Source organism: Strix uralensis, chromosome 21, assembly GCF_047716275.1.
Source record: "Strix uralensis isolate ZFMK-TIS-50842 chromosome 21, bStrUra1, whole genome shotgun sequence".
Classification (NCBI taxonomy): domain Eukaryota; kingdom Metazoa; phylum Chordata; class Aves; order Strigiformes; family Strigidae; genus Strix; species Strix uralensis.
In genome coordinates this window covers 9,124,263-9,368,811 of record NC_133992.1, presented here as the reverse complement: position 1 = coordinate 9,368,811, position 244,549 = coordinate 9,124,263, and the positions used below count along the sequence as shown (strand labels likewise).

The 244,549-nt window shown below is 52.7% G+C and overlaps 1 protein-coding gene across 2 annotated transcripts; it reads right to left on the bottom strand.

Moving 5' to 3' along the window:
• Positions 1 to 63,981: 63,981 nt before the first annotated feature.
• RXRA (retinoid X receptor alpha) lies at positions 63,982 to 181,084 on the bottom strand. Of its 2 annotated transcripts, none has more exons than XM_074891149.1 (10): positions 180,068 to 181,084; positions 105,409 to 105,674; positions 100,508 to 100,655; positions 99,396 to 99,575; positions 86,932 to 87,101; positions 81,144 to 81,273; positions 76,262 to 76,394; positions 75,047 to 75,138; positions 73,246 to 73,351; positions 63,982 to 69,302 (listed from the first exon to the last, which is right to left on the bottom strand). In XM_074891149.1, the coding sequence occupies exons 1-10, from the start codon at positions 180,093 to 180,095 to the stop codon at positions 69,155 to 69,157; spliced, it is 1,401 nt and encodes a 466-aa protein (XP_074747250.1). In that variant the 5' UTR covers positions 180,096 to 181,084; the 3' UTR covers positions 63,982 to 69,154. The 2 variants fall into 2 exon arrangements, with proteins under 2 accessions (XP_074747250.1, XP_074747251.1); XM_074891150.1 differs by lacking the exon at positions 180,068 to 181,084 and adding an exon at positions 134,918 to 134,993.
• Between the last annotated feature and the right edge of the window lie 63,465 nt (positions 181,085 to 244,549).

Here is a 244,549-nt window from a genome sequence, read left to right as displayed (position 1 = left end):
AAATCACATGCTACAATCAATAAGTCAGCGTGTCTACAAGGCTCTGGGATTCCCCAGGGAGAGACAGGGCATTTAAATAATAATTAGATCACTGTGAGACCAGATACTTCTCTCTCTTGATCAACAAAGAACGCACCATCTTTCTACACACAGCTGAAAAGGAAAAGATGATGATGACGATGATGATAATATAATAATAGTAGTAATAATAATAATAATTGCAATGGGTAATATTACAAATTGCTATGCAAATCTGCCAGCCATCAGGAAAGCATTTTACCAGCCTCTTTCCATATTATGGGGTTTAATTAATGTGATATATGGACAAACATGTATTTTATTTCCAGAATGGCAGTTGTAATTTCCTGAGGCTTGGAAACCCAGATGGTTTTGAGTTTAGAATATATAAGGATTTGTTTTTAAAGAGTATTTCAGTAAAGGTTCGAAGGGGGGTCTTTTTATTTAGTTCAAAGTTTAATTTGTGTGCTTTCAGATGAAGTTCAGAGCTTCTGATCAGACGCTTGCTGGGAGCAGGGATAGTGAAGGGCTGAAATATGCAGACAGCCACAGGACAATAGCTGTGGGAAGCCTCGTCTGCCTTTGAAATGAGCTCTCATCCAAGGAACCGGGATGGTCCCAGGCTGGGAGAAGCCTAGGATGCTGACAGGCGATGGGAGCAGGGATCATGGCCCTCGAAAGCGAGGCCCAGATTCAAAAATAAACCTCTCCTTGTGGTGCAGGCTGCCCATCCACCATCATGGTGTGGCACTGGGAGGGTTCCCATACTGGTTTTGAATGATACCCTTGAGATGACACAGTTAGAGAGCTCCTGGGGTTAGTCATCCACAGGCATAATAAGGATCCATTTCATCTTTTTCCCTGGGTTTTTCTGCCTTGTAAGGGCTGGAATAGTGACTCACGTCTTAAGTACATTAAACCTGTCTTAATGGGCCCATGGATGGAGAAATCATTAAGGAGTTGACAACATCTCTAGCTCAAAAATCAGCACACACTGAGTCATTAAATGTTCCTGCAATCTGGATGCAAACCACTTTGCTGTATCTCTAACCCTTTTTCCCACCCACTTTTTTGCGAGCTTATGTTTCTCATTAACTTTTTCAAGTCCCACCACCTCCACAGAGCTGTCATGAAGCATTATTCCAGATGTGCAATGCCATCCTCTTCTTGATGCTGGTTACACATCCATAGGATGAAGCACTTCTCGAAAAGAAAGAGCCATTAAACCCAACAGAACAGAGGATTTTAAAGGCCCAGAGGTTCTTATTTTTCTTATCCTGACATCTTTTTAATGCTACTGGTTATGGGAGCAATTGCAGATTGGGTACTCTACCAGGACCAAAAAGCTCCTCTGATTTTCTCCTTCAAGCCCTTTTAGGAATTAATTTAAACTTAATTACGTCTCAGTTAGTGTCTCCCTTCCTCTTCCTTTGTTAGTTCACCAGATCAGAAAGTGGTTATTTGGAAACCTGCTTTCTGCAGTGTGGAGCAAGCTGTCCTACCCCCACCAGCTCCATGCCTTGCAGAATCAGGTTCTTCTGCGGGAAAAATAGATTTTGGCGGAAGTAATTTTGTACCCAAACACTCCAGAGCCTGTTTTCTCTAGATCTCTGCAAAATACACCCAAATGTCACTTTTTGTTCTTAGTGGAGTCTGAAGAGTTTCAGCTCCTCTTTCCCAGCAAAATTAACCCTGGCTATCAACTGTGTCTGCGTTGGAGAGGCCAATAATTGTAGACTTCTTTAATACAGTTGCATCTGATGGTGAGTTCCTCCTGCCTCGAGCCTTTGTGACCAAACACATGGCTGAGTGATGCAAATGCTAAAAACACTCAAGCTGATTGTCGGTGGAAGGAAGCTGCAGACTCAACTTTTGGTCTGCTCAACAAGTTTAAATAATAGGGCTATTAGGTAACTTGATTTCCAAATCAAGCTGAGTGCCAGCCTTAATTGCAGTGGAGTATTTGTGGACCCGATGCCTCCACTTATCAGGGTGGGTTTTGTGCTGTCACAGCTACCCGGAGCGTGGCTGATTGGGGTCCTGATGCTTTTCTACAAGCAGAGTAAATTGCTCCTAGGTTGAGTGTGTTCACACCATTAGAAAACACGTCCTTCTGGCAGCAGCTCCCAGCCCGGCAGCAAACTTGCTGTAACTTTAGGATGCTGCCAACATGGCTTGAATTGGAAGAAGCTGATCTTCCAATGGAAAGACTCAGTTGCCACTTTGAGTGTCCTGGGGAAGTCATTCCTGCATGACAGTGTTTACCTTCAGAGGGTTTGGTGAATGCTGGGTAAAGAAACTCTGCAGGCTGTTGGCAGTCCTAGACTCAGGACTGGGAATTTTAAGCTACACAAGTGGCCTGAAAGCTAGAAAGGTCTCCTCCATAGGCATAGCAACCCCAAGCCTTCAAAAGTCATGACATGTCTCAAAATATCCCATTTAATAGCAATCTTGTTCCACTTCTCTCCCCATCCCATACTTCAACCATTATGGGTCTCATTTGCTCTGGGATCATTAAGGATGAGAGTTTCCTATTTTTACAGAAAAGGAAGCAGCTATTCTTCCATAGCCATTGGGGCCACCAGAAAAACACCAAATATCCCAAGACTGTTGCTAAAATTGAGGGTTGACCATGAGGACTGTCCTACCACCCTTAGAAACAACATATCAGATTTTGGAAGCTATGTAAATCCCTCCATACCTAGATCCTCTAAATTAGGACCTAAAAATACAGAAAGCTGTCTAGACGTATTTTAATCAAGAGCTCATTCTTCTTCCGCCTGCTATTTAGCATGTAAGCACCATGGCTGAAATCATCTTCCAAACACAGAGACTTCACAAAATTGCAGGGAGGAGGTACCACCGTATCATTATCCTCCTCAGAAGAGCCTGGTTAAAAATACACCACATATCCATGCAGGCTCTGGTGCTGAGAGGGGCAGCAGCTTTTAGATGCAGTCACCAGTTTAAAGGGATCTTAATTAGGGATAAGCAGTCAGCTGGGATATTTTGTTTTTCAATCTCTGTTTCGTATTCCCTGAATGAACTGTGCATCAGTGAGAGATTCCTGGTTGAGATTTGGGCTTCCATCTTTTGGTCAGGGAAAGCAATGTAGCGCCTTGGAAATCATCTCATTAACGATCACTGGATGTGGTGGGACCTCCAAACTGAAGGAGATGATGTCCTCACCCACAGCATTTTGGAGTGGATATAAGCAGCAGCCATAAAGCATCTGCCACAGGGAAAGAGTCGTGCTTATAGATGTGCTTTTGGTGGCTGCTGTGCGAGTGCCCGTGCCCTGAAATTGTTTCCTGCTCCCTCAAAGTGTCAAAGTGAAACAGGATGGTAAACAGCTCTATTTCTGCTTCTATTTCAAGCCAATGTCATCTTGCTTCTGCTTATGTTCAGTTCTGGAGCCTCAGACCATGAGCTAATTTGGCTTCTCAGAGCAGAGGCAGAAGCCAAATAGAAAGGGAAAAAAAAATAGAGCAAACAAGCTCCCCGTTTTCCAAGGCAAAGGGCTGTGATGGCACCAGCCTGCTCTTTCCATCCAGTCCCTTAGCAACGTAATCCTGCATTTTCTGTGATCACTCCCTGCTCTGAATTTTGCATGAGGCTGATGAGGGACTGGAGCAATCACTTGTGGTTCACCACAGTCAAGACTGTTTTCATGTGGCCTCAGTCTCCTCTGAAGGATACAGTGCCGAGGAATGAGAATATTACGGCCTTCGTGAGCCATGGCATCTCCCTTCCTCCAGCAGAACATTGCATTTCGGTGAGGTAGGAGTGCCTGGTAAGATGTTCCCCTGGCACCTCTTCCAGAACGTGTTTAAAGGAGTCATAAAAGCCCCTCTCCAGCCCTTCTTCCAGCAGCTTTTCTGCTGAGCATCATCCACCTCATGTCCACGAGCTTCTGCCAAGTGCTCCGGCCCCTGGAGAAGCACATAGTAAGGGAGAAGCTCCTGGAAAAATGACTGCTGAAATAGTAAAGCCCAGTAAGAAAAGGGGGTTTTATGCATGTGTTTTGTGTGGTTTTTAGTTGACAAATGCTGAATGAACGTAAATCATTTCAATGGGCATAGTAAAAAATATTTTCACCTTTTAGCATTGTTCCCAGTTCCAGTTCGTCATTCCGAATGGGGATGGGGGATTCTCCCAGAACAGGAAAACTGAGTCTTTCTGTTCCTTTTACCAAAACCTGCTCAGCACCTTAACATAAAGCAAATTTTCTGGTAGAAAAATAAAACTTGCAAAAGCCATTCTGAAGGATGGCTCGCAGACATGTATATATATATTGATAAGGGAATTATCTGCCTGCACTGCAGGCCATTAGAACATGATAACTCCCCGAATTCTGAGCACACCTGATGTTTAATTCTCTCCAAGTTGTGCTCTGCGACAACTGTGTTAAAAACCAGGGCTGAGAAAAAATAATCAGTGATGATACCGGCACCAGCCATGCTGAGAGAAGCTCCCAGTGAATCCCCGGACCTGCGCTGAGCCCCACCAGCTTCAGTTCTCTCTTTGCTGGCTCTAGCAGGTGGCCAAAATGTAAAATCAATGCAGGACGGGGAAAGAAAAAAAAAAAAGAGACAGTCCAAAACACTGTCCCCTTCTGAAAACAAAGGCCATCAGGGGTATTTTTGTACACTGTTTACCTGGGCCAGTTTCCCACGGGGAGCACGCAGCAGAAATGTAACTTATTCCTATCACCAAAACAGCTGGTCGAGGGCACCTTCTCTCCTGCCTGCACCAGACAGCTCAGACCCTCCCATCTCCCCACGTGAATTCAGACTCAGCCTCTTGCCCAGAAGGGTTTCATTAACAAACAGCCAAGATCTTTGCAGATTCTCGTTAGTTCTGCAAATTCAAGGGCTGTCGGTTCCCAACACTGGGAAAACATCAGGCTCTTGCGGGCTTAACATGGCTCTTTGTTGTAAAATCATTGGAGAGCTAATGGCCATTCATGAACTCGGGAGTGTTGCAACATGATCCCTTTTTTTTTCTGGATGATTTAAGAAAAAGAGAAGAAAAAAAGAAAGAAGAAAGTCTTTTAGCAGAGACATTTCAACAATTCCTTTAATGGGTATATAAACAGGAACAAAATCAAACAGCAATTAGCTGTAATTATACTTTAGCCTAAAAAATCCCACACATGTGAAATGATTACCATAGCAATTACTGAGGGCTTCTGTGCACATTTGGCTGGCATAATCACACTGAGTGTGCCCTTCAGGAGAGAGCAAATTCCTTCCCCTCCTGGTTGCTGGGTTTTCCTCCTCCCTGCGGACCTGCCATCTTCAGCGATGGCTTTTGCAGTGACTGGAGCTAAGCAACTGGAGTGGTGATGGTAACAAGACTGAAATAATGCTGCTGGAGTGAGAAAATAGGAAAAAAATGAGAAAAAAAAAGTAATTTGCGGCGCTTGTGTGCGCTCATGGGAGGGATGATAACCAAGGGCTCGATGTACCTGGCTGTGGGTGCTGAAGGAATGAGCTGAGATTCTTGCACCACCTTTGTGTTTGAATGCTGGGCTGCGGTGGCCCAGGGCTGGGACATCCAAAGGACATCGCATTTTGCCTGGGAATGTCACACCAGGCTGCAGCACGAGGACAACGCGAGGCCTCCAAGCTGCTGTGCCAAAATTCAGGGTTCTCCACCAGGCGGGGGGGGCCAGGGCTGACTAGTCCTTCTTGCAAAGTCAACGGCACCAGCGACAGCGGTGACAGTGTGTGACAAGGCCACTTGTCCCTGTGGAAATGTATTCTCCAGTCAGGTCAGAGCCTGTGCTAGGGCTCACTCCTCCTCCAAAGGCAGCAGAACAGCCGGCAGGCTGATTTCTATTCCGACCAGCACCACTGTTTAATCCTGACTTATGGAGGAAACATATGGAATGTATTGAAAAAATATTGCTGCACTCTCTGCAGCTCCTCTCTCCCTCTCCTCAGAGCAGGGACCAGAAATATTAAACATCTGTGATTCTTTAGCCCAGGCTGACTTACCAGGGCGAGCTCTCACCCCGTGGACCACTGCTTAGTCCACCCTGCAGGCACCACGGAGGGACGTGGCATGCATTTTGCTGAGATCAGCCCACTTCGCAGGAAACGTGAGCTACTTTCTCAAGAGGGGGTTTGCAGGTGGAGGCAGAACTGCAGTCACGTCCAAACCCTCTCAAGGCATTCACTGTCACGTCTGGCCGAGCAAAGGCCACAGCTTCTGCCAGCCCAGGCGATTCATCACGGGTGGATTAGTGTCACGGTCTCCTGTGATACCCAGTTTTTGAAAACCTGTCTTTATTAAGTACACTTTTCTTTAAAAATAAACAAAAACAACAGCTCCTTCCCAGCCTACACATTTTTTGTGACCGGCTGCTGCTGTGCAGTGACAACATCCACCCGTGTTACAGCAGACTGTTCTGACAAGTCCACTGCCCGATGACATTAAAGGGGATTTCAGTACTGCTGAAGGTTTTGTTCTACTCAGCATGGGACCCAACCTTACCTGGAGTTATCGGCATTTCGAGTCTGCCCTCAGAGGTGCGGGGAATTGGTTGGGTGTCCCGTGCAGAGCTCAGCCTGCAGGCAGTTCACACCTCCCGCAGCTGCTGGCATCTGCAAGCCTGGAGGAGACATGCTCCTACTTGCCCCTGAGATCAGCAGGGCTGCTCAGAAGAGATCAGGAGCCAAGACCCAGATCCGCCCTTTCATCCATCCTTGCGTTTTCAGAGGAAAAGGAGAGCAGAGACAGGCGAGAGCGTGTCAGGGTCATACGAGGGCACCGTGGTTTCCAAACACAGCGAGAGCTGGAGCAGCTTCGCTGCCCTGCGACAGCCCCACCAGAAAAGCCACTGGGTTTCATCGCTGCCTTGGCCCTCAGCAGCATTTGGGGCTGTCCCAGCTGGAAGGAATATTGTTGGCCCAGAGACCCTGAATTTCACTGTCCTTCAAGACATTCGTGTATCAGGGCTTAGCAGCCAAGACTTAGCTCCCCATGAAACACCCAGGTTCACACAGCCAGAGGACAGGACCCTTTGCCAGAGGCTTCGGTGAGCTGCAGCGGTTGCGGAAGACTGAAATGGAGATAAAGTCCACACTTCTCAGCAGCTGTGATGAGAAAGAAGTCTATCTGCCCCTACCAACAGCTCTGCAGCCTCTGGGACAGCAAATCTCCTGCATTAGCCTCTCCTAGCAAGGCACCAAGGTGCAGAGCTCAGCAGTATCCCCTTTTAAACCCAGCAGATTTATGACTTCAGCATAAAGTCTCCCATTTCTTGAACTCACCCAACAGATCTTATGTCAACTTAACATTCTTTCTAAAGTGCCTGCAGTGTTTATTCAGTCCAGCCACTGGTTTATTCTAGTTAAATATCTGTTTCAGTGTGAGGCAAGTTCATTGCAGGTTCCTATTTCCCCACTGCGGAGCTTTAGGATAAAAAACCCACTTGACAGCTGAGTAAATGACACTGATAAAGAGCTCTAGTTGGCCTGTGAAACAGCTGAGAGATATGGAGCAGAAAACTCTGAGCTAAAGATGTTCATTCATATGTTATATATTTGTTGGTACTGCTCTAGTGTGGACTTTGTGCCTCAGCTTTCCTATGGCTTGAACCAAATGTCAGTCTGGGTATGCTGAAAAAAAACCCCCATTTCTTAATTGTAGCTGGGGTTGCTGAGGGGAAAAGTGGCTCGTTTACTTCTGAGGGCTCAGCATGAGCTGCAAGACCCCTGGGATATTTCAAATGGAAAACATATCTGTGCTGCCTCCCAAAAGGAGGAAGAATAAACTGCCAAGGCTGAAAACCCGGGCTCTTTCATGGGACCCAGAAGGTTCCTTAGTATGTGATTGATTCTCCTGCACAGACATTTCTAGATATTTTTCTGGCTTTTAAGTTTAGGAAGAAAAAAGACACCAAACTCAGTGTTCTGGAAGGATTTTAAATTAGCACAGCCCTTCAGCTGTGTGCCTTGTGGTGCTGCCTGACATTCCTCCTGAGAGGTAAAACCCTGTGGTCCCTGTGCAGCAAAAGGATGGCAAAATAACCACGGACCCTCCTAAGGACTTTGGGAAAGGTTTGGTTTCCTTCTTGTGAGCTTCTCTGAGACCATTTATAACAGAGCTTTGTGGGTGTGGATGTGTGTTCACTTGGGGTCTGAGCCAATTGAACTCAGTGGGAGTCCTTTGAAAGTCTTCTCCTATGCCCTGATCAGGCCCTGGACGCAGCTTGTACTGAGAATATTCATGGGGAAGGATTTACTTGAAGGAATGTTTTGTGGAAGGAGCAGATTTTCAGAGCGTGTTGATAGAAAGTGATTACCAACCTCATAAATAAGAGCATTTGCACTGGCAGGGGTGAATTAAGTGAAGAGTGCATTAGGAGCGCGGGTCATCCAAAGCCAAAACCGGAGAAAGAGAGTCTTTTAACTCCAAGAAATTGCTCACATGCTATCAATCCTCCCAGATACTTTAACTTACAATCACATCGCCTGGGCAAGCTGCTTGCAACATGAAGTGATGTGGCAGGAGGGAGCAGAAGCTGTGTAGCCTGTGAGGTGCTGGGATTTTTTGCATGTCTGGGTAAATATTAAAGCTCTGCAGGTGCTGGAAGAGTGGGAGCAGTCAGGGAAGTCCCCACTTCAGTGTGCTGCTTCCCAGGAGGTGGGGAAGGACCGTGACAGCCAGAGAACCCCAGGGATGGGGCCCTTCTCCTGTGCTGGGCTGCTTCAGCTGCTCACGCTGTTTGATTGCTCTCCTGGCCTCCCCTTCGCATCAGCTGTGCCAAACATTGAGTGGAACCATCTGATAAAAGCTGGAAGTGTATCAAAGATGTGATTTGAACACAGTAATTTAGTCCTCATCTGCAGTCCAGAATCACCATCTGCTCAACATGTCCTGCCCTGGTTCTTCACCGCTCAGTGAGGACCCTGTACAGCATCTCCCCAGCTTCGTTTTTCACTCCGGTTATAAAATAAACCCAGAAACCTGATTCTCCTCTCATTCTGGTGTTTCTGGACTTTTATTGATGTTAGAAGAGGAGAAGTGAACCCACAAGTTGTTGCACAGCTCATGGAAATATCAGAAAATGGTCAGGGGCCCAGAGGGATTGGTTTATGGGGAAGAATTAGAGCCTGGATGTATAGCTTGGCTCAGAGAGGTGAGTTAGAGAAGTGGACAATGATAGCAGCCTGGAAGGATTTCAAGGGTGTGAGCACAGAGGACTGAGATGAAATATGTGGGATGGTACACGGAGATATAACTAGGAGCAAAGGAATGACATAGAAGAGGGGGGACTGTGCATTATGAGGTGAGCGAGATCAACCTGTGGCCCAGTTTCATATTGTCGCCACGAAAAATTGGAACATATGGATTTTAAATTTAACTAATTGCTTCATTTATTTTGTCGAAGTGCCATTAAACATGACCATTTTTTTGCTAGCTGGTTTGGGGACTTTCAGAACAATCATAGGCAGATGTCGTGTAGCATCGTGCATTGTGCAGTTTTGGGAGCTTAAGGGTCCTCCCTCAGTAAAAGTAAATACAGATAGTAAACTGGGGGATATGCAAAATTTTTTCCACAATAAATTGGTAAGAAGACAGGATCCATACTCTAAAAGATTTTAGTCTTCAACATGTGTGACTGTGGGATCTCATCTATTTTTCATCTTTGACTGCACAAATCTCTATTGGCGTATAAAAAGAACTATCTGAGAACGGCTATATTTTATCTTAGCCGAGAGTTATTCATTAAAAAACCCTCTGCATATTCTTACGTCATGCACTGGGAAGCTATTGCTAATTAGGGACAGATGAATCAATACAGATAAAATTAAATCCTGTTTCAACTTTTGCCCCAGTTTCCAAGCGACTCCTTTCCTGCAGTTCGCAGAAGCCGGCCTGGAGTGCTTTGCCTTGTTCTTCTCATGGCTTAGGTTGTGTTTTGGTGGCTCTGGTTTGCAGGCTCAGGCCTTGGCTTCTTCAGAAATACAGGCACTGGGATGCTTTCTGTCCTGCTTAAATGAAAACAAAAAGAAGAGCTGTACATACTTCTCAGCAAGGAAACCTCAGACTGAATAAGTCTCAAGGGAACATGAATATAAACCAAAGCTTTACTTTGCTGCAAAAAAATGCAATTTACATTAATCAAAAACCTCTTAAGAGATTTCCAACCCAGTTTTTACAGACTTGAGGAGCTTTGCAGACAGAGGATTCCCACTGGCTGGGTCTCTGCTGGGTCGCAGTCTCTGCTGGCATCTCTCTTCTGCCTCAGCCGAGCAGTCAGAGCATCGAAGGGCGAGAGGCAGCGCTGCGCTAATCGAACAGGATCTCCTGCTGATACCCACCAAAGCACCTCGCTCCGTGGTTTCTTCATCAAATCTAATCACCTGCAGTCAAAGGAGCATGTGCCTATAGTACAACGTTCAAGGGAAAACTTGGCGTGTCAACATAAGTACATTTACTGCTGATTTATAATCAGGCATGTAAGCGGAAAATCAGGTTTGCAGTGTTCGGATAGACACCAGCATTTTTTCCCTTAGCCAAGCTGAACCCCCAGGCTTTCTGAAATTCATTTATCACTGTGCTCCCAATCTCCTTGGGAACAGCTCTGCAGCAAGCAGAGGATAATTCTATATTCCACAAACTTTCCTCGCCCGCTGCTAAATTCAGGGAAAGCTTCTGCAGTCACTTCACTGACCAGGACTTGCTTCTCCACAAATCCATCAGTAAAACAGCAACAGCCAGAAATCTTTCCTTTTGGACAGAGGGTTGAGCAGTCCTCATGAACAACGAGTGTAGGTGACAGTCCCGTGACAAATCAACGCTTGAGTCAGGCTTCAAGTTCTGCAAGCCAGTTTCCAACACATTCATTTTCTAACAGGGAAAATTTGATATTTTTCCCAGAAAAACATATGCAAATCTCATTTCTCTGTTTCTTGCTAAAACATTTATTTTTGCTGCGTCATCCTCCTCAGAGTGTTAGCAGCTTGGATGTTTTCTGGGACAAAGAGGTAAAGAGAAAGATTCAGAAGAAGGACATATATATGTACATGTCCTGATGTACACATTAGCCAACTCTTGACTAGTGTGTTGTTCTCAACCAGGATGACTCACAAAGTCACATGGCCGACATATTTCCTGCCCAGGCATCATCCCTGCCTCTGGTTAGGGGGATAGACCCTTGGGATGGGACTCTCGTGTTTTGAGGGGGCTTTCCAGCTGAGGAAGACATTAAATCCTCAGTTTCCACCCCTCTCCCCTCTGAGCTAAGCAGAAAGGCCCTCAGAAAGCGACCCCGCTCACTCTGCACCACGGGGTCCTGCCTCTTGGCAGGGTTTTGCCCCCCATGGCACAACCACATCCCAAAGCATAGTCCCAGCCACCTTTTGGGTCCAGGCATCAGAGAGCATTTCCCCAGAGTTGGGGGGCTGCCCAGCTGCTCCAGACCACAACAGCCCTTGGGGGATCTCTCTCACTAGCTTTCATGAGCCCCTCGACCTGTTCCTGCTATAGATCCCAAGCAGCCCACGTCACGACACCCCGTTTTCCATCGGGGTGCATCCCCACAGGCAAGGACCCAGGCAGGGCGGCGGGGGAGCACTGCTAACACAGTCGTTCAGTGCGGATGAACCTCCAGGCTTTCCCACAGACTGACACATCATTGCCTGTGGCTGTTTGAGACAAGATTGACAGCCTTCAAACTTATTTTGGAAGCCTCCTCGCAAATATGTAAAGAACAAACCACAGGAGGCTTCTGCGTTCATCCTTGTAGCATTTGCAACTCAGATGCCACAAGCCAAAGGGAAAGCGATTCTGCTGTAGATGTGCAGGGAAGGGGTCAGAGATGTTTTAGGCAGCTTTCTACTTCTCATCTTGTTTGCAACATATGCTGTTTAAGTTCTGACTTGAGCGTTGGAGCTCCCCTTCCCCTCCAAATGGGCTCTGTTTTTTTGTAGGGAAAGCAAGAAGTCTTTAGCTACCATGAGCTCACGCCAAGTCTCCAAACAAATCTGTTTGAAGGTTCCTGGTCTGGTAGTGATTAGTCCAAGACAGGGTGGGGAGAGAGAGAAAAAGAAGGGGAAAAAATCAAGATAAGAAAACCTTTCTTGCAGGAATATTGTATCGCGATTATTCAGGGTTTTATTTTATGGATTCACTGGACTCTCACCGTGTGTTCATCTCCAATTTGTCTGCAGTAAACAACATGCCTTTCAACAAGGCAAAAAGAAATTGAAGCTTATTTCAGGCTGTCGCCAACGTTTTCATTCTTGTGCGTGACCTTGAAGAACAGCAGAAAACACTCATTCCCCAGGCATGGTGTTGTCGCCAATAGGGAACGGGCTGGACGACACCATCTCCATCGACCCAGGGCAACCAGGGATTAAACACGTTCCTGGGGGAATGTCCAGCAAGTGGGTTGGAAGGGCTCTGGCTATGAATTAAATCGATTAGAGTGTTTTCAAAACAGCCTCTACAAAATATCTTGGCTTCTTTATTGGTGAGTCAAGTGGAAGAGCACAAGGTGCACATGGGAATGTGGCCACTACAGCGGCATTTAATTCATCCTGCGGATGGTTTTTTGCATGAAGAGCCTCCCATGAAAAAAGAGTGCAGCGAGCCGGGATTCGCAGGCTCAATTCCTGCCGTGGCAGTTAACAGCTTTTTATGTGGCTGTAGGGAAGAAAGGCTGTAGGGAAGAAATCCAACCTTCGGGTTTCTAGTTCAGTCGTCTCCAGGAGAGGCACGGCCATAGCTCATTACCTGCACCTTCCCCTCTGGACAGCTCCAGAGACCTGGGAATCGACTCCCAACCACTGTTAAAGCCATCGGAGAGGACGGTTCAGCGCCGGGGCAGCGTGCTGCGGCTCCAGGGCTGCTGCAGCCTCTTGTCTCAGATGCTACCCATGCGGAGCTCAAAATTTCCATCCATCCCTCCAAGCTCTGCTCCCTCTTGAAGGGTCTGACGCTCCATCTCTGCTCTGAGCCCTATTTCAAACCACTGTTTTAAAGAGCAGTTGAGGAGAGCTCCAGCTAGTCTTTCTCTCTGGGTAGTTTTGCTGGTTTGGAAGGACGTTTCTGGCGTGTACCTTGTCCCCGAATCACGGCATCCTGCAGTGATGCTGAGGACAGGCAGCAGACCCTTCCCCTGCCATGCACAGAGGACACAGGGCTGGCCCTTCTGCACTCACACCCAGACTGGCACATCTGAGCGCTCAGTAGAGCCTGGAAGGTGAATTTTGTCTGGCTCCATGCAGAGAGAGACAGTCTCCTTCTGAGGGAGGCTTTGGGGCCATCCCCACCACCTTCGAGCCCTCCAGGGAGAATCTGCACGGAAAAGGAGCATTTCTTTCCCTCCACCACTGCTTAGAGTGGTGGGGAGCCCATAGGGTGGGGAGCACACAGGGTTAAAAGCAGCCCTGGCTCCAGTGAAAGTGATTGTGAAATCCCCTTTGACTCCAGTGAAGCAATTTTCCCACCACCATCACCAGTTCTTCCCTCCCAGGATGCAAGACATGAAGGGCAGTTACAATCAGAGCTGGGCAAATCATACAGATGTTTTATTATGAATATCTGCCAGTCTTTCTGTAGCAAATTCAGTCCTGACACGTGGACGTGTCTTGCAGTTTTGTTTTTGTGAATACTCCAGGGAGCTAATTTAAAAAGCAGGTGTGTTCACCAAAAAAAAATATGATGTTCTGGCTCTGTTGCTGGTCCTGTTAGCTGGGAAGTGGAAGGTAGGAGCAGGAAAACTTTGAGAAAGGTATAGACCCATCAAGTCAGGGGAAAGCTATTGTTCATTGCAGCAGAGCCAGGATTTCACCTCTGGAGTTGCTTCTAGCTCTCCCCCAACATGCTCTAGAGAGTCAGTTGTCCTCTTTTTGGTGAAGGCTGCAGGGTCCCCCTGCAAACGTGGGCTCTGTGATTTAGGTACAGCACACTGGAAGCTGGCCTGCAGGTGCAAAGAAAAATGTTAATAAATCTATTGTGTCGCTCCAGCAGAGAAATAGAAACAAAACCTAAACCAGTCACAGCCTGGGAGGTTGCTCGCGAAAAACTTTGCAGACCAGAGATGTTTGCAGAAGCATTCTGAGTAATGTGAATGATTAAGAAATTACAGTTGTCTTTCTTGAGACAACTCAGAAATAAATGCACAAACTAATGGGAGGTTGAGGAGAACTTTTTAATCATTTTTACAGTCATCTGTGCACTGGCAACAGCTTCTGCTGTGTGGTGTCTTTGCTGTTTTTCATACCAGAAAACTGGAAACACTGGGAAAAAAACTGTGTTAGCGCTGATGTTAAGATGCCACTGAAAGGGAATGAGGGTGTGCGAGGAAGGCTCTGGGCAGCTAACACATTTATTCAGGATGAATAAGCCCCTTGTGGTAAACAGAGCTCCCTAATCTCCCTCTCTCATGGTGTAACTACTCTGATGGTATCAGATCTTTGCTATAACTGGCAATTTTTCCTACCAATTACCCGCCGGTTACAGTCCATCTCCCTCTGAAATAACAGGCAGGTCATTAATGTCAAATTCCAATAGGATGATAAGGGAATTTATTGCTGAGATGATCACTGAAGCCGGGGTGATGAATGGGCTCAGAAGGATTTTAGGGTATTATTTCCCAGCATTCACCAGCCAGTTATCTCCTTCGCTCGGCACTTTGTGTCTGTAGCTTGTAGGCTGGCTCCTCTATGGCTTTGCAGTTTGCTTTTAGGGGGTTATTTCTGTATGAGGATGTCCATGTTTCTCGAGGCTCTATTTTTGTTACAGCTCTTCTTGTTCGGGAAATAAGACAATAACAATTAGATCCATCATAGGGATGATGCTTTTGATTGGGTTTGTTGTCCTTGGCACCCTGTCAGCAGACAGGTCTGTGATGAAAAAGGTGCACGTTTAAGGTACTTTAATCATTGCCGAAGTGCCATGTAGGGTGTTAAAATGAGCTGCTTTTGAAGCTGGTGAGGAGATGCAGTTTGTGGATCGGCTCCCCACCGCTGTTCAGCTCCAAGATTTAGGTTGTTTTGCTTCCTTTCCTAGAAATGAGCTTTGCAGCTTTATCTGAAGCTGTTTAATAGCAGAGATGGATCAAAGAGAAAGATCCCCAGCTGCAACCCAATAAATTTGGGGCACAGGCTGATGGTAAAGAAAGTTGTCATCTGAAGGGCTGGTCCAGTCTATGTTCAGTTCAGGCTTTTTAATGATCCCAGCCGTCAGGAGCAGAAAAATGTGCAGCCACTTTCCTTCACCCAGCACAATTTAGACCAGTGGCCAGTAGCAAGAAGCAAAGCAGAACCACGGAAATCCCTAAATTGCTATTTCTGATGAAGGAGAAAAAGAATCCGATCTCTTTTAGCAGCCCTACTAAGCCCGAAAACCTACCAGAAAGCCCCCAGCAGATCTTTACACACAGTTTTTCTCTCCAAGCCAAATTCTTCAGTGTCCTTTTCTCATTAAGTATCTTCTGTTGGATCACTGCAGGAGCAATGTGATGTACAAAGCAGTCACTACCATCTCACAGCAGCTCTAGCACAGACAGCCACTAACAGGGGTGTGTGCATGCCATGGAGCAGTGGAAGAAAGATATAGCTGAGGATGCAGTTTTACAGTTTGTTTTTGAAAAAAAAAAAAAAATTATCTTTTTCAAATTTGGAACTGGACCCTGACAGTGTCCTAACAAGGAAGGGCAGGGGGTACTTCCCAGGGATTATAACCAACTGGAAGATTTAACCCTGGCTGTTTTTCTCATTCCTAGAGATACAATCAGGACTAACATGCCTTTTTGTTATTATAACCTGTGTGGATTTTTCTTTTTTGGGCAAAGAAAGATAATTTCCCAATGGAAAGTGCTGCCCCTTTCCCTATCTCTGACTTTGGTCAAGCATGGTGCTGTTCTTGACTGGTGCTCTGCATGCCAGCACAGCCAGGGCTTGCAGCTATGCCGAAGCACAAGCTGGGGTTTACAGAATTTCTCAAAAGTTATCCAATCTTATGGTGGGAAGGAGCAGCAATTAGATATGGCTTATATTTTTAGCTATATTTTTGCTGCTTTTTGCTTTTGCCTCTGCAGGTGGGTAGGTAAGAGATAGGGCAAGCCACATTCAATGAGAAGTCCCCCAAATCTGTCTGAAGTCAAACCAATTCAGAAAAAAAAAAAAGTCCATCTGGAAAAATCTTCATTTCTCTAGAAGTAAAAACCTTCTTGTTCCAAAGTGTAAGGCAAATACAGGCCTTTATGATTGAGGAAGAAACTGCACCTCTGGAAATCTCCCTGTGTGTTACAAGGAGCAAATGTAAAGCAACGAAATGGCATCTCAGCATCGTTCCCATCAGAAACCCACCCCAGGTCCTGGGATTGCTGGACACAGCAACCACCATCAAGCTCCAGTGGTTTCTACCGTCCACCTGGCTACTGGCTGATTTTGGATGAGTCAGTTCATCTCTTTGTGCTCATGTTTTTCCCCTATGAAGTAGAGATCTTGATCTCCTATAGCTCTGCTCTACACAAAAGGCAGTGGGATGAGCACTGCTCTGCCAGGTTCGGCTGGCCTTTGCTGAAAGGTGAGATACTGATGTTTAGAGATCATTAGTCTGATCCAGGTGGGCATCATCTATAATATCTCACAGAGAGAAAAGTCCAAGGTGTTTAGAAGCAAGAGCCCTTGCTAAATTTATATAGAGGTGCAGTTTATACTATATTTAAAACTGACCAGAGGGCAAATGTTTGATCTGTGTTCAGGCTTTCCCCACTTTATTCTGAAGATAGTCACATTTGGGGATCTGAAGTCTGGATCTAATATATGGCACAGTATTAATAGATGTTGGAAAGGGTTGCTACAAGCTATTACTGAGGCAAAGTAAAAGAAATCAGATGTTTATATACAATTATTCTATTGTGTAGATCAGTGGCTGGGAGAGAGCAGAGACAGTAAAAAGGAAAAGTGCCTTTTTGCATTTGGGGATGGCGTCGAGATGGATGGATAAGGAGAGGAAAGCACGAGGGGCTCAGGTTTCCCTGACATCCCTCTTGCAGAGCAGCGCAGGGGAGACACAAGTCCCAGATCTCTGTCTCCTTCTCAGGGAAGGCAAAGGGGGTTTCCCTGCCCGCGGTGCCTCCGCCGAGCACTGAGCCATGGGTGGATGTGCAGCATCGGAGCGTGAAGCCAAGGCTTTACCCTGCCCATGGTGACAGCAGTGCCTTGCCCATGGCACAGGCAGCAGACCCTGCTCGGCTCAGGCCAGCACCCAGAGGGGCTGCTCTGCTCTGCGCCGGCTGCAGCAGCAATAAAACAATTTTCAGCGAGGTTGCTCTACTTCTCCTTTAATCCCCTGGCTCTATAGCCCACCCTGCAGACAGCGGGATTTCCAGCAAATCAAAGATGGTGGTTGACCTCCACCTTGACCCTGGGGTTGGCAATACCTCTCTGGCCAAATTTCCCTCTGAAACAAGCATCGTGCTTTTGTTTGCTCCTTCTGAACCCTCTAGCAGAGGTTCCCCAGGCATCTGCGGTGTCGAGCCAGCTTGCACCAGTGGGGCTGGTCCCTGCCCTGGGCTGGGACAGTGCCTCATGGCACCAGAGCGCGGTGACAGCCGCCCGTGTCCCTCGGGATGACAGGACTGGCATGTCACCCGGCAGACAGGGAGACACGGCGGCCGCAGCCGCCTGTCCCAGCCAGAGCTCACTCCTTGCTACTCACATGGGCTGCAAAAAAAAAAATCCACCAGCATCCCCAGGAAAGTTCCCAGCGCCCCGGCCATCCACGCGGCCCGTGGGAGGATAAAAGCAGAAAGAGGGAGAGGGGGGAGAGAGATAAACAATTTCCTACACAGTTGTGGCTCAAGCCCATCTTACAAGAAACACATGGTCCCTGACACAATATTTAGCTCTACTGTAACATGGTCCATTTGGAGGCTGGTGGCTGTGTGGAGAGCTGTAGTAAAACATTCTTTGCTGGTAACACACACACAGACAGAAAAACCCACCCTTAGTAATAATAATTGTGGTTAACTCCATAAAGGCTGGAGAGCAGGGTGGCAGCGAGCTGCTTCTGGAGCAGGGATCTGCTTCGGCATCTCGGCAGGCTGAGCAAACCCCCAGCTCTGCTGGTTTGACGGGTCCTGATGGGTGTAGACCCCTTGGCTTTGCCCCACCAGACCCAGAGGAGAGGAGCCAAGGTCTTTGGGGGCTGGATTTTTTTCCTTCGGTGTGCTGTTTCTCTGCTCAGAAAACAGTCCTGGGGAGGATTGCTATGTTAAGCCAAAGAAAAAGCCTTTTTTTTTTTTTTTTTATTCAACTTTTCTGCTCATTAGCTCAGGAACTTACAGTTGGAGTTGTCACTAGGCTCCTCCTGCCAACATATTGCAGGGCTTCGCGAGAGTTACATCATTTGGCCTCGGAGGACCAGCTAAGTGGAAACACATTTGCAATCACTCATGTTGCTCGGACTCCTTTTTGCTCGCTCCCCAGTTTCACGGGCGCAGAGCGTGAGGTCAGGTGGCTCTCGGCGCCCGCGGAGCCCGGGGTCCTGTGCTGGGACACGTCCCACAGGCACTGGGGTCCCCCAAACCATCCTAAATCCTCCTGCAACGTGTCCAGATCACCTCTGCCCTGGTCCTGGGCGAAAGCGCAAAAGCCCGGGTGTTTAGCTCATCCTGGCTAACCCCAGCAGGGAGTAATCCCTTCTGCCTCCTTACGTTTTCCCTCAAATTTCTCCTGGACCGTGTCCTTCCCCTCCCAGCTCGCTCCAAGCCAGTGTGACCCCGTGGTCGGCACTCTCCTCTCTCTGCCTTTCCCACTCCTTTACTTTCTGCTCTGGGCTGCATGGTCTGGTTTGCCCAGACAAAATTTCTCTTTTTTTCTGCCATTTCTCCAGGAATTGTTCCTTCCCAATTAGCATCAGTGAGGAAATGGCTGTGTCTAGTGTGGTCCATCACTCTGGTCCTCATTGTCAAGAGCAGGAGGAGAAAAAAAGGGGGTAGATGGTCATAAAGAGCTGTTTGTTTCTTTGAATATCCAACACTAAAGTGTTTTGTAAAATAACTGAAGGAAAGGGAAGTTCAGAAGGATTTTTTGCATCTCGCCCTCCCCTTTCACAGCTAGAAGATTCAAACAGAGGGTTTTCATTTACAATTAACACTGCCACAGCTTTCATCTTGGGGTCTGGGGGCAGAAAGCGATGTGCTGCTGGGTACTCAGGCTGCCTGCTGTTGGGAGTAGGTGAGTTAACACCATGACATTCACTAGGAAGTGTCTTTCTAGAAAAGGTGACTAAAATTAGCGATGGTCCAGTCCCACGCGGTAGGAAACACATGTCCCTTGGCTGTGCTATAATGGGGCCTGGAATCTGGGGAGAAAAGCTTGTGGTGGTGAAAGCCTGTCTGCTGAAGTCAAAGCAAACCATGAGTTGTTACAGCAGAGAGCATCACATTTCTGCACTTGCAAGTTCAGGTCCTGGAATAGCCCCATAACTGAGCCCAGAAGTGATGTTCATCTGTATTTATTTGTTACCCAGCTGCGCTTCCTCTGCCCGGGCAGAGGTTGATGGTTTCCATCTCAGAGAAGGCCACTTGCCTGCACGTGGTGGCTCTGCTTCTGTGACTGTCTCCACAGCCCAGGAAAACAGGCACCAGGCTGCAGCCTGTCAGCACCACCGGCCGCCTCCTCCCCAAACCAGCCACCCTGATCTCCAGCATTTCCCTCCCAAACACCACGCAGGACCAGGAAAAGGGAAATGCTTTTTGCAAGAGGTGTTGCAGCCACCGAGAACCTTCATCTCAAGGCTGCAGTTTCACACTCCAGCTTTTGGGTTGTATGGAAGGTAAGTAGCCCATCGGGGCTGTCCCAGGCTGAAGCGAGCCACTGTGTGCAGGGGGTGATTCCCCCCATCCTCAACGTGTGACTCTTTCCATCCCTGTCCTGCCTGAGAAATGGGGAAAGATGGCAAAAGCGATCCTGGCTGGCGTGAGCGACGGGGGAACTGCAGGGAGCGAAGTAACGCTGATGGCTTTCTCTGGAGCAACCTGGGCGTCTGCATTTGCAGGGTTTACATCACGGGAGAGCTCCTCTGCTAAAGCCGTTTCTCCACGCAGCACAGCGTTTGCATTTCTGACCTGTCATAAGGATTTTCCGCTCTCTTAATGCTGGGACATCCCAGGGGCCCAGCACTGGTGCAGAGCAGGTTTCTGCAGGAGCCCCAGGGCTGTCTGCCACTCCTGGACAGCTGAAATGGGTGTGTTAACCCCATTTCAGGTTTATATCAGGTCATTAAAAACCGAACTTAAACAGTCTGTTAATGCTTGTTCATTTAAAAGAAAAATCAAACTTTACTAAAGAATTGAAAACACTACCAACACCAGCCCAGTCCTGATACAGCCAAGGGCAAATAAGATCGTGCAGAAGAAAAATTATTAAGAAGTAGCCTGAAACATTTCTGACCACGACGGGACTGTGCAGTGTTAGTATCACCTACAATGGCTTCATTTGCTCCTCTATTAGTCTATTAACAAAATTACAAGGGTGGCTGGCACCCAGCCATGCCTACAATAACTCTCTATCTTGTGTGTTCCTGGCACTTTTCTAACCACCCTCAAACCCAAGGAGAAAGGAAATGAGAAAGCAGAAAACAAGGGCCCCCAACGACAGGTTAGAGTGGATTTTTATTTATTTGCAGAAAGGTGCTGGTGACGCTGTCACAGGGCACCCGGCTGGCAGCAACTCCTGCCCTGCCCGTGCCCCAACCTGCCTGGGGAAGGGGACTTGCAGAAAGCCAGAGCTGATTTGAAGCTTCCCCACCAGTTTGTGTGTCAGTGCAATCCCAGCTGCTCCTCTCCTGGGTGCCTCAAGGAGCTGCTAATAAATAAATCATTATTTACAATAATAAAGCCAAAAAAATGTCCTTTTGGAGGCCACCCCAGTGGAGCTCCCTGCTGCCCAGGTCATTAGCTTGCCGGAGGAAGCTCTTTGAAAGGAGATGTGTTTGAGCAGCCCCCACCAACACAAGCAACCCCTCTCCCCGCATCTGCCTCTCACCACGACATCGACACTTATCCCCAGGCTGGGGAGTCACTGATGATTTTTAAGTAAATCTGTGGTCGTGGTTTATTTTTTCTGCACATTGACATTTAGTCATGAGAAAGCAATTTCTTCAGAGAATGCCCTGAGCTTCTCTTGCTCCTGTGTGGGTTTGTCTCGGAGGATGTGGCGCAGGGATGGCTGCAGTGACTCACGGTTATGGGAGCCCCACGGGAGACAGAGGAGCCCGGCGAGAGGAGCCCGGTGCAGCGGGGCTGGCACGTGGCAGCAGGTCTGACACATAGTCCTCATCACGGAGACAGAAGCCACTCAGCCCTTATCCTCCTCCCGGCGTCCTCTCTGCCTTTGAACACGGTGTGAGGAGAAGAGCTTTTGATTAAAAATGTCAGGGGCTTATTTGCTCAGCCTGATATGATCAGATCCTAAAATCAGCATGTTAATTACTCCCATGCATCTGATCAAACAGCCAAAGCTCCTCACCTAGCCAGAGGTAACCTTCTGCAGCAAAGCGGTGTCAGCTGCCAGAGGTAAATGATGGCCTCTTCCCCTGCACAGTAAATGCTCTGTAAGTATTTCTCCATCCTGAATGAGATCCACTGGTGGCACTACAAGGCCGGTGAGGTTGGTGTGACCGCTGGCATTTGAGCCTGGGTTTGCTTTGGTCTCTCTATGTGGTTTCTTTCACGTTTCTGTGTTTCTGGCTCCAGTTATCTTCCAAGAGCAACAACAACTGGGGTGGTGGCACTGGCATTTGCACTGTGAGTGTGTGAGGATGGGGCAGAGCCGTGACCTGGAAAGCTGGGGCTCATCACAAACGGGGCAGAGCTTTGGGTTCCCTTGTGAGCTCTCTTATGGGTTGACCTCAAATAAGTCACTTCCATGGCTGAGCTGACAATGCTCTGGAGGGTTTGCTCACAGAGGAGGGTGGGAACAAGGGAGGAAAAAGCTGAGAATCAGCAAGCTGAAGCTTGCTTTGGTTCTGCTCCGGATGCTCTGGCGTCCCTGCCCTTCCCAACAGGGCTCTCTGGAGACTTGAAATATCCATATTTTGTCTAACACCATGAGAAAAATTACATTTAGATACCTTTTTATGCAAAAATCTCCATCTCTGAGGAAGCTGGAAGCCCTCTGGATGATGGGCAGGGTACAGAGTGCACCCGTGCTCTCTCTCCATGGAAGATTTCATGACTGAACATCCCTGCTGCTTCTGCATGCTGGGGCTGGGGCTGAGCACCCTGTCTGGGAGTGACAGCAGCCTCGGCTGACGCTGCAGGAGGGCACTGCCGACTATGTCCTCTCCTGCTGGGAATTCATCCCATTACCATGAGCCTCTCAGCACCCTCCAGCTGACTCAGCCCCGCTGTCCAAGCACCGATTTCCTCCAAGGCATGAGGGGCAGCTCTGTCCCCTGAGCTCAGCCTTGCAAGCCATGAGGAGGGCTTGGGGCGCAGAAACATGACATTCCCAGACACATTTCTTTAGTGTCTGGCTGTGGCAGCTTATCCGCATTGAGTCAGCTGTGTGGGTGAGCTCTGCTCCCCCCTCTTTGTGCCCCAGCACCTCCCCAGGGCTGTTCCCCCAGCGAGGAGGGGTAAGATCAGCCAGCTGTAGCTCAGGCTGTGCCTTATCAGCCAGGGATTTAGAGAGGAACTCCCAAAAGCCAGTGATCCTTCCACAAGAGAGAAAGTCCCCATCCTACCAGCTCCTGTTTGAGGGCCTGACAAACCTGCGAAGGGCTGTGCTCCAGTGGTGGGGGCTCTGGGGAGGCACATGCGTGTGTGTTCCCAGCTCATCACCAGCACAGGGAGCACCGGCTGGGAACTGCAGCTGGTTATCCCTACCCACACGGCAGCTTTGCTTCCTCGGCCTCAACAAACTTGTGTCTGGTTCGGGTTTGAGTCAGCGCAAAAGGATGCGGAGAGGGAACAGGGATCCTCCAAGGGGGCAGCAGTAGGAAGGGCAAGTTCCCCTCAACAACCCAGGGACATCCTGCAACTTGCTGAGCCCAGCCCCTTCCCCTTGAGAGCCTGGAGAGAAAGGAAACATCTTCCTCATCGCCGTTATTATTAATGGCAACACCCTTATCGCCCCCAAGGCCCCGAGGAGCGGGGCCCGAGGTACCACCGGGAGCGCCCCCCCCAGCATCCCCGCCGGGTTGCCCGCTGCCCGGGCGCTGCTCCGCGACTCCGGGAGCTCGGGAAAACGCAACCGTTAGCACCATCTAGTGATACCGGCTGCTGTCCTCTCGGTGAAGGGCTGTCCGGGCAGGCCCTGAGCCAACCGGCCCCAAAAAACCCCACGGTAGCCGGGTTAGGGGGGCTGGGGGGCTGGGTTGGGTGCTGCGCATCGCGTTCCTGCCCCAGGGAGGGAGGAAGGGCTTCCACCATCCTTTGTGCAGCGCAGGGGCGGTCAGCTCTGCAGGATGCTGCTCCGGCTTTCGGGGTGTCTAAACCCCTGTCCTGAAAGGGCAGGGGGTGCAGGTGCCAGGAGGATCCCACCTGGGCTCATGAGACACCATGGCACTTGCTAGGAAGGGCCTAGGAAGGGTAGCAGGTACTTTTCTTAAAGATCCATTTCCCAGAATCATGTGAATTTATAAGCGTCTCAGCTTTCATTTAATAGTACTTATTTGAAACGCTAGGAAAATATGAGCTAAGAGAGCGGCAGGGCTTCGGAAACTTGAAAAGCCAAGTGAAAGATGTATCGCGGATACTGGATTTTAGAGATGGTTACTGAAAGGACAATTCCACTTAGTGAATATTTTCAAGGTATCGAGTGAAAACGTGACCTGTTCCATACTAAAAGCAAAATGTTTAAAAGTCAGATGGTTTGCCCAGGAAAATCAACCTTGCCCAGGACAGGCACCGCTGAGACTGGGGCATCTCCAGGCTGGTTTTGTAGAACTGCATTTTGAGAGATAAAGTGCCACCGACAGCCTGCTTTGCTCTCGCACAAGAGAAGGGTTGTTGGTTTGGTTTGGTTTAAAATCACAGCTTTCAGGATAAACCTCCTGGTTTCTGGTACCAGGCTGGAATCAGAAATGATGCATTTTGCTAACAAAACCAGCTCGACAGCCTCTAAACTCCTCGTGCAAAATATTCATCGTATTCTAGCTCTTTGCCCAATTCCAACTGAAAACATCCCAAGCACCTTGTCCCAGAACAGCTGATACCTTGAGCATGACAGGGGACAGGCAGGCAATTTGTGGTGCACGGCAATAGCACGGATCACTGCAGTTATAATAACAGCAAGCATTTGGGAAGGGATTTTCAATCTCACTCTTCAGGGTTCAGGTTGATCTGTTGTTATTAAAGACCGGGATGAGACTTAATACGGGCAGGCACAGCCACTGCTGTGAGTCCTCCACCTGCCTCCACAGCAGCGGTATCTGGCTGCTCTAAGAGATGCAGATGGGCTTCAGGTCTCATTTAACCTGGGATTTCCCTTGTCCTCCCTGAGCAAGGTTTGACCGTGTCGCTTAGACTTGCCTGCTGAACATCAGCGCTTTTAGGTCGCACCTGATGCTCTCTGCATCTCAGTTCTGCTGGTGTCTTTGCGAGAAGCGAGGGCTTTGCCCCTGCGAACAAGTGGGAGCTGCCAAGCCCCAGTGATTTCCACTCCCCGGGGTGCTTTGGGGTCCCCAGCAGTGCACTGCCTGGTGGGGAACAGCTCTGCTCTCAGCTGAGCCTGCCAAGGCGAAAGGCAACGCGGCAAGAAGGGTCCCCCAGAGCAGGGGGCTGCTGCCTGAACTGCACGTCCTGCCAGCTCAGCTCTGTCTCTCCCTTTTTTTTAAGGAATACACAGCATGTTCCCAGGCTGGGCTGACAACCAGTTTCCCCTGTGTCCAGGGGCCCGCTGGCCCTTTCCTAGGTGAGCTAAGCAAGCACAAATGTCCTCCCTAAACAACAACAGAGAAGAGACAGCTGGATTCGAATGCGCGGTTCTTGTGCAGGCTCCCTTTCAAATGAGTCATAAAAGTTCCTTGGCAGCTGCCTCTGTATATCTAATTGGGATCAGGTTAGGGGCAATGTGGATAGCTGAGGATGGAAAATATGTGTCGAATTTACTCCTCTGTCCCACTGCTGATCCGAAGGCTTGGGAACGCTCCTGCCAGAGCCTTCTGCTACACGACGGCTCCTTTCTCTCTGATCTGAGCTGTTTGGGGGCTTATTCTCCTTCCCATTCCCTGCTGGAGTCTGTCCTTCCATCCTCTCCTATATGTCCGTCTGTCTTCCCCGCCTTGAACCCGAGGCAGAAGCATTGCCTTGCCACGTTGGCAGGGCAAAGAGGCAGCCACAGTGCTGGGGGAAGGGGGGGACAGCCGGCAGCAGCCTCGGATGCTCCGGGCACTCAGCATGACTCACATTGTCCAGGCCACAAAAGAGGCGTGAGGACTGAGGCTTTTCCATCTCTTTTTGTCTGAGAGCAGCAGCAACTGGCAAACAGTCCCGGCCCCTCTCGGCAGGCAGGCGGGGAGAAGCAGCACCCTCCTGCCCTGCTCGCTGCTTAGCAGAGAGACCTAAGAGCACTCTCCCTTGTGCAAAGCATGGTAATTCCCCCCGACCTTTTCTGGAGTGAAAATCCATCAGAGTGGCTGCATGATCAGGCTGACATTAGCTGATGTGTCCCGCTGCTCGCCCGCTCAGTGATTACTGCAATAGAAACTAGATGTGTGCATCTCCAGCGCAGCCCGACTTGAGTCAGTGAAAAATGCCCTCAGTCTTTTCTAGGCGCTGGTTTAGCTTGGAGAAAGTGTCAGAGTCTGGAGGAAGCACCGTGTTTCATAGTGCATGAGGTGCAGCTTGGACACTGCACCTCGCTCTGTGCACCAGTGCAGCTGGATGAGAGCATCCCCCTGCCCTCGGTCCGGCAGTCTCGGTGCTCACCCACACACCTCTTCCCACAGACCCACAGCAAAGGGAGGAAGGACCAGCATAAAGCTCTTGGAAAGAGATTCCCAGGAAATGAAGACACTAAGTAGTCCCTGAAATCCTGACGGAAATGGAGCTCTTGGCAGAGACCAGAGCCATGCTTTTTAGTAGATCTGTATTTGGTTGAGAGAAGGAAAAGCCCCTCAAAGGAGCCTCTGCTTTCGAGGCAGAAAACAGCACCCTGGTTTGAACAGAGCTTGGAAAGGAGGGAAATCCTACCAGAAACATCCTAAGAGGCTGCAAATTCCCTTCTCCACCCCCTACCCTTCTCCTTGTCACGGCATCTCAGCCGTCAGTCCCACCACCAGCCGTCAAACCCGGCTGTCCATCTGCTCGCCTCCCCCTCCCACAGCCCTCCTTTCAAACATGAGCCATGATAAAAGAAAACCCTGGAAGGCCCCTCTGCAGCACCCGCTGCCGCTGGGCACATCCCTCCCGGCATCACCATCAGTCAGCCAGACACTCTCCAGGCCTGTGGCCAAAAAAGCCGATCACTCTTCTTTTCTCAGCCATTTCTCTGCCTTAAGTGGACATTTAAAAAGGAAAAAGTGAGAAATGAGCAGAGAGTACTGGGACTGCACATACAGTCTCGCAGGGCCAGATGTGTGTTGCCTCCCTGCCAAACTTCTCTGCTCGCTTCTTCCCCCAACATCCCCTTCTTGGTGGACGCTTCCAGGGGCTCCTCAAAGTGCGACCTTGTCACACTTCCTATTTTTTCCCTACGAGGGTGTTGAAGACCCCAGGAAAAGCATGGCGTCTGCTTAAATAGTCTCACACTGGTAAACCTGAGCCGTCACACGGCATCTTAAAAGATCTCACCTGGTCAAGCCAAGGAGGAACAGTGCTGGGGCTGCTCTTTGCCAAACAGGGACTCACTTGGCAGTTTCCCTGCTGTTTTATGGGACAGTTTTGGGAGCTGATACTTGGCTCATAGCAGCAATATCACAGCCCAAGCTCGTCACAGCTGCTTGTGTCCGTAAAGGACCCATTTCTATACTGGCCATTTCTATACTGGCCAGCGAGCAGCCAAGACCCCAGAAGGATGTCTAGGAGGGAAGGATTTGCTTGGGCAGAGGGTAAGGGGCAGGCAAGGCTCATCCCAGGAGGGAGGACCCACGTAGATGCTCACTCCAGGGGATGTTTGCAGAGCAAAGAGCTGGATGCTGGATGCTCCTGGCTCCCTGCCCAGCAGCGTGCCCCTGCCCGCAGTGGGGACACGCCGATGCAATGTCTGCAGTTTGGCTAAGATGGCTTAGCTTTTCCACTGTTATTTTTGTAAGCATCCTCCTGATGGTGTGTGGTGTGATCACAAAAGGAACTTTGCCCTCTTGCAGCTCACACTTTTTCTAGTAAAATAAGTTTGGGTCTTTGCCAAAAAGCTGAAAGTGGAAAAACTCCTCTTTTAAAGGTAAAAATCTCCACAATTTTTGGTGTTTGGAAGCTTTATAGAGGAAAACTCCAAATTGAAAATACCTCTGCAAAAATTCTGAAGTAGTATTTTGACAGAAAACTTGGTGTTGCTGAAATTTCTCATGGATAAAAAAGAAAAATAAAAATTGAAGAACCATCTCAGCAGTGATGCTGATCCTGGAGTGTGTGGCACTCTCAGCCACCAGACACTTGCAGGGCTTGATCAGATGCTCAACATTTATTTGGAAAGAGAGACTATCCAGCTTACAAGAAGAAGGACTGAAAGAAATGCAAGGAGGAGCTATGGTCCTCCTGTTTTAAGACACTAGCCTCTAACGGATGGGAACTTCTCACAAGCAACAGGAGATAACTGCTGGGGTAGGATATTGGGTAATGAGGACCATTGGTTTGATCTCTGATCTACTCAGCAATCGTACAGTCCTGAATTCCTAAAATTTTGCAGTGGAAGTAGTTTTAGGTTAACATTCACATGGGGAGTGGTTGGCTTCATATTCTGATAAACTGTGGGATAAGGAGTGTGGAGCACCGTCTCATCCCACCGGGTTAGCGGAGCTGACACCGGGCTCTCCGCTGCTCTTTGGGAGTTATTTAGAAATCATGGAAGTCAATAAATCTTTGAAGTTATTTTGGGCTGGAACCCAATGATGTTTAATCGGAAGCAGATGCTGATGGAGGTCTTTCCTGGAAGGCTGGTGTGGGGGCAGGCACATGGGCTCTAAAATATAGAGACTTTTTATTATTGTTATTGTATGTTAATGTTTATGCTTTTAAAAATGTTTCAGATGTACTTGGATGTGTCATTGGGTGCCTTGCATCAACAACAGGCACCAGCTATACATTTCAGAGCAGTTCAGAACAAAATGAGAACTGGGCTTTGATGAAAACCCCTAAACCAACTAATTTTCTTAGGCTAAATGTTCCTGCAAAGTCTGCTGGATTGGATGGACTTTGTGGATGGATGGATGGATGGATGGATGGATGGATGGATGGATGGATGACCAGCAGTGGGCTCCTCCATCCCATGTGCCTTCAGGCTGTTTTGCCTTGGGAGAAGAACACCATGCTTTTTGGACTGCCTCCAAATCTGCAAAACCGACTTAAATATTTCTAAAACCGCTGCTTTCTGGTGGAAAGCAGCCTGCCAAAGCCAGGAGCTGGGATGCTGCCTTACAGATGAGGTCTGCTGCCTGCACCCCAGCCCCTCAGCAAGGCATCCCCCGCCGCAGCCTCGCCGCAGCCCTGCCCAAGGCTCAGATGATGCCCCGGGTTTCCCCGCAGGCATGAGCCAAAAGAACCTACCTTGTACCTCCAGCCCTTAAAATCACGTTGAAATGAAGGGATGGGGGGACACAACCCCTAAATCCTTCCTACCTCATAACAACCAAAAGGTGAAGGAACTCTGCTACCACTCTGCAGCCAAACACTTTGCTGTAAGGAGCCACAAGAGGGCATTAGCTTTATATTTTTCCCTACCCAGAAAAATCCAAGACAATTTCTGGATAATGTTCCATTTTCCTATGCCCAAGTAGAACTGTGGGAATATTAGCTTGTGAATCCTAAAGCCGTAAGAAGACAGGTTGGATAACAATGGTGAGCCTGACTTTCTTTTCATTCTTGCAATTTGGGTTTTTAGTCGCCTCCATGGAATAAGAGGAAGGCGGAGAGTGTTCCCACTATGTGGGAAAAGAACATTTTGAAAATTTTAAGAAAAGAACAACAAACAAACCCAAGCCACAACATTGCTAGTGCCTGAAGAAATTGAATAAGAATTAAAAGCAACATTTTTGAAAATGTTGCAAAGCACCGTACTGATTATACCTCATGTGTTAACAATTTTTTTAGGTAGTGAAAGCAGGTTCAGCGTGCCTGCTGGCATCCAACGCTTCCTTCTGAGTTTGATTTCGAAGGAGATATATCCTACCCCGAAAGCATCTGTGCTCATGTGTGTCTGGTGTCACTCCAAGGTGTCCCACTGTCCTTAGCTGAGTTCTTTGCCTCAAGTCTAATTATGCTTGCTGGATGAGGGCCGTATCCTGTAAGTACCCTGCAAGCATGCAGAGATATTTTTCAACTGTAAAGTGCCATTAGGCCTAGCCCCCTTAATGAAAAGATCATGCAAACCAGATGAATGTCATCAGGCTGCAGCAGAAAACAAATTGGCAGCAGAGTGCTTCTTCATCTTCAAAGTTTTTCAGCAATATCAGTACTGAAATAGAAATAGGTAAAGAAATTAATATGGACCAACGCATGTAAAAATGAGCCTTCTAGACGGGTGTGTTTAGAAGAGGAAGGTGCTATTAAAAATGTTACAGCTGCTATGTCCATCAGGAAGCGAAAGATAACATTTGGTCTGCAAGGACTGGTGCAGCAGAACCTGAAAAAAAAAAAAAAGGAAAACCTTGAGGGAATTTTATGCAGATTTATTTCCTTTTTGCTTTGTGCTCTCCTGGGCTGCCTGACACATTTGGAAGAGAGTCCAGAGAGACGCATGGGCCAGAGAGAAGCTTTCCAGGACACAAGGCCAGGTAAATGCAGACAGCATCAGCCCTGACTTTGCTTTCCCGGCGCGGGGCAGCCCGCAGCGGCTCAGGCAGCACCGTGCCCTTAGCAAAAGGCAGTGTCAGGGCTGGAGTAGGAGCGCCATGGGAAACCCTCGGTGGGGATGACAGCAGTGCCACAGCACAGCAGGGTCCTGGCACTGACTCCCTGCGCCCGCCTGGGGCCGTGCAGCCGTGCGCATCCCTGCCAGGCTGCAGCAGAGATGTCTCTCCCACCCAAAATGAGACACATCCCAGTGACATCGGGGCATGTGTCTGCTGCAAAAACCATGTCCTAGGGAAGTGTGGTACCCTGAGAAGGGTGAAGGCAGACCTAGACTGGTATTTGGCTTGTGCTGTTCTTCTTGTGCCGTATGAATTGTTGGTAGACACAGCCCTGACCCTGGTGTCCCCATGTGAGCTGCTCTCCCCATGGAGTGAGGAAGTTCTGGAGTGGAGCCTTGCAGCCCGGTGGCATTTCTGGTCTCCCCAGGTAAGAGGCAACACAACAGTGTCATTCAAAAAGCCTTCCCCAAACAGATTTCTTGAGTTCAAAGTTCTTGAGTTTTAGCTGAAACCATGGCTTGGGGAAAAATGGATCCACCCGTTGTAGGAAGCATCATCCTGGAGGTAAGAACAGGCAGATAACACAACACACGGGAATGAGCGGTGGAGGGACACAATAGTGGACAAGGAATGCAAGAAAAGGAGTAACGGGGGGAGCGGCACTTCTTCAGCCAGTTCCCATGCGTACAGGGCTGCTCACTGCTTGTCTGGCCCTCCAGAAGGGTTTGCTCCAGACATCTTCCCGCCACTCAGACCCAGAATAGACTTTCTAATTCCCTGTGCTCTCTCTTCCCTCTGCCTGCCTTTCCAGGGGGCTCTTGGCCTCCTACAATTCCCTGCCTTCCTTCTTTTTCTCTTACCACATGCCAAATTTGATTAAAACGTCGCTGGTGTCTGCCAGCTCATGAGACGAGAGAAGAGAGGAGAGGAAGGAAAACAAAAAACAACCGGTCCTTTCTCTCCTGTCTTTCCAGACTTTTCACGGGCTGCATGAGGTCTTGTCTAGGATGCTGCCATGTGTGTTTCTGAGGCGGTCAGGGCCCGTGCCAGGGAGCACAGACACCCGTCCTTCCCAACAGCAGCACTTGGCTCAGGCACGGTGCTCATGAGCAGGGTGGGGGTTTCCTTCCCTTTGCTTCTCCTCTCCAGCCTCGGCAGCAAACACACAGCATCCTGGGATGGTGCAGGGGTCCTGCATCCATCTGCATCACGGTGTGCCTCCCAGTGACACCCCTGAGGGGAAACAAGCCATCGAGTAAAAAATGGAGGAGGCTGCATGAGCCCGTTGTGCTCCGTGGGATGCTGTGGCCCTGCGACACCAGACCTCTGCCAGCGTTCAGCAGCAGAGATCCCCACCTTCTGAGCCAGGGAAAAAATAAAAAGACACAATGAGAGGGCTCTCATTCTCTCCACTGACCCCATAAAATGAGGGGAAGAAAATATTGGCAAATCTGTCCTTAAACTAATTAAAGATTGACGAATGAGGCAGCATGGACACAGGCCCATGACAGCCATGAGTGATTTTCCCCACATTTCCACTCTGCAATTTAATATTCATGAAAGGCCAAAAATAGCCCATATCACCTCTTATTTGAAGGCCAGCTAGGAAACAAAAACAACAGAAGAGGTTTAGAGGATCAAGCCAGCCACACTTGTGCCATGTATTTCTGGAGGTGCAGTGAGCCCCAGCTCAGTGGGGGTGACTGCATCCATCCATCCATCCATCTATCCATCCATCCATCCATCTATCCATCCATCCATCCATCCATCCATCCATCCATCCATCCATCCATCCATCCATCCATCCATCCACAGGAGACCCTGGGACCAACGTCTGTGCCACCAGCTGAACTTTGAGATCTCTCTACAGGGATTTCCGTAGGGGGGGTGTACAAGGAAAAGGGTCTTTGCTCAGGGCATTCCCCTGCCTCACCTTCCCCTGCTGTCAGGAATGGCCAAGTTGAACTGTGAGCAGCTGAGGATAATCAGAGTGATCCTACAACTGCTCAGTCTTCATCAAAACTGAGCAAATCTCTTAATCCTCAGACCCAGAGAGGCAGAAAGGTGGAATATGCAGCCCTTCGGCCACGAGGAATTCAGCCGCCAGCGCCGCACCTATATGCACATGCCTGAGTGTGTCTGCAGGTGTCTGGGAGATGAACTGTTCTGAATCCTCTCCACGAAGAGCCCTGAAGTTGTGGGGGAGGGCTGGAAACTCTGTCTCTCTTCCTTGGGGGATTTGATGTACTTCCAAACCATTTGGAGGCTGCCAGGTTCTCCAGCTCAAGGGGAAACAACAACACGCATTAATCAAATGAATTTCAGGTTCCCGCTGCCAGCACGTGGCTGCGGCACATTCACTTCCTGAGCTGACATCTGCCATCATGCAAAGGCGTGTGGATGCCAGCCCTCGTGTAGCAGCAAAAATACCTACCACAACTAACCCACTCCAGGCGAAGCCGGGATGGAGCCAATCACACATACCAAGGGTGAAAAATAAACCTCATCTCTGTGGGAAACAAATCCCAGCGGGGAGAGCACATCTCCAGTCTGCCCAGCCACCTCTCCTGGCCCAGGGTCCTTTCCCACCATTACCCTCCATCCCTTGGTGACCGAGCCAATACTGAGCTAAAACATATTAAACATCCCGACAGCCTTGCAGCTGTATCATCCAGGGCAGTGGCATCCCTGGTGTCTTCTGTATTCTTCAGAGCTACCTTCTCCTCTTTAATATGATCTATTTTGAAGGCCAGATAATAAGGCCATTAATTCTTTGGCTCATGCTGTGAACTATTTAATGGAACATGACAAGAAAACAGTGTTTCCTTCCTGGGAGTAATTATTGTTTGACTTTAAGTCTTTACCTACAGCAATAGCTGTAAGGAGAATAGTCCCATTAAAGGCAGGTGGGGACTCTAAATCCTTAGAAATGAGGACTGTTTTTTAACCTGAAAGACATCATAAATGACCATAGCCGGGACAGTTAATTTATACCTAAGTTCAGAACATTTAATGGTGCTTCTTTTCATCACTGAGGCACTTGGAGACACTAATAGCTGGTGTTTTCCCACACTGCACCTCTTCCCACGCCTGGAGCCAGCCCGGCCGCGGGGCTGAACGAGCAGGAGGCAACAAACTATTCCTCCATACAGGGACCTTCCAGAGGGCTGCCCTGTTTCTCTTTCCAAGAATAAGTCTTTTCCAGCAGCAAAGACAACATGTTTCAGGATGATATATTTTTCCCGGGTCAGAGTAACTGCCCCTCGCCTCGGCCGTGGCGGCGGGACACATCCTGCGCTGAAGCTGTGCCTATATTTCGAGGAGATTAGTTAAAGCCACGCACATGTGAACGCACCATCCAGACAAGATGCACTGAGCAGTCACGGCCTGATTCAGAGCCTGTTGCAATCCCTGGAGAAGATCACGCTGCCGTTCGGCTCCCGACACGGCCTGGCTGTGGCCAGCAGCTCTGAGTGACACCAGCTGGGCTCTGGGGGGCATCGCATGGCTGGCGGGGGGGGTCTGGGGGGTCCACGTGGCAGTCTGTGACGGCTGCCGGCAGTGCAAGGCCAGCAAGCAACACCCCATGAAAAGGATTTGGAAAAAAAAAAAAGCTTTAATAGAGAGAGGTGGATGAGGGGAGAATGGGAAAGGAAAAAAAAAAGGATGGAGGAGGTGTGTGAGCAGCAGGCAGACACAGAGCCCTGACCTCAAGGCTGCTTTAGACAAATACTTTGCCTCTACTTTCCCTCCTCATGATCACAGACTCTGCCTGCTGGAAAATCCTCATCAAACATAATTAGTTTACACGGGTTTGCTGTATAGGGTTATGAGTGCTTCTCCCTCCGGTTTATTATTGTAGGGTTGCTCCTCATTGCTAGGCTACGCAGTGTTGCTGTTGGCACTGGGGGATGTTGGCTGCGTCGGAGCCCACATGTGCAGTGGTAGGTGACTCATGAGATCTGGACTGAGCATTTCAGGCTGCTTTTAAAATTTCTCAAGAAGAACATTCCCTTCTGCTGAGGCATGGCCCCGGCCACTGTGGCTCCCCGACAGCCCGCACCGGCACCCCAGGCAGGAGCGAGACAGAGGCAGCCCCGCTCAGGACCTGAGCACCCACATGACTCGCAAATCTGGGGGTGAAGAGCCCCGGAGGGACTGCCCTGTTCCCCTACATCCCATGCCAGGGGTGCTGGGGGACACAGTGGCAGCAGGGGCAGGACCCTGCAGCACTGGGGCAGCCCTGCTCCTCACCCAACCCCCCCGGCTGCAAGCTCTCATCACAGCCCCCTTTCCGAGGAATGCTCAAAAAACAGTTGCAGCACCAGCAGATTTCCCTTTTCAGAGCAAGCCCCTGGGAGATCTCACTAAATATTCCTCTTGGGACAGACCACACTTCCCCATAAATCAACTGCTCTTTGCGTGCACAGCCTGAACGCGTGCTTTTGCCATTTTTGTTGATTATTTGGATGTTGCTTCCTCCAGCTCTTGGCACCCAAAATGGCATGGTCTGAGTGCCTGCTTTGAACTAACAAGTGTCAAGCGTGATGGAGGCTCCATGGGTGAAAAAGCTGCCCCTGGGGAGTCACGTCCCCAGATGTCCCGGGGGGCCCGGAGGGAGATGGCTTTCCCTGGAGCCAGGGCCAACCCCAGGGCTGGGGTGCAGCTCTGGGAAGTGTGTAGGAGTTCAGGAGTTCAGCCACGACTGATGTGAAACGTCTCCAATCTGCAAAATTGGCCTGGAGAAAGCCGTGTCCCAGCCATTGGCTTCTCTTTAAAGCCAAAATCCCACGAGCGGATAACAAACTCGGAGCCGACCAGCCCCTCTCCAGACAGGGTTTATACTGCTCAGCTCACAGCTGAGAACCAGCATCCCACAGTTCCCAACTCCTTTGTTTTAACAATGTTTTGCTCCAGAAATCAAAGAGCTACAGGGAACCACAGCTCACCAGCAGCTTTGCATATTCACTGGCAAACACTGACCTAAAGCCCAGACCTCTGCAGCTCACTTCCCCGCTTTGCTCCCCAATTTTCTGCGAGTCCCCAGCCTGCAGCTCCCAGCAGCCCTCGGAGACACCGAGTGGCTACAAACTACATTACAGTCAGACAAAAGTCTGGTAAATGCGAGTGTTGGACTAGAGGATGGCCTTATCTCTTGTCCCTGTCCTTAAAAAGTCCTGGCATGTCTCTAATCAGCCCCTCATGTGCCTGCTGGATCCCTGGAGAGTAATAAATCTGGGATTCCAGCTTGCAGAGATTTAATAAAAGGAGAAAGGAAAAACCGTTCCTCAAAAGTCATCCCCTTCTGGGACAGAAACCCCATTTTGTCCTGGTTTGTGCAGCGCTTTGCAGAGGGTGCTCTGATCTGCACCCGGGCGCTGCAGAGCAAACAAGGCTCACGAGGGTGGCTGGATGTCTTTTGGGGTGCATCGCCCTCTGCTCCAGGGATGCAGGGTCCTGCCCTGATCCCACATGCGTGGCTCTTTCCAGTTTATGCTGAGCAGCTCAGAAGTGACTGGGGCTGCAATGGTGAGCAGAGGCAGCCCCTGAATGGGCACAGGGGTTACAGAGCAAGACTGAAATAATCTGTCTAGTTTTCAGCCTAGCTTTCTGCAAATACAGTGTTCAGGCCATTGCCCTGCCTCCATAGCTGGCAACCCTCCTTGCCAACTGCTGCCAAATTTGGCAGAGGCCCAGAGGCCCGAGGGGAAGAGTTCTGAAGACGTTTCATGAAAACGTGCAGCTGGATAAAGCCAGAAGGATCCTGCACCCGCCCTGTCTCAGAGAGCCAGCCGGCAGGGCCAGCGCAACCCTGTCAGTGATCCCACGCCACCCAGTTCTGGGCCTGGGCTGGCAGCCAGGTGCTCAGACATGGCCTCAACCTGCCATCTAGTGTTTTCCTCCTGGCTCTGGCTGCCAGAGCCTGCAGCAGGCAGGGAAACACAGCCCAGGGTTTGATTCAGCTGTGGCAACACCTCCAACGGGACCCCCGAGAGCAGCGGGGCGGGAGGGTGCTGCCTGGCTCCCATCACCAAAAGCAGAGGCAACCCCCTGGGCTAGACCCTGCAAAACCACCGGTGTTAGTGCCTGCAGGCAGCAACCATCCTCCCGGTTGCTACTGAGGATGCCCTGTGCCTTTGCCTGGGGATGCTATCTGTGTCCAACCTCCTCCCAGTTGCTCCCCAGCCAGGACTGGGTGCTCACTACGTGCCTCGCACAGTTGCAGCTGCTGGAGCTCAGCCCGGGATCATCTCACACCCATGTCTGGACGGAGCAGACAGCCTGCCAGCTCCAGCAGCACCCACATTTGCTCAGCATCCTGCAGCACTTTAGGACTGGGTTTGCAAAAGTAGGGGCAAGCCTGGAGGTAAGCCAGGCTTTGCCCTGGCATTTGCAAAACACCGGCAAGTCACTGTCCCACCGGCCAGCCCCGCTTCTGGGGAGGGCCGAGTCCCCAGCTGACCTCACGGCAGCATCTGGAGCTGCTCGAGGCCGCCCAGCGCTGCAGCTCTGACAGCAGGATCCACATCGACACGCTCCTCGCTGGGCTTCTGCTCTGGTTTGCCAGCAGCAGAGCAAGCAGGCAGCGGGGTCAGCTGGGAGATTAATGGTGTTTCAAGGCTGCAAGGAGTTTTTGCTGTTCTTTATTTCCTCCCTCTTTCCAAAACTACTTTTTTCCCACAGCACGGCTCATCTTTAGCAGCAGCGAGAGCTTGACCCTCACTGCTGGTTACCCCCCACGGCGCCTCACAGCTCTCCATGGCCATCTGCTATCGATGTCCCCAAAAGCCAGCAGTGAGACGAGAACCCCGATGTGATGTGTATGTGATGGGGACATCTCAGAGAGAAATCCCCCACCACAGACAAGGCCATCACCCATCCCAGGTGGCTTTGATTCCACCAAGCACGTATGGAGACGTCACGCTAATGCAAAGTGCTGGTGGAATAAGCCGGGAAATGGCAAAAATCAGCTGATCTGTGAAGCTTGGTGGGTCTGGGCATCAGAGGTTGGAAACCCAGAGTTGCTGCTGCTCCCGTTCAAGGGTTGACCCAGTGTTTCTACCACACACACAGCAGGAAAGGTCCTAGAAAAGCCTCTGGCACAGCCAGAGTGTGTTTTCCCCTGCTGCCAGGGAATAAATCCTGGCTCCCAAGACACTCTGATGGCTTATGAACTTGTCATTGTGTGTATCGGATACTTGCCCTTTTCCTTATGCTTTGTTCCCAGGAATCTCAGACACAAGCTGCTTACGGTTACAAAATTGTCCGGATAGGATTTTCACATAGCGCCGCTGGGCAAGTGCCATACTTCAAGGAAACAGAGCATCCAGCTCAGCCTCTGGCTTAAAACTGTTTATAAAAATCAGCAATTTTGAAAATGGAAAGATTAAATTAGTCCAAACAAAAAGACCCACTCTAACCACTGCAGACTGTGCTAGAATGATGTCATGTAAACAGGGAAGGGGTGGCCACAGTTACTGTCAGGAGTCAGATGGAGCTGCCAAAGAAAATGATCAGGTTATTTCACCCTTTGAGCATTTCAGGGTTTGATCCCAATGCAGATGCAGGTGGACGTGATGGGGTGCACCCCTCATGCCCTCGCACCAGGGCTCTTGCCAGCACTGCCTCTGAGGCCGGGAGAAAGGTGACCTGGAGACACTGGGGTGAGCGGTGCAGCAGCATCCCCAGCCCATGGGATGGGGTGGGCAGTGCAGGGACAGTGGCAGCTCCAGCCCTTCTGCAGATGTGCTGCCTGGTCTTGGGGACAAGCTGTGGCCACATTCACCCCCGTCCCCAGAGGCAGAGTAACACACTGGGCTTAAACAGCCTGGGTTAAGGGAGTTAAAAAACAAAGCCACTTTGGGAAAACAGCCTTTCCCCCTCTCTGTCTCAGCTTCCATTTGTTAACTTCACTTTCAAAATGTAGAGTTTGACATCAGGTGGTAAATTATCCCCGGACCGTTTAGAATAACAGATTACTCGTGCTCATAAGCCACAGTGGTTTATTTGTTTTGTAAACCAGGGCTTCTCCTGCTGCTCCAGCACACACTCCCGAGCTGAAATCCAAGCCCTTTGCACCGAACAGAAGCACTATTCATTCCCCTGCCCCATCAGCTCAACCCCCTTCATGAATCCCCCTCCAGTCCCGCCGCAGCCACTGCTCCCACAGACACCAAGGTTGGTGCTGGGCAGCCCCCAGGCACGTGGAGAGGACAGTTTTGGAGACTCACAGATGAGGCTGGCACAGCTCTTTGGGGCTATGATGCTTTGCCCCTGGCCTCCATCCTAAAATAAAGTTTTGTCCGTAGGATGCTTGTGGGCTCCCTGCTGCTGCGTCCGTGGGCTCGGGTGCTGGCTGGGGACACAAATGACACGGCAGCCGCTTATATGTCTCCAAATGCTCTACAACAAGCACCAGGACACATCTCTCTGGCCGATTACCATGATACAGAGATGAGATCTTAGGTGAAAAAGGCATGGGCAAGAACATGGGCTGTTGGCGTGTCCCAGGGCCAAAGGGCTTTGAGACAGTAAGGACAAGATCTTGGGGGGACGAGGAGGCTGAACATCTACAGCACATAGGTAGAGGGAACGCAGACTGGCCAGCCACACTCATGCTCCAGTGCTTTTAAAATGGAGAAGGGGTGTTTCATGCCAAGTCCACAAGGCCAAGGGCTTTGAATGCCCCATTTTAAGCATGACAACTAGTGCTGCCTTGCTCCTGTGCAGGAAAGGCAGCTGGACAAAGTGCCCTTGTCACCGTGCTCTCCCTTGAGAAACAGATGGCAGGTCATAAAGGAGGAATAGCAGCTTGGCAGGGGATAGAAATCAAAACCAAATGGAAAGCAGCCTCCTGAGAGGTGTTCTCCTCCCCAAATGTCGATAGGAAAAGGCACAGGCAGGCTCTGAGGTGGGCTGTGGGACACGACACAGCTCGAGGCAGGAAGAACACCCCTGTCCTAGAGGCAATGCCCAGGGCAGCAGCCTGGTGAGCTCAGTTCAGCGAGTGCTACCGTTGTCTCCCCTCTTCTCCTTTGCCTGTGTTCAGGATCTGGCATAACAGGCCTGAAGAGCATCAATATTTTATAAAAATCATGAACTTATTTGCCTATTATCTCCAGTTCACTCTTCAACTTTCCATTGCCCCCATAAATATTTCCTCCAGGGGCCAGCAGGTTTGCTGGAATACTTTGCCTGGCTCTTCCCACCCATTGCATCAACGCCTCCGGGCTGCACAGCATCACAACGTGGCGTGGCCTTTCTGTGCGATTAACTGCGAGCCCGGCTGGGCTCAAGATGCAAGGCTGAGCCACACGCTATCCCAAATGTGTTCCAGATGATAGCACAGCGGCATGCGGCAGGGCCCAGCTTTGCAAGGCTGCTAGAGCAACACCTCATAACAACTCTTCACTGGCCAGAAAAGTTTGAATTTGGGAGACATTTCTATTTGGAGACCAGATACTTTCTGATCGTGGGGCTTGCTGGAGACCTCCCTACCAATTTTTTGGTTAATCCTGCTCCTTGGGAAGGGGCAATGCCACTTTCCAAAGGATTAGACAGTCTTGATTATATCACATGGATTACAGGAATGACAAGAAGCCCTGATCATGGACAAGGCTGCAAATTCAGGAGGTGTCAAGCTGAACAGAAAATACCAGCAAAGGCGGTGCCTGTGCCCACGGGGCTCTCCAGGGTTTCCTGATGCTCTGCCAGTGCAGGGCAGGGATTTCTTTTCCCCACCTGCCAGTCGGTACAAATGAACTCAGAGCTGACAACATGCCAGGACCGGGGCTGCAGCTAAGCAGAATTCAGCTTGGCAATGTCAGCTGAGGCAGCAGCTGAACCAGCTCTGAGAGTCTGAATTCAGCACGGTCTGGGAGACCCCCAAAGACTCCCCCCAAAGGAGACCTTCTCCTTGGACTCCTGTGTCCTGGTAGGGCTGCACATGCCGCCTGTTCACCCATAACCACCTTATTTCTGTGTTGAATAATGCTCACATTTCCCCACTTCTTTGCATGCACATATTTGAGGGCCATAACTGTGTTTTATGCCCTCCCCTGAGGTGCCATTCACACCATGCAGTCCTGCTAGCACCTACTCACCCATGTACCTGCTTTCTCCCCAGTGTTACTGGGGAGGGGGGTGTAAAAGGAGGCGCAGCCCCTGACAGAGTTGCTGTCCTGCCTCCTCCCCCCACACCTCCATCCCCCTCGGCTGCTCAGCTGGAAGGAGTAATCCATACTTCAGCAGGGAAAGCGGGTTTCAAAGCCACGAGGCAGGCATCCTAGCAGCAAGGTGTTTGGCAATAAATGAGCTGCTCTTGTTGGAACAGCAATGAACGAAGAAATGGGTGAAAGAGCGTTAATATTAATGCCACATAAAAGTCAGCCCTAGTAACCCTGATTTGTCAAGGATATACTGAGGAACTTCTGCTACCTGGTCAGATAATCACTTTCTTTATTAATAAAAATAATAGATCAGTGTTCACCTTCCTTCTCGCTTTCCAGTGCACTCAGTGCTGCAGCTCTTGGTCGTTGACCCTCCCAGCACCCAGCACTCCTCCCCTAAATGCCATCTGTCACTTCCCGCTCAGCCTGTCACAAAGGGGCTTTACAGATTCCCGTAACGGCTTCCAGGGAACGGGGTCACCAGGAAGTAGCAAGAGATGAGGCACAACCCATGAGGAGCCTTTTCTCCTGGAGAGGGGGGACACTTTGCATTGAAGTTCTGCAAACACGTTTCAATCTCTCGACAAGGAGGGTCAGCAGGGCTGGGGTGCAGAAGATGGGGCTGTATCTTTGACCCATTGCAGATTTCCTGAAGACTTAAACAAATCCCCATGCCTTTGGTCCCCTGCAGCAAATGATGCTCTTTAGGGAGCATGTGAACTACCCTTCCTGTGGAGCAGAGATTTCCTGGCCCACCATGTGCAAAGAGCCTTTTGACTTGCCCTAATTATGCCCATGAATTAGCCCTGCCTTGGCTGTATTTTCTGCTTCTAGCAAGTGCTCCCTCAGCCCTAGCAATGTATGGCTAAAACCCAAACTGCACCTGCAAGGCTGAGGCAAAGCCTCCTGCAGACACCACCTTGCCGAAGGCACCCTCTTTCCTGCAGACCCAAACCATCCCAGAAATGGCATTTCCTCACGGCTTTGCAGCTCCGGTTACAGCCCAGGTTCCGCAGTCATGACGTACCATCATGGTCTCCAGGGCCACAAGCCACAGCTGAATTTCCAATCTGAGCAGGAGAGAGTGGGGAAGAAAGGAGGAGTTTGTTCCCCATGCAGCTGAGTGAAACCTGTGCCATTGAGCAAAACCTCACAAAAATGCAATGATTGTGCTGAATGCAAAGCCATGTGAAAAGCTCATTCCATTTCTACAGCTCATCAGCCAAGCAGCCGAGACATTTCTAATGTTTGTGCCTCCTCAGAGGTTTTGGGTCTATGTAGCATTATCATGCAGTCAAAACCAAAACTCTCAGCTAGGCTCTCTGCAAAAAAAAGAAGGAACTGGCTTAAATGAAATGGCCCATCTCACTCTGTCAAATTCAACTGCAAGAAACCATGGGAGTTCAGCAAAAAATCTGCTATCTTCACTAAGCAAATACAAATAACCCGCAGAGCAGATGGGAGCAGCTGTCTAGGAAAATCTGTACTAATCGTTGCTTTGCCGGAGAATCCACGGCCTCGGCTGTGCAGTCTGAACAGCTACTACAGCACAGGCGCTGTGCGAGCTCCGAGAAACAATGGTGATCAGCTCTGGCTTGCTTTTTGGAAAGGAAGAGAGGCAGGAAGGCTGGGGGTAAGGCTGAGTAAAGCTCTGAGCCCTACAACTAGTAATGCCAAAGTACAAGGGGGCAGAACGAGCCTTTGGAGACTCAGGCATGGAGAACAGCCTGCACACCAGCCTGACAGTGCCATCACCACCGTACCCAGATGCCACTTGTTGGTAAGATTTGACCTGATTTATTCCAATGAGACTTGGAGCCACCTATTTGCTGGCAGATATCAGACAACTTCAAACATTTCTGCATGCAGAATTCTCCTGCATTACCCCAGATGGAGGACGGAGACAGCCTCTTTTCATTCAGCTTAGAGGAGTGTTCAGTACCAGGCTTGGTGGTTTGGATCATCTTTAAACAGGATTAAAGGGTAATTACCAAGTTCCTCTCTGCTTCAGAGAGAGTATTGACCGCATTGGGCTGTAAGTGTGGATGTGACTGAGCTCAGGCTACTCCTGAAGACTTCAGATGCAGAGGCCAGCGACCCCCCGCATTGGCAGGGAGGCTCTGCACAAAGCTGCCCTTTCAAACCCGTCTTCAATTTTCTACACCCAGAAATCTCTGCCCAATTTGCTATATTATCCTCCATTGCATTTACTGTCGCTGTGGAGGCAGGAGCTTCAGCACAGCCGTGGAGGGAAACCCATGCGGAAGAGGCAATGAAATTGCCCTGGCTTCTTTCATTCTCCAGGCTGAGCCAAGAGCTGAAAGCCGGCAAACCTGGGGAGCTTCAACCTCTCCACCAGCATTTTCATGCTTAAGTGGAGTCACTGACTCTGTTGGGGTTCGCTGGAGCTCGGGAGAGGGAGATATTACGGCCTAATGCAAACGGCAAAAAGAAGACTGAACATCATTAAGGCCCTAACGACAAATGTTGGACTTGGGTTTAATCTGCCAAAAAAAATCTCCTTCATAACATCCCCACAGAGGTATAAAATGCTGAGCAAACCTGGAAAAAAGAAGCTAGTGCTTTTCATTTCCTAGACTGATTTATGCTCTACAAACAGTATCACATGCTGTCGCTGACAATTTCATGCTGAGTTACTTATGCTGCCTTCCCGACATAACGATACCTACAGATGGGAAGGAGACTTGGTATGCCTTGAAAAGAAGCGAGGGAATATTTCTATTTGACAGCTTGTTTTCTTTGGTCAATGCATGGAAGGATTTTAGTTCATTATTTCATGTCTAGGCTCAGTTCCCAGCCACCAAAGGGACAGCTGAAGTTGTGGGGTTAGATAGAAACTGAAATGCTTTTCCTGATTTCGCCTCAGCAAGTGAGCAAGATGTGCCTGGGGACACGGAAATGAATTAATTGCTGTAATCTGAGTCCTGAAGTCTGTGAATGAACATTTTAATTGGGTTAAAAAAAGGGGGAATTTGGTGCTTTAAAGCACTTTTTGGGCCAAATGCCTTAAGTTACCAGGCACCCGCAGGTGCTCTGCTGGGGCTGCAGCCCCAAGGGAGCATCTGGGGAGGGGATGCTGATGGGAGTGGATGGCAGAGGAGGAGGAGAAGGAGAAGGAAGAGGCAGTAGAAGCACAGAGGGAGTAGTGGGGATGTGACTGATGGGGACCAGCAGCTCCGGCTCCCAGCCCAGCCAGGGCTCCTCCATGTACTCGGGGAGTTAAGCTGGGCATGTTGTGCAGTGCCCTCGCCTTCACCCTACCTGCCTAATATCCATTCATGATTTAGGATTAGTCTTGGCTTCAAACAGTGAGGCTAGAGCTGTAACATGAGCTGAAATAGCACAGGGTAATAGACTGTGTAAAGGGTAGCAGTAAAGGAATAATATTTTCTTCATATGGCAATTAAGAAAGCAAAGGAGGGTGTTGAGAGAGGGTTTTGAGGGGGGTTGGGTATCTCCTGTTCAACAACCAGCTGATGGAAACTAGCATGACTCAGGTCCCTAAATATCTTTTCATGGCTGTCTCTGTGTCTTCGTGACAAAAAGGACGTTTGGACAGGAGAATCCCTTGCAAAGAGGGGCTGGAGGAGGCTGGCTGTGAGGCCCCATAAGCTGTAAACACTTGAATTCTCATTTGCACTCCTGCCTTCCCCTAAGGATTCACAAAAAAACAGCAAATCCTTTCAGGATGCTGAGAGCATCGTGTGCAGCGTGTTTGCGAGACATTATCAAAAGGCCTGACGTGCATCTCCACAAATATGTCAGGAAATGCTATTTACTGCCACCACCAAAAAACCTTACAAAGGGTTCAAGACATCATCCCATGGACGGTGTTAACAGCTTGAAAAGGTCAGGTTAGTAAAAACACATACACACAGGACAGCCGAGGTGTAAATTGGCTGTGCAGATTGCATGTATAAACGGGGGGTTCACCGAGCATGGCCACCTTGAAAGGACAAAGCAGAGACAAGAGTCACATTGTGCTGCAAGGAGAGGTCACGTCCTGGGACCCGTGGACCTGATTTCTTCTCCTTCTGCTGAGGGCTCTGCAGAATGAGTCTTGGCAGGTTTAAACTTGACCCATCCCAGCTGCTGCACTCATCCTGCCCCTCTGTAGATGTTATTGCTCCTGGAGCAGGAGGGACCCAGAGCCTGCACAGGGCTGGGTTCACCATCCCAAGGGTGTCCCTCGTATCCCTCCCTCTGAGAGGCTTTTGTGTGTGCCTTTGCTTAAATCCAACTACAACTGTTAACACGTCCATATTTGCAGTCCTGAAGTATTTGCTTTCCAGGAACATTTCTGTTTCGTTGTTTCCAGTGTGCATGGAAATCAACTTTTGGCTTTGATAACCCATAAAAACAGCAAAAGTCCCGTTGCCTCCGAACAAGCCTCACCAAAGCTGCTGGAGCGAGTGGAAGATTTGCATTGGCTTGAGTGAGCTTTTAATGCAGGGCTGGCTGTGGTCTGCAATCATGGCACATGTCAGGCCTTAGGGGAAGCAGCTCCAGCCAGGCTGGCTGGACTTGGGCTGCTTTGCTTCACTGTGAGCTGTGTGTGCCACGGCAGAGCGGCTGGAGCAGCCCGAGAGTGGTGCCAGGGAGGAGTCGGGCTCTGTAGAAGTTCATGCTCCATTTTTGCATTGGAGAAGAATGCAGGCACTCTGCAAAAGCCTTGCGGAACTCATCAGCTGAATGATAAAATATGGACCAAATTGCTCAGCCCCAGAGTGAGGACAGAGAAAAAGAAAAACCAGGGTTTTGGCATCCCTGGAAAAGTCGCTTCTTCTTCCCGTGCCTCCTCTACTTGTTGCCTCTCTTGAAATAATAGCAAGAACTTTGGGGTCAGAGATTCTGGAAACTCGGTGTCCATCACAAAGGGACTTTGACCTTATCTTAGTGTAAAAACTAAGCAAATAATATTCATTGCTGCAATCACCATTCTAATTAAGGTTTAGCTAGGTGTGAGACAAAGATGTAGTGTGGAGGTTTCTGCAGGAACCTGGCTGAGGCTTAATTCCAGCAGGTTGCCCTCGGCCTTTCCAGCTGCACCTTGATGGGAGGAGAACTCAAAGCAAGAATTCAGCCCCATTTTACCAAGTTAAAAAAAGAAAAATGTCACAGGAAGCAGCTGAACCTGAAGCTGTTACTGTGGAAAAGCCCAAAGCAGGCTTTGGGGCTGCCCCACGCCTCTTTCAGCTCCTCGAGGCCACCCGAGCTGTATGTCTGGGGGCTGCAATGCCCAGGAGTCAAAGGGAACATCTGAAATGAGGTGAGATTTCCAACTCACCTGCTCGGGTGAGGTTTATCCCTTCAGCTCTTCCCAAGGCAGCTGCACAACCGCAGCAGAGTGACCCGCTGGTCCCCCCCTCCCTCCAGAGAGCTCTGTCCCACTGTACCTGTACAGACCCATTGCCAGGGGACACCAGCCATGCCTGGACTGATGTCTGCATGTCCACGGGCCCATGTTTAAGGCAGGAGGATTGCCTGGGTCCTGGGCAGGGAGCATTCAGCCTCTCCGGGCTTTGTTCAGGTTCAGATGAGAGGAAACGCTGCATATTTTAAATGCCTGCAGATTAAAGGCTGCTATTTGATTCCTGCAGAAAGCTGTGCTGCTGGCATCTTCCACAGTAGTGGAGTGCAGGGGGATGTCAGGACTGGGTGGGCACTGCTGGTTCCCCTTGTAACCCCTTCCCCACGCTCAGCCGGCTGCAGGTGGGCCCCGAGCTGGGACCCAAGTCCAAGGTTTGCAGCTGGCTCCAGTCTCCATAAGGGGCTGAAGCAAAGTCCCAGTTCTCCAAACACAGCTTGTGCTGGGAACGTGGGGATGCATTTTGGTGTCCAGCCATTTGCCAGGCAAGCGTGATATCCAAGGGTGGAAAACAGACTTTTACTCCAGTGATCCAGCCCTCCAGCTACTCCAGCTGCCCGGAGATTGCCCACAGGCTCCTTTCCTGCCAGCCACCAGCATGCACACACAGGCTACCTCTGGTGCTGCTATGGGCACACTTGCTCCCTCCCCTTATGCAGAGGTTGAGGACGGGATGAGTTTTCCTCTTCCCTTCACCTCCAGGCAGTGGTCCCCCACGTTGTGACTGTGAAATAAAATCTCCTTTTCTGTAAGAAAACCAGGAAGGCTTCCCAGCAGCACCCAGAGGGACGTCCCCTCCTACACCCCTCCCACCATCTTGTACACTTGTGCTGTTTGTTCACACAGATCCGGGGAAGCTTTAATCTGCAAATAGATCTTTCCCTGGTAAACAGGGAGCTGTAAAAAGTCTCCCACAGGACAAACCTCGGAGGATGACGCTTTGGGAAGCTGGGGAAGGAGCATCTTTAAACTCTGGGGAAATCAGGCTAAAGCTGGTCCTTGCACAGAGCAGCGCAGTTGGGTTCACTTTGCTTTGATCTTCCCCATCTTTGACTACTCCAAGTTTTAGTAGGAAATGACTCTTAGAGAGAAGCCTAAGAGCTCGGTGTGCATCAGCTCAGGAAGCTCTTAATCAAGCCGGGACCTTTCCCAGGCATGGAGCCACCCCCACGAGCCAGGAGGAAGCTCTTGCAGCCCGGCGTGGGCGCTGGTTCCAGGCAGCCAAGGCCTGAGCCTGAATCACAGTGACATCAACCCCCTCATAGGCACAGACAGCAGAAAGCAGAGGTTGAGTCCCACCTTGGGGACCTCCCCATCACCTCCTCCTTTCCCGGAACCAAGAGGCACCCTGCACCCAGGTGTGAGAGGTGGGCAGAGGGCAGAGCGGGGCAGGAGCAAGGGCTTGGTCTCATGGGAGGCTGGAAGAAATGGGGAGCACCAGGTACTACTTGACCTGCTGCAGTCAAACAGGGCCAGGGGACAGGCTCAAACGCTCCCATACAGTTCCTGGCACAAGTCATGTTCCCCAAGACAATGCCAGGGACCGGGCTGCGTGGAGGTTGCTCCCTGCTCCGGGGCAGGGGAGAGCTCTGTTCGCTGGGCTCAAGTCATGCCGTGCCACTTGCCCACACAGTCAGAGAGCAAAACTCAGCCCAGCATACAGCATGGTCATTGTCACGGAGTCCTCAGGGTCTCTTCTCCCTGAGGAGGCAAGAGGAGCCCAGCCTCGCTGCTGCCAGTGCCTGGGATGTGCCCTGCAGCCTCAGGCACATCTCGAGCACCGAGAAGCTCAGAAAATCTGGCCCCTTTCCCAGGATCGCTGACAGTTTCCCTGACTGACCTTGGGCAAGTCATTTAATTTTTCCACTCTCATTCACTGTCCAAAAAAACTAAGATAATAACACTTCCTTCTTCCTGTCCACTTATACCATAAGCTCTTTATGGGATCGCTCTGGCGGCATGCGATGGAGATGTGCTGTGCTGGTAAGGGCAGGGTGATGTCTGCTATGAGCCCTCCTGGCCTCAACAAAAACCCACTCGTGGCCCCACACTGTCCCTGGGGATGCTCAGGACCTGCAGGAAGGAGCAGATCTGCAGTACGCGGTCCCTCAGGGGGCTGCCATCCTCCCATGTGCTCAGGGCTACATCAAGGCAGGAAAGACCTGGCCTCTGGGTTGGATGGCCTGGAATTTTGGGGATGGAGCTGGGGAAGGGGGCTGCCTCTCCGTGGCTGGGCTGTGGCTCCCAGGACTCCCTCTGATCCCTGGGTTTTATGAACTCCCTGGATTTATCACCAATTCCCTCCATACAGTCAAAGCTCTGCCAGGATATCTCTGTTGTTTTAAACTGCAAAGCAAAAAAAAGGTTACAAGCTGATGGAGAGATGCCAGGAAAACCCCAGGAGGACTAATCCGTGGCAAAACTTTCCCGTATGTGGGCTGATGGGCTGTTTCTGAGTCCAGCCCAAGGGGAGGCACAGAGTGGGGAGCACTGGACAGGCAAGGAGCCCCAGGCACCGCAGGGTGGGGGTCTCCAGGCAGGGCAGGCAGGCACCAGGCAGGTTTCAGACAAGGAAAATCTGCAGGGAGGTTTTACTCAAATTGGATGAATTTTTCCATCCCCTCAGCGACAAGAAGGAGAAGGGAAGGCAGCGCGGGCAGGGGTCTTTCATCACCACGCACCAGGCGATTCTTCAGCAAGGGAGATCTGTGGTAAAGAGGGGCTGTAGAGCATCCCCCATCACTCCTGCCCTGCTCAGGACTCCTCCAAAAACCCCGGCCATGCACCCCAGCAGCTTGGGCCAGGCCTGACTGGGACATGGGGATGCTGGGGACCATCTCTGTTTCCAGGCAGGGCAGGGCAGGGCTTCATCTGCATTTGATTTTAGGGGTTTTTTACTTCTCCTGACAAACTGGTGAAACCCAAGTTTCTTTCATTGGATATTTTCCTTGAAACTGTCCTGGGTTTGTACTGAAATAATCAGGGTCTGTGTCTTCAGTGACGGTGAGCTGAGAAATTCCAGCTGAGCACCGTTTTCTGAGTTTCAGCAGCCAAAAGATTAGGAAATAATCTCTTTTTTTTCAGCCAAAACTCCTGGAGAATCTCCTCTGCCCTTATTTCTGATGAGCAAACACACACACCCACCCCCCCTTCTTTAAAAGCAGCACCCGTTTCCTCCTTGGTGTTAAATGCAAAGATGTCTGCCCAGCCGTGCCCCTTTCCCACCACCAACCCCTTCCCACGGGGAGAAGGGACCCCAGCACCATCCCAGAGACTGGCAGACACCTTGAACTGGGGTGACCACCCCCGGTCCTGCCTTGCAAGTGATGCCCGGTGCTGGCTCTCTCCAAAGCTACTGCTCCAGAAGACCCAGAAACATTCAAGCTTTCATTAATGAAAGCAAGTCGCTAAAATGTCTTCACATCAGCTGCTTAATGAGATACGCTGGGATCCGGAGCTGTTCATTAAAAAAAAAAAAAAAGGAAAATGTCAGAAACCCAAATTGCTTCTTTATTCACAGCCAAGGAGAGACTCACACATTTCTCTAAACCTCCGCTCAGGCGCTGGCTCCCCCAGCATCAGCAATGGTGGCTTTGGGCAACTTCTTTTGGCACAGGATTTCCCCTCTCCGTTTGCACACCTGATTTCTTCCTGTGGGAAATGGGGGCAGGGAAATTTTTTCATTATTCCCAAGCCTATTTTATGACAGTTTAACCCCTGTCAGCTGAAAGCCCAGCTCCCCTGCAGCCTCCTGCTTTTTCAGATGGAAAGTCCATTAAATCTGACAGCAACATCTTTATCCTTTCAAGTGGCTCTGCCCCTGTGCCAGGCTTTGGGCTCCAACCTCTGCACAGAGACATCACATCCAAAACCCCCGAAACTAGCCCGGGAGCCAGCATCAAATAGGCAAGGTTAGCTGGAAGTTGCCTGAAAACAGGAGTCCTCATGGTTGCTAAACTGGGATCAACAGCTCCTGCTTACCCCATTCACCCGCTGGGCTTCCAAAAAGCAAATAGTCCCTTGTCAGTGCAAGCAAGAAGAGCCCAGCCTGGGACGTGTCTCGGTCGGGAGCAACCCATCCCCAGCTCTGTCCGTGGGGACCTCGGGGCTCATGGCAGAAGCAGACTTGCTGGACAGAGGAGATTCATTTGGCTAGATACAGGAGGCATTTCCCCTCTCCCAAGGGATCAGCAAGGCACAACCAAGGCTAGGAAAGCAATAAAGAAAAAGCCCATCTGGACGGCGCCCTTCTTCTGATTCATAATGTTAAATAAAATGCCAGAAACTGATCTCTCTCTCTTTTTCTTTTTAAGCAGCCAGTAGGCCCTTCATATTTTCCCACTTACATCATCCAACATGGTTTGAATCTACAGTGACTGGTAAAGCCTCAAAGGCATAATTGCAGTTGTCTTAGGAAAGTGAAATCATATGGTGTTCCCAAGATCCCCTCCCCCTTGCTTTTTTCCTTTTCTTTTCTTTTCTTTTTTTTTTTTTTCCCCCTTTTAATGTTTCTCACTCAGCTTCCAGATGTTTCCTGAGGAAAAAAGAAAAAGAGCAAGAAGCAAAGCAAGGCGGAGAGGAGGGTGCTGTAGTGGAAAAGGCCACGTGGCAGCGAGAGCTCCCCAGCCAAAGGAGAGGAGCGGTGAAAGCCGCAGCCTTTGTTCAGAGCAGCCCGGCAGCATCCCCGGCTGCTGGGGCACAGTGACCTCGCTGCCTGTGGGCCTGACGCTGGACCACACTCTCCCCATCCCATCCCATCCCATCCCATCCCATCCCATCCCATCCCATCCCATCCCATCCCATTCCATCCCATCCCAATCCCACTGGGAGCTGGCCCAGCCTCTCCATCACCCCACGGTCCACGCTGGGAACCCTGAAATGGTCCTGAGCTGAGCAACGGGTGCTGAACATATGCCCTGAGCACAGTCAGCCTCTGCATTAGGGGAAATCCCAGAGCCATGTAGGACTTCTTGCAACTTCAGACTGGGCTCCTCACCTGCCTGTTGCCCCGTATCAAAGTGGTGGCTCCCATCAGAGCCTTTGCCTGCCCCTTCCTGAACTCTGAGCACTTTCAGGACTCTGATAAACCACCATTTCTACAGGTTGCCAATGCCTTTATGGAGCTACTTCCACCTGATCATAAACTGTCACCTTAGGAGGTGAGTTTGCACCTAGGGAGCCTCACATGAGGCACTTGCATCAGTTTTTAAAGACCCCCAAGTGCTGCAGGCATCCAAGCCCCACTGACCCTCACGTATGATGCAGGGTAAAAATTTATGACTGTGCTGGAGCACCAAAAGGCCTGTTAGAGACAGAGCCCTGCTCACTGACACAGGAGGAGCTCCTCTGTCCCTGCAAACAGCCCCACTACAAGCAGAAATGCTCACGCCACGATTTAGGCAAGCACAGCCTAGGCATGGTTTCAATCAGGGCTGTAATTTACTGAGCTGGCTTGGAGGAGGGTAACACAAACTCCAAAGGAGGTGGCTGAAACCCTGCCTTCTCTCCACCAAGCTCCCTTTCCTTGGGGAAAGGAAGAAGGAGTCACACCCTACTGAAAATGTCTCTTTCTTCCTACACAACCCCTGCCATGCTGGGACCAGAAAAGCTGTGGTCCCAGAGGATCGGGGGTAAATCCCATCAGTGGGGCAGGCTCTGCTGATCCCACCTCATGCCTCTCCCTGCCCCGTGATGGGAGGAGAAGCCACAGTGCCCACAGGAGGAGGTAGCGAGGGGTGAGCTCAGAGGGGAGGGCTGGGACCACTGTCTGCAGTAGCCAGACCAGCCTTGCCTCCCTCCCCAGCCAGTAGAGAAATCCCACCTGCAGTGCTTTCCTGCAGTTTCGTAGCGGCTGTAAGAAGGCGGGGGCGGCCCCATCCTGCAGGAATGACGTTCCCTTTGAGCTGACAGAGCAAAGGATGCAGCAGTGCTCTCAGCACCATTCCCCTGCAGCACACAGGGTGCTGCAGCCCCAGGAGACCACCACAATGACTCCACTTGACCAGTGAGCCTGGCACGGTTGTTAGGGAACGAGGCAAGTACAGTTGAAATGAATCAAGCACTTCCTAAGGACTACAGAGCCCACCGAACTAGTAGCATGAGGGGGTGGGAAAGGATGCAGCCAGCCAAGAATTGTTGAGAGTCTGGGTCAAACGCATCTCTGAATCAACTTAAAGACCTCAAAATTAAGTCATATCCAGGATCTTCAGAGCATCAAACTCCTAATAGTGAGGGGGTGGTTTCCAGCCTCCTGTCGGGAGTGCAAATACAGCTCATCCAAACCCATTCCAGATGTTCTGCCCTGTCTGGAGAGGAGGGAGAAACCATAGCTGCAACCCCCTGGGTCTATTGCTGAGTTGTTTTAGAAACAACAGTAAGTGCAATGCATCCCGTCTCCCTGCTGGGAACAGGTAGTAGGCCGAAGGGTTGTTTAGTTGTGAATGGTTGTCGTTTTGTGCCGCCCCAGCGTAGGCATAAGAAGGGTTAAATGTAATCTGCATGGGAACACATCTCATTTGAACAGAGCCAAGGCCTTGAGGGCTTGTGCTCCATCCCCAGGCAGCATTTGAAGGGCCTTCTCTACCCTTGGCACAGTTTACCATTCCCAGAGGAATGGAAATCTAGCTCCACCCAGGGCAAGAATGAGACCTGGCTGGAGCAGCCGGAGTAAGAAAAGGAAATTTGGCCTCTAAAAGATTGTCCTGAGTTTCTAGATAGTCTGTACTTCTGCTTCTCAGCCAAGGCCAGCCAGATGTTACTACCGCAGGCCGCTGCCCAGCTCCACACCATGGCCTGCCCGGCGGCATTGATCTGAGCCATTGTCCCAGAGAATTCGGCATGACTGACCCCAAAATGGGCACCGCAGCCCGCACCCCAGGCGGCACCCACCCGCACAGCGAATGGGGGAAGAAAAAAGGGCAGAGAGAGATGGAAAGGAAGCGAGAACGTGTCTGGCGTTCAGGTCTGGGAGCGGCACAGCCGCAGAGGCGGCGTTAGTGAAGCCGTGCGGCCTGGCACGACCCTCCCTCTCTCACAGCGGCACACGGGTTCGGCAGCAGCTTCTCCCCAGTTCCCCCGCCGCTGATCCGCCGCAGTAGAGACCGGGGAGAGCAAGAGAAGGGGAAAAGCGGAGAGTTTGTGTGAGACCCAAGCGATGGCGGGGTGGAGGGATGAAGGAGGGAGGGGGCGGGCCCTGCTGCCAGCGCGTTGCCAGGGCGACGCGGCGGCGCAGCCAATGGGAGGGCGCGGCGGCGGCGGATGCGCAGTCCTAGGGCGCCACCTGGTGGGCACCGTGGAGCGCGGCACCGGCACCGACGGACCCCGCCCGCGGGACCGACCCGGGCAGACGCGGCCAGGCCTCGGCTAGACCCGGCCAGACTCTGGGCAGACCCGGCCAGGCCTCGGCTAGACCCGGCCAGACCCTGGGCAGACCCCAGCCAGGCCTCGGCTAGACCCGGGCAGACTCTGGGCAGACCCGGCCAGGCCTCGGCTAGACCCAGCCAGACCCGGCCAGGCCTCGGCTAGACCCGGCCAGACCCGGCCAGGCCTCGGCTAGACCCGGCCAGACCAGACCCTGGGCAGACTCGGCCAGGCCCCAGCTAGACCCAGCCAGACCCCTGCCAGGCCTCGGCTAGACCCAGCCAGACCTGGCCAGACCCCTGGCAGACCCCGCCTAGACCTGGCCAGACCGCTGGCAGACCCTGGCCAGACTCGGGCCGCAGAGCCGAAACCCTGGGGGCTTCCCCACAGGCGCACGCTGAGGCCCCCCCATGTCACCCTGGTCCCCGGCGGTTTGCAAGATGAAGTTTCATCACAGCCGGTTTACACTGTGCAGTGTGGCAGCAGAGCGCAGGAGTTAAGGGTCTTTTTGACCTTGATAAACCCAGTAGGAACTTAAGATCCCAAGCTGAAAAGCTTTGCTTCCTCACATAAACTTGGTGTTGTGTTAGCAAGCCAGAGGCTTCCTCCGGTCCTCCCCAAAACTGCTTTGCAACGGGTGCAAGCTCTGACTTGTTCACACTAGGAAACAAAGCCGGTCAATGACAGCTCCCCGAGACTTCCCGAGAAACCTGTCTGTAGCACTGCCTGCTTATTCTGGTTCCTAACGCTGGTTTCCACACTCTTATCCTCTTCAGATCATGCAAATCATGTAAACGCAACAGGTCCAGGGAAGTTCCCTTCCCTTATGATACTGAGCTGATGTGCTGGATTTTACTTTCAGGCTGAATTTTTCCCATGAGAAAAAGAAAAAAAAAAAAAGCAGTTTATTCAGTACTGTCAGGTGTGGAAGCAGCCCCCGCCCCACTCCCGGCTTTACAGGTGCTAGAACCAAAGCTCTGGGGGAGAGGAGCTAAACTCTGCAGCACCAGGCACCAATGTGTTTGGCCTCTCAGCTGAGTAGAGAGCATTAGTGTAGTTCAGAGCTGCTGTAGGCAAAAAATCACAGCTTAAATTGTGAAATCTTACAGGTGGGAGGTAATTAGATGTATATCTATGGGGAGGTGAATGGTAAAACTGAACTTTTGAGCACTCAACCAGAAGCCTCCTAGCACAATCTGCAACCGGTGCAGGCTGGCTGTAAATTTTGGTAGAAGAAAGTGGCATATCTTGAATGTTCCACTAAAGAGAGAAGAAACAGAGCCACTGATTAAGAGGCTGATCACACATTGTGCTCCCGCACATAGACTATTTAGATCAGGAAAAATAGGGACTTAGATTTTTGGAAAGAAGGCAAGGCCAGAAAGAAGGATTCCCAAACTGAAAATGTGGTTTTGGAGAGAAGTAGGGGGCCTGGAAAGAAAGGAATTTCCTCATGGCTGGAGGAAACATCCTGGTTTTGGTAAAATCCTGGAGATCAGGGAGGTGCGTGGAGGCAAAGGCAAGGATGTTGGTGGGGGGCGAGTGGGGTGAACACAGCACTGGGGGGAGCAAGTGAGTCAATGTGAGGGAGCTGAGGCAGGGAAAAGCTCAGATCTTGCTCATAGCTAAACCCCAGCATCCAGATCCACTGCGGACTGTCTTGCCCATGGCAAGGGCACAGGGCTTTGCCATACCCCTGGTGTTCTCCTCCGTACTCAGCATCACCGCTCCACAGCCCTTGTGCTGTTTTCTGCTCAGATGGGGAGGCGATGGGCTCCTCACTTTGCTCTAGTTCCTCCTCAGACCCTTTGTCCCTGCTCACTGCCCGGCTCCTCTGCCAAGTCCTCAACCTTCAGGGCACTGTCCAAGTGCCCTGCCTGTCCCCAGGGTCCCTTGGCCTCGCAGGCCAAGCGCTGTCAAGGAGAGCTGCTCCGGTGGGACACATGTGGGAGGTCCTACCACCAAGGTCCCTTGAGGGGGATCTGCCCCTGAGCCCCACAGACCTTTGTGCAGTGACCAAGGATCTGTATTTATGAGCCAGCTCTCTGAACCAGGGAGATCTCCAGGCTGAGGCTGCAGAATTAATCTTCAGCCTTTTGTTTAGCTCCTTAGGACCCAGATTTTGACTTTTAAAACACTTTTATCAAACTCTATAAATAAATCACATTCTGTGCACTTGAGTTAACATTAGCCTAAAAAACCACCCTCCTTATAGCTCATGTCAGGCAAATAAGACAGGCTTGATAACTGGAGAGAGTGATTTATAAAGGCACCATATGGGAGCTTGTCTAAGAATTATAATTGATTAGTGAGCGGCAGAAATATTGCCGTGGTACAGAGCATGAATACCTCAAAGGTTTAGCTCCTTCAGGGGGCCTGACACTACAGTGACTCTGGCCTTCGTTCCATCCCAAAAATCACTCTCCAGCCGCACCCCAGTGGCAGCCAATTCCCTGAGGGGCTTCTCACCTCTCTCACCCAGGAGCAGAGGTGCTGAACCTGGAAGCATGCTGATAACTCGAGGACACGATTTGTCCAAGGATAGCAGAGGTGGGCATGTAAGTGCAGCCGTCCATCTGCCAAGCCCTTTTTATTTTCTTAGTGCTCCAGGAAGAACTTCTGGCCTGGGATCTGTCTAGACATTGCAGGCAGGTAGCAGGCAGCGGTTATTCTCGTGGCAATAGCTCCGGGTGCTGACAGATAGTCCCAAGCAAGCAGGGAGGGGAGGAAAATACCGTGGTGTCCCACTTAATCGGGGATTTGGGGCTCAGGGAGAGCGAACAAGACCCCACAGCACATTGAGCATTTAGTACGTGTCAGATTTGTTCTCCGCTGCGTTGCAGCTCACGCAGCTTGCCCAGGGCCATCCTGAGTCTCAGCATGAAGCTGGGGGTCTCTCGGTGCTGTCTATGCATAAAAAGTGCTCCTCATAGACCTGCGGCCTGAACCATCTCAGTAGGCAAGGAGAGAGAAATAAAAGACTCTAGAGTGCGTGACAAAAATTCGTATTTCTAGCAGTAGGTAGCATCCAGTGCACATTAGACAAGAGTTGTTGAGTTAATTAGAAATGTATATTTGATACCCAGTCTGAACAGGGCCCTGCACGCTGCTAAGGTTTAATAATTGATTTGTAATTTATTTGCCCATTAATTCTTCCTCTTTCAGAGCGAAGCCAAGAGCTCGTGCACACTCGTCCATCATGCTGGCCAGCAGCGCCGCAGCCCCTTCTCCCACAGAGCTGTCGGGGGTGACAGACTGGAGCCTCGTGCAGGCTGTAATTAGTTACTTACTTCAGAAGCTTTTTATAGGAGACTGCGTGCCTCTTGAGAAAGATTAACAAAGGGTTTATTTCCTGCGGGCTCGGGCCGCATGTCAGCAAAACCCAGGCTCCAGAAATTATTGATTCGCTTTCCATAAGGTTTGCATTTTCAAGGTAAGTGATTTGGCTGTTACAGGCATCGCGTCCCAGGGCTCCATTCATCACGGCACAGAAACGGGGCTGACCGAACGACTGAGAGCAGGTTCAGGTTTAAACAGAGGCTGCAACACTTTCTCTCACTGTCACCATGTATTACAACAGGGAAAAGGGTTTCCAGGGTGCCCATTCGTAGCTAATCAGAGAGAAAATGTAATTGTGATCCCCAGGTGACTGTGAGACTCCTGCTCCCTTCTGCTGTCACAGGATCAGGGGGTTTGCAGGCTCATTCCTATATGCTCATTCCTTTCATTTGCCATGTTTTCTGAACTTTCAGGATGGTATCTGAGTCCTAGTTTTCAAGCCTTCTACTGCAAAGTGGATTAGAAGCCCCCATGGCTTTCCAGATGAGTGGGAGATCCTGGGGTCCTGGAAACCAGCAACAGCCCGCCTGGACCAGTGGACACTGGGATGTCCAGGAGCAGCAGAACAAACACGCAAAATCCCAGCGGGATGGAAAAGGGCCCAAACAACAACAGCTGGCAAGCAGGAAAGTATTTTGAATAGTCAAGATGGACATTTCACAGAGGTGAAGATCACATTTTTGATAAAGGAACATGCAGCTCACTCTTGCTAGGAGAGCCCTCTGTTTCTGCCCAGTGCTGCAGGGCAGAAGAGACTGTTTCCCCTCTTACCTCAGCAGTCCTCATCCTTTTTTGAAAAACTCTGGCTGTGAGAAAGCGCTCTAATGACAGAGGCAATAGGGACAGGAAAAGTGGGTAGAAATGGGGCAGGAATGGGGCAGGAATGGCTCCTCCCCACATGGGCACAGCAGAGGCATGGCAAAGCCCCCCAGGAAGGTTAGGAGGCCCAGAGACAATTTTGGCAGGAGCGAGGCCATAGAACAAGCCAATCTCCATGTGTGAAATCTCACATAGAGCTGCTGCTATAAATAAGGATGATGGATTGATTGCCATAAATCATAACCCTGCTGACATCCCAGACCTCTCGCAAGCAGCAGGGATGCTCGTGTGGCTGGTTGTTCTCCCTTGGCAGAGGCAGGAGAGAGATTAGTCATTCGTTGTGTTTCCTGAAACCACCTCCTCCCTCCCCCACAAGACGATGGCTTGAAGAGAAGGAAGGATTTGAAGCTCCTTGTGAAAAAAGCTACAACGGGTCTTAATCATTGAGTTCCCCGGATTCGTAGGATCAAGCCCTTGTACTCCTGGGAAAGTGTTGCTGTCAGCAAGGTTACTGCTTATTTTGAGCAGAAGAAAATGAGAATCCAAATCATCTTCCTTTGAGGTTAAAAACATAATTTCTACTGTGTTTTCTGGGAAGACACATGTAAGGCAGCCCTGTCCTCTGGACCAGATCAAAGGGGACGTGGCTGCTCCCACCAGAGCTGGGTTTGCCCTCAGCCACAGGCTGACCTGGTCCAGCAGAGCCGTGGAGCAGGATTAGCCGTGTGCTCTGCTCACGCTCAGTGGTGGCATCTGCCTGGGGGATGATGCTCCTCAGCAGCACAGAAACCCCACCCAGGGCTCTCCATAGAGGCACAGCCTGGCTTAGTGGTTACAATCGGGGCTGCACAAAAGCACCTAGTTCCTTTGTTTGATCTGTCTGTAACTTCCTTGACTTGAGCAGTGTTGTTCCTGATTTACATCCCCGTGAAGGTACAACAGTCTCACCCTGGACATGGTCCTTCAGCAAAGCACCAACGGTCGAAACCCAACAGCTCCAGCAACACCCCCAGCCAGCAGCAGCCCAGGGACTGTTCCCCTCCTGTGAGCCCTTTAAAACCTTTTCTACAAATGTACTTTTCTTCAAGTTCAAAATGTTCTGGGCATAAATCCTTCGCCTCCTTTCCATGCTGCTGGAAGTTTGCTACCGGCTGTATATTTTTAGATTTCAAAAATGTCACCCTCAACTGCTCTGAGCACACGTAAGTACTGTAAGAAACAAACCATATAGACTTCCTGTCAATAACACCAGCCTCAGATGGACTCCCTGCAGCCCTGGCAGAGTAAATTATAGCCTTTCCCCCCCAAATGATGGCTGGCTGATTATTATTGGCTTTCATCTTTATTGCCTCTTAAGGTAAAATGGTTGGAGTGACAACAGCAAATAGCTAGCCACAAATTGTCTCTCCTACCGGCCTTCCTCCCGCTTGTCAGCAGGCTGATATGCTCAGAGAGCCCCCAGCTCCCAGCAAGGATGCTGAAATGGGCTGCGTGCACCCCACCAAGCCATCCAGGGGCCTTTTCTAAATCCCACCCAGCCCTTCTCCTGCCACAGTCCCTGCAGGGACTGATCGACACGGGAGGGACACATGCCAGAGGAAGCACTGGACAGTTGAAGAACCTTTTTCACCCTCTCACACCACTATGGATTTTTATTGTGTGGGAGCATTCCGTATTAGACAGCAGTGACTCCACAGCTACCTGGATGGTGCAAATGGCTCTGCAGGTGGGGAACGTTCCATGTGGCTCATCCCTTGCTCGCTACCACAGATCAGCCCCTGAGATCCACCCCACTCCCTCTGCCGTCACCAGCACAGGCTGGTTTGTGCTTGGGGACATGGTGCTGTGCAAGGTCAGAGCTAAAAACCAGCTCAACTGAGCTGTTCGGGCTTTGTAAAGCAGAGCCTGAAACTCGTGGGGAGCACTTTTGTTGTGCTTGAAGGAAAATCCTGACAACGAGCCTCTTCCAAGGGCAAGGCAGAGAGCTTGGGGCAGAAGAGGTGGGAATTTTCAGCAGAGAAAGATGATGGAAACAGTGGTCCCCCAAAAAGAAACAAGAAGATTTATCAGCACATGAAGACCAGATCCTTCCAGGGAGGGGTTAATATGGGGTCTTTGGGGACCCACCTCCACCCTCCAGATAGCAGGAAATTGTGCACAGCATGTTCTTTGCCATAAGGAGAGAAACATTTTTGGAGCAGGAACAGACAGGCCAGAGCAAGCTTTTCTCATCCAACCGGAGTCTGACGGGAGGATCCGGTTTCAGAGGATTAGGTAATGTCTTCGGATCGCCCAGGAACCCACGTCCTGATGTGTCTGCGCAGGCACTGAGCTGGGGGGAGGCAGATGTTGATGGACATGGATACAGCTGCCCTCCCAACCTGTCCCGGGACAGGGATGGGGCAGGGATAGAGGAGGGATGGAGGAGGGATGGAGCAAGGATGAGGTAGGGATGGAACAAGGGATGGAGCAAGGATGAGGCAGGGATGGCGGAGGGATGGGGCAAAGATGGAGGAGGGATGGATCAGAGGATGGAGGAGAGATGGAGCAGGGATGGAGGAGGGATGGAGTAAGGGATGGGGCAGGGATGGAGCAAGGGATGGGGCAAAGATGGGGAAAGCATGGGGAAAGGATGACAGGCCCCGGCTAGTGACTGACGGGGGGCAAGAGAGCCGGGGGGACAGTGCTATCTCTCTCCGCTCCTTCTGTGGCACATGGTGGCCACAGTCCCTCAGATTGCCAGTCCAGGGGTGAGGAAGGGGTTTTCCCTCATGCTGGCCTCTCGTCTCCCTCCCCGGCTCGCTCCAGCTCTTCAGTGGCCTCCCACAAGGCAGCCCCTACCACGGCAAAGGACGTGGCTGCACTTATTACAAAGCGGGGTGCTTTTATGTTATAAATTAAAAGGTCCAGACAAAATGAACACCAAGAGCTGTGTCCTTAGGAATCACAATGACTCAAACACAAGCTTTTTATAAGAAAATAAATTAAATGACTTGGCTGTTTTACTCATCGGGCTGATCTACCTTTAACAGTATCTTAGCAAACACTTGTGTCTTCATTTAATTTTCTTCAGCTTAATACCCACCATAAAAGAAATACAGCAGAAAGCTCGTCTGATAACTTCAGCGAATTTCCATTTGACCCTCCCCCTGGGTTTTGGGTTGAGTGTTGAGTGAATGAGCTTTAAAAGCATCTTTTCATTTAGTCTTCCACAGCAGAAAATCACCGAGCCAAGAATCATACCTCACTTTGTCAGTAGAAAAACAAGATGTGGGCTTAGTGGAATTGAGTTGCGTTGGAGCACGGTATGGAAAATCTTGCATATAAAGCCAAACAAGGTTTCACTGCCAGTGTTGTAAGGGAGAGAGATGCAAAATTTTTGTGGCTAGTGTTTCTTGCCTGTGTCTTGGGATCTCAGGCTCTTTGGAAATGAAAGATACTCATTTTAGGCAATGCTTTACTTTAAGCATTTTGTTAACCCTTTGTCATACTGAAAGGAAAAAGCAGGCGCTTGTATTCTTTGGAGGAAAAGTGAGTTAAAATACTTAAGATACAGTGGTTTGGGCGGTGGGCTGTTGATCTGTGCAACTTGCCACAGCAAGAAATTTCAGAGGCCGGACAGAAATTTCAGAGTCAGGGCAAGGATGGGGGAAGGACATGGAGGTGACCGACAGCAAAACACCTTTCAGGGACAGAAAGCTGCTCAGCAGACGGGCTCAGAAAGGCCCGAGGTCCTCACGTGGCATCAGGGAGCACGAGGGGGAGGTAGAGCTTTGCTTCACCAACCTCGCAGCCTTCCAGGATGTTGTCAAAAGTGAGCAATAAACCAAAACACCTTTTTTTTTTTTTTCCACGGGTTGATCTGTTCCAGCCCCTGGGCTGCTCTGGGCAGAGGGAGAGGGACCAGGCAGGGGGGAGGGACTGGGAAGGAGGAGAGGGACTGACTGGGAAGGGGGAAGGACTGGGAAGGGGGAGAGGGACCCGGGCAGGGGGAAAGGGACCCCGGCAGCCGCTCAGCTCCTCCGGGGCGGGCAGGGCTCGCTCCGGTCGGGAGGTGGCAGCAGCACTTTGCTCTTTGCTCGGACGGGCCACACCGGACCCCCGGGGCTGCCCGCTCCCACCCCAACCCCCCCACCCCAGGGGGGATTAGCCCCGCTCCTGGGAGCTGCTGGCCCGCTGCCTTCTCTAAATTCAGCCTCCTGCTCTGCAACGTGCAGTCTCGTAGCCACGCTGGCTCCCGGCGGATGAACCACCCCGGGGGCTCCAGCTCAAAATCCCCCCAGGAAAACGCCTGGACACGGCCTCGGGGTGCCGGGGATGGCGATGGGGCAGCGGAAGGGGATCAGCTGGGTCCTCAGGTGTGTCCCCACCGCTTGGACCCCCCAGGTTTTGTCTGTACCTGGGACTGAACCCCTACCACATCCTCCAAGCCGGCTGCGCACCCATGTCCCAGTGCTCCTGTCCGCTCCCACTGTCACCCACACATGGGGGAGGCAGTGGAGGCACCCTGGGGCACCCCTGGGGGGGGGGGGTGTCCCTACGGCTTGGTGATGCCATGGGGAGACCCGTGGAAACGTGGCGATGCAGAAGGCCAAGGTGCCCTTTGTGGCCCTGGCGCGGGGGGAAGGCTGCCCTGCGGGGGCACGCCGGGACCCCGACCCTGGCCCCGGGGCCAGCTGGGGTGAAAAGGCTACTTGAGAGAGGTCAGGAGGAGAAAACTAACCTGCTTTTCTTTGGCAATTATGAAGTGACAAATTACCGGTGAAAGAGCTCATCTGTCTGTATTTATTTGTAGAGCCCCTCCTCGCTGCAAAACTAAGGCACTGCGAAGAGCGGGATCACAGCCCTTCGCTTAAGGATTTCAAAACAGTCTGCTGACACATCGCTCCATCTCTGTCAGCGCTGGGGATGCACAGAAATTCAGCGGCCAGCCTGGTGCCACCAAGCAAGATGCATTTCCAAGAGCGAGCACCCCGAGCGGGCTCTGCACTCCCCCAACACATCCCCTCAAGCACCCGGAGGACCAGGGATGGTGTTTTGAAGGGGAAACTGAAGTCTCCTCCCAAATCCCACGCCTCCAAGAGCTCAGGGTTTAAGGAATCTGGTATTAGGAGGTTCCTGATAAACCAGAGAGCTCTGGACCCCTCTGAGTGTGCCATCCCTGAGCTCCATGTCTCCACACTGCTCACAGGGCAAGGATGAATCCTGCACACACCCAGCCCCAAGACACAACAAAAGCCCCGAGCCATTGTGTATGTGAGATGTTTAATTGCATTACAACCATCTTCTGTTATCAAGGAATCAGAAGGGGAGTCAAAACAGGCACTTTGATCCCCACAGAAGCTGGAGAAACAGCAATGAGTTGGCCAAGGTGCAAACCTCCTCCTCCCTCCCCGGCAGCAGAGGAGGGGGAGCACAGCCCTTCCCCAGAGCTGTGTTTGGGGGCCTGGGAAAACCCACCACCTTCCCAGGGGGGCAAGAGCAAACACAGCAGCACTCATCCACAAGAAAAAAAAAAAAATAAAAATCAGTGGCCAGCTTGGCTCTGCTTTTCTTTCTGTTATTAGCATCTTTAAATAGAGAAGCAAACCTGATTTTCCAAGAGAAGTGTGGTTTTCGAGGCAGCGGCCAGCCCGTGGCACGGGGATGAGCATCCCGGCGAGTGCTGCCCCATGGACCCCAGCTCTCTCCACCCCGGGAAATGGGGGAAGAAAAAAAAAAAAAACCCTTAGGAAGGGAGGTAAATATTTACTCTCTAAACACAAACTGCTGCCTGGAGGTTAACAAGACACATAACCACCCTCTGCAGCAGGAGCCATCAGATGTGTGAGTATGGCCGGCTGGGTGCCCCCCCGGTCCCTGGGGTGTCCCAAAGCGGGGCTGGGGGGTGGGAGCGGGCAGGACCCTGCACTGGGGAGCAGCAGGTTGGGGATAATCCCCCGTGCCCCTTCCCCTGCCCTCCGCCAGCCACCTCCCAGGGCTTCCCAAATGAAAAAATATTGCGGCCAAGTTAGAAACACACAGATCGTCACTAACCAGATTGAAACTCTTATTTTCCTTCTCTATTTGACCGGCTCTGCAGCCGTCGGGGGAGGATTTATCTCAGCTGTAAACCCAAGAGCAAGTTCAATCTTGTTTGTACCTGGCAACAAATCCAGGTTAAGCTAAGGCCAGCGCTAACGGCTCCTGTTCCCGCACTCGCTGCACCGGGGCTCCCAGCACCCCCTTTGCAGCAACACTCCTGCTCCACGGGCACTGATGTGACTCCGGGAGGGACTGGGGTGGAAAACAGCCTGTCGTCCCCATGCGTCCACCGGAGCTCATCGATACACCCGTGTCTGGGGGTGCCACCCAGCCTCTGCGGCCCCGTGCTCTCAGGACGTGCCCCTGGGTCACAGGCTCCCCCCCGAAGCTGAGACACCCCCCACCAGGGCAGAGCTGGGAGATTTACTGGGTGCAGCGACGGCACGGGGACCGTCCCAGTGCCACCCACACGGGCACCCAGCTGGCACGTCCCTCCAGGGGCACAGTGGCCACTTGCCCTGTCTGCTGCAAAGGAGGGGGACATGCTGGGGGGAGGTTGGGGGTGACCCTAGCAGGGTGCAGCTGGAGATGTCAAAGGGATCTGAAATTCATTCAAGGGAAATTCCCAAGGAGAAGGAAAAAAAATCTCCTTTGTTGAGTCTTGGGGTTCCCCCTCGGGTTCTGCCATTGCTCCTTCCTTACAACCAGGCTGGATTTACTCTGACTTGGCCTCACAGTGAGCAGGGGAGGACGGTCCCCTGGGAACAGGGACCCTCCTGACCCCCCCAGTGGGGACAGCCCCCCCAAGGGGGGGGCGCCTGAAGGAGTAACTCAGAACACAGCAATGAAGAAAGAAAGAGGACTTGGACTGAGTTATATTTTAAAATGCTCATATATTTTCTTTTTTTTTTCTCCTTTTTTCTTTTTCTTTTTTTCTTTTTCTTTTTTTTTTTTCACAATTCTAATACAATTGTTCATCAAAATACTGGCGTTTCCAGCAGCAATTCTTTTTTTTTTTCTTTTTTTCCTTTTTTTAAGTGAATAATAATATACGGTAGTGATTTCACAGTAAAACAGACCTGCGGGAACGCCGGATATACGTGACAAAAGACACCCCCAGACCAGCCCACCCCCTCCCCGCCCCCCCCCCCCCCCCGCCCCGAAAAAGATTTTGGAAGTGGGGGAAAAAATAAAAAGTTCATTCAAAAAAATTATTTCAAAAGAGATTTCATATAAAGCCTTTAAAACACGGTCAAAAGTTTCTCCCTCTTCTCCAGATCCCTGTCCCTGTGGCTGAACACTTACAGAGAGAAAGAGAGAGAGAGAGAAAGAGAAAAAATAGAGAGAGTTTATAACAATCTCTGTAGAAGAAACAAAACAATCCAGAAAGAAAATATCCAAGAATACGTAAGGGATAAAATTACATTTGTACAAAAATAGATTTTAACTTTATTGATGCTTTAGATATTTTTCCTTATCTTTTCTCTTTTTTTTTGTCATTCTAAATTTTAACGTATTTTATTTTTTATCTATGCATCCCATAGCCAAGGCATCCATCACTAAGTATTGGGAATTGCTAAAGCTATTTTTACTCAAAACCACCTGCTGCTCAAAACAAAACAAAAAAAAAAACCAAACAAAAAAACAAAACCAAAAAGGCATCTTAAAATAGATGCAGTTCCATTGTCTCGAGGAATAAAGATCCAGATTTGGCATCTGCCAATTCGGAAAGGGCTTCAGATACAATGTACTCGCTTACATGAAGCAAAAAAAAAAAAAAGCAGGAAAAAAATTAGGAAAAAGAATTGACTTAAAACAAAAAAAACCCACAAAAAGTCTGTAATTGCTACGGTTATAATATATGTATATGTGAGTGAGGATATTTATACAGTGTATATATCTACAGTACATACATGTATACACACGCACATATGGATCAACTTAAACCAGCTCATGCACGCTCGTCACTGATGGGGACAGCATCAGCTCTTGAGCCACGGGCCCACCATTCTCAACCCTTGTACGCCCAGGAGCTGAGCCCAGCCAGCGATGCTACGGCTCTGCCCCCCACGGGGGGCACTGAGGACGGGGTGGGGGCCACCAGCTCCAAAGTGCCGCGACGCTGCCGGTGAGCTCGGCGGGGTCAGAGTGGGCTTCCTACCCCCACGAGTGCTGGGAGATGAAGGTCCTTTGCCCATAACTCCCCTCCTGGGGTCCCACCCGGCAGCAGTGCTCAGCCCTTCGGCATGGATGGATGCTCGGGAAGCTTCAGCATCCTCACGGGGGGGCCCCCGCGGGGGTGCGGGATTGGGCTCGGTTTGGGTTAGGGCTTGGTTGAAACGCGCACACGCGAGAAGGCAGCGAGGAACATCCGGGGTGGCAGGTGGGTGGCTGAAAAGCTGATGTTTGTGCTATCTTTAGAAAATTAAAGATTGTCCCACCAACAAAAAGGGATTTAAAAAAAAATAATAATTAAAAAATAGATCACCCTAATCAAACCAGATTTTTGCTAGAGTACTAAGATCTGGTTAAATGAAAGTCCTACCTCTCTAGTGAATAATGTGCCTTTTTTTTTTCTTTTATCCATGTATCACCTCTTCAAACAAGCATGTAGTATATTTATAATTACTATGATGAGGACAAAAAAAAAAAAAAAAAAAGCCAAAAGTGAAGAAGAATACAAATGAAAGACTCAAACTCATGCAAAAGCACGTTGCTTTAAGGCTGCTGTGGCAGATGTTACCAGACACACGAAAGCTTTTCCTTCTGATGGGGAGGGCTGGGCTGGTGATGTTGGAAGGGGAGGCAGTGGGGTGGGCTGGGGTCTGGGCTCTGGGGTTGATCACACCCGTTCAGGACCCTCTGGCAAACCAAAATGCCCGGTGTGGCTGCCGGGGAAACCAGAAGAGCTTCACTGAAAGCAACACGGTCATGCTGAGTTACAGCAGTGGGGGAGCTCCCTCGACACCTGCCGAAAACAGAAAGCCCAGCACAATGCTCAGCTTTACCCCAAAACCCTCCTCAGCCAGGGGCATGAATTGAAGCTGTGTGCTGCTCTAGCAGGGAAACTGAGGCACGGAGACGTGGGTCCTGACCGAGAGCCCCTGGCCTATGGAGCCTTCCCCTTTGCACCACGCTACTTGCTGAGGACACCCTCTTGCTCGAGGCATTTTATTTTTATGGGGTTAAATACTAACTGGGATGGGATGGGATGGGATGGGATGGGATGGGATGGGATGGGATGGGATGGGATGGGATGGGACAAGATGGGATGGCATGAGACAAGATGGGATGGGATGGGATGGGACAAGATGGGATGGCATGAGACAGGATGGGATGGGATGGGATGGGATGGGATGGGACAGGACAGGACAGGAGCTCCTGCTCTGCAGCTCGGCAGTGCCCAAGGCCAGACCGCAGCCTTGCAAACCACCACAGCTCAGCACCCGGCACCAAACAGCCCCTTCCAAGCCATCAATCAGGAAAAAAGTGGTTCCACCCAACGGAGAAGGACAGCGGGTTTATTCTAGTGCAACGTCCACCTACTCCTTCACAAAACACCCTCATCCTCTCCGGCAAGTGAGCTCCAGGCTTCTTTCTGCCAGCAAGAGCCGGGCTGGGGGCTGCCGGCGGCCAGGTTTGGCTCTAGGCTGAGCTCCGTGCCGGCTGGCTGGGAGCTACCCCCTCCCCGCAAGCCCCCCACGGGGCTGCGCCAGCCTTACGCTGGCAAGGAACAGCCTGCTCGTGTTTACTGGCACCCTTTACATATTTCATTTCTCTTGCCTAGTTTTCTTGGCAAATTCTTGCAGGGTGAAGCTGTTTAATAATATTTTCGGCGGCGTGCAGGCTGCTGGAGAAACACAGCCAAAACACTTTCCCTGCCTCTCTGGATTTGCCACTTCAGGCCAGCCTAAGGGAAAGTTATGACCTGAAATCTTGAGTATTTATTTAGCAATGAGATGGCCTGGTTAACTGCAGGGGATGGAGCCGGGGCCTCGAGCTGCCAGGCGGGATGATGACAGGCCGGTGACAACTGTGTCCCCTCAAAAACAGAGGTGGGAGCTGGTGGGCACTGCTCCATCCCCTCCAGGCACAAAGGAGATGTTTGAGGAGCCAGCTACAACCCACGCGGAGCAAGAAGAGAAACATGTTTGGGACCTAATGCTTTGCCATTTTAAAGCACAGAAGACACGAAAGCGGTGGGGAAGCCCTTGGCCCCAGGCCAACCGCAGGCACCTCGTTCTTGGCTCCAAGCGTCCGTCCCACGGTGTGTTTGGGACAGTCCGTCCTGCCAAGGAGGGAAAAAAAACTCTCCCTAACATCCCTCACCGCTTGCTCTGCTTTTTTTTTTTTTTCTCTAACTCATTTTTTCAGTGGGATTCTGGAGACATCTAATGAGGGTGAAATGGGGAGGTGAAGGGGAAACGCTCCCTGGCTGACCTCCTCTCCCCAGGCGCTCCCGGGGAATCCCATCCCGCGGGGTGTGGGCACGTTCCCTAATCCCGAAAAACCTGCCCATCTCCCTGCTGTCACACCAAGACTGAAGGAAAGGACTGTGCAAAAGCCAAAGTGCTTTTGGCATCCTGGATGGGGACGGTGCCCACCCAGCCAGGACCTCTCGGCCCCCACATCCCTGCCCGACCGGGGAGACTGAGGGGAGGGGGAGCCTTGTTCTTGCTCCACCACTAATTAACAGCCACAATTACCAGCCTGGCCAAGCACTCCCACTAATTGTTGCCTTACAGTGTTTTGCACAGCAGCTGCTGAATCAACAGGAGCAGCCGCCTGGGCGAGCCGAAACCCCCGTGCGAGGCGAGGGCGAGGGCGCTGCTGGCCCCGGGGAAACGCCTGCCAGTACCCAGGGCTGCCACGTCCCCGCAACGCGGCCACGGAGTGGGCGTTTTGGTGAGCCCACTCCATCAGCTGGAAATGCTCCTCCAACCTCCCTAAAGCAGGTCAGGACCAAAAAAACCAAGGAGCTATTGCTCTCACGCCAGCTCCTGCTGCTCTGACCCAACAGCCCTTGAAATAAAGCGTGGGTCTGGGAGGACAGGCTGGACCGAGCCTGGTGAGGGGGGCCGTGCCAGGATGCCGGGAGCGGTGCTGAGGGCAGGGGTCCCAGCAAGACCCTACGAGCTGGGGAAGGGTGATGTTGAGTCCCTGGCAGCCTTAAAGCAAGTGCTCCAGCCGGCTCATGTCCGCATGGGCAGCTCCACACCGAGCGCAGAGGCATCTCTGGGAAGAGCAGCGATGCCTGGCTGCCCTCTGGGATGGCAAAAGGGGATTTTTCAGGTGCTGCCGTTGGCGAGACCCTCGGCACAGAGGGTGAGAGGGTGCCCGGGCTCCCTGTGCCACCAGTCGCCTCATTATTTGGGGGGGATTCAGCTCAATCCCAAATCCTCTGCTTTTAATTGAAAGGAGAAGGCTCTGTGCAGCCACGGGTGACTCATTTGCAGGGCACGGGCCGGGCCGCCTCTCCAGCCCGCCTCTCCCTCCGCGAAGTAACTACCGAGACTACTAATAATAGTTACAAACCAAAAATAGAATTCTTTTTTTTTTTTTTTTTTTCTTCTCTTTTTCAAAAACTCCATCCTCTGAAAATAGCCAGCTGCAATCCGGCAAGTTCAACCACTCCCCTTGGCTTGTCCAAACCCCACTGCCCCAAAGGCTGGGACCGTCCCCATCCCTGCACACACGTGGGGTGATGCCAAGCCCAGCCGGCGGCTCACCCCAAAACTCATGGCACGGCGGGGGCCGGGGCAGGGGTGCGAGCCGGGGCGGCGGGTGGCAAGCTCTCTCCGCTCCCACTTCTCTACATCTAGCGCAGGGGACCAGCGAGCAGGTCTTGAGATGCAGCAGTGACAGCAAACGGACAAGGGAGAAGGCGACGAGGAGGCGAGGACGGCAGGGGGTCGCCCCGGATCAGACGGTGCCTCCAGCGCTGGGGAGAGGAGGGAGGGACGGGCTGGGGCGGCAGCGGAGGAAAGCAGAGGAAGGGGCCCTGCGAGACCCCGGCCGGGCGAGGGACTGACCCAGCAGCAGTTCTCTAAGTCATTTGATGGGGCGCTTCCAGCATTTCCATCAAGAAGGTATCGATTGGTGTGTCGCCTATTAGCTTGAAGAAGAAGAGGTGCTCCAGGCATTTCAGGCCGATGGACCGGAGGGCTGGGAGACGGAGCAAGAGCTTTGCGAACCTGGGGGCAGGAGACAGGACACGGTCAGACATCCCACCGGCAGCCCTGTTTCTGCCCTGACCCCCAAAGCTTCTCTGGCCGCTCCTGCTCAGAAGGGCTGGGAGTCAGACACAAGCTCTTTTGCTACCAAAGTCATGGGGGTACCCCCAGAGCTGTGCCGAGAAATCATTAATGATGTCCCCAGCCTTGAAGATCAGGCAGCCACGGTGCATATTCACAACAAACGTGCTGACAGCTGAGCTGGAAGAGTAAAATAAGAAATGAAAGGCCATCCCTGGACTGGGGTGTACCACCAGCTTCATGCGTCTGTGTCACACATGTGCATTACTGTTCAGTGAGTAGCCCGAGATGCTCGTGGGGTCCCTACACCACAGCCACGGGGAGGAAGTGCCACAGATCATAGAATCAGAGAATGGTTTGGCTTGGGAGGGACCTTAAAGATCATCCAGTTCAAACCCCCCTGCTACAGGCAGGGACACCTTCCACTAGCCCAGGTTGCCCAAAGCCCCGTCCAACCTGGCCTTGAACCCTTCCAGGGAGGGGGCAGCCACAGCTTCTCTGGGCAACCTGTGCCAGTGTCTCACCACCCTCACAGGGAAGAAACCTTGGTGCAGGCAGTGGTGCAGGCAGCTCCAGCAGCTCAATATATGGTCAGGGAAAAGGGCAAGCAGCCGGGGAGGGGATGGAGGAGAGGCTGAGTGGGGTTAGCTGGCTCTTGGCTCAGCAATGCCCCTTTCCTGCAGGCACCAGGCACCTCCCAGGCAGCTCCACCAGCCATCCCTGGGGCTGCTGGCGTGGCAGAAACCCCGCTGACAGCTGGGATGGAGGCACCTCGGGGATGAAACCAATGGAGGAGGACAAGGGCTTTGATGCAAAAGCTGGAAGGAGCACTGCAAATCAGCCGGGACACAGGGTGCTCCCCTTCTCCCTGCCCAACGTGGGGCTCCGACGAGCCCCAGCCTAACAAAAGCCCTTTCTCCCCAGCCTGCCCTGCCAGTGGAGACGCTTGTCAGGTCGCACCCTCGATGCCGGCAAGAGCTGACAGGCAGGAGGGCTGCACAGCCGGGCAGGGGAGAGCCAGGGGGGCTGGGGAGAGCCGACAGCACTGCAGGAGCCGGCCGGGGCGAAGGAGACAAGCCCAAGGGCCACCCGGCCGTGCTGGGGAAAGGCTGCTGTGTGCTGGGCTCCAAGGCTGGCAAGAGGCTGAAGAAACCAGCTCCAAGGGTACTCTGGAGCACCCCACAGTGCCACCCGGGGTGCCCCCACCCTGCCTGCCTGTGCCCCAGGGGTGCAGGCAGCAAGCCCAGGCGCCGCGGGATGTTGCCTCCCCGCTCTCAAAACGAGGAAAAGGCCCTTTAATGGTCGGGAGCGCATTTATTTGTTTTTACTGCCGCACAATCAGGGCTTGAACATAAGCAAAGGCCGGAACCAGCCCAGGGAGAAGGGGACTCTCTAGAAAACACACACGTAGAGAGAGACATGCACAAACATACAGATATTATACATGGATGCACACTTCTCTCTCCCTATTTTTTTTTTTTTTTTGCTGAGCTGGCGAGAACAGTGGGAGCAGAGCCAGGAAAAACAAATCAGTCCTACCATCCCATTCAGGAAGTTTCACTTTAAACCAAACCAGATGATGGCTTCAGCCCTTGGATACGTTTAACTGTGAGATAACCAGCCCACAGCACAACGTGCCAGGGCTGCGGCTGGAAGAGGAGAAAATAGCCCCAAAATAGCCCCGATTCCCCGCGGCTGCTCGGTGTCACGTACACACGGTGTCCCCCACCCCGCCCCGCAGAGGAGCAGGGGCTGGCGTGGGGGGAGCACAGCTGGGTTTCCTAGGAATGCCTCCCTCTGTCTCGCCGCTGCAGAGAAGTTCCCTTTTGGTGTTTACATGGTGCTCACAAGCCCTCGATGGCCGGGGACTGGGCTGAAGTCACACGCCAAAGGGCATCTGAAGTGGGGGGGAAGCCAAGCGCTCGCCGCGGCGTGGAGCAGGGGAGGGCTGCTCCCACCACGGGATCGACCAGGCGTTTGCTCAACCACAGGAAGAACTTGTTTCCAGGCCCAGATGGTGATCACATTGTGCCATGAGACCAGGAGGATGGAGAGAGCTTCTGAGAGCTTCGTTTAGCTCTTGTGCAACTCTGGACTCCCAGCCCACGAGTTAACCCTCCCGAGCCACCTGGGCTTATTCCACCATTGCCCTGCACCATAGAAGAGATGGAGTAAGGTCAGCAATGCCCAGTCATGGTTCTCAGGACAGCCCTAAGCATACAAAAATCTTTAAGTTCACCAAAGAAGGGTGTGAGGATCACACAAGGAAGTCCCCAGCACAAGGTCATTCAAAGCCAGTGAGAGATCAAACTCCAGAGCTCCTGGTGCAGGCTACCGAATCTAAAATGCTCCCTTACACATCGCTGCTCGTTGAGGTAGAGCCCTGGGGAACTGATTTTGCCTGGTGGCTCAGCGACTTTGCTCAGTCACGCACAGCAGCTTTGTGGTGGTTTGGTCGATGAGGAGCGGGGCTGTCCCCACGCCAGCCCCCTGCCCAGCCCCAGCCCAGCCTGCAGCAGCGAGCAGCGGCGTGCGAGGGCAGCACGACTCAGCTGCCGACACTGGATGCCTGTGCGAAGCAGAGTTCATCCCACCGGGGGAATAATCCAGGATTGGCCATGATTCCCAAGGCAGCTCTCCTTGTGCCAGGTACGGTTGGCTGCCGGTTGTGAGCCCCAAGGCGAGCAGAGCTCTTCTGAAACACCAGAACAGCCAAAGTCCAGGGTCTGGGTCTGGATTTGCTTAGGAACTGCAGTTTAATAACGCTTTTTGGAAGAGGAGTCGGCTTGAGAGTTGGCCTGAGGTCCACAGAAACCACCCGGGAGAGGAGAGGTAATCACCCCTGCTCTGTGCACTGTGCTCATCCCCCGCTTCCCCTCCTCGCTGCAGAGGCAAACACACCCAACGGTACCTTCTTCCCACCTCTCCTGCCACAAGCCAACCATGAACATCCAAGAAGCCCCTTAACAATGCATCTTTTACCACCTGCCAGCACACTGGTACCCAAAGGGGGGAAAAATAAGTCCAATATTACTTCTGAGGGCATGATCTACCCACTGCATTCACTGCTGTAAAAGCATTCTTTTTTTTTATTTAACCATCCAGACACGCAAGACCGGGAATGCAGGTGAGATGCAAATCCCAGTGGCTTGGGCTGTTTTTCCCAATATTCACGCCTCAGCAGTGATACGCAACAGCAGCAGTTTCCAGCGCTTTGCTTGGTTTCTCAAATGGCTGTCAGTAACTTAACTGGCAGTTGCCAGCTTCAGGCTGTAACTGGGAAAATGCGCCCACTCAGCTCCGGAGCGGTCCAGGAAAGCATTCCTAATTCCCCCTCCCATTCCCAGCTGGATTGGGGGAGGCGGGGAGGGGAGAAAAGAGCATCAATTGAGGCTTTCACTTCCCAGCAATGATGCTCATCTGCCACTGAAAATTAACTCCGTGTGAGTCTTATTTTCACTGTGGTTTGCTCTCCGTGGTTGCCAAAAGGGAAATGATACCCCTTCCCCCGTGTGCTCAACCCACTGCTGCGGCCGCAGGAGCCGGGGCTCCTCAGGTCTCGGCACCGCCGTTACTGCCCGACCTTGTCCTGGCTGCGTCGCGTTTACTGGCACAAGGGAAAAAAAACCTCTCCGCTTCACAGGGGGATTTTCTAAGGACGATCACAGCTGAAGCAGGTAGACATGAGTAGTTTTCTCGGCAGAGTTCACTCCCAGACGACGTGGGAACAGAGAGCCCTAAACGGAAGGGACCCAGCACCTGCACACAGGTGCAGCGAGCCCGAGGACGACACTCGAACCCTGCCCCGGGCTGCAGCACCCACTGCACGGGGCTTTGCAGGGCCGTGAGGGTGCAGGAGAACAGGGCACAGCCAGCAACTCACCTCCCGGGCTGGTCGGGGTATTTGTGTTTGCAGTATGCCTCTAGCGACGCGTACACCTTCTCCCGTAACGCCTCCACTTCAGCCGGGTTGGAGAGACCTTTCGAGTCTGAAAGGCAACAAAAGGACCATCAGCCAAAAACCTCCAGGCTTTCCAGGCAGGCAAGGACTCCCCTGTGCAACCCCCAAGCCCCCTCCATCCCTCCCAGCACCACCAGCCCAGGACACAGCGTGGACGTGGGGCCTGAACCCCAGGAATTTGGAGCAGTACCTAACACCTCCCGGGGAGTGTTCAAGCCCTGAAACCTTTGCTCTGTGACTCCAGATCTGTTTTACCCCACCTCACACCCCAACCCCAAGTGTTTTGGCACATTCCAGTGGTCACAGATGCTCATTTAAAGGGTTTAAGTCCCCCTCCTGTCCTGGGCTTGTGGGATTTCTCCCTCCAGCACGAAGCATTGCGACAGGGCTAAAGGAAAAGCCCCTGCTCTGGCAGGTCCCCTGCAACACGGCAAGGATCTGTTTTTAGTAGGGTGAAAGGGACAGTCAAGCAATCGATATCCCCAAGCACATGTGCCATGGGAACCTCTCCAGATTCCCCTTCTTTTACCATATACGGCTAATCCCAAATTACAGACAATAAATTACTGGCGATTACAAGGCGGGGGAAAAGGAAAAAAAAAAAAAGTCAAGCAGAAAAACAAACTCAAGAAACAGCAATAAACCCTGCTGAAATGCGCTGGCCCGGCTTCGGTGGGAAAGGCCAGAGAAAGAGCCATGCTTGGGCACAAACCATGCTCCTGCAAGGGCAGGGAGGGGTGGCCGCAGATGTGGAGGTCTGTCCTCAGCTGCCATCTGCTTCTGCTCTGGACTGGCCTGCTCTAAAATCTGAGGAACCCCCCAACAGAGCTGTACAGGTATCTGCAGGCTGGCAGTCTATCTCCGGCTCTGCTCCCTGACACGCCGGAGACAATCCCCGGCACTGCACCTTCTTCTTTCCTTGGGCAGCTGGGGCCAAGGGGGGAAAACGAGCAGCATGAAGCCTCCTGGAGTCTGTAAAACTAAGCAAGCTGCCGACAAAAAGTACAGTTCTTGTGTATGCTGTGAGCAGGTTTCATGCCTTTCACCCTCTGCAGGCTCTGCAGAGGGCTTTTCCAGAAATGCAGTTAATAAAAGCCCTTGGATGTTGAGATCAGAAAAAGAGAGGACAACAAGGTCCATGCTCTAACTTTGCTCTAACCCATACTTTTGTACTGAAGGATATCTAGATTCCTTCTTGCTCCTATTCAGGGACAACTGCCTCAAGCACCAGAACTTTCTTTTTACAGAGTCAGCTGAAACACTGAAAATAGGACTGTGTACATTGATCAAACCAAAGCCCCTCAAGCTCAGCGAGAACTCAGCCCATCAGTAGGAGTCAGCTCCAAAAGCAGCATTGGCCATCTCCTCAGACAATCGCAGCCAAGTCCTGGCCAAGGCTGGGCCCTGTACGGGCAATATTTTGGACCATGCAACTGTTCTGCCCTCTACGAATGGGAAAACACTCCTTGGAAAGGGAGGCGTAGAGAGCAACCCTGGGCATGAATCCAGAGCCGTCCCTGACCTGCAAAGGACATGCTTGTAAGGTGGCAGATGCGGGTGCAGCACTTAGTTTGACTTCCATTCCTGCCTCTCTTCCTTCTTGCCCTGTCCTCAGGAGTTGGGTGCCCTCGGTTATTTGCAATGGAGCTTTATAGGTAAGAAGAGGAACCAAAGGGACAAGCATCAGCCAAGAGAGGACAGGAGAGAAGGTAACGGCATGTACCAGGGTTGAAGAGGACAATGGCTCGCAGGCAGCCTAGCTCTGTCTTGTCCATCTGCATGTCTCGCATCTTTGACACGAGCTCTGTCAGTACTCTGCAAAGGACAGAGAAATCACAGGCGTCAGCGTTAAAAAGAAATGAAAAAACACCCAGGTGTCAGACCCAGAGCGAGGTCCTCTGGTGCATGGTTAATGAAGTCATGGGATAGTGCTCGCTTCACCAGCTGAGGATATGCCCTCATTTTCCTCCTGTATCAAAAATAGCTCATTAGGAACATCAATAGTTCCTGTGAGATGCAACAGGGACCATAAAAACTGGCTTCATACATTCAGGCTTTGGCACCTGAGAAAGCTGCCTAAAAATAAAAAATAATAATAATAAAAAAAAACCCCAACAGGTATCTAAAAGCAATTTCCTCTGCCGGTAATTTTTATTACTCCCTTTGCTCTTACTGCAGGTGCCGGTCTTGAAATATTTTCCACTGATTGCCCAGTTTTTCCTGTTAGATCCTGCAGTGAAGTCATGATCTTGCACTTATGACCTCACAGGAAACTAATGATGTCACCCAGGTCCGAAGAACAATTTCCTTGCAAAGCAAAGAAGCAAAGGTGATTTGGTTTCAAGTGAGTCGTCTCAAGATGAGTCTCGGGCAGAGAAATCAGCCACCATTTAAGTGGTGTCTGGAGCCACACTGTGGGACAAACACCCTGGAAGTCTGGCTTTAAAACACTTTCCCAAAGCATGAGATTAAAGAGCCCTCGGGATACGCATGTGGAACCTGCTGGGTATTTTTGGTGCTTTTTCATTGTGAAAATAAAATCATGTCTTGGTCCAATTAAAGATGAAAAGAAATACAGGAGTGGCCTGCTTGTAACATTAGAAGGCATCTGGACCCCATGAAAGAGGCTTTGATTTGCACGGGGCAGCCCTCTCCCTGACTATTTCAGGCTGTTGGTTTCTGCAGGTTTAAGAGGAGGGATTTAATGTCATCGCCTGCAGCAAGGACCATGACATTTTCATGCAGGCCGTGGGATGGACACGCCTCAGCCTGGGCTCCTCCGACCACCAGCCCACGTGCCAACGCATCTCCACCCCACCCCTCGGGCAGGCTGCAATGCGGGGAACGGAGGCAGAAGGGTGCAGAGACAGAGCTCGGGGATGTCTAGGCAAGGTGGCCGGAGATGTGGTCCCCACCACCCATCGCTCCCCCTGCCCACCTGTCGAAGATGGCCCCGACGCCAGCACTGTGCGCGCTGTTCCGGTGCACGTGGAGCCCGGTGGCTAAGAGGATCCCGTCTTTGACAGCGATGGAGCGGTGGGAGAAGGAGGCGATTAGGAGCTCGTTCCACCCTGGGGAGGAGAAAACAACCAAGGCTGCAGGTTAGAGCCACAGGGTCCTCAGCAGCTTTGGCAATCAGCAACATCACCCCCTCAACGCCAAAAAGAGAGAAGGAAACCGCTCAAGAACCGTCTTTGGTAGAGTAACGAGGCTGGATATGGGAAGGGAGAGGGGATCCAACCCTTTCTTGGATGTCAGGGAAGGAAAAAACCGTTAAGGAACAAATGCACTAAAAATATAACACTAATAAGGGAAGCAGTTTCCTCTATAAACCTTCCAGGCACCAGAGCAAACAGCTCACTGCCCTGCTCCTCTCACTGTGAACCTAGGAGTGGGTGTGGAACCCTGCTACCCCCTCTGACCTTATACCGGTGCCTCTGAGCAGTTAAAGACCTATTAATGCTTTGTATCAGCTAATTGGGCTCATTTTCAGGCCATAATGGGGCACAAAAGTTCATTCACCCTTATTCAGCTGTCTAAATGGGGACCATGAAAACTCCTGCTTGCAGGTTTGTTGCTTCTGCCATATAAATACTGGGAGGGATTGCCTCTCCTCTCGCTGTACTGGGATGTCCCACGTCCATGACTGCTCCACTAACAGCTTTCCATAGCTGCGTGGAAATTTTATCTTACTAGTTACTGGACATGCTACTTCAGGAGGTAGCAAACACATCCTCTGAGTCCGGACACCACGGGAACAGTTTGAGCTAGTCACAGATGGGGAAGGGAAGGGAGATGCGACCTCCCTCCCCGCTTTCCAGCTCCCCCTCCTAATTTAACACTTCTTCAAATTCTTAAATCCGTTAGCAGCTGAGTTCAAAAATGTCTGAAACAAACCCATAACAAGAAAAAATGCTGTAAAGTTTGAAGGGTGGAAATTCTGGTGACTTTCAACCAGGAGAAACATCTTCACTAAAACAAGATGAGTCTTCTGCAACACCCATCCCGTGGCTGATGTACCTGGCCTGAAAATGTTCTGGTGTCCAGAACACAGGGGTGCTTGGCAGGGTCCATAAACATCAGGATATTTTAATTTTTTATCTTTTTTCCCAGGTTGGAAAAGCAAAACAACATCCTTCACCTCCTCTCCTGCCACAGAAACAAGTCTTTTCTCACTGACTGGAATAAATACAAGGTCCATGTGTGCTGTATTTACCTACTGTTGCAGAGATGGGTTGTGCCACAAGAAATGTTGACAAGGAATAAAGTTCACTCTTTCCTAAGTGGCCACAGGATGTTTCCACCCCAATCACGGGAACATTTATTTGGCTATTTACTGGGCGAGGCCTGGCACTTGCAGAGGGATTGCAACACTGTGAAACCCAAGGAGGACGGGGGAGAAGACGTGGGACTGCACCAGGAGCCTGCTGGAACCACGCTCCATGGCTGAAGCGGCCCTCCCAGAACCAGACCCACAGAAAGGTGCCATGGGTGCCTCCCACCAGCCATCACACGCAGACCCACAGCAACTCCACAGGCAGCCCCTCCACGGAGCTCCAACCAGCACAAACCAAAGCTGGTTCACAACATCCCTCCATGGCACCAGCTTTCACAACTCTGCCCTGACTCTCAGCCATCACCCAACACCCCTCTGCCGCGGCTCCGCACAGCCCCAGCGATGCCGAATCCAGCTTCCAGCTTGCCAAGAATATGTGAAAATGGTGAGGCTGCAGGGTGCTGCCAACATCTGTGCTGGGCTTATTCCAGCTAAGGAGCGCTGGATTAATCAGCATCCTTCAGCTGAACTATTCCCATTTAGAGCTGGGATGTTTTGGCTGAAACGGGTAACTTATTCTACCAGTGCTTTCACCAGAGCATCCCCAAAGAGCTGACAAGATACACAGGCAAGCAGGAAAAATCAGGTATCACCACAGGCAGCAAATCTGAGTCAGAGATCAAACAAGTCTACCCAAAGAGTTTTGCATCTCAGCCCAAGCTCTGGAGAAGCAGAGCAGATTTCTTCGACGCTCACGACTCCCTTCTCATCAGACAAGGTGGCTGCAGCCTCTGGGGATGGCTCCTCTGGGGTAGGGAAGGCACCTGGCAGCGCAGTGACCATCGTGTTAATCCATCTCGCTACCAAGTTTCCCCACCAGCCCTATAAAATGAGCTGCAGCTGCAGCTGTAGTGCTCAGCATCCTTTGCCAGGCTGGCCTTGATGCAGAGAAAACATCAGGTTATTCCTGTCTCAGCACAGCAAGCTTGGAAACAAGAAAATCCAGGGAAAACAGGCTTAAAAAGTTGGGTTTTCTTCTCCAAAAAGCTCAGAGAGGGAAAATTTTTAAATGATTCAGGATGAGAGGAAAGCTACTGCCAGCCCATCCAGCACTGCTCCTCTAAAGATGCGTGCTCCACTTAATTTTGCCTCCGAGGATGCATGACTGAACCTGATTGACGCTCTTAGCTAAATTTTAATACTTAAATATTTCATGGACAGCTGTTCTCAGCAGGCCGCTCTCCCCACTCAATAATAGATAGAGCCACCGGTTAAAGGACTTGGGAGGGGTTATCTGAGGCCCTGACAGAGACGCTTGGAGCAGGGAGCCCATCGGAGCCGCTCCAGGCGCTCAGCCCGCCTCATGGCCATGGGGTTAGAGCCACCATGAAATCTGGGATGCGATGGGGTCTGCAGCCCCCTCTCCTGCCCCGTGGAGTGGCCTCTCCAGGATGCCAGCTCAGAGCTTGTCATAACAAGCACCAGCACAAAGGAGAGAACATCAGGCCAGAATATCTCCGGTTCAGCTTTCGTTAGCCTTCTGTTAAAGGGAAAGGAAAAGCTTGAACTGGTGTTGTGGGGTTTGCTTCCATTTCACAAAAGAAAAAGGCAGCTTTTTTGCCTGAATCCAGTTCTTCCCTGCGATATTTGCAGAAAGCCCTCAAAGATTTCTACAGAGATGCTTCCCCTGCTCATCCACTCTCACAAGAGGCTCTAGAGACCCTCTTCAAAAATACACTTTCTGTATTTTCCAGGGAGGGCCCTGAGCCAGCTCTGGTAATCCTCACACCCACAGAAAAGTCAGAGGAGCACCTTCACCAAAGGGCTAGCAGGAGCCATCCAGGGAGGGCATGGGACTTGGCCGAGCCTGCAGCAAGAATAAAACCCCCAAATTCTCCATTCCCAGACTACTGCTGTAATCACTAGATGAAATGTGACTATAAAAATCTCCTTTCAGTAATACAAGAAGAGCGGAAAACCTACACCAGTAAATGGTGTGACCAGAAACCATCAAGGTCAAGGATTTCAGAGAGGTTGCAAGAGGGACTGGGTATTTGGATGTAGGGCCAAGGTACGCAGTTACACTGCTTGATAGCCAATAAAAAACTCCAGAAAGTATTAAGATTCATGCATCTGGGCTACAGTCAACCTTATTAAACAGAATGACAGCTAGTGTTTGTGTGCTGGGAAGGGGGAAACACTGATCCCATCATCTTCCTACTCTGGAGCCCTTATACCTCCTCCTGAAGCCACCTAGACAGACCTCAGATCGGAAGAGTTCTGGCAGTTCCTATGTTTTGTGTTGACGTGAATACCTTGCACTTGGTTCTTAAAGCACTTTCCTGCCCAATTTCATGGGCATTTATTTTGGGGCACACACTTTCTACAGTAAGAAGCCAGGAACGCTGACATCAAGGTGGATCAGCAGTGTCTTGTCTACAGAGGACATTAACCTGAGGCCGACAGAGTGCAGATAGAGGAGCACATGTTTTTCCCCTCTTGAATTCCCTACAAAAGTACATTTTGGGCAAACAAGAGGAACTTTTAAAACTACGAGGGCTTCAGAGTCCTTGGCTTGCTCAGGTTGGGCTGATGGGCTGGTTTGCTCTGCCCCAGACTCCTCCATCATTCCCTTTTGAATTCCCTTGCCTACTTCGAGTAGCCAAGGTCAGTGTCTCTCATGGCCAAGCAGAGAGCTGGGTGCCACCACCAGCCATCAAGGCCTCCTCATTTCCTCTCCCAGTCTCACCCTTCACATGGAGTTTGTAATTTGCTGGAAGGAGCTTCATGTGTCCCACTGACAACTTGCCTTCCTCTTTGCTTAAGGGAGCAAAACTCTCCGTTCCTTCAAGCCAAAGCCTTTAAAAAGGCTTCTCTGATGTCTGGAGCTATGCAAAGAGCTTCATGCCTAAAATGCACCCTTGTCGAGCTCTGCCCTTGATATCTTGCTCTCCCCGCTCTTTGTGTATAACCTGTCAGTAGTAGGGGCTTAATTTACTTGATGGAAGAAGTCCCTTTTCACAGTTAACTGCTTTTCACCTCCCAAAGCCTCCGTTCTTGCAGACCCCCTGCCGCACAAGGAAATTTAAAGCAAGCCCAGAGAATTTTATTTTCATCTTGGTGGGTGGGAGAAGGAGGTTGATATATTTTTCTCCCCTTTCTGGTTTTAATTATGATCAAACATCTTAGTTTGATGAAATTTCATGGAGTCCCAAGCCCACTTGATCTTTCAAGTCTCGGCTTGGGAGGAAGGCAGCGCATAGCTCCCTTGGTTTAAACCACCCAGTGCACATCTCCGAGCGCCTCGCTCATCAGAGATCTTCATGTGGGCCATTTTTCAGCTGATTGGCAGCTAGTGCAACGTTTTGGATCACATTCAGCAACGCATCCCTTGGGGCTTTTAAAATCCTATTTAGCAACTGAATTATCGGAGGCTATTTCTCAGAATCAGTTAACAGCTTTCAAGTTGCCGGGGACCTAAATCTATGTGTAATACCTGTCACGGGTGAGATGTAGCACTCCTACGGGGATGGTTCCCACTCACCTGCTCTGAGCAAGATGACCTGGTCGTCCAGGGGCAGCTCGGAGAAGTGGGGGATCCTCTTGGCCCACTCCACCAGGGTGAAGAGCTGTTTGTCTGCTGCCTGGCATATGTTCGTCACCGGGTCATTGGGCTGCCAAGAAAAGGAGATCGAAAGGCTTGGAGAAGGCAGAGCAAGGAGAAGACGAGAGGCTGGAGGAGCAGCTGAAGGGGCTTGCTGCCTCCCTGCTGCAGGGAAGGACCCCAAAGTTGGGAGTACCCCAGAAGTGTTATCAGTCACAGGGAACGGAGATTGATTTGGTTTTTCCACCATGTGATTTTAAATAGTTTTTAGCAAGCTCCAAATCAGGAACCATGAGACCCAATACCCATCACAAGGACTGATGAACCAAACGAGCTCCAGCCTAGGGAAGGGCAGGCTCCTGCACCCATGCAGCACACCTGCTCCCTGTGCCAGCATCTCCCAGCTCGATAAACCAGCACCAGAGGGGGCATTACAGAAAAAAGAGAAAAACCCTTTCCTTTGAAATATTATCCAGTAACAAAAACCATCTGCTCTCAAGGAGGACAGTCAGCCTAAACACACCAAATCCCTGTTTAAAGGAACTGCTAACAGCTCAAGTGGGCTTGTGATTAGGAACTGGAAGAGCCTGTCTAACCCTGGCAAAGACAGACCTTACTAGTACAAGTGTGTATATAGGGTTTACCTCTCTGGACAGGGATGTATGAGCCCCTCCACACATCCCACTGTAATCCCTGCTGATATCTAGCAGCTTTGATTGTACGATTATTTTTCTTCCATGTCCTTAAAAGAGCAGTTTCCAAATCGGAGGAGGAGTGTTTACTTCACCCCTGGATTGCAGGGGGAAGGGGTGTGAATTCAGAGGCAGAGCAGACACAAACGCCAGCATAACCTCTCCCTCCTGCAAGGCTCGCTTTCAGCAGAACAAGGCCATTCCTCATCACGAGCTGGCTGCGCTACGACAAACCCCTCTCCCAGGCTGAGCAGACAAGGACCACGCTGCTAAGTCTCTCCTGCCCCCCCAGAGCCGTGCCCCGGACCCCTGGCCAGTCCCCTCCACTGTCCCCTGGCAGCAAACACAATCTCTGTGCCTCAGTGGCCAATGTCTCCCATTCTCCAGGCTTAAAATAACCAGCATCTGGCAAGCTCAGGGGCACCTGCCTTCGAAGCATTTTCACCTGTTGTGTGCAGAGATGGATGGGAATGGGCTGGCGTTCAGCAGCGCAGCTGAGGAGCAGGGAGCATCGTTACGGGGATTTTCCCTCTTGCTCTGCCCATCTCCAGCAGCTCCCTGAGGCATGCAAGGGCAGGGGAGTCTTGCTCCGAGGGAGCTCGGGCTTGTCCCTGGGGACAGAGACGTGAGCAGGGACTGGGCTTTTCCTTGGGAGAGGAAGAGAAGACAGGATTTCCTCTGGACAACAGGAAAACCCTAAACTGGGTGTGAGGAGGAGCTTTGCAGGGTTAAATGTTTCACTGGAAAAACAGCGAACGTCGGCACTCGGGTGTTTGCAGAAAGGGTGAGAAGGGACACCTGGGGCCCAGGATATAGGAACATCACCAACTTCATGTCATCCGAGTTTGGTCATCAAACTGGAGCAGGTAGGTGGAGAACCCAAGCGTCCCACCTCCCTTGGGATGGGGATGGAGCCCTGCAGTCCCCGGAGGGGTCGTGACTTAGGGGAGATCCCATCCTGCAACAGAAACCGACCCACGAAGCAACAGGTGCCTGTACAGCCCCATGGAAGGGGTATTTTAGGGAAGTTAGATGTTTCTGCCAAAGCTTTTATCAGGGGTTGCTTCTGGGCAGGTTGTCACCGTCTCTAGGACTCGCCCGGATGCAGGAAGCCCAGGCTGTATCACCACTGCACAAGCTGTACCCAGCCTTTGGTGCTTCATACAAAGCCTCAACGAGGGGCCCGGCCTTTGATTACACCTCAAATGGCAGTTCCTGGAACCACCACGGTGCTTCCTGGCAGAACTTAATCGCCATAGCTTGAGAGGCAGCTAAAAGTATCATCCCTGAAGCTGAAAGGGTCCTGCCTGTCTCCAGGAGAGGATCTGCAAAGTGGTGCTAGAAACCCTCCCTGAGCACGGTAAGCAAATCCCCTCCTGCAGTAAATAGCAAGGGCACGGTGCCGGAGTGTGACAGAATGAAAGGACATGCAGGCACCTGATCCTTCTGGAAAACCGGAGCTTGGAGACATCTTCCAGAAAATGGTGACTTGAAACCAGCTGCTCAAAGGCCAATTAAGAGCTAATGGGGATAACGCCTCTCAGTTACAGGCTTTGCCTTTCAGTGGCCAGGAGCCCATCCGAGGTGGTGCTTACACTGCAGGAGCCCAGCTTCACCACTGCCGGGGACACGGGGCAGAGGCAAACCCATCCCTGCACCCCCTTGTCCTGCCCAGGGACAGGCACCTGCTGAGGGCGTGCGGCCAGTCCCCAGCTTCCGAGGGACAGGGATCACATGGGGTCCAGGGGCTTTCTGGGGGACACAGTGAAGAGGAATCCTGCAGCCGTTCTCATTCACAGCTTGTGGGAACCTCCCAAAGGGTTTATCCCCTTCTCCATGATCAGAAGCCAGACAACCATCTCAATTAGCAGCTATTTGCAGCGGCTGAAGAGCTGTTATCAGGAGCTCACCAGTGCAATTACTTCCAGTGAGTGTTTTAGTGATGGTCATCGAAAAGTTAGTCTTGGCACTCTCCTACCACCCAAGGCAGGAGAGCAGATTTGCAGGGGCAAGTCCCTCTGTCTTAGCTGCTTTGGGCCTGGCTCAGCATCCTTCCCTGTCCTGTCTGTGCCACCTGCAAGGTTCACACCCCACTGTACGCCCCCTTCCCCATCATGGGCTTCAAACCATGAACGTACCCATCCTCTCTGGTGTCAACCAAGGTGTCAGGACAGAGCCATGGGTCCCTGGACACATACTCAGAGCAGCACTTCACCACCAACAATGTGTTTAGGTACCAGGGCTGCTGGAAGAGCTCACAGGCTGCAGACCCCTCGCCCTCCCCTTTTACCAGCTTCGAGGACTGTGCTGAAGCCCCACAGTTGGGTCCCACACCGTCCTAGGTGGAAGAAATCAGTGCTAGTGCCAGCCTGGCGAAGCAGAGGGACCTCCCTCAACCAGAGTTGGGATCTCTGCCCTCAGAGCAGCCAGGGCACCACGGCACAAGGAGACAGTCACATCTGAGAAAGGAGGGTGTGAACTCCTACAGCACTCTGCCACCCCATCCCAGCCCGGTAGAAAGTGCCGTGCAAGTGCTGGAGCTCTCCCTCTCACCGGCAACGTTCACTGTGGATGGGCCAAGGTGCAGGGGCACAACTAAAAGGACCCAACATACCAGGCTAATAGGAACTCAAGAAAAATTTATTTTTTACCCCATGTCTATTAGGGACTGACTTTGTCAGCTTTTCCATCGCTCGGGCTCTCTGGGGAGGGCTGGGAGGAGGGCAGCCCCTTCGTCTTCTCTTGCCTCATCCGGTGGCCTCGTCACCGCCAGCTGCTGATCTCATACATCTGCTAAACCTGCTACAAATGTCACCTCATCCAGAAGCCGCTTGACAATAATAGGGCATTTCAACAAGCCTCCTGCTTCTATTTAGATGCAACACACATCCTTGTTCGCAGTAATGCGTGTTGAATTATGCAGGAACCAGCTTTCAATTTGCTACAAGAGGCTGAGGAGACGCAGTGCCAGACGAAGCCATTTATTTCAGCTCACTCTCTGGGGTTTGTTTTCAAGTCAGCACAAGGCTGGCTACAACTCCCCTGAAGTATTTTTAATCCTGATAGCCGTCAGAGCCTCTCCGAGCCCCTCACTAACCATGGCTGAGCTACCTCCTCCAAAAAAGCCCCTTTTGCAGCCTCATGGCGATGGGACCCTCCGGCCGGGGGGGCATCGCTGCCTGAAGGTGCGACTGGGGTCCCAAATGCAGGGGAGCACCATGGCCCTGTACCTGCTTCTGCAGAGTTCCACTGAGGAGGAATCGGTTCTGTCTGTAGGCAGAAGCCTTACTCCTCACCTAGCAAGTCAGCCCTAAAGCCTTAAGCCTCACCTAGCAAGCCAGCCCTAAAGCATCCTTGTAGGTAAAGGCCAAAAAGAGCATCTCATAGAGGCAGCCAAGACTTAAGACTCCTACAAGGAGCAGCCTGACTGGGAGATCTCCTGTCAAGCCCTGCCCGATCAGGTACTCCTGGCTCAATCCCCCAAGCCTCATATAAAGAAAGAGATAAAGTATGATTGTAGCAGAAAATAAATACTGCAGAGACTTTCCACTTGCTAGAAATAGCTGCATTTCATCATCTCAGCCTCAGAGACACCCAGCACAGGGCAATAGGAAATGCAGAGGGATATTTCAGCGTATGATCCTGCTCTCCTGGCTGAGCCAGCCTGAATGCTCCAGCTGCACCTCTGTGCCCTCCCCAAGGACTGCCAGGCAGCCAGGAGATGCTCCCCACTCCCCAGCAGCAAGGCTGGCAATAGCTACCAGGGTCCTGGGGTTAATTTAGACCCTCCACAGCCCTGATGACACCAGCGGTGGCCCTTCCTGCTAACAGAGCATGTGGGCTGGGGTGTGCCTGCCAGAAGGCATCGCCGTAAGGTAAATGGGAAATTAAACACGTCCAGCTGACTCCGGCCCCAAACGCATGTGCACAATAGAGCACGGCAATTTATTTTTTTTCCTCTCTCCCTCCATCTCTTTGCTTTGAGACTTCCCAGTCCCTCAGGGCTCCGCCGGTGTACCCAGGGGTGAGGGTAATTAGCCCCACTCCTGACCCTACTGCTATGCTAGTTGCCTCAACTGCAGTCCTATCTTTTAGAGGCATTCCTCTATTCCCACTACTTTCAGGGGAACAGGGGCTGTTGAGGAATGGGGACTGCATCCTAAATGCTGCCTCGGCTGGGCAGCAGGTACTTGCTCTGCCACAGGGCTCTTTATGAGGGATTTGCATAGAGTCTCTCCTAGAAACAGAATTTCAAAGCGTAGGTTGGCTCTCACATTTGGAGGCAGCTGCTCTGCAGGGAGGCTTTCTCTAAGCAAGGCTATAGCCTGCTGATAAGGGAATCTCTTAGGAAAGGGACCAAGACAGTTTCCCTCACCACAGCTTCTCACTCCTTTCCTATTTCCCTCTCAGCTATCTCTTATTTACACAAGGTCCTGTTAGAGCCCAGATGCTTCAAGCAGGCCCTAAATGCAAGCTTCTAAATGGGAAAGGAAATTGAAAGCAAACTTCTCAGCAAACTTCTCCAGATTTTCTCTTCTTAGAGCCAAGCAGCTGTATAATTCTGCATCTGAAAAGTCACACCCTAATTTTACAGCTCTTATCTCTTTGCACTTCAGCCACACCAGTCTGTTTATTGGCTTGATTGGACTCTGAGCTCTTCAGAACATGGAGTGTCTTCCTGCCTTTTAGCACTACGGGCTGTTAACTAAAATAAAATCTTCTCTGTGAGCCCTTCTCATTATGCCTTACAGTATCTGTTCCTTCCCTACGGCTGTGAGACAGGAAGGTACCAGTGCGGGGGGTTGTGCAGGGGCAGAGGGGTTTGCTTTCCTCCTGCTTTCGTCTAAGCTTGCACATGGTGTCTACAGAAGAGCTGAGATGTTGCATTTCTGAGCTCTATTTCTTTTCCCATAGGATAACCCCTCTCTGACCTAGGCTCGCTGCTGTACACTAGGTCAATCCTGATGCCACACAAGCCACCCCTTCCCTCCCGAGTGCCCGGGATGGCGTTGGGGCCAAGGGAAGAGGTGCCTTACCGAGCTCGGCGTCAAGCCCATATTTGCTTCAATGTACGTCTCTGTCTTTGGCTCCACCGCGAGTTCAGCTTCCAAGATCTTTTCCACGGGCATGTCCTCATTGGCGCTACTTGTTGACTCCACCTCATTCTCGTTGCGGTCCTTCCCCCGCTGCCTCTCCTCCTGGACAGCTGGAAGTGACAGAGAAGGGACAGTGTCAGTCTTGAGCTCCTGGCCATGGTGTTACGGGCTGAGCTGGGACCCTGAAGCTCCACGGAGCTAATGAGCCATGAAAACCTAAAGCGTCCTCAGACCTATAGGATCACACAGACATCTGATGTCTTGTTCTCCCACCTGACCTTGCCACCAGTGTGGTCGGTGGGTCTGGGGCTTGGATAGTCCAAGGGGTTGTGAGGTCTGGGGAAGCTGCCTAGCAGCCCTGGCCTGGGAGAGCTGCTCCTACGAGCACGGTGAGGGAGTCTCCAGCTCAGACCTGGACTCTGCTGGGAAATTCCCCTTTCTGCAGAGTGAGAGGTCCTGGAAATAAAAAAGTTAAAGACACATGATGAAAAGCAAAAGAAGCTACATGGCGAGTCACTGGGGGAGAGGAAAATGGATGGGTGAAGCGATAGCACGAGGGAACCCTAAAGAAAAGAGAAATGGGTCAGCTTAAAACGTAAGTCCGGAGTACAACCATCTTCTGAGCCAGTCAGTGCTGAATCTCCGTGGGGGTCATGTCATGCGCCTAGTTCCCCGGTCCAGCAGCGATGGTAACGGCTGTCGCCAGGCTCCCGTGGGACAGGCGCTGGGAGCAGGGACCTGCCGGCAGCAGCTCTATGCAAACCACCATCCTGCCTTTGTCTCGGGGCAATTTCTAAACAGACAGGAGAGACCTGTCCCAAATCCTGTGTGGTAGGAGTAATCTAGCCAAAAGCATGTGACATGCTGATGAGTTAATGTCTGAGCAGTACATAGATGAAAAACACTTACTAGATGATAATAATATTATTATTAAGGATCTCCCTTTGAAACAAGCACACAGGCTTTCCCTAAACCTAGAAAGTACCTTTATGCAGACAGTTACACCAGTAACTACCTCCTTCTCAATCATCATGTTACATACCCTAAATCACACGCTTTTCCATGCACCGTTGTTTCCCACAGTACGTTTTGGCCCAGTCTAGTTGAGAACAGCCCAAGCAACAGGAGTTTCCATCACTGGTCATGAGAGACAACTCCCTGAACTTACCCAGCTCTTTGTTGAGGACTGAATGAGGCATTCAGTAATGTAAAACGCCTGCTATTTATTGACAATTATCCCAACGCTTTACCCCTCTGCCGAATTTGAAGCTGGTTATGTGATGTTAAGAGAAAGCAGCAGGGGCACAGGTATTGTTCTAGGGAAATCAGAGCTGTCTGTAACACAATAAGGCTTTTCAGGCGATCAGTGGGACCAGCTCTATGCAAAGTGCAAAAATAAAACCTAGAATATAAAACTTATTTCTTAAAAAAACAGGAAATTAAGGCACATGCGAGAAGAGTCCTACATGGACATTGATCCCATTAACCCAGCTCCACCCCAGCACGCGAAGGCCTGGGGCTGATTTCCACTCCCCTCCCGCAGCAGCCACCGGTGCAGCGTTGCTGTTTGCTGCACGTCAACACTGTTCAGACTCCTTCCATGTGAAAGCTGTTATGCAAAAAGCAAGAGGTTATTTTTTGCAATCTGCTCTTAAGTTTATGGGCTGCAGAGGCTCCCGAGGCCCACGCAACGTTTTCTGCTTGGTCTGCCAGAGCAGGTAAGCTGCTGCTGTCAGAGCTCAGATTTGTGTCGTGGCTTTTGTCCATCTGGCTCTTGTCTGGCACAGATTCTTCTCTTCACTTTTTCAGGCCAACATAAAATCCTGCTTAAATTTCTTCCCCCACCCCTACTCCTGCTTTCTCAATCATCAGAAGGCTAGAAATTTTTGCTTAATGCCAACTCTCCTTCAACAGCACAGATGCACCAAAACTCCTCTGGGCACATTAGAAGAGATAAAACACCTACTAAATAACAGAAAAACCTAAGAGAAAGGCAAACCCTCAACAAATGGGATTTTATAAAATGACTTTAAATGCCAAAGACCTGATGCACAGTCACAGCAGGTCTCAAGGATAAAGGCGCAAAGCGTGTTTCCTTGCTCTGAGATCAACCACCCCCACTGCCGGGGCCACTCCGCCGGGAAGGGGTGTTAGTCCAAAAAACACATCCTCTTGCTCAGCTGCCAGTGACTTAGCTGGACACTGGGATTTGTGGGAAAGCATTGCAGAGGTCTGGGGAGACAGTGGCTACTTAAATCTGCAAATCTCAACCTCATCAAAACCAACAGTCACATTCTTGGGGGTGAAGAATCAGAGAAACACTTGAAGGGTTATAGGAGAATGAATTTTACAGGTAATCACAACAGCGTTTGCCAGTGATTAGGCTGAATCTAGCTGATATAAACAATAGATGGAAGAGACAGATGGAAAGAGATTATAGATGTAAGTACTTCTATTGATCTGTGCTTTGAGCTGCTACACCAGAAAGTTGGTGCTGCTGCTCGCTGCGGAGCTGGTCAGCAGAAGCTGACTCATCCCAGCCTGCCCAGCCCCACGCCAAACCCTTGACTCTCGCCCCTGCCCAGCTGGCTGCCGGCAGCAATGACACCCCAGCCAGAGCAGATGGCGTATTCTCACCGAGTATGTCAGGTCCAAAGATAAACCTTGCCAGGGAGAGCATCACCGGCTTTGCTACCCCCACGTTTCCAAGACCAGACGGGCCTCTCCAAAGCCAGGACAAGCCTGGCATCATGTTGCGATCCCCCCTGCAGCTTGGATGACCTCCATCCATCCCCTGCCCCTGGCTCTCTGGGCTGCAGTGGCCGTTTCAGAGATGCTGTTATCCTCCCTTCTCCCTGTGAAGCTGCTTCATGCACAGGTCTTCACCAAGGCATGCAACTGCAGGAGGAGGTGACTGTACCACACGAAGTTCAGTTGCTGCTTGCTCGCAGGACCCACGTCACCAGGTATTTATGAACCCAACACGTGGAAATGACGCAGGACACCTGCCCAGCCCTGGTTGTTGGATGTAGCTTTTGGGGATGCCCATGAGGCAGCGACTCCTCTAGATATTGCCTCAGTTGTAGATGCTATTTTCTATCCCTACGGGCAGCTCGAGTAATGAAGTGGGAACAGCTTCATTCTTCACGTGAGCAACAGGTTGGCTCCTGCAGCAGCTCTGTGCCTGGCACTGGGGTAAGCTGCCAGTGCACACATGAACTCCCCTCTGATAGTCACCTTACTGTCACCTCGTTCCTCCCGGTGTGGCACCCCCAAAATCCCTCTTCAGGATCCAGAGGTTGAATTCATCTCAAATCTAGCATCTCCACTTTCCCAGTTTCAGATTCACCCCGAAGCACCATGCAGCTCCAGGGGTGGCAAGCCCAACACAACGTCCTGAGAGGCGCAGGGATTTGCAGGTGGCATTCAAGACTCTTGTACTCTGTGGGTTCCAAGACTTGGACTTTCCTGCAGATGCAGCCACCCCCGCAGTCTGTGCTTCAGAAGCTCAGCAGAACGGAGAGGACATCCAAGATGCAAGGAGCAGAAAATTATCTAAGAGCTGCCAGTCATACAGCTTCTTAGCAGAGTCCTCCATGTCTCTGATCTCCACTGGCATAAGCCCAGGGACAGATGTCTGCAATTCACTGCCATCAGTATTTTCCCAGACCTGCTGAGACCTGACAAGCTGGTGCTCCTTCTTAGGAGTGATGCTGAGGGACACATCGCCATTTCACAAAAGAATGGGGACTGTGTTTCTTGAGATGTAGGAAAAAATAGCAGGTGTGGTAGGGGGAAAGCAAAAAGAAGCAAGTATTCAAGCAAATCAGCGTTTTTTTTTTAAAAAAAAAAAAAGTCATGCAATATGGGATGTTTGTGAGAAGGAAAATCTTCAGTAGTAACGAGACCCCCTCACCATAAAGACCTAGGACCTCATCTCTGGAGTCCACTCCCCACTCCCACTGGGGATTAGTCAAATAAACCACAGTGGAATGACAAAAATGCATTTTTCAAATGGATTTGGTTTGGGAGCCGGGTTTCCTTGTGGCTTTGGTTTTTTATCTTTTTTTTAAAAATACAAATGTGGTAGCTGCATGGCAGCTTGTCTGGTAATACTGAAACGGGAATACCTTGTTCTTCTCGGCTTCTCAGAAGTCTTGTGCGCCGGGATGGATGGTGCTCCATCCCTGTAACACAGTAAAATTTAGAAACAAAGATCATTATATCATTTGGTTCTTGTTCCTTCTGCTGGATTTTTCTCTTCTTTTCATGTATGTTGTAAACTCACAGGCTAAAGACAAAAAAACAGCGGGGTTCTGCAACTGGCTCCTCCAACCCGAATTCTCCTTTGTGGCACAATCAATGTATATTTAAGAAAAAATAAATATTCTCAACTCTAGAGAGGCCACAAGATGCTTCTTCCTCCTGTCTCCCACGTGATGCTTCGCAGAATTAGCAAGGACAGGACACAGCGTGGCATTTCAGGGGAGCTGGCTCTGCTGCTAGCTCCCTTCTCTTGCTCATCACCGATGCCCCGCTCTGCACTGCGCCCTTCTGCTCAGCTGGGTGGGTCAGGAGACATCCAGCTTCTCTTCAAGAGGACCTTGGGAAGAGAATTAAACTACAGAGCGCCTGTGATAACAAGGCACTTGGCAGCATGACCTACAAGGGCCTTTCCAAACCTCAGTTGGGGCTGTCTTGCTCTTACTGCAATAAGATGGTGACAACGAGGTGAAGGGCTGGAGAAAACCTCCCCAGCTGCTGCTCACCAAGATGAGGGAAGGGCTGGCCAAGGCTCGGCAAGACTAGCATGACCCTCGTGTGTCCCATCACACTCAATTACTGCCTCAGCAGACGGGCTTGTCCGGACAAACTACGGGGCTTGTCTCGGATGGCGGTGGGGAAGCCATCGAGAGGAGCCCGTGTCCTTGTCCTTCCACCTCACCACTCCAGCTGCACGTGTTAGATGAGATCCACTCCTAGAACTGTGCTGTTCCCAACGATGCTGATTTTTCTTGCTTGCTGCAACACAGAAAACACTCTCCTGCGAGGCAAAGCAGTCCCAAGCTGTCGTCACACCAGCCCTGTCTGCCGTGTGTTCAGAGATGAGCTTTCCCGCGCTCTCCTCTGTGTTGATGGCTGTGCCAATGCTTTTATTTTCTTCAAGGAGACTCGTATGGTTGAGAGGTTTTCTCATCTGATTTTCTTAACATAAGGGAAGCATTTAAACCCTGCAATCCACTTGAGGAGAAAAAAAGATGTTGTAGTCAAAGAGCTCTGAGAGGCAGCCCCACCTCCCCCAGCTATGTCTCAGCTGAGCCAAGGACAGAAGCCTGTGTTTTCCATGGCACCTGATGAAGAGGCTGTCGTGTTATTCTGCTTGATTTGGCCTGTACTTGCCTAAGGCCGGTTGCTGTCATTTTTCATCTCGAGCTTCTCCAGCCCATCTGCACTTCCCCGGGCTATGCTACAGCCAGACATGGAGCCCCATGTGTCAAGACCACTTCTTGGTGACCTCTCTAAGAACCGAAACGTCTCGTCCCGTGAACTGCAGATGAGCCTCAGCCAGCTGGGTCCAAGGACTGATGTGGAAAAATGCCAGACCCATCCTCTGCCAGTGTGCACACCAGCACTGGACGCCTTTGCCTTCGCTCGTGGTGCAGCATCTGATGGCTAAATAAGGAGGTTTGAGTCCATCCCACAGTGAGAAACCAACCCAGCTCAGGTACCCAAACCAACTGGTGTGGGTGACTGCGGTTGAGTGATGAACTTCCCAGCTGCTGGAGAAGAACAAGCCGCTCGCTGAGGCTCTGGGGAGGATTTGGGGGACGCTGCTGGGAGACCACTGCAGCATCCCCAACTCCTGCCACTTCACCGCAAGCCTTATGATGAACGTCGCTAAGTCCCTGCTCTTGGAGCCATGTGAACACTCCAGAACCCCAATCCGCCAGCTATTCCCTTTTTAATCCTTGGGCTCGTGGAGAGAAACCTGATGCTGTGATCTGCAGACTAATTACATTTTTAAAAGATATGACAAGTGCATGCTCTGTTTTTAAAGCCTGGTCATAGGTGCAACGCGGGCACTCACAGCCAGGTCCCCCACACCACGGCACGGCCACGGCTGCCACGAGGGGAGAAAGAGGCACAAAGGGGACATGATTTTCCACCCAATGCAGAGGCGTTTCTGAGAGCCCCCGTGGGTAGGAGCATCGCAGGCTGTTTGTTTGCTGAGAGAGATGTGGAGGCTACAGCGGCTCCTAATTACCACTCACCCAGCGTTAATACAGATGAGCACTTGTTTCTGAGACAAAAATCCATCCTTCAGGAACAATAGTGTGGATGACTGGCTGGGGTTTGTTTCTTTTCATGGGGGAGGAGGGGGAAGGATAATTCACTCCCACCAAAAATGGACTGAATGGGGTTTTCTCTGGGGCACAGATCCAGCATCTGCAGTCCCTGGGCACGGGGAGCCCAGCACCGCGGGGGGCAGGAGCCGATGCTCAGCCCATTTCTCAGCCGTGGGTGAACAGAAGATGCAATTATGGGCCTTGGCTCTCCCGTTTGCCTTAGCACGCTCTGATCCTCTCCCACCTTCATCCCTTTTGCTCCTTGCCGTTCCCTGGCAGATGCAGGGACCCACAAAGCAAACAGGGATGATGATGCTTTCCAGACTGCTCCAACCTGGACGCATTTTGGGGACATGCCCTGGTCCAGGGCACACCACCCTCCTCTGGGAGAGCCTGGAGGCTCTGCTGGCCCCTGAGACCCAAACCTGCTCAGTCTTCTCTAAGCCTACAAGTGGGTGGCTGCTTTATTTATGAAGTGCTGGGTGGAGGGTTATTGGGGATTTCCGTTTCACTAGCGATGGAATTTATTAGGCTCTGCTACCTTTTTATGAAGCTACGTCGTAGCCGTGTATCATCAGCATCTTGAAGCGCTTATGCCTGAGGTACCTGTTTATATCGAAAATGCCATGATAGCTGAGGAAACTAATTCAGTGTTTCTTCTGCTTTGCTTTTATGTTCCTCTTTTTTCAAACATGCAGCTTTCCACTACTGTAAGCAGCCTCAAAAGCTGAGATACAAGAAATAAATGGTGCTGTTTTCTCTGACATTTTTAATTCTACATTTTTTTAATATAGGCAAAATACCACCGTGATGATTAAAGAAATGTAACTTCAGAGTGTTAAAAAGTGGATTAAAACCTTTGCGTGCAGTCAGTCCACATGGGGAACAGATCTGGAAAACAACAGAAAAAATCTCTAGCTCACTTCACTCTCAAAAGCCGGACACTGCAAAGTACAAGCAACAGCAACATTGCTAAAACAATGAGAGAAAATCATAAACCAAACTCTTTTTCTCAACCTAAGAGTATCCTTAAAAACAAAAAACAAACCCAACATCATTTAACCAGCTGGTTTAAAGAGCAGCACTTTAAAAGGATATAAGAAACAAGCTCATTAAGCTGAAAGACATTTTCCATTCCAAAATTATTACTAAAAATAACTGTGCTCTTGAACTCTGCCCCTTCACTAGGATATGGCTACTTGCCTGCTTTTACATTGACTTGGACAGCGTGTTGGAGACCTGAATTCCTGCTCCTTCTCCCCAGACTCCCCTTGCTCCTGTTGGTCCCGAGAGATGCTCCAGGAGCCGGGATGGCTCCAGCTCTGGGGGTGCAGGGGGGACATGCAGCCACGTCAGGGGGGTCAGGCACAGCTCGGTGACTGCTGCGTTAGTGCAGGAGCTGAGCTCCAAGTCACTCCGGGTTAAAACAGGGGGAAACTTTGGGCCCTCTGGGCTAAGTGATGTATCTGAGCAGCTCCCCGGAGACATGCAGAGGTCTCCGAGCTGCAGACTAGAGTCGATCCCTGCGATGCTCTAAGTCAAACCCCTCCCAAGTTAAATCCCTCAGCTCAACAGCAGCGCAAGCAAGAGGAGGAAAACCAACACACAAACACAAGGGAAGAGGAAGAATTATCTCAGGCTGTGAAGTTTAATGAAGTCTTAAAGTCAGAGATCAGGCATGCAACCGGACAGAAGGTGTCCTGGATCCTCAGAGCAGGACTCTGGATCATGTCACGGCAGCTGACAGAGGCAAGCTGCAGCCGTGCCGTACCCAGGCCACCGCCGTGCCGGTATCTGCGCCTGGATTTAGGAACGAACTTGGGGGTCAGTTATGCAGCCTGAGCCGTAGCCGCTGGGGGAGGACAGCCTTCTGGTCTCCAGATGGGCTACAAACTTCGCAGCAGAGATACATCAACATCCATTTTACCGAGTCAGCATCAAACGCCGCCGTTAGCGCTCCGCAGCGCACTCGGGCTGCAGGCTTCAGCTTGGCAAGCGGTAGCCCTGTTAACAAACTGGGTAGCCCAGCAGGTCCTACGGAGACAGTCTGGCTCACCCGAGGAGCCGCTCAACGTCCGGAGGCAGCGCTGGGGGAAGGAGAAGCAGGAGACGGAGCGGGGCCGGGCTGCGCCGGTTCCCAACGTCTGCTCCCTGTGAGCCGTCCAAGAGCGGCCGGCGGGAGCATGAGAAAGGGCTCCTCGCTGGTATTTCCTGCTCGCTGTGCGATCCGGCGGCGTTGCCAGCAATGGTGGGGCCGGGACCTCGTCGTACGAGATAGCGGCGTGCTGCAACGCCAGGCCATGGAGTTTGTAGTCTCCGATGATCCCCTTCACCTCTGGAGTTAACCCCAGCTAACGGCACCGCATGCAAGACGCCTTTATCCCAAGACCCTCAGTGTTTACTCCCACCTCTTCAGAAGACCTCTGCTTCCCTAACTCAAAGGCAGTTTCCACTTTTTCCCTTTAAAATGTAAGGCTGCTGATACACAGACACCTTAGACTCTAATGAGCAACAGATCAAGCAGAGAGTTATGCTTCTGGATGCAAACAGCCACCCCCACAATAATAATCCCTGCATTAGTCAAGATCCCTGATGGTAATCTTAATTTTGTTGACTATCCGGTATTTAGTGGGAGACAGAGTACAAGAACCAAAGCCTCACACAGCTGGCAGTAATTCATAGGGGAAAAATGTTCCCAGTTGCTTATTTATTATAGCTGCAATACCTCAGAGTCCATGAGGCTCATTCACCGTGAACACAGCGTCAGGATCTATCTTAAATGTTTTTAACAGGGAGCATCAAGAAGAGATGCACGCACCAGAAGGAATCTTCCGCTTCTGCAGGCTTTCACCCCTTTAAGCCAAGCCTCGCAGCCCTGAAGCAATCCCCCAGCCTTCCAGCAGTAGCCCACGGCCACCCCTTGCCTCTTCCCACCCTGCTTCGTCTGCCCTGGTCAGGCTCCTTCCCAGAGCACGTGGTCAAGGTCCATCCCGCCGGGTCTGCTCTTGGCACATTCACCTGGAGACCCCCCAGGTGTCGGGATCAAACCCTTCCAGAGCTCCATCACCTGCCCAGAGGTCACCTTGATTTTGCTCCTTTAAGCCAACTTCTAAGAGACCCTTTCCTTTTACCCGTCTGGCACAGGTTTTTGGGTACAAACATGGCCCTCACCCCTCTTCTTCCCAGCATCACTGCAGGTCACAGCACTTCTCACCACCTCGCAGGATGCCTTTAACACTTATTCTCTCACCTGAGCTATAGTACTTCATTTAGAGGGTTTTACTGTACTTTCATGACATACAAATACCTTTGGGCTACAGGAGAGATACTTCCCCAGCAGGAATCTGCTACGCCTTTATGTAGCTGTAAATTAGGTCTCCAGAGCAAGATATTTTTTAGGGAAATGAGGCCCATTACCCTGGCTCTGTTACTTAAAATATGCAACAGTTTACACCAGAGGATAAAAAGCCAGCTATGTTGCAAGTGAGTATTTAGGCAAAAGGAATGAGCAATGCAGGATTTAGCCCAAAACTGTTCCCTAAATCAGAGATGATGGGGAGGCAGCGGGACTGGTGTAAGGACTCCTGGCTGGCAAAGTGCATGGGCAGCAGCAGTGAGCTGGGATGGATGCAATGGGAAGGAGACCTTTTTTGACAAACCAGGTGGATATCACAGGTGAAACTCAAGAGCTGCTCAGAACCAAAGCTCAGCGAGGTCTAACTTCTCACTTTCAGATCTAGAACAACACTAGGACATCTCCAAACCTGCCAGGAGACACTGTGAATTTTTAGATTTATAACAAGAGAGTTTTATCTGGGGACAGGGGGGAGTTATTCCAGCCTTCCCTGTGTGGGGATTATACCCCAAACATCCACTGACTGCCAAAGCACCGGCTTTCTGCCCTTCTTTGAAGTTGTCCTCATGCAGCGCCGGCATGAGACGATCAGCCAGTACCGCCTGAACGCAATTCTAGAGTTACGAAGATCCCATCTGTCACACTTTTAAATAATTGGCTGATCGTTATGAATTCATTTGGTATTCATTGTGATAATGTTAATCAAGATGAATTAATAGAGTCCTCATACTGTATGCACTCCCTGGGGAATTCCACCACCATTTAGAAATTAATTAATGGACCTATAATTTTAGTGATGCTGCCCATGCAATCACCGCTAACGGTAGGCATGAAGCAGGTACCCGAGCACAGGATGTCAGCGCAGGCTACAGTTAAAGCGTTACTGCTGGTGTTCCCTTCCCTACAGACACTGGCTGAGATGTTCTAGGGGTCTGAAAGGAAAGTGGGGCTCCAGCTGCTGGCGCGAGGCTCTGGAGGCAAAGCCAGGGTAACGGGATGCTCCACACCTATCTACACCTGCATCCCTCCCCTGAGAAGCAAGTGCTGCTGCTGAACACGCAGGAGACTTCTTGGCTTTTTTTTAGTCACCCGAGTCTCCCGTGGCTGGAGATCAGACCTTCCTCCTCCTGCCACACGTCTCCCGCGGGATCCAGGACATTCCTCAGCTCTGCCCATCACGCCAGGGCAATACCAGCCCCCCGTGCCCAAAGCACCGCGCCTGCCCTGTACCACTCATCTTTAGAGGCATTTTCTGAACGTCTCCATCTCTCCATTTAAGACTCGAGGTCTAGTGGGCCAGAAAGCTTTGTTTCCGAGCACTGAAGGGTTAAGCTGTGCAGGGCCAAGGAGGTCCCCTGGGTGCCTTCGCCTCCCAGCCCACTGCCATCCCCCCCACACCTGGAGCAGAGGCAGCTTTGACATTTGAAGGCTCCGCGTGTCGTGGGTCCTTAGGTAACCCCGTAAATCGAGCGTGGCAGGGTCTGCTCAACGCTGGGTGCAGCTCCAGCACTGCCCTGCTTCATCAGTGCTCCAGACAAGACTAAGTGCTCTTCAAAGAGACCCAGGTTGGAGCGCTGCTCGCCGCCACCGGAGCGACTCGGCGGAGGGACAGGTTTATTGGCCGGTCAGGGAGGCGAGTGTGGAGCAGAAGATGTAAGGGGAGAAGGCAGCAGAGAACTGAGCAGCACCACGGGGTCATTTTCACGTCACGTCTGGTAAAAGCCTCTTTTGCCAGCAGTTTAAAACAGACACAGTCAGCATTTAAAAGAGGCACTGTCGGGGAGTTTTACATCCTAAATTTAAATTCCAGTAAGGGGAGAGATATCTTTTATGAGACTGAATTTCTTTCTTCTTTCCAATGAGAAAAAAATCAACTATTGCGACTGCTAGGGAATGCTACTGAGTTAGAGCAGCCAGTGCTCGGTGCTGGTGCCTGAGCAGCAGACTCTGACAAGAAGGACAATAATTCACCAGGTTTCCCTGCCCCTCCTGAGCAAGGTGTGCACTACAAACAGCACGCAGCTGGGACATGCGTGGGAGCCTCTCACCTCCCTGGCAGCACAGCGATTAGTAACCAGCAAATTAAACATGATCTTTATCTTGCCAGTGTCCCCTAATCAGCTCCAGTTTTCCAGGATGTGACAATCCTGTGTTGCATGGAGAAAGAAGGGCCAGGCCGGGTGGCAGCATTTGTCACCCGAAATGCACTCAGCCCCCTCAGCTTTTGCACCTCTGCTTGATGGGGCTCTGCGGGGAAAGGGAAGAGCTCTGTGTATTTGCCATCGCTGCTCCCAATACGAGGCAGCTGGTGCAAAATGGGGAGTGCAAGTTCCAGGACAGCAAAGGACCTCGTGAGCACTGTCTGCTTTCACTGCCCGCCCCCCCCCCCCCCCACCCCGGTGCTGTGCCTCTGGGCGCTGGCTCATTTACTAACATGCAACCATCCATCACCCGGGTACCACTCTGGGACTTAGCGCTGTTTTGGAGCCCATTAGAGGCCGCGGCTGTGGCACAGAAGCAAAACATAAACGAGACACACATATTTTTGGCACTCAGGTGCAGGCAGCCCTTGGCGAGGCTCGTGCTGGCTCTGGTGCCCATGGTGCTGCCACGCTGCTGACCGGCAGGAACCTGCTGGAGCCTCCCAACGAAAGAAAGGGACCTGCAGCACCCATGGGTGCTCCGGCCAGGCTCTGCCTTACCTTCTCGCTTCATCCCCATCGCAAGACACTTCTGATAGCGGCAGTACTGGCAGCGGTTGCGCTGGCGCTTGTCGATCAAGCAGTCCTTGTTGTCGCGGCACGTGTAGGTGAGGTCTTTCCGCACCGTGCGCTTGAAGAAGCCTTTGCAGCCCTCGCAGCTGTAAACCCCGTAATGTTTACCTGCGGGGGGATGCGACTCGGGTTAAAGCGACTCACTGAGTGTCTCAGGTGCCCCCAGCAACCCCCTTTGCTCTCCCTCACCGCAAAGACCATCAGCTCTTCCCAGGGCCTCTCCCAGCCCTGGCGGGGGGAAGCAGCGGTTTCTCAGAGCTGTGAGCAGGAGCTAAAGAGCAGCGGCTTCATCTTGACTTGACTTCCCTAAAATCAGGATGCCCTCCATGGGCTACAACCTGCCTTATACCCAGGAAAAGCCCTCGCCATACATCAGGGGCAAGGCAGCACAGCAGTGAAAAGGGGGGGGCCCCCCTGAACCCCCCACGACCCGTCAGACTCCCCACACCAGACTCAGATCCCAGCCTGTTCTGCCCCACATGTCCACCCTCTTCTTCCAGCCCTGGAGCCCGACAGGCGCAGGAGGTGTCCCCAAGGACAAACTAGGGGACCACAGCACTTCTGGAGCTGAAAGCTTTTAAAACCAGTATGAGAGTGAAGGGAATTAGCACATCTTTATCTCCCAGGAGTGGCGAGACTCCACATGAAGCACATCTTTTTATCTGGCACTAGGTGACAATACCACTGAGGATCAAAGGATGGAGAGAGAGGGACACTCACTCTAGCCTTGTCTTCAGAGGGGCTGTGCTGCTCAGGGCTGAGGATGTAACACCACTGCTGAGCAAAGACCTCGGGTCTCCTGGCTCGGCTCAGAGCCTGCCCCAGACCAGGCAGGCTAGGGGAGGCTGCTCAATAAGGGACTTTTCATCCCCTTCTCTGAGGGCATGGGCAGCTCCTCTCCCGATGGCGAGTCCCCCCCTGCACTCACTGTGCTGCAGGGAGCCACGCAAACCCTCACCACACTCTTCAGGGCATCCACACCGAGCACAGCCCCAGCACACTGCTGGGAGCCCCCGCACCGGGGCAGGCACCAGCCTTACCTGAAGATCTGTCCCCGCAGATGGCACATATGTGCTTGGTGAAGGAGGCCATCGTTCCTGAGGGATGTGCTGGCACTTTGAGGACTCCATTGAGCCCCAGGGGTGGCTTAATGTCTTCTGAGCTGACTGAGTTCATGGGCGAGTTGAGCTGTTGAGACAAAAGGACAGTGCTCAGCGGGGAGCCAAGGCAGCACAGATGCACTCAGACATGGGGCAGGAGGGCCAAGTCGGGGCTGAGCTTCCACTTAAAACACCCACCCACAAAGCTGAACCAGGAGGAGGATTTGGACACATGAGTCCAGAGACCACAGGCACAGTCGCTCATCTGCTGCCCTGGTGTGAAAGCTGGTGTGGCTCTGAGCTGGCAGCAGGATGCCACTGGGTCTCACTGTCGGCACCAGAGCAGGAGCAGGGATGTGGCCAGTCCCTGTGCACTGCCAGGAGCCACGCAGGGCTGACACCCCATGAAGGATGCTCCTGCATGATTTAAGGGGAAAGCAAGTTCCTCCTGCACTGCCAGACCCCTGCCCATGGCACAGTCCCCACGGCAGCTTCACGCCACCTCGGGATGCAGGGAAGGGAAGATGATTTTCAGCGATGGCTTGCAGGAGAGCTGCTGGCTGGGAGTGAGCGCTTGCATGGATGATGAAGGCCAGGACACTCGCGCTTTAGTTCTGCAATTTATAGACATCCTTTTAGCATTATCTTTCCAAAGGAAAGCTTCACAGCAAATAAATAGATCCCAGATGCAATGGGGACTGGCTTTCCAGAGCTGGCTTGGGTGGGACACTTCTCTGCAACTTCCAGCCTTCCAGCAGCATGTCCACACACCCCTCCTTCCCTCCTCGGTGAGCTCGGTCCCCAACAGACAGTGAAGAAAGAAGAGAATTGGGTGGAAGCTGAGTGCTGGCATGGCCCTGCCGGCTCTGGTACTGAGTGAAGGATTCCTGAGTTGATTCCCACATTTCCCTGTGCAGCAAGGCAGGGCTGTTATTCCCCCGTGTACAGAGAGAAACTGAGGCATGGACAAGTAGGACCAACCCATCTTAATAAGAGAGACAAGCTCACAGCAATCCCGGCCCAGTGCAGGGCAGGTTCAGGGAGGTCTGGGGGTGGACACGGGAGCCAGGCTCAGTCAGCTCGGGATGCGGCACCAGCCAGGACCGCTGTGGCTGTCCTCCTGGGGACCAGCCTGCCAGGGACTGTCACAGAGCCTCCGTCCCTGCCAACTTCTAAATCCAGGTTGGATACGCAGGATTTGTGCTTTGTTTTATTGTGTTTCTCTACCCTAATAGAGATACTCAGCAATTGCACTTGTCACAAATTAATTCAGGGAAGTCCCAGGGCTTGTGATCTGTCAATTAGAGCAGCGCAGCCGTTCCTCCGGCTTTAAAGCCTCCAGACTGGTGGGGAATATTTGGCAGGCTGATGACTAACAACCACAGAACAGAGCAAGGTAAACCCACCCTGGAGAAATGTGATGGATCTGCCTCCCTCTCCCACCCTGCCTGTGCCAGCTGATGAATCAAAGGCAGCCGGGAGCTGATGTCACCAAGATACAGGCTCCTGGGCTTTAGCTGCTGGTTGGTTACACTGCGATGGGGCTGAGAGGGGAGGGACGAGCGGGTTCCCAGGGAGAAGCATCTCTCTTTGGGATCTGTGGGTCCCCAGGCACACCAGCTCCAGCATTCCCCCAGTGCACTTCTTGAGAAACGGAGCCATTTTCCAGGTGCAGCTGGTGGCTACGGCTCGTGTCGCGCTGCGTCACCGGCCGCTGCCACATGGCAGCAAGGGCAGAGGCCATCGGCCGCCTGCTGAAGATAAGCCCTCTGCCACCACTTCTCCCAGCCCCAGCAGCCCCCCAGGAGCAGCTGGGGGGGGGGGATGATGGGCAGAGCAAGACGGGCCAAGCCCCTGCACCAGCTCAGGAGGGTGGGGGGTCCCATGCATCAGCAGGACGCCCCAGTCAGAGCTGAGTCAGCCAGGGGCTGGGGTGGGGGAAGTCACTGGTTCCTCTCACAGCGCCGGCCCAAAACCTCAGCCCAGGCACCACGTGCTCGCTGGGGTTCCCACACCAGCCCGGCGCCTGCCCCGTGCCTTCCCCTCGCTGCTGGCGGCCGCCGAGTGAAACCGGCAGCACGTGCAGGCAGGGAGGAGGCAGAAGGGGAGGCAGCGGCCGGCGGCCTTGGCACAGCACTTCTGCTCTGGGGCAGGACAACTCTGGCTCAGCAAGTGAGAAGGGACGAGGGAGGAACCAGCGCTCTGCTTCCCCAGTGACGCCGGGACTCCTCGGCTCCTCTCCCTTCCTTGTTCAGTTCATTGCACCAGGGACGGAATCCTGTCCCTTCTGGCAAGCAGAGCTTTATTCCTCCTCCCATCCAAAAAAAACAAACCCCTTCTCCGGTCCCCCAGGCACCCTTACAAAGAGCATTGTGCAAAGGCAGAGAGCGGCTCTGGAAAAGCCTAATCCCGTGTCTGATCTCTCCCCGCTCGCCCCCGGGCGCCCCGAGCTGCTGCCAGCGATGCCTGGGGCGGCTGCGCCTGAGAATCCCGTGGAAAGTCCCTCCCTTTCAGCTCTTACTGAAAATCCTGCACTTTTTTTTTCCTGTCTTCCCAGAATTTTTAGGTAAGAGGGTTTAAATATGTGCTAAATCCCAGTAAGCAGCAGAGCTGCTGGGTCTAACCTCCCAGTCTGGCTAGGACCTTGCTCACCACTGCAAATCTCACCCCTGGCCCAGCTCGGTGCCAGCATCCCCTCCTGGAGGGGGTCTGGCGGCTCCCTGGGGGCTGGGATCCTGTGGCAGGACACCTTGCCTCATGTCTGGATTTTGGGGCTTCATTTGGGAACCATGCAAGGTCCTAGAAAGTGCTGGAAGGAGGGTGCTGGGAGCGCTTTGAGCATCCTCCAGCGCCGGCACCAAGGGCTGCTGGTTCCTCACCTCCACTGGACCAAACCAGAGAGGGAAAGCACTCTGGATTTTGGGAGCTCGCTGGCTCCTTCCCACCCCGGTGCCGGCAGGAGCTGGGGTGGAGGGGCCCCACCCTGTGGGACCCACCGCACCTCGCACGCCCCGTGCCCTTCTGCTCTGCTGGCTTTTCCAGAGGCGACGAGGCATGGCCTGATGGCAAGTGGCATCTGCCATCTGATTCAAACCACCTTCCATCAGTGCCATCCCCGCCCGGCGACGGGGGCCGCACGCCTCATTACCCCCAGCGCTTTGCCGACCGGTGCAGTGACGCGGGGGGCCACGCTCCCCTCCGAGCATCCTCCCACACCCTCCTCCTCCTCCTGTGCTCCTCCACAGGCCCAGGTAGGTGCTTCCACCCACTGCAGGGACGGGGACAGGGACCTAATGCGCCCAGACAGGGAACAGATGGCGGGAGCCATTAGGCTGAAGACCTCCTGACTGTCACCTCTAAGAAAACCACTTAAGACAAGTCCCTGAGCAAAGGACGGGCGCCTGCACCACGCTGAGAGGGCTGGAGCCGCCGCACTGCTACCTCGCTCCCCGGCACCATCTGACCACGTTCTCAATTCCCCTTTCTGTCCTGTGGCTGCATTTCATTTCAGTTCCCTCAGCTCGCCAGTCCCTAAAGCCAACCGCGCCTTAGAATTGACGCTGGGGGTGCATCACCCCTTCCCTGTTTCCTCCCCAGCTTGCGGCTCACCCCCGCATTGCTTCACATCCCCCCTTCCCACTGCTTCCCCACCATTTTGGTGCTCTCGCTGCTAATTTTGCTCTGGCCGCCCATTCCCAGGCGCCGTTTCAGTTCCTCTTCCCTTGGCCACGGGACGGGAGGTGGCACGTCCACCCCACACATCTCCCGCGCTGGGGAGCGGGACCCAGCCACAGGTCCCCGCACATCTATGGGGGTCACGGGCTGGATCCTGCCTGGAGAAGCCCCTCAAAAGGCAAATAAAGCTGTCACCCCTCCAGCCAACATGGGGATGCTGGGGAAACTGCCTGGGGGTCCCCAGGGTTGGGACTCAGCACAGCACAGCCCTCCCCAGCCCCGGGTAGAAAGACCTGTTATCTCTGGAAATAAATCAGGCCAATATTTAAAAATAAAGGTGCCGGCAGGTGCTTGACTCCCAGAGAAGGCCTGGAATAAATAAACCCGCAGCGAGTGGCAGGTGGCGGCCAATTCCTTAATCTGCCCTTTTACTAAACATATACCGTGCGAGCAGCCAGCAACAGGTGGCAGGGGCTGGCCTGCGCGCCCCGATCTTGCTATTTTTAAAAAGAGCTTATCTCTCCGTAGTTGGAGGTTTTTTACATAATCTTCAGCCAGCGAATGCCAGTCCTTCCCCTGCAAGGAGAAAGGGGCAGCGGGCAGGGGACCCCTCGACGCGTGCCATGGGGACCACGGGCTGGCCCTGGAGGGGACGTGCAGCTTCCCAGGGAGGGGATGGGACTGCTCAGGCGAGGAACACGGGGTGCAGACAGTCCAAGGGTGGCTCAGGCTCCTGCCAGAGCTACACCAGCCCCCGGGTGACCCAGGGGTAGTCACTGCTCCCCTTTCATCCCCAGCCTGGGGATGAACAGGGGAGGATGGGAGGGGACAAGTGATGGGAGGTGATGGATGGCCGTAGCCTGGCTGTGCTGGTCCCTCATAACCCACCGAGGGCAGCCCCAAAGGCGGCTGCAGCCCCCCAACTCTGGCCAGAGGAGCACAATGCCTCTGGCTTAGTTTCCCCCTTGGGCTTCTGCTTTTTTACTCCCTTCAGCACCTGCTTGCAATGGGGTTTATCTCCCTGTGTGTGCCCAGCCAGCCCAGCTTCCTGAGAGCCAGGGCTTGCAGTGGGGAGCCCAGAGCCGGTTCTGGATCAGCAAACCCAGGGAGGTGGCTTCTCCCCGGCTAAACAGGCAGCAGCAATGTCCCTGCCACCTTCCCCTTACCTGCGGGCTGCTGGTGCCAAATCCCAGGCTGGGGGTGGAGGGGACGGACATTGAGTGCGGGCCCATGGGGGAGCTGATGACGGAGAACGGAGGTCCCATGCCGTTGATGGGCGAGCTCAGGGTGCTGATGGGCGAGTGGAGCTGGCCTGGGGAGCCCAGCGAAGAGCCGATGCCCGGCCCAATGGACGGGTGGAGGGATGGGGTGGCCATGGGCCCCCGACTCGTGGGAGAGTTCAGGGACGTCGAATTGACTTGGTTGGAGAAATCTGTTAAGAGAGGAAAGAGAGAAACGGGGCTGAGTCTCCCGTCTAGGACAGGCACATCGCCACAGCAAGCCCTACGCAGCAGCCCCCCGCTCCTCACCCCGCCGAGGGGCTGTTTTTCAACCTGCCCCCGAAATTCCCAATGCACCCTCCATCTTTCAAACCCCCCTTCTGCTGGAGTGCCTACGCGGGCGTTAAGGCAGCTGCTGAGAACATTCCCACCTCACCAGCCCATCGTCACTGCCCTCCTCCATCTCGCCCACCGCTGCATCCCAGCTCTAAACTCTGCCGCAGAGGCAGCATCGCTGCTCCAGCTGATGCACGGGTAGCAACCCCATCACGGGAGTGGACAGATGCCCTTCCTTGCTACAGAATAATTCAAATTTATCACAGCATCGCAGGGCCAGGCCATGCGTGGGGAGCACTGAGGAGCAGCGCCTGCGGGGCTGCCCGCTGCGGCAGCAGGGAGGGCAGTTTGGCGGCGAAAACGTGTTTTTGTGCATTGCACGGGGTGGGGGGGGGTTCTGTGTCTGCCCAGGGCACGAGCGTGCGATGGGGAAGTCTGAGTATGTCGGCAAGGAGGAACAGGCCAGCCTGCTGGGCGGGTAGCGGGGGGCAGCTTTCTGCAGGCAGCAGCGGACGGGCTGTGTCTGCCTGCGCCCCAGCAGCTCCGTTGTCCCGGGGGAGCGGGAGAAAGGCGGGGGGCGGGAAGGGGGGGGGTGTTAAAAATAGACACCGATTCTCCCGAGAGGAGACATGTAGCCATTCCTGGCACATTTCCTCCTCATCCTGTCACGCTGCTTGCAAAACAATCCCGAGCGAGGAAGGGGCTGGCTCGTGGCCCCCAGCGGGCTGCAAGGAGGAGCTGCTGGAAGGCAGCGTGGGCAGACAGGCAGCGTGGGCAGGGGCCCCACGGCATCGCCATCGCTCACCCCAACACTTGCTGGGACCCCCCAGTTCACATCAGCAAACATGGCCCCAGAGCGGGGTAGGCTGCTTGGCCAATAGCTGTTCACAGGCAGGTCTGGGAGCCACTGCTTTCAGCTACAGGCCCCAAAGTTAACTAAATTCTGGGAAATAGTGCCTTCAGCCACCTGCATGGGGTCAGCTGTCTCCCCAGGATTTCGGAGTAATTAGTATAGGAACGTCACCCAGTGAGAAACACGCTTGATGAACCCACAGCAAGCCCAGCCCCAGCAATCTTCCCCGCAGATCACTGATCCCAGAGGGGAAACCTCAGCAGGAAGAAGCGAAGGCCCAGCCAAGCAGTGATGCTCCTCTTGCAGTCGTGCAGCCAGCACCCCACTGCTGCACCCAGAGTCCCACCATTCCACCCAAAGTCCCATCACTGCACCCAGAGTCCCACCATTCCACCCAGAGTCCCATCACTGCACCCCAAATCTCACCATGGCACCCAGCATCCTGCTGCTGCACCCTAAGTCCCACCATTGCACCCAGAGTCCCACCACGGCACCCAGAGTCCCATCGCTGCACCCCAAGTCCCACCACTGCACCCCACACGGTCACACCTCCTGCCCTGGCACCTTCCTTCCAGCCTTGATTCAGCCCCATCCCTGCCTCGCAAGGGTGCTGGTGGGGCACAGAGACCCCCGAGGGTTTCCCCCACGCAGAGCCATTGCCACGGGCAGCCATGCTGTCCTGACACCCCAAGCTCCCCGTGGCACGTGTCCCCCCCACGCAGCCCAGCCGCCCCCAGCACCCCCCTGATGCACCTTCCCCGCTGCAGGCATAGCAGGATTACACACACCACAGGACAGGCTTACTCCCTGCACAGATAATTCCTTAAATTCCCACACAAGACACTAAAGTGGGATCCCTGGGGCGGGGGGTAGAGGAGGGGAGGGGGCTTGGATACAAAAATGGGGATTTGGATGCAAAAATGGGGATGAGGCTCTTGGGCTGGGATGTTGCCAACTCCCTCTGCACGGCTGAGGGGGACAGGCAGAGGGGACACGTGCCCAGACCCTGTGCTCCAGCCGGGAGCCACCGTTGGTGCCGACACCACCAGCCCTGGCAGGCGTCTCTGGGGCTGTGCATCCCCATCCCCAGGGGCCTGACCTCACATCGGCTCTCACAGGATGTTGACAGAAAACAACCGGTGGCCACCACGTCACCCGTGGCCCAGTGACGTGCGGGCGGCGCAACAGGAACCCCGGTAAATTCCTCGAGGCTTCAGGGTCTGCTCCTAGGGTTTAGTCTAGTCTGCTCCTGGGGTTTAGTCTGCTCCTGGGGTTTAGCACAGCAGGACCGTGCTGCCTGGCTCTCTGCTTTTTGGTCTTTACACGGGAGGAAAGGCAGGAGCTCGTCCTGCAGCAGTTGTGTGTCTGGGCACGGGGTCCCAGGCAGGACCCTCAGAAACACCCGTCAGCAAGGTGATGCACGGAGACCTTCCAAGGATGTGCTGGATCCCCGGGCCAGGGGAAACAGGCACTTGACCTGCTGGCCAAGGGAAGGCAGCGAAGCACAGTCCTTCCTTTTAAAAGATCCTGAATATTTAAGGCAGGAGAGGTCACAGGCAGGTTACTGGCGACCAGCCCGTGCCTACTCAAGCACATCAGAAAGCAAAGCACGTGCGGAACCGACACCTCTCCCAAAATACCCATCCCCTGGGTACCACAGGAGCTCCCCCTCCCCAGGCACCCCGTGCCCCTGAGCCAGCTCCCCTCACCCATCCTGTTTACACACTTTGCTTTCCTTGCAGAGGCAATCCTCGGCACCCAGTGAGGAACTGGGTGTGTGTGGTAGGGCTGGGCTGGAGAAAATAATTCAGGCAACAACAACAAAAAGGAAAGAAGGCGAGAGGAGGAGTAACCTTGCACTGAACAGGCCTGTCGGGGAGAAGTGTGTGCAGGCATGGACACATTTGGGTGTGTTTTCACCCAAAACCCTTGGCCAAATGCTCTGAAATCTGAACCAAACCTGAACTCCTTCAGAGCATCATGACTCAAAAGCTGGGCTCAAAGCAACCCCTTGGACACCGGGATGTTTCCACTCCTCATCCAAACACTTCCTCCTCCACAGCCCAAAACCCCACTGTAGGAGCCGCAGCAATGGGAAACATTCACCTCCAACCAACCAGCAAATATGGAAAAGGGTTGGGTTTTTTTCCTTAGCAAAATCAAAAGTCCGCCTGAAGCAACTCAGCGCAGATGCTGCCAGCCCCCACTTGAGGGGTAACGCTCCAGAGGGAAGATGGGTTTGGGGAAAATAATGACTCGAGGTGGAGAGATGCGGATCCGGATCTGGATGTGAGAATTCTCCCCTCCTCACTCATCACAAGCATCCTATAGGACCTTGAATGCTAAAGGATCGCTGGAAAAAAATTAATTTAAAAAGGAAAAAAGCCTAAATTGACAAATATCTTCAATAGAAACAAATATACCCCCCAACTGATGGATACTGCTTGGACTGCAGCAAACGGGGGAGGTATTTTCCCAAACACATTTTCAGTTCAAGCAGTGTGAGACTATTCGTTTTTTCTTGCGTAGTTTTGCCATTTAAAGCTGGTGTGTGTGACTATCTTTTGACCAAAATAAACTCTGTGCCTGTTTCTAAATTAAAAAAAAAAAAAAAAAGTTCTCAAAGCATTTCCCCTCTTGCCGCACCCATAAATTGCAGCTATTTTCTCTGTGTGTCCTTTGTTTAAACACAACGACCTCTATATATCTTATAAGATGCCCCATGGCAGTTGGGAGATCGGAAACGAGAGCTCTTTAGCAGCTGAAGAATTTGCAATGAAGCTCCTTTTCTTTCTCTAAACTACGAACCCGCGAGCCACAAAATTTGGCTGGGAATTTTTCCCAAAGAATAAGACATTTAGGGCAGGGCCACATGATCCATCTCAAGCGATGGAGCGCGGTGGCTGTACAGAGCCATGTGCGTGCTTTCAGCTCTCCTCCTCCGCGGCAGAGGAACACTGCTCAGCTGAAACCATCGCAGAGACTAGAGCCAGCGGGTTTTGATCTGGCCTCAAGATAAGGAGCCTGGGTCTTGTTTTTCTGGCAGGGCGCCCTTTCCCCTTAGCAGGTACCTGGCTTTGCAACATCTCCTTTGGATGCCATCATCTCTGCTTCACAGGCGGGGAAACCGAGGCACGGGACAGCAATGCCCCGACGAGGCAGCAGCCCCGCTAGCAGACAGACGGCACAAGTAGGGCACAGGCTTACGTGACCCTCACCAAGGTCATGCAGGAAATTGGAGCCAAAGCTGGGAATAGATCCTGGCTATTGCAAGACTCCAGCTAGCATCTCGACTGCTGAATCAACCTGCTCTGTAATTTTTTTTTTCCTCTCCTGGCTTCGTGATACACAGCACTTCTTTACTATTAATTTCCAATAAGGGAAGAAAACATCTTTATAAAGCATTTGTCACCACTCTCATCCAGCTGCTTTAGACACTCAGACCAGCGCAGACAAGCACCAAACGCAGCTTCACTGCTATTTTCCATCCCCTTGGCATTCTTGGGTCCAACAGTAGAAACCTCCAGTTTGGACCAGCAAACATCCATGCCTGGCTGCAGCCCGGACAGGCAGGTGAGACCCCCTGGGAGCTGCGGCTGCTGAAAGCATCCGACCATGCCACCAGTCCTCGCAATACTTTCCTGTTGCATTTTATCAACCAGTGCATGGGACTCTTCAAGTGTTGCTGCTTGGCCGGGGTACGCCTGCAGCAGCCCGACAGCTAATAACAGCTTTTGCTGATAGGGCAATACCAAGGAGGGCTGTGATTTTAACGTTTCTAAACCACAAAATGTCCCAGAGCAGAAACAATTACAACAGCGCAGAGGTGTTTTTTTCCCAGCATAGCTCATTTGTACCAGAATAAACTGTACCAGCATAAGCTTTCACCAGTATAATCTTCATTTATGCTTAAGAGGCTTTACCAGTAAAACTACAGTGACCTAGCTCTGCTGGAAAACCTTTTCTCGCATATCCAGGGAGTTTACTCAGCAGCTCGGTGGCTCGGCAGTCTGCTTCTGAGAGAGGGGAAGTTAAAAAAAAAACATATCTCAAGGCACAAACAGACTCCTGGACCCACGCTTTTCTGCCGCCGAGGAGGGCTGCAGGCCCAGGACACAAGCCCACAGCCCGTCCGAGTGGGCTCAGAGGGGTCTGCAGGCCCCCGTGGCTCCAGGGAGCCGTCACACGGCAAGCACCCCACGCGCCGGGCCCTGACGCCAGCCGAGATTTGGAAAGCCACCCGCACCCCCCCGCTTCCGCTTTTTTTTTTTTTCCTCAGCACCTCTTCCTCCTTAATCAGAAAGCAGATCAATTCTTGGTATTAAACAGCAGGAAACTCTAAATTTGGGTTGCCACTCCCTTCCTTAAATCAGCCCTCCGCGTTAAGGCTTTGCAGCACTGTGGGGCCTCGTCTGGAGGGGATCGGGACCAGCAGCTGAGATCAGGCTTTGGGAAATGCCCTCCTCCTCTGCTCTCAAGTGTCACTTTGGTGTTGACCAGGTTCAAAACTGACACCCAAATGCACGTGAATCTGCACGTAAATGCAGTGCACCGAGCGCCGAGAGCACTGTTCCTTCTTTCAGTGTCTCTGCGGGTGGTGAGTTTCCCTAAATAAACTTGGTACTGAGAATCACTGTCCATTTACTCTCATTCCTCAAAAGTAGTACAGAAATCTCCTCGTGTGCTTTCCATCCAAGGAACCTCAACCGATGGAGAGGCTTCCACCTCCCCACCTTTCGCCTCCCCCAGCACAGCAAACCAAGGCACTGGTGGTGAACAGCCTGCAGCCACCTATGAAGCGGGATGCTGAGAGCAACGGGCAGGCAGCAAATCTGGGCAGGACACAGGGGTCTGACCGTAGTTTTCATGTCAAAATGGCCATGGGAATACAGTGACCACAAGAGGTCAGGTCCTCACTTTTGTCCCTGATCAAAAACTTGAGTGAACAGAGAGTATGTTTACAGCAGATGAATTTAAATAGCCCCTGGCCTACAATCTGGAGTAAGTTTGCTCTCAATTTACACCAGCACAGCTGAGAACTGAAGCGAGGACGCAGCAAGAACTGCCTCTTCCCCTTCCAATGCTGGCTGCTGCCATGGACCTGACAGTGCCCGACTTGGGCAACCTCAGGGAGATGACCTGCATGGTGCAGCATGGCTGTTATGCCAGAAAATCACCCATAGGTGAAGAAACAAGCCGTCATCTTGTGGCCCAAGCACATTAAACTGCATTTGTAACTCTTTGCCCAGCAAGGAGAGGCAACCGGTCTCCTTAAGCCACCTGGGCACCAGGCACATGGCAGAGGCATCCCTGGGAACGGACACCCCGAGATGTCAGAAGATGCAGCTGTACGTTATTCATACATCCCTTCGGAGTATTGCTGCCACAGCTACAGGCAAAAGGGTGTAGGAGCCCTGTCCTGAGTAGCTGTGATTTCACCAAAAAGTAACTTTTGCTTTTTCTTTTTACATTGCTGGACTTGGAATACAAAGACAAACCCAAGAACATCCCTCTCAGACCCTCCCAAAGCACTTAAAAATCACCACGTGCAGTTTCTCCTCGGGAACCTGCTCCGAGGTTTGGGAGTTTCTGCAGCCACACTCGGCGCTTTCCCCGAGAAGTGCCGGGTGACGCCGCGGTGGTTCAAGCCGCTCAGGGACAGTGAGAAACTCAGTTTCAGCTGCTCTCTGCTCCTGGTGGGTTCCTCCTCCCGCCGGGTTTCACTCTGACCAAACTAAAACCTCAAAGCCACACGGCTTCTCACCCCCAGCTCCCTCCTCCTGCCCGAGACTGTTCAGCACAGCCGCTGCCAAACCCAGCGAGGAGCAGAGGCACGTTTTGGGGCTTCGAGCCCAGTGTCAGGGTCCCCTTCCAGGGGGTTTCCTTGGCTGGAGGAAATTCAGCAGCACCCCTCTGCACACTGCCAGCCCGGACCCTTGCAGGCGATCAACAGGCATTAGCTGCTGCCTCCTGCCAGCACTTCACCTCACGGGGTTGATGGGCCATGGCAGGAGATCAGAGGGCCCATGAGCAGCTTTTCCACTGCACCCTGCACACCAACCTCTCCTTCCCCCAGCCCAACTCCCCACCACCACAGCTCAGGGAAACCTCTGCTCTTCTCCCAGACAAGGAGAAGAAATGCAAAAGCATCCCACCCCCGGGCCATGGGACAGGGTGGATGGGGGCTCTCCAAAGTGGTGCCCACCCCAAACCTCGTGACAGCGCTCCGCAGAGCACCCCTACCCCATGGGGCAGACCCGGACACTTCTGTCCCTGCAGCCCCAACACCCATTCTCCCTCTCCTATTTTATTTTCTCCTCTGGATGCAACTTTGCAGGTAACATTAGACCTCCCCAGCGCTAAGAAGGACTCTGTGGTCTCAGCCATGGACTCGGGCTGGCAGGTGCTGCGTGGCATTTGGGGGTCTCTCCCCACAGGTGACCACGGGCTCAGCAATGTTCCCATTTTTTGGCAGCCTGGCTTAAAGCACCATGGGGTCCCCTTTGGGAGACACTCACCCCTAACCCACCCCATCGCCTGCTAGAGCCTGGATGCCCAGAGGTCTGGTGATGTCCCACCGCAGGACCCACACCAAAAAATAAGATGCTTCTGCCTGATGCTGCAGAGCTAGCATGGATAGGGGGGAACAGCCCCACTGCGGACGTGTGTGTGCAGGAGAGGCACAGACCCCTCACCGGGGCTGATCAAACATGTTCAGCTCCAGCAATGGGGCTCAATTTGTCTTTTTTTGCCTTAAAAATCGTATCCCACCCTCCCAGGAGCCCTGTAAAAACGCAGCCCGTTCCTGGAGCCGCTGGCAGAGCCGGAAGCCTGCAGGGGCTATTCCCATCTCCGAGGGGGAAGGACTCAAAGAGGAATTTTCCAGAAGCTGCTCTCCCCGTTGAGCCACCGTGTCACCGGAGGAAATGCTTGCGAACGCCTCTTCCTCCGGCACACCAGCACTCCCAGCTTCCTGCCCCAGGCAGACCCCCATCACTAACCACACCCCATACCCATGGAGGACCCCCCCAACCACAGAGGACCCCCCCCACCCCATGTTTTTTCGGTTTGCATCTCCACGGGGCAGGCTCCGAGCCCCCCTCGGCAGGAGCCGGGGTGGCGGGTGGAGAAGGCAGAAGCAGGAAGCGTGAGCAAGCGGGAGAGCGTGACATATGGAAAGTGTGAGGAGCCCCTTGGAGAGAAGGGAAAGGCAAAAGCAAAGGCAAGCCCAGGGGGAGGGGAGCGGGCAGCCCAGCTCAGCTCTCCCCCAGCCTGGCAGGAGTGGGTGGAGGGGGAGGGTGCACCCAGGCAAACAAGGATTCTGCTGATAAAGCAAATGTGACTCAATCACACGCTTGTGCAAAGATGTCACAACAGTCCTGAGAAATTACAGGCTCCTATTTCATCCCTCAAGGGCCAGCGCTGTCCTTGCTCTTACAATGCGCTCTGTTCTGCTGTCAGTGGCTCAGCGAGTGCCCCTAATTTACTGGCTGGGAACCCGCTGCAGGAACAGGCAATAATAGGTGCAGTGTAGTGCCGCTGCCAGGGCTCCTGGGCTGGCAGTGGGGCCGGGGAGACGTCTGCTGAAGGACTCAACGCCGCGGCTCTTTTGAGCTCGTGCCATTGCCGTCAGAAGCAGCCCGAAGCGGGGGCTCGCTGTCCCCCCCCCGAGCCTCACGCTTTCAGGGCGCAGGCGCTGCCTGGCACGTGCCTGTAGGATGCCCCCAGCTCTCTTATGAGCCCCCCAGGTGAACCCTGCTTGGGGTTGCACCTCTCCATCCTCTGGGGTGTCCCCATGCACCCCCAAAAGGATGGTTTGGGGGAGCCAGACCTCACTGCCAAAGCACAAGGGCTGAGCCCCCATCACTGTAATTGTCCCCTGCCACTAACCTTCCCCAAACGCACACCAGGAGCAAACCAGGCCACGGCGAGAGGGGACTCGTCCCTGCTGGCACCCTTCCAGCCTCCAAAGAGCATCGGTGAAGCCAAAGCAGCAGCAAAAGATGCCAACAGAGGGGAAGATGCTCCCTCTGCTCTGCAGAGATGGAGGGCTGCACCCGGGGTTCCCTTTAGTCCTCCCCAATGGGCACCAACAGCGCAGGGACATGGTGCTGGTGGCACCCGGGTGCTTCCCTGTGTCTGTCCATCCCATCCCGGGAACCGGGGAGCTCTGCTGGGAGCTCCTCATCCTCCCTGCCACCACTGACCTTCGCAGCCTCCCTGACTCCATCCCAATCTCCAAAAAGAGCACGGTGAGAGCAAAAGCGCAGTGGTCCCGCAGGTTGCTGAAGCTCATTATGGCCTTTTAATTACATTCAATTGCAGTTTTATGGGCTTACGGGCAAATTGGAAGTGATCTAATTGCCCTTGAGGGGGTGCTACGCTCTGAGCTATGAAAAACCAAGCAGGATCCGGCAAGACACAAGGAGAGCTCAAAAGCATTAGGCTCGCTCTAGCAGAAAGAGGAGAAGTTTCGTCTCACGTCGAAGCTCCCCCAGGACCTCGCGGTAATGAGCCGCACACGGGGGGCATGTGCCAGGCCCACCAGTGAACTTGGACCACGCGCTGCCCCTCAGCACCTGGGTCCTGTCCCACGCTGGGCTCCAGGCAGGAGGATGGACGTGGAGAGGAGATGGGTCTCAGACTTGGAGCTAAGCAGGCTCCTCTCCTGGGGAAGCCTAAAATACTCCTCTCCAAAGCAGGCAGGGAAAGAAGCAGCCGAAAGAGCTGGCCCGTGGGGCTCACACACAGCCCAGGGGATTCAGAAATAAATGTTCCCTCTGCTTCCCGCAGACTTAACCCTTCAGACGCGCCGCTGCCCTGCCCTGCCTGCAGCTGGGGACGAGACCCAGCAGCTCTCCGTATTCTCCCTCCAGGAGATCTGGGATGAGACAAATCCTAAAGACCAGGAGCAGCCCGGCGGCTCTCCCTGCCTCCAGCTTTGAGATCTGTGGGCTAAAATACGTGCTTCCTCCCTCACCGATGGGTCCTAGAGACACAGAGCCCCGGGACACCAGCAGAAGTGCTCCATCCACCCTGGTTTTGCTAATTACGGGGATTGACCGGCGGCACTGGCAGGAGTGACAGCACCTCTACACTTCCCAGTTGCTCTTCTGCTCCCATCAGCGTTGAGAGCAACCACCACCCCACGTCGCTTTAAAAGGTCCTACACTACATGTGCAGGATCCATCCAATGGGACAAGCTCCATCCTTGGGGTCTGAGACAGCAGCAGGAGGTGAGAGGGGGAGGATACGGCCATGTATTGCAAGATCCTCTTCTGCGTCTGGCTTCCAACGGCCTACAAACCACCGGCCAGACGGATTATATTACGGTGCTGTGCGCGCGCATTAATCCAGATTTGAGATAATTACAGTCATTCACTTGGCATAATGGGCTTTAATTGATCCAACGTGGCTGGCGTTGGTGCTTGCCGCCAGCGTGCAGCTGGCATCCCAACAGCCCGAAGCTGCGCTGCCACCAGCCGCACCATGACCAGCAAAAGGCAACACCGCTAACTGGTTTTCCAGAAAACCAGTTATGGGAGTTTTCCTTATGGGATGCTGGACCACAGCGGGTGACTGCAAGGCCACATGGGTCTTCCCATCTCCCAGGTGAGACCCAGCAGGCCTGGCATGAGGTGTCATCTGGTCAGGAGACATCTCATGAGCATCCAAGTGGGATGAGCCATCCCCCCCAAGGGCTTCGCTGCTGGCAGCTGTGCAAGGGCAGCCCATGGGAACACCATTTTCCAAGTCTCCTTGGGGAAATGCCCACTTCCCAGCCCGTGCTTGGTGGTAGGTTGGTCAACAGATCCCTGGAGGTCCCTTCCCACCAGCATTTTTGTGCTTTAATGCTCGCAGAGCACACAGAGCTGGAAACGCAGATGGGCAAAGGATCCTGGCGCCCCAAAACAGCCATCCCTTTCCAGCTCAGCTCCTCCACATCTCCACCAATGACTGGAGCACGCACTGGAGTGAGCCAGTTGCCTCAGGGACAAACCACCCACTTTGTGCACCGCAGCTGGAGGTCCAGGAGGAGTCTGAGAACTGGGTGCCTACCCAGGAAGGTGCCTGACATGACAGGGAAAGGAGCTGCCAGAGCCAGGTCACCTTCAATAAAAGCAAGTTCCCTCTGGAAACTAGACAGCATCCACCATTTTTCAAGAGAAAGAAGCTGCCTCCAGTCTTACATGACTCCCCTGGGTTCAGTAACACATGCTGGGCAGAAGGGAAGGTTTAAGCCCCCTCGACAGGAGCCGTGTGGCCGGGAGGATGGGCTGGCAGGGTCGGTGGGTTGCTCCCCCTTCCCGGGGCAGAGAAGAGGCTTGGGAAAGCCTTTCCCCCTTCCCCGGGCAGGCTGCAGCAAAGGATGGTCCGGCTGCAAGCTGCCTTTGGGTTTGAGTTCCTGGTTCAAGTCCAAAGCTAATTAGGCTGTGCCAAGTCCAATCAGATAGCCTCGCTAATTGAGCTCGGCACAGATGGGTCAATGTCCAGCGGGTCTCCGCATTCCAGGCGTTTTGTCAGCCCACAGATAACTGCCAGGGCCTGGGAAGGGGAAAGACCCTTACAAAAATGTTCACTTCACATGCAGCCAGAGCCTTTCCCTGCCAAAGCCGCATACGGCGCCAGGTTAACCCCTCGGATGCCACCAGCGTCATCCTCATGCCTGAGGAACCCCAATGGATGAAGATGCCCCAACAGCAATGCTGGGACAGAGGTGGAGGATGAAATAGGGCAACTGCCCACCAAGCTCTGGTGTGCACCTCTCACAGTGTCACCCCAAGAACAGGCGCTTGGTGAGCCACGCCACAAGCCATACAGCAAAACAGCTAAATTCCCAGTAGCCCACGCAGCTACTGAAAATCAGTGAGACTAACGCGGTGTGCTGTGTGCTCCACGTCCCCGCACAGCTACCAACACCTCCTCCAAAGCTGGCTTAGACGTGCCTGCACCAGACTGCAGCCTCCAGTCTACCAAAGCAGGGTTTGTCCAAGCTACCACCACGGCTCCGTGAGCCGGCCCAGGGTCAGCAGCGGCTCCAGACACGCCTGGGCATTGCGACCTGGCTGTAGTCAGATGAGGAGCACAGGGGAAAACTACAGGGCAGCCAAGGGCTGGTCTCAGGGAGAGCAGTGAGGAAGACGTAGCGAGTGCCAGGGTGAGAAAGGAGCTGGACGGGAGCACTTTGGCCCCACGAGCAGGTCGGAGCCGTGAAAAAGCCCCGCGTAGACCCATGGCCAGAGGCACAGTTGAACCCAGCAGCTGAGGCTGCTCCCAAGGCTGCAGGGACATTTACTCCCAGCTGCTGAGTATCCGTCATGCCTTGCCAGGGCAGACTACAAGTGACTGCACCCGAAGGCAGACAGCTGGGCAGAAGAGTGAAGAGGAGAGAGGCCCTGAGGAAGGCTCCAGTGAGCCCTTCCTCAGGCAGATATCAGCCCCACTGCCAGAGCTCTGCCAGCTCCCGCCTTCTACGGCAGATTACAGCAAGGAAAATGACAACGTCCAGCTTCCTAAAACCCATGTACTTCCTTTTCTCCTCTAACTCTGCCTTTGCTTTCAGGCCTGAGCATCATCCACCTGGGCAGAAAAGCAGCCTCGATCCCTGCGACAGCAGCGGGAACGCCGAGTGCAATCCCCCCGTCCGCCCCCTCCACCTCCGGCTGCCGGGAAAGGCTGTTCCTCTTCATCTGACAAATAGATGAGACGTTTCATTAATAAACCTCAGCTTCTCCTAACACTTCTGATTACGATCTCTCTGTTTGGATCCGTGCTCATATTACATGTTCGTCTCAATTATATATTCCCTTCTCTTTAAATCCCCACTTATCTCCTTTACCACGTAAATCACAGAGTGGGCTCTGTCTTTTTTTTTTTTCCTGCCTGCCTGGCTAACTTTCCCTGCTCCAACAGCAGTTAGAAAATAAACAGCAATTTAAACTGCAGCATATCCGTGTAACCTCCGAGCTCATCTCCTGGCAAACCCATCCAAGGGGGCCAACATGGGTCCTGCCAAGCCCCGCTGTGTTTGCAAAACACTTTTATTTACTTCTTGCCCAGCCTGGGCCAAATCCTTACTCAGGCTTCACTGGGGACATCTGCCCCGTGAGGTCTTTGGTCCAGACCGAGCAGAGCATCAGCACTGGGTTGTGAAACACCATCCAGAGCAGCAGTGTAGGGAGAGCCCAGGCTGGCTCCCCTCCTCACTGCCCCACATCCCTCTGGCAATTAAGGCAATGGCTTGCATGGAAACCTAATTATATTAGGGAAGTATTTAGTAATTTTTAACTGTTCTGCTGGTGGCTCAGCTCCCTTCCCCTCCTGCATACCAGCAGTACTGGGCAGAAGTTGCAGCGCTGGATTCCCCTCCTCTTCCATCGCTGCTTTTAAGAGCGAGAGCAAGGACGAGGACGAAGATGGTGTGATGGGCAGGCAGCGGGCTGGGACTCGGGGGGTGGCCCAGGTGGCCCTGGGTGAGCTGGGGAGCTTGCTGCAGCAGTTTACCTGCAAGGTTTGCACAGGATGGCTGTGCCTCACGAGTGTGAATGCCCTGGCATGTGGTGGCCTTTCGATGTCACCGTGAGAAAGATGCTCCATGGTCCTTCGCTACAGTGCTTGGCAACCAGGCAGGTGGTCACCCCTGGTGTGATGTCTGTCTTGACTGCAAGTCCCACACCCCAGTCATTATAAGGTTTCGGCTTGTGCTGGACTCCCTCCATGTCTCCATCCTTCCCCAGTAACTGCTCTGCAAAAAGCTCAGGTGGGTGAGAGCCCAGCAGAGGCACCACGACGCAGAGACCAGGAGCTCCCACCCTGAGCCCAAGGCACCTCGGAAAAAATAACACACCCAGGAGCATCTGGGTCCTGTTTGCACAAGGACTGCAGGCACCAGAGCAGGGGCCAACCACGGAGAGCACTGCACCATGGGGAGCTTTACACCGTGGAGCGCTTTGATGGAGAGGGCTGCAGGAGCCTCTCGCGTCTGCCCCCCTCCGCGGGCACACCCAGCCCCAGCTATCCCAGGGGTTAGCGGGCACACGAGGCTCCCCCAGCCCAGCCCTGACTCCCCGATTCCCACGCCTGGGGCTGGCCCGGCTGCCGGCTGCGCCTTTAAGAGGCGAGGAGGGGAGCGCGATGGCCGGCATTTTCCGAAGGACCATTAATTTGCCAGCGTCACATGCTTCGCAGCTGCAGCCTGGCAGTGATTTATACGCCTCTGAAGTTCATCAGAGGGAAAAGTACTTTCCAGGCGCGGCGTATCCCCCTTCCCCTCTCTCTTCCTCACCGGTTCGAGCTGCCCACGTCCAGAGCCCAGCCAAAAACCCGAGGCCCCATCCATCACCCCTGCGTGTCACCCCCTGCCCTCACCACCCAGCCCAGGCACTCCCCTTCTCCCCGGCATCTCTGAGCAAAAGAAAACTTCCTCTGGCTTCCTTGCCTCCATGACCCACTGATGAGAAAGCCATTAATTAATAAGGGGCAGCACTGATCCTGCTCCTCAGCCGGCCGGGGGACCGGCGAGCCCCTTCCTCCCCATCCCTGGGCCCTGTAGCCAAAATAAACGGCAGGCAGAAGGCGGGCGTCCCCTCCTCCTGCCGCCACCCCCCTGCACGCCGTCCTCCGGGGAGGTTCAAAAGTTCAAGATTTTCACATTTCCCTAACGTTATTTCAGGAAATTGCTGGAGAAAGGAAAGACGGCACTGCCGAAAAAGCAATCCGTGTGTGGATATAATAATACACATAATCCAGAGGCAGGACTCAAGTGTGTGCCAGGCTGGTTCAGCAGGAGCTCCATCCCCACCCCGTATGGCACCCGCCTTTTAGTTTTTGGCTCCGGAGCTTTCTTGCACACCGCTGACTTTTGCAGAGTTATTCCTAAAGCAACACCAAGAGCAAAGCCCGGGCCCACCCACCACCGCTCCAAAGCCCCAGCAGACACCGGGAGATGCTGCCACAGGGACCACAGGTCAGCCCTGGGCACCGCAACGCTCAGAGCACCAGCACTCACCAAATCCTCACGGCTGGTTTGGTGGCGATGCTGCCAACGGGGTTCAAAGCGTCACCGAGAGCATCACCTGGGACAAAGTCTGGGCACAGATGTGCCAGCCTGGCAATGCCGTGCCCAGGTCCCAGGGCCCAGGTCCCCAAGGACTTACAGCTTGGCCCCAGATGTGCGCAGAGCTCCCTGCAAACACTGGCACCAGCTCTGAAGTGATTTTAGGTTCCTTTCTTCCTTCCTCTCAAAAGCCTTCAAATTTTGCATTTGCACAAACCTCAGAAGTTGCTCAAAAGCGACTGAGTCGCACCTGGGTTTTCATCAAAACCACTTAAACTACAGCCTTTGCTGAAGGTTCATGGGAACGGTTCATAAAACTACTGAAACTCTTGGCAAACCTGAATTTGGGGTTATAATGAAATATGAAACTCAACTACTTTCATGTGGTTTGGGGTTTTTGTTGCAAAACATTTGGTATAGCAGCTTTGGGCGAGAGCACAACAATCTACTACATGACAGTGTGTCTATAGGAGTGAGGAATTCAGATACACCCCAGCGGCACTCGGCTGGCAAATGATTAACTCTTATTTGAAGCCATCTCATTAGTGTGGGGACTGGATCTGTGCCACCGCATGCTCAGGGACATGGGGCAGAGCTCTGGGTGCTGGCAAGGACCCAAGGCAGGAAGATCACCTTGCACCGGCGCGGCTCCAGGCAGTGGTGGAGTCACGGTCACGGCAAGAGCCCGGCTCTGCCGGAATCTACCGCACAGACGTGCCGTAGCACGCCGAGACGTGCCCCAGGCACAGCTACCTGTGGGAGCAGGGGGATCGCCCCCATCACACTCCTGAGGTCCATCTCACTCAAACAGGGCACTGCACGCCTTTCTGCTGCGAAGGGCAACCTCAGCCAACGGCAAAGAGGGGCTGGGAAACCTTCACACTCAAGTATTTCTTCATTCCTTCCAAGAACACAGGGTGGAGGGTTGGGGTTGGTTTGCTGTGGGGTTTTTTAAGTTTGCTGAGCTCTTGGGGAGTTTGGAGTTGGAGCTTCTGTGCTGGGTCCATTCTGGATTGTGCTCCGGATTCACCATCCTGCAGCACTGTAAAGCGCTGGCCTGGAGCGTGGTGAGACCCTACCTACACTGTAAAGTCAACTGAAGGGGGAGGAGAAAGAACGAGCTTGCCCACACTGGCCCATCTATTTCCAGTTCAAAAGTGGTGATGAAGACAACCCCTTGAAAATAAGCAACATAAACATTCCAGATTATCGATTTCCTCAAAGGAACATGATTCTCCCTGACAAGCTCTTCCCAGGTATCCATCACCCTCAGCCTCCATTAACCCCTGGCACTTGCTCTCCAAAAGCTCCCTCTCCTCCGGGTCTAGAGGGTTACTTGCCATGACAGAAAGTGGCTGATGCATCTAAAGAGGTTTCTGAAGATAAGGATGGCACCTGAAGCCTGCATAGGTGCAAAGATGGCACACTGGCCAAGACTAATGGTGGTGCAAAAACTGGCTGCATCTCTCGTCCCACTGAGATGCAGCGTGAATGGGTCCTCCTGCTCTCCCACGACCCGCTGGCATCACCCAGACCACCACAGGTGAAGAAGAACCGCGATGGGTCGGTATCTGCATTTTCACACCCCCCCTTCAGGCTCTGCACGGTGTCTATGGCTGGGAGGGAGCCGGGACAGTGCAGGGCCAGGGCCAGGCTGGTGACGGTGCTGAAAATCCCTGAGACATCCCAGGTAGGTTTATGGTTGCACAGAAACCGGGTGACATTGGGGCCAAGAAACAGCACTGGGATGTGGGGTCAATTTCTGAACACAGCCCAGGCTAGGGAGGGAACAAACTCATTCATCTCTAAACAATAAATAATAATAACAATGTCATTTTTGCAGTGCAGTTCTTTCAATATGGGCTGATTAATGTATTTGTAACGAGCGATGGTAAAGATTTTCAAGCCATCTAATTAGAAGGCCGTTTCCTTTCCAGACATGCCCAAGTCCCTTTGGAAAAGGAAACGTGGCCTCCAACGCTACCTCGGTGCTGTGGAAACGCTACCGTGTGTCCTGAAGATTAATCAGACACTTGACATCCCCAGGGCACCATTTGCAATCCCTGATCTCCCATATCCCAGAGCTGCATCCTCGGCGCCTCACACTGAACAAGCATCCAGCGACAGCCGGCATCGTGCAAGCTCTGCTCCAAAAGGCACCGAAAATCCCAGGGAGGTGCTGGTTTGCGGAGCCATCCCGGCTTCCCGTGGCAGAGATGGTGCCAGGGGAGAGTCAAACACGATGGGCAGGTGAAAGGGACCCTGCCCCCTTGCACACGGCCGTGCAAGGGATGCGCATGTGGGGCAGCTCATCCTATACATCACCGCTCCCACCACCCGTGTTGATGTACTTTTCCGTTCGTGTCTGGCATTCCCAGAAAACACTAACTTCATTATTGATTTGTGCTCATTTGTCATTTTTATAACCTGGCCAGCACTTCTACTGAAGGCCGTGACTAATCCCACTTCCCCAGGCTGGAAGGGGCGAGAGCCTTTAACTCTTTCAGGACGGGCTCTGCCGACTGGCTCCCCGCTCGCAGGGCACCGACAATCCCTGGGTGTTCAGCGGTGGAGCAGGCAGGATGGCGCTGAGGAGCAGGCAGGATGGAGCTGAGGAGCAGGCAGGATGGAGCTGAGGAGCAGGCAGCAGCTCAGTGCAGGTCAATCAGGGCTGCGTGGAGTTTTGCAGTACCCTCCCATTCCTTTCTCAACCCAAAATGGCTGGAGCAGAAAGGCAGATGGTCTGGTAGCTGAGACGGGGCTGAGTAACGCTTGCTGCTGGCAGTAGAGAGCTCAGGGGAAAAATGGACTTTCCACCCATTACTCTTATGCCAAAACAAACCGTCTCCCGCCCTGTTTTGGAGGTGATCCACAGGGTTGGCAAACGAAGCCAGCCATGCACCCATCCACCACCCCGGGGGGTCACACAGACCCTCCCGGCCAGCACACTCTGCCCTTCCTCAGGGCCAGCAAAGCCCCAGAAAAACCAGTGCCAAGGAGAGGAAACACCCAACGGCTGCATCTCCAAGCAAGCCCCTGGGCCCTGACTCCACAGCAGGCAGCAAAGACCGCTCAAGCCATGCCTGCAATCGCTGCCCGTGCAGCCCCAGCCATGCTCCCAGAGAGGTTACCCTCAGCAGGGCAGGAGTAGCACCTCCTGCTCACATACCATGGGTTCCCCTCCAAGCTTTGAGCTGCTCATGCATCCTCAAGTGCCTTCTCATCAAAAGAAAAACCAGCAGCAGGACTTAGGCCTGGCCTTGGCAAACTCCGCTCCTTGGGGTCCAGCAAAGAGAGGGAGAAATAACTCCTAAGTGACCCTTACAAATATCTACATACAAACTAAACTTCAAATATTTCAGGCAGGTTGGAATAAAGCCTGTCCATAGTAATAGAGAGGATGTATCATGATGTAGGGGGGCACTTGCCCTCCCCAGCTGAGCAACCAGCAACCACCACGTACCAGGGGAAAACCCCCAACGTGCTGGGGAGGCTGATGGGACCAGGTCTCCTTCCCTCCTTCCAGGCACTTCCCAGAAAAGAGTCAGGATTGAACTCCCAGAGGAGAAGGTCCATTGAGTTAAATACAGCAGATGCTGCTTCCGAGGGGTGGGATACAGGGAGTACCAAACACGACATCTGCAATTATGGGAAGCCAGATAATGAAAATCAAATCTCATGCTTCAGGGCATGGGCTGATGAGTACAAGGGTCAGGAAGGAATTTCTCTCCCCTTACACAGCAGTGCACAATTGGGTCAGTGCATCACCGGATGGCACAAGTCCTTGATTGTTTTTCCCCTTCCTTTTTGAAGCCCTGCGATCTCGCCGTTGTCCGAAAAGCTGTATCTGAGGGAGTAATGGCTTAACCTGGTCTGGCAGAGCTGATGCTTCTCCTATCACCCACCTTGCTAAAGATCAGCATCCCTAGTCCCAGATGAAAGATCACATGAGGACCTCGCTCAAAGCCGGTCCTTTTGCCTTACTGCTCTGACACCGGTCTGCAGTGCTGCCCACCCGCCTCAGCCTTAATTACTTCTACTACAACCATCTAAATTATAATAAAAACTCCTCTGAGTAAGGACCTTTTCTTCCCCCGTGTTTGTAAAGTGCTGTGTACACCTCTGGCACCATTTAAATAATAAGCAGTAGTAATAAAACGTGCAGTGTTGGCTTAGAAAATAACTGCACTGGAAAAGGGGCCGAATGGAGAGAAGTGACCAAAGAGCATCGATGGTTTTGTTCACAGAGGTCGGGAAGTGTTTGTGGTAACAGCGGTTGCTCTCACTTTACACCGCGTCCAGCATCCTTTCTCTTCCTTAAGCAACTTCTCTCTGCTAAAACTTGCTTAGCTGGGAGGATCTAACCACAGGGAAGAGGCTTGAGTTTCAACTTAAAACAAAGCGAGCAAACAAATGCGAAGACGGTCCGTAACATGTGTCTATCTGCATTCGACCCTTGCTAAACCGGGCTTTGCCAAACCGCACGCTTCATAATCCAGACAAACAGTTACGGGCCTTTTCCTGCTGCCAAGCAGCTATTTAGCAGTGATTCTATGTCACCAAGGGTGGCATTTTTAAATGTGCTCTGTATCACTCTTGTTCTACACCCGCCACAGCCAGGAGCTTTCCATCAAACCCACGAGACCACACTGTGCAAATCCTATCAAATAGGGTTGATTGGGTTTTTTATCAAACAAGACCTACGATTAGTGCAATCTGAAGTATTAGATTAATTAACGCTGACCACTGTCTGATGACATGAACGCACCCAACTCTATTCACTGTGGCCGTCCACCCAGCACTGAATTTGGGGGGGCCTATAGCTCCATAGTCAGCCAGGCAGGCTGGGGCATGGCGTCCCTGCCCCCCTGCACCCAGGAACCCACGGGTGAGCCCAGCACCCACATCAGGAGCCTGAGCACCCCGGCCAGCATCACCCGCCTGACCCTGCCACCTCGCCATCGAGCTACTTTTGGAGTTTAGCACAAGACGAGTTGTCCCAGAAAGGTGTAAATCAGCTGGAGGCAGCCAGCGGGTGGGTATCGAGCTCCAAAACCCACCGCTATCCGGCAAAACTCGCAGCCGTGCACCGCGCCGGCACATCCACGGGGCAGTGAGTCACGTCCGCATGGCCTCTGGGATCCAACCCCGGGTTGTCAGGGAAAAGGTGGAATCAGAGGTATAAAAAACGTATTGAATGGGAATTGGCATGCCCAGACTTGGTCCCGACAATCCAGAAGCTGAGCCAAGAAAAGAAAGCAGGCGCAGAAGGTTGGGATGGGGCAACGGGAGTTTCAGCATTGTAAACACGTTGCAGACAAGTGGGAGAATAATCTTCAGGGGAATGTTTGAAGGAGCCTGTGGTGGCTTGCTTGGGAAAAGAAAAAAAAAAAAAAAAAGAAAAGAGCAACAGAAACAAAAGAAAGAAAAAAAGAAGGAAAAAGCAGTTCTGGAAGCGGCTGGGTGCTGCGGGCAGGCACTGCGAGGGCTGCATGTGGCTGCATCTCTCGGCAGCACGAAGAGGGCGTCCTCCCCGCGGTGCGCTGGCGGGGCTGGACGCGGTGGCCAAGACTTGGAACACAAAACCAAAGGAAGGGGTGGCCGAGGCCAGGAGCCGAGCGGCGGCCGTCGGGCGTGAGGAAGCGCACGCCCCTGGGGATCGGCGCAGAAGGACAGCACGGGGCCGTGGAGGGTCCTGCCAGGGGGCTGGCGGGCAGCGAGGGGGAGAGGAGGGGGCTGCACTGGGGCATCTGGGCTGCACTTTGAGCTGGCTCCTGTCCTTAGCATCATTTTGTGCCCTCAGGTCCAGTAGTTCAGTTGTCGGCGTGCCTCAGTTTCCCCTGGAGGTGATGGAGAGGTGAAGCATCGCCTGTCCGCGTCCACCTCCCCGTCTCTTGACTCAGCAAAGCTGTGGGCATGCCTGAACCCACCGAAACCAAAGCCTCACTGAGATGCCCTCCAGCAAACACCCCTCTTGCACCACGGATGCCACCACATCCCAGAGCTCGTGCAAAAGCAGAGAGGAGGAAACAGCCCCTTCCCCTCCGGCCCCATCCAGGACAGTCCCAGGCTGGTGGAGCAGCTCGGAACAACATCAACCGTGCTGGGAACAAAGCAGCGGTTGTATCATGGTCACTGGGAGAGCTGGGAGGGGAGTTTCTTTTTTAAGTAGAAAGGCTTGGGGGGGTTGTTTTTTTCTTTTTTTTCTTTTTGTGGGTTTGCTTTTTCCCTTGTTAACCAAAAATGTCAACGAAACCAAGACTGTTCCCAGAAAAAGGACTTAAACAGATGAATTAATGTCATGTTTGGGGGGAAACAACAATGGAAATTCTCAAAAGATCCCATGTTGACAGTTTTTTTTTAAAAAAACAAATTTCGTATTGAAATAAATTCTTGTTTCTGCTCCTTTGCAGTGACATGAAACTCTCTGCAAAGCCTGAAATCAAACAAAACTGTTCCAAGTGGTCCTTTCTGGGTCTCCGGTCTGTGTGGGAGCACGACGCTCCTGACTCACAGACGTTTTCAAAGCCCCAGGGTCTCCCAGGAGAAATCCATTCCCCCACCCTGCCTTGGTCCTCTTTATCCTCTGCTTTCCTCTTTCTGCACTGAGAAAAAGCCAGGTTAAGAGCAAGGATGGTGGCTGAGCGCCCGGCCTCTCCAGAGGCACCGCTCTGCTCCCCTCCACCGACCCGAGCAGCCGGTGGTTCACACGCAGCCCTCGCTCACACGCAGGCAGGGCACAGGCAAGGACTGTGATTCCCATTATCAAACCTCTGCCCAACCTTACCGTGTCAAAGAAGAGCTTGAGAGAACTTAATTCAACCCATCGAATACCCTCCCCAAACACCCTCGGGCCTGGGTTCCCCAGGGCTGTGGATTGGCCCTCGTAAGGAGGGGTTGGTTCACCATCCAAACCCTGCGGGTAGGGAAGAGGTGACACATCCCCATGTCCCAGAAGGCCACCTCAGGGCAGGACCTGGCTCTAGGGCCCCGAGTCCAAGTGAGCAGCTTCACCCAAAACATACTCTGACACAGCACAGTCTTGGGGACACCAGAAGGTGACACTGGATTACTGAGCTCCAGGAGATTAAGAGAATTCCCCCAAAGAGAAGGAAGAACCCCAGTCTGAGTGGTGAGTCAGGGCTGCACCACTGCAAAGAGGTGTCTGGGGTCAGCCTGGGAGGATTTGGCTCTGCAGCTCCAACTGACAAGGCAGAAATGGTGTTTTCCTTCACTCCCCACCACCTCTCCTCCTCCATCCCCCTGTTCCTGCTAGAGCCCTTAGATCTGCCATTTGCCACAAGCCTTGACTCAATCTGCTTCAAATTACCATAACAATGCTGGGCCCCAAGTGGACATGTAAAGTGTCTCAAATTTATTGTAATTTTAAGCCATCCCTAAAACTGCACAGACATTGCTGGAATATTTCCACCTCCTTTAAGACCCTCAGACGACTCTGCAAGCCAGCGAGAGGGACGCGAGGACAGGCGGGGAGAAGGAGATGACTGGAGCCAGCTGCCTTTTGCACAGGGCTTTGCTCGCCCTCCTGGCCAGGCTGGGGCATGGGAAGGGAGCAGCGGGGCTCCCAGAGGTGATGCTGAGATGGGGTAATGTCCCCTGGGACGCGCAGCAAGGGACGGGGCCGAGCGGCTGCCGAACCCGTGCTCCATCTCCTGCTTCGGGGAGGGAATCAGCACAGGCAGAAGCGCTTTTGCTGGCGGCAGGACCACTGTGCACGGCTGAAAGCCTGCGAACACCAGCTCCTTGCTGCCCGGCAGCTCCTTGTAAGGAGGCTGCCAGCACCCGCTGCCCCCCACATCCCTGCCCGCATCCGTGCCGCCGGCAGCCGCGTCGCCTGGCAGGCGCTGAGCCTCTGCCTGGAGTCAGCGTAATGTTGTCACACAAATTGCACCTGTGAAACTGTTACAAGAATTAATTGATCATATAAGTACAGTAATTGGAACTTGCAAAGCATAGATAATTACCTTTTATTAGTTCCTGTAGATAATCCATTATGCACTGATTAGGCCTAAGTAAGGATCTTATAGTCCTAGTTTGATTAATGGCAGATTATGGATATTAAACTCAAACAGGAATAGATAACTTACTATTTTCTTTCTTGCCTTAGGAGTACGTCATCCTGTGAGTTATGGTCAGAAGTTTTTGAGGTGCCTGATTTGTCCCGGGGGAAAGTCACGCATGTCTGAAATTCCCACCTGACCTGACCGTGGCCCCTCTCCCATGGCAGGTACCCAACTCTTCCCGGCAGCTCAAGAGCCCCCAGCTCAAGTCTCAGCAACGTGCTTGCCAGCTAACAACCGGGTGTCACACAAGGCCTGACCAGCTCCCAAACCTGTTTTTAGCTCGGAACAACTTGTCATCGTCCCTTTCAACCCCAAGCAGCAAAACCTCTCCCAAGCATCTCGCCCCCCACCTCAGATGTTCTCATTTCCACGGATGCTCAGACCGTATATTTATTTTCTACAATTCTCTACCCGAGATCGAATATCGATAGGTATTTTGCACCTGCAATCGCTCGACTGCCAGATGCCATCTGTGGGGCAGGGGATGCCAGTCCTGCCCACCCCGGTCCCCGCATGAGAGCCACCGTGTCCCCTACGAGGGGGATCTGCAGGGGGACCTGCCCGAAGCACCGGGGTTCTGCTCCGATTACCATCGCTCTCACGCCCCGTTTGCAGAGCAAGGAGCAGGATGGGGGCAACTGGACAAAATCTGCCTGCAGGCTACAGGAGGCTTTATTTAAGAGGAATAAATAAAAAATAAGGCTGTGATTATCTCAGGCCCCTCTCCAGCTGCCACCCAGAGACAGAATGGGGCAGGGGGTGTATTTTTTTCAAGTGAATAAACAAAACCGAGCGGATGTGACATGCCGAGGCACAGGGATGGATTCTTCCTTTCTTCCTGGCCAGATAACCCCGTTATCGGCACTGCGGAGGGGATTACGAAGGAGAGGAAAACAGCAACTATGGGCAAGGGGGGGAAAAATACCCAGCGGAGAAGCCGGCCAGAGGGAGTGCAGGAGCGAGGCGGCCACGTTCAGCGCCAGCCTATTCATCCCGCACGCTCCTGACTGCCAGGGCTGGGGATGAATGAGATTTACTGCCCATTAAAATAAAGCCCTTTCTGTAGTTTATAAACAATGTTGCCGCTCGGTGGGAGGTTGGACATTTTAGTTCATTAAGCAGCAAATAATCTCTGTCACTTTTTATTTTTAAGTTTATTTACATGTAGGGTTTTTTTTTTTTTTGCCCCTTCCTCCTCCTCCTCCTGCTGTCCCCACAGCTGCAGGCAGCCAGCTCGTGAGCCGCAGCACCGGCCGCTGCTGAGAAATGCTGCTCTGGACCCTGAGCTCGCTCCTTCTGTGGCCGTTAGCCAAGCTAACTAAAATAACCCTGTTTATCTATCAAAAATGGTCCTTATAATAAAAAGAAATTTATATCTGCCTAAAACCCAGGCGTGGGGGTATCGGAGCAGCATTGCTGGGGCACAGAGGGAGGCTCAGCAGCCGTCCTGGGAACTGAGGGCAGAATTGAGCCCTGGGGGAAAGCCAGAGACATCAGCAGTGACCGTGGGTTTCCCAGTGTGGCCTGGGACATCACGGGGACAGGGACAGAGCTGCCAGCAGCATCAGAGATGCCGGTGCCGGGCAGCTCAGAGCATGGCATGCGGAGATGCCCAGTGGGAATGCAAACCAGACCACTTGCTGAGGCTCCTGCTTTAGAGAAGAAGACCTTTCCCTTGGCATTACGATAATACCCTGCATGTCTGCCTAGAAATGCCACCCCTGCCTGGGAGCCTTTGCTTGTTGTGCAGGGAGACGCAGGGCAGCACCTTCTCACAGGGGTGGAGGTGGCACACCAGGAATTTCAGGAGGGTGCAGGGGGTGACACAGCTCCAGCAAAACCCTCATGCACCTCCAGCTGCGTGTGGCTGCGAGCGCTGGCCCCTTCCCAGCAGCTGGCGGAGGCAGCAGGAGATGCTGCCGGCCAGCACTCCCCAGCCCCTGGCTCTGCACCAACACGGTGCCAGCAAACTCCTCCGGCAGCAGAGGGAAACCTGCGCGTCAGGCAGGATGCTGACACCAACTGTTCTTTGAGGCTACAGATGCTGGAGCCCTCTCTACCCTAAAAACACCCCGGCACAGGGACAGCAGCGCGGTACAGCCGGGAGCCTCGGCGGAGGGGCTGTGGTCCCCTCTCCACCTCCAGCACCACCCGAGGCTGGGAGGGAACAAGGAGCGTTGACACCCGATTTAGTCTCCAGCAGCCTGTAAAGATGCTGTGAGGGGCTTTTGCAAGAGGATGTGAACTCCCTTCTCAGCTAAACTGTAGCCTGGGTCACGGATGCTCTCCTGCACCCTGCTTCCACGGCAGTGCTAAGTGGCTCCCGCATCCCTCCCCGCTTCCCCCGGCACCACCACGCTCGGCTAAACCCCACCGTGACTCAGCCCCGGCACCGCTGCGGTTCCCGGGGGGCAGCAGAAATCCCTCCTCGTGTTATCTAGATCCTAAAGCACTTGAGCAGACGGTGAATGTGCAAGCCATTATATCATTCACTCACTATCAAAAGCTCACACAGTGGCACTTAATTACAGCCCCGGAAGCGCAGGCTTCCTTAATAAATCAAAGAAATAAAGTCAGGGATGATGCACTGAACAGAGGGGGTGGGGTGGGGGGAATAAAGAGCTTACAGTTTCCCACTGTGTGTCCCCTTTAGATAACAGATGCTCTCTTCTTAACCTCTCACTTCATCAGATCAGCTCCAGCTGTGTTTGGATCAAGTGCACAGCCTGGCCCGCGTCCAGCCTGCCTCTTCCCCACTCCAGTGCCAGCTCCATCCCTCCGCCTTGAGGGCTGGCTGTGCCGGGGTGGCAGCGAGGAGGGGAACCCCTGCCAAGCCAGGCCTGTTTCCTTAAGCCCAATTTACTCTATTCCTGCTTCCTGCCATCCAAACTCCTTCATAAGAGCATCCCTGGGACTCTCAGAGGGCTGGACGCCGGTCCCATCAGCACCCTGAGCCTGTCCCTGGCCGGGCTCCTGGGAAGGGCACGAGGATCCTGGGAGCGGGACGTGTCGCAGGAGCGATGCAGGGCTGATGTTTTCCCCTCACAACGCCCGCCAGCAGCCCACGCCGGCGTACCAGCCAGGAGATGACACTGTTAGCAAACAGCTCCCAGAGGCCGCGCTGATAGCTCCGCGTCATCTCAGCCATAAATCACAGGAGAAGCCCCCCGGGACGCCCTCCGCTCCCTGTCTCAGCACGCACCACCCACCTCCCTGTTTATTCCTAAGTGTCACCTCCTCCCTCCCGCTGGCACGCAGCCCGCCGCGGGAGCGCGGTGATGAATGGGGCTGCAACCCTCACCCAGAGCCGCTGCACCTGCATTCACCTCCCCGGGCTCCGGCACAGACCCCCCCAGGAAGGCAAGCAGAGCCAGAGGGCTGGCAGAGCCCAGGTCCTCTTACCCGCCTGCAAACGTGCCTCGCAGCCCGAGGTCCTTAGCAGAGATAAAGCCTTTGAGAAATCCCACTGCTCCTAATCCCCCAATAGCACAAAAATAATGAAGCATTATCTCATCAGGCCTTAACCCAGTAATTACCCAGGGGATGGCTTAATGAGCAAGGGACACCCACCTGCCAAATACAGCCTAAGCCTGTCTCCTGTCCAGTTACACAACGCAAGGCTGGGCATGCTGGTGTGTGCATCCTCCAGCCCTCTTGGACAAACCCAGGCAGGGGAAGGGGAGCAGGAGCAGCTCCGTCCCCAAACCAGGGGGTCTGAGTGAGCCCAGATTCCCATCAGACCCAGCTGCTTCCCTGAAGCAGGGCCCATCTCTGCCCCAAATGTCCTCCTGGACCCACCAAGCCCTGCCACCAGGAAAAGCTATCTGCCCCCAAACTCCCCAAAACAGCCCCAAAATCTCAGCCAGCACAGCGGCTCGGCGGAGGGAAGCGCCTGTCAGCAGGCTCTCCGGACCGCCCTCCCCTCGCCAGCTCCGCTGATGCCGTGCCACCTCCTCCCTGCACCCCACATCCTTCCTGCCAGCCCTCTCTGGGCGCACCCTGACACTCCAGCCCTGGTGCCTGGACGGCTGGGAGGGGAGACGGCGGCGGGAAAGGCTCAAAGATGGGTTTAAACCCCATCCTGGCAGCCCTGCAGGTGCCAGGGGATGTTTGTAGCCCATCCTGCAAGGCAGACGTCTCCTCACCACAACGGCCCAAATCACGAGCGGCTTCAGCAAATCTTAAGCCAGGGCTCCGAATCGGACCACGTGCCCTGCTCGGTTAACGGAGCTGGAGCGTGAAAAGTGAGCTGGTCGGAGGAGAGCACTTGGGTTACAGCTCGGAGCAGCCACCGCAGGGACAGAGAGGGCTCTAACAGCTCCTGGCTGCTCCCTGGGCAGCGATATCTCCAGATCTTTTACAAATAAATATCATTGCTCATTATCTCAGCATTAAAGTTACATGCTGGGTGAGATGGGTACTGAGCTTTCTCTCGCTAATCTAAAACGGATGCCAGCGTTTCTATTATTAATCTCGAAGGTTGTGGGCTCCCTTCCCCTCCGTCGCTGCCAGCTTTGCCTTTGCCACCCCGGTCCCCACGGGAGGAGAGGGGACAGCGGGGCAGCACGACAGTCCCTCTGTGCTTGCTCACACGTGGCCTGGAGGCTTCAGCCCCTGGCTGAGCTATGCTGCTCCTGGGTGGGTAAAACCTCCTCCGATGCCTTGGCCAGGCGTTTCCTGAGGTTTGATTTCACTGAACCCATTTCCACGTGCAGCCACAGCGAAGATGAGCAAGCGGTGGTGGGACAGACATGGTTCCTCCCTCCACGGCAACGTGGGGCATGAGAATCCATAGAGCCAGGAACAGCCGGGAGGGCTCACGCTCAAATAGACCAGTGCCTAAGCGAGGGCTACCAGCCCCAGGGAAGGTCTCACAGTGGGAAAATCATCTCACAGCACCAAGACATGATGGAGAGCCAAGCCACAGACCTCCCCGGGACACAGAGAGGGTTAAGGACGGCCAGGCAAGATTCCCTGGAAACAGCTCCTGTTCCCAGCACGGCCCTGCCTTCCTCCTCCTCTGCTAAAAGCCTCCCCACACAAGCAAAACCAAGACCAAAAACTGTTGGTGCTTGTGTCCACCCCAAGCTAGCGCTGCTCAGGAGCAGCATGCCAGCCCCAGGATCCTGATGAGCCGTGCAGACTGGCTGCCGGAAGGATCCGAGTGGGTTTGATTCCCACACCCTGCCGTATCCCGGGTTCCTGCTCCAGCACAGAGTGGTGCTGAGCCGGTGCAGGATGTGTCCCGGCAGAGCCACGCGCTGCCCTGCTGCCCACACACATCAGCATCTCCAGCAGCCGCTTCCTCCGAAGCCAGAAGATACTGAGTCACCGGCACAGAGCTGCCCGGCTCGTCCTCTCACTCTGCAGCTGGAGGTACCACGGGCACGTTTGCAACACAGGGCCCAGCAACATCATCATCATCAGCTTCAGGACAGGGACAGATGACAGGGCCCCCACTACCGCCAAGGATAAAGGCGTTTCCCACAGCCCAGCAGCCATCCACACTGTGCCTCATCTCCAGTGGGCTCTAACCACAGCCATGGGCACCATGGTTAGGTGTCAGTTGCTAAGGGGAAGGAGAGCGGTGGAGGAGCTGAGCACTGGGGCTGAACCAGGGCGAGCTGAGCCCAGCGTGGACCTGGGAGGGTTTAGCAGACCCCCAGGAGGTCGGCTCATCCGCACTGCTGACAGCACACAGCAGCCCCACTGCCCAGACAAACCCCGTTGGATGTCGATCTTGTTATAGAGTAAGTCCCAAAAAGTCCCCAAAGTCCCAGTACAGAAAGTTTCCCCTCCCCAGATCACACACAGAGGGACCAGGGGAGAAACCGAAGCAGCTTTTCCCATTTTCCCAGGAGGAACGGGCCAGCTTCCCGGGGGTGAATGGGATTAGTGCCTGAGGCATCTGCCCTGTCCCCCACAAAATCATCCACTAGAGCCCCGAGAGACGGTGAGGTGACAGCACCCATCACCCTCCCATCCCAGGCTGGCTGCCCTCCCCTCCCCTTGCTTCTCCTTTTTAAGAGAACAATTAAACTTCAGCCTTTTTATCATCCATACCAGACCCCAACCACGGGGTTGCTGCATCCTCCCCTGCTCCCATCCCCTCCCATCGCATCTTACCCGTGAGAGGGGGGCGACCCCAGCCCCCCGTCGAATTACCACCGTCCCTGCAGGATGAGGGTGCCTCATGCCGGGCACTCGCTCGCCAAGGGGGGACGTTTGCTTGCGTCCCCTGACGTCAGCCAGCCCGCGTCGGGAAACGACTGCAGATTTCAACATCCTTCGGCTCATCAGCTGCTCGTTTCAACATCCCCATGGTAAACCCTCAAAAAAAGCACACCCTGTCACTCCCTCGCAATCTTTCTTCTGCTAACTCGGCTCTATCCAGAATAGTATTTGTCACCTCCAAATAAATATTTATTAACCAAATTGCAGGTGTCTGGGGCTTCCCACCTCCTCTGCTTTCATCTGCACTGACACCAGAGTTCTGCTGCGTGCCCCGACGTCAGCTGGTAACAGCCCCAGGAACGCTCCTGCCGCCTCCTTTGAGCCTGGCGTTCAAATAACTTCTCAAATCTTCCCACTAACCTCAGTGGGAACAGCCTGGTTAAGAGACAGCTCAGAGCAAGCGGGCACAGAGAGCAAAGGATGAAAAAGTGGTGGTGGGAGGGAGCCTTCCTCGGGCTTTTTCTGTCTGTAAAGGGAAATGCAAAGTCCAAAGCCAAGGGCCTGTCCCAAAGGACAGACCCTCCTCAGCCCAGCTACCTCAGGTGTGGCGTAAAGACTTTCTGGGCAACATCTGCCAAATCCAGAGATTCTTGGTGTCCTCTGCATTCTCTGGGCAAAGCTCCTTGGAGGAAAGACCACCAGCACTGGAGCATCTTCCTCCAGCTCACGGGCTGAAAGAAATGTCTACAACCCACCCACACACTGGACTTGGTAGCTTTGGAAATGCAAGCCCAGGTCCCAGACTCCAGAGCTGCCCAGGAGACGAGGGGACACCCAAGGGACACAGCCCCTCATGGGTCCCATCTCTAAGAGAAGCTCATCCAGGAGACCCACGGCAGGGCAGACCAGTGCTACGCTCGTGCACCTTGGGGAGGAAGACATGGAGGAAGATGGGGCAGCAGGAGGCACGAGGGGAGGTGCAGCCAACACCCTCCTAAACCCCCCAGGACCTGCAAGAGCACCTGTGGTTTAAATATGGGGGTGAGCTCTGCGCCTCGACACAGCCCCAGATTTGCCAGAATAGGGAAAGCCAGAAATAGCTGCAAATGGCACTGGTTCCCCCAGCAGTGACCGGCAGGAGGCCAGCCTGCAGCCCTGGCGAGGGGGGATCCGATGGCCTCGTCCCACACTGCCACAGGAGAGAAGAGCCTCGCCGGAGCGGACACACAGGTTGGCACAGCTGGCTGGTATTTTCTGCCGACGAGCCTGGGCCGGCAGCGGCCAGGGTGGTGCAAAGCCAGCCAAGGCATGTGCAGGCTCTGCGCGATGGGAAAGGAGCCCGGAGTGGGGCTGCAGGGTGATGCTGGTGCTGAGACCACGAAAGAGCTGCATGGAAAGGAGCTGCACCACTGCAAGGAGCCACCGTGGCTCTTTGCTCCCTGGAGCATCACAGTCACCCAACACCAAAGCAAGAAAAAAATTAAGCTGCAGAGAACCAAAGGGAGAGAGGTGAGGGAGGGTGGGGTGCACGCTGCAGATGGCTCCAGCCCAAGGAAAATGCCCTGGAATTCATATAAAAGCTGCAGGATTTAAATATCAACTCACTTTATGGGGCAAGGGATGTGCTGGGAGCCTGTCCCTCTCCCCTGGTTCTCCCTTTCACCAGGCTGGGGTCAGGCTGCAAAGGGAGCCAGAGACACACCAACAGGTTCCAAAAACCTGAGGATTCCCCCAGATGGATTCTATCTCACCAGAACAGGAGGAGAAAAGTCAGTATTAGGGCATTTGATTTTCATTGGGTCTCCAGACAGAGCCCAAGGTCCCTGGTTAAACCTATGGGGCTGTATTTGCCCATTAACTTGCCAAGTAGGTACCAGGACCCTTGCTCAGCAGGAGGGCTGAGACTCCAGGGTCCCTTTGCTGCTTCTAACCCAGGTTTCTTGCCCAATTTCGTGGGGGCCGTGCAACCCTCATTGCTGGGAGCGCAGAGCCAGCCAGCCCCGTGGCTGTGTGGGCAGGCAGCAGCTCCATCCCCTCTGCAGGGAGGACGGGGGAAGAGGCCGTGTGCCTGCCGAGCAACGTGCTGCCCGATCCTGCAAGCCAACAAGAGTAAGAGCCACCTGCTGTGACAGTTCATCCCGGAGTAATGGTGGGATAGATTTTAAAAATACTCTTGAAAAGAGAGTTTCCTCATCCTGCCTGCTCCGTGGTGGTACGGGACTAAGTGATGGGTGCACCAGCCACCCTCCCCATCCCATCTCACCCTCCCTGGCAACATAGAAATGGGGGAAAAAAGAGGGAAAAAGAGAAGAGAGTCCAAAACAGACTAGCTGCAGCGCAGGGAGGTTCAACTGCAGGAACAGAAACCTTCCCAACCCGCATCCCTGGGCATCCCCGAGCCCCAGCAAAGGACAACAGGAGCCACAAGAAAAGGGAAAGCCAGAACCCAAGATCTAGTGCTCCACTGCAACTGGGGAGATGCTCACGCCAAGGCCAGCGTGCAGACAGGACATGGGAGTCCCTGTCCCCTCCAGGGACAGCCCAAGGCCACCTCATGTCCCTGCAGGCTTTAGGCACCTCGAATGCCCTTGGGGACACCATCGGGCTCCTCTCCAGCTCAGCCTCCCACCCAGGGTGACAATAAATCCGAGACTGGGAAACATTCAGACGCTGCCGCAGACACGGGGAGCATTTTCACAGCCTGGCCTCTCCCCCTCCATCCCCTGTCACCACTGTCACCGCGTCCCCTTCCTCCCTCCCACCCCCTTTCGAATTAGCAGCCATCAACCTCCTCCCCCTGCGGAGCTGACATTAATCTGGCGATGTTTGTTTAACAACAGCTCCCATTGATCTGTAGCCTGATCCCCCAAGTCAATACAGGCTTTCACCAGGGTCTGGAGCGCAGGATCCAGCTCCAGAGTGGCCCGTCAAGCTAAAACGGCTGCGCGGGCTGATAGGATCAGATGCTGTCAGTGCTGCTCTGGGACCCATTAGCTTTAATTAGCTGATGATGCTGTAGAGGCCACATAAAACAATGAAGGGGATTGATCCCTCGTGTAACACTATTGACAGTGGAGCTGCATCTGGGATCAGTTTGGTGCCGGATGCATCTGTAGGGTCTATAAAACCAAGGCCTGTTTTCTTTTTCTTTTCTTTTTTTTTTTCTTTTGCTTTAATTTTAAAATCCCATAATGGCAGGCCTGCCAGTTTAAAAACAAGAGCAAAAAAAGAGAAAAACGCCAAAAGTCAACTGCAGGGAGCCCCCTCTGGTTCCCATTGATGATAAGTTAGGGCACATTTAACCACTTTCACCTGTTAAAGACCTTCGTGTGTATTGCACGAGCCGTTAAGGCATGAAAGCCTGCTTCCAGGTCACTGTCATTACCCCCGTTTTAAAAACAGGACACCAGCTTTCTGCATGTCCTTTGCTCTAAAGGGCACATCAGTCCCTGAACCACCTGCTTTGCGCAAAGCTCCTTCCCTTGGCGCAGCGTCACCCTGCAGCGAGGGACCAGGGTGCCACAAGGAACATGCTGCACTGAGGAGGGAACCCAAAAATACCAGGATGCCGCAGGGAGCTCTTTCATTTTCATCTCCCTTCTGTAATCATCCAGCCGAGCATCTCCATGTGCCCCCACACGCAGCAGGGATTTCCCCTCGGGGACTGAGATGCTGACAGCCAAATGCCTTTACGCCCCAGGTACCCCCTTACGTATGAAGGAATCCTGGTGAGATAAACCCAGAGTCATCAGGAACAAGCACAGCCACTGCTCTCAGCGCAGGGAGCACCTCCCCAGATGCCTTTCAGCAGCACTGGGGAATGACACAGGTTTCACCCCCCGCCCCGAGCTCCCTTCTTTAACCCCCAGCATTTAGCAGACACAACACCACATCCCGACCGCGCTGCAGCCCAGGGCTGCCGGTTTTGCCAGCCCAGAAACAGGGCCAAGAGCTGAAAACTCCCCTGAGCTGGCAGGGAGTCCCCACAAAGCGTGCAAAGAGGAGGATTTACGTTGCATCTCTCCCCGCTGCCTCCCAGCAGGCAGCAGAGCCGAGGACCGCAGCAGAGCATCCCTGCCCGCAGCAGCTCCTGCCCGCGGAGATCAACCCTCGGGGTTCCCCGGAGCCATCTCTCCCCGTCATCCCCATGGCAGCTACAAAAGCTCCTTCAAAAAGGGGAAGCAGCTGAAGCTCAGCCCCGCAGCCCTCCGGGGAAGGCAGCTCAGGAGCCTGAGCGCAGCGGCAGGCAGGCAGGGCAGCGAGCAGGCAGGGCGGCAGGCAGGCAGGGCGGCGGGAGCGAGCATGCTGGGGGGAGCGCATGCCAGCCGCCCGGCTCTGACGGCTGACACCCTGGCGTAACGCTTTCCAGATGTGGCTGCAGGAAGACAGAAGCAGAGCTGTTCCCTGCTGAGGAAGCTGGAAACGGTCGGAGATAATGTGGAATTCCTGAACGGGAGCCAGCGCCGGCCGGGGCCGAGGCGCAGGGACAGCCAGGGAGAGGCAGCGCGCCGGGGCCGATACAAAACTCCTCTCTCTTTTGTGTGTGTGTGTGTGTTTTATTTCGGGAACTCTGCATGTAAAAGCCCTTAATTTATACGCTGTGTGGGTTGACGGCTGTACCCAACAAATGGAACATTTTCTCCATACCCTTGTGTGTGTGATAAACAGCCGCTGCGGAGAGGCAGGGAACAGAGCCTTTTTCTTCACCGTGATAAATACGCTCCCAGCAGCTCCGAGTTTCTTGGCTTGGAGATTATTATTTTTTCCTCCTTCTCGAAGGGGGAGGTCTGGGTCCCCTCGCCAGGTACTCTGCACAGCACCAGGCAGGCGAGCGGGGCGGTGGGCAGGGCAGGCGCTGCTGCTAGTCCCTGCCCGTCTCGCCTTGCGACCTCGTCCTCCCCGAGCAGCGCTGAAGCTGACGTCGTCCTGTTTGCAAACCCCGCTGCTGGCGGCTAACAGAGGAGGCGAGGCCAAAAGCAGCAGGGAGCAGTCCCTGCGCCACACCGGCGCAGATGGGCACCCGTCCGTAACCTCTCTAGGGTGCTACAGAGGAGCCACGCCATGCAGGGTGCCATAGGAGCCACGCCAGTGCCAGGGTGCTGTAGGAGACACCCCCTTGCATGCCCATTTCTCAGCGAGGAGCTGCAGGTACCTCTGTAACACAGGTTTTGGCAAGGGTGCTGCTTCAACAAGGGAGGGAGGGAGCAGTGCGGGGATCGCTGCAGAAATCCCCAAGCACCATCACTCAGAGGGGGAACCCAGAGAGGGCGGGTGAGGAGCAGAGGATGAAGGGGCACATGGCTTCAGCAAACCCCCCAACCTCCGGACAGACAGCCCGTGTTCGCTGGGCAACCCGGGACAACACACCCAGTCCCTCGAGCGAGCCCACCCCACCCGACTGCTCCGGCTGCCCCAGCCCTGCCACCGGCACAGCAGCCATCCCAAAACCCTCTGGGCAGGGGGTCACAGCGCCAGGCAGCCCACCAGGCCACACCAACAAGTGACTTTACGGTCCTCCACCACCCTGTCATCCAGCGAGCCGGGGTGCAGACCACCCAGCAACTCCCCAGGCACCATCAAGTCTATCACTGTGCATCTATTACGCAACGGATATAAATATCTATATTAAACCTATGCACACACATTGCGTAACATGACATACGTTTGTCTTCCACAGAATAAAGCACGGAGCTATTTGGGGTGCCCTGTGCAAGGAGGGTAACTCTCCCCAGCACGCCGAGCTGGCCCCACCACAGTCACGGCTCCCGGCGGGGGTCTGCAGCACAGAGCTGCTTCCCCCACTGCCCGTGTATTTGCACAGCCGGTCCTGACAGGAGCCCAGTTAAGCTGGTGATAATGGACTTGCAGCGGGTTAAAACGGATGTTTGCCATGAGAGAAAAAAAGGACTCGAAGCAGAGACAAGGCCAAAGTCAGGAAATTTGCCTCCAAGTCAGCCATGCCCCACAAGATCAGCGCTCATGTGAAAAAAAAAAAAAAAAACAAAAAACAGAATCACAGTTGGTTTTGCAAAACGAAGCTCTGGCCTGGCTGCAGCGAACAAGTGGGGGGGCCCCCAGTGCACCCTGAGCTGGCTGCCATGTTCGCCAGGACAGCCACTGCGCACACCCCCGCAGCGTGCCAGGTCCCCAGTAGCCAAAATCTGCCTCTTTGGGCCTCCTGGGGACCCGCCAAGGTTGCTGCAGCTGGCTCACAGACACCCAAGCCACGGTTTCAGCTGGCGGAACAAAATTCAGCCCATTTTCCTCCTGTGCCCAGGAGGTGCCAGTGCCAGGGCGCAGGCATGGTGGCACCCGTGGCCGTGTTGAGCTGCTCCCCCGGGGCCACGTGCACCCACTTTGTGCCCAAACTGGCCGGTTCCTGGGCAGAACGAACTTCAGAGAGCTGAAGCCCAGGACAAGAAAACCAGCCTCTCATCCAAAACCGGGTTTTTTTCCCATTTCTGGCTGAAGCAGATATCTCGGAAAAACAGCGTTTCCCGTGGTATTTCAACACTTTCTTTTCTCAGACGGAGCCATCTGAGAACAGCCTCCAGGGCCATCGATGAGCTTTGGAGGAGGCCCAAGAGGAGAACAACCACAGGGAATGAGGAGGGTGTCTTGGAGCATCACTCAGGGGTTCGGCTGGGCACAGCCACCGCACAGGCGATGCGGGGCAGGGGCAGAGACCGCAGCAGCAAAGCGCCAATGAGTTCAACTGAGAGCTCTACAAACACCTCCACGTTGGCAGCCTGTGGGAATCGGGGTACCCCAAACGGGCTGATGGCTATTCCCATTTGTAATCCAGCTGATGGTGAGTTCAGGTATTCATCAGTCCGGCAGCATGAAATGTTTCCAACAAAAGGAGGTGTCACACTGCAGGCAGCGTGCAGCACTGGGGAGACCTCGGCGTTGCTGTTTTGCCACCTGTTTCCTTACGGCATTGCTAATATTCCCCAGGCATCTGCAGGAACGGGATGGCTTGAGGGACCATGAAGAGGCTGGGGCACACTTCAGCTCAAGGGATGCTTCAGGGTCCTTCCAGACAAGCAGCTGACTGTGCTCGGGTCCAAAACCCCTCCGGTGATGCCTGGGTGATGGCTGAGGGGTCTCCTGTGCGCTCTGAGAGGATGGGCATTTCGGCAGGCAGTGCCCAGCCTGTCCCCCATTGTGGCAGAAAGTCAAGATGGAATAGGCTAAAGGCGGCAAATTCCCTCATTGTCCCTCAGAACAGCCCCTTGGTGACCGTGCAGGGGCTGCAGCTTTCACCGCAGTCAGTAACACCAAAACTTCCCTTTGCAGAGCTAGGGCTGAGACAGCAGGGAGACCCTGGGGAGCAGCCTGGGAACCGGGACCAGCTCCTGCCCTTCCCACCCCATGGACCTTCACACTGACACCCACAACCTGCCCCGTGCAGGGATCCAGCACCCTGCTCCCCACCACGGCAAGGTGAGGCGCAGCGGCAGCCTCCCCCGGGGTGACCAGCACCCATGTCCGAGACCTCCCCGGGGACGCCCAACGTGTACGTATTTTCCACACCAGTTACATCTTTATTTCCTTAAGGGACAGGCCACAGGGAACGGCTCCTCCTTGGCAGGCAGCTCCAGCACAGCTACCCCACCACAGCAGTGGTTTCTCCCACCCACTTCCACCTCCCACTCTCCCCTTCTCCCCCCTCGGTGATTTTCTCCCTCTGCTCGGGGAAGCAGGTGGGGGTGAGGGGGAGGCTAATGAGCAGCACCACCGGCAGAGGTTACCATTAATGATTTTCCCAACAGATCACACCACTCCCCTTTTAACCTCTGTTAGTGAGCCGAAGTCCTTGAATTATACAGCCGAGTGCACCCATCCCACCTCCCTCTGGCTCTGCCCATAAAACCCCCCCCACACTGGGCGAGCCCCCCGCGGGAACGACTGCCCAGCCTCACACCCCAGCCGCTGCCACTGCCGGCATCCCGAGATGTCGAAAGGCAGCAAAAGCTGATGCTGATGGGCATGAAGGTCAGCGGAGAGGGAAGGTCGTCTCCGGCGGTGGAGCCGGCCGCCCCATGGGCAGCAGCGACCGCCGTGCGCCCGCTCTGCCGGGACATCCTTTCCCAAAGTCTGTCCTGGGGGTTGGCGTGAGCAGAGCTCTCTCCATGCACAAATCAACCTTGTAAATGCATCGCCGGGGGAACATGAGGGAAAAGCAAAGCCATGTCTGTATTTACCCTGAACAGCACTGCTGGTACCTCTGGGTCCAACTGCTCCCCCTCCCTGCTGTCATTTCCAGCATGAAAGCCAAAGAGGTTGATCAGCTCCTGCTCTCCCACCTCTCTCCAGGGAAAGCGCAGGGCTCTGGCGAGCTCCCGGTGCAGTGGGAGGGCCAGGGATGCTGTTTGCCACAGCGGGGTGTGATTCGGGATGATTTGGTGCGTGGGGATGCACCCAGCACAGGAGTGACCCTTCCAGTCACAGCCATCCCATTCCTGTTTCACTGCTGGGGGAAACTGAGGCACAGAAGGACCCAACCAGGGCTGAGCAACTGCCAGAGAATGACCCACGTTACCACACTGCCCTTTCCCCCCGCTGCAAAACCCACCAGTGCAAAACCCACCGGTGAGCCAGCGAGCAGAGCCCAGCGAGCAGAGCCGTGCCCGCACCTTTCCTCCGCTTCTCGCCTTGTTTCTCTCTGCAGTCTCTACAGGGAGGGTGCAACGCCCATGCACGCTTTGCGGTCCCACCACCCTGCCCGCCCAGCTGCGTGCGTGCACACACGCGTGCAAAAAACCCGCCCGTAATCTCCTTTACATCTGCTGTTCCCAGCTCGTCCTCACGTGAGCGACGCTGTTGTCTACCGAACGCATCCCGTGCGGGCTGTGCACCATAAGCCCCAGACTTGATGCTCTGCCCTTCCACCTCCCCATCTTTAAATGGGGGGGTTCACCCCTCTTCCCCTCTGACCTGGGAGCAAAACACACAGCCCCCGAGGAGAAGCACAAACCCACCGCGTTGTCCCATCCCTCCTCCGACACCTCCTCCCGGCCGGCGCGCGAGCGACAGGGGCTCCAGCCGAGCGGCTGTCGCTTGTGATTTGTGGCGTTAATATTTCAGGGGAGGGGAGCGAAGGGGGTGACAACAGCCGGGGGGAGCCAGCCCCTGGAAAGTCAGTTAGCAGGGTTATAGCTGCAGGCGAAGCAATAACACTGATGGATCTGAGGAGCTGGGGTGGCAGAGGCTGGAGGAGGAGGAGGAAAGGAGAGAAGAAAGCAGACGAGGAAGGGTGACAAACAGCATAAATACATTCTGCCTTTACACGAGGTCACCATGAGCTTGTTACAGCCGTTTCATTAATTAGCCTGATCCTGCACTAGGAAGGGAGCATCACGCCATCCCAGAAGGGGACCAGGGCTGGCAGGAGAGCCAGGCAGCCTCGGGACGAGGCGACGGGCCCCGCTGCTCCCCGAGGGGCCACGCAGCCGCGGCGCTGGGCTGGATCCTCAGCGCTGAAGCGTTTCCCTGCCAGTCGCTCCGCTGACGGAGGGTGCCAGCAGCCGCCAAAGCTGCACCCATCCATCCCACATACCCATGGGCATCTTTTCCTGAGCCTCTTCTTGCTGCCAGAGCTCAGCCAGCCCCGCTGCCCCCAGCCCTGACCATGTCCCGACAGCCCCAGCCCCCTTCAACCCGGCGGTGGATGGACTCAACAGCCGGAGCCGTTTTTAAGACCTGCAACACTTGAGAGGCTTAATGACAAGAATATCTCGATTATCTGTGCCAGGAGCCCTCGAGCAGCCCCTGCTGCTCTCGAGAAGCTTAAAGGATGGGAATTACCGGTGGGGGCAGCCCAGATCCCTCCACAGCATCCCCGGCCTTCATCTCCCGCAGCCTGCTGGGCCTCTCCTTCCGAGGGACAACAAATATCCATATAAACCCCCCTAATCGCCAGCCCAGTCTCCTCCCCGGCGCTTTTCACACCTTCCATCAGCAGCGAGGCATGTGCGACTGGCAACGGGCCACAGCCAGGCCCGCCGCGGCTCGGAGACGGTAACATTTTGCTGGGAAAAGGGCAATTTAATTATCCTGTCTTCTGTTTCATGACAACACAGGAACGTGCTGCTCAGACACAGAAAGCACCGTGCAGGCAAACAGCAATCCTGCCTGGTGCTTCCCAGTGCTGGGTCCTCGCTTCCCGGCTTTCCACTGGCAGCAAAGAGGGGCTGGGAAAGGCGAGCCCATGGAAACAACAGGGTTAAAGCCAAGCCCCAAATCTCCAGGTTTTTCAAGAGTCCAAAAAAGCAGGAAAAATGTTTTTGTTGTCCAGCTGCAATGCTTCTTCCGAGCTCAAAGCAAGCGCCGTGTCTCATCTGGGGGCTGTTTGGCCAGCGTGGGTCTATTTTTACAAGGAAAATGGTATTTCGAAGGGGAAGGTTGATCAGAAAAGGAAGAAATTTTAAAAATACTGCAGTCCCCTTTTGGGAGATCAAACTATTCACTGAATCCAGCCAGACTTCACAAACCATGTCTGACCTGCCAAAGCACCATTTATTAGAAAATTTACTATTAAAATATATTAAATAATATAAAATATATTGAAATCCACCCCTTAACTCGGCTCTCCCCACAGACAAGGGGTGAAGGCAGGAGTGTGGTGTCGTGCTGGGGGGGTTGCAGTCAGGACCACGCACTGAGGCAGTGCTGGCCCTGTTCTGTTCCCCTGCGGCCACGGGGGATGGGGACAGAGGATGAGGATGCTGCCGGGTGCAGCTCCGGTACCACAGGGTGAGCAGGAGGGTGCCGGGGATGCTGCAGCGTCCGTCCGGGCTTGGTGCACGGGCAACACGTGTGCCGTGGCGTTTGTTGTGACAGCAGCTTCATTAGCACCAAGGAGCCAAGCCGCCTACCCAAGGACATGGCGCAGACACCCTGATTAGTACGTTAAGGAAACTCGTTGGTGGGGACAGAGCAGGTGTGAGAGGATGAAGGGGGAGGTGGAGTGCTGGCGCAGGACGGCGGCAGCCTGACCGCCTGGCTCAGAGGCAGGGTAGGAGGATGGAGAGCAGCAGGAGAGCCCGGCTCCTCCAGCCGAGCCAGGTCCTTCTGAGACCCCCAAGTGCTGCTGCCACTTGGCAGGGTGAGAGCTGCAGTGACAAGAAATAAGCGTAAGAGGGAAGAAAGGCTCTTTCCAGATAGGAAAGTTGTCTTCACATCACAAGGAAGGAGAAAACCGATCGGTGTGGGGCACACAAATGGGGCGGGGGTTGTGCTGGTTCAGTCAAGCAGCGCTGCCTTGGTGCCTACAGCACTGCCGCAACCACCCGAAATCCCCGGCACTAGGAAGTTCCCACGTCCCGGTGTAAACCCAGCGACAATCCCAGCGATGAGCTGGCACGTCCCGAGACACGGGAAATGACCTGGCAGCCTGGCTTACAAACAGGTGACAAAGCAGCGAGGTGGTGGCACCTTGGGGACACCAGTCCTGCTTCCCTGCTGACAGGCTGTGCGCTGCAGAGCCTGAGCGACACAGGAGAGCCCGGGAGCTTTCCCCCAGGGTCCCCTTAAGAAGCAACTTGCGCTCTCAGGGGTCCCCCTGATTTAATTTTCACTCCCTTCCCCACATCCAGGAGCAGCTTGCACAGAGTCTCCCAGCCCCGCAGCCGCAGCCAGCCCCTCGCTGCAGGTCAGGAGCGATAACAGACTGCGGAACCGCTTCGGAAATACCCGATGCGACAGAGGAGGCCCTATAGCGAACGCCTGATACCAGGCTGGGTGACAAAAGGCATTTCTCTCCTCGGAGAAATCTGTTCTGCTGTGCCTGTTGGGGAGCCGCCAGGCTTCTGCTTTTTGCAGCGCCGGGCAGCTTTGCATCAGCTCAGCTCCCCAAGGAGCAGCACGGCTATCCCCCCCTCTCCTCCCTCTTTGCTTTTTATGCAAGCAATGAGTCACGAAGCGCTCGCAGGACTGCGCCATCCCTGGCGCACGCACACGGCAGCCGCGGTGCCCAGCATCGCTGCCTGGTGAAGGACGGGTTAAGCCGACCCCGTGCTGCCCTGTCTCCCAGCAGGTGCTCAGCCGGGCAGCGATAGGTGCCGCCGGGCAGGTCGGAGCCCAGCGCCCTGAGTCCTGGGGTTGGCTTGTGCATAAGTTTACGTTAACCAGCTCTGATGGCTGCTTCAAAACGGCTGCCGCGGGGAAAGAAAGCCCCGGGTGGGCACACCTGCCCCTTGCCGTGGCGGTGGTGGCAACAGGGGGCCGCGGGGGTACCGGCCCTGTGAGGCCGCGGTTCGGGCGACCGCCACCTGACTCCCCTGTGCTGGCTGGGGGACAGAGTGACCCAACACCTGAGCAGGGCTGGTGGTGGCCAGAGGGGCTGGCAACGCAGCCGGCCGCACACTCCACCTGCTCCCCGTGCTGTGTTGAACCCGGGTCAGCACCCAGCGGAGCCCTCCCTGGCGCCCCAACAGCCCCAGCGTCATCAGAGCCCCCCCAGGCTGCACCACCCCACTGCTCCATCTCCCCCCCCCCGGCAATTTGCACATCAGTTTTAATCATCCCACGGTCCGGAGCTGGCAACAGGAGTGGAAGCACGTCTCCCCCCAACGCTGCTGCATCCCAAGCGGTGCAAGGTGGAACCAGAAACCAAACGTCTTGCCATTTAGGGTGATGTAGGGTGATGCCCCACTCGACAGGACAAGCCAACCCCTGGGCTCGAGGCACATGTGGCCCCAGGAGCAGTCGGTTGACCCCACAGCACCGGCTCGGCTGTGCCTGCCGGGGGAGCTGGAGCAGCAGAGGGGACCGTGAAAAAGGGGGGACCCTGCAAAAGGGGGGGACCCCAACCTGCAACTCTGGAGAGCTCACAGACCATCCCCACACTGGAGCCCATCCATGCCGTTGCCCATCCTGGCTGGGCACGGAGATCACAGCGTGTTTGCACACAGGTGAGCGAGGAGGAACACGCTCGTCTAACTCTCTCCACACAACCAACCACGGCCACGCACATCCCTACGAGGTGTCTGAATTGGAGATGAGCAACCAGAGTCCAGACTTCAAGGATGTCGGCATTAGATGTCATTTGGGATGTTTTTCTTAATCAGGCCCATTATCAACACTCAAAAATGTGCCTCTGACACCCTGGGGATGCTTATTCCTGACGCTGCCTCAGGAGCAGCAAAAATGCAGATGATTCAGCTCCAAAATTATCGACAGTGGGATGTAAGCCTCCAAGCAAATCTCTGGCTATTCCTGGGCAAAAGCTCAAAGCCGCCTTTGCTTCTCTCTCCTCCTCTTGAAATCATCACAGAATATATTCCCTTTTTTTATTTTTCGCTTTTTTTTTTCGCTATGAATACATTCTTCTCCCTCCCAGCCCTGTAAGAAGGGATGGGAGCAGGAGCTCTGGGGACGGCTGCCCTGCTCCCCGGGGCTGTGGCCGCTGCCCACGCTGGCCAGCAGCCCATCGTGCCAGCGGTGCCGTGGCACACGTATGCCAGGAAGGGCAAACACGACCCCGTCGGCCTTTCCCATCTGCTGGGAGGATTTGCACTGACTCGCGCCAGGGCTTGATGCCACCGCGCTGCTGCCGCTATTTTCTCTCTGTTTTCCTAGACATTTACACTTCCTCCCTTCACCCACAAGATGGTTTCCAGGCTTCAATTCTCTTCCCTATGGCAACAAAAACCCAGCCAGGAAACCTCAACCCACTCGCCCGACTCTCTCACAGGCAAGTGAGGTGGGGGGAGCCCCAGCCCCCTTCAGGCTGGTCGCTTCAGCTCGATGCAAAACTATTTTAAAGCAAAACTTTTGACACTATTATAAAGCAAACTTTGCCACATGTGTGGTCATGTGGGTCCAAGGCTGTGCAGTGCCCAGAAGCATCACCAGAGCCCTGGCGAGCAGGGGGACACCGGGAGAAGGAAGGGACTTGCAGAAATCCCCACTGCACCTGCATCCCAGCCCAACCAGGGCTGAATCCACGCAGCTGCCGGGCTGGAGCACAGGACAGAAGCTGCTCTCCAGCCTGCAGCCACCCTGTTCCAACAGCAGATACACCAGGGATGCTGCACGATGCACGCGCTTCTCCAAAAATACCCAATTTGTTCCTCAGGGAAAGGACAGAGCAGAGAGTGGGTGTCGAAGAGGAAAGGGGGAGGAAGGATAAGAGAGCAAACAAATCATATCAACTCAAATCAAAACAGGCCACGGAAATGATTGCACTTAAGCTTTTCACGCCTGGCTAATTTTTTTATTATTCAAAGAAATTCCTGTTTTTGTTTTGCCTCCTCGAAGGAAGAACCAGAGGGGAGAGAGCTCCTTCAGCAATCACAGATAATAACTGCCGCGGAAAAAAGGCTTCCTGCTCAAACAATGGGAGACAATTAGCACGAGCCACCGTGCGGGAGCATCTTTTAATCTGCCCTGCCTTGACAAAACAAAAAAAGAAACGCTTCGCGGAAAAGAGGGCTGCAATTCGGTATTTATTTTGGGTCGGAAAGCCGTGAACCCTGACACTGCATCGTACGCTTTGCTGCCACAGCAAAACTTCAGGGGAAACTGGGCCAGGGGATGCTCCAAGGATGCCCAGCGAGTCCAAACAGCCAGGACACGCTGCACTGGGCAGGATGCAACCCTCGAGGTGGCCACTGGGCTCACAACCACATTCGCATCCCTCGTTTCAGCTGCGTTTCTGCTCAGGACTGCCCAGCGGGGAGGGACGAGGAGTAAACTCTGATCAAGCTCAGGCTTCTGCAAGACTTTGGCACGTGTCTTTGCTTTTTCACGGCGCTCCCACGCAGGTCACACAAAGCCACCCATCGGCCTTAGAAGGACCTTCTCCCTCTAGGATGACTCTCTGATGCCAATGGAGGGCTGAAGCCCTTCAATACCCACCACACAGCAGCTGAGACGCTTCTCCAGCTCCTCAGCCCGGTGCCAAGGCCGCCGAGGAAGAGCAGCAGCCTTCCTCCCGCCCCAGCCGCTGCTCCTTTAACTCCACCGTTGGAAGCTCCGGGAGAAAACACCCGCACTGAAAATCCAACTGTGCGTCATTCAGCTCTCATTTTGATTGTTAAAAATTCATTAATGAGAGCAGATTGGTATTATATCGCTGCCTTAATTAAAGAGGGCTACGGAACAGCATTTTAAATAGCAATGTCATTTTCTAATTGACACAGCTACATTATAAAGAAAAATACTTAAACAGAACTTGAAACCAAGCCGGTTTCTTCTGATGGCAGGGCTCATTTTGGCTTAAATTTTTAATCTGCTTGTTAAATATTTACGGGTAAGGAAAGGGATAATGTTTCTCCAGGTGTACAGTTCCCCTCCTCCGGCCCAGTCCCCCACGAGGTTGCTGCGGGAGGAAGGCTTCACCACCCAGGGAAGCTGCTTCTCCATCTTCCTCCGTGCAGGACCCCGTGGCTGCAACCTTCCCAAGACCCAGGAGCTGCACCAAGACCCCGAGCCCCACTCAAATCACTGCTTCGCCTGCATCCTTTCCGCTAAACCCCACTGGATTTGAGTGGAAAACATGCTTTTTTGGTGCCTTTCTTGGGCCAAGCACATCTTCCCTACCAAGGGCAGAGGCATGACCAGGGCTGAGCACGTCCGTGCCTGCGGCGGGTGCCAGCATCGGCTGGCTGGGTCCCTATGGGCTGGATGGGGAGGCACAGGGATGTGACACGGGGATGCAAAACAGCTCAGGCACCGGCCAAAAGCATCCCGTGTCAGGCCACGCTCAGATGCCTGATCTCCCCCTCTCACACAGAGACGCTCAACACCTCTCTCCCGCTATTTAAGGTGTTTCATACACAAACCTCCTACAGCCTACAGCTAATTCCACACATTTAAGAGCACAGATTCCTCCTGTTTTCCATTTAGGAAAAAATCTGGCCACCACTTCAAGTACTGGGGCAGAAAATCAGGGAAGAAAACGGCTTCATATGCCTGGATGCAAATTCCTCTGCAAAGGCAGCGTGTCCCCCTCTCCCTGGCCCCGCACGGCCAGTCGCCCCCTGCACGCAGCAGCCTGGGAAACCAGTCCCCGCTCATGCCAGCAAGAGATTTTTCCACCAGCATTAGTGGAAATTAGTGGCATTAGTCCACGCCTGCGTTGCACCAGCCAGACAGAGTGAACTCATAGAAAAGTCGTCCGTACGCCAAGTCCATTGAAACCGGTAGCACCGTGCTTTGGCCCCTGAGCTCAGTACAAGCACGAGGGCAGGGTGAGCCAGAGGACAGGTTGCTCAGAGGCTTAAACTCTGGATCTGCCTCTCGTTAGCTTTACAGATGACCTTTCAGATCTTAGAGACAGCCCACCACGCTGCCTCAGTTTCCCTTCTTGCCAAACGTCACTGCCTGTCCCCTTTTTGCAGGCGCTTTTACGGCATCCCCAGCATTCCCCGAGAGGGGAAATGTCAACTCCTCCTCTCCTCCTTCTCCATTTCTCTCCAAGGGAGGGATGCCCACCTTCACACCCCATGGGAACACAAAGGGCAGGAGCTGGCACCCTGCAGGACGTGCCCAGGGAGGTGACAGCGTGCCCAAGGGATGCAGACCTCGCTACAGGAGGGTTCGGTCCCACTTGTTCCCCATCTGAGCATCCCTCTGCACCCCTCCGCCCCGTGTCCCCAGCTTCCGTCGCTTCCCCTCCTGTCACGAGAGGGTGAGGCTGTCCAGCTGGCTCGCAGAGGATCTGGACAGGCTGTTTAATCAGGGAGAGCGATTCGGCCGTAATTTCTTCTGATAAAGTATTACAGATGCTACATTTCTAGCCATCTGGCAGCAGGCTGCGTTTCCTGCCTCTGCTTCTCGCGCTCTCAGGCGAAGAGAGGAGAGAGGGATCAAAAATTAAAGGCGGGATGGCAGGGAGGGCTGTGCCAGGATGGGAAGGGAAGCGGGGCTGAAATTCCCATCTTCCATCCCTCCTGATGCCACCCTGCCCAGCCCGCAGGCACCGCTCAGCAGAGGACGGGACCAGTGAAGAGCACGTCAATGCCCCAGGAGAAGCAGAGCAAGTGGGGCTGGAGCTGTTAAAAGCCAGGCTGTCCCCTGGCAAGGCAGGGACAGAGTCCCCAAACCATCCCCCTCAGCTGGAAACCCATCCCAGCAGGGTGAAACCCCTTGTCCCCAGCTGCCCCGTGCATTATTCCCAGCACAGGCACCGATCCGGATCCCCAGACCCTCAATCCCAGTCACAGCATGGGGGGAAGCACGTGCACCCATGCTAATCAGACTGGGGAGAGCCCAAAACCAAACACAGCAGAGTCCATCCAGCCTCACAACCTAACGAGTAATTCACCCCAAGACAAGCAATCCAGCGGTGCGGGGGGAGGCTCTGCAAACAAAAGGCAGCTCGCTCGGATTTCCCAGAGCCTGAGCAGAACCGTCGCAAGGTTCAGCGCATTAAAAATAACTGAAGGGACGGGCTCGCACTTCATTACTTTCGACAGAACTGGGTCTTGGTCACGCCAAGTATCTGCTGGGGAGCAATCACAGCGCCGCACGCCACAGCCCTCCCTTGTGCCACTCAGGTGTGAAGCCGAAGCTAAACAGGGCCAGGGATGAAAGGGGGGTGCAGAGGGCTTTGTTCTCCCCTTCTCCTCGACCTGCCGTTGCAAAATGTACAGATCCCTTACGCCCGGCACTCTTTACATCCCTGCTCCTGCTCTCAGGACTGCATCTCTCCACCCACGTTTCAGGGAGATGGGGATGTAGGTACCCCCAGGAGGGCTGGGCAGAACAGCACGAGGCAGTAGCAATGCTTTCGTCAGCAGCACCGGGCTGAAAAAACACAGGAGATGCCTTGGCAGAGGGTGCCACCAATGCTGGCAGCGGCGCATGGGATAATCAGCCCCAGATGAAGTTTCTTCGTGAGCCACAGAGAGTTAAAGGCTGGCTGAGGCCCTGAAGCATGAGGTTTATGCATATGTAGCTAATATAATACAATTATACATTAATATATAACTAACAGTCATGGTAATACAACATTACAGTAGGTAGATTATCCCATCTCCTGTAATTTATTATTGTTATTTGTAATCCATTAGTGTCCAGAGCTGAACCCGGGTCGGAGTGCAGCATCCTGGCACGCTTTTGCTCGCCCTGGCAGGAGCAGGCAGATGGAAGCCCCCAGCTGCTACGGGGCCAAATCCTGCCCCAAACTCCTTTGGCAGCGAGTTCTGCGCAGAGACCAGCCTCCTCGCAGCACCGGGACCTGCTCTCGGGGCTTGGGGTCCCCGTGGGAGACATCCACCAACACGGGATAAAGCCACGAGGCTTTGCCCACCCAACACTCCCCCTGTGTCCTGCCCCAAAATGCTGGGGCCAAACGGGCCGAGGGTCTCAGCAGGTACCTGGCAGGAGTACCTGGCAGCTCCAGGGCCGGGCCACCGCCTCGCCATCACCACAGAGCCATTCTAGTTGCCTTTGAGGAGAAGGAACAAAGCCCAACTGGTTTCACGCAGCCACCAATTAATCTTGATCGACACCACCCTCCATAGTGAGTCATCCACCCGAAGTCAATTTACATTTTTATTAAATCACACAGGAAAATTAGAAGCGTTATTACTTCCCTCCGATTCAATACGCGTTCTGTGTTCCCCCACCATTCACCGTGTGGGAAAACATCCCGGCATCTCCGGTTTAACCGTTTCTTCCCAGCACTCCCCACCCCAAAGCATCCCTTTTGCTTTCGCTAGGCTGGAAATAAATCAGGCCAGCCTTTCCAAGAGGGGAGCGGGAGAGAAACCGGATACCTCGAGAGAAAGTGCAACAGCTGGCGATGCCACTACCCGGGGAAGGAGGACCAGGAGGGCAAACGGTGGCAGCCCCTGGCACGGCGCATCCCTGGACACACCAACACGTGCCACAGGCAGCCCCACTGATCCGGACCCTGGAGGGACCCTCCCCCAGCTCCAACCTGCTGCTTTTCTCCACAGGGACAGATCCTCCCACTCGTGCAACCGTCACAGCCCTCGCACCAAGCTAGATCTGCCCCGGGAAGTTCACTGGGAGGAAAAGGCAGATCCGTATGCGCCGCAGCAGCCGGGCGATCGATACACATTTATATCCATCCTTAACCCCATCCCGTTCTGCCATGTCTGCTGCACGCAAGATTATATCATCCTCACTGCTACAACACAAGCATCTAAATTCAACATCAATTTATTTATGGCCTCTACATGATACAAGCAGATCTGCGAGAGAGCAGGAAATGTATCTTCGGAGAAAGATAAAAATGTGCGTGTGCACGAGCGAGACCAGAGGGCTTCCCCGGGAGTAGCTTTGTGTGTGCGTGAATCCAGGCTTGTGGTGAACGCCGCTACGCTTATGTGGCTATTTAGTGGGGTAAAACAAGACGAAGGTTCTCCTATCACTGCTAGAATTAATATTTGCTTGAAGGGAAAGCCCAAAAGCTCCCACTGGGATCATGTCTCCATTCTGCTGGGGACTAGGATGGAGAGTCCTTGCTCTGAAGAGCACTTTATCTGGCTGGGTCAGAAAATTATTTCTCAAGGATGAATGCTCCTATGATGGAAATATTTCCCAAGGATGAATGCTGATTGTTTGCAAAGCCTGATCAATTTGGACTGTATTTCCTGTGTACGGAGCACGAGGAAGGAGGGGAATTTCCATTTTGCGATTAAATTCCAGAAGTACTGTATTTTTCTCCTAAATCACGACAAAAGCACGGTTTGAAACCTCTGCGCTTCCTGCCAACGGGGAAGACTCCCAAGTTTCAACCACACTCTTTGCAATTCAATTAGCTGTGTCCTAGACAAGAACTAAAAACCCAGCAACTTGACCACGGCCGCGCAGGAGGGCAAGCGGAGTTCCTGTGCCTCCCTGCCACCTCCACAGCATCCAGCCTCCGATCCCCGGCTGCAAACCCCCTCACTGCAACTCTCCAAACTCTACTGCTTGGAGATTTGCACACTGCTGCATAAAAACTGGGGTTCTCTAGATGCGTACACGGCTGGTTAGCGCAGGCAGGGTGCCTGTGAGCTGCCTGCCCCTCGGCACAGCCCCGTGAGCAAAGCGGGCTTCAAGCTGGGCACGGCCACCGTCTCATTTCTACCTGTCCACAAAGCCCAGCACAAAGCTCACCAGTCCTCCTGCCAGGCGCTCAGTGCACCAGGAGCAGAAAGCTCCCAGGCATGGCACAGGGATGCTCGTGGCACAGGGATGCTCATGGCACAAGCAGAGCCTTTTGGAAACACCCTGCTGTTGAGCCCCAGCTTTGCAAAACACCCAGCCCAGCCCTTTCCACCTCTCCGGGCTCTCCCCTCGGTCACCTCCATGCAGATCTGCTGGCTCAGCACTGCTGCACCTGCCCCCACCCCATGTCTGAAAGAGAAGCCACGAGCAGAGACAGGAGAGGGAATCCCCTCGCCAGCGAGGTGCGGAGCCCTGCTCGCCTGCCACATCCCCATGAGGCACGTTCCTCCTCGGGGGGCAGCTGCGATGCAACTTTGGATTTCCCAGGCTGCCTGAAAAGGGCCTTTCGCGAATTCCTCCGATGCCTGCAGCGCTTCTGAAGTCCTGTTTTTCCACTCCAGCAGCCCCCCCCTCCTTGTTTTCCTTCTCCGGCTGCTGACCCAGATTTCATAATGAATGAATCCATGCAGCGCTCTTCAGACTTTAATTATTTTTTCACTTTTTCTCATCATACATTATGCATCAATAAGAAAAAAAAAAACAACACACCACAGCACAATTAATTTAAGCTTGAATGGTTAACTCCTGCCTATCACTAATAGCACAAGTGTCTGGAAATTGCAGCTCTTATTTTAGACCTTGCATTAATGTCAGGGATGTAAACAAACAGGTTTTAAGAGGCCGCGGTAGCTTGGCTAAGACAGCAGATGACAACTAACGTATTTCTTCATAAAAGCTTCTTTTTTAGGCTATTTACAGCAAGAACCTGCTACGCACCTGTGCCCTTTCTCCCCCTGCTCTCTCGCCTGTGGTTCGGGCAGGATGGTGATGGGGTCGGGCAGATTGGCGATGGGGTCGGGCAGAGCTGCCTGCAGCGGGCAGGCTCAGCCCCCCACCACCCAGGGGGTGCCATCCCCACGGGCCACGCTCCCCGAGCGGGCGATGGCTGGGCTCCCAAGCCCACACGCGTGGCGCCTGCCTCCAAAACCCAAAGGGACTTTGCAAACATTCATGAATGAAGCTCCCAGCAGCCTGGGGGAAGGTTATTATTAGCTGGCCCGGAGGTCTGAGCAGCAGAGAGACTTTTTTCTCTCTGCTCTGTCAGCTCAGCCCCGGTGCTTTCAAAGGGGTGGCTTTGAGGTAGAAGAATCGATGCAGCCCTGGCACATCCCATGGCTGCAGGGATGCTCCGGTCCTGCAGAGACAGCCCAGAGCAGATTAACGCCCCGGCATCGTGATGGCTGATTTTTGGCACAAGCACGACGATCTCCTCTCAGCGAAGAGGTCCCAGCGGATGAGGCGCTTAACCACAAACCTAATTACTGTCCTCCTCCCCGCTCCTCAAGCCTGCCGCTAGCGGAAGGCCGGATTTCCCTGCGCCTCCTCTCCGCTTGCGGCTGTTTCTGTCGGCTGAGAGCGCAGCCGGCACGATGCTGCCTCAAGTGCGGCTACGGAGCAGCTGCAGAGGGGACCAGAAGCCCATGCTGGCTGGAAATTACGGTAATGGCTAGTTCACTGGATCAACGTGAAAGCAAGGGGGTGTCATGAAACAGGAGAGGCGCGGAGGAGCTGACAGCGGCTTGTTTTCAAATCACACACCCATCCCCTCCCTCTGCTTCCCAGCCGCCGTCTCCTGCTCCGGGAGCACGTGCCTTTGGGCTGGCGCATCCATCCTGCAAAGGGCTCAGCACCCCGCCAAGCCCACCCTGACCCAAAGGGCAGCCACAGCACAAGCGAGACCAGAGGAAGCTCCCACAGGATCCCACCGGGAGCATGGATGACACTGGAGCAGAGCTGGGGCAATGGAGAAGTGGGAACAAACTCCACCCCTCCCCAGGACCACAGGGATGTCGTGGAAACCTCCCAGCTCACAACCAGTGGGATGCTGTCTCTTTTCCCAAGGGATAAGGTTTTAATCCCTCCAACCCCCAGGCCAGGGAAGTTCCTGAGCCTTCCCAGCTGAAATCCCAGCCCTGCAGTGGGCAAAGGTAGCGCTGTCCTGAATTTAGGGATGGTCAGAATCTGACCATCTACCTGCCAAGCTCTTCTTGCTGCCCTGCCTACACAAGTCCCTTTAAAAAAATAAAACCAAAACCCTCAAGCAAACACAAAAGGCCCTAATTTGATCATATTCCTCTGAACTAAAAGCACCTCTGACCTAAATTCCCACCGAGGGTTGGAATTCACCTTCTGCAGGCAAAGGATTACCCGAGAAAACAGCAGTGTGTGCATGGAGAGACATCAGCTCCTGCTCCCACCCAGCCCCGGGGTCTCTGCCTCCCACCCTGGGCAGAGGGGAAGGAGGACAGGAACCCCCAGCATGCCCTACCCAGGCCTGAAAGCGCTTGGGTGTCTCAATTTATGTAAAGTGGAGCTAATTTCATATTATCATATGATATTAAAGCAGCCTACCTCTCTCTTCCATCCCATGTGCAAAACCTGTGAGCAGAGCTAAGGGAAGCATATGGAAAAACATCTCCAAGCACAAACATCCACCTACTGCGCGAGCTGCTGAAAGTTAGAGCGCTATCCAAAAGAGGGGGATCACAAAAGAGGTTTTAACCAAAAGAAAACAGCCTTGTGCATATTTTTTTTCCTCCAAAAACACCCAGAGACTGAAGCTCTGCCTGAACACATGCCTTGCATTTTTGCTACTTCTGGCAGTTTAAAAGGCAGCTCGCAGCGTTCGCCAGTTTTGTTATTAAGGTAACAGCCAGAATTATTCCCACTCTGTCATTAGGAGCAGGTTTCCATCCCCTCGGAGCCAGTCAGGCTCCCGCAGGTTTGGGGAGGCTCTGGCAGTGGCAGGAGAGTTTGGTGGGTGCTCGGGGGGACCAAGCCAACCGCACACTGCTCCTGTGCCACGGCTCATCTAACCTCGCTCACCGGCTCGGCCGCAGCACCCCCTGAGTTTGTCAACACCTTTGCAAGAGGTTTCCTGGGGAGAAGGGAGAAAGGAGATTACAAAGCGCTGACAAGCTCACGGTATGCCCTGAAAGCTGGTCAGCCTCCGCTGAGCTTCCTCCAGGGGCTGCACGGAGAGCGGGGAACCCACGGTCCCACGGCAGCGGGAGCGAGCGGCCAGCCCGCCCGGGACGAGACCGTCAGGTCACGCTGGGCTGAGTCACCTGAATCTACCAGTTCTCATCAATCCTTCTGGCAAGAGGAACAAATAACCCTCAGGGAAAGCTGTTTTTGGAGGCTGCTGAATTGTTCTTGGCACTGCTCGGAGAGCTTCAATTCGCTAGAAAATCCCAAGCATTTTAATATAGCCAGAATATTTGCTCACAGGATGACAAGCCCCGCCATGAAATGGGATCCAGCCTCCGCAGAGCTGGCCCATCACGGGGACACTTCTCTGCTGCCTTTTTAATGTCAAGAGGGAAGGATGCCGAGACGGAGCCTGGGTCACCTCCTGCACAGGGGGTCACGGCCACGGGGGTCTGCGGACACTCCCCAGCAGGAGCCAGACCAGCCTCGAGCCATCGGGGTGGGTTGCTGCAACCAGCCGCTTGCCCAGCACAGCTGTGGGTCCCCAGCACACATCTAGCATGGCCAAGCACCACAACCCCCCCTCCCCAGCTCCGCCAGGGGGTTAATCCTTGCCTCATCCCCACACCACTCTCTGCTGTGCCCTTTCCCGGCGGCGGCCGCTGCCAGGCAGGAGCAGCCCTGGCCACCTCCGTGTTGACTTTGGCCGTCAGCAACCGCGTCTCTTCCTTGGAGCCACCTCGCAGGTGGTCAAGCCAACGCCAGCAGTCTGTTTTCCCTTGGCCCAGGGGAAAACGCCTAATTTTTTTTTTTCCTTTCCTTTCTTCTATTTTAAGATCAGAGGCCTAAAATTAGCTCTGCTCGCACAATGGGCCTCTGAGATTTAATCTCTTCCCTGCCCAAAAAGCTGACAAAATAAGTTGCTGTTTGCAGCATTTCTACAAACTTCTCAGGCCACAGAAGTAAGTAAATAAACAAACAAACAGTAAGCTCAGGAGGGCCAAAGCGTTCTGTCCAGAGGGATTTAAAAATAACTGTACTTGCACAAACCTCGCTGCCCACCTACTCGCACCCAGCGAGGAGCCCGAGCCCTCGGAGGGCCCCTCTCCCTCTGCAAAACCCCCACAGCGCTGCGCGTACCGCAGACGCTGCTCAGATGCTGCTGCTTCTGGGGACCACAATAAAAAGCCAACAGACATAAGACTGCCTGCGTGGGCAGTGGTTACCGAGAGCATCACGATTATGGCTGCCTCCCCCTAAAACACACGCAGGGACGGAGCAGGCAGAGAGATGCTCCGGCTCCAAAGGCCACAGGGTGCAGTTTGCTTCCCCAGAAAAGCCGACAGGAACCTACGGTGGGATCCGACCCTGCCATGCCTAAAACCCTGGGGCGACTGTTCACCACGTCAAGAGGAGCAGGATTAGCGCCTGGCTTTAGTCGCAGCCCTGATCCTAATGCACCTCGACTGCGGGAGCACGGCTCCTCCACATCTCAGTGCCTCAGTCTATAAGGTGGGGTAATCGTACAGACCTTGCTCGCAGCAAAACAATTAGTCAATGTTTGTAAAGTGCCCTGAAGTTAATTAATTGCCATTAACTCATTAGCTAGATTTTGACCTCCTAAGCCCAGGTTTAAGCCATGCCCTGCTAGGCAGGGGCTGGTGTGCTCAGCTGGCTCTGTGCGTGCAGAGCCCTTGCGCAGCTCGCTGCACTGGTGCCCGAGCGGTGCTGCCTGCACTCTGCAGGGTGTTTCTGCAGGGCTGCGTGAGGCCAGCGAGCTCTGCCACCAGCACCCTGCCACGCCGTGTCCCCGGGGAGTCTTCGGGGCTGTCCCCGGCGGGGGTCCGGCCACACCGCTCAGCCCGGCTGCGTGTGCAGGAGCCGCACAGGCCCACCGGCAGCCGGGGAAATGGAAGCAAATACCCATCTGGCACCGGATTACCTGCCATATGCTTCCCATACGAACGTGTCTGCCTGCAGCTCGGTGGGAGAGGAGGAACGGACCTTCCTCCTGCACCCAGTGACATCCCACACCCGGCACGCATCCCTCCCTGCATCCCTCCCCGCCGTGTCAGTGCCTGCGAGAAAGGAGCAGGGTGAAAAACAACATGGTGAGCGCAGACATCCATGCCCCCTCCCTACGTGTATACATCCACGGCCATCTCCCCCTCCCCAGGGAGTGATGTCCCTCCCCAGGGCAGCATCCAGCATCACCTGAGACCGCACTAACTCTGCCCAGAGGATGCAGCACCCAACCGCTGCAGCCCTGCAGCCAGTGCCGCCACCCGGGGCCAAATCCCCGCTCTCCCATCTCAGGGTAACATTTTCTCAAAGCACTGGGTGGGGGCTGGGAGCCAGAGCTGCTCCCCCACCCCAAAACCCCAACCCCTGCCCATCCGACCAGACACTGCAGCACTTCCAGGTCTCAGGCCCCGCGCAGGAGCGATGCTGCTGGAGCACGGTGCGGCCCCTCCAGATGGCTGCTGCAGGCAACAACCAGCGAGCGCTGCTGGTCTCTGCTGGAAAATCACCCGCCAGCCCTCTTCAGGAAATCCCAACGTTTTATTTCACCCCAAACAGATCCCTGCTGTGCCAGCACCAAGTCCCACAAGCAGCAGCATCTCTTCGCTTCGCAAAAACACCCCAGCCACCGCGCCGCACAGCCACCCTCCTCAACCAGCTTTCCAGGAATAAACCCCCACGTACCACAGAGTAAAACCTGCACTAGTGCGGTGGTCAGAGCCCAGCCTTGGCCACCCCACGCCGGCTCCCCGGGTAGCCCGCTGTGGGCCAGCAGCAGCCCGGCACGCGAGACCGCGGCCTCGGGAGCAGCCAACAACAACAAATTCGTGTGTGAGCGACAAAGGGAAAAACTCGGCGAGGAAACAATATTCAGCTCGACTCTTCCCGAGCGTGTATTGTAAATAACACCGCATACGGGTTTGTTTTATTTGTTTTAATTATGAAAACATAGCCCGGATTGTCCTGCTGGCTTGGGCAGGCTCTGTCCCCGAGCAGGGGAAGCGAACTAGCAGTCCCGCAGAGCCACGCTGTGTCCGGCAACCCTACAATAAACAAAGGACCCGTCGCACCTCGCCGGCCTCATCCCCGCCCTGCGGAGCAGTGCAGTCCTCAGCAGCCACATTATCGCTCTGCCAGGCTGAGCCAGGCTTAGGCTCAGCTCAAGCACCGTGCCGGCAGGTGGGCAGCTGGCCCAGGTGGTGCCGGTGCCCCACGACAGCTCCGCAGCTGGGAGGGAAACAAGCAACCAGAGACAGAAATATCGCACACTTCAATGGCTGTTTCCAAGGCAATCGTGTGTCTGGGTCCATCAGTCCTGCGTGTTGGGGGCTACAAGCCTGTCTGAGATGTTTATTCCCTTTCCTTTTTTTCCCCTAACTATCTTAACACCAGCTTTTCTCACCAATGTCTCCATCACTGTTGCTTTTGTCCTGACATACCAGTGCCATTGCTCCATGCCTCTGCTGGGTATGTCAGGCGATGGGGCCAAGCAGGAGGCGCCTTCTGAAATTATTTTTTTTGCGTCAGAACAAACCTTTCCTTCTCTCACTTCCTCCTCCTGGTCTGATCCGGGATGGAGGATCGAATTCTCACCTCCCAGCACATCCACCTCGGCACATGCTAGGCCAGGAGAGAGCCAAGCAGCCCAAAGCCGAGACAAACTTCAGACACAACCAAGTTAAAAATACGTATTTTTCAGACAAAAGTTCAGTCCCCAAATGGTAAGAGAATCCAGGAAAAATGCAGTAGGCCCGGCTGGTGGCTGGCTTCCAGCACGAGCACCTCCCTTCGGAGGAATCCGGTGAGGAGTCTCGACTAATCCACCCAGGACACACCAGCATTTCTTCCTCGTATTATTGGGTTGGGTTTTTGATGGTGGTTTTTTTTTTTTCTTTCTTTTTTTCCATCTGCTCAGCAGATTTGACATTTGCTGGCAAGGCACTCGCAGCCGTGGGGACCAAGCCAGGGTGCTGTGCCGGGGGCTGGATGGAGGGACCCCACCGCTCCCCGCATGCTCCTGGCACCAGCCCAGGGATTGCAGGTAGGAGCGGCTGGAAAAGGAGGGACCGGTGCAAGAGCCTGGAGCCACCACGCACGTGCTCAGTGCTCACGCAAAACAACACACAACATGAGCCCCGTGCCTCAGTTTCCCTTCCCCGCAGAGGTGCGCTGGGGGGCAACACAAGCACTTTAGGGGAACGAGGCCATGGACGCGACACAGGCACCTCAGCAGGATGGGTCCCCAAGGGAGGAGCTGGGTCTCCCCCCGAGGCCATCCCACCCCACCACACCATCATGGACACAGTCCCCACATCCTGCTCTCACCTGCAACATCCAAAGCAAGCACCCCAAATCCCCCCTCGACTCACTCTCTACCGCTACCTCTCTGCAGCTCTGCGCCCAGCATCCCCTCACCTCCCCGACAAGCCCCACTTGCCCCCCAGGACAGACCCACCGTCCCCGCTGAGCACCGAGAACATTCCCGCAGCTCCCGCAGCTGGTTCCTTCGTGCTGGCTGGAGCAGCAGGACAGGGACAGGACTGGGACAGGAGACACGTGGCTTTGCCATCCGCATCAGGTCGGGAGGGATGGGAGCAGGGGGCTCACGCCCAGCCCTCGTGGACTCAGCACCGGCCCCTCCGCAGCCCTTCGCCGGGGAGGAGCTGCCACTTTCGGGTCAGTCGGCAGGAGCTGCTTTCCCTCCCCGTGAGATGCCCACTGAGGAATTTGCTCTTCATTCCTTGACACCCGCTTTAATTATAGGTATCATGTCAGCTTCTCTCTTTCACAAGAGCCGTGAGCTAACTTCCTGCTCCCCTTTCTCTGTGAGGGGTCCATGAGTCACTCGCTCCCTCCATATAAGAGCGGAGGGTGGTGGGCTCTGCCAAAGCCCTCCCCAAGGGCCAGGGCATAAACTCCTGGCACCAAACTTGTCAGCTGTAACGTCCCAAGATGATATTCAAAATTTCAGCCCCGGTTTCCCGCTGTCACTGAGAAGAGCAGCAAGTGACACTGAGACGTGTCTAATGCCGGGTGCCTCAAAGGTTCCTCACACACAAGGATGCTCCGTGCTCGCCCACCAGCCAGCGCAGCACGCACCTCCAACAGCAAAACGCTGACGGTCTCTCCAAAATCCTCACCCAGAAGCGAGCACATCCCCGAGGTGAGGCTGCCGGGGAAGCCCAGCACGAATCCCAGGGATGCCACTGCCTACCAGGCTGGGCAGCGAGCAGGTACGCCCTGATGGCAACTTATTTTCCTCCCCAGCCACTGAAGCAGCAGCAGGGCTGTGTCAAGAGTTCCATCACGCCGCTGCCCCATCAAGCCATTCCTTCCTGAAGGGGTTTCCTTTGCAGGGTCGTGGGTTTGGGGTTGCTTTTGTTGTTCTTGGGTTTTTTTAAACATAAACTCATTAATTTCAGCATAGCGGGGACTTTACTGGCTGCGGATTACCATTATTCAGTTCAAGGAGACACAAATAATTGTTCACGACCTCTACAGTCTATGAAAGGACCCTCAGCCCCTCTGACGGGAGAGGCGGTGGGTCCTCAGGAGCTGGGCAGTCGCCTCTTGCCTCGCTCGGCTGCGTGTGAGCCGGCGTGGGGAGGGCTCCCGCCCCAACGCCCACCTCTCCCTCCCCAGCCGAGCCGCTCTCCCAGCCAGACAGGTCATTCCACTGCGATGCTGCCATTTGCCTTTACCCTACCATCCCCAGCGTGTTTTTTCTGCTAAATCCCCCCCCGCCCCGGAGCAGCCTGTCCCCAGCCTGCATGGCTCAGGCACAGGCTGGGAACCCCGTGGGGGCTCAGGGAAGGGACCCCCTAGCTCACAGCAGCCACATTGCTGTTTGCTTTATTTTTTTAATCAAGTCACGAGACAGGGCAGATGCTGCTCGAAATAAATCATCAACCACAACAGCAATAAAGACAACCGGGCGGCCTCAGCTCGGACTTTGCAAGTACAGGACCAGCGGCCGAGCCGCCACCGCCCCATTGCTGACAGGGTGACGGAGCAACTCCTGTGCCAAGCCTGGACGCTGCAGATTGTCACCGAAGAAATAGTGACATGGTTGTACCAGGAAGGTAAAGGCACCTGCGGTCACAGCCGGCTGGGCCAGCTGCACACCCCCATATCACCAGGAAAAAGCAATCAAGGGTGGTGGCAGTCCCTCGGATACCCGCCCTGGGGACAAGCATCCCTCCTCGCTTGGGGCTGCATCTCCCCTTTCCAGCCTTCTCTAGCCCCAGGGCCAAGAGTAAAAGGGAAAAGAAAATCTGTGTATGTCTCTCCCCTGGCGGGTGCCAGCGCAGCAGTTCTGCAAAGATGGAGCAATGTGGGGATGGCAACGGAGACAGCAGCATCTCCCCAGCCCCCGTGAGCCCCACGCCACTGCCTGCATCCTGCATCGCAGCACAGCCAGTCCTCAGTGCTGCCAGGACCCGCAGGCTGGCTCCCAGGAGCTCCTCCGAGCCCACCCGCCTGGGTCCTGTGCAATAAAAAGCATCTCTGCTCCTGCACAGAGGATCCAGCCCTTCCTCCACATCAGCCAGGGCCAGGCAGGATCTGGCCGGGCAGGAGCACCAGGTCGCTGCATCCACACTGGGGTCCCTCCAGCCCCCGCACAGCTCGCGGCAGAGGGATGTTCTCCTTTTCTTCTCCAGGAGGATTAGACACACTTCTTTTCTCTCATTGCTTTTCAAGAGAGAGGCTTTTTATCACTGCTGATCCCTAGGGGAAATCTTTCTCTCTCTCTCTCGTGCTTTTATAGCTTGGACAAGGGGAAAGGAAGTTTTCCTTCATCTCAATCTCTCTGCTGACAGGCACCGCGAGCGTGACGGACAGAGCAGCTCCCCAGGTCCCTGCCTGCACCCAGGCAGCCCCCGAGCATCGCCCCGACGCCGCCGGGGCTCCCCACTACCTCCCAGCGCCGCGGGCGGCATCGCCAGCAACGCGCCCGGCGCCGAGCCCCGGAGAACGCCCAGGCAAAACCCTGTCTTAGTTATTTCGAAAGCCACATTGCCATTGTGAAATCCCAGCTTGTAAAAACCCCGGCAGAACAAAAGCAGCAAACCCAGCTCAAGGCAGCTACAGGTGCTCTGCCCTTGCCTACCTGCTCCCCATTCTCCAGAGGTTGCAATTACATTTTCCAGTGTTTCTTAAATGGATTTTTTTTTCCCCCCTCTTCCTGACTGCTGCGGAACAGATCAAGCCAAAGAGAGGAAACCAAAGCTTGGAGCTGGCAAAGCTTTAGACACGCACAGCTATTTTAATGGACCACTTGCATGCAGTAAGCTAAGAACATGCCTAAGTGTGTGCGGGATCGCAGCACGATCAACTCTACAGCGAAACAAGTAAAGCCAGTGATCCCTGAAGTGCTGTCAAAAGCTCTAAGTACCCAAAAGTGAGAAATCATGTTGGTTTTTCACACTCTGAGCTCTCTCCATTACTGAAATCAGGGCTGAGGTTTGTCACAGCAGCAGACCGGGTGGTTTTTTAATTGTCAACCACGCTTGCAACATTTTCTCTTTATTTTTAGGCATCCCTTTAAAACTATAGAGGAAATCATCCAAAAGAAGTTTGTTCAAACGGCCTGTCAGTTTGAGGAAGTCAAATTAAACCAGAAAAAAAAAACCCTGAATCCTAATAAATCACACATCCACACACACAAAATCGGAGAAATCTGGGCATGCCTCCAAAGCCAAGTAAATGGATGATAAACAAAACAAACCTAGCTCTGCCCGGTAATACACGCTTCCACAGTGGGAATTTCTCACCCGGGAATCACTTCCACCGAGGGCACAGCTCGTGGCACACGAGGAGCTTTCCCGCTCCCCCGCAAAGCTGTGCCTCCGGGGACTGCCAGCACTGCCATCCCACGCTCAGCTGGTCTCAACGGGCACAAATCCTGCCCCGTCCCTCCTTGCACCCATTTCCCCCCTGAAAAGCCCTGGCCCTTCGGGGGAGCACGCCCTGTCCCCGTCCCTGCTGCAGACAGATCGATTGCCCTGTGACGCAGAGAGGGCGGCTGTTTGGTTTTGCTGGAGTCACGGGAAAGCCCCGCTTGTCCCCCACACGGGCATCGCTGGAGCCCTGGGCTGGCAGCGGGGACTCGCTCAGGGCCCGCAGACCCACCCAGAGCAAACAAGACTCACAACTTGCAAGTAAAAAAAAAAGAGAAAAACAAAAGCAAGGGAAAGGGCAAGAGGAATAAGGATGAAAAGGCTGAAATAAACCCCCCTGGACACCCAGGTGCCTGAAGCAGGAGGCAAAACCAGTGTATGGGACAGGAAAAAAAGCAGCAGCCAAATGTCCTTTCAACCTTCAGATGCAGCTCCCCATTGATATGGATGCTGCAGAGCAATGCCCACCCCCTCCCCACTGAACAGGGTTCATCTTTTCAGGCCACACAGTGGGAGGGAGAGGAAAAGGAGGAGGGCAGGGACACATGCTGAGATGTGTCCCATGGAGGACAGTCGGGTGACCCTGGTGCAGCCCCAACAAGCCCAGAGCTGGATTTTGGGGGGGCCATGCTACATGGCACCGCTGGGCCGAGAGCCAAGGGTGCGACAGCAAAGCTGGTGGAGCGGTGGACACGTGTAGTGAGAACCCCAGCACCAACTGGCACCGTCCCCATCACCTCCCCAGCACAGCCACCAGTCCCCACTGCAGGGACCTGACCCCGGGGCGGGCAGCCCACCCTCTCCCCAATTTCTCTGTTTTCCAGCAGAGATCGCCACGAAACAGTTAAAGGTTTCTAAGCTGGGCTCTCCTGAGGACTCCAGTCAAAAGTCCACCGGGCATTTTCCCATCGTGGACTTTAGCCCCGGAGCGCGGCTGCGATAACACACGCGGAGGTGCCAGCTCCTGCCGCGGCAGGACGGGGTGCCACCGAGGTGGGCAACTCCTGCAGAACACGCAGGGCCCCACACAGGACAGAAAACTGCCAAACAGGCCCCAGAGCAGCATTTTGGGGTTTGTAGCATGCGGTTATAGGGAGCATTCGCAGAGCAGGGAGCAGCGGTTCTGCCGGAGGAGGTAACCCACCTCCTGTGGTAATGATTTAGCTGCTCCCCGAAGAGCTCATTTCACCCATCGCCAGCCCACACCAGGCACAAATTCCCCCCAAGGGATTTTGCGCAAGGGCAGAGCCCAGAGATTTCTGTCCCCGCTGGTCCTCAGGGAGATGCGAGGGCAGAAGCCGCGCTGCCCTCCCTGCTGGGAACAGACACCCGGCTCTCCTCTCCAAGGTTGTCTGCAAATCCTCTTTCACCAGGACTACACATACCATTTTTTAAAAGCTGGGTGATGTAACCAACCAGTATTTATAATGCTGAAAACATCCCAAAGCTCCATCTCTTCCAGCTCCCAAGCACACTGTGTACTCTTAATAAAATAATTGCAATGATGAATAGCTCCTTATAACATTCTTCTTCTGCAGCTACTGACAGGGCCAAGAGCTGGGATGGAAAGTCCTTCTAAATGCTCCTTCAAGGTACATTCAGGATTTTACCTCTTCACAGCAGAACATACAGTGAAAATTTGTAAAAGGTGTCAGTCCTGCACCAAGCCACCCCACCACGCAGAGATGGGAATGAGAAGCTCCCTCTCCCTCAGCCCAGCCACAGCGTCATCTTAATAATAAAGTCAGCAAATCACTGTGGATCAATCTCAGCCCTTAGTTAAGCTGACGCGATCTTGAACCCATTCAATAAAATCAATGCCGAGCTGTTGATCCTGCCGGCAGTCGCGGGGCCCGCGCCAGCCAAACCACCCCAGCAAAGGCTCCTCTACCAACGGGTCACCCGTGACCCCCAGCCCCAGCACGGGGCCAGTCAGCACTGGGATATTTTTTTTTTTTGGTTTCTATTTTATTAATTTGAAAAGGTGCGTTAGGGAGCACGCTGGCTTTGCCTCCCCTTCCCATGCAAAGCAAGCTTTTACTCCCAGCCAGGGCCAGGTTCTCTGGGTGCTTTGCCAGAGCCTGCGCTCCCAAAAACTGACAACTGAGCCATTAGGACCAGCCAAGGAAGAGCCCGGGGAACCGGTGGCAGAGAGGAACCCAGGATCAGCCCTCACCCCGGCCTCGACTGCGGCTCAAGGGACTTCCCAGCACCCAGCCCTGCGCCGGGGAGAACTGGCAGGACCAGCTGCTCCCACCCCACGGGCACCTCCCTGCACCCGGCACGTACAGCCAGCCCCACGCTCGCCCCTTCCCACCCAGCGTGGGCAGCGGGGACCCCAACCCGCACCCCAACCCAGCGCAGGCACTTTTCCATCCCAACGTGCACTCTCCTCCCTCCAAAGGCCTGATTTGAGGTCCCCACATTTTGGGCAAGACTGGGAGCATCCCTCTGCTCTTGGGGATGAGCCAGGATGAGCTTTGCCCTCAACAGCACTGCTGCCCAAGCTGTATCCTGGGGCTCGCCTGCTTGTGCATCCCTGAGAAGAGTTTTTGGGGTTCCCCCAGCACCAGCTACTGCTGAGCTACACCAGGTTGCAGCCCCAGGGTGGGCTGCACCTTACAGCAGCCGCAGCAGCGCCCAGGGGTAAATATCAAGAAAGAGACCTGGGAGAATGCTCAGATCAGCTCCACATCCCCTGCGCTGCTGTGGGGTTTTTGGAAGGTGCAGGGAGAGATGGAGCCTCCCCATTTGCGTAGGTGGGGGCTTTAGATGGGCACCGCGCTGTTATCCACCACCCAGGGCTGGCGGCAAGAAATCCCTTCCCCGCCACATTCTCCGCACACACCTAGAGGTCGTGAAACCTTGCTGGAAAAGCCAGGTGTGGTTTTCTGTGCCCACCTAGCCTCAGCTCCCATGGCATAACACCAGGCCAACCAGAGCGCCCGCGGGGAGCAGCGCAGGCAGAAAAACAACAAAGATGAGAAAACCGAGCGGCCAAGCTAAACAGAGCCCCCGGTGACTGATGGCCTCTGATTTCCACAGCCTAAACCTGCCCCACAGGTGAGGCACAAAGAGGGAGGACTTGCTGTAAGGCAACCACTGGCTTTTTCTCCCCCCAGAGAAGGGTGAAACCCCGAGGCAGAGAAGTACCAGAGCTCCAAGGCAAAACCCTGGAGCTGCAGGGGACAGCTGCACCGCTACCAAAATACAACTAGAAACACAGGCAAAAACCCTAACGAACCAAATCCATGTCTCCCAACCCTATGAGCAGCAGAGAAATCCGCTGGCAAGGTGTAATTTGGGGTGTTGCCTTGCTACATATCTCAGGAGCGAGTCCCTGCACAGCACTGTCCCCCCCGCCACCCCACAGCAAGTCAGCAGAGCCCCCCCAGCACATCTGGAATTCCTGCTCCCATCCAGCCCCGGCTCTGAACTGCGGTTAGATAAAGTCTCATTTGCAAACAATAGGTATCAGCTGGCCTGGGGCCAGGCTATCTCTGGCAGGGATCAGGGCTAAGCCTTCCCTAAGTGCTTAAATGGGGGCCTGCAGGTAATTGTCCCAGGAGTCTTAACTCTTCCCAGAGCCACCTCTGATGTCCGGTCTCTGATGAGGAGCACAGGGCAGCCAGATGGCATGGCTCACCTGCAGAAAACCAGCCCAGGGAGGAAGGCAGTGAAGAGGACAGGGAATTTAGGGCTGCACCACAGCTTCCAGCACGGGTCATGGCATCCTGACCTCCCCAAGGTCTCCTGCTCCCCATTACAGGGTCGAACAGCTGCAGTTCTGCCCCAGAGCTGCCTGGGCATCCTATAAATACCACCGCTGAGGCTGGGGGAGAGCGTATTGTAAGGCACAAAGTATTAACACCATGGCTGGCACGGCTTGCTCACAATGTGCCCATCCAGCAGACCACAAATTTGCTTAGGGGTGCAGAAAGTTTCAGATTTAGCAGGTTTACCCTGACAGGAAAGGAGCCTGGGTGGCCTGTGTAGGTACAGGAAACCCCTCTCTATCACACACATCACTCCGCTTCCTCTGGATTTCTTTAACCTTTCACTCTCGGCCTGATTTATGCCTTCACACTGATTTTTGCATGCGTGCACTTCCCTGCTCTCCACTCCGGTGCTGTGGCTCCACACCAGCAAAAACACTGGCAGGGCCTCGGCATCCATCTGCCCAGAGGCAGAGCAATCTCTGCAGGGAAGCCTCCTCCTCTGCCTCTCTCCCGAGGAGCTGGGTTTTGGCAGGCAGCGAGGAGGGGAACACGCACGTGTCCCACGCTGCGATTCGGGGCTGTGCAGCCCACACGTGGCTCCCAGCCACCCGCGGGATCCGCGCTGGTCAGCATGTGACGGGGACGCAGCGGGCAGAGCACCAGAGCAGCTGATCTGGGACCCCAGGGACACGTCCCAGCAAAGAAAAATCAAGAGATGGAGGTTTTGCTGCAAAAACCTGGGCGGTGAGCCCCAAGTTCCAGCGCAGCAATCCCAGCAGCGCAAAGGATGAGCTTTATTTTCCTTGCAGAGAGGGAAAGGATCCACGACCAGCTCAGTCCTGAACTCTCTGAACAGGGGAGCAGCAGACTGGGGAGGCTGGGGGAGCCCAACTGCTGCCACCCACTCCCCATCCCTGCGATAAGCCAGCCCAGGCAGGATGCAGCAGGCAGCGCCCCATCATGAAAGGGCATCCCCAGAACCACGAGCACACAGAGCAGTGCCCAGCGATGCCTTCTGAGACAGGAGGGCACGGGGACAGCAGGGACACAGCCTTAATGTCACCTAAAGGACCTCTTGGGTGGGAAGATTAGCAGCTTGTTCCCAGCCTCGTGGGGATCCCAGGGCAAGAGGAGCGAAAGGCCAGACTGCGTCCGGGAAACGTATCAGCTTCCCAGGAGTGGATGGGGGAATGTGCCCCTGCCCAGGCCAAAGGCTCCAGGGCAGTGTCAGAGCAGGGACAGCGGCACAGAGCCCAGAGGAAGCACCGGGGAGGGTTTCTGGGAAGGAATTGCAGTTACGGTCAATTCTGCAGACCCCCAGTTTGGGGTATTTTTAACCTGTGCAGCCGGATAAATACGGAGGGTGGCAGCGGGTGGCCCTGGTGCCACCAGCCATCACCAGGGAGGAGGGATGCAGCCAGTGGACCGACCCGAGTTTTCCATCCCCGCTCTCACGTCCCAAAGCTCCATGCAAGAGCCCACATGGTCCCGTCCTTACAGCCGTCACCATCCAGGGAGGAAAAAAAAGAGAAAACTCCAGAGCAAGAGCAAGCCAGGAAAGCAACTCTTCATCCAGTTTGCACAGGACATGGCCAGTCACCCCCGAGAGCCTGCAATGCTCCCCCCAGCCCGGCACGGCCACCACGGCCAAAGGGAAATGAAGTCGCAAAGGTTATCGTTTTGGTGTTTGACTGAGCATAAAAATCTTGCTCTGAAAACAAAAAAAAGGGAAAAGGGGGACAGGGAAGGCGGCGGGGGAGGAGAGGGGCAGCGATGCACAGCACGACAGCCCCAGGAACACAGAGAGGGGGTGTGAGGGCTCAGAGCACACTAACACACATCTCCATTTCAGGAGAGTTTCCTGGGAAAATAAATGCAAAGTCTGTTATAAAAGTTTATCTGCGTGTGCGAGAAAGAGCAAGCGTGCCTGACTACGGTATAGAGATGTCATTATTTTCATGCATCTGCCTTACCCAATTTTATTTAGTTGCTTTCTGCACCATTTCATGCTCATTCTGCTGCTGAGCTAGACAATTGCTTTATAACTCTAGGGTGCAATTTCACTGTCTGTGAGCCACACGCACACGCATGCACACGGGGTCTTCGCTGGGATGGAGCAGGGAGCTGCACCTCCCTCCCTCCCTCCCCACCCCGACATTTGGGAGCTTGCACTGAAATGGGTTTTCTTAATAAATTAAAAAAAAAGAGAGAAAATTAAATTAAAATGCCAAGCCACCATCTCTAATGTATTATAATTCAAGGAGTGCATGGGAGGGGAGCAGACCCAGAAAGCAACAGCTCCCCATTAGGAATGAGGAGGATGAACTGGAGGGCAATTTGCTCTCTCACGCTAAGCGAATGCGGAGAGACGGAGCCCGGCAGGCTGGAGGGCAGAAGCGCTGTGAATCACGCCGGATTTTTATGATCAATTGAAAGTCACACTTGAACAAGTGCAGGTCAAAAGGGAGGGCCGGCCGGGCAGGTGCGGAGCTCTGAGCCAGCGGTTTTCCACTTGCTGAAGTGTCTGGTCCTTCGCAGGGACCCCTGCTCTTACCCCACACCCCTGCCCCTCCTCAAAGCCTCCCCCCAGGCTGCAGCCCCACGGGTGTGGGTCAGGGCAGCTGTGAGGTGCGAAGGGGGGTTCCAGAAGCAGCCCCAACACCGATGCGAAGCAAGACGGGGCCATGCATCACCCCACCACGGTGTGAGCGAGCATCTCGGGCACAACCTGCCGCCGATACGCCGTTATCTGCTGCCAGCCAGGCCCTGCTCGGCGGCGTTAGAGGCCACAGCTCCTCCACACCAGGCAGAGCTCACAGCTTCCCAGGCCTGATAAAGTCACTCATCTTACAAAAATGGGGCAGCAAAAGGAGGAGGTGGGGGCAGAAGGAGAGTCCTGCACGGTCTGGCAAGGATGGCCGGTGGGGAAAGGGGGACTCTCTTTTTTCCCCCCCCCCTTTTGCAAGAGCCCCCACCTGCACACAGGTCCTTGGGGAGAGGCTGCTGCTCCCTGAGGTGCCGGGCAGGGAAACCACAGCGCTGGCAAACTGCTCTCACCCATCCCTCACTCCTCTGGGAGCAGCCAAAACAGCTTCCCCAGCTGGATGCAATGCCCCCGGGTCTGCTCCTGCCTCTGACCCTGCTCCTCTCTACGCCCCTTCGTGCCTCTGACATCGCTCACCATCTCACCCGCTCGGATCAAGCCTCCTCCATCACAATCCGTGCCAACCCTGTCTCGTCACCTCCACATCTCCAGGCGGATCTCGCACCCCCTCTCCCGCGCTTCTCCTTCCGCTCTTGCCTCACCGCTGCCATTGCCTCATTTCGACTCTGTAATGGGCACGTAGGAGACGCGTTGCCCACAACAGAATTGTCTCGCAGCAGCCCACAGAGTTCACAGCAAAAAAAAAAAAAAGAAAAAAAACACCCCAAAAAAAAAAACTTTCCAGCACTTACTTGTCAGCCAAAAATGGAAAAACAATAATCAAATGATTCTGCCTTCGCGCCCAGCACCGCACAGCTGAAAGCAGACGGGGCATCCCTCCCTAATCCGCTCCTGGCAGCCCCAGCACAAAGGATTTGCTCCATGAGTTGAGGGGGCTGTAAACCTCAGGGGGCTCCACGGCTGCCCTCAGCTCCCCCTCCCCTTATTTTTTCTTTTTTTTAAAGTCCGTAAAAGCTGAAGAAAGCCAAAACTCCACAAAAGAGGAGACCATGAAAAGTAACAACCAGATGGAAAAGCCTATTACCATTTTATTGGTCACAAATACCAGTATTGCACCTTTTATCTCTTCGCTCCGCAGTGATCTCACATCCGATGCAACCCAGGGAAAGGGTTATGGCTCAGACAAGACCCAAATACACCACCAACCTCCACCCAGGGCCCACCAAAACCAAGAGATTAACCTCAAAAAAAAAATAAAATCCCCCAGGGTTTGAAAGAAGGAGCAATGCCCACGGTGAGAGGAACCACCTTCCACTAGAGCAGAGCAGGGATGCAAGCCCTGCTCTCGATGCTTAATAAAACAAATATTCAGGGTGTTTCATCCTCGCCCTCTGGTTTGGGAGCACCTGGCTTACACAGAAACCCCAACCGCCAGCTCTTCTTTGCTCCCAGGCCAAAAAGCAGCTTGGGGTTTTTTTGGCTACCAGGAGCTGGGACCCTCAAAAGCCCACGGGAGCCCTACAGAGCTCAGATCCCAGACGGATCTGCTCCGCGGGGCTGGAAGCCGCCGTCCCAGCCGAGGTTTCACAACCACCCCACGCCCTCGCTCCGGGCCCCGTTCCCAGCTTCGCTGGCGCTCAGACGCACCCGCGTGCCTCAGTTTCCCACCCTGTATCTGTCTCATCTGGGCAGACTATGAGTTTTCAAGGCAAGATCCGTCCCCTCCTGATGTGCAGAGGCAGGAGCTGGCACAAACAGGGCTGTGATCAGAATTACAGCCCCAAGGTGCAACCTTGAAACTTTTTATTGTAGATCACAATAAAAAAAAACAAACCCAACCATTTTATGCGTACCAGTGGTCTGTTTGAACAGGATTATTTTTTAACTCCACGTTAAACAAAATTTCAAAGGAGGGGAGCTACATTTGGGCTTAATTTGAACCCTTTCTTCCCTTTCTTGCAAGGGAATTGTTCCCTGTTTATCTCAGAAAACACCCTCCATTTTGAAATGCTCACTCTTCTCTAAATAAAAACTCAGGTTGTTTCCCTGACTTTGCTTTGGCTAAGCAAAACGTTGTCAGAAAAGGCAAGTTCTCCCAGCCAGTTTCCATCTCAACAATAGAGCATTTTCCCAGGCTAAATTGCTTCTGTCTGAAAATCTTCTAGCAGTTTGAGCTGGCTGGCATGTGTGGGGATCCTTCTGTAGGGTTTTTTAAATCCTTATTTGCAATATTATTTCGTCTGCTTTGCGCTGCCTTGATGTTCGAGCAGCCTTTGGAGAGACACAACCACTCCTCCCTCCTCCTCTGTCCTCCCTCCAGGCACACGCTTTCCTTTGAGGAAGAGGAGAGGGGAGAAATAAAATAAAAGACAAGCAAAGAGGAAAATGTCAGAAAGCTGCTTTGTGTGTGTGTGTCAAACGTTCAAAGTTATCCCAGAGTCTAGTCTTTAAATGTAATAAAATACAGCAACTCCTGACAAAATCAATTAAAATAAAACCACCCAGGCTGCCTCCCCTATTGCTTTGTAGCTATACTGACTTTGAGAGCCCACCTGGGCCTTTTAGGAAGCAATTATGGAACTGCTGGGTTGGATCCTGCACCAGCAGCGTGCTCGCTCTGCCCAGCATCCCTTCACACCGCCGGCAGCAGGGAGGAGAGACCCAGTTCCTTCCTCCGCGAAGGGAGGTGATGATGGGGAGACGCGCCGAGGATCGGAGCCAGAGAACAGGATTAATTAGAGCCCAATTAGGTTACCAAGCTCCCAGGGAAGGTCCCTGCAATACTCAGCAATTGGCTGGCAGTGATTTGAGGTGTCCCCAGCTTCGGTTATCACCGGCAGCCCAGCTCGGCTGGGGTACAGGGACCCCCTCGCCATCCCCGCTCCATCACCACCACCCTCGGTTAAGCCCCTTTCCAAGGGCCGCGGCCTCTTGCTGTCTCACCGCCTCCCGCAGCGAGGTCGTGGGATATTTATAGCAAGAATGATTCGGTGATTTCAGGCAGCCGAGAGCCTCAGGGGAATACCCTGCTCACACATGGTGTCCCCCCCCGAAAGGCGCCGGGATGCTCGTAGGAACGTGCGCCCTGTGCAAGAGGCAGGACCAAAGAACATCCCAAAGCCCAAGCCCCCGCCCCACGGCGCCCACAGCTCCGCTGGTGTTTGCTTTCTTAACTGTCCTGCAAAATAATACAAAAAAATAATAATAATTCAGCCGGGTGGCAGAGCTGTGGCATATGGGAATCCACCCCTGCTCCCAAAAAACAATACTTCAACAAAAAGGTTTTTAACCCGTTTCTTAATAAATATTTATTTTCGCTTTCAAGATGTGGGTGGGACGAAGCCAGGGTGTATTTTCCAGTGAAATGTTTTGATTCCCCCCTTGATTTTTTTTCAACAGGAGCAAAATGCCAATAATAATATTTGCAATGAATAACTAAAATTCTGTGGCTTTCTCCCCCGCTCTCTTTTAAATAAATAAAATGCCCTAAATATGAGAAACACAAACGCTCTCTCCAACACAGCAGGACAATGTGGAGTAAACTCAGGGACCCTCAGAGGATTTATTTAACTGTCACAGCCCAGATTCTGAAAAAGGCAAAAATTCCTTCCCAGCTTGTTTTGCATATGTCAATTGGGAGAGGTCGAGCCCTAAACTACGCTTAGCAAGAGAGACCAGGACATGACTATACTTTCTCTCTTGCTCCTACGAGGCTTCTCTCTGGTGCAGCACCAGCAGCCCCATGGAGCCGGCCAGCATTCTCCAGATGTGGGGCAGAGGATTCTCCTTCCTCACAGGGATGCTTGGACAAGCCGTGACACTTTCTGCATCTGTCAGAGTTTTTCCTCCCTATGGATTTTCCTCTCTGCTGTAAATTTCTGAAGGTAAAAGAAGCCAAACTGAGGATCACACTGAGGTCTCAACCCAGATGCAGGCTCCCACCAATCTGCCTCGGGTTCTGCGCAGCATCCAGGCTCATCCCCGCCACGTGCCCGATGGCAAGGCCAGGGGCTGTGGGATGAAGATGTCTCATGGACGCTCACACTCCCTCTTCCACCCAAACCAGCCCCCACGCTCCAGGTTGTTCCCCACCAGGCCGGACACTGGGGGTTGTTTTGCTGTTTTCCTCGGAGGTGTTCCTGCTCCAGCCTCGGCAGGGCTGTGCACGGCCAGTTCTCACCCCACATCCTGAGCAGCTGCAGCGTCCCTGGCACGGCTGTGCGACTCGCAGAGGTTACAACCCGGTGAACTGACCTCCGGGAGGGAAGCACCAGCCTCGGACACCCATTAACTGTTTCTTCCCTCCATGAGACTGAGCCTCGAGGGAGGGCTCCCCAACCTCACCATCCCTCTTTTGCTCCCCAGGAGCTACCACCTTCTTAGGGGAATGGGCAACGAAGAAAACGAAGCAATAAAAGGATTGCAATGGTCGGAGCTTTGGGAGCAAGCAGCAACCCGAAGAACCACGTTCCTTGGTTTGCACATCAGTCCCCAGCCTGGCCCTGTGCAAGCCTGACCTCAGCACATGCACCCCACCAGGCTGGAGACAATCCTCCCCCAGCCTCGCAAGCACTCGTGTGATGGCTTTTTCTTCATTTTCCTCCTCCTGGAGACTCGGCACAGCATATAGGAACAAAAGCAAGACATCCCCAATCATTTAAAAACTAGTAAAGGGAGATCTATAGCCCCAGTCGGCTTCTAAGGCAGCATCCGCTGGACGCCAAGGTGTTTCCAAGCCTCACCAGGGCTGCGGTGGTACCCACGCCACACAGGACAGCTGCAGGCAGGCAGACAGACAGACACGGGGCAGGCGTAGGCAGCCCGGCTGCCCACAGACCCCGCCATCAGGCTGCAGGTTGTCCGGGGAGCGGGACAGCAGACAGAGCTGCAGGGCAAGGGCATCCAGCCCGGGAGATGCCTGGGGACGTGCTGTCCTTGTGGGAAGCCGCTGCCTGGCATCTGCCAGCAGCGCCCGAGACAAGCAGGAAAATGAGATACTACTATTAAAAGTGCCCAGCGCTGGCCACGCTTCCACCCATGACATCAGCGGGGTTATCTGAGTCTAACCACAGGCAGGACTTGGCTAGGAACCTCCACCGGGTTTAGGCCAAACTGAGCTGAGATTCTGATGGGGCCACACAGTAATAGAACCTGATTTTGGCCCCCAGTTGCTCCAGTTCTCCAGCTCAGGCCCATACTGGTGTGTGCAGGGAAACAAACTCCACCAGCTTGGCTACTTCCCCCCAGCGCCAGCTTGCAAACAGCAGCTCCCGACCGTGCTAGGGGACGGGGCTGGCAAACACCCTAGTGCTCTGCAAAGCCAGGACCCAGCGTATTTTGGATGAGCCCACCTTCAAAACGCCCCACAGCCCCACCAGTTCTGCTCTGGTTTCACTGGTAAGGTCTCTGCTCGCACTCCTCGAGGCTCCTACAAAGTGCTCGCACGCTTTCAGGCTCTACCTGCCTCCCATCCTCAGAGCAGGACCAAGATCTCCCCCTCCCAAACCTGCAGAACCCACCGCCCTTTTTTCTGATTTTTCCAGTGATGGGTGGCCAAAGGCCAGTGGATAAAGTTTAGGAGTCGCTTCTGCAGCAGCACAACACGCAGCAGACACAAACCCAGACCACACACCCTAAACAGCTCCCGCAGGCAGCTGAATTCTCTCCTAAGCCAGCGATGCGAAGTTATAACCCCCACCCAGCACCGCTGGCCTGGGCTGGCCGCCTTGTTTTTCCTCTGGATGCTCCCGGTGTGCTGCACCGCACAGTGCAAAGACCCACCCTCACCCACCATACGCACACATACATTTATAAATGAGAAGGTAAATCAGTTGTTTTTGATTTGCACCAGGGTGAAAATCCTTACCCAAGCCAGCAGCAAGGTGACGCGCGCCCCCCCCCCCCCCCCATCCCTGTCAAAGTCAACATGACTAATAACACAACATATTATTTAGCATTTGCAGAGTATCAGGAGAGCTCAGGTCAGAAAGAAAATTCAAGTATATCTGTAGGGGCCTGATCCTGCCCGTATCAGCGGAGGTTTGGACTGTCTTCCACGCGAGCATCAAGGGAAATGTAAATCTCGCAACAGCCACCCCTAAGACTAAAACCACTTTTGTGCGGCAAGAAATCGGCGCCTTCTGCTTCAATCCCCGACACCTGCGTTTGACCCACCCAAAAGGAGTCAGTTTGACTCGGAAAGCAGGACCCGCTCCCGGGGGACACTACAGGTGAGATGCTTTTAGCCCAAGCAGCAACTCTGGGTAAGTCAACCCAGCAGCGCTTCCCACCTCACAGCTGAATCAACGAGGGGCACTGTAAAACCATGATTTGGGGGGAAAGTAGATGCCAGCTGAAGACCTGCCAGCCCATGGGGCCAGGCTCTCCCTGCCAAAGTCCCCAGACCACAGCAGTCCTGGAAACCCTCCCGGGAGGCAGGGCTAGCTGGGGACCTTGTGATGGTGTTTATATTTATTCCGCTCTTCGAAAGGAACAACTAAAATCGCAATTCTTAAACAAAACAAAAAAAAACCCCAACATAAGAAAAAGAAACAAACAAACAAAACACACCACCACAGGCCAGCAGAGGTTAAGCACAGATTTAAAGCCCAGGGAAGCTGGAGTGGATGTTCCCACTGGCCGTGGGCTTGCTCGGCCAGAGGCTGGGAGCCCACGCGCTGCCACGCTGAACGGCGACAGAGATGGCAGGATTGGTCCCTCTCCCCCCTCGCCTAGACTTGGCGCCTGGCTACTTCGCTAAAACTTTTCTTCCCCCCACCCTGAACACTGAGCTCTGCAATATCACTTCTCCTGAAACCGAGACGCAAGGAGGCATTCGCCCTTACAAGCCAGGACTTGACTCAGTCACCGAAAGGATGGCAAACTCCAGCTGGAAATAGGTTTTAAAATATAACTAAAAGAAGAGAGGCAGGGAAAAAAAAAAAAAAAAGGCAGGAGGGTCCCCAAGCTTCTGGGAGCTGCCAGTGAGGGATGATGCGAGCAGCGGGTGCAGCATCTGGGGGTCCAGATGCTGGCGGGGAGAGGTGGAGAGGGAGAAAAGGCAGGAAAGAAAATTAAAAAAAAAAAGAGAAACTGAGAAAGAAAAGCAAGAGGGGGAACTGCGAGCTGCCAAGCCCTCCTGCAGAAGTGGCCCCGGGCAGGGAGGGGGTTCTCCCGGCCGGGCCCGGGTGCCCGCTGCCCCGTTTGAAAATACCGCTTGCGCCGCCGGCGGCCGCTCGCCCGGCCCGGCCCGGCTGGGCTCGGCTCAGCTGGGCTCCGCTCCCCGCCCGGGGCCCGCCGTCCCCCAGGCTGCGCCTCGGGAAGACAAAAAAAAAAAAACCAACCAAAAAAAACACAAACCAAAAAAACCCAACAAAAACCACCACAACAAAAACAACACAAAAACAACCAAAAAAACAACCCCAAAATAATAACTAAAATAAGACGGCCGGAGCGGGGCCACGGGCAGGCCCGCCCGGCACTTTCCCCGGCGCTGACACCAACTCTCCCCGCGGGGCTGCCGCGCATCCCCCGCCCGCCGCCTCCCCGGTGCGGGCTGCCGGAGGGGGAAGCGGAGGAGGGGGCAGGTCAGGAGCTTTTTTTTTTTTTTCCCCTTTTTTTTTTAACCTCCCCACCCGCAGGAATGGAGAATCTTTTTCGGAACAAAACTCACCCAGTGGCAGGAAGTGTTTGGTGTCCATAGCTGGTGCTTAACTCATGCCAAGGGGCTTGGTGAAGATCGGCGGCGAAAAACACACACACAGGGCGCGCAGAGGGGAGGAGAGCGAAATCAAAGCGAAAGGGGGAGAGGGAGGGGGGAAGGGAAAAAAAAAAAAAGAAAAAAAAGCCCAAGGGGCGGAGGAGGAGGAGGAGGAGGCGGCTGCAGCCCCGCACCGGCGGCCCCGCGCAGCGCCGGGAGCGCAGACGAGGCCGCGGAGTTGTTGCAAAACTCCCAACAATGTAACTCCGCCGCTCGGCTCCGCCGGGCGCGCTCGGCTCCGCGCCGGGGCCCGCGCAGGGGGGAGCGAGCGCCGCGACCGCCCCGCCGCGCCGCGCCCGCCCCGCCGCCGCGCAGCGCCGCCCCGCGCCCGGCCCCGCCGCGAGTAACAACCGCCATTTATTTATTTATTTTTTTTAAAGTGATGGGGAAATGGGAAAAAGAAAAAAAAAAATAAAAATTAAGAAATTGAAAACATTTTTTTAAAAAAATTAAAAGATAAAAATAAAAAATGAAAAATAAAATAAAAATAAATAAAAATTAAAAATAAGAAAATGAAAATAAATAAAAATTTGAAAATAAATAAAAAATTGAAAATAAAAAAATATAAAAATTAAAAGATTTAAAAATTAAAATATTTTAAAAAGAAGAGAGTGCAGAGCCCTGCGGTGGCAGCCTCTGGGGGGGAAGAGTGAGGTGGGGGGTGGCTCTTGGAGAGATGCTGCACAACCTCAGCCAGTGAGACCCCCAGCCCCTGAGCGTGTTGCACAGCAGCCGATGTTCCAAACACGATTTACTTCATTTCCCATAAATGAGGCACGACAAATAACTCTCTGTGCATATGCAGCTCTCCTGCAAACTCTCACCTCCCCGGCACTGCGGGTACCACCCCGCCAGCACCGCTGGCTGCTCCCCCCCTCCCCAGCAGCAGCAGAGGCCCTGGCCCCCACGCTCCCTGGCATGCCTCCAGGTTTAATAAATGATACTCAGCCCTGTAAGAATGTGTATTAGTGACTTGATGGACCAAAGCGACTCCGCTATGCATGAAGCATATTAAACATCATATCGACCCTCGCTCTTGATGGCCGTAACACACATAACAAACAGGCTCGGCCCACGGCTGCAGCTGCTCACCCACGGTGGGGAGCAACACGGTCACGCAGGAAGCCTGGAATGACACCAGGGGCAACGGCTGGGGCGTTGTGCTGACACAGGTAACCCCCAGCGCAGAGCCCAGGTGGGGGGAAATCGGGGTACCCATCGCCATCCCGGTTTGCAACACACACACACACGGGGCAGAAGTTGCCGCAGCACACGGGTGCGCTGCTGCCGCCAACCATTGTCTCTCTGTGTGTTGTGAGCACTTCCGAGCCTCTTATCTGCCATGATTTACTCTTTAATTGGCAAAGCGTCCCGTGCCATAAATATTAGCAATCCAGCACCTCCTCCTATAAAAATGAAGCCTCTTATCTCTCATTGCCATATCCCTGTCTATCACCTGCGTGCACTTACCGGTCTATCTCATACCTGTCACTGTGATGTCTGAAGCCACACAGGAGAGGCCCTGAAAAGGCCCAAATCCTTGATTTTTCTTACAGCTCTTGCCTGCTCTTCTGTGCGCATCTGCCAGGGGATAGTCCCTGCCTTTCCTTCTGGGCAGACCCACACATGGGCGATGAGATGAGGGGTATACAGCTGGGAACCCCACAGAATCGTTCAGGTTGGAAAAGACCCTTGGGATGATCGAGTCCAACCATCAGCCCTACTCTACGAAGTTCTCCCCTACAGGACATCCCCCAACATCTCATCCAAACAACCCTTAAACACATCCAGGGATGGGGACTCCACCACCTCCCTGGGAATCCTGGTGCTGACCAGCTCAGGACAGCAGGAGTTCATTGGCTTTAATTATAACGAGAAGAAAAACACCAAGAGGTCCCATTTTGTGCCAGGCAGGCGGCTGCAAACTCACACGGAGCTGCAGAAGTTAAAACAAAATAAAACCTCTTGGATCCTTTTTATCCTCTGCTCCTGTAATTTCAGCATGTCCAAACAGATTTTGGTGTGTGTTTATAACTGGTAACTTCATTTGCTCCCGGGCTGGGACCTTAAATGCCAAGTTTCATCTCCAAGTCAGTTTTTATGGCTGAGTTACATTAACTCCTGGGAGAAAAGGGAAAGAAGGAAATACATAAGGATAGAAAAGAAGGTTGGGGGTTGTTAGAAAAAGCAGGTCCAAAGCCTCCAAGAGCAGGTCGACGGGGCAGAAACCATAGACCTCATGGATACCTGCATACAAACCCCGACAGCAACAAGGCAGAAACCAGTGTCCCGATACACAAACTAAAGCTCATGGTTGTGTCTGATAAGGGAAAACACATCTGGGGCGATGCTGCTCTGTGCCTCGCCGGGGCAGATCCAGGCTCTCGCCCGCCCGTACCACACAAATGCTGTTTGAGTCATCGGTGCCGTAACAGCCCAAGATGAGCGTGGGCCTTTATAGCTTTGAGCATGTCCGTGGTGATCCGACAGCCTGCCAGCCGGTGTAAAGGGCTTACCCCACCACCGAGCACAGCCGGGGCCTGGCCCCAAACCTCCGCGTCCCAAAGCACGCTTAGGTTGATGGCTGCAGCAGATATCGGGGTTATAAGACCCCAGGCTGAAAATCCACCTTTGTAGACTCGAACACATGAAATTACCATAACTAGGACATTTCACGCTCCTCTCCCATCAAGCTGTTTAGAGCAAATTAAATTTCTCCCTAACCAGCCTGTAACAGTTCGTGTTAGATGTGGATCTAAATGTTAATTGCAGTGACAATAACAGGTCTGATCCTGCAGTCCTTATTTGGGTAAAACCTCCCACAGAAGCCAAAGGAATTTTGCCCCAGAGAAGACAGCTGGATGCAGTCCCACATTTCCAGCCTCTTGAAGATGCCAGAAGGTAGCAAGGAGATCTCGGTGATGTTACAAACCTTCTCTTTCCCTTTCCCCCCCTCTAACTCACCTCCCCTCAGTTCTTTAGTGCACTATTAATTTAATAAGCTCTACCAGGCTGCCTAATGCTGCGCTCAACTTCAGCTTTGCACTTCCTAGCTAAGGACTTAAATCATCATGGGGGGTGATGGGGGGGATGTTAAGATAATTTTTGCAGGTCATTGGCTTGTACATCTGCTTGATGCAGGGATGCTTGAAGGTCCTACACTGTCTGGGAGAGCTGTCTCGTGAAACTGAGAAGCTCTTGCTCTCTCTGCCCTTGGGTAATGCACACACCCTTTAGCCTGGGATCCCAAGGAAGGCAGCTTTATGTCACAGAATAATTTGGGGTCCACCTGTCCTCATCTGAGCAGCTTCCAGTCCTGTCGCTCAATTCTAGCTGAATTTAACAGAGACTCTGTTCATTCGCATGTAAGAGTCAGGCAAAGGCTTCCCCCTCCATCCCCGCACTCCCACTCTGCTGCGGCCACGTGTGCTCAAGACATTTGGGGCAAAGGGATCGAGGTGGGGGTGGGCATCAGCAGGAGGTAAGCACAGAGTTGCTTTGGGGGGGCTGAGACCTGAGACTGCATTCAGACCTGGACACTTGGGCCCAGTAAGGGGATTTAGAAATCACAGCTTTTATTACTTTTTCTAAGCGATTCCATCTTATCTATACCCAGAATTATCTGATGGGACAAAAGCAAAACCTGCCGTGCCTCCCCTTCTGTTTCATGCCCTCCTGTACAGTTCAAAAAAAACCCCCTATTTCCCTCCCTGGCTGCATTTTATTACAGATTCAAGAAATAATGAATACAAAGTCTGAGTGAGAAAGAACAAGAGAAGCTCAGGGGCCGTGTCTGGCCTCCATCTCCCCGCACAGCTGCGATGGGTGGCCAGAGCTACCCTGATGTAAGGGCAAGGGTGGTGGCAACCCCTGGGCTTATGGCCACAGAGTCTCTCCCTGAGAAGGAAGTGTGTAACTCCAGTAATGCAGCTGCATATGCGAGCTGAAAACCAAATGCAGCCAAGGAAAGACGCCTTCCACTCATGCACGCTTTGTGGGACTTTCCCAGGCTCATCCTCAACTCCAAAGTCATGGCAGGTTCCAGGACTTTGAATTCTTTGGATGCCGTAGGACCAGGATCTGTATTACCCGTCCCTCCCCAGGAGACTTACAGGCTGCTAAAACGTCCGTGCACGGTGGAACTTTCTGCCTGGGGTATCTGGACTACAGCCTTCAGGACAGGACCTACCTCTTGTTCTCAGGGACAAGAGGAGCTCAGATGTTGCTTTTCTTTGCAGTTTCAGCCAGGTCCCCTTGCAGCTAACAGACATGGAAGGATCTGGGGGAACGGGTCAGAGGCCATGGCGTGACACAGGAGTGTGACAGGGGAGGTAGTCCCCGAGCATGTGCCCCGTTAGCAGACTTTTGCCGGGATGTCAGCACCTGTCAGACACTTGAGGAGCATCCTCACGAACCCAAACAGCCACAGGGGGTGGGTCCCCACTGCTCAGGGAGGCATTACACAGGCAAACCAGCAAAAACGCCAAAGGACAAGACATTTCTCCCAGTGCCAGAGATTCGAATTGCTTTGTTTTTTTCCCAGCAGCATTTAACAGGCTGATGATGTTTGTTTATGAAGTGAAATGCACATGATTTATTTGATCTGCTGGAGCGCCGCATTCCCACGCCAAGGACAGGCAGAGACACTGCATTCTCCCCTCTTTTGGAGGCTGCTCAAGATAAAATAACATATTGCACAGTCAGAAGCACCATGCCGCACTTTCAGCTGCCTCAGAACTGGGCATTAAATGCTTATTAAAGACCTCCTAACTTCCAAGCCATAAAGTTGCATTTGTTCTTGTCTGTCTCCACATACGGAGCAAGTCTTAATAAAGTGTTCAAGCAGTTAAAACAGGTTTGGGGAAGAGGTCCCAGGGCACCTGGGCTCCTGTCTGGATCTAGCTTGAATAATCCTAGGGGAGGTTTCTTCCTCTCCTGTGCTTTCCTGGTGGATTGGGTTTAACATGTCTCACCTGGCTTGTAGGGACAGTGGTTAATTAACTGCTTTGCAAAAAGACTCTGTAAAGGGAAAGTCTAGTCCTGCCTTTTATAACACCTGGAGATCTCTTTATTTCATCTCATCAGCCAGACCAGGGCTCGACTGCCAAGGAAGCCAGCAAAGAAAGCATTAAGGGATAGATAGAAGATGAAATGCGGTGGTATGAACTATGAGATTTACAGCTCGGAAAGCACATGGAGCATCACCCGTGCAGCGAGTGGGACCCGAGCCAAATCCTCACCTGAGGTGAGCCAGCAGCACACTGACCAAGCTCATCCTACACTGCTGTAAGGGGACCGTGCCTCAACTGCTGATCAGAGATCAGCTGCTGGCAGAGAAGCCACCTGATTTACGCCAGGGCTTGAGGATGTGGCCCAGTCACTTGGAGCCTTCCCTGCTAGCCTTCTCCTAGTCCCTGCATACAAAACACTTTGCAAATGAAGTGTGAAGATAATACGCTTTATCATGGGCATTTATTACTGATGATTGTTGTATAAATCTCCCTCCATTCACATACATATACATAAGGTGTATATAAATATGCAGTATCCGGCAGTACCCAGAGCCTTTTTGACGATGTCAATGTAGCCCCCATAAAGATAGTGGGAAATGATTCATAATATTTATATGACAGACATGATATGAACTGTAATAGCCTGTTGGGATCGAGAATATCCATAGGTCTCTGTCAGCCGCAAATGTGATTTAAATATTATATATGTGGCAACTGTAGCATTAGTAATATGATAGCTGTTATTGATAGTGGTCATAAAATGCAGTAGTTTTGCACTGAAGAATGTGAAAAATAATCTAGTGGTTTTCCTAATGGTCTTCCCAGCAATGCACTGAAAGGAAGCATACTTTCAATGCCTCCTTTTTTCAATGCCTCCTCCTCTCCTCCCCCCACCCCAAATTACCATCGAGTTCTATCGGGTTACTGCCAGGGCCATATTTTACTCTGCTGATGTCAGGTTGTGGCATCTCCTCCTCCTGGGTCTGTCTGGGAGGCTGGGGAGGGCGAGGGGTCTCTGTAGAGCCCCAGGTCTGTCAGCGAGGCTGCTTGGAGGTTGCATGTGCTGGAAGGGTTGTGCTGTCGGTGCTTTCTCTGACTGTACAGAGCAGGAGGGCAAGGAGCAGCAGGAGAGGGGCTCAAAGGAGAAGCTGGTGCCACACTGGGTGTGAAGGGGAGATGTTTATCCAGCAGGCCGGGCAAGAATGGGCTCTCCTCTGCAATGGCAAAGGGTTCTCAGCAGGCATAAATCAGCACAGCCCTATAAAAATAATACAGCTAAACTGATTTATGCTCACTAGACTTCCCAAATGGGGCTCTGGCACCCAGAAGTGGGAGTTGGGGCACCTGAATCATCCTCCCTCCACTGGCCTTCAGTGCCCAAAGCCTGCCCCAGCCAAGGATCTGCAGGAGGACTGCAGCAGGAGATAAATGCATCTTTGACCCTCCATGTGCACCAGCAAGAGCCTACCTGGGCTAAAGCAGAAAAAAAGCTGGGAGACTTGTGGGTGACACCACCGACACCGAGTTATTTGCTCTTTGACCATCACACACCTCCACAAAAGACTGGTGGCTTTGCACTGCAGCAAAAGGCTCCTCAGAGCACAGCACAGAGGTTGGCAAGAGCTGAGGGACCTCTGGCCACAAAACCAGACCCACATCCAAGCGAAGACAACATCCTTCCATCACTACCAGAGAAGCAAAGGTGCCCTTCCCTCCTGGCTGCCAGCCTGCCTTCATCTCTCCTGCCTCTGTCCCAACTTTTTTCCAAGAGCAAATGAGAAGGGAAAAACACTCCAATCCATGATCAATCAGTGGCTGCCACAATCATTAATCACAACAGTCCCTGGTTTTCCTCCATTACCAGAACTAAAGGATGAGACTTGCCTGGGTGGAGAGCCGAGCTCAGTAGGACCCCTTGGATGGGGCAGTCCTGGTCTTACCCAGCAGGGTCTGGAGGGGGGTTCAGGAGCACAGATCACCCCCAGCACTGCTGCCTGGTGTCAATCCAGCATCACCAGCCTGCAGTCAGGGGAGCTGCTTTTAACAGCAGCCGTCTAATGTCTAATAGGGATCAGGTGTTGCATAAAGAGCTCAGGACTTATCTCCTGATGCTGTGCCTGCTTGTGTCAAGGGGAGAGGAGCAGCCTCAGAGGCAGGTATCAAGATGCTAGTTACATCCTTCCACATCACAGAGAATAAATCAAGGAAATGATATCTGCTCCAAACAAACCAGACCGCAGGGCAAAGCATTGATCAGCTCCCTCGTGTGTAGCCTTAAAAAATAAATTAATTAGAGTTATGTTAGTGGATCTTTGCAGAGGAACGCACTTGTGCTCTCATCTCTGGCTGTGATAAGGGCCCTCCTTGCTCTGCACGCTAACGAGGGGGAAAGGCCATGCTGCAGGCTGCCCTGTCACACCGCTGCCTTCACGGGATTTCATCCCCCAGGATTGTATTTTAAGATTTTAAAGCATACAGCATGCACACATTTCAATTTAAGCCAAAGTACCAGACTTGGTGGACAGAACTGGGCCCAAAGAAGAGAGAAGCAGTTTGTGCACAACTGGGTGAAATAAACTGGAGCAAGGAGGGGGTGCAGACTGATTTTCCCAAAAAAAGTAGAGGGGAATGGGGGCTGAAACTCGTCCTCTCCATCAACACCAGAGCCACGTGTCCTGGCCTCCCCTCCTGGCTGATCTCCTCCCATGCACTTGTATCTTTGACAATACAGTACATTTTATAAAAGAAAGCAGACGTATATTTGAAAATAAGGGTCAAGGTACAACTTAATGACAGTTTTCTACATCATTTGCATTGCAAGGGACCTGATCTTCCTCACTCCGTAGTGAGCCAGGCGTTGCTCCAGGGAAAACCATGGGCCTATTTCTGCTGTCGTTTACACGAACATAAATCAGGAATTTACTCAGTTGAAATAAGTGGAACTGCACCAGTGTAAAACCAGTGTGAGATCAGAGTTACAGTGCTATAAAAGCAGTGTGAGATTAGAATCAGCCTCAGTATATTACAGAGATGGTTTGAGGAAAGCCTAGGGAAATTAGTAATATTGAAATTGGAAAAAAAAGGAAAAAAAATAGCATGTGATTTCCTGATGATTTGGAAAATCAAATCCTCAAGGCCAGCACTCATATTCCTTCCTCCCACTGAGATGCCTGTACTGGTGAGCACTTCTGCCAGAACGGCCTTTCTCTATTATTTCTCTTCTGGCTGAAGCAGCTGTGAGATGCTCTGTATGAAGATGCCATATAAAAATAAATTGAATCGAATTAGGGAAACAACTAAAGTCATTTCTTCTCTGTCCGCACATTAATCCATTTAAGTTGATTCTTTGGGTGCTCCAAAGGGGATTTGCATTACTATCCTGTCAGCATCCACAGTCCCTTCCTCTCTCCTCAAACGAGCCTCGGCACCTCCTAATTTGATGTCTTTTTATTATTCTCCCCTCTTTGCCTGCCCCTGCATGGAGACTTCAAGGAGATATTTACGGGGCAATTGGCTTCCCTGGCAGGTTGGATTAAGCTGCGATTTGCTCCCAATTGCAACGAGCGACAACGTTTTAATGAGATTTTTTGGGGACGCGAATTCAGGGAAGGGAAAACAAATACCGTCTTGTAAATGAAATAATGATGCGTAAGGCCTGAAATATAATGAGAAGCATATCAGTGGCAATTTGAGTTGTTAATGGAGCCTGTGCATTGATATGTGGTGGCAAGCACGCTCAGAGGCAGTCAAAGCAATTCCAGCGTCATGGACCCGGTGGAGGCTGGGACAACATCCCCATCCAGTGCGGATTTCTACTGCCCTAAAATTACACGTTGTATTTCCAAGAGGATGAATTCCAGAAAGTCCCAGGGCCCGGGCTGTAAGTAGGTCAGGCTAGATGTTCATCGCCACGGTCTCATATGGCCTTGCAGTCTCTGTGCCCTGCGGTGAGGATGCAGAGCAAGCAGTAAACAGCACACAGCTGGGGGACAAAGGCTCCATCCCCCTGCCAGGCTCGGCGGAGGGGACCTGCCACGGAAAGGGCTGCAGAGTCGTGGTGCAGAGACACCCCAAAGCTCCTGTCCTGATACTGATGTACTCCCTGTCCCAGTGAGGGATGTTCTGGGGGCTCTTCTGGTCCATCCCCGCTGAGTCTGTCAAAGTACACTCACGTATTCCCACAAGGAAGCAAGGGAGCTGCCTTTGCAAAACCTTCCCTGCATTATCCCAGGAAAATCACCGTCACTGCCACAAGGCAGAAGTAATTCACCCCTTGATGATGGCGATGAGCCCTGCTCGTCTCAGCTCGGGGACAGCACTGCAGCACCAGCCGCGCTTCACGTCAGCCAAAGGGAGAGTCTGGGGGCACTGCTGATTTTTTTCCTCTTCTGTGTTGGTGAAAAAGCAGAATTTGTCATGAAAAGGTGGGAAAACCCAGAGTCACACTCAAACTGGGATAATTCCTGAGGCAGGAGGTCGCGTCCTGCCTGGCTCAGTGCAAGGGATTGAATCTGGCTCATTCCCACTGCCCCAAGCCCTGACTACTGCACTGTGCAATTCCCCTTCTCCTCCTCCTCCTCCTCCTCCAGAGCCCAGGAGGGTTCCTCTGCTAAAGCTTCAATTTCAGCTGACTGGAATTTCCCTGCAGAAAAGAAAATCCACCAGAAAATTCCCACTTGGCTCTGCTGCACATGCAAAAGGTGCAGACACAGGGGGGTTGTGGTTGCACAGCCCACGCGACGGCCAGGGATGCTGCGAGTGGCTCCAGCAGCACGAGCCCTGCTGCCACAGCTCGGTCTCATCCTGCCTGTACAGCCCGGGTCCTGTAACGCTCCCTGAAGGTGCTGCATTTTGTTTTGAAAGAGCAGTGCCCGGCCCTTCACAGCACTCGTGCCCCCTTCTCTCAGGACTGGGGTTTCCAGGATGCGGCCAGGGTTTCAGATCACCAGCTGCTGACACTGCACGTTTCAGCGAGAGAGACGCATTGCACGGATTTCCAGTGTAAATCGTAAGACAATCCAACATAAACATTTTGAAAGAGATGGCAGAAGGGGGGATGAAGAGAAGCTTGGGGGGGGGGGCAGATCCTCCTGCCATTTACACGATGGGAAATCAGACGTCACTTCCCAGCCAGAAGTGACCTTGGCTGATTCCCCCAGATTTACTCATCTTCTGCAGCAGCGTCCGAGAGCAGGATCCGACCCCTTAGCTCTTGTTTAACGAGCAAGGTTGGAATTTCAAGAGAGCCTTTTCCCAAAATGTCTTGAAATCTCTCCATTTCTTCCCCCAGCCCCCTGTGCTGACCCCAGTTCCCAGGAGACCCCCAGGGATTTGTAACCCCCCTGGCACAGTTCTGCTCCACAAATGCAATAGATCCAAGCTCAGGCTCAAACCGTTTGGCACTGAAATGTCGCAGCCATGGGCTGATGAACCAGACAGGTAACATCTTCCCCTGACTCTTTGGGAACATCTGGTTTTGATGCTGCTTGAAGCAGTTTTCAATCCTGCTGTTGTGCGTGCCACAGAAACACAGCTTCTGGTCCACTGTGCTCTAGGATATATTATCATCCTAAAGAAATTCCAAAAATAAAAACCCAGAGGTAACGCCATGCCTGGAGGGTCCTGCCTGCCTGGCCAAACAGGAGTCCTTTACTTAGATGACCCAAGTTGGCAACCACTGAGGGAGATCTGCTCGAGGCAGGAGTGATTGTCCTGTCCTTGCTTTTCCTGCTAAAGTTGTGCAGTTGTGATAGAGAACACGGTAAGGCAATAACCAGGACAGTTTTATTTCCCTTGACCGCTTTTTCTCAAGGATCAATAGTTCCAGGGGTTTTTGCCAGACGAACCCTGGTTAAGTGTATCTTGGCTTTAAACGGATCACTCAAGGTTGAGGACTGGCTCGTGCTCAGCGTCTCAGCAGGCAATGAATTTGAAGCTGGTTTAGATGTGGTTCTAGGCTTTGTATAGCTCCCAAGTGGTATGATTTAAAAACTTAGTTTTGGCATTCACATATGGGATCATTCCCTAAAGCAGCCTAAATACCTTCACTGCCCGGAAAGCGAGATTCAGCGCGGCACCAGTCCTGGGGGTGCCAGTCCTGGAGTGCCACATGTGCCCCGCTCCGGGCAGGGATCCATCCTCCAACGCTGGAGGACGTGTTGTCTTTGACCAGAGGTAAGCGCTGCTGGCCACATTACGCTCCCAAATAACACCCAGCTCTGCACCTACCGCTCAGTTTTATCCGGCATTTTGTTGGTGTTCAAGTTTCTCCATCACGAGCTTCAGCTTCAGCAGGGAGATGGCAGAAACCATCAAAGCCTGCGGTGAAAAAAAGGGAGAAAGGGTCGGAAAACCCACCCACATGCAGAGCAAGCCCAACGTGGGCAATGGGCTGCCACAGCCCCTGCCCTGCTGCCCGCTCGGCTGCCCACGCAGGCAGCCCTGCCAGACCTCCCACGGGGGCAATCGGCATTGCTCAGTAGCACCTAATTACACCAGCTGGGTACCTGGCCCGTTAACGCCGCAGCTCCACAAAGTGAACGTCTGTTCACTTAAACCTCTCTAGTTTTCAGTCCTGACGAGGCTTTTTAATAACCTGCCGATGAGCGTGCAGCCGGGCGTTTTACGTGGCCAAGCCAGGGTAATCGGAGATGCTGGGTTTGCTGCGGAAGCGAAATGCAAAATAAAACATTATTACAAATAATAATAGTGTTTGTGAGCTGCACTACATAAGAGCTCGGTGTTGGGATTGTTGCTTCTTTACAGAGTGCTCTCCTGCTAAATCTTTTCTGATGTTAAAGCTGGCTCGATAGGGTCCTGATCCCTGGTTGAAACATCAATATTACTAATAAATAGAAATAACAAGTGAGGTAAAGGGCCAGAGCAACATAGCCTGCTTTATGAATTAATGTAGTGAAAACTGGCCATTTTCCTATGGCCTTTATATACTACAGGCCCACATACGAACTTCATACACATTTATTGGACATCGGTGCACTGAAATAAAGCTGGAGCGATGCTGTAACCTAATTACCGACTTGCTTCGGTGTGCCAGGGAAAAAGTAGGGAAGGCCCGTTGCATAGACCCCTGTGGCTTTCAGAAACGCTCGCTATTTCTCTCACCGGGCGGATGAAACCATCTCTTCCAGCCAGGCTTTTTCTCGGCATGGATCCCCTCCCGACCCCAGAGCCAGGAGCGGAGCGAGGTGTTTCTGCGGGAGCCGGAGCTCCATGTTTGCAGGGGTTTTAGCTGGAAGTTTGCAGTCCCCTGCGTGATGGCTGGGATGTGTTTGGTGGGGAGCTGGGGCGTGGTGGGATGACTGTCCGTGGGAGATGGGCAATCTGACCCCTCCTGTCCTGAGCGTGAGCATATTCTCCGTCCATACAAGTGCAAGTGCTCGTGGCTATTTATATCTATGTATCTATATCTATATATACACATACACACATATGTGGAGAGAGAGATGATGTGCGTTTCTCTGTTCATCTGTAACTCTGTCCTGTGATTTTTGCATCCTGGGTGATTATTATCGGGAGGTGTGAAGCAGACGTGACTGTGCTTTGCTATGCGATATGATACTATCGTCACAGTAATGTTATATCCAGGCGCAGGGGGCCGGATCCGGCTCCCAGGAACGTCGACCTGCCAGACTCGCTGCCAGCGATGCCGTGCTGGCTTTACACCGCCGTAACAGCAAGCTGGGTCCGGCCCTTCCTCCCAGACAGAGACACCGCGTTGTGTCCATAATTTATAAGCTATTCAAAATTTATCGCTGAGAACAAACTCTGACTACAGAAGGGTTTTAAATCCTTGTTAAGTATTAAAGTGGAAATAACCGTGCTAACACGGTGCTGGCGGGCGGTGGGGATGGGACAGCATCTTCCCTGCCTGCCCGCTGGCTGAGCCTGCCCCCATGCCCCCCAGCAGCAGATCCAGTAGGGCTCAATTTATTTTTTATCCCCTTTTTTTTTCTTTTTTCCCCCTTTTCCCTTTGTGTTCCCCCTCCTTCGCTGCCGTTTCTCCAGCCCCAGGAGCCCCCAGGTCAGGGGTAGGTCGGGGCTGGCCGTGCCCCCTCCTCACTGCCCCCAGCCCCCTCCTGGGGGGGGACCCTTGGCTTTGCCGTGGGGGGCCCAGCCCACGCCAGTGATGGGCTGACAGAGCCATACAACCACTTGTCACCCCGCCGGTGACGAATCGGCCTCGGCTGACAAGAACGGATGGAGGTGCTTCCCGGGCTGATGTGGGGGGCGAGAGCGGGGCCGGATCGGGCCCCAGGGAGGGGGGATGCAGGAGAGGTGCTGGTGGTGGCACCGGGGAGGAGGGTGAGGTGGGACTCAGGCAGCCTGAGCTGGGGCAGCCCCGTGCCGGGGCCGACATTTGGGGTCTGGGCTGGGGCAAATTTAATAAGTCTTACGGGGGCCTCCTCCCAGAGCTTGGCTTAATGGGATGCCAGAGACGACAGGGTTGCCTCGATCTGCTCATTCCCTGGGCCTGGGGAACCATCCATCTTGCTCTAACCCTATTTTAAAAAAATATAAAAGGAAAGAAAAGGAGGGGGTGGGGGAGAAAGAAAAATGATAAATCTGTTCAGGGCTTTTGTTTGCCTGCGATTCCTGTAAAGGACAAAAAAATGAAATAAAAGCCAGGCCCATTTTTTCCCTGCTTGGTGTTGCCATGGGATAGAAAGCCCCCCGTTCTCAAGAGTGCAGTGCCTTTGGGGAAGGAATAAAAAAACAACCTCTCATTAACGTTATGAGTTGCATCTGTTCCCTGGGTCTGGGTCACTTCCAGCCTGCCAGTTCTCCGTTTGCTGCCTTCCCCACCCCCACACATTCCCATTGCTAATTTATTTGGATATCCATGCCATTAGAAATCAAAGGGGAGATCCGAGCTCCCCTCTCAGGCTCCGAGACAATGACCTCTATGCTGAGAGCATCCCGGCTCGGAGAGCATCCCGGCTCTTGGCTGGGCGCGGGAGGCAGAGGGCAGTGGCCAGAGCAGGGTCTTGGAGTGGGATGCCTGTGCATCCCTCCAGACAACAGAAATAATAATCCCGGGTCGCCGCTGCAAGAGGAAGGAGAGGGAATTCCCGCTTGGACAAGGCCGTGGGCAGGAGGGGTTTGGAGCAACATCGCAGGATATTGATCCTCTGCGCCTTCTTCTGGGACCTCTGACCTGCCAGGCCCAAGCCCTTAAGAAGCCAGATGAAGCAGCATCCCTTTCCTGCTCCTGCTCCCTGGCTCTTTCCGTGCTCAGGGAGTGCATGTGATCAGGCCCCAGTGCTATTTACCACATCGAGGAGGGGGGGGGAGGAGTAAAAAAAGATCTTTGATGTAACACACTGTCATAAAAAAATGTTTGTACAGTAGAGCAGAGGCTCTCCAGGACTTTGCAGAATGAGGGAATTTGCTTGCTATTTCCAATTGCATATGATAAGGAACGTGCATGCAATTGCCCTTATCAGAGCTGCAAGGTAAAATACAGCAGACAGCGCGGGGCTGGGAGCCATAAAGCAAAAAGCTTTACAGTGAGAGACAATACAGCCACAAACCAGTGTGGGGAGAGGAGGATTTTCTTACCCAACCGTGGCTCCTATCTACCCAGCTCTCATTTCCAGGCTATTTATAAATGAAGTGCTGGGCAAAGGCTGGTTGTTGTGTGCATCAAGCCCCCCAGCACGGCGTGCAGGGTTTCCTTCCCACACCGTGATGCTAAAATGCACCCAGTTCTCCAGAGATCCAGCTCTGAGAGCACAGGGGAGCAGCTGCCCCGACCATTCAGGTTCACGTCTGCAGCAGGGATAAGTCCAAAGAGAGTTTTGGTGGGTGCAGGGAGCGAATCAGGGCTGCAGCAAGGGAGGAAGGAGGAAAAATGGTGATTCCAGCTGCCATAAACCAGAGGTTTGGTACCTGCTGTGCTAATGGAGTATGTGAGCCGGGCACTAAAATATGTCCGTCCTGGTGCAGGAGGCTCCAAGCTGAATGGGATGAGCGGCAGGGCTGGGCCATGCTGTGCCAAAACGTGCCATGTAGAGCCGTGCCACGCCATGCCGAGCCATGCCATGCCTTGCCAAGCCGTGCCATTCCTCCCTGGCTGGGGACACGCTCACGAGTCCCGGCCCAGCAGCATCCGCACGGTGCTCATGGCGCTGGTCAAAGCCCAGCATCTTCGGAAGGAAGCAGGGCAGTCGCGCCTGCAAGCCAAGGAGAGAAGCATGCACAAAAGCCTGCTCTGCACACTCTGGGGATCATTGGATAACACTGTGGCTTGCAGGTATCGGTTTGCTGGATTATGTGTAAAAGGCTTCACAGTCTTTATTATAAACACTATAAATAGGTTTGTGGTTCTTCTTTGAGTTTAAGAACAAAAGGCTGTTTCATTATCATTAAACTTGCGTTTGAGTGGCTCTGTGACCTGGTGTCTGGCTTTTTATTGCAAGCCAGGGCTTTCAAAAGCTCCTTAAATGTTAATGTCACCTTTAAAACAACAGTGGCAAGGCCTTTGATCAGCAGAGCCGGTCACTTCTTGCAGCTGAAGTAAGAACCAGCAACTGACTGATCTTGGGATTTTAATATTTCCCCCTTTCCCCTGCTTACCTCCAGTGCCAGGAGAGAAGCTGGGCTTTGATCAAACCTGATTTTTTAGCCATCTCAAGGACCTGCTGCTTAAAGGAGATGTTCAGCCCTGGGTTTTCATGGCTCGATGCGATGGAGGAGAGCAGGGCACGGCCAGCACAGCTGACTGGTCCTGCAAGAGCCACCCAACCACGCTGTCCCTGCCAGGCTCTGGGGACAGGAGAGGGGCTTTTCTCCACCCCTGCTCCCATGGACCTGCGGGATTCCCCAGGAGATGTGGTCTGGGGCCACCAGCAGCACCCGCTTGTCTTGGCTGCAGCCGCATCCCTGCAATTTAGAGGCTGAGGGGAGTAGAACCATCTCAAAGTCTTTCCCTTCTCATGGCACCACCGTTGCCCTTCACCAAAAACTCACAGCAAGACCACACTCCCATCGCTCATTGACCCTCATCCTTCTGCTTCCCCTGTCCCCATCCCCTCCACGCTCAGCTGCCGGCCGCCCCACGCACATGCCCACGCACACAGCCACTGCGCTCGCGGCTGCGGAGCTTGCCGGGCTGGGGACAGGGTCATACGCATCACTCCGCGAGCAGGCGGGAGCGTAACGCCGGAGGAAAGCACATTTCAGGTTCAATTAATGCCATCCACGGCAGAGGCGGCTGTGCTGGTGCTGGTCTGGGTACAAGGATATGTTTGCAGAGATAAGTGTGAGTGTAACCTGATGACACAAGTTGCCTGCTTCCAAATGTCAGGCAAAGTTCACGCAACCCATGTGAAACGAGTTAAAATTTAACAGAAATCTGCAAAGTGTTGTGTTGTAATTGAATCCATGATGTGGACGGGAAGCATGTTCAGACACATCCCAAATTTGCCTAAACCATAGTATTCTTCTTGAAAAAGGTCGATTTAAAGGAGGCTGCTGCTGCTAAATATGCGTGCGCCCCCTCCTTTCCCTTCTGCAAGGAGAAAGCTCTGTCTGAAAACTTCTGAGTCATTCTGCATCGGTTTTGATGTGTCAAAATTGGTTTAAAAAATCACAGCTGAAGCAGCAGTAAGGAGAGCTCAGCTCAGGCACATGCAGATGAATGCAAAGTGCTGCAGAGCTGAACCGCATCGGGCTCCGCATGGAGAACAAGAGTCATTTAAGCTGTACCCGCGTGTTAAGAAGGGAAAAAGCTTTTTGGCTTCTTGACACTGTGATGTGGCTTTGTGTTGTTTTTCTCTTTGCTGACTGCTAATTCTCCCTTTGTCCTGGCATGGTGGGGTGCAAACTCCTTCAAGCCTTAGAAATGGAAAGTTGTTTTGTTGGTTTTTGTGCTCCATTTCTATAGCTCCAGTGGCGAGTTCAGCCCTGAAGCCCTCCCTACGTGGTCTTCGGGCTGAGCAGGCGGTGGTGGCTATATGTGAGCAGTACACCCATCGCAGCCCCACGCAGGGTGGGACAACCTCTACACCCCTGTGATTGCAAAACAGCCATCCCGGACCCTTTTTTCCCTCCCTTTCCACATTCTCCTGGCCAAATCTTGCTCAGGTCCTGTATCCCAAGCCTGAGCACCGGCTGCCAAAACAGCCGTGGCACAGTAAGGGGGAGGAGGCAGGAGAAATGAGCTCTGTGCTCCGGCTCGCTTGAAGGTTATTGTCTCTATCTTTTCCATTTAGGGAGTTTATTACACTAAGTGATTGACGGAATGGATTAAAAAAAAGAAGTGGAGGCCCATCTTAGTTTGGACTAACTGAAGACAGCCCCCTGCCCAGGCTGACTCCATGCGCAGCATCCCCATGGGTGGATCTGGGGCTTGGCTCTGGTTTATCCCCTGCTCCTTGCCAGCAGATTAAACCTCAGTGGTTCCTTGTGATATTAATGATCGGTGCTTCTGGCTGTCCCCCTGGGGCAGCTGCACAGCCCGGCTCTCCGCTGGACACAGCAGGCTTGGAGGAAAGCTGTGAGGGATGACTGAGACCCTTGTGTGCTTTCACTCTGCAAGGGCTTTTCATAAGGGAGCTAAAAACAAATTTAGCACTTAATGCTCTGAAGAGTAAACACTTAAATGCCCTATCATCTGCCCAAGTGCTTTGTTTATTATTCAGAGAAGCCAAACTGAAGCAGTTTTCCATGGAGATGTAGTACCTCCTTCAGATTAGCCCGCTTAATTAGATCCTGGTTGCACAGCGCTCTGCTCTGGAAGAGGTGCTGATGAGGGAAAGTTGAACAATTGCTTCCAGAGGCAAAGCCTTGGCTCTATCTGCCTCCAGGCACCCATGTGCACAGGGCAGTATTTTGGGAGGAGACCGGTGAGACTGGACATCTCAAGCTCTGGTTCAAGGCTGCTGATCAGCTGGGGGGGACAGGGACAAACCCAACATGGGCGCTGGGAGTGGAGAGGAGCCACTGTTCACTCCCAGACACGCCAGGCTCTGTCCCAGCTACCAGACCATTCACATCAGCTCCAAATGCCAGCAGGTACAAACCTGACCTCCAGTAAGGGCCGACAGCTTTACAGGAGTTGTTTGTCCCTGGGCTCAAAAGAAAGTTGGGATGGAAGGTGCTGGTTTAGGTACTAAGAACTAGCAAATGCCACTTTTGAATGGTGGTTGCCATAAGCAGTACTCCCAGAAGCATAAAAACTCCAGTCTCCCATTTATAAGCTATTAAAGCTGTTACATCCCATAATGGACATCCTCAGGTGAAGAAGACAAACAACGGAAAGCGCTGGAACACAACCGCAACGCTAGACACAATAACAGACACGGCACAAGAAGGATATGACACAGGGAGACAAACAGGAGCAAAATTTATGTCACTGGAGATTACAAGGGCATCATATATCAGCGATGGAGACGGGCTCTGAACACCAGCGCGAGGGCTGGCCTAACCTTTCAGCGAAAAATCTCAGAGCAACAATAACGGCCAAGAAAAAAAAAAAAGCAGAGCTGTGTCCCTCTGGTAGCTGCTTGTGCTTGGGGAGAGCCGGGGAGTTTGGTAGCAAAAAGAGGGAGATGCCAAAAATGATGCGGTGGCCACGTGCCTGGTGCCTCCTGCAATAACAAAAGGCGTTGCTGGCTGGCTGTTAATGATATAAGGGTAGAAAATATTTACGTGAAGAGGTAGCAGACACCTGTGCTATGACATGAAGGCTGTTGGGCTTTGCACCTCCTGGCCTAGACGGCATTGCTTCGGGTATCAATGGCTAATCGTGCCATTGGAGCTGATCAAGCTGGTCTTTGCCCTTCTTCAGTCCCTGCCCACCACACATTGCCACCCCACCGCCCCCCAAAGCAACTCTTACAGTCCAGGGCTCCGGCTGAAGGTTTTGGGAAGGGGAAACCAAAGGCCAAGCCCAGCCCCGAAACCAAACTGCCCCGGCGTGGAGGGGAATCCTGTCCTACCTGATGTGAAAGATCACGAGCGACCGAGAACGGGTCCATCATGTGGAAGCCACATTGTGAATGGCTTTAACAACATCATGTGCCCCAGCTGAACTAGTCTGCAGAGGAAGGTTTTACCGACAGCTTATGGGATTTGGCCGTTTCTATATCAACTTTCTCATGTTTATCCAAAAACCTGTAAATAGTCATGAAAACTCAGGAACAGTAGAAGGGTGTTGCCCTTCTGTTGGATTTTGTGTAACGTGAGTACTTTGGACTTTGTTTAACACTAAGATGAATTATGGGCTCCTTGTCTTCCAGCACAGAACCTTGTTTTCTTGTTTTAAATGACTATTTGCAAACATGCAATATCTTCCCACTCAGCACCTTGCAACTGCTCTTGCAAGAATCGAAAATCATTAAAGGAGGCTGGATAAGGCTGTTGCCATTTCTGGCAAAGGCAGAAATCATAAGCAATTTTTGCCCATCGTCACAGAATAAACCTATGGTCATGCTGGGACCTGAATTCGGGGATATCTATCTAGTTTCCAAACAGTTCTGGTGTCGGAAGCGCCGCTGCCAGCCTGCACCAGGTGAAGCAGAGATGAAGCGCTGCCTCTTGCCACGCTGTGCCTGTCAGGCAGGATGAGTCCTAGCACCAGACCTAGATGGAAAAGGATTTAAGCATCAACCTAAAGAAGGGTGGCTGCTACAGAAACAGAAGGGTCCTGCAGGACTTGGTGGCTCAGCTGTAAGTCACTTGCAACTCCCAGCTCTCATTATTTCACTCCAAGTCAGTACACCAGCAGTCATACTTCAGAGTAAAAACTGTCCTACTTTCAAATAACTAAAAGCAATACGTGCTTTAGATTCCTATTGTCATGTACACATGTCTCCAGTCGAATGGGCGTCCCTGGTTTGGATGGTTCCCCTCCATTCTTGGGTTACATGTGCCGAAATCGGTGTTGATCTGTCTAACCCCAGAGCAGCAGATTGCCCTGCTGCCTCAGCTGGCAGTAACGCAGGGGCAAGATTACTTCATTGCTGGATGAACTCATCACAGGAGCATTTCAGCCGTTTGTTAAGCACTCCCCTTCATGGAGTGTATCTGTCACAGGCTCCGCGGGGATCGGACACCCTCAACCTCTGCATCACAAATAAAAAATGCCTTTTCTTCTCCAGCCACACAAAGCGGCGGCACTGCCTTCTAGCCCAGAGGCTGGCGGCAGCGGCAAAACCCCCTTCCCTTCCTTCCCCCTTGTAGGCAGAGATATTGCATTCATTCATCTCGGGGGCCGCAGTGTGCTTGCAGGCTGACAATACATTATGGTGATGTAGGTCTTCATTTCGTGCTGTCAGGGACTATAACAACTGTATCTATTACCCAGGAGGCCAAACGGGGCAGCTTTCCCCCGGTTCGCCTACCTGCAACCAGGCCAACCCGACCGGGGGGGTCCCCTGTCCCATCTCCTGCCCCTGCCCGCAGGGTGCTGAGAGGAGAGGGCAGCGGCCGGTGCTAGGGGTGCTGGGACGGAGGGACAGGGGAGCCAGGAGATCGATGGCCCCAAGCGCTGCAAACACAATGAGGTAATTCCACCCAGCAGAGGCTCATCAATCCCCCGGCTCCAGCGCGGCGTCCCCACGGCTCGGCCACGGCTACAGTTTGCCTGGGTGATAGCCCAGGTGTGTGGCTGTCACGGAGATAAAAGAGGCTTAATTAAGACCCAATAAGCTACGTGATTTGTTATCTCGGTGCAATATATTACTCCAGCCTATCGATCCCCGAAATGCACGTGTGTCCGAGGGCCACCAACAAGGCTCGATCCCTCCCTGGCGAATATCCGCTGCTGCATTCCCCCCGGCATGCCAGCCCCAAGTGCCTGCTGCTGGGTGTAGGCTGGGGACAGGGACCAGCCCCTCATATTTCCCCACTGCTGGGTATATGCACAAAAATATCGTGATTTTCTTCTCCCAAGGGAAGAACTCACTGGAATCTGGTGATGCTCAGCTCTGTGCAAAGCCCGGAGCCAGCCCGTCCTGGTCTGTGGTGGTGGGCTGGGACACCCTTGGCAGTGCATGGTGGCCTCGCTACAGCCAGGGCTGCCCGGACCCATCCCATGGCCATGCAGGGCTGCAGGCTCTGCCAGAGCACGCCGGGCTACCAATTGCAGGAGCATGGCATCTGCAAGCTGCAGTTCCAAAATGGGACCATCCCCCTGTTCAGCGTTACACCGGCTCAGGAAGGTCCCCAACTGGGACAGGTAGGACAGAGGCTGGTGCAGGAGCAGGTCTGGAAGGTGACAGCAAGGGAAAAGCCAGTTTTCATAAACCAGCACGAAGTCAGCTGGCAAACGAGAGGCCCCAAGGCTGTGGCATGTCCCTGTCCCGAGCAGGGCTGATGTCCACCGAGCAGGCGGCCGGATCCTGCACACCCGAGCGCACACGTGCCCATGACCTTCATGCTCCCAACAGGCCAGCACCACGCTTCCCCAGAGGTGCCAAAACACTCCCTTCTGAGCTAAAATCAAACCTTTTATTTTACAAAACTTGAAGGCAGGGGTGAAAGGGAGAGGGAGGGGAACCCGATTCATTTAACATTCGAAATGTTAAACCGCTCAAGAAGTTCTTTGATCTTTTGAGGTTTTGCTGCAAAGGGAACACCCTTTCCCCATTGGTTTACTGAGTCACGCTTATTACTTCAATGCAGAAATATCCTTTATGTCAAGTGTATAAATATCCAGCTCTAAGCTTCAGAAGCCTTTTCCTTTTTTCTTTTTTTTCTGCCTGTCTTTTTTTTTTTTTCTTTTTTTTTTGGAGGAGTGCTTTTCACACTCCCGGAGCTGCCTGCACTCTCCCTCGCAGTGGCACTGGTTTCCCAGCAGGAAAACTGGGTGCTGTGCATGGGTGCCTCCAGAGGAGCTGCACTCCAGGGAGCACCCTGTCCAGGGCCATCCCCCTCTGCATCCTCCCCAAATTTCTTGCAGTCGGTCAGCCTGGGAAACCAGACATAAAGCAGGAGGGAGGAAGATGGTAGAAGAGCTGGTCTGGCATGTGCTTCAGTTGGAGCACCCCACGACTCCCCTATTGCAAGGACGTGCATCTCTGCTGGGATGTGCAACCTGCCCCAACAGCAAGGACCGAGTGGTGGTCATATAAACAGGCATATGCCTGCCAAGCCCCAGCGCTCCCATATTTTCTGCCCGCACCGCTGGCATCTTTTGGCCGTGGCTTGGGTTCAAAGTGGCCACAGGTGCGGAGGAAAGCCCTGGGGCAGAGCCACGGCTGGCACGCGATGCCATTGGCACCCACGCGCCCGCCGCCCAGACCTCCCGCAGAAGGGTCTGGAGCCAGGCTGCGGCTGCTCCTTCCCGGCTGCCCCACAACTTGGCCTAGAGCTACGTCTGCAAATGTGCTTGTTTAAACAGTATTGATGGCAGGCAAGTCGGAGCTTGAGGAGTGGCGCTGGGGCTGCAAGGCAGCAGCCTGCACCCCAGGAGCCCGAGCGCTTGTTTTCATGGGGAAAGAGTCGGCGTTCCCCGTACACCCTGGCTCAGCCATGGGGAGTGGGGTCCAGAACACACCTGCCTTGTTTCAGCTTCCAAGCAAGATGTCAGACCCCAATGGGGAGTGGGTCAGGCTATACCAGTGCCGTGGGTTGTGCCAGCTAATGCAAAGCATGTTTAAAACCGTGTCACAGCTTAACAGCCCTGACTTCCCTTCATCTTCAAGGAAAGTCCCCAATATTCAACAAACCATGAACCTCGCTCAGACCTGAACACCTTTAGCCAGGTGAAGTAGAGGCACTCCCGACAACCTCCCCGAAACAGGACAGCTTTCCCTCTCTGGGCAGCCTTGGCTGAGAGGGGCCAAAGTTTTTAGGACACCTGTCCCCCTCCCAACCCTTGCTGTGAGCCGAGGCTGGACGCTCCCTCTCATCAGCCCAGGAGCTTGGAGCTACCTCAGTCATCACCTCTGAGGACCACCAAGCAGACCCCTGAGCAGCTCTCGGTCCTGCCTCCCCAAATCAGAAATTACATCAGGAATAACGACCTGGTGAGCCGGAGCAACAAGAGACCTCATCTGGCAGAGGGATAAGGGCTTGTGCTGTGTCACAGCTTGCTCAGGGACAAGTGTCCACCCTGTGCCCCCCCTTTCCTCTGCAGCATGTGCCAGCACAGCAGGCATGTCCTAGCATCCATCCCTCCTGCTACTTGGGATCTCGGCTGCTTCTGCTGGCAGTGGCATTTCCAGTGACCCTGCCCCGGTACCCACTGCTCTGGGTGGACCCTACCCCATCCTTGGGCACGCTGCGAGCCCCCAACCCTCCCCAAAGGGCTGAGTGGGGAGAGCTCAGCACCCAGCCAGTGCTGCCAGAGCTGCTGGGGCTCCTAGCTAACACCTATCCCTGTGTTCCCGCTTACTTGCATCCCGGTGTGGAAGCAGGCAGGAGCTTTCCTTTTTCTTCCCTTTTTACCCCCTTGAAGGAGGTCACACCCTCCGATTACATAACCAGCAGCCAGCTCTCGGCAAAGCAAACAAACTTGACATTCACATAACCTGCCGTGCTCTCTCCGGCAGGGATTATTAAGTCATTAGAGTCTGTTAGCAAATTTTCCCAAATACCTTTTGCTTCTTCCCAGGGGCACCTTGATGTTTAATGATCCCAAACTACCGGCTGGGCTTAAATTCACCCACTCCGGTCCAGCAACCCGCTCCAGTGATCCTCAGGGTGTGAGAGAGCTGCAGAGTGGGCGGTCAGGGGTAACCCCTAAGAAAATCCCCCCATAAGGATGCTCCTCTCGAATGGCAGAGATTCACCAGCGCGAGGAGGGGAGGGTCAGCAGATGCAGCCCGGGGAGGGGAAGGGGAGAGGTGCCCAACTCAGGGAAGGAGGTGATGCCCCATCCTCCCTCGGTAACACACACCCGTTTTTCTCCTTCGCTGAGCTGGCAGCCCAGGGCGATATTTCTAACAGGCAAGTGTATTGCCTAACTGGAGACAGAATAAAAAATAATCATAAAAAAACCAGTCAGGCAGGCCAGTTAAGTAGAGAGGAGATAGGTTTCACCCACCTGCAGCTGACTTGCCCTCTCGTTCTCAGGCTGAACAGCATGTACATCAACAGCCTGATGATCTGCGGGTTGGTAACAGAGGACAGCAGGCTGGCCGTGCCCTTCCCTGGCCCCAGAGCCCCTGCGCATGAGCAGCATCTACTCAACATCCACCAGAGGCTTTTTATCGGGGTCCCCCTCACAGGTTTACTTGTAGAAGCAAGGTCTGAAGGAAGGGCTACACCTACGACCCGAGGCACAGGCAATGGGGAAACCCCACACAGACTTCTTATATTCTAGCCCCGTGACTTTTAAAAATAATCTTGTACGTTTGAAAGGATTTGGGGTCCCTTCGGTAATTAGAAAACCTTCATTATTTTTATGAATATTAGTAAAACCAGCAATAATAATAACAATAAACTGATGGCTACCAAAGAGTACCTCCAGGTAGCTCTGAACATTTTCCATTCAGATGAGCAGCACAACGCTTTGGTCCCCATGTCCCCACAGCCTCAAAAGCCTTTTAATAGACATGGGGAGGCTGTGACTTCTACCCCAAACCATCTTTCTTTTTGCTGCCCCAGAGAACCACATGGAAAGGGTATTATTTGGGAGGAAGTCGCCTAGTATGTCCGACACGAGGTACAGACTGTACAGTAATTAAATCTGCACATTCCTGGAGCCACAGATGAAATCCCCAGGCTGGCTTCTCACCCCACTGCTGGCCGGGCAGGGGCTAGACCGCTGGGCAGGAGCTCACCATGTGCTGCCGGACAAGCCCCATCTGCCACTGCAGAGTCTGGGGCACCACACACACCTCTGGTCCTCCACTGGTGGCTGTGTTTTTAGAACAATCTTTGTCATAACCCCAAAGTTACATTACATGCAAGAGAGATGCTCGTAGTCATTGTCAGCATTAAGGCAGGAGGATGAGGACAAGGGGCAGCGTTGGGATGGGGCTGTAGAAAGGCAGCAGCAGCCCTAATCTTAGCCGTGGAAAACTCCCTGATTTCCCAGGCAAGTGAAAGCACCTCGGTGATGTCGGCAGCTGCTGGACCTGCCTTTCCTTAAACACATCTCCCTTGATGTGATGCCCTGCAGGTCTGGAGCCCAGGTGGGGGCCTGTGGCCGCAGGGGTGGACGGGAACGCCTTCGCTCTGGGAGCCGCACTGGCTCCCCCAGGATGGGCTGCAAGATAGGGAAAGTGAGCCTGATACAGGCTCTGATTTTCCCACCCCAGCCTGCAGCTACTCAGATCCATGGCTGGGGTGTCATGGCAGGGAGCTGGGTTTGCAGGTGGGACCCAAACCTGTCTGGGCTGGGTCTATCCCACAGGTCCCAAGACACACGATGGAGCCCCTGGCAGGGACCAGCGGTCCCCTGGGGTGACCGTCCCCTCTGCCTGCCTGTGGCGGCTGGGCAGACATGGAGGAACCAGTGAGTCACAAATGCCGTGCACCTCCTCGCCAAAGTTGCTCGTGGAAGGAGATTTGTCACATGAGCCTGTTTACTTCCGAAATAAATCTCCCTTTAAGGCAGGTAAATCTCAGACAGAATCTGTAAGATACCCTAATGTGGCATTAAGCTGAAGTTAAGGTTATATTCCTCCAGGGATGCCAGATGGGATTTGCTTTCCTTGAAGACAGGACACGTATTTCAACTTTAATGGGTTGATGGAGCCCCTTTTATCTTGTAAATATGAATGAGGAAGGGGGAGCTGTTAAATAAATGGAGGGGTTTTACCTGAACCTTTTTCCCTGTCATTGGCTTGGACTGTGTTAAAGACCTTTGTTTTCTCAGAGGAAAACTCACTCAATCATTCAGAAAGGGAACTAAATGCCTTTTGAGAACATAACCTTTATTTTCCAGATAAATGGTTCACTCAGAGCAATTTGCATGTGGGAAGCTAGTATATAGCACAGTAAAAAAAAATATATTTAAAGCCCAATAGCAATGTAGGTCATGATACAAACATCTACTGCTGAGATGACTTCTCTGGGGTTGGAAAGTTAGGGAGCTCAAGGCAATTTAAAAGGATGGGGAGGTTTTGTGCAGCAGCTCTGTGTAGGGCTGAGTGGGTAGATGGATGAGCGAACTAATCCATACCGGCCCAGATAAAAGGGGTTGGGCGCTGTGAAGATACATTCAACCAGATGATAAACTCTACAGATGGTTCCCACCATCCAGAGCCCGCTCTGCAGCCTTCCTCCCAAAGGCTGGACTTGCAAACCCATCCCAGCCCCTTTCTCTTTCTCTCCCAATCTCTCTCCAGGTTTGATACCACCAGAAGTGTCCCGGTCACTGGCAGCCATCCTGCAGACCTCAATGGCACTCGGCCACCTCTGCCCGAGCAAGGGACCCTGCACAAGTGCAATTCCAGCAGCAAAACAACCAAGAGATCTGTTGCAGGCACATCAACAACCACTCAAACCACGGAGTCCCGATGACTCATTTTCCTCCAGCAGCGGGTTTCCCTAAGCCTCTCCAAATCGGTGCACCCCAAAACTTCTCAGAGCGGCTCCTCATCCCCATGTATAAGCGTTTGCCTGCTGAGAACAGACCCACTCATCCAAGTCACCTCATACAGATCAGAAATAGCCCCCAGACTTCCAGGGGTGTGCAAACCATGGGTTGAAAACCACAACCATCCCCCTTGAAGTGAGAAAGGACCCTCCAAGGCATCAACCCCCTCCACTCCAGCTTCTCCCCCCGCTATTGCATGGAGGAGGCAGAGCCGCAGCCCTGGGAAAGGCGCTGGAAGCCGCCAGGAGCAGCTGCAGCAGAAACTGGTGCCAACTCCAGCTGCTTGTTAATTACGGTAACATGTTGCCTCATGTACGCACCTCCGCGAAGACGCTGTATTAGCTTGATAAGTATTTAACACTTGGCACAAGGGGGAAATTTTCACTTAGCATCCAGCAGTGCTGAGCAGCAGGGGGGAAAGGTGGCACAGGCAGGGCATTCAGAGAGGGCACAGGCAGGGCAGGAGGTGGCACAGTCCCAGGGACGGCTGGGGGTTGAGCCGTGAACGGCCTCGGTTAGCGCTGCTGGGAACAGCATCGTGCAGGAGCGGAGGATTTCATAGCCTCTGCCATCACACTGGGAGCTTACAGCCCAGGGCTGCCCCCGGTACAAAGCCCAGGCACTGCTCTGGGTTTAATCTACCTCGCTAACAGGGATTGTAGTCACTTGTGCTTTTCTTCAGCTGGCTTTTCTTGCTTGCTCTGCGTGACCGGCCCGCTGTGCAGCACCTATTGTGCTGGAGCGGAGGAGCCATGCAAACACGCTTTCAGGTCCAATGTGCTGCTCATGAGACATCTTCATCTCCAGAGCTGCCTTCCTGCATGGGAACCATGGCAGAAGGGGCCAGACACGACCCCAAGGACAGTGGGGTGTCTCCAGAGCTGAGGGAAACAGAAAGAGCTGGGACCCAACTAGTCTGGGCAGCTCTGCAGAAAAATGGCTATTGTTGCAAAAGTCACGTTTTGCAAGCAAATTTCCCTCCAGTATAGCCAGTTCTGTGCTGGAATGATGGTGACCAGACCCTCCCTGGCCTCGGGGGCTCATCCCAGTCGCACAGACAACATGCAGATTGGGATGAGGAAGCTGATTCCAGTCCATCATACCCTCCCCAGGCCTTACACAGGGCTGTGGGCAACTTAGCAGCACTGCCTCCTCTTTTCAATACCAGGTTATATTAACGTTTTCTGTTTGAATGCAGATAAATCTTTTGTCTGAATCAAAATCAGTAATTATGAGTCAGTGTTAGCACAGAGTGGGTGAGTCAGGCGCAAAAGCATTTTTGCCTCGTACCCTCAAGGTTTAAGATACATCGTTCACCTGAGCCTCCTGTGTGTGGTCTTAGTTCAGGGTTTTCACAAACATCATTAGCAATCCACCAGCGAGTTCGGCAGCAACCCACAGCCAAAGCTGCCACCTCCTCTCCAGCTCCCCAGGGTGGGAAAGCACCCTCCCTGCCTGAGAAACGCATAGGTGGCCTCTGCTCACTGCGTGCTGGGGCTGCAGCGGTTGGGGATGTTCAGGAGGGGGTTCTTCCTCACCCACAGCACTGGGATCACTCTCAGCAGGTTGGCTGAGCACAAAGCTGTCCCCTCGGATGGCTGAGTAGCAGCTCTCTGTCAAGTCCATCACCTTCCCGGAGGCTTACTGAGAAGCCGAGGTTGCTGCAGCAGGAGTGGCTGCTCTGCAGGGCCAAGGGCTGGGCATCTTCTCTCTTCAGCTGGACCTGGAAGCCCTCAGCACAAGGACCTGGCTTCAGGCCCCGCTGCTGGCATCTCCCTAGGCAGGGCTGGAGCTGGCCGGGCTCCCCTCACCACCACGAGCCCCGGTGCCTCAGAGCTCTGGGAGGGCTCTGCGTGGTCTGAGGCTGCTGAGCAGAGTCCAGATTGCCCAGGGGCTGGCCAGGCATCACAGACCAGCAGCTCAGGCCCCCCCAAATCTCTGGGCAGCCAGACCTTCTCTTCAGGCTGTCCGCCCCAGAGCTTCCCCACAGAGGAGCCCTGGGCTTGTATTCACTTGCCTTTCAGCTCTGGTGGGATGCAGGTTATTAGAGGGGATGTTTTATTGACGGGTGGGGCTGGTTTTAGTTGCAGGTTTGTCTACCCACTCCCTTTGATCCCCCGACTTGTCTCCTTACCCCATCTCCTCTCCTTACACCCCCGTGGAATTTGACTCCATCCTTCCCTCCAACATGGCATTTCATCCTCCTGTACATGGGGCTTATGCTAGGGAAAATGTTTAAAAGCTTAGAGGTGATGTGGGCTGTAGGTTAATTAATTTATCTACCCAGCTGCAAGGAAGGAGCTACAACCCAGCAGCAACCCTGATGAGCCAATCCCAATATGGACCCCACTGCTGAGTCAAGTTTTAAAGATATATGGGCAGACCAGTACATGGGCAGCAGAGGCACGAGGGCTCCTTGTGCATCTCCTGCATCTCTGCAAGGGCCACACTGCCACCATCACCCCAGCAAGACACTCACCACAGCTCTTCTGCTCCTGGCTGCCTACGGCCATGGAAAAGGTCAGAGTATAACTTCTTTATTCTAATGAGGCTGGAACTGGCCCGTGGCTCTGAAAGTTATTAGCAGGGAGAACACGGTCTTAGACATCCACACACTCAGCATGATCATCTCAACTTCATTTAATTTGGAGGTGCCACAAAAGAGTAATGACACCCTGACAAGTGCCACTAGCCAGGACTGCACGTGCACGGGAGAACTTCTCCACGCTCATTGTTTGAGCCATATCAGAGGTAAATATCCCATTGGCATGACCTAGGAAGGAGCTGTCAGCCTCCAGCTCCACACTGAGGAGATTAGCCCAGCAAGCGTGTTTGCTTTCTTTGCCTTAAAGCACGCAAAAGCCCAACAAAACAGACTTTGTTTACTGCTCGTCCTGTAAACCGCTTAGGCAGTCAGAGATGAGCTGAAAGCTTAGACAAGCTGCGGAGTTACAGCCAGATGTGGTTTCGAATGGCCGAGTTAGGCACCTCTGAAACCTGAGGTTTATTAATGAAGGTGCCTGCTGAACCATAACAGGCTGTTGTAATTACCTCCACCGCAGCATCCCCTGCTCCTGGCATAGAGCGGCCGGGCGATGCTGCTGCGGTCCTGCTGCGAGCGCCCGGCTGAGTGGACACGACATCGTGTGGAGGTGGGTAAATAGGTTAAGGTCATTCCCTACGATGACAGGTCTACGGCTCCGTTGAATGGCTGGGGAGAGATAACAAACCAACAAGGGTCACCACCGATAAGAGATGAAAAGGCTCCAGGGGCAAGGAATAATTACGTGTGAAGGGCGATCTTTTCCTCCCAATGACAAGCTCTTTGTCAGAGCCCTCCAGCACAGAGGATGCTCTGCTGAGGGGACCGGCCGCAGCCAGGTGGCACTAAGCTGTGTCTCTACAGGGTGATCACTGGGTGGGAAGCTCCTTCCCCACAGCCCAGATCATCCTTTCCCAGTTCAGACCAGTGCGAGGAGCAGAAAGAAGGGGTGCACTCCTCCCAGAGCATCCCCATGGCATTGCCGTGGGTTGGTCCCAATGCCTACCCCACCGGTTACCCCCAGACAAGCTCTGGGCCACTTGGGAAGCGATGCTGGGCTGTGCTCGGGTGTGAGCAGCTGAAGCTACACACAACCAAGAGCCCACAGCAAAGACTGTGGAAAAGCCACCATGGCTGAGGACAAGGGAGGAGTCTACACCAGGCCACTGGGCTGATGGTGACAAGGAAGACCAAGGAAGATGAAGCATCCAGGAGTGGGTCACAAAGCAGGGGGACTGCAGTGCTTCTGGTCTGGGTGACCCTCTCCAGCAGGAGCAGGGACAAGCCCTCCTCCCTTCTTCCCTGAAGCACAGCCCTGACAGATGGGAGTCAGCACCTCGCCAAGGAAACACTCAGTGGGAGCTTTTCACACCTGGTTTTGTCTCTTGGAGTTTCACACCAATGAATAACTGTGACCTCAGGAGGGGAGTGTATCAGCTATATTTCCCAAATATCAGCAAATTGTGTGAGGGAAAGAGATATGCTAAGGGGGCAGACTGCTCAAACCATTACCATCCTTCTTAGTACCACTTAGCTGAACTGTTAAAAAGATCCAGGGCTCCCAAAGACAATTAAGCTCAAGGGAAGCCATAAATCTCAATAAACATCAGGCCAAGTTTTCTTCACTGCTTGAAACAACAGATATAATTTCATTGGTTACTGAGCTCATGCTCCCAAAGGGATTTCAGATAAAAAGCCACTTATTCAAAACACCAAACCCAGGCTTCGCCTGTCTCTCAGGCTACCGAGGGGTCAGATTTCCCAGCATGGGAACATGTGCCCCGCGGTCTGCAGAGGCGGAGCTTGACTGGAGAAAACCTTTGCAGATTTATGATGTCTGCGGCACGGCGCTGTGACCTGCCGCCGAGGTCGGGCGGCCGGCACCTGCGTGCGAAGGTGGCCCTTCCCGACGGGAGGCAGGCATTCTGCAGGAGGGGACCTGGCTGCTGGAGACAGCGCTCCACCCTCGGCTGTGGTGGTGGGCAAGCGGGGAGGCTCAGGAGGACACGGACCTGGTGAAGGTGAACCTCTGCTCTAGGTCTGTGTACACGTTCCCAGGGGCCAAGGTCCTGCACGGCCAAGGCTGGAGGGAGAACGTCCTGTATCTCAAAGCTGGGTGCCATCCTTGCCTCGTTATCTCCGACGTACTTGAGGAGCCTAAATAGGCAACAGAGAGTACATCAGCTCTCCTTGCTGTCCCAGGAGCAACCTGGCAGCTTGCCCTTGTGCCATTAACCCAGCCCATGACCAACCTACCCTGTCCACATTTTCTTTCTGCTGCAGAGATCAGAGCACTTCCCAGTGCGGACCCCATGCCAAGGAAGCACACACCAGTCTGAAGTCTGCACGCCAGCCTTGCAGGGCTTTTTTCTGGCAGGTTTTGCATTCGTAGGGCTGGGGCCCCAGTTTTGACAGCTCTCTGCAAGGTCGCTCCATTCGCCAAGTGCTGCTTCCTTGTGCTTTGATTTAAGTTCTTGCATGCTTCTTGTATTGATTTCTCTCAGATGTATTTTATGTGGAATAAGCACTCAAACCAGAAGGCCAAGACTTCCTACCTTGTGCACAGCATAATAATGGATGAGCTCCTTCTCACGCTCACTCCCTCGCTCTCCCTCCCCTTCTCCCCACTTCTCTCACCTTTTATTTAATCCACTTTCAAATGCACTGGGGTGAAGGATGGCAAATGCACAAATACGTGAGGTTTCTCTGCTCTGGATATTTCACTCAGTGAGCCAAGCTGGGGATGGCTTCAGGAGGGCTGCATTTAGATGCAAGTAGAAAGACTTCTCCCAGCTATTGGCAGGAGCTTCAGCTGCAAAAGTATTTCCCAGCTTGCAGAGATAATGGCAAACACCCGCTGGCTCTGGCACCCTGAGCCCCAGGAGCCCTGCTCAGCCCTGGGAGGAAGGCAGCAGCCCAGAGCCGCACATGCCAGGGTCCCCTCCCCGCTCAGCCTCTCCTGTCTCTGAAGCCCTGAGGATTCATCCATCATCCATCTCTGGGGTCTCCTTGACCACTGGGCAGTGCTTTGAGAGCCTCAGAAAGCGTTAAGAAGTGCATTCAGTTTTTTACTCATGATAAACACAGCTTGTCATTATTTAGAGCCTAAAAGCTGAAGATCATAGAACCAACTCAATCCTAAACTTTTCTCCTCAAGCTATACCCATCTTTGTAATTTAGAAATGCTCCAGTAAGGTGGTAGGGATTTTGTCCTCATGTTTGTTTTGCTGTCTGTGCCGTCTATCTGGGGCCAAACACATCCAAATATCCCAGGGAAGGTTCTTCTGCCAGCTGCAAGTGTGACCTCAGAAGAAATGGAGGCGCGTGGGATCTCAGGGGACTGCCTGATCTGTCGAGGTTTCCAGCCCGACGGTTTATCAGCATCCGAGACGTGTGCTCTGGGCTTGCTGCATCCAGCACAGATAGAGGTGACCTTGGCCCTGCATTGCTGACGTCCTAGCTAAAGCCCAGACTTAGACCTAAGGTAAGTCTCCGTCAGAAACAGGGAACAAAACCTCAACAGACTCAAGGGACATTTTTTCCTATATTAGTAAACAAACTATCTGTGATCCCTATTGCTAGCATCAGGTTTCCCAAAATCCTGAAACCAGACTGCTGAAATACTGACACTGTCATAAAAATGAGGAATCCAAACACCCCATACAATACGTTTTCATCTGATGATGTGAGCCTAGCTAAGGAGTCAGAATTTGGAAGGCAGCCCTCCCTCTGTACACAGGAGGAATAAAAACATTATTATTGTTTTTCTCAGTGAACTGCAAAGCCTGTTTTTAAGTGAAACCTGAGCTTCCCATCTCATCACGTGCTTCCAGGAGCTAGAGCTTTCGGAAGACCAAATACTTTGAAACTCTGGGTAAGACCATTAGAGTTGCTTAATTTCCTTTATGTCCATCTGTTTCAGTTCAGCTCAGTTGCTTCTGTCCCAGACAAGACATTTGGCTCTTCTAAATAAATCTTATAGCCCATTTGGATTAAAGACTTTCTGATGCAGCCTCTGAATATAATCCCTCTGATTTGCATCTCAAAGAAATTGAGTTAAAACCAAGTAAGAACCATACCCAGAGTGCTTGGAATTGCTGGGGTATGTGAACCATTCACGAGGTCCCATATGGATAATGGTGCTTTTGTTTCTAATTTATCATGAACTCCTGCGTTCCTATGGCTGTGGTTGCACCAGGCACACTCCGGAGCTTTCAAAACAGACAGGGTGAAAACATAATTGACTGGTTTTGCTGTTGTCCAAGGCCTGAGTCTTGCACCTGAGAAACTGGGAATGCTGCAGAGGAAGTGTGAGACACGCTTCAAAAGTCTGGGGCAACAGATGCCACCGCGGTGATAGCGGAGGATGAATGACAAATAACATCCGAGCTCAATCAGGTTCAGTGTTATTCTGCTCATTAGCTCTTAATAGGTATTTTTCACATCAAGGGAGATCTGAGAGTCTTTGCTCAGACAACAGTGCAGCGCGCTTGCGAGCGACGATGAGAGCACATTGATCATCCAAAGAAGCAGCGCTTGCAGGGGGCTTCGCGGTGCTTTCCCAAGGCTGCTCAGCGCCTGCCGCTGGAAACGTTATCTCATTTTTTGCAGGAGAGCCTGGGTCATGGGATGCCGGGGTGCTATTCCTGGCAGTGATGCAGCCGCCTTCCTTCCCAGGCAAATGCTTTTATCCTTTCCATGTCCCAGGGTACCTGTCTATGAAATATGCCTTGCGAAATGGTTGAAATGTGCTCTGAGATTCCCCAGATAAGAGGCTCCATTCCAGGGTTACTGCTGTCATAATTTTGGCAGCAGCCCAGGTGCTCCCTAACTGCAATACATGATGTGACTGTCCCACCAATTCTTCTTACAAGCGTTTTTACAAAGGTGGAGGCGCTCGTGCTGGCCAAATGTGGGAACAGCCGCTTCCCATTTTCTCACCTTCTGAGCAGTAAAATCCTGAAAAAAAGAAAACTTAGATAATCATTAAAAAAAAAAAAAAAAAAAAAAAAAGAGACAAAAGCCTTGTTCCACCACCGGTACTGCCCATTGCGGAGCTGTGCTCCAGCTGGCATGGGATTCGAGAGGGTGTTTCCAGCAGAACCCATCACAGGCTCCTTTGGTAACAGAATCCCAAGAGGAATGGACACAGACACGTTGGCAAACCTCCAAACATCCTCCCAAAGGTCCCAATATTATTACTGCCTCTGCACGAATGGAAACTGAGTCAGAGAGCAGGTAGGAGGTTTGGATATCAGCCCTACAGCTTATAGGGTTATATCAGAGAATTAGATCTACAGCACACAGTGGGGTGCAGGCAGGAATCCCGGGTGCTAGGGCAAAGCAGACACCCACACTCCTAACAATGATAATAATTAATTACAGGGGAAGAAGGGACAGAGCAGAACTGCCCCAGCCTGAACCCTTACCCAGAAAAACCTCATTTTCTCCGGGTGAGAAGAACTTCAGTTGTTTACCATTGAAGCACAAGGGCTAGAGACAAGCTAGACCCAGCACAGACCATCACTCCCTTCCCTTCTAACATTGCCTCGGCTCCAGATGAAACAGCCCTAGAGACATTACAGAGCCATTAAAAGCCAAATTCATTTCCACAGCTGAAACCAACTACCCATAATACTGTATCTTTTGCAGCTGTGGTTCAGTGTGGCACCTGAGAGCTGTGAGGTTAATGACACAGGGCTGTCAGCAGCCTTAATTATATTCCCATTTTTCCATCCCCTGATTAGCTTTAAAGCTCATCTGGTGTCAGAAATTTGGTGCCTAAGCTTTGACAAAAGTGTTTCATTATTACTTAATAAATGGGCAAAAAGGGAGGGCACGTCTTAAAGCTCTGGCTTGTAAAAGCTTCCTTTTTTTAAGCTATTTTTTATTTAACCTCGCAAAAGCTCCTCTACCTCAACTACTTCAGGCTGACCCTGTTCCTAGTGCCCAAGCAGGGCCCCCCATTGCCGGGAGCCCCCATGCAGGGGTGCTGGCCAGGCTCACCCTCCTGGCACCTCCAAACCTGACTCTGATTCCCCCATAAACGTGCTCTGTTCAGCTGGGAGCCTGCTGCTCCCTGTCAGCTGATGGCCAATTAATAAGAATCATTTATTACTGTTATATCACCTCTAAAGTGGTCCAGGTGTTAGCAGGAAAAAAAAAAAAAAAAGGGGGGGGATTTAAAAAAAAAAATAATAAAAGCACAAGCTTCGAATCAAAAGCTCCAAATGGCTTAAGATCTAAAGTAGAGCTTAGGCTCTTCTTGAGATTCAATTTCCTCCAGCCCTCAGTGAAGTTAATTAGCTGGAATATTAATAAAAATGGTGAGAAGGAGCCTGGTATCTTTTAGTTCCTTCTCTAAAAGCAAGCGAACCTCGCACGCCATCCCAAACCTCGCCATGACCGATGAACCGACGGCAGCTCCCTGTCCTTGCTCAAACCCTCAAAGGCAGGTCGGTACCCAATTCCCAGTGTCTCCCCCCAAAACCTTTGCAGCTCTCAACCTTTGTCTTTTTTCCTTTTGTAGGAAATTCCTGGAGTGAAATTTGGGCAGAAAATCACAAAATATTATACTTGTGCTTGGGTCTTCAATATCTGGCACTGCCTAGATGGCTGGATGAGGATTTTAAAGCCAATGGGTGGCTCTTCAGCATCTTGAGTTGGATGTTCCCTTCCACCTGACCTGACAATCAATCCCCAAAATCCCTCCTGTATTTATGAGCATCACTAGCAACATTTTCCCTGTTTCTGTGAAGTCGGGATGGGGCCTGCCCAGAAGAGCAGTCACGTGTGGTCGGGTTTATGGCGCAGGTTTCTTGCGAGTCGCTCGCTGGGCTCGGGCATTTTCATGGTGGTTGCTTGAGAGGAAGGACACTCTCAATGACTTTATCCTTGACCTGTGATCAGTCGGAAACCACGGAAGTTTCCAACAACTTCATCCACTTAATGTTTAACTTCTGTGGTAGCTTCTGGAGACTGATATGATATAATTTTGGCTTTCAAAGACAACTTGGCTCTAAGGAGCTGACTGCAAATCATTAGCAGGACTGTTCTCACCCTGGTTCTTTGCTTTTTAATTGCCAAGAAGAGCGGCATGAAACATTCATAGCAAAAAGCTGCAACCACATGAAATTTGCCTCATTTGAGGTTTCGTTCCAGCAGAGCAGCGGGTGATGGAAACCAGGTTGATATTAACAGAGCCACTTCCAGTGTCTCCAGTGGTGACAGGGCTGGAGTTTGGCTCAGAAGTCTTCCGGAGTCTGGAGAGGGGCAAGGAACAACAGTCGCTTTTAATGAACAAAAGTTCAGCAGAAAGCATCCGAGCAGGCGGGATGGGATATTTTCGGCACAGTCCCCACTGCCATATCTAGTGTGCTGCCTGCATCTGTCATGTTTGGCCCCTGCCCCATAGGCTGAGTGCACTAAAACAGGCTCCATCAAAAAGGGACCAGGGGGAGGGTTGGTGACTTCTGGGTGTCCAGCTTTTCATTATTCCTGTGTCCAAGAATACCTGAAACTGTTGAAAATAATCCATCTCCTTCCCATTCCCTCCCACCTGAAGAAAATATTGTCTGCTTTGGGGGGAAAACCAGCTGGAGCAGAAATGATCTTCCTCAGCCTCACGAGGAAAGCTGACGTGGTGTCTCGTGATGTCCCGCTCCGAGGTGGCCGAACCCACGGTGGGTCCCTCTGAATGGGGAAGGACTTCGGTCCAGCCGCCCCCCACAAGGCGCCGGTAACGCCGGCCCTGCCGCGCCGAAGGCAGCCCGGCCCCATCTCGTTTCCAGGGCCAGGTAACGAAGGGCAAATACCAAGGTTGGCGGCAGTGCCGCCACGCTGCTCATTGCATCGAACCCACCCAGGCTAATAACAGTATTAATTACAGCACATGGCCCCTTCTTCCCACTGTAAATCTCTATTAGCAATAAACTGGAAGGGCCATAAAAGGGAGTTTACAATGAACCCACAAGGCGATACGTGTCTGAATCCTTGGCTTTGTTGCAGCTGGCAATAAAGCCGTCTTTTATTATACCATATACCCTGCCCTCGAGATAACGTACAAGGCCCAGGACTCCTCGAAGAAATGATGCAAAGCCATTTGTTGCACTTTGATTTGCTGCAAAGCCATGTGGAGGTGGGAAAGCGGAGGGATCCGGCTAACAGGCTCTAGTTCCCTTGATCCCAGCCTGACACTGAATCACCGCGGTGTGCGGCACTGCGGAGTAATAGCCTCTGTAATTTTACATCGTAAATGTTACTCTGCCCTGCAGGGGGGAAAACTCGAGTAAACATTAAAAAAAAAAAAAAAAAGTTTGAGGTTGATTAAGAAACACAAGGAAATCTCTCATATGAGAAGGCAGTTCTCAAGTAGCAAAATGTGGTGTTGTGATGGATGGGGGTTAATATTTAAGCTTCTGGTTTTGTTTCTAATAGTCAGGACAAGATAATACTGAATATCCTAGAAATAGGCACAGATCCATCCAGGGGCACAAGGTCCAGGCCTGGAAGAGATTTGTCAGCTTCAAAGTCTCAGGCAGGCTGGTTCAAAAAGAGAAAAAAAGAAGGGAAAAAAAAAAAAAAAACAAGACAAGCAAGCAAAGATTGATATTTGCAACTTGTGGGACACAAGAGAACCAGCCAGCCCAGCACACTGGTCCCAGTAAAGCTGTCCCACTTTCTGCTTGCCTCCCCAGCACGTAGCAAAGTTTGCTTTGCTGAAGGACAAACAGCACCGCTGTTTAGCATCACTGGACAGCACAATGCTGACCCTCCAGCCCGCTGCCGCCCCAGGATGGGGTGCATTCAAACCCTAAAAAAGCGACCTGAAGCCCTCAGGCTTGCAAGACCCTTTGGGAAGCAACAACATGCTCATTAATTCAAGCTCAGTCGAAGGCTACTGTAGACACCGGTATGAAATCATCGGTTTTATTTAGTTCAGTGGTTAGGTATCATTGTTTTGAACTGCGATTCAACCCTGTTCTCTTATATATCTCGCAGTGTTAAAAGTAACAAGTCTATCACCTCTGGAGCCATTTCTCTGTCGTTCGTACCCTTGCTGGAGCTGCAGTGTTTAGCTGGAGGGCTTCATCTCTTTTAGACAGCCACCTGTCAATTATCTGTCTACTCCATAAATAAAATAAACGGCGGGTGACTTTTTTTATATCTATAAAAAGTAGCTCTGCCTCTCTGTTTGCAGTAAAGCTGGTGGCACCACGTTAGGAGAAGGCGAAGAGATTTTTCCAGGGAGCTTCGTACCTGGCTCCAACACTGTGGTTTGGACTTTTTTTCAAGCTGAAATTCAACCACGCAGTGTGCCTTCACACTGCTGCCTTTATGCTGGCTGGAGCTGCTGTGAGGCATATTTCCATTCTTGATGTAAATCCTCACAGTTTTGGGGCTGTTGCTGGAGCAGTGTCTGCTCCCCTGTACAATGGTGAAAACCCATCAGGGTTACCAGATGAACGGGACGAGTGGTCCCCTCCGAGCGGCTTGCTGGCCCCAGTGTGGCATTGTTTTAAATGCTGGAGTCAGCGCAATCTGGATACCGGTCCTTGTCCTTAATCCCAGCTCAACCCCAAACCTTGGACCCAACAACTCCAAGCTCCCACGAGGAGCTCCAAAACCAGACCCAACCCAGGCTCCTTCCTGGCTGAGACCTGGCTCAGCTGGGCACTCACACCCACGGGCAGCATCACTGTCCCTTCCCAAACACTGCTGGCCACGAGTGCTGTTGGTACAGTGACCATGGCTGGTGGGAGCAGAGGGATGTCCAGTGCCTCCTGGACTCTGGTAAGTGCCACCTTATTTCCCTGAGTGACATAACTAGATACCTGGAATGTCAGCTGATGGTTAAAAAAGGATGTCATCCACCACCCAGGATGCGGCCAGTGGTTCTCCCTTCGCTGTCTGTGTTTTCTCCACTCAAAAGGATGCATGTTTGCTGTGGAAAATAACCCCTACATCCATTGAGGGGATAAATCACCAGCGCAGGGTAGAGGATAGGGGAGAGGGGAGGGTCAGACACAAGGCAGAAGAGATGCTTAACCTCCCTTTATAAGGAGGCAAAGGAGGTAACTAGAAAACTGCAGTTGCTCATTCAGTATGGAAGGGTCTGTATCCACAGTAAACAGCAGCGCTGCTGCAGCCAGCCCCAGCACCTTCAGGGAACACACTTATCCCAGCCCAGGACACCCTCTCCTGCACTCTTCTCTACCCCAGTTAGAGCTTTTCCCCACTGGTTTTACAGGCCAGCCACACTCTCAAAGTCAAGGGGAGAAAAATAATGTGCTGGATGCGCTGAAGCACTGGGCCTGGCTTTTAAAAGATGAATATTCCGCAGAGAAATTACTCATTGTTTTTTGTGGCTTTTTTACAGAGGCAGAGAAAGAAAAGAAACTGATGTAATAGGAGATATTAGCCAAGCCATCTGACTAATGCACCTCACTCCTGATCAGTGACATCCAGCCTGCTCCCTCCAGTTTCTGCAGCTAGCCCCAGCCTGGGCTCTGCTCTCGCTGCCTGACCCAGGCAGCAAAGGGGTCTGCGAGAATCACACTGAGATCAGCCTCTGCAACCGCCTCTGAACCCACCCCCGCTCCCTCCGAGGGAAAGCAGGGCTCTGAGGAAGATGGGGACCCCCACCAGCCTGCAGACAGGCTTGGAAGGGACCGTGGGTCTCTCCTGGGCCCTTTGCCCACCAGACGGTCCTTCCCACTTTCTCTCTACAGCTTCTGCTACCGAGAGTGCCCGGTAGCCAGCAAGGCCATAACAAACATTACTCATCCACATCCAGCACTTACCAGCTCCAGCTTCTATCAGTCTTGCATGACGCATATGTTTACCACCAGTGGGAGGGGTTTTTTTATATATATGTATTTTTTACTGCAGTGAGTGTCCCTGTTTCTGGGGACAGAGGAATTATTACCCACTGCTTTCATGGTATAATAAAGAGCATGTGTTGTACCCTGCATAAATTTAGCTTCTGATCTGATGAGCAAAGAAATTTTTCCCCTTCTCTGTCCCTAATTGTATAGATGAGTGCTTACATTCATCCATAACGGGAGTGGGAAAGGGACTGCTTGGTGAAAAGTGAGAATAAGGCACACAATGCGCATGCACATGGACACATGCACCCATGCATATTGAGCTAGAAAAACACTGAAGCTTTCTAAATCTACCCAGCAATCCTGCGCTAATCTGCTCAGTTGCAGTCACAAATATAGCTCAGGGACAATAAATAAACTAACAGGAGTTAAATAAGTTCAGCTTCTTAACCTTTGGACAGATCAATCCCCATGTTATCTCATTTCTCCCTTGTCTCCCTCCATCCCCCACATCTTGTTCCCTTCTTCTCCCTCCTGCCGCTGTTTGTTAGCGTTGGGCAGACCAACAGCAGGGCAAACACAGCCATGTGGAGCAGGTAGCTGGAAGCACAGACAGAAGACTCGGATCTGTAAAAAAAAAAAAAAAAATCACTAACCACTTCCCTTCTAAAACCTGGGTTTGTGTGTGCATGTGTAGTGATGGGATGGGATTCGTTGCCTGCTGTGCATCCCAGACCTCACAAGGTCCCATCTCTTCAGGAGGACAGAGACAGCCCCCGGGGTGCATGTGTTTAAAAGTCCCTGGTTAAAAAGCACTGGCCGTGGCTTCTGCCTGTCTCTGCCTGTATTTCCCACTCTGCCAGTTGGGAGTGAAATAGCCCAGGAGGGGTTGGGAGTTGAAATCTGGTCCTGTGTGTGCTAGGAGTTCATTGTGTCTTCCTGCCCCTCACCGTGACTCATTTGCTGCTATGAGACACACTCATCAGGAAAGTATGATGTGGCCAGGAGCATCTTAGCAAGCTGCTACCCAGCAGATGCTGCGCTGGAAGGGGACGGTCCCACAAATCTGCACTTAGTGCATCCTCCTGGCGTATGCACCTATCCCAAGTGGGAATAAGCCTTCCCTCCCAGCTGGATTCTCAGTTCCCTCAAGAATGTTTCATCTTGCTTTGCTGCATCTTGCCTTGCTGCTGCTGCCATCTCAAGGCGCAGGCCACAGCCTTTTTAGGTCTTTTTCAGGGTGGCCAATATATACAGTCCCCATCTTCCTTTCCTGAAGTCTAGGGAGGGCAGTTTTCTCTGAGCTGGGAAAAAGAAACTGCTTTGCAGACCCCCGCCCTCAGAAGATGAGTTGGAGGAAATTAGCAGTGATGCACAACTGAAAAAATTGAATTGTTCGAGCAAGTTCAAAGCTGAGCCAGTCTGGAGACATCTGCACACCACATGCCAGGCTCAGTGAAACATTAATAAATCTTTCCAGGCTGGCACCGATGTAAGGAAGCTCGAGCACTGCTCAACCCAACTGGGAAAGTTCCCAGTGCTTCTGTTTCTGAGGTGGCTGAAGAGACTTGGTGGAAAGGAGAGAGAATTAAACACAAGTGAGGAAAGAAAAACAACTTCAGAGAAAGTGTTGAGCCATCCAAGTTATCTTCATTTTGGACATGGTTATTCCTCTAGTTACCCGAACGTGGTGTCCATTGAAAAGTGTGTTTTCTGACTGAAACACAGATTTTCAAAACTGTTAGGACAAATATGACGAAAACCTTTATAAAATTGGAAGGCAACTATGAATTAAAATGGCAGAGAAAAATGGAGGCAAGAGTCCAATTTTATTTCCGGAGAAAAGCCATTTTTTCAATAAAAATAAAAAAACCTTCCCAGGTGAAAAATGTCAATCCCTTTTAACAGAGATCAATAATGCGATACAATCCGTCTGCTCGTGCCGGCTGCCGCTGATCTATTGCTGTTTGCAAAAGGCTTTCATTCTGCCTGTCTTTACAATTTAGCTAATAGTAAAAAACTTCATAGTGTTAAAAAGAAAAGTGAGTAAACAACCCAGAATCAACAGTCCAGGAGCTCTGCACCCAAATATCCTCAAGATCCTGCACGCTGGAGGAAGAGATGCCAACCCGAGTGGTAAAATCCCGTCTTACCTGAGCTCAACGGGAGATTTGCCATCAACTCCAAGAGAGGCAGAGTTTTACCCACCGTGTTTTTCTGAATTTCTATGTCATCCTCAACTCCGTCCCGCTAAATTTTGCAGTTGAGAGAATGCCATGCCTGGAGCAAGGTAGTTCTAGGCAACTTTTAAGGCCCACGTTAAATAAGCACAAATATCCCTTGGGGAAAATACAGCCACATGTCGATGAGACAGCTGGAGTTGCCCACCTTCAAGACCTTCTGATGGGTATGGTGTTGATGCTGGGAGATCCCATACAGGCAGGGTGCTGCACTTCATCCCCGGTGCTCAGCCAACCACGCTGAAGCCCCATCTCCCCACCTTGGCTCTGATAGTGCCACGGCCACTGTGCCTCTGCCAGCACACCCTCGCAGCAGACGTTACTCTCTGCTAGGTAAAACTGAGGTCAAGCACAGTCTGAATGCCTCCCAGATGGCTGCTCTGCTGGTCTTCACACACAAAAAGGGCTCCTGGCCTTCAGGTACAGTGGGAAGATGCCAAGAGCCCCCGTATGAGGAACAGTGTGGGACTAAATAGTCACGGCTTCCTCAAAAGTAACAACCCTCTAGGGACAGCAAACAGGCTTTTGGCAGTGGAGCTGCTCACCATAATCCTGTTTGTGATCCTTTCCACTCTGCTGGGTGGTTCCTCGTGTCCCATCTCACCAGCCCTGGTCTCTGGCTAGCTCCTGGAGGAGAATCTCCCCAGAAAGCACAAATAATAGCAAAGAAATTAAAATAAATCAGAATCTATTCTCCACATTGGAAGTATCTGCCACTTTCCAGAGATGGGGGAGAGACTCAAGAAGCAGGGTTAGGGCTGGCCCACGAGCAGAGGAGCAGAGACGTGAGAGTCGAGCCCCGTGCCTCCAGGTGTGCTGCCTCTCCTCTCAGAGAGGAGTTTCACACAGACCTGAAACCGGATTGTCAGAGCAGGTAGTTTGCAGAAGTGCTTCAGCGCTGGGGGAGTCCCATGGGGATGCTGGAGACCAGACTTTCCTAAAGTGCTCAGCACACATCTAATATGCTCTGCTTTTTGGAAACTCTGACACACAGCGCAGATAGCTCTAGACACTGCTGTCTCATATATGTATGGCTGACTCAGACATATATATATGACTGGCTTAACATACTTCCCTTTCTTCCTTCCCTCCCCCCTCCCTGAGTTTTGCATGTCTGAAGCTGTTTCAGATAAAAGATACCAAAAATGAAAATGCATTTGGGATGTCTGGGAACTAAAAAGTCAGACTGCAAGAAAACCAGACAGGGTTAGAGACCAAAAATCCCTGTCTTCTGCCAGAAACCTAAACCCACCGCTGACTTCAGGTTGTGAGGCTCTATGTGCTCAGCAGCAGCAGCGGCCGTCGCCGGAGCTGTTTCGAAAGTGTATTCCATCAGCGGTAATGGGTCTTTCCTCATAAGCTGTGTTTTCATAGTAAATCTTCAGTCTTACATTGCATTACAGAGTTCAGCTGCTGCTAATCCTTAAAAACAATTCATTTCCAACTGCAAAGTGCAATAAAGAAAGGATAATCACTATTAATATTAGTTATTGTTATTGATTTCAGCTTTAAAGAATTGATTTTCAGTCCTGGCTGCATTTATGAGTCTCTTTGCTGAAGATGCATATACAGGGCCCACCACTATTTTTAGATCTGTGTCCCAGCTCCTGCTGCAGACCCAGGAGGAAGAGGATGGGGGAGGCAGAAGAGGGACCTGGTGGGGAAGATCCTGCTGGATGAGGGAGGGCACGTCCCCATGGCTTCGCCTCTCCCCTCCCCGGGGATGCAGTGGCCTTAGCTCCAGCCTGCAAACCTGCCCGGCTTGGGTGCCTTCACCCCAGCGCAGCCCTGGGGATTCAGCCTCAAACTGCCCCATCCCTCCACCTCACTGCAACGGCACCCTGAGGCGTCCAGAGCAATGGTTGTTACTGGTGTCTCGATGACCATCACTCGCACCCACACCAGGGCTGTCTGGCATCCAGCGGGGTTGTGTGCCAGTCTGGGGAGCAAAGATGAAGCACCTCACAGGCCCATGCACCTCCATCCTCATCCTCAAACCTCACGGCTCCTTTGCAGGCACTTTGGTTGAGCCCGTCCTAACTCTGCACTGGGCAAAGCAACAGCTAATCGGGAGTGACCTTCCTGCAAGAGAAGCACAAGTTGTCCTTCTCCCCAAAGCCACCACAGCTTCCCACACATGTGCACATGCACACACAGAGGAAAACATGGAGATTAAAAGGAAAAGTATTATTGCTTTCTGCCAGTGAGTCCCTGTGATACCAGTGAGTCTTCCCAATCCTTTGTGAGCTATAAATTCAGCTGTAACCTCTGCTAATGAGGTTTGCTTTGCTTGGAGTTTTCCTGCCTGACATCTGCTCCCTACTCCACCCATAGTTTACTTGCTAAATATAACACTAAAATATAAATAAAATGGTCTTAATGCAGGTGACCCGCTCATCTCAGGGAGGTTCATCCCTCTGAGGATGCAGGGCATCCCTCCACCGAGCAAATCTGTGCGAACGCCCCAAAAAAGCCTCCTGGTGTGGGAGGGGATGGGGTACCGCTGGGCAGTGTGTCCCCGAGGGCTTTTGGGGAGGGGGGGTTCGGGGAAGGGATGCGCACGGGCAGATGGGAAACATTTTGCCACTTGTGGTCGCAGCAGACACCCGGGGGAGGGATGCTGAGAGGAAAAGAGAGAAAGGTTTCACTTCCCTGTTTTTAAGGCAACAAAAGGGTTGGGTTTTTTGAATCAACGTCTTGCTTCAAAAGTGACTAAAGTTTTGTTTCAAGGGCATAAAAGTTAAGAACCTCAAAAGCAGAAGGAAGGGGTTTGGCTTTTTAAGCCAGCAAAATGTTTCAGTGGGCTTGAAATGAAAAGGTTTTCAACATGTTGCTGGGGAAGAGGTTTTGGAAATTTTTTCAATTCCAGTCAACCTGCAGCAAACACTTCTTCCCAGTTGTTTGGAAATGGCAGCATATTAAAAAAATACCATATATAGCTCTATTTTCTCTGAGCTTTAAAAAGTCTCCCTCTAGATATTTCGAGTATAATCTGGTGAGGATGTGGGAATGAAACTGGGATAAAAAACCTTGGCCAAGACTGCAAAATAATTAAATGAGCGTTTAACCAAGATCATTATTTTTCACAATTTTTATTTATATGCTAGATTGGATACAATGGTCTTGAATATTGTTCCACACTATTACTGTGCTATAAATTATTTGAGCAAAGCACAGCAAGGCATCATAATGTAATATATTTTTATAGTGCCATAAAGTAATTACGCACCAGACAACAAAACCCTACAGAAGTGACATATTTTATGCTTAAATTATAATTACATTAAAAGTGTCTCTTCCATTCGATGTTTATAGAGCGCACACAACTGCTGTCAGTCAGCCTGTGAACAAAGGGGATCTCTCACTGAGAGCGGGGTTGGGTCAGGGACATGCAGCTACAAAATATTCCTTGAGTTTTGGTGTTTCCAGAATGTTCCTGACAATCTTTGCTACCTATCAGTAGCCAAGCTCAGAGTAACGTAACAATTCCTGGGGTTGGTTTCTCCTGCTGTACGGTTGAGCCTGTAGATACAGTCCCACCTAGCAAGAGCAATGCAATGTAATGGTGTCCCAAGAGCTGGGGTGGGGGTTTTTTTCCTTTATTTCACCTCTCCTGGACATGAGGAATGGGTGAATTACCCAAATTAACATTTGCAACCCTGCAGCCTCAGCTACAAGGAAATACAACAACCTCCCTCAACAGCTGCGTCAAGCCAACTTCTGCCAATACCATTTCTCTACTAATCTATTATTGATCTATTAATGATGTTCTGGGGACTAATTCAGTCCAGAAGAGAGATTAAAGTTCTAAAATTTGCACTTGGAGCTAAGGGTGTCTGTTCTTTGGTGGAAAGAGCCTCAAGCTATGGATTTTTTGCCTCAAAGCTGGAGGGGTTGCAGCTCACAGGAAAGGTCTACACCTCTCTAAATGGGGAGTAGTGATTTTTCTTAGTGGATGGTGTCTGGTTTAGGTCAAAACTGACCAAGAAGCTTATGGCAGCAGTGCAGAGAGGGGTCGTTCATCCAGGGAAGCTGCAGAAGGAGTGAGATGAGCAATGAGGCAGAGATAGTCCCATGGTTGTCCTCATGCCAGGACACGCTTCTGGGAGGAGCCCAGAGGGTGGGCAAGCAGCAGCTCTGCGGTGAGGACATGTGGGAGCAAATCTCAACCTCAGGAGGGCTCAGCATGTGCAAAGCAGTCGTTTCTGGCAGGGGGATAGTGGCTCGAGTCTGCAAGGAAATGGCTTCTGTGGTTTCAGCCCAGCTTTTCCTGGAAAGTGCCCAGCTCCCACCTCGCAACTCTCAGCTCTTCCTGCGTGACTCATGCACACAGACTCCTGAGAGTGGGTGTTCATCATCCTTGAAAGGAGGTGACATCTTCTTAGAGGTGTGACAGGGATCATAACAGGCAACACAGCGAGGGGCAACAGTTAGAAGAGAGGATGGAGGATGCCATGCCTGGTTTTGCTTCCCACATGTCATGGGACCTTTAGAAGTTACTTTGCTGCTACGTGCCTCAGTTTCCCCATCTGGGTGGGAGCTATGCATGAGGGGAAGGAGCACAGGATCAGGCCTGAGACATTAACACTGTGCAAATACTGCCACACTCAGGAACGGTGTGAAGATACATGAAGTCCCCTTCCAAAGGCATCAAAACCTACAAAACCTATGTTATAAATGAGGGCAGTTAAAACAAGGTTTTGTAAAGGCTGCATTTGTCTGCCTCTATTTCTGTCTCTACCCCCCACATTATCTATCTATCTATCTATCTACCCATCTTTGAACCTCCTGCTTGTGAAACGGCTGCACTCTTCCAGAGCTGACAACCCTTTAGAACAAATCCATACTATGATAGTTGGTGTTTTGCTAGAGAAAGGTCACTTAAGCTATTTGTATGACAGAGCCGAAGCCAACTCAATATCCTTCCTGTCCTGACATCCTTTTTTATGCTGAAGCCCTTTCTGGAAGCACACAGAGGAAAAGCGCAGAACAATCACTAGAAATATCTGTCTTTACTTCCCCCTCCTGTGCCATATCCTTCAATGTCCCACTGACCAGGGGTTATACTTGCTGGACTCCATGCTGAAAGAAGAAGAAATGGCTCTTAAATCATGTCTACACACCTCCAGTCTCTAGGTTTTTTCAACAAACAGCAATGTCTCCCAGTGTACAGGCACACTCCTTAAGAAGTCGGCTGACCCAGGTAGCTCAGAGCAGAACAGCAATGGTTTGAAAGTCTTGCCTGGCTGCTGCGGTTTCTATTCTCTTGGGTCTTTGTTGCGACATGCCTGGATGAGGTGACACACACCTCCACAAACTGGGAGTCCCTCTATTCCATCAGCCTCCTTGTGCTTCCTTCAGCATCAGCATCGAGCTCATCTCGGGAACATACGCCAAGAGAAGAGCAGCGATGCTGCCAGCTCTGCTGGAAGAGGTGGGAGGGAGGAGAGGGCAGGGGTTAAATTCAGGCCTTGGAGAGCTGAAATATTCCAAACATAAGGCGGATGTGGCACTTCCCAGACTGCATGCAAATCAGAGACACATGCTCCCTCCGGTATGGCAGCACATGTGCACTGTTTATTTGGAGGACCCACATTGTCTTCTTTTTTCTGCTTCAACCCACCAGGACTGAAAAGAGTTTTCTCCAGCTCTACACTGCATTATAACATGGGGTCTCTCTCCCCCAGTGACTGACAACATGAAAGCTACCTTCAATTTTTTGACCAAAGGGACTCAATGTTGCCCTTTTGAAATGAGCTCCAGATCCTCCACCAGCCCTGGAGCTTTCTCTCCCTCTGAACCCTGCCAGGAGCAACTCAACATCAGGAAGCTATTCGGGGAACTGTTCCACATTAGCCACAATCCAATTATTAGCCGCAGCCTCATGATGTCTTCCCGCGTCTTTTCCTGGGCCGTGACGATGCCGCCTGTGGCACTGGGCAGATTGGAGGGGACCTGCCGTTCCGCTGCCCTGGGGTTAGTGGGCAGCACACGAAGGGGCACGTGCCGAGGTCCGTGCCTCTGGCTGTTTGCACAAGCCCAAGTTTGCATCGTCTGGCTGGCAGCAGCGTCCTCGGGGTGAAGTCCGGTGCTACGCTGTCAGCGGGCAAAGGGCACGGGCAGTGTGGAGCACTTTAAGCAGCCAGAGGATCAAAGGGGGACAGACATCCAGGGGGGACAGACTTACACAGCCAGGGTGTGGAAGGGCTTTCATACACTGGACATGGGCAGCTCCCTGGAAAACACAGTGCAGGGTTGGGTACAAGGCTGGTCTGACTTCTCCTCTGGGTATTTTGCAAGCAGATATTCTTTGTTGGCTTAAGCCAGCCCTGGCTTCATGCTGGAACCTGTGGCTGTGGTCAGGGCAGTGCTGAGCCACTGCTAACAAACCCAGCCTGCCCAGCATCTGCCCCCGCACAGCCCCCAGCCGCTCAGCGTGACTTGCAAGGCGCCTCACCCACCACACAGCTCTTACTCTCATCCTCCACATCACCCTGGGTCCTTTCTTGCCCGATTGCAATTCAGCTCTTGCTGAAATTTCCCCCCTCTGCTCAGCACCCAGCGACGGGGCAATCTCTCCAGCAGGGACCACGACACAGACAATAGCAATCTCTAAGTGGGATGTGGGGTCCTGGGGAAGGTCCTCCCTGCTGTTCTGCCTTGCATCTTTACTCTGAGTTTTTCATTGGTAAGGCAGGGAAACAAGACTGCAGGCAGTGCATTTCTGCTGGGTTATTAATCTGCTCAGCTGGTTATAGTCACTTAGCCTCCAAATCTCCAGCATTACAGCAGCACTCGAGGCATGCAATAATCTGTCAGGAGCGTAACATCTGCCATATCACCCTGGAAGCATAGATTTTTGACTAGCATCTACCATACGACCAGAGCAGAGAGTGAGGATTGGGCCAGCTCTGCAATGAAGTGGCCTTGTGTCACCCAGGAGAGGCTGGGCCATGTTGCTGTCCCCACTTGCAGAGCCATCAGCCAGATGTGACTTGCCCAGTGATGCATAAGTGCTCATCATCAAGCTTTCTTGGTTTTCCTTCCTTCCTGGTGCCCCCAGCCTAGCCAAGCCGATGGTGGGGATGAAGGAGGTTGCAGAGATGCTGGGGATGAAACCTGCTGTCTCCTGTGTCCCCCGTGACTGGTTCATCCTGACCCACCTCCACCCCAGGGCAGTCCTGTGACACTAGAGGCTGCCGGGTTGCTGGACCGCCCGGCGAGGTTTAGTACTCAGCCACACACCAGCATCCTCCTCTGATGGAAGGAGAAGGACACAAAGATAGAAAATGGACCTGGATCTGGCAGCTGATTCCCACCAGGCCCAGAGGCACAGAGGGACTGGGGTAACTGGCCAACTTAACAGGTGATAGATGCTAGGAGGCTCACACTGGACGAGTACAGGCAGCAAAAGCCACCCTAGAGGGGATGCAAAAAGGTTATTTGCAGCCATACGCCAGCTTGCTTTTCCCTGCTGTATTCAGACTGAGGTTTTGCTCCCTGTTGATCCCAGGATTGGTAGAAAAGGACCCACACAGAGCAACCCCCACTGCATTTTTTGGCTCTGCAATGCCCATGCCCATCCCAGAGCCGAAGCCCACAGACAAACCCAGGGAGTTTGGAGCCGCTGGGGCTTGCCCAGCTGGAGGGGGTGTTTCTGAACCCACTCACAGCATCGTGCTGTGGGAAAAACAGCCGAGGAGGGCCGAGATGCAGAGGGCTGGGGGAGGCAAGAAAACCAAAACAGAAACAGAGCTGGGAGGGAGGGAGGGGGTCCTTGTTTATTCATCCCCAGGTGAGGCAAAGCAGGGAGGAGGAATGCTTTCCTCTCAATCCACCGGGCCTCGAGCCATGAATGCACCCACAGCCTGAGCCCCTGGGGGGGCTGCCTTCGCCCCCGGGAGCACAGACTCATATGGTCCCGGTCCCCGCTGCGGCACATCGCATTGATCCCTGCTCGGCAGGCAGCTCGAAATGCAGCAGCTTCGGAGGGAGAGAGCAGGGAGGTGGGGAGGAGGGAGCAGGGGGTCCCCACTCTGCAGCCTCCACCATCCTGGGGAGCTCTGCAAACCTGCCTGCCCAGCCCAGCAACAGCAGAGAAAGCAGGCGACCGCGTACCACGAAACCTGGCAGCAGCACACCCCATGCTTTCCTCCCACTCAAGACAAATCAGCCTTTATCTCCCAGCTAAGTGGGCAAGAGGTGCCTCTTCCGACAATGACTGTGCTCACTGCAGAGAGCCGGGAGCGCGAGGCAGGACCTACAATGGCTCTTTGTGATGGGTTTTGAGGAAGCTGCAAGCCCAGGGAAGCAGAACAGGTTTGGCTTACAGGCTGAGCAAAGACCAAAATCCTCCCAGGAGCAATTATCAGGGGATCGGAGTGTAAGAAAATCCCCAGCTCCCTCTGGCCCCCGTAATTTGGATGTGAGGACAGGCTCACCTGCGAGGACACAGGTAAAAGAGCGAGAACCGTCCAGGGAGTGCTCCTGGGGACGCTGCCGGTGGCAGATCTGTTGATCGAAAGTCCTGCCAGCACGGCCATTCAGCTTCCTTCTTCCAACAGAAAAGTGTGTTGTGGGAAGGCCTGACTTCTGCTTAATTTGGAACTTGAAAAGATCACACTCCTTTAGATGGGTTGGAAGCATATTGATTTGACTGTCATGGTCCTAGGCTGTCGTGCTGTGTCAAAGTAAGATGTTTTGATAAGACTGAAGCAAAGGAAATGTTGAATTTTCCCTTCAGGAAAAGAATTCCCAGGACTGTGATTTTCATCCTGGCTTGGGAGTGAAGGAGACTGCCCTGCCTCAGCCTTTCCCATGGGATAGGGATGTTTTCTTCTCTTTTCCAAGCCCTTCCCCTCAAGACCTTACTTCTGAAATTCTGGATTTAGTCTTCCCAGAGGGGTCAGGTTTACTCATAACCAGGGGTGCCAGAAGGCCTTTTTACTAGTATTGTAATTATAATTGAAATGTCCATAGAATCAGGACTTCAGAGAGAGTAGAGACTGAAGATGAGCACCAAATGCCTCAGGACCCTTGAGGAAATGAGGAGATCTGGCACACGTATTTGGAGAGCCATGGATAAGCCATGAAAGCCCTTGTTAGAGCTATTCTGCATCACGCTTATGACCGTAACACCAAAGCAGAGCTCCCACAGGCAGGCTGTACAGGAGCGTCAAAACAAATGGTGGTGAACGGAGAAACATCTCCCACCTGCTGCTGGGAAGGATTTTTCTCCTGTAAGTGCAGCAATTGGGACTCAGAGCTGAGTCCAGTCACTGCAGCTCGGCAGCTTTAGCTAACAGACACATCTTGAGTCGCAGGATGGCTTTCTATTTCTATTTTCTCTTTCTTTGTAGGCCAGTTTGTATTGGTACAAGATTTTGTCACGCACATTCTTCAACAGATGTCTGTGTTGAGGCACTTCATGGCCGTGCCGCCTACATCTCCTGCTGTGCAGGAGGTTTCCATGTCCACCTGCGTGCATGAGTGACGAAGCAGGAGGACATGCACAGCCACGTCCAAGACTTGCTTATGTTGGTGCCAGGCTGCAAGAACAGGCTCCAAAGCGTGGCATCTCTTGATGGAAATCCAAAGCAGACTATTTCCAGAACACGCCCGCCTGTTTCAGCATCAATCCCCAAATTTTGATCATTCAACCACCCACATCAATATGTGTGAAACAAGTTCCCTAGTCCCCTTCCCACCTGCCTGTAATGTATCTGGTACCGGGATGACCTCAGGTATAAACCGCTGAGCTGGGGTATCTGTTTGCTGTTCGTAACCCACTCGCAGCCCAGAAATGTGATTGAGCTTTGCTCATGGCATTGGATCCACTACTGGGTCCCAAGAGGTTTTGGGGCCTTTTCAATCCCATGCTCAGACCTACAACCCAATGTGCAATGGTTGACCGAAATGATCATGAAGGGCTTAGAAGTATTTGGACACAAGCAACACCCCGACAATGCCAAGAACTAGCTTCACTCTGAAATCTGCAAAGCCTACTCCTGCCAAGAGAATAATAATCCCATCTGTAAAGCCAGGGCCAAGCCAGCCCAAGCCAGGGAAGCTATGGCCCTGTTTCATTTCAGAGCAGCAAGATGGTTTTGTATTAAAGAAGCAGATTTTATTTTAAACCTTACCTCCTGGCTCTTCTGCTCCTCATTCAATAGAATCACACTCCTGATTTACATCATTTCAAAGATAACCTTGCTCTTGGAAATGGATCTGGAGAAGCTTTTCCAGATATCCAGGTGGATTGGGTCCTCTGGCAGGGACAAAGCCCTCTCTTTCCAAAGGCAAAGTGCAAACATGGGACTAGGGCTGTGAAGTGGGTCTGGGATTTGGTTGTGAAATATATGCATGACTTGTACATGGGCCTTATTCCCTGCTCCCTGCCTGGCTCCTGCCTGGAAATGAGCTGGATCCGTGCACACAGAAACTGCTCAGTCCTCCTCTGGCAGCTTTCCCAATGCAAAGAAAAGGATAAAAAAGGAGAAAAAATATTATTTTTAAAACAGTCTGAAAGGAAAGAGCTGTGCTGAGATCAGGTTAAATACATATTTCAGTCTCAGTCCTCCTCCCTCCCCCAGAATCAGCAGAAGGGCTCCATTTTGGTACTCAGTACAGAGGGAGAATTACCCTGCTATGCAAACGCATTCATTTCAGAGACCTCCTTTTGCTGGTCCTTCCTTCCACAGCTCCAAGGCTGCCTGCATGGAAACTGCCATTATCCTGGTGTTGCCTGGATCAGTACAAGTCTGCTTCCAGTCCCACCACGTACACCCCAACCCCTCCAGAAGTGAGGTGAAGTGCCCTCAGGAGGCAGAGCCCTGGGCTAGGACATAGGGATGGTTGTTCCCACCACCTTGCTGGACCATTTCAGGTGACCATTTGCAACTCATTTTTCCCACCCGCAAGAAGTCAGCATCGATGCTTAGGGCTTTGTAAAGTGCTTTGAGTTCTACAAATTCACAAGCGCTGGTGCAAAGGCAGACACTATTGAAAGCAGGGCTACTTTTGGCCCGAGAACTGCAGCTGAATGTTTGGATTTTGATTCAGCCGCTCATGCAACCGTCAGTTAAACTTTAAGCGATATCCAGAGGTCCTGTTGGCTTCCATGAGACCAAAGGACACATCTGAAGTGAAGTGTGGGGTTAAACCAGGCTTTCCAAAAGAGCCTAATTGAGTTAAACATTCAACTCCTGATGAAACAGGATGTGGGCACCTGCCCGAATCCCTAAACCTTTTTCCGAAAACAGGATGTGAAGATAACATTGCTTCACCTGGATAAATGACTTAAAGAGTTTTATGCCCAGTTTGGCCTGGTGTCTTTCCCAAAACGTCATGTTTTCCATTAAAGGGAGCCATTCAGGAAATGAATGACGCTGAGCCTCCACAAATGTTGGAGCCGTGTAAATAAGGACAGGTGCCCGATGGTGCCAGTAGTTTTGAGTTAGTGGCTCATCCCTGACAATGATGGAGTGGCTCCTGATTCTATGGTGACATCAGAAGTGCCTCGTGATTTTGCAGAGCATTTGAGAACTTGAGCTCTATTCTGCTTAAGCAATCCTTGTCTTGAAAATGAGGTTATGGAGAATCCACCGAAAATCCCTTTGCATTTCCTCAGCACTGAGGAAATGAGTGAGATCAACTGCAAACTCTTGCAGCGAGCATGTCCTGCCAGAAATATTTGTGCTTGGACCAGCAAAGCCAACCTTCCCAGGCTGGCTTGGGAGACCAGACACTTTGTTATTTGACTCCAAGGGAAAATGTTGCCAGCTGCCAGCCTTTAAACCAGCAATGGTGCTTCTGAGCACGAAATCAGCCAGGCAAGACATTGTGATGGGGAGACAGAAGGGGAGAAAGAAGGGCATGGACTCAGTACAGAAACCACCACGCTGAGGAACCCAGCTGTGGCACAGAGCTAGAACATGCCCAGGGCTGAAGCCAGATGATATCAAGCAATCGGGACTGTTTGCTTCATATTACTGCCATCCTTCACCCATTACTCGTCCTAGGAAAGGGGGCAGGAGCTTCTGAAAACGTACTAACGCTATTGCTTGTGATTGCCTGACCCTGCTCTTCGACTGACAGCCTGGAGCAGACTGATCCATGGCGTGAGCACGCGCCCCACGCTCCGCTCTGGGTATCTGGATATCGCACCGGGAAGATGACTCAATCTCACCTAGGCACTGAGGATGAACTCAGGTTGAATTACTTTGAAAGATGATTATTTTTTTTCATGGGGTCCATCAGCGTGATTGCTCCCACATGACACGCTCGTCCTCTCTCTGCCTTTTCCCCACTCCCCTCGGCACTTCCAGAAGCAGCAAGATGAAAGCAGATGTTGGCAGCTTGCAAGACTTTTCTTTCTGAGCCAGGCAAAAGTGACTTTGATTTTCCATGCTGTTCTAGCAGACTTTTCTGACTGAGTGGATGAGTGGATATGGCTAATGGTGAATTTACCAAATGAGTTGGGAGCTATAGAGTCTCATATATATATGAATATCAAATGCCTGATTCAAACGAATATCCCATGACTGTTCTTTATAAAAACGAGAATTTATACATCAAAAAATGTTAACATCAGTACGTTTCCTACAAAGAGAAAGTTTCATAGAGGTTGGGGTTTCGTGGGTGTACATTGCCTACATTTCAAAATCTGCCCACAAATGTTTTCTGTCTTAAACACATCAAAAACTTCCCAGCAAAAAGTGACAGAGTGTATCTCTCTGCAGTCAGAAATGTGATTGCATCATATGTAGACATATCCAGGCTAGCTTTCAGCTAATTAGCTCCAATCCAAATAGCAGCATTGCTTAAACAAAGCTGTAAGAGACCCAGGACATGTATCCTGGTAGCTTCATGATGGGGAGGTCCATGCCACAGAGGCTGGGGTTCCCTGGAAGGCCGTGCTGATGCCACTTTGAACATTTCCACGTACTTCAGGGAAAATTTTTCTAGTTCCCCAAATATTAAAATATCAGTTGGGAAAATATTGCAAATTTCTTTTCAAAAGTGAAAAAAAAAAAAAATTAAATGGAATGTCTTCCTAAATAAAAAATAAGAGCTTTAAATTTTCTTTTATTTTAGGACATGTCTCAGTTTAATATTTTTTTACATTACTTGATGACATGAAAGACACTGTAGTGCATAATAGAAGCATGATTGCTAACGAGCATGTCATAACATAATGTGGCATGTCAATCTGTGATAGAATAGGTGGAAGTTTCATGCTCAGGGCACTGCTGCCTGGCGCTGGCTGAAGCCTTCTACCCCAGCTTCCTTGCAAAGTGTAGGTTAATGACAAGGCACGAGCCTGGCACTGCGGCACTGCAAGCTGCAGCTGGAGCCTCGTGGTGCCCATGGCTGCTGAAGATGTTCTGAAGATGCTGTTACATGCAGGGAGCTGTGCTGGACCTGGGTATGAAATCCAGTGCAGCAGCAGCCTCCAAGTGCTTTTGTTACCCAGCTAACATGAATGAAAAACTCACACTGTCTCCAGCCAATTGGAATTAAATTGTAAAAGATTTGCTCCAGGTGGTAATTTGGCATCTGTTTGTATTTCACCCCTACACTGAGGGATTGCAGGCAATGCTAATGAGTGGCTAATTTTGCACACAATGGGCCAGATCCTCAGCTCATACAAACCAGAGCAAGCACCATTAAATGTGAAGCAATTCTGTCAGCTTACAGCAGCCGAGGAACTGAGCCCTGGGTGTTGGTCCTTCCGACCAAGTGCTCTTGGTTGCAACAGCGGCTTAAAGCTGCGAGTTTTGGGCTGCAGCCTGGGACAGGTCTCGGGGTTGCTGTTTGCATCCACAGCCCCTTTAAACGTCCGCTTTTTGTTATCGCTTTGGCATTCCAGAGCGCTGAGCCCTGGCCTCAAGCAGCCGGAGGAATTTGCTCCCTGAGCACTAATTCCTTCTTTTTCCCCAGAAGAAGCCCATGGGATGGGTCCTGTTGTGCAACGGGGATGGGCTGGTCTCCTGCCAGTCTCTAGATCAGGGCTCTGGGCTTGGGCCCCCCAGTGCAACCACAGCGTGAGCTGGGTGATGGGACCTTTGTGTCCCAGCTGTGGTGGGACTGGGACAAGCCCAGGGTGAAGAAGGGCTGCAGGACTGGGCGCTGCTGGAGGGCAGCAGCCTCCTCCACCCCTTCCCCCCATGGGTGCCCAGGTTTTCATCAGCTCATCCACAGGCAGGTCTGGGACCTGGTCTTGGGGAGATGTGCCACATCTTGGGTTCTCATTCCTATTATTCCCACTGATTTTGAGGGCAAAAGGGAAGGTTTCTCCTCATGGAGGGTAGCTCAGTTGCAGGACTCCTTGCTGCAGGGCAAAGCTGCAGCAGAGTTTCAGCAAGGACTGAATTCACAAGGGATAATAAGAAATTGTACACATACAAGAGCAATAGTTTAAAAAATAAAGATGTGGGGAAGAGATAGAAAAGATTCAGGATGAAAACCAGTCTAATTGCTTGGGTTAGGAGGAGACTCAACCACATCTGCTTACTGCAGGGGTTTTTTGCTGCTTCTTCTGCTGCAGTCACTGTTGGTGGAGAAAGGCTTTGGGACTTGCTGGGCTGTGGGACTGGTGAATCATCCTGGGTGAGCTCCGAAGGAGCCAGCGAGCTTTTCCAGAGTCTTTTTGTTGACAAGAACATTGTGCTGACAAAACAGCCCATTTTCCCCAGTCTAACCTTCTCCTTATCAGCCATTCGTTACCAGAGTGTTGGCTGACATGGGATCGTGGCAGACGCAGATTATTAAGTTGTTGACAGAAAGCTCATCCACTTTGAACAGTTATCATCGCAGGGAGCATCCACCACGCAGGCTGCTCCTGACAGACTCTCTCATCAGCCAGATGCCATGTGTCGGGGAGCCTCCTTGAGACGCACGCCCCCATTTTCCCTCTTAATGTATTTAAATAAGTTTCCCAGCAGTGTCACCATTGCTTAGACCTGCAGGGCAATTTATGAGGGGACACAGTGGCAGCCTTACCTGTCACTCAGATGAGTACATCTCTGCAAGGGATTAGGTATGGAGGTAGGAGGGGGATTAATTTGGGTGAATGCTATTGTGACTGTTGTCCTAATGAACAGGGAGAGGAAGGAGGAATGCTGGACCATGCCTTCATGGATGGGGAAAACCCACCAGGCCAGACCTACACCTTGCCAAGACCTCCATTGTTTTACTGGTTTTGGTATTAGGCTACTGATGGCATCAAGGGCTGAAAGCCACGCCAAAGGCTGGGATTAGAAAGCCAAAGCACTGTTTGGTGCTTTTTTCCTGAGCTCACTAAATTTGTCCCCTCCTGGAAAGAGTGCTCAATGATAACAGGTTTAGTGGATAGGCTTGGTCTTCTGGGCAACCTCTCAGAGCAGGGTAGGAAGGAAGGAGGTAGGAAGGGTAGAAAAGAGCAGGGCAGGAGGAGGAAGACTTTGGTGAAATGTCCTCATTCCGGCTCCTCTACCTGCTGGGGCACAGCGCTCCCTCTCTGCTGCTTTGCTATTCAGACAGCTCATCTGCTAATCACAAGGAAGCAGCAAGAACACCCCAAGCCCATGATGCAGTGCTGGAAAACTCAAGATTTCACTTTGATGTCTGCCTGAAAGATGAAAAGTCTTATCAAAGCCAAGAGCATGTGAAATGGCAGATTCTAAAATAATTGGGCACTCTAGCCTTCTTAGATAAGTGAAAATGGGAGGATTATTGTGGCATGGGTAGTCAAACATGTATAAGCTTTTATCTGACTGGAATAGGACACAGGCAGTGAGAGCACGGCGATGCAGGATTGAGCACACACCATGCCAGACTTGCCAGAAAGTACTACGGTCTCTGTGCCTGCCCGGGGATCGTGCTGCTCTCTGCTCTTCCCCCTGCGCTGGCTGTGTTAAAGCTGCCTGGGGCAGGGCTGCCGGATTTGGCCGGCACTTTGCTTGTAGGCCCCAGAGTAGCTGGTTTTGCAGAGGGGATTTGTCTACCCAGGGAGTCCAAGTCCTTTGCTCCATTTCCCTATGTAAAAGGGTTTCAAAACACCTCTGCCTGCAAGGCTGAAGGAGACTTTTAAAAGGTTTTAAACTGCCCATTGCTGGTGGAATGGGGACAGGATTTGACAGGTTTCATAAGAGAATCATCTTCCCAGTGCCCTTAGGACAATGTGCCAGGGAACAAGGGACAACCACAATGTCCAGATGGGCCAGCCCAGTGCAAAAGGCTGCAGAAATCAGGAGGGATGGAGAGGAGAAGGCTTGCTGCAGGCCGAGGTCTCGCTGGGCTCCAGCAACACTCTTGCTCCTTGCACTCAGTGCTTGAAGGTAAAACATCAGAGCTGGCATGGCAGAGGGTGGCCGGGGCCACCGACTCAGATGTTGATGTGAGGATGCTGGAGCATAACCCAAATGTACCCATTTCTCATTGCAGTGTTTGTGTCACGTTGGCTCCCCACTTCACAACCACACTCCATGGGCACCAACACGCACATGTGAGTGAGCGCTTCTGGCGCGGGGAGGTTTCTGCCATTGAAAAGGTGAGTTTTTCCCTGATTGGAAAAGCTAATGAGTAATTAGAGAGGAATGAACATCACATCAGGTAGATTTTCAGGTTCTTTTCTAGCCCATCAGGTTTACAGAGAGCAAGGGGCAGTTTCTCCTGCAAGCCAGCGGCGGGGAGCGGGAGGATGGACGAAGGAGAGGATTGTCTTTAAGAATGAAGACGACATGAAACAAAATGTTCTTGCTCAATGTTGTAAACAACCCTAAAGTGTTTTGAGACTCTGTCAATATAAATTACTGACAAACAAGGCACTGGAATTGCAAAAGAGGAACCCAGCTGGAGAAAGGCTGCTCGCAGAGTGCCTCGCCGCCATCCACCTCAGACACTCAACAGCGCTGGCACCGCTCTCCTCTGCCCTCACACATTCTTCTCTATTCTTCCCCATCTCGCATGGAGGAGACGCATCAAGTGCTCTGTGCGAGATGAGTGCATTAAAGCATCCTCCAGTCCCAGCTCCTGCGGCCTCACGAACAGAGGGGATTTACCAGCAGAGCTCTTTGCACAGCATTTTCCTGCTGCAAATGTTTCAGGATAATTCCCTGTGCAAGCCGTCCCCATGGGGTAGGTTTGTAAGGTTTGCTCAGCAGTGTCTGCGTCCTGCTCCCGTCCCGCAGGCAGCTCATCCCCATCCCCACAGGGCAGCAGATCACGGAGCTCTTTTCCTTCACCATGGAGTAAAACATGCACTTAGGCTATGGCCACGGAGCAGCTGCTGTGCTGTAAAATCACGCCCTAGGTTACCTCGTGTTAACTTTCTCATGTGGCTGTACCTTCTCCTGGGACGGCAGCCAGAACTCTGACAGAAACAGCCATAGCAGTGCCTGCCTGACTCAGCTCAGGTAGCAGACAGTCCAGGTGGTAATGCTGGCAAAAAAAAAGCCCAAACTAGAGTAATGCTCTTCTCTTAACCACAGCTGGGAGTGATATCAGCTTGCAGGAAAGGTGGTGCACACTCCCCGAGCCCATCAGGAATCAGGGATGAAGTGTGCTCACACCCACACAAGTCATGCTTTGGTACAGGTTGGGGCCAATAGTTCCCTTTTTGGGGTGTGTTAACCCTCTCTCAAAGGGATCAACTGAAAAAAACCCCTTGCAGGGGCTGTTGGTGTGGTGAGCTCCCAGTGCAGCACCAGCACCAGCCCTCTTCCCGTCAGGGCTCTGGTGGTAAATCTCAGGAGGATGTTAATTATACCAGTGGGAGTTATATCTTCAAAACCTCACTGGATCTGAGCTTAAATTACCAAAACAAAGGCTCCAAAGCTCACTGCAACCTCTCAAATTGTCTGTTTGCACCTCTGACATTTTAATCTGGTACCTAGTGCATAAGACAGATGAAACAGATTGAAAAACAGGAACTTCTGCACCCAAAGACTTTCTACCAATTCCTGATACCACCCCGTGAGCGGCATGAATTAAGGCTCTGCGCTTTTTCTTTGCTGTTTAAAGCACAGCTGTCTATGCAGAGCTCCAGGAAGAGAGCTCTGCCTGGTGCAGGGCCATGGCATGCACATGGTGATGGGTTAAAGCCGTATGGGATTTTCACCGGGCCCTACTGTACTTGGGCCCTGAGTTCAGAGCAAGGGGAGTCCTGCCGCGTCCCTCATCTGGAGGGGCAGCTTTACCAGCTACATAAATAAACTGGAGCAGCTTCATCCACCCCTGAAATACAAACATGGCCGGGATGGCAGTAAGCCAAGCAGAGAGATAATATTTTTCTTAGATATTAGCCTAGTATGATATCAGAGCAGAAGTATACTCAAAGAAAGTCTTGACAGGGAATAATGAGAGTTTCAGGTGGGCTTTTAAAATTTAACTAGAAAGCCGAGAAAATAATGAATTCTAACAATCCTCCCTATGATTAAAGGGTCTTAGCACTACCCCCTGGAGAGGCACCGGTAGGAAGTGCTTTTCAGAGGGATTTAGTGGTTATCTCTGCTTCTGCTTACATTACAGGAGGCTCCAGGAGAGCCGTCCCAGAGCTCACCCGTCCTTTAGCAGTGGTGAGCCCGGCTCTGCCGATGGCATCGGTGCCCACCGAGTCCTGTCCCGGCACAGAGGTCACCGTGGGGCTGGGGGAGCTGGCAGGGCTGCCCTTGGACCAGGGCTCCTACAGCTTGCCGGAGCCACAGGACTTTGGGGCATAGCCTGAGCATCCACAGGGAGGAGAAATCAAAGCCAGCCCAGGATGCAAGCAAGGACCGGAGAGAAGGTCTTCTCCACGTGCAGATCGCTGTTGCTCAGTCGGCTCTGCCTGCCCTTGGGGCTAAAAGTACCTCATTGAGACACCCACGGGGATCCCAGAGCAGAGCTGGGGTGACAGCCTGACCTGGGGACAGGGTGCTGGGGGAGGCAAAGGGAAAACAGAGAGAAACCACCCATTTTTGCTCACACTGAGACGCCAGCAGTGGTCCCGTGCAGGGGCATCACTCCGCAGCCAGCCTGTGAGGAGCATTTTGGCTGCCGTCTCTCCCTGTCAGCCTGCAGAAACATGAGACGATGGACGGTTCGCAGGAGCAGAACTAACAAGCCAACAAATCAGGCCGCTGCCATCTCCTCCGCCCCTCTCTGTCTGGTTCAATAACAGCCGATGGGGGAGGCTCCCAGAACTGCTGAATGGCTCGATAACCAGGAGCCAAAAACATTCAAAAACCACACGTCTAAATTAATTCATCCCAAAGCATCCGCAGACAGCAAAGGGGAGGGGGGTTGGCGAGGGAGGAGGTGGAGGAAAAGAAACAGAAGAAGGAGAAACGACTTGGCCTCTTTTCAAGCCCTTTCTAAAAATGCTGAAAGAGTTTGGCAATACTAATAAAAACCCTGTACAGCAGTTGCCCTAATTTCTCTGAGCAACATCACTGAGAAGCAGGCGACAGGATGGCTGTGGCATGTAAAATAAGGGCTGAAAAGGATGAGGAAAGGGTTTGGAGGTGCTGGATGTCAAAATGACGGTGGCAGGATGGAGAGAGAGACCTGGGGCGGCCAAGCTGCTGGAGCCCCACTCAGATGACTCCTGGCTCTGTTTCTGGTCCTCCACAGCTCACCCCAAACCCCGTCCCAGGTTTTCGAGCCATAAACCCCTCTCCATGCACATGGCTCAGCCCAGCACGCTCAGCTGACCACCTCGAGAATGGCAGAGACAAATTTTAACATCACATAAAGGAAGTGTACGATGTAAGACTGCTGGAATGAAATTCAACAGAGCTTCAATGAGAGGCGAGTGAGCACAAAAGCAAAGCGTTAGAATTCAGAGCGAGGGAGTCCAGCAGCCAGGCAGACTGCTTGCCTGTAATGCAGTGTGGAGAACATTTTTTCTTCAAACAGCATGAAATCCATACAGGAGAAAAGTTTGAGACCACGCCAACTCAGCCTTCGAAGCCCTCCTAGGGAGGCGAGGGCTGAGGAAGCACCGTGAGATTCCTGCAGGCACGGGCAGTGTGGCCAAGGTATTCTGAAGTGCCACCAGAGCTGTATTTTGGGCTTAATTTCTATGAAAAAAATGTTTGTTACTCCATAGCAGCACCAGGGGCATGCCATGGGGTCATACCCAGCTCATGACGGCCAAAGAGGAATGTTTTGGGGTGCCTTTGAAGTTGACTTCATCAATTAAAAGCTCTGAAAACAAGGTCCCTCGGGAATTTCAAGCTCAATACCTTATATTTTAGGTTTCCATCATTAAACATCATGTTAGTAATGGAGTTTATTAGATGACTCCATTCCTGGAGGTGTCATCTCAGACTGCTGGCTGGTTTTCCCAGCTATGGCATTTCTAGGGCAGTGGTAGACCCAAGTACATGTTAGGGGCTGCTGATCTGAAAGGCTAGCACTGATGTTAACAACACAATATTTAAGGACTGCAGCCCATCAAACCACTAGAACAACCAACGTCAAAAACATTTTTGAGTCATCCCATCGAGTCTTACAGGGATATATATAAATAATTGTACAGGCTAAAGCTAACGACTGAATGCAAATATTCCCACTGCTGCAGAACTTGGTGACATTCAGCCAAAAGGTCAGTTTTTTCATGATGGTATTTGCATTCTCCATCTACATACATTAAAAGGAAAGCAAAGGAACTGAAAGAGGCAGATGGATGGCCTGGAAACACAGACATGTCTCCGGTTTGAATAGGGCCTTACATTTATTTTCATCCCTTTAACTATTAAAGCTGAGCAACAAAGCACCTCCTGGGGTGTTGGGTCTTTTACTCCCTCGGACCGAGAACCCCTCAGGGTGAGGAGAACACACAGCAGAGCAAGCTGGGACACTGAGGCTGCTATATAAGACCATGCCCTGCTCCAGCTGGAGTTTGCTTTCTGGGAAGATGTTGGGGGCTCTTGTAGGGACCAGTAGAGAATGGGACTGCTCTGTCAGGGCTACTTTAACTTGAGAGAGGGGGGTTTGGAAGAAGAAAACTATGAGCTCAAGCACTATTAGGGTATTTAGCATTTTTAGGGTGCCCTTCATCTCAGTAATAGTTGAGGGCGATTAAAGATTGTGGGGGGAAGATCACAGCCTTCAGGCAGGGGACCACTGAATCCCCATCTGACCCCAGGCCAGCCGTCTGCAGTCAAGATGAGCGAGAAAGAGGGCTTTTCTGTCTTTCAGAGCTGATGTTTGTTATCTGGGGAGTGCGGAGAGAGAAGAGGTGTTAGGAAATCTCTCTGACTCAGTCTTAAAACTTGCTCAATCAAAATGTCCACTGCAATGTAGTGTGTTGCATCTGAGGGATTTCTTCCTCTGAGCCCTACCCCAGTTGCAGAAGAAGATATGGCTCCAAAAGTTTAAACTTCCAGCTAATTGTAGATGGACTGTCCTATTAGTCTCCAAGCTTGCATCAGTTAAACCTTGATTCTCTGCGGGGCATAGGGGACATCTGTACCAGTGAAGATAGGCTTAGTCAGAGCATTTCTGAAGCCCGGGGCTTGCTGTACTAAATGGCTGCTCTTAATGCAGTTTCTGTTGATGTCTGAGACATCTCAGACAGCAGAATGCATCTTTTTAATCAAAAAGAAAAAGGCTGCAGTGTACACGAACCTGGTGAACCATGTCCTCAAAGTCTGATGAAGGCTCAAATGAGATAACACTCCTCCTAGCTACCCAGAACAGGCTGGCAAGCTGACTGGTACCAACTGTACACTAATTTGAAGTCCCAGTTAGGATTTTAACCACAGCAGATGGTTAAAAAAGAAAGAAAAGACCCTCCAGAGCAGCCAATCCTGGAACATGGGCTGTGCTCTAACAGAGGAGACTGATGGTTGGGGCTGGCTTGTTGGGATGGGAGGTATGGGTATGAGAGCATCTCCTAATGCATCCTCATGAGAGTGTGTGCACGGGGAAGACCTCCCGCCCTGGCTTTAGGACTTGTCTGCCCTAAGCCCTCTGCTAGGGGAAACCATCAATAAAGACTCAAAATAGGAAATGCCTTCAAAAAAATTTAGGGGGAAAACTAGTCTTTGCTGATCTTATCAGAGGGGAAGCGGGAATCAGGCTTTTGGGAGGAGACATTTCCCACCCCTGCAGGCTGCCAAGCCACCCTGTGCTGCAGCAGAGCCCTGGCAGGGGCGGTGTGCAGGATGCAGGAGAAGGCCTCTGTGACATTTCTTTCAAAAATAGAGCAGGGGTTACCCTTTCTTTCAAAACTCCTCCCGGGAAGGAGCCGCCCTCTCCCCAGCGCCTCCCCGTCCAGTTGCTCTGTGCGCAT

Coding starts and splice junctions, on each gene's coding strand:
- RXRA (XM_074891149.1), bottom strand. CDS start 180,095: ATGGACACCAAACACTTCCTGCCACTGG. Junction 87,102..99,395: donor GATGGGGATGAAGCGAGAAG/GTAAGGCAGAGC, acceptor TGTCACTTCCAG/CTGTCCAGGAGGAGAGGCAG. Junction 81,274..86,931: donor TGGGCTTGACGCCGAGCTCG/GTAAGGCACCTC, acceptor TTTTCTTGGCAG/CCCAATGACCCGGTGACGAA.